This window comes from Oryctolagus cuniculus, chromosome 2, assembly GCF_051225735.1.
Source record: "Oryctolagus cuniculus isolate XC-2025 breed Fujian yellow rabbit chromosome 2, ASM5122573v1, whole genome shotgun sequence".
NCBI lineage: Eukaryota > Metazoa > Chordata > Mammalia > Lagomorpha > Leporidae > Oryctolagus > Oryctolagus cuniculus.
The window spans coordinates 202890183-203173321 of NC_142868.1; the positions used below are offsets into that span (position 1 = coordinate 202890183).

The 283139-nt window shown below is 53.9% G+C and overlaps 3 protein-coding genes and 1 pseudogene across 19 annotated transcripts; 2 read left to right on the forward strand and 2 right to left on the reverse strand.

Moving 5' to 3' along the window:
* The first annotated feature begins 13007 nt into the window (after positions 1–13007).
* On the forward strand, positions 13008–21221 carry ADI1 (acireductone dioxygenase 1). The gene is given in 4 exon segments (NM_001285837.2): positions 13008–13127; positions 16299–16418; positions 20735–20914; positions 21102–21221. Coding segments are annotated over 4 exon segments (540 nt in total).
* Positions 21222–32168: 10947 nt separating this feature from the next.
* Positions 32169–116639, reverse strand: TRAPPC12 (trafficking protein particle complex subunit 12). Of its 4 annotated transcripts, none has more exons than XM_008274555.5 (12): positions 116467–116639; positions 113771–115005; positions 100619–100735; positions 85005–85118; positions 81557–81695; positions 63926–64038; positions 54343–54415; positions 51583–51656; positions 47481–47579; positions 35761–35861; positions 34499–34586; positions 32169–34314 (listed from the first exon to the last, which is right to left on the reverse strand). In XM_008274555.5, exons 2-12 carry the CDS (start codon positions 114998–115000, stop codon positions 34072–34074), a joined length of 2391 nt encoding a protein of 796 aa, XP_008272777.4. In that variant the 5' UTR covers positions 115001–115005; positions 116467–116639; the 3' UTR covers positions 32169–34071. The 4 variants fall into 4 exon arrangements, with proteins under 4 accessions (XP_008272777.4, XP_008272775.4, XP_089183992.1 ...); XM_008274553.5 differs by having other exon boundaries at positions 115943–116490; XM_089327866.1 differs by lacking the exons at positions 32169–34314; positions 34499–34586; positions 35761–35861; ... (2 more) ...; positions 54343–54415; positions 63926–64038 and adding an exon at positions 73709–74682.
* Positions 116640–120154: 3515 nt separating this feature from the next.
* On the forward strand, positions 120155–243399 carry EIPR1 (EARP complex and GARP complex interacting protein 1). 14 transcript variants are annotated; one of them, XM_051833299.3, is made up of 9 exons: positions 120155–120482; positions 135966–136049; positions 150192–150324; positions 204924–205080; positions 225719–225818; positions 237214–237350; positions 239689–239856; positions 240820–240987; positions 242871–243399. In XM_051833299.3, exons 1-9 carry the CDS (start codon positions 120441–120443, stop codon positions 243043–243045), a joined length of 1164 nt encoding a protein of 387 aa, XP_051689259.3. In that variant the 5' UTR covers positions 120155–120440; the 3' UTR covers positions 243046–243399. The 14 variants fall into 14 exon arrangements, with proteins under 14 accessions (XP_051689259.3, XP_089183994.1, XP_089183999.1 ...); XM_089327869.1 differs by having other exon boundaries at positions 120372–120482; positions 135865–136049; XM_089327867.1 differs by having other exon boundaries at positions 120380–120482; positions 150192–150585.
* LOC100347532 (peptidyl-prolyl cis-trans isomerase D pseudogene) lies at positions 126327–127554 on the reverse strand (annotated as a pseudogene).
* Positions 243400–283139: the final 39740 nt, after the last annotated feature.

The window sequence follows — 283139 nt, forward strand, 5'->3', positions numbered from 1 at the left end:
AGGGAGTGGCAGCTGAGGAGTCCCACGACAGGTGCCCCGTAAGCTGGAGAGACCAGGCCAGGTAGCGTGGCTCAGCCTGAGTCCGAGGGCCCAGCACCAGAGAAGCTAAGGATGTGAATGTCAGTCCAAGGCTGAAAGTCAGTGCCTGCAGGGGCCTCAGCTGTGGTCCTGGGATCCAAAGGCCAGCAGCTGACATCTGGAGACAACGTGTCCAGCATCCAGCGCCCCCACCCCCAGCCTGCCAGGTCCCAGAACCGCCTTCCCATTTAGCTTCTCGGACCCCCAGCCCCTCAGAGGCTGGGTCTGCCCACCCACCCACTCAGCCTCACATGCCAGCCTCATTTGGAAGCACATGCACAGACACACCCATCGTAATGCTCTCCCCACCGGGCTGACGCCTCAAAATGAACTATCGCAAGCCCACACCCCTGGGGAATGGTGTGAACGGTGTGGCCCGCAGAGGCAGAGTGTGCGGAGAATGCCTTTAACAAGTGCTGGGGCCGCGCCAGGCACCTGATGCCGTGGACGGCTGAGATTCTTACCATGGTGGCAAGAGCCTCACTTTCATCAGGGGGAGATTGGCTTTCTGAAACACTACCCTTACAGTTCACGTTTCAGTACCTATTATTTACACATTCTCCTGGTTTTCATCACTAAGGAGATGACTACAGAGCAGTATACACCCTCCTAATCCTTATTTGAGTCTCAGGTTTCTCCCTCCAGCCTTGGCCCTGCCTGCCTCCCCTGCCCTGGGGAACATTTGGGGATTAGGAGGTGTTGTCTCAGAACAGTGGAAGTTCATGACCAGCAAGGTTTCTTTGTTATCTTCGTTGCTGCAGTGTGAATGTCTTGCCCAGAGCTTCATGGGTTGGACACTAAAGCCCAAAGCTCAGAAGTGAAGGTGGGGCCTCTGGGGAGTAGACAGGATTGGACAAGGATGAGGTGGAGCCCCTTGGTGTCACCAGGGCTTCACAGGAAGAGGAAGGGGGTCCTTTCTGGTGACTGCCTCTGGCCTGCCACGCGGCGCCTCCGCCACCTCCACCACATCCGAAGCAGCGCGAGGCCCTCACCAGATGCCACTGCTGTGCTGTGTGCTCCCCAGGACCATGAGCTGAACAAGTGCCCATTTCTCACCAGTGACCCGGTCCCAGGGCTTTGGTCACAGCAGCAGGAAGCAGACAGAGACACCGGCCCCACCACTTTCCAGAGTCTCCTCACATTTTCTGGCCTCAAAACTTGTTGCTAATTGTCTAGAAACAGTGCCCCACATGCCCGAGCAGGGCCTGCTCTCCCACAGCTCTCCCTCCCCCTCCATCAGCCCGGAGTTTCTGTCTGAATGGCCGCAGATCACCCTTATGAAGTGGAGTGCCCGACAAGTCACGAGACGGCTAAGCCGCTGCCTGGGACACCCACGTCCCGTGTCTGATCATTGGCTGGGGTCCTGGCTGCTTCACTTCCACTCAGCTTCCTGCTATTGCACTTGGCAAACAATGGGTGGTGGTCCAAGTACTTGGGTCCCTATCTCCCATGTGGGAGACCCAGATGGAGTTACTAGATCCTGGCTTTGGCCTGGCCTGTTCTGGCCACTTGGGGAGTGGACCAGTAGATGGCGATCTCTGTTTCTGTCTCTCCTGCAGTCTCTGTCACTGTTTTTCAAATAAATAGTGAAATAGATAAATTATTAAAAAAAAAAAAAACAACTCCCAAATCACATGACATTGCTGACCAATCAGAGGAGGTCTAGGAGCACTGTGGCCCAATCCACACAGGAGCTGAGAAGGCACCTCTCAGCCCCAGCTTGTCTGCACGGTCCTAACCCCAAGCTCCTCAAGGAAGCCTGCAGTTAGCTGCTAGCCACACTGCCCATTCCCTCACTGTGGAAATAAACTCCTACTTTCTTCTGCCACCCCAAAGTCAGTGACTGGCCAAGTAGACCCAAGTTTGGGGGTTCTCCACCCCTCTGTTAATTTATTTCACGTGGAACATGTGTTTGGGGGACATTATGACCCTGAATGTATGACAAATGGAGATTGACACCAGCGATCTCACACCGGAGTAACACTTTGGCTTGATTTTCATCCAGGGAGCACGCAGGTTTGGGATAACTCACGGAAACACTGTAAATAAACATGCATTTTTCTCCTAGGAGAAAGAGCCTGGAGCCCTATACATGCCATCCATCTTTACTTCCAAGATATATTATGACCAAGAGAAATGTTTTCCTTTTAATTAGTTTGAATAAAATTGTGCTGACTGTGGCCTCCAGGCAGCTGTTTCTGCATGTTGCTTCTCAGTTGAGAAATCCAGACCCATGCTCCCTGTTTCATTACAGAAAATACGTGTACAGATGGCTTCTGAATTCACAGATAACATAACTTAAATTTTTATTGAAAATTTTCAAAACCACACAGAAAATAACTAATTTTTTTAACTTTTATTTAATGAATATAAATTTCCAAAGTACGATTTATGGATTACAATGGCTTCCCCCCCATAACGTCCCTCCCACCCACAACCCTCCCCTTTCCCATTCCCTCTCCCCTTCCATTCACATCAAGATTCATTTTCGATTATCTTAATATACAGAAGATCAGCTTAGTATACATTAAGTAAGGATTTCAACAGTTTGCTCCCACACAGAAACATAAAGTGAAAAATAATAGATGATTTTTTTTAAATGATGATGAAATCACATCAGACCTATTGTCATGTTTAATCCCAGTGAGAGTCAAGTTGGGAATTGATAATTTCTTTTTTTTTTTTTTTTACAGAAGATCAGTTTAGTATGCATTAAGTAAAGATTTCAACAGTTTGCACCCCCATAGAAACACAAAGTGAAATATATTGTTTGAGTACTCGTTATAGCATTAAATCTCAATGCACAGCACATTAAGGACAGAGATCCTACATGAGGAGTAAGTGCACAGTGACTCCTGTTGTTGACTTTACAAACTGACACTCCTGTTTATGGCATCAGTAATTTCCCTATGCTCCAGTCATGAGTTTCCAAGGCTATGGAAGCCCTCTGAGTTCTCCGACTCTTATCTTGTTTAGACAAGGTCATAGTCAAAGTGGAGGTTCTCTCCTCCGAAAATAAATAATTTGATGGTTGCCTACCTCCCTGTCACTCAGCTTCAGTAATTGTTCACCTTTTCAAAATATATATATTTTTTTATTTCAAAGAGTTACAGAAAGAGCGAGATCTTCATCCACTGATTCACTCCCCAAATGGCCATGATGGCCAGAGCTGGGCTAGGCTGAAGCCAGGAGCCAGGAGCTTCTTCCAGGTCTCTTATGTGGGTGCAGGGACCCAAAGCACTTGGGCCAGCTTCCGCTGCTTTCCTAGGTGCATTAATAGGGAGCTGGATCAGAAGTGGAGCAGCTAGGACTTAACCAGCACCCATATGGGATGAGAGTGTTGCAGGCGGTGGCTTTACCTGTGATGCCAAAATACCAGCCCCATTTAATACCTAATTTTTAAAATTATTTATTTATTTATTTAATTTTAGATGCAGAAGGCTACATCCATACAGAGAGACAGAGCAAGCTCCCATCCATTGTTTCACTCCTTAAGTGCCTGCAACCTACCAGGGCTGGGCTAGCCTGAAGCTTGGAGCCAGAAACTCAGTCTAGCTCTAGGTGGCAGGGAACTTACTAATTGAACCATGACCTGCTGCCTCCCAGGGTTCGCTATGTTAGCAGGAAGCCAGAATCAGGAGCTGGGAGCTGGGCTTAAACCCAGGCACTCTGATTTGGGGTGCAGCTGTCCCATCTGGAGTCTTCTCTGCCAGGCCAAACACCTGTCCCCTAACTGTGAATAATATTTGGGAAGTGTTTCTCTTTTCATGTTCAACAGCAGGCATACATTTTTTTTTACAGGCAGAGTGGACAGTGAGAGAGAGAGAGAGAGAGAGAGAGACAGAGAGAAAGGTCTTCTTTTTGCCGTTGGTTCACCCTCCAATAGCCACTACGGCCGGTGCGCTGCGCTGATCCGAAGGCAGGAGCCAGGTGCTTTTTCTGGTCTCCCATGGCGTGCAGAGCCCAAGCACTTGGGCCATCCTCCACTGCACTCCCGTGCCACAGCAGAGAGCCGGACTGGAAGAGGGGCAACCGGGACAGAATCCAGCGCCCCGACCGGGACTAGAACCCAGTGTGCCGGCGCCGCTAGGTGGAGGATTAGCCTACTGAGCCACAGCGCCGGCCTGGGCGTGCATTTTTTTTTTTAAATTATTATTTATTTATTTGGAAGGCAGAGTTAGAGAGGGAGAGAAGGAGAGAGGATCTTCCATCTGCTAGTTCACTCCCCAAATGACTGCCACTGCTTTCCCAAGTGTGTTAGCAGGGAGCTGGATCAGAAGTGGAACATGTATGCCAACAAATTGGGAAACCTAGAAGAAATGGATAGATTCCTGGACACATACAACCCACCTAACTTGAGCCACGAGGACACAGAAGGCCTAAGCAGACCAATGACCCCTGATATGGGAACATACTCAAGTCTTTCATTTTTACACATCTTCTAGTGAACTTGCCACGTTTCCTTGACTTGTAGGCTCTGGGACAGTCCACGCTGTTCGTGGTCTGGGTCGTGTCGTTAACCTCACGCTTGTCTGTGGTTGGGCCCTGGGGTTCCCAGCAGCCTCTTGGTTTTAGCACTGTGCTGTCCAGTTCTCCTGAGATGATGCTTTCCACCAGGGCCTCCCTCGTGGCTCCCAGCACTGCCTGACCATGCTTCCCGTCTTCTCCACGTCCCAGAGGGCCCCTGGTTGTGCCTTTGAGAAGACACTGACTCAGCTTTGGCTGTAACCGGCAAGGCCGCTGGGACACGGGTTCCTCCACATGGCTGGCTTTTAGCAGGAGCAGCCCCCAGGGAAGAAGTCCTGGAGACACCGGGAAGAGCAGTCTGCTGGTTTCCTTTGTTGTCTCTGTTGGAAACACTCACAGGCAGGAGGCCCTGGCAGCTGGACATTTGTCAAGAACGTCTGCGGGGGTCTGCCCCTGCCCTTCCCCTCTCCCTGCGCGGTGCGGCTGCTGGAGCACGGCCTGGCCCCGGCTCTCGGTGCCTGCACTTCGAGGTTCCTCCACGAGGCACAGGGGGTAGCTGGGCCACGTGCCCAAATGTTACACAAAAGAGCTCCTTTTCCTCGAATTACACGCAAGCGGAGTTTCAGAGGTTCTGGTGGCTGTATCCTGACATATACAGAAAGCTCCTTATGGTAGATGGGAATTCAGCTGTGATGGGGGTGGGGTGGGGTGGGAAGCAGTGCTTGAGATGGGACAGCAGTGGGGGTAGGGGTGAGGGAGAGGGGGAGGGAGAGACACAGACACACACACAGAGACATACAAACATGGACAGAGAGACTTGCACACAGAGACAGACACACACGGACAGAGACATGCACACAGACACGGCAGACACACATGGAGACACACACACACACGCAGAGTTTTGAGCTCAGTAAACTCACGCTTGCGGTGAGATCCACTCCAACCATTTCCTTCAGTAGCCAGTACAGCAAATTAGGTTTCTGTTACTCTCAGTCTAAAATGCCCTGAATAGTGAATATGAGAACTGTGGCTCTGCAGGTGGGGGCTGCTTGAAGTGAGCACTACTGTAGCAAGGACACGAGGATGCCACTGCTGCTCCACCGTCCTGCGTGTGGCAGTCACGGGGCCAGGCAGAGTCCACCCGGCTCAGTGCCCAGAGATGACAGCACAGCCTGTCCCAGCGCCCAGCTCTGTGTTCGTCACACGTGCCATGAAACAGCAGAAAGAGACCCCGGAGTCTCCTAAGAATGCCTTAGTGGCATGGTCAGAATGGTTGATTTTGTTAAGTCTCGGTCCCACGTGGACACTTTTTACTACTCTGACAGAACGGGAAGGAGACTGGAAGTGCCGCTGCCGAGCCTGTTGTCCCAAGGGTGCTTTGGTTCCTAGGCTCTGGGCTCTTCTCCTGTGATGCGGCCACTGAGGACGCAGGAGCCATTCCCCGCATGCCCCCAGTGGGGACTGGTGCTCAGGGACCTGCGTGAAAACATGGGCGCTTGCTGTGTCCTGCTGTGGAGCAGCGCGCTGCGCTTCGTCTCTGACCCCAGCAGCCAGGAATCTGGGACAGGCTAACAGTTAGTGTGCAAGTGGGGTCAAGTCCCAGACTCTTCAGTTCTTCCCCCAGAGGACGACCAGTAAAGTACAGAGGATCAGCTACAATGTAGCTTGTATTAATAGCACACAGCAGGGGCCCAGCTGGTAAAGCCACCGCCTGCAGATCTGGGATCCCATATTGGTGCTGGTTCGAGTCCCGGCTGCTCCTCTTCCGATCCAGCTCTCTGCTATGGCCTGGGAAAGCAGTGGAAGATGGCTCAAATCCTTGGGCCCCTGCAACCACATAGGAGACCCAGAAGAACCTCCTGGCTTCTGCTTCAGATTGGTGCAGCTCCCACCATTGTGGCCAACTGGGGAGTGAACCAGCAGATGGAAGACTTCTTTCTCTGCCTCTCCTCTCTCTGTGTAACTCTGACTTTCAAATAAATGAATAAATCTTTAAATAAAAATAGTACAGCAGGAGTGAAACTCAGCCTGCTGCCTGCGTCTGCGCGTCCCACAGCTCCAGAATAACCTCAGCATTTTTAAAAAAAGGATTGATTGATTTGAAAGGCAGAGTTAGTGAGAGAGAGGAGAGACAGAGAGAGAGAGAGAGGTCTTCCACCCAAGGGTTCACTCCCCAATGGCCACAACAGCCAGGGCTGGATCAGGTTGAAGCCAGGAGCTTCTTCCAGGTCTCCCACGTGGGTGCAGAGTCCTCCTCTACTTTTCCAGGTGCATTAGCAGGGGGCTAGATCGGAAGTGGAACAGCTGGGACTCAAAGTGACACCCCTATAGGATGCCGACGCTGCAGACCCTATCTTTAACCTGCTGTGTTACAGCGCTGGCCCCGTAACCTCTGCATTTTAAAACACTTGTTGGGGCCGGTGCTGTGGCTCACTTGGCTAATCCTCCGCCTGTGGCGCCGGAATCCCATATGGGCCCCGGGTTCTAGTCCTGGTTGCTCCTCTTCCAGTCCAGCTCTCTGCTGTGGCCCGGGAAGGCAGTGGAGGATGGCCCAAGTGCTTGGCCCCTGCACCTGCATGGGAGACCAGAAGGAAGCACCTGGCTCCTAGCTTCGGATCGGTGCAGTGCACCAGCTGTGGCGGCCATTTCGGGGGTGAACCAATGGAAGGAAGACCTTTCTCTCTGTCTCTCCTCACTGTCTGTAAACTCTACCTGTCAAATAAATAAATAAAAAATCTTAAAAAAAAAAAACAAAACCAAACGCTTGTTACAGAAGCACCTGTGGTCCTGCCCTCAGCTTTGCTCCTTGGCCTGCTGAGCCTGAACACTGCCCATGGGGACGGAGACTCGTCCTGCTCTTCACGCTTCCACAGCCCGAGTGCCCTGGTCTTGCTCAGCTCTGCTCTGTCCCCTCGTGGGCTGCACAGGAACTGGCCAGGAGCCCTTCCCCCGCTGGCATGGGAAGCAGCCTGTGCAGCCACAGCGACAGAGCCCATATGTCACCAAGACATCCTGACAGATTCCTCCACGTGCCCTACATTGGGGTGATAAATTCCGGTCATGAAATGTATTCCTGGGCTGCTGCCGGCTGTTCCGGAAGGAGCAGTTCAAGTTCAAAAGCTTCCCCTTCAAAGGAGGGCTCCTGTGGGCCAGCGATGTCCATAGGAAAATAACGAGTGCTGCTCTCATCTCAGCCGGCTGCTCCGACAGCGCTGGCTTCCTAGACAATTCCTCAGGGCATCCCGGTCATCCTGCTCTTCCAAAGCGCAGCACTCCCCCCCCCCCCCCCCAGCCGGGGAAACAAAGGCATGCACTTCAGAGAGAGGCCAGCACTCTGCCTATAAAAAAAAATACAAGGTTCATTTCAGGAACAAAAAACGTTTGAAAAAATAAGGAAAAGAAAATCTGTAAAATCTCACCCAGCACAATGCTAGTTTTCTTGGGAATGACAGAAGCGGCACTCAGGGAGGGGAGGGCGGCTTCGGGACGCTGGAAGACTGTCGTGGTGCCCCTCACCCCAGCCGTCCCTCTCCACCCAGCAGACCAGGCACTGACAGCCCCTTCAGATACATTCTCTGACCTCACTGCACAGGAAGTACTAGTCAGTACAATGTGACCGCTTGTCAGTATCTCATGACCCCATAGTACAGGAAGTACTTGTCAATAAAACAGTGTGACCTCACTGAACAAGAAGTACTTGTCAATACAAGGTGACCTCACTGTACAGGAAGTACTTGTCAGTACAATGTGACCTCATAGTACAGGAAGTACTTTTCAATAAAACAGTGTGACCTCACTGAACAAGAAGTACTTGTCAATAATACAGTGTGACCTCACTGAACAAGAAGTACTTGTCAATACAAGGTGACCCCATAGTACAGGAAGTACTTGTCAGTACAATGTGACCTCACTGTACAAGAAGTACTTGTCAGTACAATGTGACCTCATTGAACAAGAAGTACTTGTCAGTACAATGTGACCTCACTGTACAGGAAGTACTTGTCAGTACAATGTGACCTCATTGAACAAGAAGTACTTGTCAATACAAGGTGACCTCATAGTACAGGAAGTACTTGTCAGTATCTCATGACCCCATAGTACAGGAAGTACTTGTCAATAAAACAGTGTGACCTCACTGAACAAGAAGTACTTGTCAATACAAGGTGACCTCACTGTACAGGAAGTACTTGTCAGTACAATGTGACTGCACTATACAGGAAGTACTTGTCAGTACAATGTGACCTCATTGAACAAGAAGTACTTGTCAGTACAATGTGACCTCACTGTACAGGAAGTACTTGTCAGTACAATGTGACCTCATTGAACAAGAAGTACTTGTCAGTACAATGTGACCTCATAGTACAGGAAGTACTTGTCAGTACAATGTGACCTCACTGAACAAGAAGTACTTGTCAGTACAATGTGACCTCATTGAACAAGAAGTACTTGTCAATACAAGGTGACCTCATAGTACAGGAAGTACTTGTCAGTATCTCATGACCCCATAGTACAGGAAGTACTTGTCAATAAAACAGTGTGACCTCACTGAACAAGAAGTACTTGTCAATACAAGGTGACCTCACTGTACAGGAAGTACTTGTCAGTACAATGTGACCTCACTGTACAAGAAGTACTTGTCAGTACAATGTGACCTCATTGAACAAGAAGTACTTGTCAGTACAATGTGACCTCATAGTACAGGAAGTACTTGTCAGTACAATGTGACCTCACTGAACAAGAAGTACTTGTCAGTACAATGTGACCTCATTGAACAAGAAGTACTTGTCAATACAAGGTGACCTCATAGTACAGGAAGTACTTGTCAGTATCTCATGACCCCATAGTACAGGAAGTACTTGTCAATAAAACAGTGTGACCTCACTGAACAAGAAGTACTTGTCAATACAAGGTGACCTCACTGTACAGGAAGTACTTGTCAGTACAATGTGACTGCACTATACAGGAAGTACTTGTCAGTACAATGTGACCTCATTGAACAAGAAGTACTTGTCAATACAAGGTGACCTCATAGTACAGGAAGTACTTGTCAGTATCTCATGACCCCATAGTACAGGAAGTACTTGTCAATAAAACAGTGTGACCTCACTGAACAAGAAGTACTTGTCAATACAAGGTGACCTCACTGTACAGGAAGTACTTGTCAGTACAATGTGACTGCACTATACAGGAAGTACTTGTCAGTACAATGTGACCTCATAGTACAGGAAGTACTTGTCAGTACAATGTGACCTCACTGTACAGGAAGTACTTGTCAGTACAATGTGACCTCATTGAACAAGAAGTACTTGTCAGTACAATGTGACCTCATAGTACAGGAAGTACTTGTCAATAATACAGTGTGACCTCACTGAACAAGAAGTACTTGTCAATACAAGGTGACCTCACTGTACAGGAGGTACTTGTCAGTACAACGTGACTGCACTATACAGGAAGTACTTGTAAAAGCAACGTGACCTCGTGGTATAGGAAGTCCTTGTCAACAAATTCATTCCTTTGTCAAGAACCTTAGACATGGGGTTGGCAGTCCTGTTGTGGAGACAGCCATCAGTGCAATCCGTCGTCACCAACTCCAACAAGTCCCCTGAGTGTCCACCAAGGTCTCAGTGACCGGAGAAGGCTTCTTGAAGGAAGGGACATTACGCTGAAACTGGAAGCCCTGTGTGTGCAGGAGAGGTGCTTGGAGGAAGGAAGAGGTGGGGCGTCTGCACGTGGAAAGGTCCTGAGTCTGGGAGGAGCGTGAGACCCACAGACACAGGAAGGCCACAGTGTGGACAGCGGAGAACAGGCTGGGAGAGTGATGGGCTCTGGAGCAGCTGGGGCCAGATTACAGAAAGGACGGTTAAGCCTGGGCCTTTGGCATAGCAGCTAAGATGGCCGCTTGGGGGCTGGCACCGTGGAGCAGCAGGTTACACTGCTGCCTGAGATGCCAGCTTCCCATACAGATGCTGGCTCCAGTCCCAACCGCTTTGCTTCTGATTCAGCTCACTGCTAATGTGCCTGGAAAAGCAGCAGAGGATGGCCCAAGTGCTTGGGCCCAGCACCCACAGGGAAGACTCAGATGAAGTTCACTCCTGGCTTTGGTCTGGCCCCGCCCCAGCCATTGTGGCCATTTGGGGAGTGAAACAGCAGCTGCAAGACACCTCTCTCCCCGCCCCCTCTTCCTTTCTTTCCTTCTGTGTGTGTGTGTGTGTGTGTGTCCCTCACTTTGTAACTTTGTCTTTCAAATTAAAAAATCTTTAAAAAAGAGAAAAGAAAGATAGTGGCTGGGTTGCCCACATCCTAAGCTGGACTGCCTGGGTTCGAATTCCAGTTCTACCTCTGATTTGAGCGTCCTGCAAATGCACACCCTGGGAGGCAGGGTCCCTACCACCCATGTAGGAGACCCGGATTGAGTTCAGGGCTCCCGGCTTTGACTTCGCCCAGTCTCAACTGTTGTGGGCACTGGGGAGTAAAGCAGTGGATAGATCTCGGTCTCTGTCTTTGAAAGAAACAGGAAGGAGGGCTGAAGCTGGGGAGTGGTTTATATCTAAAGGTCACACTGGCTGTTCTGCATGAAAACAGATCTCATCCGAGCAACATACACATCTCACGGGGCAACATAGAAGCAGGGACAGTTTTCAGTTCTACCAGCAACAAAAGGTGGTAGCAAGACAAGTGGGATGGACTTGCAGTGGGCTCTGAGGGTCGAAGCCTCGTGGACAGATTGGACTGGCTGTGCAGGGGGACACAAGAAGACACCCCGATTTCGGGGTTGAGCCATGGTTGACAGAGGGCGGGAAAGGCAAGGTGTTTGGCAGCCCGTGGGATCTGGTTTGAGGTATCTATCAGCCACGTACGTGGCAGCACCACAGTGATCACTCAAGCCTGTGGCTCTGGGGTGGAGGCTTAGATGTGGGCTGGCAGCACGTTGTGGACAGTGTGGTCCCCTCCCCTGTGGGGTGGGATCAGAACAGGACAAGGGGAGGCCTGGGACACCACCACATGGAGAGAAGCCAGAACAGAGACCAGGAGGGTCCCCAGAGCCCCCAAGGAAGGGGAGACAATGTTTCAGGCCCACCGCCATGAGTGTCGCTAGCAAGAAGAGCAGTGGTTGGAGCTGGCAGTCGCCTCCCAAGGGCAGGTGAAGGAGAAGCCCGGCAGAGTGGCAGCCCTCAGAGGCAGCTCCCACGTGCAGCCTGCTCACCAGGGGCAGCAGCAAGACCGGCCGCAGCCCCCGGTGTCTGAGGCAGGGTCTGGAAGGGCCGGCAGCAGGTGGTCAGAGGTTGCAGTGAGCTGTCTGACCAGGGCGAGGTGAGAACCCATGCCCTCGGTGCAGCATCCCTGCGAGTGGAGGGTATGCTTTGGAGATGCGCCCCCTTGAGAGCGAGCAGTGCAGGTTAAAGCCTATGGGGTTTCCAGTTACTGAGGGAACGGCTTAGATAGCCGCCCCCTCCTCCCCTTGTTTTAGCTGACACCTCTGAAAAGATTCAGGGATGACTTTCTTCCTCCAAGAGCCACCTGGATATTTATAGCATCATTCAAGAGCCATACACATTTTTTTTTTTTAAAGATTTATGAAGTTTTTGAGAGGCAGAGTTAGAGAGAGAGAGAGAGAGAGACAGGTGTTTTCATCCACTGGTTCACTCCCCAAACGACAGCAGCAGCCAGAGCTGCGCCGATCCGAAGCCAGGAGCCAGGAGCTTCTTCTGGGTCTTCCACGTGGGTGCAGGGGCCCAAGCCCTTGGGACATTTTCTACTGCTTCCCCAGGCCACTGGCAGGCAGCTGGATGGGAAGTGAGCAGCCGGAAAGAGAACAGGGGAAAGATGGCGATTTAAGTGATTTCTGGACCGCGGAGGGGCGGCACTGGGGGGGGGGGGGTGGGTGGCCCAGGTGCTCCGCTGAGCCCGCCTCCTACAAGCGCGCCCCGGGACAGGCAGGTGAGGGCTCAGGTACCCTGACCGGCTCCCAGAGGCCAGGGCCGGCCAGGCGGGGTCCCAGGTGCTCCGCTCTGAGCCCGCCTCCCTGCAGGTGATGGTTCAAGTGCTCGGCCCCGCCCCCCTGGTGGGAGACCCGGGCCGAGAAGCACGGGTCCCGGCCCCGTGCACCAGCAGCCCTGGGCTCTGTCCTCGCTTCCCACATAAAATGAAATTAAGCACAGTGCATCTGCCGTGCGGTACTTGAGGCCTCCGGTTTCGCTAACACCGAGGCCCGGGGCGGCGGGCACCGCAGCTTTCGGGGCGCGCTTGCCCTACCGCACTGCGCGAACTCTGTACCCTCGCTGCCCCGCACCCGGCTGCGCGGCGCCCGCCCCCGTCCGAACTCCGAGCCCGCGGACCCCGGCCTGCCCCGCCCCTCGCCCTGGGCTCCAAGGCAGGCCCCGCCCGAGGGCCGGGTGCGCCCCTCCCCTGTCCTGCCCGCTCGGAGCCCGTCCGCCGCCGGCAGCCCGCAGCCCGCAGCCATGGTGCAGGCCTGGTACATGGACGAGACCGCCGACGACCCGCGGCTGCCCCACCGCCTCCAGCCCAGCCGCACGGTGGGCCTGGAGCAGCTGCGCCAGCTCGGGGTGCTCTACTGGAAGGTACGCGGGGCGCCCGCACGCGCCGCCCGCACGCACCGCGCGGCCCTCGGCCCGGCTGCCGGGGCGCGCCGCGCATGCTCAGCAGGGGCTTCTGCGGGCCGCACCTGCTGCGCATGCTCCGTAGTGGGGCTCGGGGGTCGCCGCCCGGGGCCCCGGCGCGCTGCGCAGGCTCTCGCCCGAACGGCGAGGGGCGTGGGCTCGTGGTCGGCGGGGTTTTCGGTTGGGTCGCACGTGCCCTGGGTCCGGCGCCCCCTCCTCAGGACCCCGCGGTGTTGCCGAGCGCGACCCGGGAGCCCGCGCCCGCGGCCCACGCAGGACTTGGGGTCTGCGCAGCGCTGCCCCGGGCTCTCCTGGTTGACCGTGTCCGAGCGAGAAAGCGAGCGCCTGTTGGCGGGGGCGCAGTGCTGGGCTTCCGAGCCGGCCCGGCGGGCCCGTTAGGGGTTGGCGCGCGGCTCGGACGGGGCAGGGGCTGGGGCAGGGCGAGGGGCGGCTGCGGCGGACCCCTGTGTGGCCGTTTGCTTCTAGCCAGGCTGGGTGAGTGTGGCCGAAGTAAATGCGCAGGCCAACCCGGCACCCGCCTGCTGTGCGCCGGCCAGGGCGGTCCAGGCAATCGAGTGGGGTCTAGACGACGAGAGGAAGTGTTTTTTTTTATTTGAAAGGCAGAGATAGGGAGGGAGGGAGCCTTCCGTCCGCTGGTTCCCTCCCCAAGTGGCCACACTGGCTTGGGCTGGGCCAGGCCAAAGCCAAGAGCTCCATCCTGGTCTTGCACGTGGGGCAGGTGTGGGGTGCTGGTGCCACAGTGCCAGCTAGCCCTGAGGGGAAGGTTTTGGTTTACGGTAGGATCTAATTTCCCCACAGTCTAAACCACCAGGTCAGATTACTGCAGTCCATTGCTTTCATCGTGTGTGGGGCAGTCTGAGACTGAGAATAAAATTGCGAGCCAAAGAATGAAACGCTTTTACTGCAAAGTTCATCACTCCGTGGGGCCAAACCAGCCTCCTGCCTGCTAGTTCTATCCTGAATGACACATCAAGTGCTGCCAAAATTGAATCGTATTTGCTCTTGGGTTGTAGTGTCCTGGGTGTTTTTATGCTTTTAAAAATAGTATTGGGGGTGGGGGAGGAGCTGGCGCTGCAGCCTAGTGGGTTAAGCCTCTACTGATGGGGGCTGGAGTCCCGGCTGCTCCACTTCCCATCCAGCTCCCTGCTAGTGCACCTGGAAGGCAGTGGAAGATGGCCCAGGTGCTTGGCCCCTGCCACCCACATGAGAGACCTGGAGGGAGCCCCTATTCCTGGCTTTGGCCTGGCCTGGCCCAGCCCTGGCCGGTGGGGCCATTTGGAGAGTGAACCAGGAGATGGAAGACCTCTGTCTCTGCTTCTTTCTCTGTAACTCTGCCTTCCAGATAAGTAAGTCTTTAAAAAAATAATAACAGTAGCATTCTGGATCCTGGGAATAGATGGGGAGTGGTTTTGCCCCTTAGTGCCGCAGCAGAGGGGCGGAAGGCTCTCACACCCCCGGCACACACCTGGAAATTGCACTGTTGAGCCAGGACGCACTGCGCGTGCCAAGCAGTGCATTTCCTGAAGTTTGGAGTCACCGTGTAGAAAAGAATGGCTTGATGACTAGCACTTGAGACGTTTTGCACTTGGCTGTTCAGTACTGGTGATAGGGTGTCCATTCATTGTTCATTTGAAAGGCAGAAGACCTCCCATCCTCTGGTCACTCTTCTGCCGCACCAGCCAGAACCTCGATCTGTGCCTCCCGTGGGAGGCAGGACCCCACCTGCTTGAGCCAGCACTGCTGCCCCAGGGTCTGCATTGTAGGAAGCTGGACAGGAGAACAGGTGTTCTCATGGGGGATGTGGGCATCCCTATCTGCATTTAAAGGCAAAATGCACCACATTTATTGCTAGTAGTCGTAAGTAGGAGCTCAGATTAGATCTGCCTGGGGCCCCAGGGGAGTAGTTCATGAAGAAGGGATGTTAGAATTAGACCTTAAAGAATAGATTCTGGGGTGGTGGTGTGGTGCAGTGGTCAAGCCAGCAGCTGGGATGTGTACAGCTCTGCAGCTCTGGCGCCTGGGGTTGAGTCCCACCTCCGCTCCCCACCAGCTTCCTGCTACTAACGCTAGCAGCCGTCCAGGACTCATCCCTGCCACCCTTGTGGAGACCTGGACGGAGCCCCTGGCTGCTGGCTTCAGCCTCTTCCAGTCTCACCTGCTGCAGGCATTTGGGGAGTGAGCTAGTGGATGGAAGACCTCTGTCTTTCTCAGCCTTTCAAATAAATTGTTTAAATAACATAAAAAAGGGTTTTGAGAAATGAAGAGGTTAAGTGGGCATTTTAGGCATAGGAAGCTTCATGAGTGAGGGTATGGGGATGTGAAGTACCAATTTTTTTCTTTTTTTGATTTGAAAGTCAGAATTAGAGAGAGAGAGAGAGAGAGGTCTTCCATCCGTTGGTTCACTCCCCAATTGGGCGCAATGACTGGAGCTGTGACTATCCAAAGCCAGGAGCCAGGAGCCAGGAGCTTCTTCCAGGTCTCCCACGTGGGTGCAGGGGCCCAAGCACTTGGATCATCTTCTACTGCTTTCCCAGGCCACAGTAGAGAGCTGGGTCGGAAATGGAGCAGCCAGGTCTCAAACCAGTGCCCATATGGGATGCCGGCACTGCAGGTGGCAGCTTAACCCACTACACCACAGTGCCGGTCCCCCTACTTGTTTTGTAATGTGGATTTCTTTAAAAATAGGGGAACAGAGACCAATAGAAGTAGAAATGCCAGCTGGGGCCGATGCTAGTGTCCTCCTACCCCATCTCATGAATTTGAGTTTCCTCTGTTGGTGTGACCGTCAGACCTCTTGGCCTCGGGAAACATACTGACCAGAGAGTCCACAGAGGATCCATGAGACTTGCCAAGTAGGGAGGTGGCAGCGAGGCGGGATGCGGAGAGAACTTGGCCTAGAAATGTGAAGAAGGGCCCTCCAGGAAGGACGGTTGGAGGGAAGAGAGGCAGAGCCACACGGGACTCCACCTGTCACGAGAAGCAAGGACAGGCAGTGAAGGGGTTAGTCTCAGTCTGACAGAGCAGCAGCACGTGCACGTGGGGTGTGACCATAATGCAGAGCAGGAAGGGTGTCTCCACGGCTTGTGTTCACGGGACCTCCTGCTTTGGTAGCTGGATGCCGACAAATATGAGAACGATCCCCACCTGGAAGAGATCCGGAGAGAGAGAAACTACTCCTGGATGGACATCATCACCATTTCCAAAGATAAGCTGCCCAACTACGAGGAGAAGGTAAGGCCCTCCGTTCACACACCATTTCCAAAGATAAGCTGCCCCACTACTAGGAGAAGGTAAGGCCCTCTGTTCACACACCATTTCCAAAGATAAGCTGCCCCACTACGAGAAGGTAAGGCCCTCCGTTCACACACCATTTCCAAAGATAAGCTGCCCCACTACGAGAAGGTAAGGCTCTCTGTTCACATGGATGGCACAAGACTCACTCCCTCCTCTCGTGTCTTCACTAGGACTTTGTGTCAGAGGAGTTCTGTCCTCCCTTTCCAGTGTTTTCTTTTTTAATTTTTAAAAATATTTATTTACTTATTTGAAAAGCAGAGTTACAGAGAGGAGGAGGCAGAGAGAGAGGTCTTCTTATTCTTTTTTTTTTTTTTTTAATATTTTATTTATTTGAAAGACAGAGTTACAGAGAGAGGGAGAGGCAGAGAGAGAGGTCTTCCATCCGCTGGTTCACTCCCCAGATGGCTACAACAGCTGGAGCTTCTTCTGGGTCTCCCACACAGGTGCAGGAGCCCAAGGACTTGGGCCATCTTCCACTGCTTTCCCAGGCCATAGCAGGGAGCTGGATCGGAAGAGGAGCAGCCAGGACTAGAAACAGTGCCCATATAGGATGCCAGTGCTTCAGGCCAGGGCTTTAACCCGCTGCACCAAAGCACCGCCCCCCCCCACCCCTTTTTTTAAAGATTTATTTTATTTATTTGAAAGACAGAGTTACAGAGAGAGGTAGAGACAGAGAGAAAGGAGAGAGGTCTTCTATCCATTGATTCATTCCCCAGATGGCCACAGGGGCCAGAGCTGGGCTGATCAGAAGCCAGGAGTCTGCAGCTTCTTCCAGGTCTTCTTCCGTGGGTGCAGGGGCCCAAGCACTTGGGCATCTTCTGCTGTTCTCCCGGGCCTTGGCAGAGAGCTGGATTGGAAGTGGAGTAGTCGGGACTTGAACTGGTGCCCATATCAGATTCTGGCACTGTAAGCGGAGGCTTTACCTGCTGTACCACAGCACCAGCCCTTTTCAGTATTTTCTATGTGTAGAATGGTGAGATTTTTTCCCCTTCTGTTTGCTAGATTCACCAGTGAAGCTATCAGTAAAAACTGAAGGTTTTTACTTTATTTTTATTTATTTATTTTTAGATTTTTTTTTTTGACAGGCAGAGTGGACAGAGAGAGAGAGAGAGAGAGAGAGAGGTCTTCCTTTTTCTGTTGGTTCACCCCCCAATGGCCGCTGTGGCTGGCGCACCACGCTGATCCAAAGCCAGGAGCCAGGTGCTTCTCCTGGTCTCCCATGCAGGTGCAGGGCCCAAAGGCTTGGGCCATTCTCCACTGCACTCCCCGGGCCATAGCAGAGAGCTGGCCTAGAAGAGGAGCAACTGGGACAGAATCCCCAGGCACCACAGGCGGAGGATTAGCCTAGTGAGCCATGGCGCCGGCCTTTTACTTTATTTTTAATATTTATTTATTTACTTGAAAGGGAGAGAAAGTTTCCATCCGCTGGTTCACTCCCCAGAAGATCAAAGTGGCCAGGGCTGGGCCAGGCCAAAGCCAGGAGCTGGGAACTCCATTTAGGAGCCAGGAACTGCCCACATGGGTAGCATGGGCCCAACTACTTGGGCCATTTCCCACTTGTTCCCGGGCAGATTAGAAAGAGAGTAGCCAGAAGTGGAACCAGCTCTCCAATATAGGATGCCTTGGATATAGGGATTGCAAATGGTGGCTTAACCTGCTACTCTATGGTGCCCCTCATTTGTTGGAAGGTTTTGGCCTAATAGACATGGCCTGCCCCGTGATCTGCTTGTTCTTGAATGAGTTTTGTAGTTCCTGTTTTCAAGGCATTGGTCTCCTTCATCTGCGTTGGCATATTCATTGGTATAAAATAATTCAGAGTATTCCTTTATTCTTTTAATATCTATAGGGTATGTGATGCTGTTCTTTCTCCATGATATTTCTGAATTATGTCTTTTTTTCCCTGAGTCTGGCTACAGCCTTATCAGTTTTATTAATCCTCTCAAAGAACTTTGGGTTTCATTGATTTTTCTCTATTTTTTTAGTTCACTGATTTCTGCTCTGAACTTTATTATTTGCTTTCTTTTATGTACATTCGGTTCAGTTTTCTAGTTTCTTGAGTTGGAATGAGTTCTCTGATTTCAGCCGTTCTTTGTTTTGAACAGAGGTGTTCAGAGCTGTTCCTATCCTGGAGCACACATTCTGATGCGTTACGTTTTTATTGCCATTTATTGGAAGTGTCTTGTAATTGATTTCCTTTTTGATTTCATCTTTAACTCAAGAAGTTTTTTTTTTTTTTTGAACATGTTAGTTTCCAGTTATTTTGGGGATTTTCTTGGGGATTTCTGTGTCATCGGTTTATAGTTTAGTTCTGTTGTATTCAGAGAATACACTCTGAGTGAGTTGACTTCCGGTAAATATATCACGACTGTGGCTCAGGATGAGCTCTGTCTTGATGGCATTACACGAGGGCAGGAAAAGAGTGTGTGTTCGGCTGTTGTTGGTAAACTGTTCTGTGCAAGCTGGCTAGGCCAGGGCCGCGTGGTGCTGTCCAGGTCGTCTCCAGCCTCCCCAGTGTCTGCCTGCTGGGTCTGCCAGCTGCTGACACTGCGGTGTCGAAGGCTCCGGCTGTATTGATGGGTCCCGCTGCTCCTCCTTGTTGCTCTCCCAGTGTTGACCGAGGTATTTTGATGCTCTGTTGTTGGAGGCGTGTATGTTCAAGACTGCTGTGTCAGTTGGAGAATTCACCCACCTGTCATGACGTGACTGCCTCTGAAGTGTTCCTGCCAGTTCAGAGCCCCAGAGCCAGCCCATCCCAGCTGCGATTCTCCCCAGTTCAGTGTGGCAGCTCGTCCTGCCGCAGGTCCCTCATGGATGCAACTACGTGATTGATTCCCAGTTTGATTTTCTGCTTCTTCTTTTTTTTTTTTTTTAAAGATTTATTTATTTATTTGAAAGGCAGAGAGAGAAGGAGAGAGAAGGAGAGAGGGCTTCCACTCACTGGTTCACTCCCCAGATGGCTGCAATGGCTGGAGCTGGGCTGATCCAAAGCCAGGAGCCAGGAGCTTCTTCCAGATCTCTGACGTGGGTGCAGGGCCCAAGCACCTGGGCCATCTTCCACTGCTTTCCCAGGCCGTTATCAGGGAGCCGGATCAGAAGCAGAGCAGCAGGGGCTTGAACCAGCACCCAGATGGGATGCTGGCACTGCAGCGGAGCTTAACCTACTAGGCCCCAGTGCGGGCCCCCAGGCTCATTGTTTTGACCAGGTGTTTGGGTTTTAAGAGATTTTTGTGTATTTTGATCATAGCCCTTTACCAGGTGTGTCTTGCTGGGACAGTCGTCCATTTCTGGTTTGTCTCTTCAGCGCCTACAGAGCAGAGCGATTTCATTTCAGTGACGTCCGGCCTCTCGGCTCTTCCTCCCACGGCTTGGGTTTCGGTGTCACGATAAAGTCGTCGCCAGACTCAGGGTTGTCGAGGTCTTAGAGTTCTGCATGTGACATTTACACCCGGGATCCATTTTTGAGTTAATTTTTGTGAAGGGTGTGAGGTCTTTGTCTCGATTCAATTTTTGTCTTAATGTTGGGGTGATCTTCGAGGTCAGGCCCCCTTGCCGGGTCGATGAGTTCAGGCAGTCGTCCTGCTGTCCCTGGTCCGTCCTTGGCCCCGGGGACGGTGTAGCCCCTCAGCTGCACCAGGGATTTGCTGCAGAATTCGCAGGCGCGAGACTGCTGGGTGAGAACGGGTGTGCGGTGAGGCGCTCAGGGCTGTGCTGGAAGCGCAGGTTCCTCGAGTGTTTCCCTGAGACTTTCTGTGAGGAAAGCTTTGAAAGTCTGAGGTGCTTGCTGTTGACTCTTCCCACGTTTTTGCATGTTTGAGCGTTTGATTAGAACACGCTAGGGAGAAGAGCCCTCGGGAAAGACGCGAAAGTGATTTGAACAAACGGGAAGTGTTTCCCCAGGTCATGGCTGTGTCCTTGCAACTGTCCTGGCTCCTCGCTGGCCCTTGTGTGCAGTGGCACATTGTGACTGCCACACGTGGGGCCCAGCGTGGAGCCAGGACATCCATGTGGCAGTCCCCCCATGTGACCCGGCCTGTCTGCGACGTGGGGCTGACCAGGAGGCCCCCTGAGTCGTGTGTGGAGCCCCGAGTGCTGCCTGGCATGTGGTGCGGTGGGGTGTTTGGCTCCGGCCCGGCACTCATGGTGACAGCCTTTCTGAGCGAGGGCCGTGCTCGTCTGCCTGGAGAGAGTTCTGTGGCCGGGGGTCAGGGCCGCGAGGGCTCTCCAGGACGCTCACGCGGTTCCTCCTGCCCCAGCTTAAGATGTTCTACGAGGAGCACCTGCACCTGGACGAGGAGATCCGCTACATCCTGGAGGGCAGCGGGTACTTTGACGTCAGAGACAGGGAGGACAAGTGGATCCGGATCGCCATGGAGAAGGGGGACCTGATCACGCTCCCTGCGGGCATTTACCACCGCTTCACGCTGGACGAGAAGGTGGGTCCGGCCTTCCGGGACGGGCGCTCAGCCACGCCACCTGACGCAGGCCTCCTCCAGGACAGGGTGCCCCCGAGACGCGTCGAGACAGGAGCACAGCAGGGAGATCTCTTGCATTAGCGTGCTTGCGTGCTCACGTCGAAGGCTGCGGCTCTGAGGGGCTGCTGGGTGTGCTTGTGTTTTCTAGAACTATGTGAAGGCCATGCGGCTGTTCGTGGGAGAGCCTGTGTGGACGGCGTACAACCGGCCGGCTGACCATTTTGACGCCCGGGAGCAGTACGTGAAGTTTCTGGCGCAGTCGGCCTAGCCGTGCCCCGGCAGCAGCAGCGCCTTGTGGAGGCCTTGAATCAGGAAATCCTGCGTTTTCTCTTCGCTGTCGTGATGCCGCCTGAGGCTGCTTTGTCTTTCCCTCGCGAGGACGTTTAGTGATGAAAGGAGCTGATTTCTGCCCGGTGGTGGTGGTGCGCGGTCTGAGTGTCACCTCCCAAAGTGAATGCACAGGGGCTCTGTCTGCAGGCCAGGCCTTGGCTGGGCGGCCTCTCCCGTCGGCAGGCAGCCTCGGGGTTGCTCGTGCCGCTTCCCTTCCAGAGGAAAGCAGCCGGGGCGGGTGTTGGCAGCGCTGAGACACCGCGTAGGATGCCCGCCTCCTTGGGTCCAAGAGCTGCTGCCCTCCCGATTCCAGCTTCCTGCTGATGTGCACCTGGGGGGCAGTGGTGATGGCTCAGGTGGGGGTCCCTGCCAGCCACGGGGACACCTGGCTTGGGTCCCTGGCCCCTGGCTGTTCCGGGCACTTTGGGAGTAAATCAACAGGTGGGGCTTGTTTCTTTGTCTCTCTCTGCCTCTCAAATAAATAAATAACTACAATAAAACAAAAATAAAGTAATAAATAATAAAGTAACTGCCTTAATTTTATGCTCAGCCTTGGAATTACTTCCATTCAGGTGTACATGGTATTTGGGCTGGTTTGTTAACATCATCCTTGGAGATTCTTTGTGTATGTATGGAATTAATTTTCTATGTTTATATATGTAGGTAACATATATGTTAATGTATTTTTAGTGTGAGATTTCTTGGTCCTTTCACTACCAAGCTTTTGAATTTTAATGAGAATTAGTACATGATTTTTCTGCTCAACAATTCTGAGACCTGGGCTGTTAGAATCGCACAAAAAATCCCCACACCAACCTCATGTTTTAGAAGGGCAGGTTGTTTTCTAAGTTATCTTTTATACACTGGATGAAAAATCTTGATGGTGAAATGCGTGCTTTGTCATTTCCACCGTGGTCTCGGACGTCCACTGGGCGGTGGAGCTGAGCCTGGGCTGTGTAAGGAGGCCCTGACCCGGGCGTGGGATTAAAACTGCAGATGGCCCCGGGCTGTCCCTGCCAGGCATAGCCCAGTGGTTAAAACAAGTGCTGGTCTGATTCTCCGGACCCGTTTCTAAACGGTGATGATACGTAGACTTGTTACTTTTTTCTGAATTAAGCGCTAGACTGTCACTTTAAGTTGCCATTTTTCTTAGAGTAGCTTTTCTAATTGTGACCCCTGGGGCTCCCACCATGGTGGCCAGCACACGCCCGCCTCCCAGGTCTCCCGTGTCTTCCCCACTTGTCCTGGAGGGCAGCTCTTCCGGCCTCCCCATACCCAGGCACTCGAGGCGTGGCCAGAGGCGCAGCCGCCAAGAGGACTAAGGTGAGGTCACGTAGAGTGGCATGCGGGTCTCCTGTATAAAGTCAGTTCTGCTGAGGTCTAATTCACACGTAATGAAATGTACCCAGTGTGCGTGCTCGGATGTGGCTAACGCGTATACAGTCAGCGATGCAGATGCCCAGCGTCACCCACCCCACCCTGGGCAGCCCCGTGGATCGGGGTCACCTCCTCTGGAATCTGTGCTCTGGGGACCCGTGCGTCCAGCATGTGTCCCTGCTGTCTCCCAGCCCCTCATCTGGCCCCTTTCTTGACAGAGTGTGGCCTCTTCATGGTCTGTAGAGCACTCGGCACAGCACTCCTGGCACAGCGGAATATACGTGGCTCCCGCATCCCAGTGCGCGGGGCCGAGTCCTGCCTTCGCTTCCCGGCCAGCTTCCCACTAATGTGTCCTGGAACCCAGCAGAGGATGGCTCAAGTGCTTGGGTTCCTGCTACCCACACTGGAGACCTGGATGGAGCCCCCGGCTCCTGGCCCAGCCCTGGCTAATGTGACCAGTTGGGGAATGAACTAGTGCACGGAGGATCTCTCTCATTCTGCCTCTTTGTTGCTCTGCCTTTCAAATAAGTAAATCTTTTTTGTTAAAAGCAGCTCCATTGGAGCAAGAGGAGAGCAGCTGTGGCAGCAGCACAGGCGTCTGGAGAGGGAGACGTGGGGATGAAGGGCCGCTCCTTCTGCGGTCTCAGTTCCGGTTGAGTGTCACAGAAAAGGCTCCGTCAGGAACCGTGTTCTCAGGGTTCCAAGTCAGCTGGATTCCTCGGGAGCCGACGCCGGGCTCCATAGCAGGGCAGCTGGTGGCTTTCACGCTTGTGTGTCGGTCAGTTTGGAGCTGGCCCACTTGCTTCCCGAGTCAGAGCTGAGTGCGTGTTTTCTCCGATGCTTCCTCTCGTGGCAGCTGTGTGGAGTTTGGTATCTGTGGCTGGAGTGCCGGTGAGAACACATGGGACCCTGTACTCGTCTGCGGCCTCGCTGGCGTCCATGTTGGCATTTCAGACACTTCTGTGTGTTCAGCCTCGCTTACTCCCGCCAAGGGTGACGCCGCGCCACAGGGACCCAGCTGAGCCCTGAAGGGACCAGCCCCCCTCTTCCACGGTGCACGTTTCCAGCCCTGACTGTCCAGGTGACTGCTTGGTCAGAAGCGCTGAGTGTTCAGCCTCCCCCGGGCCATCGCCTCTCCTCTCTCGTCCCCACTGGCTGTCTGTGTCTTCATCCTTGTCTTTCAGCACTGAAGTAGAAGCTGCTGCGTGCATGCGACGTCTGGGGGCAGAAATTAACCCAAAGAGTCCTCGCATCAACTTAGAGATCTGAACTCTCAACTCGCCCCTTAGGGGAGGCAGGAAGGCGGCCTGGACCAGGCGGAGCTGGAAGCCTGGTCGCAGCCGCGCGCGCACCTGCCCTTGATTTCTGCAGCTGTCTGTCCTCTGCCGTCTCTGCGCTGGGAAAAGTGTTGATCGTAGAATGAGTCAGCTGCTCTGTTTACACGTAAAACTCACCTTTAGCCTCCTGTTTCATCATGAGGCTTCTGTTGTGATCCGGCAGATTCATCCCGGGGCCTCCATGCTGGCTGCCTGTCGCCAGAACCGCCGACCGTGTCTCCCACTCCGGCCCCTGCACGCTGGCTCAGAGACACCCACTCTCAGCTTGCTTCCGGCCAGGGAGCCCAGCCAGATCACACCAGCAGCGCGTGGCTCGCTGCGGAACTTGGAGGAAGTACTCTTAATTTAAATGCCCACAAGCCACACAGGTTTTCAGCCTCCTTGGGGAAAGTTGTCCTGAGGAGTGTGGATGCCATCTTTGAGGGGTACAAAGTGGACGGTAGAAATGCAAGCCAAAGCGTAATGGGCAGCTCACGGCCGATTTGGCCGTTTATTTGCTGGTTTGCAGGACCAGCCCAAGCCCTGGTGGGAGCTCCTGTCTGCTCACAGCATGCACTCAGGATGCGTGTGCACATGTGTGCACACGCGTCCTCCACGAGCTCTCAGAGCACAGTTGAGGCTGCCGACGACAGAGTGGCGGATGGGACGGCGCTGCTTCGGCTGCCTCCAGCTGTGCCTGCTGGCGGGGCTGGGGAGTCGACGCTGCAGCCACTCCCAGCGTTCTGCCTGCTGGGCTGCCATTCCTGCCTACACGGCGACCGTGCCTTCCCCACGGCAGTGAAGCTCTTCTGTTACGCCTGCCGTGGTTTGCAAAGAGCTGGGCCCCTGTCCGAGAATGGGGAGCCCTGATTGCATTGTGGGGTGGCTGTGGGTTTCGCCGTTGGCCACCGTGGAGGGACCTCGCTGTGGGGACCTGGGGAGCCTGGCATAGCAAGAGTTCAGTGTGCCTTGGCTGGGTGGGCGTGGGGGAGGGAAGACGCCCAGCCCGGGTCTGGCCCTGCAGACAGAATGGGAAATTCAGCTGTGATCTGAAGAGCAGCCACTTGGCTGAAGGCTGCTGTGTGGAAAGGACATCATGTTGTTTTTAAATGTTTATTTATTTATTTGAAAGGCAGAGATACAGAGGGCGAAGGAGAGAGAGAGAGATCTTCCATTCACTGGTTCACTCTCTAAATGGCTGCAACAGCCCTAGCTGGGCAGACTAAAGCCAGGAGCTAGGATTCTCTTCTGGGTCTCCCGCATGGGTGCAAGGGACCCAAGTACTTGGACCATCTTTTGCTGCTTTCCCAGGCGCATTAGCAGGGAGCTGGATCAGAGGTGGAGAATCTGGGACTCGAAGCTGCACCCACATGGGATGTCGGCACTGCAGGCGGAGGCTTATCCTCTACACTACAGCGCTGGCCTCAGGCGTGCGTTTTTATAAACCTCAGATGATCTTATGATTCCCAGAATGAAAGCAATTACTAAAACAATCCTGCATTCCAAAGATTTCAAGGTTAGGATGGAAGGAAATACAGCGTTTGAACTGGTGCTGCTCTGGGATCTGAAAGCCAGTGTGGAAGCAGAGTGGAGTCCGCCTCGTTTTAGAACGGGGCGAGGGAGAAACCACAGCCCAAGTGCAGAGACAAGTGACGCCTCTTCCAGGAGGCCTTGTGGGACCATGGGGCTGTTGACACCGCCAGCTCTTTCAGGTCACTGCACGTCCATCTCTGTGGGGGCAGAAAGCAGAGGAGGAGCCAGCGTGCTGCAGAGGAGGGCCACGGACACCCACGTGTGCCCTCAGCACGGCCAGGACCTTGGCCAAGTGGCCTCCAGGCACGGGAGTGCTTCTGGAGGGCGTGGCTGAGGGGGCCCTGGGCCTGCCTTGCCTGCTGGGACGCTGTCTCCCCCTCGCCCAGGGCCTGGCTCTGCCCGGTTACCCCAGGGCTGTCCGGCCGAGGGGCCTTAGCTGGAGGCCTGTGGGTGTCCATCAAGCTGCAGTTCCAGCCTCCGCCAAGCCCCCGTGGGCGGCATCTGGATGCTGACTCCTGCTGAGGCCGGGCAGCCAGAGTGTGTGAGGGCTTCCCCAGCAAGGGGCTGCTGACCATTTGAAGTGCTTGGGCCACTCACCGCAGGGCACTGGGTCCTCCCACCCCTCTTGGTGACCTGTTAGGGGATTGGCTAAAGAGGCAGAAGGCGCCCTTCTCCCTTTGCCCCAAATCCAGGAGAAGGCAAAGGGTTTTTTAAAATTAACTGCAGTTTTTTTTTTTTTTTTTTTTTTGGACAGGCAGAGTGGATAGTGAGAGAGAGAGAGACAGAGAGAAAGGTCTTCCTTTTGCCGTTGGTTCACCCTCCAATGGCCACTACGGCTGGCGTGCCGCGGCCGGCGCACCACGCTGATCCGAAGGCAGGAGCCAGGTGCTTCTCCTGGTCTCCCATGGGGTGCAGGGCCCAAGCACTTGGGCCATCCTCCACTGCACTCCCTGGCCACAGCAGAGAGCTGGCCTGGAAGAGGGGCAACCGGGACAGAATCCGGCGCCCCGACCGGGACTAGAACCCGGTGTGCCGGTGCCGCTAGGTGGAGGATTAGCCTATTGAGCCGCGGCGCCGGCCATTGCAGTTGTTTTAAAAATACATGCACAAGTCCTTGGACCACGTTCCCCTCAAGGGCTGGAGACTGGTTCCCTGCCCCCTGGGTGTGGGCTGGGGTAGCAGTGGCCAGCAGGCTGGGAGGGCACTGGGGTCCTGCAGGGGCTTGGAAGGCAGCTCTGGTCCAGCCAACATCTGGACCCATCCTCGGGAGAGCCTGGAAGCTACAGGTGAGGACGTGTTTCTTGCTTGAAGTCCCCGAGTTCTGGACTCTTGTCACACAACACTGACTCCTGGCACCTTGTGTGAAGGTGCCCCGCTCCCCAGAATGGTGCCATCGGGGTCCCAGATGTTGGGGAGCGGAAACAAGTGACACCGGGCCCCCCAGGGGCCCTGGGTCTCCCCGGCCTCCCTGCCCTTTGCCGGGATTCTCTTGCTGCCCTGAGGGCGGGTACATCCCGGCCTGCAAGGGTCTGGTCCCCGGGCTCCCGAGGCCACTGCGCGCTTGCCTGGTCTCAGGGGTTTCTTTTCCAGGAACTCCAGGCCTGCAAAACATAGCCACCACCCACAGGTCGCCTGGAGCAGTTGCAGGGGCCCAGGGCACGGCGGCCTCTGGCCATGCACTGCCCGCACCTCTCAGCCTGCTTCAGTCTGAAGGCGCCGCTGGCAGCCTCCGGGGAATTCCCTGGCAGCCGCGGGGCCCCTTGCTCTGCACCGGCCACAAACTGTGGCCTTCCTGCACCCCTTGACATCGTGGTTGGCCCGCTGTGCACCGGGCGAGCGGACCGAGTCCTGAGGGTCCTCTAGCATCTCCTCCGGCCAGTTCTGGAGGTTCCGTATCAGAGTGGACCCACAGGCAGACAAGAGAACCACGCTGAGCAGCTGGTCCTTGCCATGCAGCCCCAGTCTGCATCCCGGGGCACTGCCTCCCCCGGCCCCCACCCCGACTCGACTGGGGTCACCTCAGGCCAGGCTGGCTGTTCTCCAGTCCCTCGTGCTCAGGGCTGTGCTTGTGTTTGAGTGGGTGGGGACCAGAGGAGGGCCTCTTCTGTTGCCCGTGTGTGCAGGGGCAGGGGCAGCTCTGGGAGGGGCAGTGACGGTGTGGGGGAGATGCAGGGAGTCAGGAAGGGACAGGAGCTGAGGGCTGCCCCCACCCAGGCCGGCAGCACCACCCACATCCTATCACCTTCCACGCTGGTCCGGCACGGCTGGAGGCCGGCACACCCACTGCTTATCGTGCAGGTAAACCTCCCTCTCCACCATGCCCCAGACACCAGGACGCCGCCCCAGCCCAGCACTCCCCGGGAGGCTCTGCCGTCAGGCCCTGCCCTGAGCACTGCCCTCGGCCAGCCTCTGTCTCCAGACTGTCTGCTAGTGTAACAGGCTCCCGATCCCGCCGCAACAGGGTGCGGCAAGGCTTGGATTCCGCTCCTGAGCAGAGCCCACCACCCACCACCGTGATGGGGCTTAAATCGCGCAGGTATGGCCTCAGCCTCGGCCTCTTCCTGTGAGCCGGTTTTAGTCTCTGATGGAGCGGGGAGCCCCGTGTAGCAGTTTCAGAACCCACATCCCACCCGGTGCTGGGCTGGCTGACTTCACCGCCACACTCTGGTCCCCAGCTCCCCTGCAGTTGTGTGTGACCAGCCCGGGGCTCCCAGCTCCGTCAGGACCCCTGGGTCACTGCCTCCACCTCCCCGTCTGTGTGTGAGAGCCCTGCTTGCCCAAACTGGAGCTGTGCAGGCCGCCGCTGCGTGAACCTGCGAACTCACGGGACGGGAGTCTGAGACTTCGTTCCCGGCCGAGGCCCCTGGCTTCCTGGGCGTCTAACGTGTCCCTGCCCGAGCCCCGGCCATGGGGCTTGGACATCCTTGCGGGGGGGGGGGGTCACCTTCTGGTTGGCACAGCGTCTGCCCTGGCCACCTTCAGTGTGATCTGTGCTGTCATTACCCCAGACCTGGCCACGACGGCCACTGCCCCTGCAGTCACTCCTCTGTCCCCTCCCAGGCCTCTGTTCTGCCGGACAGTCACACTGGGTTCCCAAGGGCTTCTCTGGCCGTAATCCTGGCCAGCGGCTGAGGTCTGGGTGAGTGGGTGGGGGGCGGTGCCAGCCAGGAAGGGGAGGGCTCAGGCTCTTACTTAGGGGCCAGGTGACCCTGTTTACTGGTACTGCAGGGCCCAGGCAGCCATCCTGCTGACGGAGGTGGGGAAACATGCTCACATGGAAAACATGATCGTTGTTGCGTGGGGCCGGGCTCCCGCCCTGGGCAGGGGTCCTACAGGCCTCTCAGCCGCCTGTCCTGGCCCCCATGGCTGGGAGGACCTTGCCACCCTTCTCCCTAACAGCGCCACAGCCCGACAGAGCGGTCTGTGGGCCGGGTAGGGGCGGGAGGCTCATGATGTGTGTGAACCCCCAATTGCCAGGTTGTTGGGAATGAGCAGTGCACAGTGCACTCCCAGAGGAGGGAGACCTGTTTTACGCATTGGAGAGAGAACAGATTCCCTAATGAGCAGCGCTGAAAGGAACTGGCACACCCGGGCGGGGGGGACCCGGGCGCCCCGGGCTCTGAAAGCCTGGCAGCCGTGCGCCCGAGCTCTGGGCTTCTCCACCCACAGGCTGCCATACACTCCCAGCGGGGCCAGGAACACCTACACCCCCTGTCCCCACTGCCCCCACTGCCCCATCACTTGCCCAAACTGTCCCCTCCCCGTGCCGGGGGCCAGCTGCCATGGTCCGCTCTTCAGCGTGGCCTGTGTGTGGTCACATGTTGGGGCAGAGCCCGAGGGAGGGGAGGGGCCGCCCCCAGGATGGCCGGGACCAGCACCACAGCTGGGCAGCTCAGAAGACGGCCAAGACCTGACGCAGGTGTGGGCAGAGCTGCTTCCGAAGCCCCTCTGCTCACTCGTCTGAGGTGGCGCCTGCTCGCCCGGTGTCGGCTTCATGAGGCCGCGGTCAGGTAGCAATACGGCCTCCTTTAACCTTAGTGACCGCTTTGAAGCCCCTACCTCTAAACAGCCACTTTGGGTCTGGGGCCTCAACAGATTTTGGGGGATACCATTTCATCTGCAACGCCGAGGAGCAGAGCCCCTGGGGCTGGGATGCACACATCACAGGGCTCACTGGCCGCCGCAGGTGGGAACCCAGAGGTTTAGGAGCAGAGGCGGATGTGCGGTGACCTCTGTGGGCTCAGACCTGAGCTGGGTGAGGAGCCAGTCAGGGGCTGTCACCACCTGCTGTCCTTTAACTGGAGCATGGCTCAGAGAGGCCTGGTCACTGCCTGCAGGCGTCAGATTCCCGCACGCAGCCCACGGGGTCCTGAAGAATTGACAGCCACTCCAACTGGCTCGGGGGTCTTTCCTGTGTGCCGGCAGAGGTCAGTGTACGGCCCACAGGCCAGACACAGGAAGTGTGGTCGGCCTTTGCTTTCTTAGGGAGTTCTAGAAACCAGCCGAGAAAGCCCAGCAAAGGAGGCTGTGCAGCGGGCCTGCGTGGGGTCCACAGAGCACTGACCCTGCACGCACGGCCTCTGCCCAGCCGCTCCAGAACCTGGGAGCACCGCAGGAAGGTGGGAGGCGACCTCACAGGCCTCGTGGAGGCGGAGTGGTTCAGCGTGCCCAGCCAGGTGTTCAGGGACCCAGCGCTGTGGCTGAGGTCGCGGCTGGGCGACATTGGCTCCATGCGGCATCATGGCTGGAGGCTGCACTTGGTGGCCGGGTTCCCAGGTGACATCCCTCGTGGCCCCATGACCCTCTCCTCTGGACAGTGCAGGTGCTCCTCCTGAGATGCAGGCGCGTGCCCAAGTGAAACTGAGGCAACAGATGCCAAGGGCTCACCCGTTCGTTGCTTGTCCTTAACCCCGGAGAGAAGACAAAGCTTGCTCGGGAAGGGAGAGTGACGGCTCTGAGTGACAAGAAAACTGGTATCACGACTTCTTGGCAGGCAAACCTTTCCGACAGGCCTGGCACCCCGGTCCTGGTGGCAGAGAGCAGGAGCTGGGCCTTTTCAGGTGCCTGGGGGTCCCTCGGTGAGGCCTGTGGGTCTGCTCTTGTCCCTCACCCAGCCCCAGGGTCTGTTCTGGTTCCTGTTGTCAGGAGACATAAACTGAGCTAATGCACTCCAGGCATGGAGAGCAGAGCAGGTGGACTTGGGGACGAGGCCCAAGGCACACGCCATTCCTGAGCTTTTGTAAAAGCCCCATCACATCCACCTGCAATGGGCATGGGGTTCAGTTCTGGTTGTTCCTGTGAGGGGGGGAGCCTGGATGGGCGGCTTGGGCGCTGCTGGAGAGGGGTAGTGTCTCTGCTGCAGGCCACTCTGCCTGGCACGCCGACCGCTGGGCCACAGTAGCAGGGCAGCAGCCGAGGGCCTCCAGGGCAGGGGCAAGGGAGCCTTGGTGGTGGGGCTTACCCCTCCCCGGCCCGACACCAGGCAGGCCATTCTGGTCCTGTCTCAATCCTGGGCCCAGGGCCCGGTTCCTGGTCACATCAGGACCTGCAGAGGACTCTGGGCCCAGCTGTCGCTCCTGTCCCTGATGGCAGAGGTGCCCAAGGCAGAGGAGGGCAGAGGGCTGTGCGCCTGGGCCGTGGAGCGAAATACCCAGTTGGCGTCTTGAGCAGCGTCCTGCGCATCCTGAGCCACTGCACATTTGCCTGCTGGGCACTTTGCTCACACATGTGAGACACGGGGGGAACTGCGAGGGAGGTGCAGTGGCCCAGAGGCGGCTGGGATCTTCCAGAGGAGCTCAGGGGCTGGGCATGGAAGAGGAGGAGGCCTCACCAGCCAGGGCTGCTCCAGCCAACATCAGGGCCTCTGTGGGTCTGTCCCACTCCAGGCAGCTGTAGAGGTGCACAGCACAGAGGGCCTGGGATGGTGGGTACAGGAGCAGGGCCATCTCCAAGTCTAGGGCTTGGCCTCTGTGGTGCTCACGAGCCCGCTCAACAGTGGGAGACACACTCGGACACAGGCAGGTCTGGGCCTCTGCAGCCACAGGGGCCCTGGTGTGGGCACCAGGAAGCTATGGCTGCCTCCTTGCTCGGGGGCCATGTGCTGCCTTGGTGATGGTCCGAGCACTGCACGCAGAACACACTGGTCATTCAGTAGCGATGGCCAGAGGGGAGGTGGTGTTCACGTGCACTGCTCTTTCAAGAGCAGGCAGTGTGTGGCCCAGGATTAACTTAACGAGGCTCCCAGGGTTCCAGATGGAACGCATGCCCTTTGATGGCTAACCACTGTCCACCTGGCTCTGGGAAGGGTTTCAGAGATTATGTATTTATTTCTAAATTTTGTATTTATTTGAAAAATTGAGAGACCAAGACATAGAAAGATCTCTTACCTGCTGGTTCACACCCCAAATGCCTGGAACAACTTGATCCAGGTCTCCCAAAAGGGTGGCAGAGACCTGGTACTTGAGTCATCACCGCCGCCTCCAGGCGCTGGACTGGAAGTGGAGCTGAGACTCAGCTCAAGCGCTCCCATAGGGGTGAACTGTCCCAGGCAGCGTCTCAACTGCTGTGCCAAAGGCCTGCCATTACGGCTTCTTATATTTAAATAATTTTTTAAGATAACAAGATAGGTTACAGCAATTATCCAGACATTAACATTCATAGCAGTTCTCCTCTTCAGCCTTTATTTATTTTTCATAAGCTTTTTAAAAATTTATTTATTTTGCAAGAGTTATGGAGAGGGAGACAGAGAGAGAGAGAGAGAAACATCTTCCACCTGCTGGTTCACTCCCCACATGGCCACAACAGCCAGTGCTGGGCCAGGCCAGAGCCAGGAGCCAGGAGCCGGGAGCCGGGAGCCGGGAGCCGGGAGCCAGGAGCCAGGAGCCAGGAGCCAGGAGCTTCTTCTGGGTCTCCCCTGTGAGTGGCATGGGCCATCTTCTGCTACTTTCTCCAGGCCAGTAGCAGGGAGCTGGATCGGAAGTGGAACAGCCAGGACACAAACCAGTACCCATATGGGATGCCAATGTGCAGGCCACAATGATGGCCCCTTTCTGTAGGAACAGGCTAAAACACCCAGGCAGGAGCTAGCGATGGCGCTGCCACCTCCGTGAGCTGGGCCTAACCTCACCTGCCCCCGGGGGACAAATCACCTGTGTGGCCTGGCCTCCCATTGTCCCTTGCTGGTTCCAGTGTCCGGCAATGGCAGCTGGGGAGGAAGACTGGCTGCAGGTTCAGTCTGAAGGGAGCCTGGCTCCTTTCTCACCTGCCACTCCTGGGCGTCCACTGCCTCCCTGCACTCCCATAGTCAAATACGACGCTGATTTTCCCTCTTTGTGGAGAGGAGGATGTGAAGGTCCCTGGGAGTGTCCAGCCCTCCAGGCGGGGTCACCTGCTCTCCTGCTCTGAGGCGTCACTCACGTGCGCCTCAGCAAAGGCGTGGGGCCATCTGCCTGCAGCTCTGATTCGTACACGCACTTCTCAGCCCCGCATGTCGATCACAGCTCATGGGGTTAGAGAAGCCGGCATTACAGGGTCCTGGCCAGAGCTGCCTGGTAAATGCAGACATTTTCAGGGACTTACGGTTTCAAAAGCAGGAATAACTATGAAAAGATGAATGCAAATGTGCGGACTGGCCTGGGCTCAGACCCTGCTGACCCTCGAGGGCCCTGTGTTCCCGATGCTGCTGACCCCCGGGTGCTCGGGCTCAGACCCTGCTGACCCCCGGCAGCCTGTGTTCAGACGCTTCCTGGTTTTCTCACGCACCTGAGCTCTGTGTTCTGCTCACTCCCGGGTGTGGCTCTCCTGCTCTGCCCTCTCTGTGGGGCGCACAAAACACAAGAGAAACCAGGACCCACTGTTCCACCTTGGTCAGTGAACGAGACGGGTGTGAGGAGAGAGGGCGGGAGGAGGACGCTGAGCAGCCGTGGACAGCGGGAGATGCGCAGCCTGGCTGTTGCAGGCACCTGGGGCGTGAACCAGTGGACGCAAGGTCTGTGTTTGGCTCTTTGCCTTTCAAATACAATGAAGACAGCTAAATAAATAAGAAAGGAACAGGCTGGCTTCCAGGAGTAGGTGAGGGAGGTCTGGTGTACACTGCAGGCCTCCTGCCTGGCACACCATCTCCCCTCGTGTGCATACCCAGGGACGTGCCCACCTTGGGCAGGCCTGGGCTGTGGCTCCAGAAGGAGGCTCCCATGGGGCGGGAGACGGGCCTTCATGGCTATGCCACAGCCACACGCATGTGCCACTCCATGGTCCACTCTCACACTCTGGCTCTAGGAGACGGGCCTTTATGGCTGTGCACGGCCGCACGCATGTGCCGCTCTGGTCTACTCTCACACTCTGGCTCTAGGAGAGGGGCCTTTATGGCTGTGCACAGCCGCACGGTGTGCCGCTCTGGTCTACTCTCACACTCTGGCTCTAGGAGACGGGCCTTTATGGCTGTGCACAGCCGCACGGTGTGCCGCTCTGGTCTACTCTCACACTCTGGCTCTAGGAGACGGGCCTTTATGGCTGTGCACAGCCGCACGGTGTGCCGCTCTGGTCCACACTCACACTCTGGCTCTAGGCCAGCTTGAGGCACTGGGTGTTGAAACTGTCCCCTTCTTTGCCGGCCACGGCCTCGAGCAGGCTCTGCTTCTTCTGCATGCTCCGCGAGGACTCCAGCTCGTACATGGTGGTCAGGTTGAACAGCACACTCTCGTGCAGGTAGTGCCTGGGGTCCCGCTGCACCATGGCCTCCAGCTGCCGCAGCGAGTCCTTGAGCTTGCCCAGGTAGAGCAGACACACGGCGGCGTTGTTGTTGGCCTGGAGGCGGGGCCACATGCAGGTCACAGGTCACGCCCAGTGCACCTGGGCCTGACACTGGGGTAGCCCGTGACCGCCACAGTCGCCGGATGCCCGTGCCTGTGAGCAGGGCCAAGGCTGGCCCCGAGCACTGCGACGGGCAGAGGGGTCCGAGACACAGGACAAATGCCTGCGGGGGTCTTACCACGGCGTTTGTTGGGTCCATCCTCAAGATCTCAGTGAAGAATCTGTGGGCTTCGGCGAAGTTGTTCTGACCCAGGTGCAGGAACGCTCTGCAGCAGAGGCCACGGGCAGAGCCCTTCGTTAGCCAGGGAATGTCAGGGTGCTAGGGAGGGGAGGGGTCCCCCACCTGGAGGGGGCTTCAGAGGCTGCAGGATGGCGACCCCGGCCCTCTCGACAGAGGCAGTACCGCATCTGCCTGCCTGACCCGGCCCAGTTCAGGCCACTCCCACCCGTGGACTGTGGGTACTCGTGCCTCACGCTCCTGTCCTGAGCTGTGTGCACACTCTACTGGGCACAGCCTCTGCTCACACGTGTGTCCCTGTGCACAGCTCCCTCACCGACACTGGAAGCGCACCCCAGGACCGATGGGTGCAAGGTGGCGGTGCACTGCGGACAGCGCCCACACCTGCTGAGCTAGACAGAAGGGGGGCCACACGAGCAGTTCCCTGAGGAACGCCGGGGAAAACCTCCTCCAAGCCAGCTCGTGTGAGGAAAGCACACCACTGCAGCTCAAGAGGACGCTGGGCACCCTTGTCTGAGCCGGGCACCCTCGTCTGAGCCGGGACGGGGCGTAAGAGGACGCCGGGCACCCTCGTCTGAGCCGGGACGGGGCGTGAGAGGACGCCGGGCACCCTCGTCTGAGCCGGGACGGGGCGTGAGAGGACGCCGGGCACCCTCGTCTGAGCCGGGACGGGGCGTAAGAGGACGCCGGGCACCCTCGTCTGAGCCGGGACGGGGCGTAAGAGGACGCCGGGCACCCTCGTCTGAGCCGGGACGGGGCGTAAGAGGACGCCGGGCACCCTCGTCTGAGCCGGGACGGGGCGTAAGAGGACGCCGGGCACCCTCGTCTGAGCCAGGACTGGGCACGAGAGGATGCCGGGCGCCCTCGTCTGAGCTGGGGATGGGGCGCGAGAGGACGCCAGGCACCCTCGTCTGAGCAGGGACCGGGCACGAGAGGATGCCGGGCGCCCTCGTCTGAGCCGGGACGGGGCGCGAGAGGACACTGGGCACCCTCGTCTGAGCCGGGACGGGGCATGAGAGGACGCCGGGCGCCCTCGTCTGAGCCAGGACTGGGCACGAGAGGATGCTGGGCGCCCTCGTCTGAGCCGGGACGGGGCGCGAGAGGCAGTGTTCTCTCTGGAAGATTGCACTGCTCGGGAAGTTGTGTTTAGACTTTGTTTTAGGAAGTTTGAGAAAATAAGTATGCAGTTTAAAAATACTCACCTGTTCATTAAAACCATTATTTTACCCTGTAGTCCATCCAATTTCTGCGTCACTTTCTCAACGTCTTGAAAATACTTCTCAGCCGTTTTAATGTCTCCAATCTGCGTGGACAAAATCAGAGTCCATTTAGCTGAACGCTGAGAGAAAGAGCCCAGCCGCCCCGCGGGGCCGTTCCTCGCTGTCCTGTCACGATGCCAAGGCTTCCGGGCTGCAGCCGTGGTCCCTGCGGCGACCGATCGTAGCCGGTGTCTGAAAGGCGGCACCGGACACCCAGGACACGGCGGTGAACCTGCGCTCTGTCTGTCAGCAGTCACATTGTCTCACGGCTTAGTAACTTCCAGACTTAAAATGAATGCTGGCACAGCACTAAGCAAAACAGAACTAAGATGAGATGACTGACTGCTCAGTAGTAACAATAACGCACTTAACACGCTGGCATTTGGGACAGGGGCCATGGCCGTTTTTTGTGGCTACCAAATGGCAGGTGCCACCGACTTTGCAAAGTTCAAAGAAACACTTTGACCAAATACTACAGAATTTTACTGAGAAAAACCAAACCAAAGCACACAATGCAAGCCCAGCCTTAACAGCAGGCAAGGAAGCCGCAGTCAGCAGGGCCAGCCCGAGGGAGAGGAGACCCATGCCCAGAGCTGCGGCCCCTGATGCCCAGCATCCGCCCCTGCCGAGTGTGGGAGCCCAGCAGTGTCCCAAGGCAGAGTCGGCTGTCTTCTGCCTTCAGAAGCGCGAGGGAGGAAATCAATGCTCCAACGCTTACAGTGCGAAGAATATGCAAAGGAAAGCTGTCCCCAAGGGTAAGGCGTGAACGCACCTGCTGGGTGCCGTGCCCTGCCCCACCGCCGCAGCAGGCAGCCTGCAGGACGTGCCGGGCCACCCTGTGTGCTGTCCACATCCTCAGAAGTGGGGAGCGTGGATGGACCCGTGGCTGAGAACCCCTTGGTAACGTGTCTTTCCACTTTGCAGCGGAAGCACCTGCCCCTCCCTGGGTCCTGCGTGCATTCTTCGAGGACCTGGCGGGAGACTCTTCCTTGGCTCTCGTGTTCCGCTCCTCTTGCAGGCACAGGCACCGCTGCTCCTTGTTCCAGAACTATCCTTTCACGGATGTCTGTAAGCTTCCTTTCAAGGAAGCTGCACAGCATCCTGGGGGGTGGCAGTGCTCCGTGTGTGGTGAAGACCCCCACCTCGGGTCACTCTGCCAAAACTCTGCCTTCACCCCCAACCCAGGAATCTCCCGCATCCCAAGAAAATGGCAGAATGAAATCCCAGACCATCAAAGCTGATGCCACACAGAAAATGCTACACGAGGGAAAGAAAAACAAAGCAAAATGGAACACGTGACCAAGGACACACCAGCACCGAGCCCTTGCCCTTCTCACAGCGTGAAGCAACTGCAGTCCCACAGACTCCACCCCCCACTCCAGGCCAAATGTGTGAGCATCCTGCAGTGTGCTGCTGTCGGCCACCGTCCCAGGAACCCATGTTTAAAGACTGAGTCATGCGGCTGGCCTTGTGCGTAATGGGTTGAGCCACGGCCTGCGACTCTGGCATCCCATCGGGTGCTGGTGCGAGTCCCAGCTGCTCCACTTCTGATCCAGCTCCCTGCTAATGCACCTGGGAAAGCAGTGGAGGATGGCCTAAGCGCCTGGGCCTTTGCCACCCATGTGGGAGACCCAGAAGCAGCTCCTGGGTCCTGGCTTCAGCCTGGCCCAGTCCTGGCTGTTGCAGCCATTCGGAGAGTGAACCAGCAGGTGGAAGACTTCTCTCTTTCTCTCTTTTCCTCTGTTTCTCTGTAACTCTATCTTTCAAATAAATAAAATCTAAAAAAAAAGACATTCATTTCCTCGAAAGGCAGAGGGAAAGAGAGACCGATCACCCACCAGCGGGTTCACTCTCCATCAGCTGCACTGTCTAGGGCTGAGCCAGGCTGAAGCCAGAAACTCCACCCAGGTCTCCGGCACGGTGTGGGAACCCAAGCACTCGGGCCATCCTCCACTGCTTTCCCAGGCCATTAGCAGGGAGCTGGAAGTGGAGCAGCCGGGACTCGAGAGTGGGTTCTGATGGGGGCACTGGTGTCACAAGTGGCGGCTTAACCTGCTGCGCCACAGTGCGGTGCTGACTGAAGACTATCAGGGCCGAGAATTGGGATCTGCCGTCTTCCACACAGGCCTGGTGACGCGCCCCCAACCCCTAGCAATCCGGCCGCAGACCAGTAACTGGCTCGGTCTCTAGATGCACAGGTGAGGCCCAGGAAGCAGAGGGACGTTCTTGGGTCACACAGCTGACCCCTCACAGCCCCCGGGCCCTGCACTCACGCACACACCGCAGCCCCTGCAGGGCGCCGGGGACTTCACCAAAACGGCCTTCAGTGGAAGGTCACAGAGAAACGCCAGTATGTTCTCTGCCACTCACTGATTTCCTGGTGATTACAAAGTTTACTTCTTCATAATTATTCAAATGCAATTAGGACTTAAAAATCCCACTGATTTCTAAGAGTTAGAGGCAGCTGTAAACAATACAGAAAGGTAATTTGAAAGTACTGCAGAAAATGCAGAGAACAAAAACACCAGTCGCCAGGAAGTGCTAAGTGGATAAACTAATCAAGAAGAAAAGCGGCATGAGCCAGCGGAACTAGACGTGGGAAAGGAGACGCGACCACAGGCATCAAGGAGACCCCAACATCTAGGAGGAAGGGCTGGCTTCACAGCGCTATGAACATACACGTGGAACAGAACCAACAGGCGGCTCCCGGGGAAACCGCGAATCACCAAGACTGAGCCCAGAAACAGAGGAGCCCGGCACTGCCCTGGCAGATTGGTACCAGTGACGACCTACGACAGTGCTCTGGGTCACCAGTAACGAACTACAGCAGTGCTCTGGGTCACCCGTGACAACCTACGACTGTGCTCTGGGTCACCAGTCACAACCTACGACCGTGCTCTGGGTACCAGTGACAACCTACGACTGTGCTCTGGGTCACCAGTAATGAACTACAGCAGTGCTCTGGGTCACCCGTGACAACCTACGACCGTGCTCTGGGTACCAGTGACAACCTACGACTGTGCTCTGGGTCACCCGTGACAACCTACAACCGTGCTCTGGGTCACCCGTGACAACCTACGACTGTGCTCTGGGTCATCCGTGACAACCTACGACAGTGCTCTGGGTTACCAGTAACGAACTACAGCAGTGCTCTGGGTCACCCATGACAACCTACGACTGTGCTCTGGGTCACCAGTCACAACCTACGACTGTGCTCTGGGTCACCAGTAATGAACTACAGCAGTGCTCTGGGTCACCCGTGACAACCTACGACTGTGCTCTGGGTCACCAGTCACAACCTACGACTGTGCTCTGGGTCACCAGTAATGAACTACAGCAGTGCTCTGGCTCACCCGTTCTCGGCACAGGGACTGCTCAGGTCAATCAACAACAGAGCTTCACGTGAAGGAAGCAGCTGACTTGCTTTACGGAGACAGACATGGAACACACACCACAGGCTTTGGAGACCACGGTCACGCACACACCAAAGTCCTGGGAACACGCGTCCTGGAGCTGCGCCCTGCTCTTCTGTCCCGAGTGTCTCTGTGGCAGACGCTACAAACATGGCCTGCACGGCGCACGGCAGGTGTGAGCGGAGTGAATGTTCTTTGTTCTGCACAGCCCAGAGGGTGGATTCCAGATGGTGCACCCACAGCGGGAGTGGGCCAGAGCCCCGAGTTGCTACGTGGAGGAGCTGCCCACGGAGCTCTGTGCAGGGGAGGGGGGTAGCGGTCTGTTCACATAGTTGACCCTGTCCCACCTGCCACTTGCTGCCACCTGAGCAGAGTTCAGGCCCTCAGCTCTCTCACCTGCGTCTCCTCTGCTGTAGCTCTAGGATCATGCAAAGGACTTTGGTCACTCTGAAGTCATTATAGAAAGTCAATGACCAGGGGGTGGCGCTGTGGTGTAGCAGATAAAGCCCCCGCCTGCAGTGCTGGCATCCCATATGGGCACCAGTTCAAGTCCTGGCTGCCCCACTTCTGATCCAGCTGTCTGCTGTGTCCTGGGAAAGCAGTAGAAGATGGCCCAAGCCCTTGGGGCCCAGCACCCACGGGCGAGATCTGGAAGAAGCTCCTGGCTCCTGGCTTCAGATCAGTGCAACTCCTGCCATTGCGGCCAACTGAGGAGTGAATCAGCAGACGGAAGACCTCTCTCTCTCTCTGTGTAACTCTTTCAAGTTAATAAATAAATCTTAAAAAAAAAAAAGTCAATGACCACTCAAAAATGTCCCCAATACCCAATGTTCTATCCTCTGCACCTGCGAGCTGTTCACAGGAGAGGGTGGCCAACAACAACTCCTGTCATCCAGGCATCTGATGATTTTATTCTTTGAAAAAAGAATTGCTATCCTTAAAGATTTTTATTTATTTGGAAAGTCAGAGTTATAGGGGTTAGGGGGAGAGAAAGAGAGATCTTCCATCCACTGGTTTACTGGCCACAATGACAGGGCCAGACCAAAGCTAGGAGCCAGGAGCTTCAAACAGGGTTCCCATGTGGGTATCAGGGACCCAAACATTTGGGCCATCTTCTGCTTCTGTCCCATGCCATTAGCGGGGAGCTGGGTCAGGAGTGGAGCAGCCAGGACAAAAACCAGTGCCCAAATGGGATGCCAGCATTGCACATGGTGGCTTTGTGGTGCTATGCCACAATGTTGGCCTCAAAAAACATTTATTTATTGGAAAGGCAGAGAGTGTATAGGGGGTATAGAGAGAGAGGGAGAGAGGGGGTTCACTCCCTAAATACCCACAACAGCCAGGGCTGAACAAGGCTAAAGCCAGGAGCCAGGAGCTGCATCTGCCACATGGGTGGCAGCAGCCCAAGTACTTGGGCCATCATCTGCTGCCTCCAAGGCACAGCAGTGGGGAGCTGGATCGGAGGCGGAGGCAGGACTCGATACCAGGCACTCCAATATGGGATGTGGGCATCCCAAGTGGCAGCTTAACACACTGTACCACAACGCCTGCCCCACAGATGACTTTAGACACATCCAAGGACAGCGAAGCCATTTCCACAGCCACATTAGGCTGCTAGGTCATATTAAATCTTGGTGTTAAATAAAACTACAGCACCCCACAATTTTAGCCCCAACAGACCAGGCTAAAAACCAAAATGGAGTCACTTACACTAAAGTTCCATGTCACCAAGTGGAATCAAGTTGCTTCTCTGACCTTCTGAGAAGTCGGGATTAGACACTGTGTTTTCTTTTTTAAATTTTGTTTTAAAGATTTATTTTATTTATTTGAAAGGCAAAGTTACAGAGAGACAGAGACAGAGACCAAGGTCTTCTATCTGCTGGTTCACTCCCCAGATGGTGGCAACAGCCAGGGCTAGGCCAGACCGAAGCCAGTAGCCAGGAGCTTCTTCTGGGTCTCCCACGTTGGGCCACCTTCTGTTGCTTTCCCAAGGCACATTAGCAGGGAGCTGGACTGGGAGTGGAGCAGCAGGGACTCGAACCAGCACCCATATGGGATGCTGACATCACAGACGGTGGCTTTACCCACCACACCACGTTGGTCCCGAAATGACATCCAGTGTTTTCAACAGGCATGACAGGAGTTCCCTCTGCCGTAGTCCTGCCAGGAAGTCACCTGAGGTTGGCCAATCAGTCGTTTTCTGCTGGTGTTCCCTCTTGTCTCTGCCTTACGTGGAAAGCAATTCTGAGGTGATCATCAATCCACTCTTTGTGCTTTACTTCTGCTTGCCTCTGACCTTTTCTTCCTGTTAACCAGCCTCCATGGCTCGGCTCACTGGATCACTTACTGTTTCACGGAATAAACTGTTGCCTTGTTCTAGAATTCAAAGTAAAAGTAAAGCTAGCAGGATCTTTACTGCAGGGTGGTTACTGGATGTAGAATTTAAGACACCACTTGGGACGCCCGCACTCCACACTGGCTGTGCTCCCAACGCCAGCTTCCTGCTCCTGTGCCCTGGGAGGCAGTGGCAACGGCTCAAGCACCTGGGAGGTCAGAATGCGTTCCTGGCCCCTGGGCCGCTTAGGTGTGAAGCAGCGCGTGGAAAACCTCTCTGCCTTTCAAATCAACAATACTTTTTTAAAAAAGTCTTTAATAAAATGAATTGTTGTGATTGTCTGTTGACAGTAGTCACCCCCAAATCCCAGCCCTTCTCCTATTTACTCACAGAAACATGGGTCTGAAGTTGAGACAGAAAACCCAGCCCAGATTCCCAGCTGTTTGTGTATCCTCGTATTTTCACATCTCCCAGAACTGCCAGGCTGTGAGCGGGCAGAGCCCCCGGTGGTGCAGTCAGGTAAGTAAAGTCCCGCCCACTCCACACTGCTCGCCCCTCTTGTATCTCCCTCCTCAGGCTTCTCCGGCAGCAGCACGCCGAGCCCTGCAGTCCCCAGCAGGTGCGAGTCTCTGTGTTCTCCACCTGAGTCCTCAGCGCCAGGGTTGGCGCACACCTTCTCCTGCTCGCTCTTGGTGGAGTCCACGGAGCCATGCGGTGCTCACTTTGGTGACGTCCAAGCTTTTGCTTTAGCTTGTGCTTTCGGTGCCAACCCCGGCTGTGAGGACAATCGGCGCTGCTCCTCTGCCCAGGAGTTGTGCACTGGGGGAGGGGCCGTGAGGGGCAAGCAGTCACCCCAGGTCAGCTCTGGCAGGGTGAGGCTGTGCCCGCGGCTGGGTGGCTGGGGGCCCCTCCCTGGCTGCACTCCCCGAGGCCCCGCCCAGCAGCAGGGGCTTGCTCTCCCCCGTGGCCCTGGCTGGGTGGGAGGGGCCAGCTGGGCAAGCACTGCCCGTGTGCCTCTCCTGCAAGCACTCTGGAACCGCTGGCCCCCATCTGGCTGATGGCGACAGCCGAGTGATGGAGAGTGCCCACTGCCGAGTTCAGAAGTGCTTCACTGTGCACAAGGCCACATCTCACCCCAGAACTGGCCCCTGCCTCCTTGGGGTTCGCTGTACTCCAACCCTGCCCTTCTCACTGCTGCGCCAACACCACCCAGACCCACATCTACCCTCGCCCCCCCCCCCCCTCCCAGGCGGCCCTTGTCAGAACACGGTCAGGTTCTCCCAGCCTCCCATGCTCCATGCACTCTCGTCCCTCCCTGGGGGCAGCCCCTGCTGGCTGCCCCCTCCCCTCCAACCAGGGGCAGGTTCAGTGGGGAGCTCTGTTCTGGAGGGAGGGGTCGACACATCTCATGCTCCTCTGGGCGGCTGGCTTCACCCAGGACTTCTGCCACTCTCGTGGTGACCGAGCCTGTGCGGTGCTGGGTCGTCTCATCGCCTGGCGTGTACTTCCATGCAGCACACCGAGGGGCTGGGCTGCAGCAGGGTGGAGACCGGCCATGGACACAGCAGAGCTCCGCCTTCAGATCAAAGTCATTTGCCTGCCCATGGCCTTGGGCCTTGGCTCTCCTGGTGCCAGCTCTCCCAGACCAAGTAAAACGACCCAGAGCCGGGGTAAAGAAACTTGACTAGGGTGGATGAAGTGCTTCCTGCACGTGAAGGTCGGCTCACTTTCGAACACAAAGACCCCAGTCTCATTCCCTCGAGAGGGGAATTCCGGCTCTGCCCACCGCCTTCCCCTCCTGTATTCGAAGGAAAAGCAGTTTGCAACATCAGCAGTGAAGGTCTGCCCGAGCGGGCCTGACCCGGGCTGAGCCGGACGTGGCTTCTTCACGGGGCAGCAGGGCTGAGAAACAAGTGCACCTCCTCTGTGCACACACACGGTGTCTCAGAAATACTTTACAAATGAACCCAGGGCAAGTCTGGACACACAGAGGTGCAGCGGTGGTGCTCCGCCCCAGTGGTGCCCGTTCCCCCTACCTCCTCTCCACCCGGCTCAGGCCCTCTCTAGCATCACTGTGGTTCCTTTACACTTGGCTTTTATTTGAAAGTCAGAGGTATGCATAGAGAGGAGAGGCAGAGAGAGAGAGAGAGAGAGGTCCTCCATCCAATGGTTCACTCCCCAATAGGCTGCAATGGCCAGAGCTGCGCCAGGAGCCTCTTCTGGGTCTCCCACGTGGGTGCAGGGGCCCAAGGACTTGGGCCATCTTCTACTGCTTTCCCAGGCCACAGCAGGGAGCTGGATTGGAAGTGGAGCAGCTGGGTCTCGAACTGGCGCCCACATGGGATGCCGGCGCCTCAGGCCAGGGCATTAACCCGCTGCGCCACAGCGCCAGCCGCCTACACTCGGCTTCTTACAGGCTTCTGCTGTTGTTTCAGCACAATCCTTTCTTCTGTCCCCACTCTTCAGAATTCACACGGAAATGTCACTCGCTCTTGATCAGCGTCTGCTGCTCAGTGCTCCGAGGTGGATGCAGGCACCGCTGTCTTATTTCTTATAAATTCACCCCACCAGCCTTGAAACACAGCACACACGGCACTTGCGCTGCACCTAACACCTGCTTTGGTGCAGTGAGCAAGGCTCACACCCGGACTGCGCGCAGACGGCCTAAGCCCACGTGGCGACGAGGCGGGAGGACGCGGAGGTGCCGAAGTGGCTTCTCTGAGGACTCCTTCAGGTCTGTGCACCACTGCCGCCACCGCTGAGCTTCAGGGACTCAGGCAGCGCCCGAGCCGTCAAGAATGACGCGAGGAGCTGCTTCCTGTTCCAGCTCTTGTTCCTTACAACCAAGCGGGGTCGGTCCTGCTTGGTTTATCCAGGAGCCGGCTGCAGTCCGTCCCCACGCCCCTCACACCATCGGTGCCTGTCTGCACTGACACGGGGGCTGCAGTGTGCATGTCCAGACAGGTGCACACGGCTGTTCTTCACGCCTTCCTGGGGTGCTCAGCCTCCGTGTGCTCAGGTGTCCCTCTGGGTGCGCAACACCCCAGCTACGTGTGGCCAGGGTCTCAGGGCAACCTGACCACATGCATTTCTGTTCCTCCAGTTGACTCTGGGCTGCACTTGGATCTGTGTGGCAGCAGGAAGGAAACAGTCCTTGGTCACCAAGCCCCGCGGGAGGGGAGGACACAGCTCCTGGCATGGCCAAGCAGGTGCCATGGGGTTTTACACTGACTGTTAGTTCATCTGCTGTCCACAAGACTCCTCTAGAGATCCACCTGTGACCACGTGCAGAGAGGACACGGTGCAATGACCTTCTCAGGACTGCTCCGAGAGCTTGGCCCTGCCTCGCTCCAAACCCAGCTCAGGTGCACTGTGCATGTGCGCCTGCGTCGCCGGGGCGTGAGGTGAGGGATGGAGCTGACTCACAGGGCTCCTGTCCAGCCTGAGTACGGAGGGAGCAGGTGTGCACCAGGTGAGAATCAGGGTGCTTCTCTGGGCGGTGGGAGGTTACACTCTGGAGGGTCGTGAATGGGGTCTTCGGATGTGGGCTTACCTGACGGGTGAGCTGAAGAGGAGCTCTGAGCAGAGAAGGCAGCAGCCACGCTGCCCTCAGGGGAGCTATGGCAGCCACCTGAGGGACAGGAGCAGAGGCCTCTGGGAGGCCACAGGGTGATGGGTGCTGTGTGCACACCTGGCTCCCCTGCTGCCTTGGCTGAGGAAACGCAGTGTGACGTGAGGCACGGCAGAGAAGGCGGGCCCAGCGCTGCGGTGTGGTCAGCCACGTGCTGCCCTCACTGCCTTCCTTTGGAGGGCTCTTCAGCAGTGTGGGCGCAGCGGCAGGAGGGCCCAGGGCTGACACGGGGCCTCTGTGGGTGCTGCAGGGCCCCTGAGGGCTGGGGCAGGTAGCACCGGGCTGACTCGGGTCTGCAGGGCTGGCTCCCTCGGCGGGACGAGGTGTGCACCAGGTTCTCATCACACAAGCCATGGTCCAGAAGCGGCACTGCCTGTGAGTGAGCTCTCCGGCCGCCTCTCCCGGGTCGGCTTGCACGGTGAACCCAGGGTGGCACAGCCGAGAGACTCACTGTGAAGCTGCCAGGCAGCAGGCTGCGGTGCTGTTACAAATCCTCTCCTGGGCCCCAGCCCAGTCCTCCGCGAAGCACCCCCCCCCCCCCCAACCGCAGGTCATGGCAGCTAGGGCACTGCCTGGGCGGCACAGGCTGCACCGTAACGCTCCCAGCCTCACTCCCAGCTGGGCTCAGCGAATGGTGGCTTCTCCCAGGGCACAGCATGCCTGCTGCGTTCTCCTCCAGCACCCCGGGCTCACCCACAAGAACCTCCTGGCAAGCGGGTTCCCAGGTGGGACCGAGGTGGCCGTGGCATCTGGGAAGGGAGGGTGGGGCTCCGGGACTCTGTTCTACAGCCACAGCGCCAGCGCAGCGCCAGCTCTCCAGACCAGCACTGTGGGATGAAACCTCCTGGTCACGTGTTGCAGAGACAGGGGTCCGAGTTGGTCTGTGCTTCTCCTCCTGCCCAGGCTGCTCCCCGACAGTCCTCCCCGCTTACCTGGGGCCTGTTTACCACTTTCCCCAGGCCGGGCCAGGGTTGGGCAGCCTGCCAGAGGGTGGGCCTCTCCCAGGGCCATCAGCATGGCAGCTCCCACCAAACAAGAACCACTGCCAGATGCAAGGAATGGCGCAGCGCAGACTGCTTATCCCGACTTTCAGCATCAGTTCCCCCATTCTGCAACTACGGCTACGAGGGAAGTTTCAGAGGTTGTAGGACTGGAGCAGGCACACTGCTCCCCTTGGGCACCTGCAGGTCCCAGCCACTCACTGTCCCCAACCCACAGGCGGCGTCCAGGAGCACCACGGCTCATGGTTGGCAGCTGAGGCTGGGGGCAATCCCAGGCTGGCCAGGCTCTGGAGGGTGCATTCTTCATACCCATGCTGTGTGGGCAGAGGCCTCCCTGCTCCAGCACAGGGGCCCCGGGAGTCCTGAGAAGCAGCAAGAGGCCCCACGGGCCAGGTCGTACTCTGTCCCACTGTGTGTTCCTTGTTGGTACCCACGGGCAGGTAGTGGCGAGGAGGCGGTGGGTGTAAAGTGGGTGTGTGTGCACACGTGTGTTGGGGGTGGAAGAGGAGTGGGCTAATTGGTAACTTAGAAAACGGGCTGAGAAACCTCTCATTCCTGCTCCACCGCCATCCACGTGGCCTCTGGACCTGCATCTCAGGGACCCCGCTCCGAGCGGGACCTGTGGCTGTCAGGTCCTGGTGCTTCCACTGCCAGCTGCCATGGCCCAGCTCTAGCACGCCGCCAGCAATCTTAGGAGACTGTGGGTGAGGAAAGAGCTGCTTCAGGCTCACCCTGCAGGGAGGGCACTGCCACCCTGGGACTCACAGAACGAGCAGGGGGACGCATCACCCCCGGGAACTTCCGTCACTGAATGTGCCTCCGTGGCACTCCCTGCAGAGGGCACAGGCAGCAGGCCCTGCTCTCGGCGTTACCAAGACCCTGCCTGGCTGGACGCCCTCTGCCCAGCGCACACGCAGTGTTCTTCCCCGCGAGTCACCAGGGAGTGTGGTCACCAGGGAGTGGCCACACTCTTCCGACTGCAGTAGGACAGCGGCAGCCCTTACAGTGCGTCTTCAGTGAGAATCTACACAAACTCACACCGAGCGTTGCAGTGAGAATCTACACAAACTCACACCGAGCGTTGCAGTGAGAATCTACACAAACTCACACCGAGCGTTGCAGTGAGACTCTGCAGGAGTGCGCACCTCGAAATGGGCTGCCTAATCATGTCAGAGCCACAGGGCCGACAGTCACACCCGAACCCAGGGTCGCGCCCGACTGCCTTGGAATATCTTCCCCACCACTTCCTACATTTGCAGAACTAAAACTAAGTTCACAGGCACCTGGAGGAAGATCCGGCCGATGCCACTCAGCAGCTGCGGCTCCTGCTCGGGGTGACACTTGGCGACCGAGCGATAGGCGTCCACGGCGAGCACGTAATCCTGCAGGAAGAAAAGCCCAACAGTGCCACTCAGAGCTGCAGCTGGGGACAGCGCAAGCGGCCCTAGGGGCTCATGTGGGGATGCAGATTCGGAGCCAGCGTTCTAACGTCCTCCTGTCACTGAAGGGCCACCAGGGGCTCCTGGTCTTTCGGTCAGGCCCGAGGGCTGGCGTCCCGCTCCGAGCCTCTAGAATGCATCCCATGTTTCCCTTGCCATCTCCCCTCCTCCTCTCAACGCGGTGGAGTGGACTGCAAATGCAATCGTCTCCACCCTCCAAACACACACGCCAGGTGTGCTAAGTGTCTCTCAGTTGAACATTTTCCCTACTAGAGACTGGAGTAAAATCCTTATAGGTGACAATCCAGCCACAGACAAAACACCGTGGCCGAGAGACCGAGCATACACCTGGAGGTCGCCTTCCTCAGGAAGTCACCTGCTCACTGCTCCGCAGCAGCCACACGGTAGAGGCGTGGCCCGGCTGCTAGGCTCGGTGCCTGCACGCCGCACGGCGCCCCTGCCTACGCCCCCACTCAGGCGTCTGTGGTGCCGGCCAGGGCCCTCCTCTGGCCCCCACCATCTGTCCCCAGGTCTGGCTGCCCACTCGAGGGGGAGAGAGCTGGAGGAGCTCCTGTCAGTCACACGGGAGCCCCAGCAACGCTGAGTTAAGCAGCAGGCTCCTCGCGGGGTCTTCCCTAACTCTTCCTCACAGGATCCTAGAAGGGGCTCTTATTCCCGATTCTTTTACATTTTCAGTTTCTCCAAACGGGGACTGGAGTCACTCGCTTGCTAACTGGGGTGATATAGACAGACAGCAAGTAAAACTCCAGCTTGGCAAGAAAAAAAGCAGGACGTCTCTCTGGTCCAATCCCTGTCAGCTCATTAAAAACAATTTCATCCCAGCCTGATGCTCCCTGGGGCCAGACAGCTCCAGGCTTGGTCTCTTGCCCCACAGCTCCCTGCTGCCTGGCACAGCGGCCTGGCCGTGCACACACCGTGAGGCACTTCTGCCCCAGGGCCGGCCATCCCTGAGCAAAGTCAGGGCCAGCACTGGGGCTGGGTCCTGCTGGGAGAGGTTCAGGGAGCAGCCCACTCAGGACAGGGCTCATCCCAGTGGCTGCGCATGCTCCACAGGCCAGCAGCAGCCTACCCAGACCTCTCTGGAGGTGCAGGGCGGTGCCCCTGGAGCATCGGTCGGGCCAGGAATTGTGGGTTCTGATCTGGGCCCAAGCCAACAAGGGCGTCCTTTGACCTCTGGCTGCTGTCCCAGAAGTGTCAGTGGGCCATGCATGGTGCAGGAGCCTCAGAGGGCCCAGTCCTGAGGCCCATGGAGAGCCCAGGTGGGAGCGTGGCAGGCTGGCCACTTTCTGTGTTCGGGAGCCAGGGACCCGTGTTTCCCAGGGTGACCTCCTGACAAGACCAAACAATGACCCGTGACTGGCAAAAGCCCTTGGCGCTGACCTAGTCCCATGCTGCTCTTCTAGGAGCAAGCCGCTGGGTGGACAGCAGGCTTCAGAGTCATGTACAGCGGCTGGATTCCAGGCCAGACGGCCACATGGTGAGGAGCTGTGCCTGCAGTGTTAGCAACCTAACAGGTCTGGTCCCTCAGCGTGGACGGCATGCCTGCCTGGAGGCTGACGTGGCTCCTGGAGCCGCCATCACACACACCAGATGGGAATGAAGGACTGCTGGACAGCTGCTTGGTGTTATTATTCAGTTAAATTGTTTATTTAGGAGGGTGCCAGAAACACAGCCCTTTAGAGATGCTGGCCACGGGGAGCTCTTCTGAGTGCTCTCTCCAGACCACAGGCGTCTGGCTGCAGGCCGCTCACAGGGACGCGCCTCTGGCAGCTCAGTCTCCACTTCCTCCCCACAGCAGCGACACCTGCTTGGAGGCGGTGACACCAGCCACGGCCCTTCCTGTGTGGCGCAACTTCAGCGAGAAAGGACAGCCACACAGCCACGCTCCCTTCAATGAGAGAGGAAGACAGGGCCAGCAGAGGGCTGGGTCACCCGGAGGGGCAGCATGGCTGGGCCCACCTCGAGTCATGCTCGTGTGGCTGGCCAGCAACACAGAGCGGCTTTGCCACACAGGCAACGGTGCTTTATAGAGCATTACACGACTATTTGGAGCTAAAAAACAGGAACAGACTTCTCATCACTAAACTGTATTACCACTCACCTTCACTGCAATGGAAATGCAGTTCAGAATACTTAAGGGGCCGATTAAATGACCCACGGCTCGTCCACATCCATAATTTAATTATAGGATACCACCCCCACCCCCCACCACGTACCAATTCCAGACACCTCTGCAATACCGTGCATGCTCACTAGATGGCAACAGAATGCATGTGATTGGATCAGCCTTAATTGCAAAAATTTTTCACTTTTTTTTAACTCGTGAAAATGGAAGATTAAACTAAACTTCCAAATTAAATTACATCCATTGTGAAAGTATTTTTGAAATACAAGGATATGTTCCGTACTGAGTCTCAACAAGATAAGGAGAAGCCTTATAGTGCTGCCTGGTGTTATTAACACAACCCAACAAAGAAAAGCATTTTTATTCCCCAATTTCCTATTAATGCATCTTAAAATTGCAAATAAAACCCACCAGTGAAACAGATCTAGCCTCTGATTAATGAAAGGCCAGTCCCGTGAATTTACACCGTACCCTTCATTGCTGGCTAACAATGTTCTGGCAAGTGGTGCATTTCAGGTGAAGCTGACAGTGGCCTGGTAGCAACAGCCTCGCCGTGGGTGGCTGGGCTGCCAGGTGGGGCCCGCTCTGGAAGGCACAGCGGACAGAACCCAGTGCTTTGGGGCCCCCTGTTTATTGCCAGCGTGAGGGTAAGGAGGGAGCAACCTGTGCCCACTGCAGATCCAGGAGCAGGAGTGAGGCCTGCTCTGGACGGAAGGCCCTGCTGGCCAGGTGGAAGGGCACAGCAGGAAAAGGAAGAGGGCAGGGACCCGCGTGACCGCAGAGGCCACCAGCCTCATCACAAGGCTCTCAGAGGCGAAGCACCCACACATAGCACCCTCTTAATCTGTGCCCTTGTCTATGTGCCGAGAGGCAGAGCTGCCATGGACTAGGGCGTGGCTGGGGCTCACAGGCCAGAGGCTGCATCAGGTCACCTGCTACAGGGGACGAAGGCGATGGTCTGCTGTGTCCAGCACCACCTCCGCAGAGGCGCAGAGGAAGGGCAGGCCCAGCAGCTGCTGGTCTCCCTGCTGGCTCCATGTGGTTATGGATCTACAGCCGCACTCAGCCGGCACCCTCCCTGGGTTGCTAAGGGACAAGGTTTAAACTGGGGCTGCCGCATCAGGGTTAAACGGTGGCCCCCACATGCTCCCCTCCCCCCAGTAAACTTCTGCTTCCTGAGCTGAAAATCCAGCTCCTGCATGACCTTGGGCAGTTGGGGAGGAGTTATAGCCCGGAAGGTGTTAACAGCACGGCTCCTGGGCGCCTGCTGCTAATTGATTTCTGCCGCAGCTCCGGACCCCTGTGCCCAGGGAGGGGAGGAGCAGGCGTGCAGTGCATTTCAGACAAAGGCGGGAGACACCGCTGCTCTGGATGGGGAGGGCCTGGCAGGAGCCAGAGAAAAGCCTGGGAACAACTAACGACCCCGAGCTCGCCGCAGCTCCTCCTGGCTGTTTCCTCGGTGCGGGGAAGCCCTGGGGTGAGCCCCGCGGGAGGCGGTCTCGCGGGAGCCCGTCTTCAGATGTCAGGAAGGACACCCTCCTCTGGGCAGGGAGAACAAAGGACATCTTTCTGGGATGGACTCAGACAAGACGGGGTGGGGGGGCGGGGGCGAAGAACGGGTTTAATCAACTCAGTCAGACCGTGTCTGCACAATCACGCTGGCGCCGTGCATTCCACATTCTGCTGAATTCCTTTCAACAGACGTGAAGTGCATTTCGCCCAGCAGTGTGCCGCCGCGCTCTGCTCTGGTAAACCGCCTGCCACCCTCTTCCAGAATATACGGCAGCACCGCCCACGCACCTTCATGAGCAGCAGACAGTTCGCCACGGAGTACATCACCCGGCCCAGACGCGTCCTCCAGAGCTGAACAGAGGCTGTAAGACAAGGGCGCACAATGAGGGCTCTTGCTGGCCATCCATTACCGGGTCCTGCGAATGCCAGTGGAAAAGCTCCCTCGTTAGTGTCAGCCAGTTTCAGCCTGGAATGTTTAATGCGCCGTGAGCCCATGGGAGACAGCGAACAGCACTCCCACCGGGACAGCCGCAGTGGGCTCTGGGAAGGGACCGTGTGCACAAACGACGCCACAAGGAGACCCGGCAGGGCCCCGCTCAGCCTCAGTTTAGACAAATGGTCCAGGGATGCAGCCAGGAGCCGTGTCTCCAAAGCCAGGGCCTGAGAAAATGGGCAGATGTGAGGTAGCAGACACACCTGCCTGCAGCCGACTCGCTGGAAGGGCCCCGCCCAGGCAGCTGGGCAGCCCTTGGCAGCGGGAGCACACCCAGACCAGTGGCACCCCCAGGGCAGGTGTAGAAGCACCTGGGTCAGGACACGGGGCTCTGCTTTAGTTCCCATGAGCCTCAGCAGCCACTTCCTCACGGCCGCTGTTCTTGAGTCTGGGAGGGAGGTGCGGTTCCCATGCTACCTCCTTCCTGGGGCCCGCCTGTCCTCCTGCACAGCCACCCCCTCCAAGGTCCATCTCTCTGTGGTTTGCAAACTGCTTCTGTGGACTTGGGAGGGTCCAGCATGTCCCCAGAGGCTGCCTGTGTGGAGGGCAGGCGGACACAGGACTCCTGTCTGTCCCTACAGGGGGTCATCACGGAAGGCCCGGCTGAGTACTGAATCACCTACTTGCATTTCCTTGACAATGAGGGTGAGTCCCCCTGACCTCCAGCTGCCATGCTGGCCCCCGAGATCTGGCCACGCCCTCTGGAGGAGTCCACACTCGGATGCAGGCGGACATGCCCAGGAATAGCACGGACTGTCGGCCAGGAAGTCACCGTGAGCTCAGCTCAGGGCCACGCACCTGGGCACAGCCTGGGCAGAATCCTCCTGGGGCAGCCCCAGTGGTCGTGCTGAGGTGCCAGGCTCCTGAGAGGATGCTGCTGCTCTGACAAGCTTGGCAGCCACAATGCAGAAGCCAACTCCTTTGCCACCCAGCAATGAAGAGACAGCAGCCGCCTGCGTTCCCACTGCAGCCGGGCTGCCATGAAGAGGACACCTCTAGAGGGATCTTTTCTTAATGGATGAAACTAGGGACGGCGTCAATATGCTGGATTTATTTCCTTATCTTCAGACTTCTCTCCAGCTCCAAGCTCCCCCATTGTCCTTGCACATCTGTGTACTCTGACTTTTTGCTGGAGCCCCAGGAACTGATTCCTGACAGCTGTGTGCCCCTCCCACTAACACAGGGGCGCCACTGAACCAAACGGCAGGTGCCCAGTGCTGGCCACAGGCACATCCACACCTTAAAGGAGACCTCTCTCTTCCAGGCCTTGTTAACAAACCTGCGTTCAATTACTGAGGAGAGTGTAGGCAGACCACACCTACTCACCACCCACATCTACTCACAACACACAGACACCACATACACCCATTCACCACACACATCCACTCACAAAACACGCTTGCCACACACATACTACACACACTCACATACCACACCCATTCACCACACAGACCTATTCACAACATACACACCACACAAACTACACACATTTACCACACCTACTCACAACACATATAGCACACACATACCACATACACCCATTCACCACACATCCACTCTCACACACATACACCACATACACTCACCATACACACTCATTCACCACACCCACAAAACACTCATCACACACACACTACTCAGTACACACATCAACTCATAAAATACCACACACCTACTCACCACACACATCCACTTACACACTCACCAAAAATACTCACACTCAACCACTCACACCTACCAACCCACTCACATACACAACCTCTCATCATACACATATATTCATAAACACAAAACCCACTCACCCCCATACCCTCTTACCACACCCCCCCAAATACACCCATTTACTACATATATGCCCACCACATACACACACAACCCATTCACTCAACCCCATACTTTCTCACTACACACACCTAACCATCCACTCACATACACACTCACCACACCACCCGCCACACAGATACACACACCCACACACACACAAGCCCCACAGCTGGCAGTCAGAGTTTCTCAAAGGACACACATTTAAAGAACGTGGTCCCTGGTGGTGGGCTTGGTAGGTCAGCCCCTTCCCCACTCTCCCAAATATGTAGGGGCCTCACTGACCTGGGCTCAGCAGCTGAGCCCTCACGGCCTCCCACTCCAGCTCTCTGCTGTCCCAGCAGGCCGTGGAGACGACACAGCAGGGCAGGTGCTGGGGTAGGACGGACGGCGGACCAGGCAGCCAGGATGAGGGGAGGAAAATCCGAGTCGGGTTAAGGTGTGACTAGAGGTCGACCGCACTGGGCAGGGTCAGCCAGAATGATCTGCTCGAGTGTCTCAGCCGGGCTCCCAGCCCTGAGTTCCCCGCCACTCCCTCACTTTCCCTCCTCACAGCCTGTGACGGCAGGGTTGGCTGGGCCAGGTCCTCGCTCCCCACAGACGCAGCTCCTCAGCGTGGCAGGTCCCTGTGTCTGCGTCTCTTGCTAAGCAGCTCAAGGGTGCTCGCCTTCCCTGCAGAAGAGCGCTGAGTGGAGGCCCTGCAGAACCCTCCACAGCGCCTGCGTCACACGCACCTTGCCTGTTCTCCTGGGTCATGTTGCTCACGCCCCCATCCTCCGCCAGGCCCTGCTCCAGGTTGCTCAGGATCTGCAACATTTCACATAAGAACAGCACGTCACAAAGACGACTCTGCCTCCGCACCCACAGAGGCTTTTCCGCAAGGGCCAACACCTCCCTCCAGGAGCACCCACGCTGCATGTGGGAGCAGACAGGGACTGGACTGCTCTCTGGCTGAGGTGGGATGCAGGCTCACAACTCAGAAAGCATCCCAGACCATGCCGAGGGAACGTGGGTGTTGTTTTCAGATTCTTTACTGTGGGGGAGGTGGCTCATTCCTGGTTGTCTGTAAGGGATGGGTCCTGGCAGGGCTGAAGCCGGGAACGCAATGTGTGTCTCCCACATGAGTGACAGCAATTCAGTCACCTGAGCCATCACCTGCTGCCTCCAGGGCTGGAGCTGGACTCAACGCAGGTGCTCCAGCATGGGACGTGGCTGTCGTAGCTGCTGGCTGAATGCCCACCCTGATTTTTCCAACAAAAGTACATTACCCCTCAGAGTGATCAACTCTGAACATCTGTGAAAATATCTGTCCTCCTCCTCCAGGGCAGGGCGGGGGGCTTGTAATGCGTCAGGTAAACCTGCACGCCCCCTAGTGCTTGGGGAATAACTTGTTTTTTGTTTTAAGTTGCGACTTTGTCTTGGTTTCGCTACTGAAACTGGGATACTGTATTTCTTTGCTTGCTTGCTTAAGATGGGGAACAGCTGGCTGGGAACACAAAGCACTCTTCCTCTTCACGGGTCCCAGGTGTCGCCCCCACAACTGCACCCATAACAGAACCCAGCTGGGGTCAACCTGGAGGACCTGTCCTCTAAACACTTGTAAAGGCAGGAATTGACAGCAGAGTCCTTGTGCGGCAAAGTTAAGCCTCGGGTACAACAGAGGGCATCCAGGTGGCAGGAGGGGCACAAGGGACTCTGCAGAGTGGCAGTGGCTGGGTAGGGGTTTGGATTCGGTCCAAAGCCGTGAACACTTGGACAAAGAGAGGGAAGGCCCCTGCTTCTAAGAACAAAACCTCCAGAACAGAACAAAAGCTGGAGGCTGGGTCGCTGCTGCTCTCTGGGCCCCAGCACCACAGGCTGCCCCCACGCTGACATGCAGCAAAGTCTGCAGGGGACACACAGATCCCCACGCACCCCACTCATGGAGCAGACCCAGGTCCACGTGGTGTGGAACCAAGAGGGGATGGAGTGGCCGCCACCATGACTGGCAGAGGAGGAGGACTGGGCACTTCAGGGCAGGAGAGAAGCACCTGGGAACGAAGGAGTTTCCCACCACAGTGCTGCCAACGTGCAGACAGACAGGGAGGCACCGTCTCCAGCTGCGGCAGCACACGCAGAGGAAAGGAACCGGGACATCCATCTGCTCCCCATCTCTCTGTAGGCCCAGAGCCATGCCTTCATCTTCATCATTTGCTCTCTGGGCAGGAGCACAGGGAAGAGGCCAGGATGCCATCAGACCACAGCCCTCCCTCTGCATGACATGGAGCCCAGGGATGAGGCTCAGCCCCAGTGGGAGGGAAGCCACCCAAGGCACCTGTCACAGATGTGAGTACATGCATGATGGATGCCGTTTTCTCAGCCTCTGTGGCGGCTTTTACTTTCAGTGTGCATTACTGGATGATGCCACTGGACAGGTCCCAGTGGATTCAGAAGTGCTCCCCAAGTGAGCTGAATGGATACGGTGCTCTTTACTGCTCTCCACATAGCTGTCTGGTTTCAGAAGGGACTAGGGCATTGGTTTGCAAAATGTTGTTTTGCAAACAACAACTCTCGACCCAAGGCTTGAATTATTTAGGAGATTCAGATAGTAAAGCAAAGTCTGAAGTTGTTCAGTCTGCAGAGGTGCTGGGGTTGCAATTTTCTCTCTGGCCCCTCCACCCTGGACGACGGGACCAGAGTCCAGATCTGAATCAGACGCGGCCAGCAGCTCTGGGTTTGCTTCCCAGGGAGTCAGTCCACAGGGCACAGGCCCGCTCCACACTGAAGATGCCCTGAAAAGGTCAGGCACATTCACCTGGGTGGTGAGCAAATCACACAGCAGGGACCCAGGAAACATGCTGCCTTCTCTACTTTATTTGGTCAAAAACCCATAGGTGAAGGTGCCTCCTTCAGCTCCATAGAACTAAAATGAAAGGATACTATGATCCAAGTGACACTCAAAGTGACCCAGCCGACTGGCTGAGGCTGACTTGCACATGTACAGTCTGTGTCCCCTGCCAGGATGTCAGTCCTATGGGGCCACAGCTGTCCTGCTCACCTCTGTCTTCCTGCACCTAGTGTCACAGACGCCCGAGGCTGAACAGCGAGGGTCCTGGGGCACGAGGCCCTGAGTGCTAAACCCAACTTCCTCACCCAGCGTCCCCTTCCTTCTCAGAGTGATGACAAGTTTTAAACAATGGATGCGGTAAGATTCTGCATTTTTGGGTCTTCACACTAAGTTCTTTCTTATTCACCTATTTAGTTTGAAAGGCAGAGTGGAGAGAGTGAGAGTGAGAGCGAGTGCTCCTGCTACTGGCTCACCCGAATGCCCACAGCAGCCAGGCCTGGACCAGACAGAAGCCAGGAGACGGGAACACCACTGGGGTCTCCCACACTCTAGGTCCGAGTCGCTGCCTTCTGCCTGCTGGGTGTGCATCAACAGGCATGTGGCATCAGAGGCAGAGGCGGGACTGTGACTCAGGTCCTGTCAGGGGATGTGCGCACTCCAGGTCTCGACTGCTGTCCCGGAAGCCCGCCACAGAAATCCGCTTTGGAGACAGCGCCGGCAGGGAGGTTCTCAGGGCTCAAGTCCCACAGATCCACGAGGTACCAGGTTCTGCTAAGCCTGCACAAACACTCCTGCAGCAGCTGCCATGTGCTGGGCACGGGCCTGAGTGCTCTCCAGTGTCGGCTCCTGAATCCTGCACTGACCCCAGGACTAGGTCCTCTCCTCACCCTTTACACAGATGGGGAGACTGAGGCATGGGGTTCTGGCATTCACGCTGAGTGTATCTGTGCATCAAGTCCCTACACTGGTGCCCTCCCTGCTGGTGGCAGCTGAGGAGGACAAGGACAAAGCCTGGGGGCCGCTGGCTGGTGCCAGACGGGACCAGAGCTCTGTGGTGGCTCAGCACTGCTGCCAGCTAGAGGACCTGGGGTTTACAGATGCGGGGAGTATGCAGGCTGTGGAGCGCAGGCAGCATTTGGCTTTATCTTCACAGCAACAGGCTGTGCAGGAGGCACTGTAGGGCAGCGGCTAAGACACAAGAACAGCAAAGACCCGGGTCAAGGTCAGGCTGCCTCCGGGCTCCCCTCCCCCTCAACCCCTGCTCCCTAGCTGTGTGCCTGAGCACACTCTTCTGTGCCCGCACTGCGGATTCTGCGCTGTGGTGAGAACGTGCTTGAAGACGCCGGTAAGCTTCACATCTATGACAGTGCATCACACAAGGAGAAACGATGAGAAATTAAAAGAAATTTCCACTGCCTCCAGCGTACTGTGTGGTTTCTCTTCCACCCGCGCCTGGGTATGTGCAACTTGGAGCAATGGCTTCGGTGCTGCGCCAGCTGTCCAACACCACATGGACTGTGGGAACCCTGGGATCGTGTGGTGGCCATGCAGCAAGGCAAGCGCTGGGACCCGAGCTGAGAGGGGGTGGGCAGTACCTGCAGGCACTGCCCTGAGCTCTGGGACCAGAGAGTCTCACACCAAGGAGCTGAAACCAGCCTCAGGGCGGGCTGTGACAGGGCCCCCGCTCGTGCTCAAGGACAGCAGACCACGCTGACGAGCCATGTGCGGGGGTATAGAATTTGCCCGCATGGTCTGTGACCCTCTTCACGGTGGGGCCTCACGCCCACCCCCTGCACACGGACTAGACACAGCGACTCTTCTGTTGAGAAGGAGCAGGTGGGGGTGACCCTGTCTCCCCACCCCGCTCCCTGCAGGAGGATAGGCCCACTCCCACGGGGCAGACAACTCTGAGCAGCCATCCACAGCACAGGAGGGAAGAGGACTTATTCAAAATTAAAAACCTGGTTGTGTTTTGTCCAAGGAGAAAATTAGATGCCTTGAATGAATGTCCCAGCTGACCCCATATATAACCAGGAGTGTTTGCAGAAAATCTGTAACCTATTCAGGTCTAGAGAGACCAGCCCACGTTCTGGACTGTGTGCAGTTCCCGGGGCTGGGGGTTGTGTGGGAGGGGGCGGCAGGTGGTGGGATTGCACTCAACACCTCTGGTCTGGAGGAACCTGTGTCCATGTCCCTCTGGTGGCTGTCCCAGTGGCGGGGGTGGGGAGAGTAGGATAGGTCTGGGGGGAAGGGTGCACTCAGGCACACCAGCACACAGACCACTAGGAGGCTGGCACTCTTCAGTCCAGACTGGAGGTTACTGCCGGTCTGCCCAGCATGCCTTCTGGAAAGAGGCTTCCGAAGGGGACAGGCTTTCTGGAGCTGTTCCAGGCCACTCACAGAATTACTCAACACTTCTGCATCCCAGACACTGTGCTGAGTCACTGCCTGTGGCTCTGATCCACGCTCTCGGCAGCCCAGGGGGCGCGGGCGGTATCACCCATCACAGAAAGGAGGCTGGACGGCGCTCACAGTGCTCAGGGCAGGGCCTGGATGCTGCCGCCCGACTCCAGAGCCGACAACCACGGCCGCTGGGACAGCGTCTTCTAGGGCCTTCACACTCTGCAAAAATTCTCTCTTCCTCCCATCTCAATCGGAGATGGAGACAATACATAACACACAGCGCTAAGCAAGCGGCACTCAGGGACCTTCTCTTACATTGAGGACCCACGTTCCTGTGTGCCACCACGCGTGCTTCAGGGCCAGACTTCTTGCTAAGACGCTGGCCTGCAGCTCACCGGGCACAGCAGGTTCCAGACTGGGCTGGAGCTGCTCAGAGGGACTGCAGATCGGATTTCCGCGGATGTCCACCGCGAGCCGAGCGAAGACCCAGATCTTGCAGCCCCAGACGACGAGGGATGTCAACAGCTTCTGTTTCCAGGCGCCAGTGGGGGAGAGGGTGTGCCAGGCATCAGTCAGGCCCTGGGGGTGGGAGACCCCGTGGCAAAGGACAGATCTGCGGCCTCAGGGGTGGAGGCAGGCACCTTCCAAGCAGTCTTCCCACTTCTCACTTGTCAATCATTCCCTTGCTCTCTGAGGAAGCCACAGGCAACCTGTTCTCTGCTAGGGCAGCAGCAAAGTGGGGTGGGGGCGGCTGAGCGGCCTGGGCCAGGCGAGGCGCAGCAGCAGTGGCGTGGCCCCTGCAGTGGCCCCCTGAGCAGCGGCCGTGAGAGGGCCACAGTGGCCGGGCTGCGGTTGCGTTGCTCATTTTGTTGACAAATGAAAACAGCAGAACTACACATGTCCATGCGTCAGAAATCCTCTGCAAAAAAGGCATTAACGCTTCCTAGAGACAGAGCTCTCACTACTACCTCGTTAGCAATCCTCAACAGAGAAGCGAACCACACTGATGGTGGCAGATGGAGTTCTCTTCCAGAAGCTACAACGGTGTCTCTTCTCCCATGTCCTGCAGCTGAGGGTGAGCCCCTGAAGTACTCTGGGTCACTGGATGCCCACAGCCATGCCAGCCTGAGGCCGGTGGAGGATGAGGGGCAGTGGAGGCTCAGGCTGCTGGGCTAGTCTAGTGATGACCGGAACCTCACGCTGACTGGGTGTCATTGTTTATGGACCACATCTATTCATGCAACACTTCCAGCTCCGTGTCTGCTCGGCTCCTTCCCAGCTGGTGTGCACCACCGTCTTGGGGCCCGAGCTGGAGACCGCCCTGCGGGCCAGTGAGGAGGGCACAGGAAGCAGGCAGACAGGCCTCTGCTCCCCAACAGTGAGGGTCCTTAACTTCTCCAAGCCGCGGCAGCACAGGACACTGGCTTCAAATTGGGCGTATTTTATTCTTCAGCGATACAATTCTATTTGAACCAAACCTTCACTAACTCACCACATGGTTCAAACAAAGCAGGTAAAACACACCCTGGACTACCCAGTGAAGATCTCAGGTGGTGTCCTGCTGAAGTTGGACCCCATCAAAGTTGATGCCACTGCCCTAACTGAAGAGCCACACTAACTTCTCTTTGCCGTTTGCTTCTCCTCACCCACCCGAGGAGTCCACAGCTCCCTGCGCCGGCCAGATCAATTTCTGGCAGACAGCAAGTACAGCAGAGTCATTGGATTTCTGGCACTGTCACAACGACATCAGCCACTGCTTACGAAGGCATCAGAGAGGATGTTGTACAGCAGGGAGGATGAAGGTCCAGGGCCTAATTCCACAGAGAGTTGCCAAGTTTGGACTGGCCCCACCTCCACCTTGCGGTAGGGGTCTGGGTGGTCTTGTACCTCTCTGAGGCTGGGCTTCTTTGTCTGGGAATTGGGGTAACAGCAGCACATCCCCAGCTGCTAAGCGCTAACCAAGGGAGGCAGTTAATGGGAAATCTTAGGCACAGACCCAGCACCATCATGGCTGCACAGTTGGTGCTGGACCACACAGAAGCCAGGTCAAGAGAGCTGGACTGCCCACAGTTCGGGGCGGGCGTGGTGAGTGCTCCAAACAGCACAGGAAGGGACACAGCAGGCAGGGGTTGCTCTTACGAAGATATCCTTGGTTTTAAAACCTTTCAGAGCTGTCTCTTTTGCAGTTAATGACAGAAAATCAGGTGTCCAATATTGGCTGGACCGGACTGAAGCCAGGAGCCAGGAACTCTGGTGGGGTCTCCCTCACAGATGGTAACCCGGCTATTTGGGCCATCTTCCACTGCTTTCCCAGGCACGTGAGCAGGGAGCTGGATAGGAAGTAGAGCAGCCGGGACTCGAACCGGCATTCATATTGGATGTCAGCACTGCAGGCGGCGGTTTCACCTGCTGTGCCACAGCGCCGGCCCCCTAATACAATGGTTTCTTGACTTTTACTCAGCAGTGGATTTATGGCAACTCTACCTGTAGTTTGCTAAGGAGTCTCCATACGGCTCAGTGCACTGGCTGCACTATAATTTACATTCCCACCAGCAGAGTGAGAGTTTCCCTCTCTCCACATCCTCTCTGACAGTTTTTCCTTTCTGTGCTGTTGATAACAGCCATCTCACTGGGGCGGTGTGACATCTCACTGTGGTTTTGATTTGCATTTCCCTGATGCCTAGTGATACTTAACATTTTTTTCATATATTTGTTGGCCACCTGGATTTCTTCTTTTTGTGTGGTTTTATTATTTTCAGATTTTGTACTCCTTGAGAGAACCGACTCCAGCATGAGCACAAACTTCCCATCTGTAATCCTGGATGACTACTCAGTGAGTGGCTGCAAACCAACCAGGACCCAGAGAAATACGCACTCACCTTCAGTGTCAAACACACCCAAGGCCAGCAGAGAGTGCACAGCAGGGCTCAGGGAATGTGGTTGCACCAACAACTCAATGGGCTCAGGCAGAGCTGCTCTGGCTGAGTTGGGGGCCTTAGACAAAGCTCTCCATACCCCTCCATGCAGTATTGGTGTCCAGGCCAAACCAGCTTCAGTTAAACATCCACGAGCTCATGAGGGAAAGGATGCCCCACCTGTGTGCAGGTGCCAGGAGTGCCCTGACACACACGGGAGGCAGAGGGAGGTTAACAGGTATGTTTCTTCTCTTGCAGGGCTGAAGGTGAGGGGGTTCAAGGCTGACCGCATATCCTGCCCTGGGTCTCTCCCTTTCTTGTCTTTGGCCATCAGTTCCTCCATGATGTGGCCAGGTCTTCTTTGGGGGAGGGGCCAAATTTTAAGTCCACTCCTCTCATAAAAGAGTACATAAAATTACTGAAGGTGACCATGAAAATCCTGTATGGTGGAGACCAACGCACCACCTCTCCTAGGTACAATGGCTCATTTTTTCTTACAGATTAGAACAAAGGACGTTTCTGCAATGACGCACTACAAGAAACACTGGCTACGATTCGGGTCACGCCACAGAACAGTATGAGAGCTACCTGAGCCCGGCGACTTGTTCCCATTTGGAAAGCCAGCTGTTGCCCTCACTCACCGACAGGGGCCCCCGCACTGTTCAAGTTCTCATCCCCCAGAGTGAGGCAGCCTGGGCCCCTGTGTGACCCTTCTGGTTCTCCCACTCCTCTCCTGCTTGGCTGTCGGCTGCCTGCATCCGGTTCTGAGTCTCCGGGGGCCCAGTCCCACTGGCCAGTGAACCTGTCCCCAGGCATCAGGGGGACACACCCTTCCATAAGGTCTTCCGAGTGGACGTCACTGCCCACCTGGCGGACGTCCCAGGGGTACTGCAGCGGGGAGGAGCAGGACTCCTCAGGGCTTCCTCTCTCCCCATAGGGCACAGAGCAGGACCGAGGCACAGGAGAGGTCAGAAGCAAGGGCCCTGACCATGCTACCCAGGGGGCCTGGTGCAGGACACAGGAAGTGCTTTAGGACCAGGAAGCTGGCCTCCAACTACTCCAACTGATGGACTTGTCCACCTCAAATCTCCCGACATAGCTTTCTCTCTCAAACACCAGGAGACATCTCCCGCAACATGAAAAAGAAGAGAATGAGAAAATCATCTCTGCCCAGTTCACATTCACCGAATGGAATTTCTCCACGTTACGTGCTTCCTACTTCTGAAATAAATTTTAACTGTGCTTTCAAGCATCACACTGTGAAAGAGTGGGTGACACAACTTTTGCACTGACTGGCCTAAGTGTAAGAAAGCAATCAGGGTGTTCTTTATGTCTTCTACGTCATGACACCAACGGTGAAGTGGTCGCAAAGTTAAGGGAACCGGGGCACCCGAGATGCCTGTCCACACTCAGGGCAGCTGCTCCTCGCTCCCCACTGGAAACACTGGCACCCCCGTCTGGATTCCATGAAACTCCCCTAAGAATAGCTGGGAAATCCAAGGAGACGTGTGACACTCGCAGTCGCCATCTTCCTGTGTGTGCGGCTGCCGCTCCTAACAGCTGCCTGCCACATTTCCTCCTCACTCTTCCATTCAGCCCACGCAAGACCACTGTGGAGAGGCGGGAAAGGCTGTGTCACCCCGGCCCACGGCGAGGATCTCGGGGTGCAGCTGCCCACAGCAGAGTGAGTCACACGCTTTTCCCCCAAGCCACCCAGTGTGGGGAGGCACAGCTCAGGCTCCCACTGACTCGTTCCTTCACAACCAAGAGGACTCCGAGCACCTGAGCCACCGCGCCTGGGAGCAGCCTCAGGTCAGATGACCACCGTGCGACACAGGACAGCCTGCTTGGATGCTGGGAGACTGCATAATCACCTCTCTCCTGCTGCTGCGGTGATCAGCCCGGCACAGAGCAGTGCTCTGAGTACTTACGGGATGCAGGAGCAGTCTAGCTCATGGCAGCACCTGGGCTGGCAGCCTGGGCGCCTGCTCATGTGTAGTTTCCAGGAAAGGAACTGTGCTTGCCATCCGCCAGTGGCACTCGAAGACTTGCCAGAGCAGTGAGCAGTGGCTCAAGCCCAGGGGTGCACCATGCCTCCTGGGGGCAGAGGCAATGCCGCGTCTTCGCCTGGGCCGGGAAGGGACCCAATGTGTGGTCCCCTGGGCGCCGTACCTTGCTGCAGACGGTCTTGACCCTGTGCAGCCTGTCCAGTGACTCCTGCGGGTTTCCCAGATACTGCTGAAGCTCCGCGTGTAAGATGCGCATCGAAAAGGGGACCATGGAGCCTAGAATCAAAACAAAGCTGGGTTAGCTTGTTTGGGGGAGGCATTGCAGACAGCCTGGTGGAAGCCAGGGCAGAATTCTTTTATTTCTTGGAGAAGTATTCAATGGCATCAGCTACAAAGCACCCCTTGGTTGTCTCTATAAAGGTGTGTCTAAGTACGGCAAGAGAATTTTCAGAGGAGACAGGTGCACATCACTGCCATTTGCAGTCACATCACATCAGGTAGAAGCCATCACAGGATGAACGCAACAGCAGATGACCCCTTCCAAGAGAAGCTGTAACAGAATTCTTGGTGTTCTGTTGAATTTCTTTGGTACGGCAAGCTCAAGCAGAAGGCTGCTCAGCTACGTCGGCTCCCCAGAACAGGACCTGAAGAAGGACTAGTTCTGGAAGAGATCCTGGGAAGCCAATGAGGGAGCTAGGGACCGAGACAGGGTGTGCCTCCCGTGAGGGCTGGGGGTTTCCATCAGGCCTGTCTCAGAGCCGTCCCAACCAGAGGCAAGGGGACCGGACCTGAACACTCCACTGGCCAGGGCTGCTCTGCTTCAGAGCGTGCCGAGTAGAAGGAACAAGCAGCAGGTGAGGGACAAACTCTGAGGAAGATTCGAATGTGGCTGCCTCATCTCTCAGAACAAGAGGATCCTGGGTCGGCACTATGGCACAGTGGGTTAAGTTTCAGACTGCGGCGCTGGCATCCTATACGGGCACCAGGTTCTAGTCTCGGCTGCACCTCTTCCAATCCAGCTCTCTGCTATGCCCTGGGAAAGCAGTAGAAATGGCCCAGGTGCTTGGGCCCCTGTGCCCACGTGGGAGACCCAGAAGAAGCTCCTGGCTCCTGGCTTCATATCGGCACAGCTCTGGCCGTTGTGGCCATTTGGGGAGTGAATCAGCAGATGGGAGACCTCTATCTCTCTCTGTCTCTACCTCTCTAACTCTTCCAAATAAAATAAAATAAAATCTTAAAAAAAAAAAAAAAAAAGAATGTAGAAATACCAACAGTGGGCAATCATACAGTCTCAGTAAACAATTTTTCCAAAGGGCTTTGGCTGTTACTGTGCAGCTTTGGGGCGCTGGATCCTGTCCCGGTTGCTCCTCTTTCAGTCCAGCTCTCTGCTGTGGCCCAGGAAGGCAGTGGAAGATGGTCCAGGTGCTTGGGCCCTGCACTCTGCCTTTCGAATACATACATACATTTTAACAAAAAAAAGGAAACTTTTATGATTCCCCTTTGTCTCTGTTTCTCTCTGTTCTCTACCTTTCAAATAAAATGAACATAAATAGGGGCCAGCGCTGTGGCGTGTGGTGCAGGAAAAGCACTTGATAAAATACAATACTGGATCATGAGAAAAACTCCCAGGAAACTAGGAATAGGGAGAACATTTCCACTTCATAAAGACATCTATAGAAGAACTGTAGCAAACAACACATTGATGAGAAACTGGACACTTTCCTCCTAGGAGCGTGAAGAAAGCAAGAAGTTCCTTCCACCACTTTTAGGAAGCATCATATTAGAAGTCCCAGCAAATGCATTAAGTAAAGGAAACAAAAGGTATACAGATTAGGATTTTGTTTACAAATGATATGATTATGTATGTAGAAAATCCCAAAGAACAGATCAAAAAGCTAAACTATTACATGATTAAAGGATGCAGTATACAAAGTTAATAAGCAAAAGCCAACTGGTTTCCTACATAACTCAATCAACTGGAGTTTGAAATTAAAAATATAATATCACTTACGTCAACACCAAAACAAATAAAATACATGGGCATAAATCTGACAAAATATGCCTAAGATCTACATGAACAAAGTTCTAAAATTCTGATAAACAAAATCAGCATAAATGGAAAGATATACCATGTTCATGGATAAAAAAAGACTCAATACAGCTAAAAGCCCAGTTCTGTGCAGCTCTTTACAACTTGTTCTACAGATTTAATCAATGCTTATCAGAATCTCAGAAAGTTATTATGTGGACATCAACAAACTGATTCTAAAGTTTACATGAGCCAAAGGACTGAAATATACAACAAAATACTGAAGAGAACAAAGTTAGACTGACTTTGTCTGACTTTCAAGACACACTGAAGGGGCTGGCACTGTGGCAAAGCGGGTAAAGCCACAGCCTGCAATGCCTGCATCCCATATGGTCACTGGTTTAAGTCCTGGTTGCTCCACTTCCGATCCAGCTCTCTGTTATGGCCTGGGAAAGCAGTAGAAAATGGTCCAAGTCCTTGGGCCCCTTCACCCATGTGGGAGACCTGGAAGAAGCTCCTGGCTCTTGGCTTTGGAATGGAGCAACTCTGGCCATCATGGCCATCTAGGGAGTGAACCAGTGGATGGAAGACCTCTCTCTCTGCCTCTTCTTCTCTCTCTCTGTATAATTCTTCCTAATAAATTAATAAATCTTTTTTTTTTTAAAAGACACACCAAAAAGCTACTATAACCAAGGCTCCTATACTATAATAAAGACTGTATAATAAAGGGGCTGGGCTACAGATGAAAGAAAAATTAGATTAATGGAAGACAACAGAGAGCCCAGAAATAGGCCCTCACAAATACAGCAAATCACCTTGACAAATAACAAAGGTAATTCAATGGAGAAAGTATACTTTTTCCAACTGGTTCTAGGACAACTGGACAATTACATGGAAAACAAATGGATCTGGACACAGGTCATACATCTTTTACAAAAATTAATTCAAAATGGCTAACAGACCTAAATGTATAATGTAAAACTATGTTCTATGTTCTAAAGTAGAACACAGAAAATCTAGGTGGTTTCAGTTTGGTGATAACTTTTTATTTGTTTTAATTTTTATTTATTTGAAAGGCAAAGAGACAGCGAATGATAGTAAGTAAGTGAGAGAGGGGCCAGTGCTGTGGCACAGTGGGTAAAACTGCCGCCTGCAGTGTCAGCATCCCAAATGGGCACCAGTTTGAGTCCTGGCTGCTCCACTTCCAATACAGCTCTCTGCTGTGGCCTGGGAAAGCAGCAGAAGATGGCCCAAGTCCTTGGGCCCCTGCACCCACGTGGGAGACCCAGAAGAATATCTTGGATCCTGGCTTTGGATTGATGCAGCTCTGGCCATTGCAGCCATCTGGGGAGTGAACCCATGGATGGAAGACCTCCCCCAACCCACCTATCTGTAACTCTGCCTTTCAAATAAATAAATAAATCTTTAAAAAAAATAAGTGAGAAAGAGGTACAGAGTGAGATAGTATGTGGGTGTGAGAGAGAGGGAGGAAGGGAAGCACAGAGGGAGGAAGAGAGAGAGAGAAAGAGAGAGAGAGAGAGAGAGAGAGAGAGAAGAGAGACTGACTTTCCATTTCCATTTGCTGGTTCACTCCTCAAATGCTTACAACATCTGGGGCTGGGCCAGGTTGAAGCAAGGAACCCAGAACCCAATGTGGGTCTCCCATATGGGTGGTAGGCAACCAAATACTTGAGCCATTATCTGCTACCTCCCAGGGCACACATCAGCAGGAAGCTGTAACTGGAAGTGGAGCCAGGACACAAACCCAGGCTCTTGGATAGAACTGGGGCTTCCTAAGCAGCTTTTTTTTTGTTTTTGTTTTTTTTTGACAGGCAGAGTTTAGACAGAGAGAGAGAGAGCGAGACAGAGTGAGAGACAGAGAGAAAGGTCTTCCTTCCATTGATTCATCCTCTAAATGGCCGCTATGGCTGGCACGCTGCGCCTATCTGAAGCCAGGAGCCAGGTGCTTCCTCCTGGTCTCCCATGCAGGTGCAGGGCCCAAGCACCTGGGCCATCCTCCACTGCCTTCCCGGGCCACAGCAGAGAGCTGGACTGGAAGAGCAGCAACCGGGACAGGATCCGGCGCCCCAACCAGGACTAGAACCCGGAGTGCCGGCGCCGCAGGCGGAGGATTAGCCAAGTGAGCTGTGGCGCCGGCCCCTGAGCAGCATCTTAATTGCTGTGTCAAAGACCTGCCCTGGTGATAACTTTTCAGAGACAACACCAAGACTACTTCCATCAAACAAAACAATTTCTAAGTTTGGACTTCATTAAAGTTAAAAACTTATCATCTGTGGAAGATATTATTAAGAGAATAAAGAGATAAGTCATAGGAAGAAAATGTTTATAAAACAGCTATCTCCTAAAGGACTTCTGTCCAACAGATAAAAACTCCTAAAAACCAACAATAAGAAAACAAACAAAAAAATTAATAAGTAATCTGAAGAATTCCCACCCCATGAAGACATATACATGACAAACAGGCATATGAAAAGATGCTCAACATAGTATGTCATTAGGGAACTGTATATGAAACGACAAGATACCAATAGATGCCAATACTATCACACACTTATTAAAGAAAATGGAGTACACCAAATTCTAGTGAAGACTGGACCAACAGGAACTCTCATTCATTGCTGATCAGACTGCAAAATGCTTGAATGCTTTGGAAGACGCTAGGCAACACTAATGAAACTAAGTGCACTTTTACCATAAGATCAAGAAATCAAGTGCCTAGGTATTTACCCGAAAGAGCTGAAAAACTACGTTCACACAAAAACTTTAACAAGAATGTTTACAGCAGCTTTATCCATAATTGCCTCAAACTGGGCACAACCAAGATGTTCCTCAACTGAAGAATAGAGCAATAAGCTGTGGTCTAGCCACACAACAGAATGTTTTGCTATGACAAGAGATGTACTCAACCGAAGACATGGAAGAAACACAGTGCATAATCCTAAGTGAAAGGTGCCAGTTTGGAGAGACTACATATGGTATGAACCCAACTGGATTGCCTAGTGGAAAAGGCAAAATTATGGGGACACTGAAAAGATCAGGAGTTATCAGGGTCAAGGTTAGTGAGTAGAGCAAGGAGAATTTTTAGGGTAGTTAAACTATTCTGTGTGATGCTACAGTGGTGGATAGTCATCATGCATTTGTCAACACCAACAACGAGCCCTAAGGGAAACTGTGGGCTTTAGCAACAACGCACCACTATTGTTTCATCATTTGTGAGATGTGTGCTACACCAGAGCAAGATGTTAACAGATATTAATTAGATAATGGAGCTCTGTGGAGTATCTGCTCGATTTTTCTGTAAGTTAAAAAACAGAGAGAAAAGATAAACCCAACTGCATGCATACTGTAAAGACAGCATGTCCAAGGACTGGAAGGAAAATGAGATACATAGATGGGACCACATGGCACAATATAAAACTGGACCTATCTCTTTAAGGGAATGGGAGTGGAGAAGGGCTGTGTTTTGGCAATCTGAAATTGGAACTTAAATATACTTTTCCTTATTAGAAATACTATTAAATATATTGGCCAGCTATAACTGAAGAAGAAATATTAGTGCTCTATTCACGGTGCATTTAAGGGTTTTTTGGGCTGCAGTAAGGGTTTAACTAGACATAACCTAACTTCTATGAAAAGAACTTCCAAAGAATCAACTTCTTTGTACATAAACTTTTGGAATTCAACTGGCCAAAGTATGAGGTTTGTACAGTTAAACCACAGAAAGCAGATCTGAAGTTTGATGAAAATTACAAAAATATCATTTTACATGCAGTATGTATAACCTCAAAGTTCACAGCTTTGAATGAAATAAACCCGTATTTTTAGCTGAGAGATGAAAAACAGATTAAAAGAAAGTTACTTTAATTAACTGCATATGCAAGTTGGAAGAGGGAGACATCAAGCAATTTTTGAAAACAGTTTTAGATACAACCTGAGCTTAGAGCTAGTAGGAGAGTAGGTTCAACCTAAGCCCTTGCTCGTGCAACCAGCCTCGAGCAGCTGTGACCTTGTTACAGGTGCAGCATTGCAGACGCCACTCAGAGGCTTGGCACCAGAAGCTATGAAGAGCCTGAGTGCAGTGAGTGCCCACTGAAGACTGGGGAGCACCATTCCAGACCACGATGTGCCACTGAAGACTGGGGAGCCCCACTGCAGACCACGATGTCCCACTGAATACTGGGGAGCACCATTCCAGACCATGATGTCCCACCAAAGACTGGGAGCCCCACTGCAGATCACCATGTCCCACTGAAGACTGGGAGCCCCACTGCAGACTACGATGTGCCCGCTGAAGACTGGGAGCCCCACTGCAGACCATGATGTCCCACTGAAGACTGGGAGCGCCACTGCAGACCACGACCTTAATGCTGTGGGGCTAACATTCCATAGCCCGAAGGAGATTAGGTAATGCCATATAAGTCTTCATGAGGTCTCAAAATGCACATCTAAGTTTATCAGGACCCAGTTAAAGCATGCAGTCAGTGCTACACAGAGCCATCACTGTATGGATTCCCTGGACGTCGTGCAGAACGGCCCTCCTTCGCTGTGTTGTGTCCCTCGAGAGCTCCTACTCAGAGTCTGAGCACGAGGCAGGCACTTAAGGACAACACGGAGCACGGGAAAGGTGAGGAAGAAGTTCAGCCGAGAGCGCTGAGGACAGGCTGGGTCTCAGGGACCTGGCGGTGGGGCCGGCACAGGGGCTGACGCCCTGCGGCTGACGCTCCTTTCCAGTGCTCTCACGATCCCAGACGCGCCTCCAGGAGCTCCTGCATCTTGGCTTTCCACAGGGAGAAATGACTTGTGAGCAAACGTGCCCATTTCTGCCTTGGATTTGCAGGACATGTTGTGTAAACCACACACAGGTGAAAATGAATGATGCTGCAACATTCTTCCAGAGTTACATCTTAACATGCTGGGAAAAAAGAACAAAACTCAGTGGGCTCCTTCCCCCCACAGGTGACGGCTGAGGACTTCACAGTCACTCGCGCCTCCAACCCCAGGGTGATCAGCTCCTCCTCTCACCTGGTCAGCCCTCCAGTGCCGGCATAAAACCACAGCCGGCAGGGCCTGCGGGAGTTCCCCACAGGACCCAGGCCGGCGCTGCTCCCTCACCCTGTCCTCCGGGCCCTTACGCAAGTGGACATGCCCGTCACAGTTCACCCAAACCTGCCAACACAACCGCATCCGGCCCTTGGCAGCAGCTCCACGCCAACTCGGGGGGAGCTTCCCACAGCGCCCACAGTGTCCCTGAGACAGCAGGCAGCACATGCCTGCGGCCTCCCTGTGCCTCGAATCTGGAGCCTGCGTCCCCCAGGGCAGACACAAGCACGCAGACGGTGGTGACGAGGAGCCACGTCACCACCACCCGCGCTGTTCTCGGCAGGAGAGATCTTACACAGATTACAAATCTTCCATGAAAAGACTTACACAGCTTCATATGAAAGAGACAAATAGAGGGAATTAAATGAGTAGAAAAATATGTGGTTCACACACGTTCACACCGGAAATGGACACAGTGGGGGACGCTGTCCACTGCCTCCAGTCAAACTCACAGCGGTAACTCATGGACACTCGTTCTGTTTGCAGTGCCAGGCATGCAGCTCGGCACTGGGTACACCACAGGAGCGCTGCAGCCGCCGTCCTGGGGGGACCACGCCACCTCTGCAAGCACGCACGGCCAGAAACGGCTTTGATGTGGTTCAGACATTTGCCTATTTTAAAGCAGTGTGCATAAAAGTAATGCTGTAAGAATTCTCTCAGTCGGGCCCTGAAGAGCCAACACTGGGAATCTCAGCAAAATCCTTCATGCTAAGCGGAGCTGCCAAGTGAGATAAAATATGCAAGGCTTCCGCCCCAGCCCCGAGGCCTGTCTCTCTCCTGCAGGGAGAAAGCGCCGGTTAAAAAAAAGAAAAAGAGGCCAGTCACAATCTGTAAGGAAAAATTATTCCTCACGGATCTGTTTTTCTGGAAGATTCCCATGTATAGTCATGACCTGCCAAAATCTAGGTTGGTATAAATACTGTAGGAGCGTTCTCATCAATCATTTAGAAAACATTAAATGAAAATATTCCTACAAAATTTATTTTAGACAGTCCCCCGCAGTGCTGAAAATCCACACTGCCACCGCACAAGTCCAAAAGGCACGTGCCGGGAAGCAGCCCGTCCTGGAGCTGGGCCCTGAGAAATGAAAAGGAGCAGACAGGAGCTGCGCTCGCTTCTGGGGGCGCCGACGTGTCCGCAGCGAGGGGCCGGGGAACAGTCTTTCCGCTCCTCACCAGGCACTGCGACCTGGACCCTCCCTAGGGTGCTGCGTCATCTGCACACCAGGACAGGGAAACAGACATGGCCAGGCTGCTGGGAGGCCCGGGAGGGACACATGGCCGCTGGTGCCGCCCGGCGTGGTGAGCGCTGGCAGGATCCCACTGTGCCCTTGCCCAGGCACCGACTCTGACATCAGCCAGCTCCGAGGACACTCCTGAGTTATGAGGCCGCCGCTGATATTTCTGCTCTGAATTCCTCTCCCCTGACTTCAGCGGCGCCCACGGGTCCATCCTGTTGCCGCTCAGTGTTGGGGACACTGCTTGGTGCACAAATGTGCCTGACCAAGACCACGGAGCCACGCTCACGGCCCTCAGCAACGTCACCTGCCAATGGGGGTGTATTCTGAGAAGAGCGCTGGTAGGATGTCGTGTGCACTGACACCATTCGCTATGACAACAACATGAGGTAAAGTAATCTCGCGGGACAAATGTCACACGTGGACCATCACTGGCCAAAACACTGTTGTTTGGCACATGACTGCTGCGTGTCTGGGACAAGATGGGAATGCCGCATGTCACAGAAAAGGAACTGCGAGGCGAGGAGCAGGGAAAGGACGGACAGCCTCCTCCGAAGACGGAAGTGCCAGACGCATCCTGCACAGCGCAAAGTGAGCTGCACACAGAACCAGGCGGCGGGCGTTCTCGTTAAGAGCTGGACTGACTTTGTCAGGGGAACGAAGCTGACGGTTGACGTCAGATGAACACTCACTTTGGAGCTATGGTGTCGGCTCATCTGTCGACACAAAAAGCTTCAGAACTTAGTCTGAGAACTAGAGATGAGAATCTATGAGGATTCAAGACACAATGATAATTCACCTTGACCGACGTGGTGGAAGGGACCGTGGATGGGAGGGAAGAGAGATTTAGCATTGAATTAAAGAGTCTCATCACTTCTAGCCTGACATGATGCTAGTTTACTCAAGGGGTAGTTTTGAAACAAGATTTCACATGCAATCATTACAGCACTGCCTTTCCTAAACATTGAAGGCCATCAAACACGGTTTACTTCTGGTGGAAAGACTGGGCCCTCGTTTCCCCCGCTGTGTGGACAGTTGAGCGGTACTCTGAAAACTCCAGGCACTGGCACCGCCTAGGCCTACATGCTCCCTCTCATCGAGGTAGAGATCTGGAACCATCTAACTGGCCTACAAGAGGCTGAAATTAAGTATTCAGGACTGGAGTGGACTGATGAAAGCACTGGGATGGACATTCCATTTTCTCTGGAGGTAAGAATACAGCAAACACGTAGCACAGGCTTGCCTGCCGCCTGGGGCAGGGGAAAGTCTGACTCCGCCCTTTGCCAGGTGCTGTGAACTGGGCCCAAGTGTAGACTACGAACACTTGTTGATAATAATGTGTGAATACCAGTTCATCAATTGCAACAAATGCACTACCAGTACAAGAGGTTAACTAAGAAATCCAATGAATGACAATGAATGAAGTAATAATGTCACCCATCCATGGATACAATCCCTGTCAACACTTCTCATGAAACAATGCCTTCTAGTATAATAATCACAAGGTCAAAAAAATTTAATAAAGTTATTGCAGACAAATAAAGACTGGCTCTCAAAAGGATTTTTAACACATATTTTAAAAAAAGATTTATTTATTTGAAAGGCGGAGTTACAGAGAGGGAGAGGCACAGGCACAGGCACAGGCAGAGAGAGAGAGATCTTTCATCCACTGGTTCACTCCCCAGATGGCTGCAATAGCTGGGGCTGGGCCAGGCTGAAGCCAAGAGCCAGAAGTTTCACCCAGGTCCCCCACGGGGGTGCAGGGGCCCAAGTACTTGGGCCATCCTCTGCTGCTTTCCTAATGAATTAGCAGGGAGTTGGATTGGGAGAGAGCAGCCGGGACTCCAACTGGCACCCACATGGGATGCTGGCACTGCAGGTGGTGGCTTTACCTACTGTGCCATTGCGTCAGTCTCTACAAGGTATCTTAAAGTGCTATAATGAACAGTAATTCCTAAGTTGTCAACATTAAAGACAAACAGATGAAACCAAAACCACTTGCTGTTAGGAAAAGGCTGGGGCCCATGAAGACCTGACACTTGCCTCCCTCCTCTCAGGGGGGTGGGACAGCGGGAGGCTGACAAGTGAGGCTGCACGCTCCCTGAGGACGCATGAGGCAGCAGTGCGCATGGACAGTGGAGATTTGTGGGGGGATCAGGTGCTGTCTACAGGGCCACAGACGCTCCTGAGAAATAGAGCCAACCAGCAGGTGGCCCCTGGCGGAGAGCACCTTCCACAGGCTACAGGTGCACATGAGGGAATCCGGATGTAGGCTGCCTCGGAAGCTCCAGGGAAGAGACGCATATCAGACACAACACAGGCTCCAATAAGGCACCTTCCAGAACTACTGCCATGCCCGGGGGGCAGTCTGGGCACCCATGCGTGCTCATCCAGCTAGAAGAATGTTCCAGAAAGCTGCCTGGCAGATGTCTCTCGTGTCTCCATGACACAGGCATGATTCATTTGCATTTATTATTCCTGCTATGCCTGCAGTACTGCGTGGAATCAACAAAATATTCCCAAAACGTTAAGGCTGCAAACAAAAAAGGTTATGTTGGTATTTTTAAATCAAAATACTTTTTCTTCAAGGTTGCAAGTACTTCCCAGAATGGGAAAAAATATTTCAAACTATCTAACAGAAAAGGATTAAATACGTAGAGTATAGAAAGAGCCTCACAAATCAGTAACAGAAACACAAACTGACAGAAACATGGACAAAGCTTATGAAAGAGCAGGTCCCTGAAGAGGAAAGGCCAACGTCGGTGGACACGAAACTCAGCAGGAATCCAAAGACGAAAAGTGCCGAGAGGTGGGATTTCAGAGCCCCCAGGTGACCACCTGACAACACTACTGACACACGGGGAGCCGGGACTTGTCATGCACTGTTGTTCGAGTGGAAATTAGCACAGATGCTTCGGAGAGCAATTCAGCGGTTTCTTGTAAAACTAAAATGCAAATGCCACACAACCCAGCAATGCCATTTTAAATTCAGACTTCAGAGAAACTCTTGAACACATGCACCAAGAGAAATGGACAGAGATTCTTACAATATCATTGCTCCTAACAGCCCAAGGTCAGAAAGATCTGCATTGTTCAATTCATCCTTAAGGACACGGCGGGGTGAGTAACGCTAAGTGGAGAAAGGCGAGGGAAAGACAGACGTGCTGGAGGTACCCGTTCTGAAAGCACGTGAGACAGCTCTCTCTCCTTCTGTGTGCGTGTGCGGGGAGGCTTCTTCGTGCACACGTTGAGCGAAAATGGATTCCAGAGGGCCACACAGCAGACCTACGGCTGTGAACTGTGTGACGGGAGGCCGGGGACCAGCTTCACTGCATTTGCTGGTGACAGGCACTTCCAATGATTACAAAAAGGACTGAAGAAAAGATGGAAAAATGCAAATATTTGCTAATTGAATACTTAATGTTTCTAGTTTTAAAAATTTCAATTTTTGTTGAGCGAAGAGTAGCTTTAACCATGGGTATCCCAAGAACAGGTTTCTCAAAAGAGACTGAAGAGGTAGATTAGAATTAAAGTAAATAGCTTTTACCAAAAAAGCTATTAAAATAATGAAACGTACACAGATGTGAGTGACAGGAAAACCACACATTTGGATCTGCACAACTTACTCCCTGCCGAGCGGTTGGCTGGTGGAGAGTCAGCTTGAGCACTAATTAGAAGTCACAGAGACAGACCTGTCTCCCCACGCCGCACATGGACAGACCTGTCTCCCACACCACACAGATGGACCTGTCTCCCCACCCGCACAGACGGACCTGTCTCTGCATGCCCCACATGGACAAACCTGTCTCCCCACACCACACATGGACAAACCTGTCTCCCACACCACACAGAGACGGACCTGTCTCCCCACACCGCACACAGACGGACCTGTCTCTGCATGCCCCACATGGACAGACCTGTCTCCCCACGCCACACATGGACAAACCTGTCTCCCACACCACACATGGACAAACCTGTCTCCCACACCACACAGAGACGGACCTGTCTCCCCACACCGCACACAGACGGACCTGTCTCTGCATGCCCCACATGGACAGACCTGTCTCCCCACGCCACACATGGACAAACCTGTCTCCCACACCACACAGACGGACCTGTCTCCCCACCCGCACAGACGGACCTGTCTCTGCATGCCCCACATGGACAAACCTGTCTCCCCACACCACACATGGACAAACCTGTCTCCCACACCACACAGAGGGACCTGTCTCCCCACCCGCACAGAGGGACCTGTCTCCCCACCCGCACAGAGGGACCTGTCTCCCCACGCCGCACACAGACGGACCTGTCTCCCCACCCGCACAGAGGGACCTGTCTCCCCACCCGCACACAGAGGGACCTGTCTCCCCACCCGCACACAGAGGGACCTGTCTCCCCACCTGCACACTGAGGGACCTGTTTCCCCACCTGCACACTGAGGGACCTGTCTCCCCACCCGCACAGACGGATCTGTCTCCCCACACCCCACATAGACGGACCTGTCTCCCCATGCTGCAGAACCGCAGGGGGGAGGCGGGCGTCAGACACACCTACCTTCTCTTACACCCTCCAGGCTGGGGACCTGCATCCCCGTACGGCAGAGAGGAGAAGTGCTAACAGTAAGCTTTCTGTCGGCTGCTTTTCTTGTTGTGACATATTCTGCGAGCAGGGCCAGCTCTGCTGCTCTGAACTTCCTGGAGCTGCGTGACGACTACAGACAGGGAGCCCGGGCAGCAGTTCAACTCTAATGTGCCGAGTCTGACCAAAATGACTCTGCATGGTCTCTGTGTGTGTCCTGGGGGGACACAGGGGACTTGCCGCCAACAGAAGACCAGACAGCCTGCTTACCGCCCCCAGCCACTGCTTTCTGCACACCCAGCTGGAACTTCCCAACCCGCGTGAAGTCTGGTAAGACGCAGGTGGCTTCTAACTCAACCTCTGCTCCTAGGCCTGGGGGTACAGCAAAAGCAGGGAAGAAATGACTGGTGGAGTGGAAAACGAGAACAGAGGAAAAACGAGGAAGGGAAAGAACAGAGGAGCACCCAGGTCAGAGAGTGCATTGGGCCCCGTGGCTCAGACTGGGAGCCAGAGAGCGCTGACGGCCGAGGAGAAGACAGTGCCGGGTCACGACGCACACACAGCTGTCCTCCGACTGGCCAACGCCACTAAAACTGCCAGCAACACGAGCAACACTATTCCACAGCATTGTTCTTTTCCTGGGTTCGAAAAACAAACAACTTTATGCCTTCTACACGATTCATTACGTGTCTTGTTATGGATGTTTTGAATGGGTAAAAATTATGCCAATATTTCAATGAAATATATTAAAGCTCATTCATAAGAGTTATTTGTTTGTATCATTATAACCTCCCTTTTAAAGCACATTTTAATGACTTGTTTTGCTTATATATGGCAAGCTAAAATGAAATGAATGAATCAAAATCTTCCATTTCTGCTGTTACACCACAAAATAAGAAGAAAAATGAGTGAACGCACAGTCTGCCCCATGGATGGATGTTAATACACTTTAGCTAAAATGCACGTAGGATTTATGTCTATTTCATAATTTAAATTAGCTGCTTAATGACGCACAGCTACTGTCTTCTCTTTATCCCTATCCCAGTGTAATGTAATTTCAGGCAGAATGAGAAACACGCTCTCCAGTCTGCACATCCTTGGGAAAGCGTCTCAGGCGCAGGGACAGGACGGCAGGTAGCTCTCTGGGCCAGGAGCTGTGTTCCTCGGCCGTCTCCACCTGTGGAGATGTCTGAGGCGTGTGCAGCACACCAGTGGGGAGCCAGGGGTTTTCACTGGGCCACGACAGGAAACACCTGCCTGTCAGTCTTACTCTCCGATGCCACCATAAACTCAGAAGCAGCTGGCGTACGAAACGTCATTCTGAATCTAGGGTCCACGGACCTCAGCAGGAAAGGAAACCAGGACATGTCACACTGCTACACACTTTAGTGTGCAGGTGGGGCCCCAACACAAGACGGGACTGGACTCCGTCAGAAATTTTGTTAGCAGCAGACAAAACACGTGAGAAAATCAGCTGCCAGCTCCCAGGTCCAGATGGTCCCACAGGGGTGGACGGGGCCTGTGCCTGTCGGGAGGAGAGAGGTGGGATGCAGAGGGGCTGGTGCAGCCAGGCACACTGGGAAGAAACTTGCTTTTACTCTTTTTAATGCTGCTTCTTCTAAGCAAACTGAAAACAGTCATGTTTTGACTCCCAGTGCTCCCAGGCATAACTGGTTACACGGGAACATTCTGGAACTTCCGCATTACAGAGGCACTGACCCTTCCACCGACTGCCTTTAGGTCAGACTCTCAGGAAGTCAGAGACCCCTGCTCTCTCAGCTGCCAGGTTGCTCACTGCCTTCTACCCAAAGGACAGACTCAAAGAAGGCGCAGACAAGTAAGGAACACGATGGACCAGGGACACTGGCTAATCTGCTAGCTAGAAAACCACCCCCAGGACAGACAGACACGGCTGCATGTCTCCAAACACGGGCGTGGCAGGGTCACGGAGGGCATCCCCAGGTGTGGACTGGATGACACAAGGCTCCGACCAGTGATGGCACTCACCACCTGCCGGGCAGCTTCCTGCCTGGAGTGCGGCAGAAGCAAAGTCCCACTCCCAACACAGGCCCAGGCCCAGCCACTCCTGGGATGAGGAATTCCCGGTTCCAGTGACGCTGCCAGGGTCCCTCTGAAGGGCTGCTGAGCCCCGTGAGCCTGGCCCTCCCAGCTGTAGGCAAGGCGGAGGGGGGGGAGCTCAGAGCACCGGCCTGCCCCTGGGCCTGGCTGCACTGCTTCTCCCCATGGTCCCGTGGAGCCTGGCGGGGTTGACAGGCCATGGTGTGTGCGTGCGTGTGCCTGCGTGTGTGCACAGGGAGGACAGCAGTCCGCGCTGTAGTGCTGCCAGCCTGCCTGCCTGAGCCTGCTGCTCACTCTGCCGCATCAGGACAAGCGCCTGCATCACGACTTCAGGTATTAAGGCTCATCTTTCCTGCAAGGGGTAAGTGCCCTCCGTCAGAAGGAAGAGACGGTTTTAACACACGCAAGGATGGTGGCTGAATGGGCCTCTCATCACACGAGGCAAAGTCTCCGATCTGGGTAACCAGGGTAGTGTAGACCAATTCGCACGGGCTGTGTCTTGTGAAAGTCACAGACGATGAACGCCAGTGAGGGAGAGCCAGGTACGCTGGTGCCTCTGTCCTTGCCTAACCCCTCCAATATAGGCAAATGTTCTAAGAAAAAACACAAAAGGAAGTTGAAGAAATGTTTTCGCTTCTAGCATTTTGAATTCACCTATATACCTGCTGCTATCAACAGGGATAAAAAAAATATTGCTTTAATTTTTTGAATCATCTACAATAGTTTACTTCAATACTAACCAGGTCTCTCTCTACACCTCCTGAGCTGTCCCACCTGCACCCCTATTCCAGGTCTACACCTCCTGTGCTGTCCCCACCTGCACCCCCTACTCCAGGTCTACACCTGTGCTGTCCCCACCTGCACGCCCTACTCCAGGTCTACACCTCCTGAGCTGTCCCCACCTGCACCCCCTACTCCAGGTCTACACCTGTGCTGTCCCCACCTCCACCCCCTACTCCAGGTCTACACCTCCTGAGCTGTCCCATCTGCACCCCCTACTCCAGGTCTACACCTGTGCTGTCCCCACCTGCACCCCCTACTCCAGGTCTACACCTGTGCTGTCCCCACCTGCACCCCCTACTCCAGGTCTACACCTCCTGAGCTGTCCCACCTGCACCCCCTACTCCAGGTCTACACCTGTGCTGTCCCCACCTGCACCCCCTACTCCAGGTCTACACCTCCTGAGCTGTCCCACCTGCACGCCCTACTCCAGGTCTACACCTGTGCTGTCCCCACCTGCACCCCCTACGCCAGGTCTACACCTCCTGTGCTGTCCCCACCTGCACCCCCTACTCCAGGTCTACACCTGTGCTGTCCCCACCTGCACCCCCTACGCCAGGTCTACACCTCCTGAGCTGTCCCACCTGCACCCCCTACGCCAGGTCTACACCTCCTGTGCTGTCCCCACCTGCACCCCCTACTCCAGGTCTACACCTCCTGTGCTGTCCCCACCTGCACCCCCTACTCCAGGTCTACACCTGTGCTGTCCCCACCTGCACCCCCTACGCCAGGTCTACACCTGTGCTGTCCCCACCTCCACCCCCTACGCCAGGTCTACACCTCCTGTGCTGTCCCCACCTGCACGCCCTACGCCAGGTCTACACCTCCTGTGCTGTCCCCACCTGCACCCCCTACGTCAGGTCTACACCTCCTGAGCTGTCCCACCTGCACCCCCTACTCCAGGTCTACACCTGTGCTGTCCCCACCTGCACCCCCTACGCCAGGTCTACACCTCCTGTGCTGTCCCCACCTGCACCCCCTACGCCAGGTCTACACCTCCTGAGCTGTCCCACCTGCACGCCCTACTCCAGGTCTACACCTGTGCTGTCCCCACCTGCACCCCCTACGCCAGGTCTACACCTGTGCTGTCCCCATCTGCACCTCTACCCCAGCCTGGCTCTACATTTTCTAACCACTGCCTCCGAGAAGAAATGCTGAGCCGCTGATTTCACAAAGACGAAGGTGCTGGAATCTAACAGGTACTGCTGACCAATTTGTAAAAGTAAGAAAAACCAAAATGCGGGAACAGCCCTGTGCCAGTGTGGTCCTGAGCAATTCTAAGCGACCTCCATGGAGGACACTTCATCCTCAGGCACCCCAGGAAGTGAGTGATCATCCTGTTCTCTGGGATGTGACACTGGGGCACAGGTTACGACCAACCTGTCCCAGTCTGCGAGGCTGGGTGAGGAGCCAGGCTGGACCCTGCTCCCAGGAACGGTGCCCACACTGCCTTACAGGGACATGACCCCAGGAGCCCTGTCCTTGTTGTAAACCAGGAGCCGTCTCTCGCGCACCCCTCCAGGGAGCGAGCTTGTCCACAGCCTGCGCTTCTCCTTCCTCAGCTCAGTCCTGAGCCTCCCTTTGCCAGGATCCGGACTTCCCCAAGCAGCAGTTGTGACTGCAATCCCTTATGGGTCATAACCAGACTTACAACAGGAACACACGTGGCGTGGTCCGTGTGGTGGGGACGGTGCTATGCTTGTACTTGTGCCGGGGCGTCTGGTCCTGACGTGAGGGTGCTTCGTCACCTGTGCCCAGCCCCACCCCAACCATCCTGCTCTGACAGGACGTCCCCCCCCACCCCCCGTCACTGCATTCACAGCCCTGCGTGGGGAGGCTTCGTGCCAGGCAACTTGTTCAAGTTTTCAGAATTAATTAAATAAGGAAAACTGCCGATACCCAATTACGTAAAAGTAAAGCAGAGCAGAACAAACGCATGCAAACGACAGCTAGTGAGCACCGCTGCTTACCCCTCCGTCCGGGATACACGTGGGGGTAGTACTCATAGTAAAGGTCTGGCTGATCCAGACTTCCAAAGGGCTCGAACTCCATCTCAGCGTTCTGGAAGAGGCCCAGCTTCACCAGCAGCGCCAGCCGCACAAACCAGAGCTGGGAACACAGAGGCGATGAAACAAGAAGTTATCTATACAAGTCAAGTCCAGAAGTCCCTATGCCTTAGTAATCTGGCATCACAGTTTGAATTTTAACATTTAAAACAAGGGCTAAACTAACTTGTTATCTTTGCACATTTGCAAAATTATATGTCTATAAGAATACACTTCAGTTTAATAATAACGAGGCAAATGACTCTGATTCAGTTTAACTCGACAACCCCCCGATGGGGCAGGTTCACAAATCACCATAGGTGCTGTTATGAAGATTCAAACACAGCCCTGCCCCGAGGAGAACGTCCCATTGAGGATGCACCTGAGACCTGCAGCAGGTCACAGGCGGATGGCGTGTGGAGGGTGGCCTTGAGGGATGAAGAATGCCTAGAGTCAAAGGCCAGGGACGGGTCTAGCACTAGGGAGTAGAAGGAATAAGTGCTCAGTGTGGGCCGTCTGCGAGGCTTGTGCGCACAGGGCACTCCTGAGTGCACCCAACAAAGTGACAGAAGTGCAAACTAGAGAGCTGGAGGATTCTAGAAGTAAAATGTACCTTAGCAAAGAGCTCATGATCTCATTTCACCATCAAACATCATGTTGTGGGGCCAGTGTTGTGGCACAGTGGTTTAAACTGCCACCTGCGACACCAGCATCCCATACGGGCACTGGTTTGAGTCCTGGCTGCTCTACTTCTGACCCAGCTCCGTGTTAATGTGCCTGGGTAGACAGCAGAGGATGTTTCAAGTGTTTGGGCCCCTGCACCCATATGGGAGACCTGGATGCTGGGCCAGTCCTGGCTTCAGACAGCTGTTGCAGCCATCTGGGGAGCGAACCAACAGGTGCACTCCTCTCTCTCTCTCTCTCTCTATTTGCCTTTCAGATAAGTCAGTCTTTAAAAAAATCATGTTGTACACTATAAATACACACATTTTCAATTTGCCAATTAAAAAGTTACATGGAAAAAAGGAATTACTAGTTTAAAATAAAACTGAGGTTAGACAGCAGCATCGGGAGCCCAAGATCACACAGCCGGCAACAGAACGAAGGGATGGGTTTCAGGCCGAGCCCAGCGTCCAGTGTCCTCTCACAGCCTCCACATTCACGGCCGCAGGCTGGAGGGTTTGCACACCGCACAAAGGCTGCACTTGACTTGGTGGGCAGGCAGGTGCTCTGCATGGTTCTGAGCAGGAAGGTGAGACGACCCACACTGTGCTCAGGAGTGCTTGAGGGCTACTGACTGACTGTGAATCCAGACCTGGAGCAGCTTCAGCAAAGGGAGCACAACACTCCCAGGGGGCCTGGACAGAGGTGGCGATGAGCTGAGAGGCGTGAAGGAAAGTGAGCTGTGATCTAGCACACCAAAGGGTGGAGAGACGAGGAGGCAGGGGCGCTCCTCTCCTCCGTCCTCCAGAGTGAGCTGGTGCATGCTCTCCCTTCCACACTGGTGCACTGGTTAAGATGTCCACGGCGATGCCCACACCCACATCAGAATGCCTGGCTACAGTCCAGGCGCCTCTCCCAGTTCCACCTGCCTGCAAACCTGCACCCTGCGAGGACACAGATGACAGCTCAGACAGTTAGATCTCTGCATCCCACATGGGAGGCCTGGATGGAAATCCCAGCTCCTGGCTTCAGCCTGGCCCAGCCCCAGCTGTTCTGGGCCTCTGGGGAGTGAATCAGCTAATGAGAGATCTATCCACATCTGTGTGTCTGTCTCTCACGCTGTTTCAAATAAAACAAATTAATAAAAACTTCAGCATCAAGGGGCTGGCAGTGAGGTGCAGTGGGTTAAGTCACTGCCTAAGATGCTGGTATCTCACATTAGAATGCTGGTTTGAGTCCCAGCAGCTTTACTTCCAATCCAACTCCCTGCTCAGGCACCTGGGAAAGCAGTGGAAGACAGCCCAAGTGCTTGGGCCCCTGCCATCCACACGGGAGACTAGAAGTTTCTGGCTCCTGGCTTCAGCTGATCCCAACCCTGGCTGTTGCAGCCATTTGGGGAATGAACCAGTGGATGGAAGATCTCTCCTCTTCCTTATCCCTCCACTCAGTTGCTCTGCCTTTCAAATAAATCAATCTCTGGAAAAACAACAACAAAACAAACAAAAATATTCATGGGAAATTACAGAAACAATACCCAAGTTTCAAACTGCACTCCACCCTCAGTAGTGGGATAAAGCCCCACACCTTCCCCTCGCCTAGCCCAGCTTGGTTTTGTGCAGCCACCAGCGGCCCTGTGGCGTCGGATCCAGGTGCGGCAGCACAGTGCTTTGTTCAAGGCCCCTTACTTCACTGAGTCACGGTCATGGCCCCGCCGCACTGGAGGGGTGATGCTGGCCACGGGGATGTGCCAAGGAGATGCCACAGTGCTTTCTCTAAGCACAAAGGTACAGCTCCCAACTTGATAAGGGAAGGAAACCATTCTGTCTGAGGCTGCTAACATCTATGGAAAGGATAAATATTATATTCATGAAATTGTAAGGACGGAAAAAGAGGCCGCTGCGAGTTTTACCGTTGCACCTTGAATTACACTCAGCCACAGTGCACGGCAAGTACTTGCGATGGAAAGGCGTGAAATCTGTGCAAGCAGAGGGAAGAACAGAGCACGCCCAGGGTTCAGCACCAGCAGCAGTTTCAGGGGGACCAAAGGACACAGTCCACTCTCGATGAGAGGGAGCGGAGGAGGCCCTCCCTGAAATAAGTGCACCCGCAGTCCCCGGTGACTCCCAGGGGTTCTTGGTGGCTGCGGAGCATCTGTGAGTGCTCAGTGCTGGATGAGTCCCACACGACTTGGGGTAGCAGTTAGCAAGCCCCCCAGGAAAGGTGAGAATTCAAGGATGCTTGCAGCTGTCCCCTTTTTGTGTGTGTGTGAACAAAAAGTTGCCTTTTGTTCACAACTCTGCTCTATTTTAAATTTCAGAACAAGTGACACTCTAGCAAGGAGAGCACACAGCGCATGGGGCCTCGCTCTGTGCAGACAGAACACCCTGATGCCACCATTTCTGCCAGGCCCAGAGGCCCCGGAGTCTGTAGAGTGGCTGTCGTTGCCATCACGAGAGGGGGCTCCCTGCCCACCTCAGCCCATGGCTGGGGTCTGCTGGGTGGCTGTGTGCCAAACACCCTGTGCTTGAACTGCTGAGATTCAGCGGGGTGGGGAGTCCAGTTCACGCTGGTGTCACACACACAATCATTAGGAAAGGAAGAGCTAGAGTTTGTTCTCAAATCGTTTTCACTGGCATGAAAAACCATGGTCCCCATATCTTCAAATTATGATAAGCCAAATAAAAATAAAGCAACTGCAAGGTGTTCCTACCTGCAGCGAATCTGTGGTATGACTGGTAGGCAGCCCGCTCTTGCCGTAGCCTTGGCCGTGGGCGGTGAGAAGGCGTCCGCACAGGTCAACTGCTGCCCTCCAGTTTTTGCAGCTCTGTAAGACACAACAGAAAATACACGAGCATAAAACATGGCCACTGCACAGTCGGCATTTCCAGAAGCTGTTCCACGGAGCCGTCTGTATCCGTGCTGAGCCGGCTTGGCCGGTGGAGCAGAGGGGTGCGCTACGCATCAGGCTACACGTGTGACCAGGCACCCAGGGAGCCAAGTGTGGGCTACAGCTGGAAATGAGCAAATCATGAAAACACTTGAGTTCACACAAATGATACACAATCAACGAGACTGGTCTCCTTTTCAGCAAGACAAGGTTTCTGTCGATGCAAAACTGAAACTTCACTTTCATGCTCCGTGCTGCATATATTTATTTGTCTCTGTAAGATCTGCTTGCGACTGTAAAGTGAGTGGTTCTGCACGCTCAACACATGGCATCAACATGAACAAAAGGCACTGAACACAGGCTGGCCTGCGATGGCCCTGCAGGCTGTGACAGAGCCACAGAGAGGCTGGCTGGCCCTGACAGACTGGCTCACAAACTTGGACTCCTGCTTCTTTCTCCTCAACAGCAGAGAGGATGGCTATGAAGCAAATGCATGGGGAGGCAGCAGAGGGAGTACTTGAATCTTTTAGGGCCATTAGCAGGGAGCTGGATGGGGAGTGGAGCAGCCGAGACACAAACCAGCACCCACCCGGGATAATGGTGTCACAGGCAGTGGCCACGGTGCCAGCCTCTCGATAATTTCCTGTAAGTCTATCAGCAAGGACAACCCACCTCCTGATGGGAAAGCTGTTCCTTCCCGCTCTCTTGTGTGCGTCTGTGCCGTGAGTGAACGCTCAGTGACAAGACAGTGAGCGAAGACATCGGCCTGGAGCTGGGAGCTGTCAGTCCCAGCTGTGGAGCTGACACGGGCCACCCCATCTTGCCAGCTGCAGGCAGCTCAGGCGCCTCCGCTCTTCCCAGCGGTGCCAAACAACCTTCCGCTGAGCGGGTGCGCACTCACCTACTGAGGGCACCTTGGCTGCCCCGTGTTTTTGACAACTATGAACGGAGCTGCTATAAACACCCACGGGCAAGCTTTTGTGTGGATGAGAGCACGCCCTACTCGGGAGAAATACACCGTGGAGCAATGCAATAGTGGCACTGCGGCATCGACTCGCATGTCAGTCCTGTAAGAAACCGTCCAGCGTTTTCCCTTTATCTGAAGTGGCCACGCTACTTTGCATTCCCGCCAGCAACGTGTGAAAGCGCCTGTCGCTCTGCATCCTCGCCCGCATCTGGTGCTGTCAGTGCTCGGATCTTGGCTGCTCTACTAGGGGTGCAGTGGCACCTCGCTGTCAGGACTTCTCAGCGTTTCCTCTCGCCCGTTTTCTGGAGACCTGCACTTGCCACAGCCTGACAGTGAGAACCAGCCTCCAGCCCGGCCTCAAGACGGCATAATACAACGTGATTTCTTCAGTATACCTTGTAGCTTCTTTCCCCTGCTGGTGACATGGAGCTGGCCACGTACATTATGCAGCCAGTCTGCCAACGGCTACGGCCGCCCCTGGGTTATGCACCATTTCCACACGGCAAGGGTCTGTGGCATGCTCACCAGCTGGGTCACAGCCTCTCCAGCATTCTGAGAACCACTGGCCAACCGGGAAAATGAAACCAGTGCCAGCCAATTTCCCCAACTGTCCCAGCCATGGCAGAAGGGCTTCAAGAAATACAGGATTTCCATGTTCTGGTTGACAGCTCAGAAGTATTTTTAGACCAGATAAGATAATTTACTAAAACTGTCTCCAAATGCCTTCTCTAGTCTAAATTCAGTGCAATAACCATTTTATGTAATGTAAGTGGCTATGCATACTCCCCTTGAATTGCAAATGGGACGAAGTGAGAGGGAAAGACAGCCTGCCAAGTGTGAGGCAGCCCCATGTGTGCCTCCAGGCAGCCCCCGTGACCAGGGCTGGTTAGCTGCAGCTCCCCTCTCTGGGCTCCTGGTCAAGCACACTGGCTTTTCCTGCTACACAGAGGTGAGGAAAGTCCTCCCCCGGGGAACGGCCTGCACAGGGACAGGAAAGCTAGCCCAGGGTGGGGAGAAGCTGAGGCCCTAGAGGAAGGAACAGCACTCCGAGAGCCTGAAGTGAGTGGTGGGAGCAGGAGGTGACATAGCGGGCATGAGAGGACATGCGGGTGACAGGTGCTCCGAGGCAGGGCTGGGAGGTGAGGACAAAGGGTGATGAGGGTCTGGGGGTGAGGCTGGGCCTCACTGGCCGGCACTGGTTTGCCAGCACACCTGCCAGCAGCACATTTGAAAGCACCAGGCCCCTTGCAGAGATGGGTGGGATGTAAGGGGCCCACGCAGATGTGAGTAAAGCAGTCAGGCCAGGCTGGCACTGGTAGTCTGTGTGCAGGGGGACAGGGGCTGGAGACAGTACAGGGCAGTGGAGGTAGCAGACTGCTGAGAACTGTGGGTCCTGGCAGGAGCGGGCTCCATGGAGGTGGCATGAGGGAGAGCTACGTGGCCAGCAGGTTCTGAGACAGAGTGGACTGTGGCCCCGCTTACAGCTGGCCGGCTGGCGAGATGAAGCTGCATGGGAATGAAGCTTGCTGAAATGAGAAGTAGGAATCAGAGAGATGAGACTTTCTAGGGGACTCCAGGGAGTCTGAGGGTTACCATGATGTCACGGGAGGGAGAGAGAGGATGCGGCCGCCAGGAGTGAGACTCTGTTTAGCCAAATGCCTAAGACTTGAGTGTGTAAGAAAGCAGTCGTGGACCTAGGTGGAGAAAGAAAGGGTCATCAATGGTGAGAACAAAGTCGGGGGAGGGGGCGGCGCAGCTTGGCCTGGGACAGTGAGGTCTCTCACCAGGGGCAGGAGGGTTGGGTGGGCAGCTGGAAGGAGGCAGAGACAGTGTAGAGGGAAGAAGGGAGAAGGCGGGGCGACCCGACAGCAGGGCCCCAGTGGGGCCGACAGGTGTCCCTGTGCAGGGGTCAGGATGTGGTCAGAGGACACTGCAGGCTGCATCCACCAATGGCACAGCTTCTCAGATGCGAGTGAAAAACTGGCAAAGCAAGCACGCGCAGCATTTGGATAAGAGCATTTCCGAGACGAGGACCATGGCCGCCGAGCTGGGAGAAGCAGGAGTGCGGAGAGGAGCTGATGCAAGGACGGAAAGCAGAGCCCCTGCCAGAAAGACCCCCAGCGGGCGGCAGAACAAACTGGCTGCTGGGACAGCTGTACAGAGCTTCACACGGGAACTGCTGATCCTGCTGGTGGAGCCTGTGGTGACCAAGGCAGGTGTGGCCAAACACAGGCAGGCGAGAGGGAGGCGAGCAGCTCCAGAAGCTGAAGGCTTGGTCACACCAGAGGTGAGTCACCGCCTGGGTTACCACCGCCATGAGATGCAGAACTCAGTGGTCCTTCGTCGTTAACAAACACAAAACGAGCACACACAACGCCGACCTCTGCTCCGGGCCTCTTCACTCTGAAGCCGGCACTGGACCTGCTGCACCGCAGGCTTCTCAAAGGCGTGGCTGGTATTCTGCTGCTCTTACTGTTTTGGGCTATGACATTACAAAATGAGTGTTGCTGTGGCCATCTCTGGAAATGAATAATCTAAAGTTTTATTTTTCCAATGTTCTCATATACTTGGAGAGCAGAATGCCCGCATGTCAGGAATCACAAATCAACCCACTGGAGGACAGCACGGACAGATAGGGCACACGTGCCAGCAGACAGCAGATCCCCCACAGAATACTCCGCTGGCAGGAACGCCGTGGCTGCCTCCACGTGTACACGGAAGATCCCAGGCACCCACACACCCACATCTACTCAGCACCGAGGAGGAAGCTCCCGCCTTGCCAGGCAGCAGGAGCATCAAGAAGGGCCTGCCGGGAGGACGCCCACAGAGAGAGGGTCTACAAGTGAGTGCTCTGAGACACATACATGCAGCACTACATACACACAGCTGAGGGCGCGTCACGCTTATGGACAAGAATTAAAAGGCTGGTTTAGTTTGGTGTAAACGAGTTTTCAAATCCACACATACAAGGGTCTCTCACACAGGTCATGAAACGTTGAGTATTTTCAAAAAACTATGAATGGATTTCAAATTATTTTTTAAAAAAGAAAAATCAAGTGAGCTTTTGATTCCACTTTTCCAAGTTTTGGAAGTTTCCTCACCCAAGTACAGGGGGCTGGGTACAGGGACGAGAGCCTCGCTAGATGACCGGGAGGAAGGCAGGTGGACGGGAGAAGGGCAGCCCACACACAGGGCGCCACGAGGCTGAGCGTGGAGGAGGACAGCCTGTGACGAACGGTGGCTTCTGATGTGGGCAGTGCACAGAGAACGACGCTGCAGAGCTGGGCAGAATGGACACAGGGGTGGGGTAAGGAGGGGCTGGAGACAGATGTGCTGGGGCACGAGACGGGGCAGGATCCCGATGGCTGTCGGAGGACGGGGCGCCAAGGACTAACTCGGGGTGGAGTGGCTGCTGCCAGCTTCACACCTCTACGTGCATTTGGGTTACGAGACGAAGTGAGGTTTCTTCTGCAACTGGGGGCCTAAGTGACTGGTGTGCGGTGACACTGCCAAGTGGGTGGCAATCTCAACACACTGACTGAACCTGCAGTCCCATGTGTAGATGCAAATGGAATTAAGTCACACGCAGAAAACTGTGTGCTGGAAACTAATCATATCCTTTGCAGCCATTCAAATTTATAATAAAGCATTTTGTATAACTTAAAAATATGTGAGGGAGTCCCCCTAGCTTTCTACCCAAATTCCTAAAGCCATTTCCCGCTGCCTCCAAGACTGTGCATTTAGTGGGAAGGTGGAACTGGGAGCAGAGCCAGGATCAAACCTGAGTCCCAGGTAATCTTTCAGCTGCTTTGCCAAAAGCCTGCCCACCAGCAGCTCTTAAACACTTACTTTCACGCAGGTGAGCTGCCTAAGCTAACACCCCCTGGGTGGCACCCAGGCCCTGTCCACAGCACAGGAATCCCGAGGAAACAGTGAAGTGTGATGTAGAAAAGAAAGTTGGCCGGTGCCATGGCTCACTAGGCTAATCCTTCGCCTGCGGCACCGGCACCCCGGGTTCTAGTCCCAGTTGGGGCGCCAGATTCTGTCCCAGTTGCTCCTCTTCCAGTCCAGCTCTCTGCTGTGGCCCAGGAAGGCAGTGGAAGATGGCCCAGGTGCTTGGGCCCTGCACCCGCATGGGAGACCAGGAGGAAGCACCTGGTTCCTGGCTTCAGATTGGCGCAGCACGCCAGCCATAGCAGCCATTTAGGGGGGTGAACCAACGGAAGGAAGACCTCTGTCTCTCTCTCTCTCTCTCACTGTCTAAACTGCCTGTCAAAAAAAAAAAAAAAAAAAAAAAAAAAAAAAAAAAAAAGTCAATTGTGCACCCGCACATAGTCTTGTATGTGTCTGTGTCGTCTGTTTTTAAACACGGGCCACTTTGTAGCTTCTTCTTCACGCAAAGCTTTCTCCGGTGCTCAGCTATTTCTCTAGACCACGACTTAATGGCCACGTGAGGTCAGCAACACTAACGCAGACATCTCTGTGAATTCAACGGCCTGCCTTGGATGCCTGAGTGTGTCAGCTCCTTGGAAACCATGAACTCGCCACTCCTCAGGGGGGCGGTGCTGCTGACCTGACCGGGAGGCTCCTGAGCAAGGTGTCCAGGGCGGCGCTGGGAAATGGGTGGGGGCAGCATCCCGCAGCCACCAGTCTGCTGCCCCAGATGAAAGGAGCCAGCTCCAGCTCCCGCTGAGCTCACAGACTCAGCTTCTGCCTACCAGAAAGGGAAGGCTCATGAAGAGCGGCGGAACCCTGGCAAGTTCCAGGCAGAGAGCCGGGGCACACACTGGTTGTCTTTGTGCCCGCAGTTCGACCAGCAGCCTGAGCTGCCCTTCAGCAGTGCGAGTGCTCACCTGTTTCCTTCTGGATGGGGTCTCGGGAGCAGAGACAAATACGATTCTCTGCACACTAAGGGCTTGGAAAGCGAGTTCAGTACGTGGCCCTTGCTTCTGTTACACGTGTGTAACTTCTGTTTGTGCTCAATGCTCACAGCCCAGCCAGGCCCGTCTGGGCGGTACTTACCAACTTCTCTGCCCTCGGCTGTGCAGGAGGCACCCTTAATTTCCACCAGCACTGTGAGGGGCTGCACAGCACAGCCGTGGGAAGCACAATTATACCAATTATTCAAAACGGCTTCATCTCGGGACTCCCTCACTGGTCACCCCAGAGCTGGAAATGCCAGTAGTCAGTTCTGAGAGAAGACAGAATCGATCTGCACCTGTCACCAGCCCCCAGCTTCCAGTCTGAGGTCACCTGTCATAGCTGCTCCCCCTCCAGCCCCTCCAGCAAGAAACAAAGATTACTGCCCTTCAAGTCCAGCTGAAGTCCTGCTTAGGAGGGCCCTCCAGCCCACGGAGAGACCTTGCTATTGGAACGCCCTGTGCTCACCTCCTTGGTTCAGCCACAGCGCCCTCAAGCGGTGGTATTTACTTCTTCGAGCATAAACGAATCTCTGAGGACAAGGGTCAGCAGCCCTTGGAAGATGAGCCCTGCCCAACAAGCCTTATTCCTCGGTATTTAATTTCACCGGAGAGCTGAGCACGGTGGTGAGAAATGCGGAGAAAACACCTCAGCGTGCTCTTTGGGGGCCGATAATGGAGAAAGGGTGAGGAAGCACTGCTGTGATACACAGCCTGTCACACGTCCCGCACTTACGAGGTCTGGCCGGCACTCGAAATTAACTTAATTATGACCCTGTCTGTTTTCCCTCCAGGGTGGACTCTGTGGGCAGTGGCCTCATCTATGGCCATTGCTCCTTAATTTCCAAAGCAGTTTGTTAATGTGGCACCTACCATTAAAAAACTGTGAAACAGGGGCCAGCGCTGTGGCTTTGTGGGTAAAGCTACTGCCTGCAGTGCCAACATCCTGTATGGGCACTGGTTCAAGTCCTGGCTGCTCCACTTCCATCCCAGCTCTCTGTTAGGGCCTGGGAAAGCAGTGGAAGATGGCCCAAGTCCTCGGGCTCCTGCACCCGTGTGGGAGACCCGGAAGAAACTCCCGGCTCCTGGTTTCAGATCGGCTCAGCTCTGGCTGTTGTGGCCATCTGGGGAGTGAACCAGCAGATGGAAGACCTCTCTCTTTAAGTCTCTCCCTCTCTCTGTCTGTAATTCTGCTTCTCAAATAAACAAACATTATAAAAACTGTCTTAAAAAAAAAAAAAACAACTGTGAAACAGTGAATTCACAGCACATTAAAAAGTGAAAAAATAATGTTTAACTGCACCAGTAACCTAAGAAACGCAGTTTATAATACACTAGTGAGCTGACCTTCAATAGCCAAAAAACAAACAGAAACAAATGCCACTGTCAGCCTAAGACATACGGCCGGACTCAGGCAGAGGATGAGACGCGGTGCGCTCCGCTGTGCTGGCAAATGTAAACAGTGGTGATCTTTCTGGGATACAACTGCATACTCGTCTCAGAGCCCCAGAACTGGCCACACCCAGCGACTGCTCACTTCCCCCCAGGACAAATGCGAATGTGGAAAAGATTTCCGCTCCGAAGCTACTTGTAATAGTTTCAGACTGGGCTGCTGCAGAGGCACAGCAGACTGTCCCATTCTGGAGCACTGGTTCCAATCCCAGCTGCTGTTAATCTGATCCAGCTTCCTGCCAGTGCACCTGGGAACTCAGCAGCGGATGTTCCAAGTACTCGGGTCTCTGCCACCCACACGGGAGAACCAGATGGAGGACCTGGCTCCCTGTTTCAGTCTGGCTCTGCCCCAGCCATTGCGACCAATTCGGGGAGGGAACCAGCGGATGGAAGATCTTTCTCTCTGTCTCAGTCACTCTTTCAAATAAATAAAATAAATCTTAAAAAGATTCATATTGTGCAGCTATTTAAATATTTTTAGAGACATTATATAGAAAATTAAAGAAATAATACCTAACAAAAAGGATACAAAACTACATTCAGTATAACATGACATTTGTGTCTAGTATATATAAAAACATTTGTACCCATTCGTCTTTGTGCATAAACACAAAATGTTAAAGGACAGTGTTAATAGAAGCAATTTTCGCCTTTTCTGAAGTGAAATAAGAACATGCTGACTATGAATTGGGAAAACGGGTTTGTGAGCGCAAGGACAGAACCCCCAGGGGGACAGTGTCACCTCCCAGCCCTTTAGAAAGGGGCCCCTCCCCATCTTCCATGCCCGGGACAGTCCTGCTGCTGGCAGAGCTCAGCCTGTTTCCACGAGCGCAGAAGGCCCAAGGGGCCGCGCAAAAGGCAGCTGCAGTACCGAAGTTTCTTCCCCAGTGCTCAGCTCCCTGATGCCAGCACAACTCTCAAAGCAGTTACAACTTTTGTGGGTGTAAAAATATATAAATGAGAAATCTGCTTATGGATAGTTATATATTTTTGAAACAAATAAGAAATATTACACAGTAACGACTCTGATCTCATTTTATATCCACTATGTATAGTTGTTCCCCACTAATAAAACATTTAAATGTGTAATAAAATTATTTGTAAGGACTCCACAAAAATGAAGTGCTCCATAAATGATTAAGAATAGTAAAATCTATCACATAAAAGCCCACAGCTCTTGCTATGATTTCATATACTAAGATGTGTTTCCCGTATCTCAAACTATATCACTACTATTAAAAATGAAGCAAAAACTTCCCATCTTAATTATTCATTTTTAAAAAAATAAATGTAAATCTTTTTAAAAGTAGCTTATTTAGGCCGGCGCCATAGCTCACTAGGCTAATCCTCCGCCTGTGGTGCCGGCACCCTGGGTTCTAGTCCCAGTTGGGGCGCCGGATTCTGTCCCAGTTACTCCTCGTCTAGTCCAGCTCTCTGCTGTGGCCCGGGAGTGCAGTGGAGGATGGCCCAAGTGCTTGGGCCCTGTACCCGCATGGGAGACCAAAAGGAAGCACCTGGCTCCTGGCTTCGGATCAGCGCAGTGGCCATTTGCGGGGTGAACCAACGGAAGGAAGACCTTTCTCTCTCTCTCTCTCTGTACTCTGCCTGTCAAAAAAAAAAGTAGCTTCTTTGCTGACTGAAAGTAGAGAGCCGAAATGCTTACGCCATTACAATTTCTCCCAAGATACTTTTCCCACTGGGGACTGAGTACGAAAGCCGTGTTTAGAATACTGCCCCTTAGACCAAGCAATATTCTGACGAGTATGGACTGGTGTGAACGACACGCGCACACACATCTGAACAAGCACGCGTCAGACAGCGAACAGCAGGCAGCCCTTGCACCTGCACTTCCGCAAGGCGGAAGGACCTGCTTGAGGATGCCGGGCTTGGGAAAAGGGTGGGGACCAGCCTCAGGCACGGCAATATGGATTAGGGCACAGGGACCACGTGCAGGGTGGGGACCAGCCTCAGGCACGGCAATATGGATTAGGGCACAGGGACCACGTGCAGGGCCTCTGAGCTCTGACCTGGATTCAGGGTCTCACCTGGTCTCAGGGTCAGATGTGCCTTCAGAAGAAACCACAAGCAGAAGATGCTCTGCCTGGCCTCAAAGTTAAATACTTTTCATTTAAAGGCTGACAGACACAAAGAAATCTCCCATCTGATGGTTCTTTCTACAAATGCCTGCAATGGGCAGGGCTGGGCCAGGCCAGCCGGAAGCTGGGAACGCCATCGGTGTCTCCCACGCGGCTGGCAGGGGCCCAAGCACTGAGCCGTCACTGCTAGTTCTCTGGGTGACACTACCAGAAGGTGGAATGGACAGCAGAGACAGAACGCAACCCCAGGCCCTCTGATGTGTGATGCCAGTATCTCCAGTGTGGCTTCACTGCTGGGCCAGCATAAAGCAAAAAGGAAAAAAATTAAAGTGAAGGAAAAGGAGAGGAATGAACGAAGCAAAGTCATGTTCTCAATTATACTTGGGTGAAGCCAAGACCCAGCCAGGGACATGATGCCCCCAGGGCCTGTGTCTAGGGGCTGTCCAAGGCAGAAAAGTGACAGTGGGAATGGATTCATGCGCAGAAAATCCACAGCAGGTGTCCAGTGAGCTCTTTAAGGCTGGATTTTGCTGCTAAAAACAACTTGGTTTTTCAAGGCTTTCCTGCAAGAGTCACTTTCTCTCACAGGGAGAGAGACAGATATATACACACAGATATTTTCTATCCGCTGGATCACTCCTCAGATGGCTGCAATGTCCAAGGCTAGACCAAGCTAAAGCTATGAGCCAGGAGCTTCATCCAGGTCTCCCAAGTGGATGGCAGGGGCCCAACCACTTGGGCCACCTTCTGCTGCTTTTCCTAGGGCATTCGTGGGGAGCTGGATTGGAAGTGGAACAGCCACTCCATGAGCCGGCACCCACATGGGATGCCAGCATCACAGCTGGAGGCTTTACCTGTGACGCCACGATGCCAGCCTCAATAAGTCTTTAATGGCCTCAAGTATTTTCAGCATATGGAAAAAGAAAAACCTAACCATTGTATACACTTATTCAAACTAGGAGTAACCAAGGAAGGTAAAAAGGTATCCTGCAGGACAGGTCAATGACCACCAACGTGGATGGTTTCTGTGTGAGTTTTAAACTCACCATTACAGAATAAAGTCATAGGTCAAACAGAGCCATTCCTCATGAAAACCCATCACAGGTGTTTCCTCAGGACCACAGGAAGGGAGTGACAGTTTGCTCATTAGTTTCACACAGGCCACGGAGACGATCACCTTTGAAATCTATAACTTCACTAGCAAATTACAAAACATACTGATTCTAAAAATTAGTAGTCGCCCCACCCTTTGAAAACAGAATAGCTCCACACCTTTCTGTCCCAGAGCTTCCCAGTCAGAGGAGTAACTGCAGAATCACTTCAAGAGAAACCCAACGAAGCATTTCAGGGATGATTACTGACACGCTCACCTCTGTGTGTGGAAGTCAGTGAACCACGAGGTGAGAGGCTCCTCTGCCCCTCCACGAGGACACGTAGTGCTGTGTGAGCACCCAGGCGCTTCCTGATCACACGCTCCCAGGAGCACGCGGCCCCCTGGCTAAGACCCCCTGCGTGTGGTGGGCGCTCCTTCCTTGGGTGAGGAAATAGACTTTTGGTCACAGGAGAGGGGCAGAGGAGGAAGGACATTATGAGGGACGCTGGTGGCACAGTTTGGTTTCTCAGACTCCCCTCCAAAGGCCCCTCCATCTCTTCAAGGGCCAACAGCTGGCAACTTGGCTCTGAGGGGTTCATGCTGGGACCTCAGACTTGTACCAGTGGGAGACGCAAGACCCAGAGGCTGGCGGTGAGGCTGGGGTACCGGCAGCTACCCTGGGACAGGGAGAGGAGAGAGAGGGAGACTGAGTCTCACTGCCATGGACAATGCAGGTGACCATGCTCTGCTGAGCCTGAGACGCTGAGGAAGAATCTCCCTGAGAACAATGGAGTCGCGAGTCCGACTTCCAGACCTGGGCACACTCCGCGGACAGCAGCCTCTGGCAGCCGCCTCTACCGCCAGGGCTGGGAAACACAGGTGTTTGCTTACTCTGTGTTAATTTCACGGATCCACAGATTGGATGAAACCCACTTGGAGTTTTAACATCCATCCCAGCAGCTATGCAAACCACTGTCATGGCAGACCCTATACCTGAAGATAGCCCAGTCCCAGAAACTGCACGGCAAAGTGCCAAGTCCCACAGTACAGAGATGCCATGCTCAGAAACACCAGTCCCTGCTGTGTGGACCGCCGGAGGCTGCTCACGGGGTGGGGACATGTCCCTCCAGTGCGGAAGGCTGTAATCTGCAGAGTGGAATTTTGGACAGAATTAGTTTTCCAAGTATTTTTCTTCATGGTGGCTTCTTCTATATGTAAAGATAATTAAGTATAATGCTTGGTTGACACATAGGAACCGTCCATTTCTTTAATACAAAATGTCTGCAGAAATCTGGAGTGAGACTTCCGTACACAAAACAGACGCAGCTGAAATGCTGTGCACGACACCAGCCCGGTCACCTGCCGTCCCTCCCTGGGACCTGGCGTGTGTGGGAACGGTCTGGAACGTGCACTCAGACTTCCGCTTCTGCAGAACCTGCCTTCCCTGGCACGGCAGAGGGAGGGCCCGGCTTTCTCTAGACGGGTCTGTTACTCGCGGCCCCTGCGTGCTCCCTGCTGCCAAGGACTTCTCTGCTAACCACCCCCACTCAATTCCTTTCTCTGCGCTCCTTCATTTCTCTACCATCTAACTACTTCTTTCTCAGCTGAGTGGTTTCCTGCCTTATCTGCTCTCTTGTTCATTTCTCTCAAGAAGGCTGTGGAGCTACTGTGTGTCTGTTTCAGACCCTGGACATTCGCCGGTGGTCTACATGACGCTTCCCGCCAGCTTATTACCGATTTCTAATTTCCCTAACCGAGCTCTGACTGCACCCCGAGTTACCCTAGTTAGCCACTGACAGTGACACAATGCATCTTGTAGTTCCCAGGATAATATCCAACAACCTTCAGCGCTTTCTCAAAACAGGCTCTTGGGAAGACCCCAAAAAAGGTTTTCCAGGCAAAAGATCAGCGATCAAAGGAAGATAATAAGCACGACTGAAGAGTAAGAATACAAGAGACTCAGCTTTGAGTGGAACGGGGAGGGTTTCGATTTCCTTTCCTTCTTACTCCAGAGACCTGCTGACAACAGAGCTGGGGACAGCTACAGGGGCAGGACACATGGACTCCAGCAGGGGGTGGTGGAGTCCCCGCCAGAGTAGCACAGTGGGGTCAGCCTCTGGCCTGTCAGGCAGGGAGATCCCACCGCTCACACACCACAGGCAGCCCACGCTCTCCCGCCACAGGCAGCCCACGCTCTCCCGCCACAGACAGCCCACACACCACAAGCAGCCCACGCTCCCCCGCCACAGGCAGCCCACACACCACAGGCAGCCCACGCTCCCCCGCCACAGGCAGCCCACACACCACAGGCAGCCCACGCTCTCCCGCCACAGGCAGCCCACGCTCTCCCTGCCACAGGCAGCCCACGCTCCCCCGCCACAGACAGCCCACACACCACAGGCAGCCCACGCTCCCCCTGCCACAGGCAGCCCACACACCACAGGCAGCCCACGCTCCCCCGCCACAGGCAGCCCACGCTCCCCCTGCCACAGACAGCCCACGCTCCCCCTGCCACAGACAGCCCACACACCACTACAGACAGCCATGCTCTCCCCGCCACAGACAGCCCACGCTTCGCCTCCACAAGCAGCCCACTCCTGGCCCAGACCCATCCTGACCGGAAGGCTTCTCAGGGAGGACAGAAGTCACCAAACCAAACAGAATGCTACAGACAACCCAGCTCACACGCACGGGCGGCGAGGAAACCTGTTCTTGCTGTGCAAACTGCTGCTGTCACAGATAAAGAAAGGATCCCCTTCTGGAGTTTGGCTCAGGACTTTGCTGCCACAGGAGGGGGGGCTCCATCCCGCTTTCCGAGGCTGACTTAAAAGTGGAGGTGGGTAAGACAGGCAGAACCAGGATTATTTCAGTCTGAGTTTTACTAGAAAGTCTGCAACGAGGTGACTGACCATGTATCACAGTCAGAACACAGAACACGGCCACCTCTAACTCAGGACTGAACCACACGTGTCCCAAAATAAACTTTAAAAATTTTCATCCTCATCAGTTTTCAGTTCACAGGCTAATCTTCATTTATGATTTAAATGGGGTACAAAGTTAAAGCCGCAATAAAGTTCTAAACCTTTAATTATTATATCCTTACGATGGGTGAGATATGAAGCTTAGTATAGAAGATTAGTCACAACAGAGAAACGAGATGTGAAAGAGGTAAGAAATTCCTCTCTTTCTCTCTCTCTCTAAGGATGCTGGCACTGCAGGCGGCGGCTTAACCCATTGTGCCACAACAGCAGCCTCTCTTCTTCTTCTTTTTCTTCTTCTTCTTCTTTTTTTTTTTTTTTATTTGACAGGTAGAATTACAGACAGTAAGAGAGAGAGAGACAGAGAGAAAGGTCTTCCTTCCGTTGGTTCACTCCCCAAATGGCCGCTATGGCCAGTGCTGTACCAATCTGAAGCCAGGAGCCAGGTGCTTCTTCCTGGTTTCCTATGTGGGTGCAGGGGCCCAAGCACTTGGGCCATCCTCCACTGCCTTCACGGGCCACAGCAGAGAGCTGGACTGGAAGAGGAGCAGCTGGGACTGGAACCCGGTGCCCACATGGGATGCCAGCGCCACAGGCAGAGGATTAACCAAGTGAGCCACGGCACCAACCCCTCTCTTCTTTTTTTTGAGAGGCACACAGACACATTCCACACACATACAGAGATCTCAAACCTACTAGTTCATTTCTCAAATCCCTGCAAAAACCAGGGCTAGACCAGGATGAAGCTGGGAACCAGGACCTCAATCTGGGTCTCCCACATGGGCAGGAACCCAACTACCTGAGCTATCACCTGCTGCCACCCAGGGTGTGTGCTAGCAGGAAGCTGGAATCTAGGCAGAACCTTGAACCAAGGCATCGGATATGGGACGCAGGTGTCCCGAACAGCATTTTAACGGCTCAGCCAATTACCCAGCCCTTTATTATCTCTTCAGAAGATGAGAACACTAGTGTGATCCTTCAGGTGGCTCCTCCGAGCCCAGTGTGAGTGCAGGTACACTGGATCTGCAGGGAGAGTGTCAGGCAGCTGGGGGACTCTGCTTCCACAGTCAAGCACCACATTTTCCAACACCTTCAGTGATATGTTCCCACCGACCGTGCACAGCCCAGGAGCGGTTCTGCTAAAGCCTCCATGTCTCCACCTGGACAACTTAAAGGAGTGATGCTAGGACGTATGAGTGAGGCTGAACTGGCAAAATGAAGCAGACGTTGGGATGTGCCTATCGTTTGAGAGTACCTACCAGACGGCCAGCTTACGGATTCCTAAGTGAAAAGTAGACGGTGGACTTCTGCTATGTTTTCCTTAAAAATCTAGAAAAGCAGCCCTTACAGATTATGAATTCATTGGAAATAAATCTATATGCACAGCACTAGTGATCCAGCATCATCGAATTTAAAATATTCATTTGTAGAATCCATGGCAAAGTTTTAAAATGTTAAGAAATCCACCCATTCAGTAATAGTCCTTTTACATCAAATGGAGGAAATGTAATATATTAAAAAATGAACACAAAGTCCTTTACTTGTATTTATTATGTCTGATCCAAATATGAGAGTATTTTTAAAAGTCTTTAGCAAATGGGATAGAAACATTGTTTATTGTGGTACAAAGATTTTTTCTGAAATTCATGCATTTTTTTTGGGTAATACATATTTTCCATGAACTTCTGAAGACTACCTGTATTTGCTGCTTCAAGTAACCTGATCCTAGTCTTTCACTCACTGGACTTAAAACTGTCAGCGTATTAGTACAATGCTTCTTGCGGCACAGAACTAGCGTCTAATTCAATAAAATTTTATTTATGTGTAAGAACTAAGAACAATATATTCAAAATAATTACCTTCTTGAAAAAATTTACCAAGGAGGGTAGACTTATCAAACAAGAACTCTGAAAATCACACACTGCTACTTACAATTAGCTGCTTCAGTCCCACAAAAGACTGCTCCACAGAGCTGGCGTTTAGGACTTGTCTCTTTGCGGCAGCTTTTTCACCCAGGAAGCGAAGCATCAAGTCTTTAACTGCATCTCCCTGGAAGGAATATAAAAAACTGTCAAGACAGTAGAATGCTAATTAAACTCAGCTAACTGGAACCCACACTAACCAAAGTGTCTTTCACTCCACTGGCCTGTAGAGGTAAAAGCAGTGGTTGTGTATAGTAAAACTTCAATTAACCAAAAGCTCAATTACCAGCATTTTAGTGACATGAGTATTTTTAGAATTGTTCCTTGTTACGAACAGGAAATGGAAGGTCATTACCATTTATTCTGGGCTTACAACAGGTGGCAAAACCAAGTCAGAAGAGGGTCTGAAGGGATGGGCTTGGGGAGGCCCCAGGAGAGGTGATACCGCTAGGGACCAGGGACTTACGGTCACTGGAGAGCACGCTAGTGGCTGGGCTCCATTTGGGCGGGCAGCCTGACCACATTCCCAAACCGGCCCAGGCCACCAGGAGAGCCCTCTGTGCCTCCTTCTTCCCAGCTAAGCCCCCAGTCACACAAGACTCCTTTGTAGCCTTGTCCAGCCAGGCCCCAGGCTTGCAGGGGTTGGGGGCACCTGATGCTGCAGGCCAGAGGAGGGGTCACATCGGCCCCTGGGCTGCAGCACCTCTTGCCTGACCTGACGCCTCTGATTGCACCCACCTTAGGTGGGACTAAACAACACTAGGGTGGCAGCTGAGGCTTGCTACTGACTTCACAGCCAGGCACAGAAGGGCAGAGGATGAGATGCTTTTGCGTGGCCAGGATAGAAGAGATGGCCTCAAGTGACCCGAGAGACGCCTCTCGGCTGTGAGACACAGGATGTGCCTGAGACACAGGGGAGGCATGCCTTTCCTTTTTTTTTTTTTTTGTAATTAATTAATTTGAAAGGCACAGTGACAGAGAGGAGGAGAGATAGAGATTTTCCATCCACTGGTTCACCACCCAAATAACTGCTAGGAGCCACACTGGTCTCCCACATGGGCAGCAGGAGCCCAAGTACCTGGGCCAACATTCACTGCTTCCCAGGCACCTAGGCAGGAAGATGGATCAGAAGCGGAGCAGCCAGGACTTGAACTGGCACTCTGATGTGGGATGTTGGCACTGCAAGGAGCAGCTTAACCCGCTGCCAGCGCCAGCCCCCAGGAAAGCACTTCTGAGCTGGACATTCTCGAGTCAACGACACACGGAGACATGTGAAGGCTGCCTTGGTGACTATCCGACGGACAAGGGGGAGCCCAGGGTTGGGGCCTGCTGGCTGAAAACAGTGGCTACGAGAGGTCAGCGTGAAGGGCACGCACTGGGCTCTGAGCTGCCGCTGCAGCTGGCCCAGAGAGCAGCTGTGGCAAGGACGCTGCTCTGGACTGCTCTCCTCGCAGAGCGGAGGTGCTGCCACCTTGGGGAGCGCTGCGGGCAGAGGCAGCAGCTCAGATCCCAGCAATGCCTGAGACGGGTGAGCCCAGAGTGGCCCAACCTCCCCTGACCCAGCGCATCCTCAGCACTGCTGACAGGGACGCAGCAGAGTCCAGAGGTCTCCCAAGCGAGCTGAAGAGAGAAACCAGAAGTAGGTCACCTCAGCAGGGGCAGGGAAAGCCACGTCCTCAGCATCTCGCAGGCAGCCTGCCCTGCAGTCACAGGGGACTGCAGAGGGGCAGGAGAGAACTGCAAATGCTCCTGCACAACCTCAGACCTGGAGGCTCCCTTCCCACTGCCCGCCCACTTGCTGGGAAACAAAGGGCACCGAGCAGTTCTGCTCAGCATTTGAATTTTCTGCTGTCTTTCAAATGGTGACACTTAAAACAAAGCTGCCCCCAGACCATGTGAGCAAGAGACATGGAGAGGCTGCCGAAGTGTCTGCTTCTTCCGCTCCGCTGCCTTCTACTGAGAGGCCTGCCAGCCCGCAGCGGGAGGGAGGCTGTGGCTGGGATCAGTGTGTTTCTGCCCCTGGCTGCTAAGCCTGGTGCTCACAGAGGCCAAGCCACACATCTCCCTCTACTGCAGCAAAGATCTAGAAGCAGCAATTTTATAATTTCTGCTTTCCGAGAGAGGGTGTAATACTTCAAATACCAGAGTCACAAAGCAGCTAAAACTGATCTAGCAGTGATAATTAAAGAGCAAATAAAAACAGTTCTGACATATGGCTCCTTAAAGCTTTGCAAAAACGCAACTCCTATTAGACAAAGCATATTATCTGAGCCAGAGGAGCCGCAAGCCAGGCAAGGCGCAAAAATCCAATCTTAATGCTGGGGAGGGAGGACCAGTGCAACTCCTCCAACCTTGCAACATTCCCAATTAATCACACCGCATTGCAAAAATGTCTTTTGTTCTTAAAATTCTCCGAGTTAACAACTTAGTTACTACAGGAGGCTCCTGAGATATAAGTTTATGCACGACTAACAAATATCTCACCTAGGAAAGTCCAATGATGGGACCAAGTTTCTTAAGACAAACCCAGGGGCCAGCACTGTGGCACAGTGGGCTAAGCCTCCACCTGCAGTACTGGCATCCCATACGGCACCCGTTCTAGTCCAGGTTGCTCCTTTTTTGATCCAGCTCTCTGCTATGGCATGGAAAAGCAGCAGAAGATGGCCCAAGTGGTTGGGCCTATGTACCGCGTGGGAGACTGGGAAGAAGCTCTAGGCTCCTGGCTTCCAATGGGCTGCCATCGCAGCCATTTGGGGAGTTAACCAGCAGATGGAAGACCTTTGTCTCTGTCTCTCCCTCTCTCTGTAACTCTACCTCTCAAATAAATATAATCTTACTTTTTTTTTTTTTAAAGACAAACCCAACTAGTTGTGCCGTGAAACTGCAGGAAGTTATACACAGTGAGTTGAAGGGATTGTGTACTGCATGCACCCCTGGGTTACTGGAGTGAGGGAGAGCTACAGCTCCACCTGGGATGGCATCCCATGAGAGCCCAATGGACACCTTACTGTCAACAAAACATGGCACGAGGGCCCACTGTAGCCATGACATGGGTAAGGGACATGGAGGAGACACTATGTGGAGCCAGGGACTCACTTCCCACCTGGCAGTGGCAACATCAGCCGTCCTGCTGGTCAGCATGCTTACAGAAAAGCAGGTGGCCAATTCTCACAGCTCGCAGGTGACCATAGGCCTGCTACCCCAGGGAGAAGTCTTAGAACTCTCTTCTGGATTTCAATGGCCAAAGACAAAACAGAACCAGAGCAGGTGACTCACAGGATCACATGGTCACAGGGCAGTGTCACAGAGCCGTCTGCCAGGCTCCAATGGAGTCACACGGCTGTTCATTCTGGGAATGTCCTAGTCTCTGGCTCTTGTGTTTGCTTTCTCCCTAGTGATGTGACACCACCTTAACAAAGAGCAAAAAGCCAAACTCGAGGATTTGAAGAAACTGAGACCATTATGCACCACAGATAGGCATGTGAAATGTAACAGTCACTTTGGAAAACTATCTGGCGATTCCTGGAAATGTTAAACGCCAGCCATTCCACACCTAGCTACACATCCAAGAGAACTGAAAACATTTGTCCATGCAAAAACGTGTACGTGAGTGTTTACAGTAGCACTGCTCATAATAATCAAAAGGTATAAACAACCTAATGTTCATCAACTGAGGAATGGACAGAATGTGGACCACCCATGCAATGGAATGTTATTTGGCCATAAAAAGCAATGAATACTGGCAGACGCTACAACACTGATGTTTTCCTGAAAATGTAAGGCTAACTGCAAAGCAGCCAGCCATGAAACAACATGGCCTGCATGACAGGAAGTAGATTAGTGGCTGTCTGGGGCTGGGGTACAGGTGTGGAGTGACTGCTTATGAGTTGAGGACTTCTTTTTGGGGTGAAGAAATGTTCTAGAAATTGATTGTGCTAATAGCTGCATAACCGTCTAATAAAAAATTACCAAATTATACGCTTTAAATGTGTGAACTGTAATGCATATAAATTATATCTCAATAAAACTGAAAAAGCAGAACCTAAATCCCTTCTCTTTGAGGCCCAAAACAAATTTCAATTTAATGGAATGGTTCACATGTAAGTCAGCTTGAGGACTGTTACAATGCAACTTAAGCTAAGTCTTCAGATCCCTCATTCACCTGCATGCTTCAGATGAACCAAGTGCTCTTTATGTGGGGCGTTTGGGGAGGGAAGTGAGGTCCTTCCTGAGAGAGGTGAACAAAGGCAGCAGCATTAACTTTTGCTGTCGCCCTCTGCAAGGGAGCTGGGAGTGGATTTACTGTCCTAATGTGAACAACTGGAACAACAGGCAAAATAAGTCAACTGTGATCTGAGAGAAGGGAAAAACAAGTGGAGATTTGGAAGCCAATTGTACAGCGAGAATTCCAGGCACAGGGAAATGAACTTGGTGAGGGAAGGAGAGGAAGCAGGATTTTGAAAAGGTTGAGCCGGCTGGAATTTTCAGGCCACAGAACCAGAAAGAAGGGAGCTACACAGAGAAAGGGCCCCCTACGTCTGCGTGAGAGCCCCTTGATCCCACTGCTGAGCACAGCCACACACGTACAGGACAGAGCTGTGGAGGACGGTACATGACTAACAGCTTACACAGGGCTGAAGGACATCAGGTTTGGGCCAGCTTTGGGGAGGGCTCTTACTGAATACCTGGGGCATTTGTACAGACCTCACAAAGATCACCCCAAGAATAAAAGCTACTCTGACTTCACTCTAAAAAGCTTTAAAACAATCTAAAAAAATCAAGTAGAATCTGCAAACAACATACCTGCCAGCCAGAAGAAAGTAGAAGTCTTTTTTAAGAAAGAAGACAGGATCCAGACACTCAACAACATGAAATCCACAATGTGTACCATCTAGTAGAAATTTTCTAGACATGTGAAAAACAAAGCCCATGTGACCCACAGCTAAGAGAAAAATTAGACATTCTGAAGATGATGGAATTTCAGAGAACTTTAAGACAGTTCTTACAGATATTCCCAAAAATCTAAAGTCACACTAGAACTTGAGGGACTGGCACTGTGGTGGGTTACACTGCTATCTGAGACACCGGCATCCCACAGGAGCATCAGTTCAAGTCCTGGCTGCTCCACTTCCGATCCAGCTCCCTGCTAACGTGCCTGGGAAAGCAGCAGAAGATGGCCCAGGTGCTTGGGCCCCTGCCATCCACCTGGGAGCCTTGGATGGAATTCCAGGCTCCTGGATTCAGCCCACCAAAAGCCATGTTGCAGTCATGTAGGGGTGAACCAGTGGGTGGAAGATCTCTCACTCAGTCCCCCTCTCTGTCACTCTTTCAAATAAATAGATAAATCTTATTAAAAAAAAAAAAGCCTCAAATATGAGGAAGAAAGAACCAAATGATAATTCTGGAGAGAAAAAATATGGAAAAGCCACTGAAAAGGATAAACAGCAAAATAAAAAGTACAGAAAAAAAGGGATAAGTGAACTTAAGGACACTGTAATAGGAATTTCAAACTTAATTACAAGGAGAAAAAGACTGAAAAATAAAAACACAACAAATACTCCTCCAGTCACTTTGGCAACATCAAGCAGTATGTTTAACTGGAACTTCCAGAAGTAGAAGGAAAGAAAAAACAAAGAAAATTTAAAGAAATAATGATCATGAATTTTCTAAAGTTGATGAAAACAATGAACGCCCACATCCAGGAGGGTCAGTGACTCTCCAGCGAGATAAATGCAGTAGAAAACTACGTGAAGACACATGAGAACCAAGCTGCTGGAACTGCGATAAAGTCTGTAACGCACAAGGGGAAAATAAGCATCGCGTACAGGAGAGCACAGGGAAGAAATCGACTTCTCATCAGAAACTGTGAGCTGGAAGACAACAGGATGTCATTTTCAAAGCTGAAAAGGGGGCTGGTGCTGTGGTGCAGAGGGTTAATGCCTGGCCTGAAGCGCTGGCATCCCATATGGGCGCCGGTTCGAGTCCTGGCTGCTCCACTTCCTATCCAGCTCTCTGCCATGGCCTAGGAAAGCAGTGGAGGATGGCCCAAGTCCTTGGGCCCCTGCACCCACATGGGAGTCCAGGAGGAAGCACCTGACTACCAGCTTCACACTGGCGCAGTTCCGGCCATTATGGCCAACGGGGGACTGAACCATCGGACGGAAGACCTCTTTCTCTGCCTCTCCCCTCTCTGTGTAACTCTGACTTTCAAATAAATAAGTAAATCTTAAAAAAATAAAAAGCACTAAAAAGGAAAAATAAACCTTCAATCTAGAAGTCAATGTATTGTAAACATATTGCTTATGTGGCAAAAATAACCTTTTAAAATGAGGATAAAACAAACAACTTTTTCAAAACAGAGCTAAGTGAATCCATAGCCTGTAAAGCTACACCAACAAATTAAGGTGTCTGCCTTCAAAAGACACGACGTGAGAATGCCAAAGCAGGGCGCGGAATGAGAAAGATACCTGTAACACATACACATGATAACTTGGGTCTATCAAGAATATCTAAAGAACTCTTAAATTCAGTAACAGTAAGACAAATGCTGAAAGCTTGAAAGATTACAGAATGACTTGAACAGATACATCAAAAAGAGGAGATATAAATAGTGTGCATAGCAAAAGATGTTCAAAACCATCAGTCATCAGGGAAAGACAAATTTAAACCCCAATGAAATACTACTATATAACCACAAAAATTGCTAAAATAATAATAAATGACTTGACTATACCAAGGACATGGAACATCTTAAATCTCATACGTTGTTGTGGAAATGAAGAATGGTGTACCTATTTTGGAAGCAAGGTCAGCTGTTTTCATCAGAGTTAGAAAACCCAGCGATTGCACTACTAGCTTTTACCCAACAGCAGTGAAAACATGACCACACAAAAGATTGTACACAAATGTGCATTACTAATGTTCTTATCTCTCTAAATTACTAACCACAACAAGAGTGTGTGTGTGTGTGTGTGTGTGAGAGAGAGAGAGAGAGAGAGAGTGAGCGAGTGAGCAGAGGGATCAGGAAAGATAATATACAACATTAGCTCTATACAGTGAGCTTTACATAAACAGTCCTTTGGGGCTTAGTCTAAAAACTACCACAATTTGTAACATATCTACTAGAAAATGGGTTGGGAGCCTACCTACTGCTGGTTAACGCCTGCATATGCAGCAATAGTTTAATTACCAACCATGGTTCAAAGACAGCAGTACTGTGGATTATGGAGTCAGATATTCAGAGCCAGAGGAACCTGCTGCAGACAGTTACCCACCAATCAGTCTCTGATCTCCCCTCCTTTTAATGACTGAATGTCTCAGTTTTGCCTGCACTCTTGGCCATCCAGTAGCTGAGACTATTTCCAGTCTTCTCTGCAGCTTGGTGTGGCCAAATGAGTAAGTTCTAGGTGAGAGGGTGGGGTACACAAAATCTGCCCTCCAGGGGATACCCTGCAGAAGAAATTCTGCTGTCTTCCCAGTCCACCCTCTTCTAGATGGAGGAATTTAATTGTAAACCTTGAATTTAATTATATTCAAGGTTTACAATGTGATGATTTGATAGATGTATGAGGGGTTTTCAAAAAGTTCATGGATGGGGCCAGTGCTGTGGTGTAGCCAGTGGGGCCACCACCTGCGGTGCTGGCATCCCATATGGACGCCGGTTCGAGTCCTGGCTGCTCCACTTCTGATCCAGCTCTCTGCTGTGGCCTGGGAAAGCAGTGGCGATGGCTCAGGTCCCTGGGCCCCTTCGCCCACGTGGGAGACCCAGAGGAAACTCCTGGCTCCTGCTCCTGGCTTCAGATCAGCATAGCCCTTGCCATTGTGGTCAGCTGGGGAGTGAACCAGCGGATGGAAGACCTCTCTCTCTGCCTCTCCTTCTCTCTCTGTGTAACTCTTTCAAATAAATAAATAAATCTTCAAAAAAAAAAAAAACTGACACATTTAAAAAAACGTTCATGGAAAATATAAGGTATGAAAAAACTATACACGATTTCAAAGATTTTTTTGTACCAAAATGAACATCTTTTTAGTTCCACTTTCCACAAACTTTTTGAAGTACATCACTGTGTACTGGATACAAAAGCAAATTTACCAACAACCATCATCATCCACAGTCACCATTCGTATGCAGGGGGACACTTAGACTTTGCTCTCATCAAAATTCAAGTAAACAATATGGTATTATATTACTACATTCTATATCTTATACGTCCAGAGCTTACTCATAATTCAAACAGTGTACTCACTTTGCAATATCTCCTCATTCCCCTTTCGTCCCCAGCCCTTGGAAACCATCACTGTTCTCTTTGCTATGAGATCGACATTTGTGGTTCCCACATGTAAGTGAGATCATGTGGTATTTTTCTTTCTGTGTCTGGCTTATTTCACTTAATACAATGTCTTCCAGGTTTATTCACGTTATTGTAAATGATTGGATTTGCTTTTTTTTTAATGACTCAATAGTATTCCATTGTGTATATATACATACACATACACACACACACACACTCTTTCTCTACCCATTCATCCATCAATAGGCATATCAATGGATTCCATATCTTGGCTTGTGCTGCAATAAACACGGGAGTGTAGGTATCTCTGAGATACTGATTTCAATTCCTTTGCATACATACCCAGAAGTGGAGACTGCTGGATTATACGGCAATTTCATTTTTAACTTTTGGAGGAACCTACAGACTCGCTGTAGTAATTTACACTCCCTCCAAGAGCATCCAGGTTCTCCAACACTTCTTATCTTGTCTTTTTGAGAATAAGCATCCTACAAGGTGTGAGCTGAGAGCTCACTCACTTTCATTTGCATTTCCTTGATCATTAGTAGTGATTTCTAGTTCTGAGGCTTAAACACCAATCTTTCCGAGAGAAATGCAACCAGTCATTTATGTAGTAGACAAAATATAACCCAAGATAAAGAGCTCAGAACCAAGGCAAACAGGCCTCGAGTTCTGGTAGTGGCTCTGCTACATGCTGGCTGCATAATGTTGGGTAAACATGGCCATGAGAACCTGCCCTGAACTGGCTGAGCCACAGGCACACTATCACAGCCATTTACAAGTCTGCTTTCCCTAACTAGGCCACACATGCTGGTCAGAGCCCTTCCTTTGTGTCAAATGAGAGGCTGGGTCTCTGGGACACAGGAGGCTCACTGCTCAATGAACAAATCACGATGACTCCCATTTCCCCATCATAAAAGGAGAAACTGGACTGGATCAAAGACCTTTTAACTCCTTTGAGGAACGGGTGCTTTCCATTCCATGGAAGCTCTGAGCTCAGGGATGGGATTGTAGAAGACATGGTGACACTGGCATTTTTGGTTTTCTGGAAGTTTCTGGAGTTTCCGACACAAGGACTGGAGCTGACCCAGGAAAGGTCTTGACACTGACTGTGTGGGCATTCCTGTCACGTCTAAACTGCATGAAGGGTGAAGGGGAAGGAGAAATTTGGAGAACAGTTTGAGAAAGGGGTAGAGGAAATACTCAGCCTCGTAGTCTGTCCACTGAGTTTCCAGATGTGCCAGCAGGTCTGAGTAGTCACTTTGTATGTTTGTGATACAGCTCCAGGAGAGAAAACCCTGTTACTCTTAACCCTGAAATTGTGCCGTCCTCTGTCTCTCTCAATAAACAAATAAGCTTCATACAAACAATTCTCCAAATTCCCTTCATTATTGGTTCTTAAAATTTCTCATTTGCTTCTTCTTCTTTTTTTTTTTTTTTTAATTTTTGACAGGCAGAGTGGAGAGAGAGAGAGAGAGAGAGAGAGAGAGAGAGAGGGGTCTTCCTTTACCGTTGGTTCACCTTCCAATGGCCGCTGATCTGAAGTCAGGAGCCAGGTGCTTCCCCTGGTCTCCCATGCAGGTGCAGGGTCCAAGGACTTGGGCCATCCTCCATTGCACTCCCGGGCCATAGCAGAGAGCTGGACTGGAAGAGGGGCAACCGGGACAGAATCCGGCACCCCGACCGGGACTAGAACCTGGGGTGTCGGCGCCACAGGTGGAGGATTAGCCTATTGAGCCGCAGCACCAGCCTCATTTGCTTCTTTAAGGGAAACAACTACCATCAACAACTATGGTTAGTAGCTAATGCTACTATGGTTGGATGAAGTTTCACAAAGTTAACTTTAATTCCTCTAATTTAACTTAGACTGCCACCAAAGTCACTTAATGAACAAGCAATTATCTTAAAAAATAGAATTTTATTCCATAGGAAGGGAATTAGGTGCCAACAGATGAGCAACTTCGGGAAAAAATTTGAAAGTAAGTATTTTTAGAAAAAGCTGATTTAGAACAATGGTGTAGACCTTGTCGAAAGGTAAATCCAGCAAGTTGTTAATTAAATCTTAAAAACTTGGTGTGCACCGTAAGTCAACAGAGAAACTATTTTTTTTATACCAATCTGAAGTCCTCAGCGAATAAAAACAGTATTTTCAACTGAGGTAAACCTTGTAGCTTTTCTTTTCTATCCTGGGAATAGAAAGCTACTCAAAAGGATAACACACAAGTGAAGAGACACTGGGTGAGCAAACATCTAGCACATTTGCTACATGTGAAAGTCACAGGTACCTGGGGGAACAGTCCTAGTTCAAATTTACACTTATCAAGAGACTTCCACAGCAACCAGTATGTTTCAAGAGCTATGGTAGCCAGCGCTGTGGCTCACTAGGCTAATCCTCTGCCTGCGGCGCACGCAGGCACCCCGGGTTCTAGTCCCGGTAGGGGGGCCTGATTCTGGCCCGGTTGCTCCTCTTCCAGTCCAGCTCTCTGCTGTGGCCCGGGAAGGCAGTGGAGGATGGTCCGGTCCTTGGGCCCTGTACCTGCATGGGAGACAAGGAGGAAGCACTTGGCTCCTGGCTTCAGATCGGCACAGCGCGCCGGCCGCAAACACCGGCTGTGGCGGCCACTTGGGGGGTGAACCAACAGAAAATGGAAGACCTTTCTCTCTGTCTCTCTCTCTGTCTAACTCTGCCTATTTAAAAGAAAAAAAAAAAAGAGCTATGGAAGACATTACTTTAGGACTTAACAGAAAAGACAGTGTGTTCTGGTTGGGCTCTGGGTGCATGTTCTGATATGTAATGTGTGGGCCTTAAATCCACACTGACCGACACACTGTACTGCTGCATGGATGCTGCCCGGACTAACACAGCCTTAGGCAGCAGAGGACCTGTGGTGGAGCCCAGCACCCCGACTTCAAAGAAGTGAAATGAGCACAAGAATTGTAAACGCGGTGTTTCTCACCAGAAGAATGACCTACATTTTGGACAGATGAATGTTTGTTGCACAATGCCAGCAGCCACTTTGGGGCACTTAGCATTCTTTTCCTACCCACTAAATGTCAACTGCTCACTGCAGCCCTCTGCTCAGCCAGAGTGAAACATGGCTGCAAGTTCCCAGTGCACCTCACAGCCCTGGGGCCCAGCAGACGGCAAGGAACAACTGGCTTAAGTCCTTCCCACAGCCCTCGGTACCACCTTTAATGGCTACACAAACTGCACAGATGAGGCGAGCCAATGTATTCAATCAGCTCCTAATAAAGGGCTTTTAGATTATTTTTGGATCTTTGCGATTATAAATCTCACTCTAATGGGCACCAATAATAGCTGGGTATTTGTATATCAGTGTGATTATTTCTTTACAATACATTCCTAAGAGTGGAATTGCTGGGTCAAAAGAGACACAGGAGCCGGCACTGTGGCACAGTGGGTTAACGCCCTGGCCTGAAGCGCCGGCACCCCATATGGGCGCTGGTTGGAGACTGGCTGCTCCACTTCCGATCCAGCTCTCTGCTATGGCCTGGGAAGGCAGTAGAAGATGGCCCAAGTCCTTGGGCCCCTGCACCCACTTCGGATTGGTGCAGCTCCAGATGTTGCGGCCAATTGGGGAGTGAACCATTGGATGGAAGACCTCTCTCTCTCTCTCTCTCTGCCTCTCCTCTCTCTGTGTAAATCTGACTTTCAAATAAAAATAAACTCTGAAATCTGAAACACTTTGCATCCCCAGCATTTAGGATGAGAAATACTCAACTTGTAGCAATTTCTGGTCCTGTATGGGTTGTCCAAGGCTAGTTTCTGATACTTCAACAAACACTGAATAATTATAAATATAGTACTTACCTAGGTAGATGGACAATAGAAACAATTTAATTAGTACTGACACTGAACATTTGCATATTGCCATTTGCTACACACATTTTTGTGATTATTTATTTAGCCATATAGATATTATTATTAAACCCATAAAAACTCTATGTATATCATGCATGTTGTATGTAACACATTTTTCCATATTTAAAAAAATGGACTTGTCATTTTTTTAAAATTTTTTTTTATTTTTTGACAGGCAGAGTGGACAGTGAGAGAGAGAGAGAGACAGAGAGAAAGGTCTTCCTTTGCTGTTGGTTCAACCTCCAATGGCTGCCGAAGCCGGCACACTGCGCTGATCCAAAGGCAGGAGCCAGGTGCTTATCCTGGTCTCCCCATGGGGTGCAGGGCCCAAGGACTTGGGCCATCCTCCACTGCACTCCCAGGCCACAGCAGAGAGCTGGACTGAAAGAGGGGCAACCGGGACAGAATCCAGCGCCCCGACTAAGACTAGAACCCAGTATGTCAGCGCTGCAAGGCGGAGGACTAGCCTAGTGAGCCACGGCACCGGCCTGGACTTGTCATTTTCTAGAGTTGAAATGTGAATAAGAAGTTCACACAAAGTATAACATTTTGACAGGCAGAGTGGACAGCGAGAGAGAGAGAGAGGGACAGAGAGAAAGGTCTTCCTTTTTCTGTTGATTCACCCCCCAATGGCCACTGCGACTGGCGCGCTGCACCGATCCGAAGCCAGGAGCCAGGTGCTTCTCCTGGTCTCCCATGTGGGTGCAGGGCCCAAGGACTTGGGTCATCCTCCACTGCACTCCCGGGCCACAGCAGAGAGCTGGCCTGGAAGAGGAGCGACCGGGACAGAATCTGGCTCCCCGACCGGGGGTACCTGCGCCGCAGGTGGAGGATTAGCCTATTGAGCTGTGGTGCCGGCCCCTCATAAATATATTAACATAAGACTCTCACAATGAGAATTTTAGGAACTGAGAAAAAAAAAATTCTTTCTGTCCTTTGAAAGGCACGATAAGTACTCTACAGCAAGGGACTGCAGTGCACATCCTACCTGAATGTTGTCGAACCTGAGCCCGGGCATGGTGAGGCTCTCCTTGTCTATGAACACAGTGCCGCACTGCTGCGTGGCTACTGCGGTCAGGACATCCCTGGTGCTCTGGCTGGGAAGCCACGCGTCATTCCTTCGGTCCATCTCACTCATGCTAAGCGCGGTGGCGAAAGGGTCATCGCTGCCTGCAAACACAGTCTGTATCTGTGAAAACGGTCTCGGGGAGTCAGGGATTTCCGGGGCAGCAGTGGAAGTGCCTGATTCCGATCTGGGCACCCCTGCAGGGTAAGAACAGTCAGGAGAGTCCAGGGCCTTTTCTCCCATCGAGGCAGTGAGTGGTGACGACTTTTCCGGAACGGAGGAGCCTGCGTTAGGGTTACTGACGGAAGTGAAAGTGGATGTAGTGAAGGAGTCAAAGAAGCCAGAGGCCAAGGAATTCGTGCTCACTGGATCCCCAAAAAATCTGCTCAGACTGGGGCTGGGCCGGACCACCTGGGGAGGGGTCTTGGCGGACATCTCGCTTGCACTGCTGAAGCTGGGCGATTTCACCATCTGAGACTCGAAGCCATCGTGCAGAAACAGGTGCGGCTGGGCAGGTGCAGCACTTGCCTGGCTAAAAATGGTGCACACAGGCACAGGCTCGTCTTTGGAAGACTGACTGGAAGATGCCTCTGGGACCTGCTCTTCTCCAGGGGCCTTTTCACCCCTAGGCGTCAAGTCCTCTGTACCTGCATCCTCAAAGACTGGCATGGCCGTTGCTTCTTCCTGTGTGGAGTCTTCCTTCAGAGAGGCTTTGCTGTCAGAGGTCATGTCAGAGACGTCTCTCGGCGTGGCATCTGTGTCCGTCTCACTGCCGTTACTCGGGGTGTGCATCCCTTCTCCAGCTGTGATACTGGCCAGGCTGGGATCCGCATTGCCTTCCACAGGTTCCACGACATCCTGCAAACAGCCAAGGTCACCTGCGTCATCTTCACTGTTATTAGGGGAGTCAGAAATGAGGACACTCTCCATCATGTGCTCATTGAGCTTATCTATGAAGTTGTGGGAATCTTCTGATATGGTCTCATTCTCTTCAGACCCAAATTCATCTCCACCAAGATCAATGGTTTCCTCATGATAAAGAAGCTGCCCCTGGTCTTCCTGGGGCACCTGCTGAGTGACCCTCTCAGCCCCAACGCTGGCAGGAGGAAACCCCTCGGTCACACTCTGGTCACCACCTTTAGCATCCTCCATGCTACCTGAAACAAGGACAAACAGAAATCGACCTTAGCAGCTGTCTATTTGAGCTATTATTAACCTCCTTTTGTCTTTTCTTTTAAACTGAAACAATGTTTATCGGTTATATAATCAAGTGGCACAAAATTCAAAGTCTTTCCTTCCTCCAGCTGTTGTTTCTAATTGTGTAAAACATAAGACTTCCACAGTGGAGTACATCTACAACCATCACATTATAACCATCTAACTCCAAAATGCTTCATCTTGCCAAATGATGATTCCATACCCACTGAACAACTCCCCATATGTCCACTCTCCCACCCCCCAGCACCAGGCAACAGCCACTACAGTTTTTAATCTCTCTGAATTTGACTGAGTAGCTCAAACAAGGGGAGCTACGCAATGTTTGTCTTCACGTGATTGGGCTATTTTACTTAAGATAAGATCTTCAGTATTCACCCATGTTGCAGCATGTGTCCGAACTGCTTTCCTCTTTAAGGGATGAGTAGTACCCCCCTGTAGCACAGACCACGTTCTCTTTATCCATTTACTTGCAGATGCAGATCTGGGTTGGTTCTACCTTTTAGCTAATGTAAATACTAGCTGCTATGAAGTTAAAAGTACAAATACCTCACGAGACCTTGCTTTTCATTCGCTAGGTATATACCCAGAAGTGGGACTTCTGAATCATGTTGTAATTTTATTTTTACTTTTCAAAACTGCTCTCACGGTGACTGAACCATTTTACATTCCTACTAACAGTGCACAAGTGTTCCAATTTCTCTACATGCTTGTCAACTGCTGCTATCTTCATTTATTTCAGTTTTTAAAATACTATTTATATACTCTGTGTGCGGGCTCCAGCTTCTTAAACACTGTTCTTTAGCTAAAGGCCCCTCTTTTCCTTGACATTTTTCCAAGACACTCCAACACATAACCATCTCTTTACCTCCCTCTCACCGAGTTTAGGACAGTGTGTGCTCAACTGTGGGAAGCTGAGACAGCCCGGCATGCCAAAAGTTCAACGGCAGGAAACAAGGCCATGTTCGTGGTGACAGCAGCAGCCCACTCCCTGACCGGAACCACGAATGCACCTGATCCCCAACCCTGCGACGCGGCTGGGGAGGCTGCGTGGCTGCCAAGTGGGGACGCCGGGGCCGGCTGCGGCACACGCTGGGGTGACACCGGCCGTCGGAGGCCGCGGGAGGAAGCAATGACCAGCCCTTCCGAGGACGTGGAGAGCGAGCACAGGAGCGCGGACGCAGCAGGGACGGCCGGGGGTGCCCCAAGGCGGACGCGCGACTTCCTCCACCCATGGAGCCGACCCCTTCTGGGGAGACCAGGCGCTGGGGCAGCGGGCTGCAGCCCCGACGGGGCACGGGTGACCCCGCACGCAGACGCCCCGCTCCCTCTGGAAAGCGGCCTGAGACCCGAGCAGATCCCCTCCCCTGCCACCCGCCCGCTGGGCTCTGCGGAGCGATCACCTGCGGGGCGGTCAGAGTCCGGGCAGAAAGGGACGGAAGCCCGGAAGCAGGGAAGGCACTCCGGGCATCGCCGCGCGGCTTGTGCGCCTGCGCGTGCCCGTGCTCCGCCAACCCACTTCCTCTCCTGCCCAGTGAGGTAGCGGGCGCCCCTTGACCTCAGCCGGAAGCGCCGTGTTTCCGGTTCCTCTGTGGTGGGCGGGGCCTGTAGTACAAGGTGCTTGTGGGAGGGGCGGCCAGGAGCGGGTGGGTGGAGAAATCACCTGCCCTGCCCTGAGGGGCACGCAGAGGCGGAAGCAGCAGGTGGAAGAGAGGCGCCGAAGCCGTTTCTACTGGCCAGCAAACGCTGCAAATACTGATTTCTAGGAATTTGTGGTTGTGATTAACCTGTTTTCTACCTTTCCCACCCTTCAAATGTAGTATTGTAAAACACTGACGGTAAACATGGTAGTATACCATACATGCATAATTCATTGTGCTTTGACACTGCATTTTTTAAAACAAATTAAAGGTTTGTGGCAACCTTAAATAAACTCTATTGGTTCTATTTTTCCATAGCATTTGCTCATTTCTGAGTTACATTTGGGTAATTCCTTACAATCTCTAAAATTCTTCCACTACTATTGTATGCTATGGTGATCTGTTACCAGTGATAGGTGATGTGACTATTGCAATTGTTTTGCGGCATCATAAACAGTACCCATATAACACTGCAAATTTAACCAGCAAATGTGTGTGTTCTGACTGGTCAACTTATTGGCTGTTTGTTTATCTTTTTCTCTGTCCTTATGTCTCCCTATTTTCTGACACAACAATGTTGAAAATAGGTCAATTAATATCCCTACATTGCCTGTATGTGTTCATGTGAAAGGAAGAGTGGCCTATCTCATTTTAAATCAAAAGCTAGAAATGCTTCTAATGAGTAAAGCATTTTGAAAGTTAAGCTGGTCCAAAATTAGGCCTTTTGGGCCAGTTTACCAAGCTGTGAATACAAAAACAAGTTCTTGAAGGAAGTCAGAAGAGCTACATTGTATACTGATGTACACATGAGCGATAAGAAATCCAAAACAGTCCTTGTTTCTGATATGGACAAAGTTTTAGTGTACAAATAGAAGATCAAACCTGCTGCAACATTCCCTTACATCAGTCTAAGCTAGAGTGAGGCCCTTACTCTCTCCACTTCTACAAAGGCCAAGAGACAAGAAGCTGCAGTAGAAAATCCTGAAGGAAGCAGAGGGTGGTTCATGACAGTGGCAGAGGCCACCTCCAAGTAGCAAGTGACTCAAGGGTTGATGTAGAAGCTGAAACAAGGTATCCAAAAGATCTGGCTAAGATAATTGATGAGGGTGGGGACACTGAAAAACTGATATTCAGTGCAGACGGAAGAGTCTTCTTTTAGATGATGCCATATAGGACTTCTAGCTACACAGGAGATCTCCACTGTCTGGCTTGGAAGAGGAGCTCATACACCTGTTTATTTAAGCTGAAGCCAACGCTCACTTACCCTTCTGAAAACCACAGGACTCCTAGGAATTGTACATCTACCCCCTTGTGGCCTATAAAATAACAAAGTTGGATGACAGCACACCTGTTTACAATATGGTTTACTGAATATTTCCATCCCACTGTTGCTCAGAATGAAAGATGTTTCTCAAAATATTCCTGCTTGTTGACAATGCCCATGGTCATCCAAGATCTCTGATGGGGATATACAAACCTGAGACTGATACTTTTTCATGTCTGTTAATATAACATTCATTCTGCAGCATATGGAACAAAAAGCAGTTTTGACTTTCAAGTCTTTGTACTTTAGAAATACATTTCCAAGGCTATAGCTTTCACAGATAGTAATTCCTCTGAGGTATCTGGGCAAAGTGAATTAAATCCTCTAGAAAGGAGTCACCACTCTAAACACCACTAACATTTGTGACTCATGGGGAGTCAAAATGTCAACATTAAGTTTGTAGGAAGTTGATTTCAGCCTTCATAGATAACTTTGGAAGATTCAAGATGTCATTGGAGGAAATTATTGTGGATACAGTGGAAATAGCAAACAGAATTAAGACATGGAATATGGAGATGTGTTTAAGTTGTGTAATGTCATAATAAAACTAATGAGTGATTCCCTCTTATGATGAGCAAGAAAATGGTTTCTTGAGAAGGAACCTGCTCCTAGTTTGGATGCTGTGAATACCGTTGAAATGACAACACAAAATTTAGAATGCCACCTAAACTTCGTTGATAAAGCAGTAACAGTGTTTGAGAAGACTGTAATTTGGGAATAAGTTCCACGGGTAAAACGCTATGAAACAGCAACATGTGACAGAAAAATATTTTGCAACAGAAATTATCCAGTGATGTGGCAGACTTCATTGTTTTGAGGATTTGCCACAATCCTGGTGAACTTAAGCATCCATCAATAATGAAGACTCTCTGCCAGCAAACACATAATGGCTTGCTGAAAGCTCATTTTATAATAAAGCATGTATTTTTTTAAAAAGATTTATTTATTTATTTGAAAGTCAGAGTTACACAGAGAAAGGAGAAGCAGAGAGAGAGAGAGAGGTCTTCCATCCGATGGTTCACTCCCCAATTGGTCACAACAGCCGGAACTGCGCTGTTCCGAAGCCAGGAGCCAGGAACCAGGAGCTTCTTCCAGGTCTCCCATGTGCATGCAGGGGCCCAGGGACTTGGGCCATCTTCTACCTCTTTCCCAGGCCACAGCAGAGAGATGGATCGGAAGTGGAGCAGCCAGGTCTCGAACCGGTGTCTATAGGGGATGCCTGTGCTTCAGGCCAGGGCGTTAACCCGCTGAGCCACAGCGCCGGCCCCTAAGCATGTATTTTTAAAATATACAATGCTATTGCACACTGACACAGTGCAAACCTAATTTTTATATACATTAGGAAGCACAAAATATTTGTGATTCACTTCATTGTCATGACGAACCGAACCTGCAATATCACTGATAGGCCCGTCATAACTGGTGCGTGACTTGCACACAGAGGTAGGAAGCTCTTGCATTCTCTAGCGCCGCATGTTAATCTCCACATGTGAGAGCAGGTAGGAATCCCACGTCAGGGCCTCTGCTTCCTGGACTTCCAATGTAAACTCCAAGGTCTCAACATAATGCTCACGGCGTCTTAACTCTGCCGGCACGCTGCAGGATGCTGGGACACGTGAGCAACAAGTCACACAGATCAACTGAGGGGAGGGAGAAGCCGACTCGTCTCCAGCACCTGAAGAAAGTGGGGTGGTCCTGGAGACCCGGGTAGAATCGGGTCAGTGAAGGGGTCAGCAATGATAGTCATTCTGGACCCGTGCACGCCACTGCAGGCCCCGGGGAGCGCACATCTCCCCCGGAGCCGTCCTCAGGCCTGAGGGCCTCTGGGCACCGAGTCTCCGAGGCAGTGAGGCCGTGGTTCTGCGGTGGTGCGGCGGCCGCTCCCCGGCTGACTGCCCCAGCACCAGCTCGGCCCGGGCCACTCCACTGGGCAGCGCCTCAGGGCAAGCCGGAAGCGCCCCAGGGGCGCCTAAGGCGTGGCCCAGCTCGAGATGCTGCGCACAGCAGCAGCCGTGACGACAGACGGCAAGTCCCAGCTTCCGCGAGCGAGCTTCCTCAGGGCGATCCTGCACCGGACACTCGAAGCGCTTTCTCGGGAAGCAGCCCGTCCAAGCCGCGCCCCCCGGTCTCCCTTCTCAGAGTAGAGGCCCGGATGGGAGCCCAAGTGAGCATGCGCAAGAGCCTGGCCCCCGCTGTCATTGGCTGGCTGAAGAGGAGCGCGTCGAATACGCACTGAGAAAACAGGAAGTAAGCCCTACGGGTGCCGGTGTGGGCCAGAAAGTGTGCCCGGTCTCAGCCCTTTGCTGCGGGGAGGAATGAATGGGAGCCCCGAGCTCCGCCGCAAGGTGGGGGCGCGCCGGCTCTAGAGGGGACTGAGCGAGGGAGCGGCCGGGTCGGGCCGCCTTCCTGCAGCATGGAGGACGACGCGCCGGTCATCTACGGACTGGAGTTCCAGGTGGGCCACTCGGAGGGCGGCTGGCACCGGCCGGCCTGGTGCTGACCGCGCGAGGTCTCTGGGCGGCGTGGGCTTGCCGCTCTCTGGCGTTTTCGTCCTGTCCACCCTGCGAGGATCGCCGCATCTCCTAGCCCTTCCCCGTTTGCCGGGCCGGTCGTGCCGGTGTGCCGGCGCCTTCAGCCGTGCTTCCGCCCTCGCGTCCCCGCCGGAGGCAGAGCTGAGCCCGGCGTCCGTGGAGGCGTTCGCCGTGGAGAGGACCTTGCGCGCGGGAGGGCGGCCGCGGCCTGTGGCGCCTCGCGGACCCAGCGGCGGGCGGGCCTCCGGTTTGCTGCTTCCCCGTTAGGGTCCTGTTTCACAGCTCCCGTGACCAGGGCCTCCGCTTCCCGGCCAGGGGAGTGGGAAGTCGGTCCACCCCCGAGCCGGGGTCAGGACGGCCGGCAAGGTGTCCCGCGAGGTGGGAGGGTCGGTGGCCGCCGGGGTTTGCCGGGGACTGCGCCCGGGCGCGCCCTCCGTGTGCCCAGCGCTCGGTGGGGCAGGAAACCCACGCTGAAGCCCGCCAGTTTGTGGAGCGCCCTGGTACCGGGCGAATGGCAGCTCGGGGCTCACCGGAAGACTCGGGCTCCTTCGGTTCTTTTCATCCTTGTAAATCTAGAAACTTTACAGCCTCCAAGTAACTCTCACTGGTTGTTTAAAAAGTCAAATGCTGAAGTTCCGATTAAAATCAGTAGACCATACACGTAGCCCTCCCTTGTCTGTTTCCCTGAGACAACCACTGCTTTTTGTTAAACCTAGAAACCTTTTATTTCATAAATACAGATTTAGGAACAGTGATTCTTCCACCCTACCTTCCCTCCCGCCCGTCCGCCCGCCCTCCCACTCTTCTTCCTCTTTCCTCGCCTATCCGCACTCTTGTTTTTCACAAAGATCTATTTTTTTTTTTTTTTTTGACAGATAGAGTTAGACAGTGAGAGAGAGAGAGAGAGAGAGAGGTCTTCCTTCTGTTGGTTCACCCCCCAAATGGCCGCTACAGCTGGCGCTTCGCCGATCCGAAGCCAGGAGCCAGGTGCTTCTTCCCGGTCTCCCATGCGGGTGCAGGGGCCAAGCACTTGGGCCATCCTCCATGGCCCGCCCGGGCCACAGCAGAGAGCTGGACTGGAAGAGGAGCAACCAGGACTAGAACCCCGCGCCCATATGGGATGCCGGTGCCGTGGGTGGAGGATTAACTTAGTGAGCCATGGCGCCGGCCCTTACAAAAATCTATTTTCAATTAACTTTATACTCATCAGATTAACCCTACACTAAGTACAGAGTTCAACAAATAGTGTGAAAGAAAAAACTGTACTTCAACAGACGGACAAGGGCTTTTCAAAATCATTGCACCTGAAAGTGTCAATTTTCACTTCTATAGGTGACCCTTTAGGTACTCTATTCGTTACCACAGATCAGGGAGAACCTGTGCCATTTGTGTCTTTGAGTGAGGCATTCATGCTTTTATTTCTTTATATCATGACTGGATGTCTTAGCACATGAGGCGTCGAGGGTTCTCTTCACTCCCTTTTTAATACTTTACTTTACCTTCATTTACACTGTCTAGAGTTATATCATGCATCTTTTGCCAAATCCATATTGAGTTTTTTTTTTTTTTTTTAAGATTTATTTATTTGAAAGACTGTGTGACAGGAAGGAGAGAGGCGAGAGATATTCCATCCGCTGATTCACTCCCCAAATGGTGACAAAAAACAGGGCTAAGCCAGGCTGAAGCTGGGAGCCTGAAACCCCGTCTGGGTCTCCCATGTGGGTGGCAGGGGCCCAAGTACTTGGGCCATCTTCTACTGCCTTCCCAGGTACGTTAGCAGGGAGCTGGGTCAGTGGAGCAGCCAGGACTTGAACCAGTACTCTGATGTGACGTGCTAGTGTGCAACGGGCAGCTTAATCCACTGCACCACAGTGCTGACCCCTGTTTTGCAGGGGTTCTGCAGTTTTGCAGTTATATGAATATTGTTGACTACTTACTCATGTAGGGCGCTATCCTGTTTTCCCATGTAAAACTTTTCACTTTTCCTGTGGTTATTAGATGCTTACTGCTCTCATTTGTTTTTCTCCCCTTTCTCATTGGCAACTCTTAACATACCTAGGAACTGCCCCGGAAACGCTGTGCAATATGATCTGCCACGTGATTGGTCAGATTACTTGTGAATTCCATCATTTTTTTTTTAAAGATTTATTTATTTATTTGTAAGAGTTACAGAGAGAGAGAAGGAGTGGCAGAGAGGGAGAGGTCTTCCATCCGCATCTCCCCAGTTAGTTGCAACAGCCAGAGCTGCGCCGATCTGAAGCCAGGAGCCAGGAGCTTCCTCCAGGTCTCCCACATGGGTGCAGGGGCCTAAGGACCTGGGCCATCTTCCACTGCTTTCCCAGTACATCGCAGAGAGCTGGATTGGAAATGGAGCAGCTGGGACTCGAACCGGCGCCCATATGGGATGCCAGCACTGCAGGTAGTGGCCTTACCTGCTTTGCCACAATGACAGCCCCCAACATTTTGTTTTCTTGAAACTTCTCTTCTGACACCCTGCCCCCGCTGCAGAATCAAATGAGTTTTGTCTTATGTGGGTTATTTATTTTGTAGCTTTTTAAAAATTAAGTAATTGTAAAGTTCAGTCATATAAAAGGCATGTGAGATTGTCAGCAGTCTGGAAGAAGGACTCTGAGGTTTGGAGCTTTTAAAGATCTGGTGATATGGCCCAAATACTGGGGTCCCTGCCATGCATGTGGGAGACCTGGATGGAGTGGGTAGCTACTGGTTTCAACCTGGCACAGACTTGGCGGCCTACATCTCTTTCTTTCCCCACCTTCTTCCCCCTCTCCCTTTCCTGAAGCTCTGCCTTTCAAATGAATTAATAAGGAAATAAATCTTTAAAAATAAATCTGGTGATAATTAGAAGAGCTGGGTTTAAGGTCTGGGTTCCCCCCACATCCAAGACTGTCTTTTTAATTCCTTTTGTTCAAGACACGATGTCCTTGGTGCCTGCGTGTGTAGATCCTCATGAATGAAGCTTGACACTGTCACGAGCAGGCGTGTTTTTCCTCTGAGTGACGTAGGACTGAGACAGACATTTTATTTCTCTTCCATGCCCTTTTAGATGCCTACTAGTTGTTTGCAGAGTCAGCAAATCAGTCAAACTGGCTAACACGTGTTTGAGGCTGCCTGAACAATACTGGGGAGCTTCTTGCAACCAAGACCATGGCTTGATTTTCCAGGACACTTCATGTAACACAGTGCTTGGATTGATTAATATTTGGCTGGTACCTGACACAGGATCGATCTGGAATTGAGTATCAGACTTGTTCTTAGATGAAGGGAACATAGCAGAGTGTTTTCCTGGGAAATAGCAATGCTTAGGAGAAGACCAGAGTGAGCTGAGTGAAATGAAAGTTTAGTTTCAGGGTCAGCATTATGGCATGATGGGTAAGCCAGGAGACCTAGATGAAGCTTCTGGCTCCTGGCTTTGGCCTGGTGCAGCCCTGGCCATTGTGGCCACTTGGAGAGTGAACTAGTTGGTGGAAGATCACTCTGTCTGTCTGTCTCTCCCTCTCTCTCAGTAACTGACTCTTAAATAAAAAAAAAATTTTTTTTAAACTTTCGTTTCAACTTTGAAAATATGTTGATACTTTTGAACATTACTATTTAAATTTTTTTTTTTTAATGTTGTGCCATTAGAAAACTCAGACTTGTTTTTGGCACCACCTTAGACGCTTTCCTCTTTTGTCTTTTTTTTTTCCTCCCTCTAAAAATGTGTGGCTGAGGACTATGTGTGCATATGGATATGTTTATATGTGTATATCATCTGTGTGTGTATACACACATGAGGAAACTTCAGAAAGTTAAGGAAAATAGAATTAAAAGAGAAAAACTAAACAAATTTTATTTCTCAACATAAGCTCCATCAGGGTCAAGATGCTTTTGTAAAGGGTGACAGCAGACATTTAATTCACCTCTACAAAGCTAACGGTTCTGGGAACTTAACCAGATCAATACAGTCTTTTTCCTAATATTCAGTGAAGAAAATGAGTGCTCTTTAAAGATTTTTTTAAGGACTACTATAAATAAAGCAGTCAGGAGGAGCCAAATATGGACTGTGAGGTGAATACCTAATGATTTCCCATTAAAACTCTTGGAAAACTGTTCTTGTTTGAGGAGAGGAATGACCAGGAGCACGCTCCTGGGGAGAAGCATTCTTGGGTGTTTTCCTGGTAAAGCTTGAGTTGACTTTCTCAAAACGCTCTCCTAAAAAGCAGAGGCGATCACATGTTGGCTCTCCAGAAAGTCACTCAACAAAATGCCTTGATTGTCTCCCAAAACTGTGTGACCTTTGCTCTCCACTGGTCTGCTTCTGCTGTTGCTGGACCATTCCACCTCCTGGTAGCCATTGCTTTGTGCTTTCTCTTCAGGATGGTGCTGGTAAAATGAGGTTCTGTCTTCTGTTATTGTTCTTCTATGAAATGCTTCAAGATCTTTATCCCACTTATTTAATGTCCCAGTGAAAACTCTGATCTTGTTTGCAGTTGATTTGGGCCCAACAGTTCTGGCATCAATTGAGCAGAAAGTTTGATATACTTTAATTTTGAAGTCACAGTTGTGGAAACTGAACTGAGATGTCTGTGGTGTTGACCATTGTTTCTGCCGTAATCATCTGTGTTTTTCATTTAGGGCACAAACAAGATGGATTTTTTTCTCTTGCAGATGAATGGGGATTACCTGGTGTTGTGGGTTTCATCTTGTCCCTTATTCCTTTTTTCTTTTTTTTAAGATTTAGTTTTATTTATTTGAAAGACTTATATATAGAGAGGGAGAGACAGAAAGAGAGAGATCTTCCTTCTCTCTCTAGCTGGCTGTCAATGGCCAGCACTGGTCCAGGCTGAAGCCAGGAGCCTGGAGCTTCTTCCAGGTCTCTCACATGGGTGGCAAGGGCCCAAGCACTTGGGCCATCTGCTGCTGCTTTCCCAGGCCATTAGTATAGAGCAGGAATGGAATTGGAGTGGCCAGGACATGAACCTGTGCCCATGTGAGATGCTGGAACTGCAGGCAGCAGCTTTACCTCCTGTACCACAACACTAGCCCCATCTTGTCCCATCTTAAAATGAGTTGTTCACTGGTAATTGCTGAAGTCTCTGGAGCATTGTCCCCATAAACTTTTTATAAAGCAACCGTGATTTCACCATTCTTCCACCCAAGCTTACCATCAATTTGACATTTGCCCTTTCTTCACATTAGCAGAATTCATATTATTCTGATAGGGGCTATTTTCTTTTCCTTTTTTTTTTATTTTTTAAAGATTTATTTATTTATCTGAAAGTCAGAGGTACAGAGAGAGAGACTACTTCTGTCCACTTCATTCCCCAGGTGGCCACAATGGCTGGGCCTGGGCAAGGCTAAAGCCAAGAGCCAGGAGTTTGTTTCATCTGGGTCTCCCACCTGTGTGCAGGGGTCCAAGTACTTGGTTCACCCTCTGCTGCTTTTCCCAGGCATTAGCAGGAAGTTGGATTGGAAGTGGAGCAGCTGGGACACAAACCAGTGTCCATATGGGATGCTAGCATAGCAGGTAATGGCTTTAGGACCTATTTTCAGACTGGTGCCCTATCTTTCTTGGTGCCTTAAACGAGACCTTTTTCAGTCATGCTATATCAAGTCATTACTGGTTTATTTTATTTTATTATGTTATTATTATTATTTTATTCAACAAAGTATATCTTTAGGAATTTAAAAAATGGTTGCACAGCATTCCTTGTGAAAATGAAGACAGTAATTTGAAAAGGAACTTTATGGTATTTTGATACTTTATTTATTAAGAGTAAATCTATATCGAAATTCCTAAACTGTAAACAATAGGAAACTGAAATGTCAAAGGAAACACATTGGAGATCATACATATATAATAACCCTTACATTTTCTTATTGTATTCATATCATCAATGCATACTGTTTCAGCCAAATCGAATCCTCATTGAGGAGACAGTTTGGCATATATGGCCTTCTCTTTGTCTTTCTGTGCCTTTATCTTTTGTTTGACTTTCAGCAGTTCTTCCTGGAGAGCTTCGTCTTCTGGTGCTATCTCGGGGGCTTTCTTAAGATCAGCCAAATTATGATCTTATTCTTTTAGTCCTTGGTATCCTTGAACTCTGCAGAACAGTGCCTTGGTATTTGACGGGTCTGTTACCAGAGTCTCAAAACCACTGTAAATAGCTCCCTGCCAGTTTGACATCTTCAGTTTATAACCACCAATATTCAGTACACAGCTTCAAGCTATAGGTCGCAGCCTGGATCTACCTGCTTTCTCAGTACCAGCCTTTGAACCATCCATATAGCTTAAAGCTTTCGTATATTTTTTAATGGCCATCTTCCAGGTCTGAGATTTGAAAAAGTATTTGCAATGTTTTCTAAGTCTTTGTTACTATAGAATTTTATTGACATCCTTCAAATCTGTATCTGCATCCTCAGGGAAATCGGGGTGACTGTCACAGAGCCAGGTTTGGGGAAGATTCCCCAATCATCGCCTTCCTTCATTTCTCCGTATTCTGCAATAACACAGTATGTTATGGTATGTTTTTGTATGTTTTGGTATGTTTTTCACCTTTCACTTCCACATTTTCCAGCATCCTTGCCACACCTATTCCTTTAATTACTTGGCCAAATGCCATATTTCCGAGCCAAATCAGGAGTGGAACTGTTGGGATGAAGAACTGAGAGCCATTTGTGTTTCGGCCTGCATTTGCCATTCTCAATAAACCCTCCTGATCATGCTTATGATAGAAATTCTCATCTTCAGATTCTCACCATAACTGCTCTCTACTGTGTCCCATTCTGGCTTGAGGAGTCTACCCTGAATCATAAATTTCTTAATAATTCAGGGGAAAGGGCGTCCTTGGACATGGAGAGGTTTCCCGTTGTAGGTCCAATGCCTTTTTCTCCTCCACACAATGCATGAAAATTTTCTGCAGTTTTGGATACAATATCTGCAAACAGTTCTAAGATAATTCCACCAGCTAGCTCCTCTTCAATGTCCAGATCAAAAAGACGCGGGGGTTACTGGGGCTGGAGGGTTGGGGGACTGTGGGACATCTCCACTTGCAGAAGCACTTGGATGTACAGCCTGACACCTGGGCGCTGACATTCCCAGGCCTGCTCCAGTACCGGCTGATGGCAGCGCTTGGACGTACAGCCTGACACCTGGGCGCTGACATTCCCAGGCCTGCTCCAATACCGGCTGATGGCAGCGCCTGGTTTCTTCATGGCACTCATTTTCCAGGAACTTCTGAGACCTGTCATACTCCCGACAGCGCAGGTGGTCACTGGGGACTGAGGAGTGGTCTTTTAGGTTGGCACTTTCTCTCTCTCTTTTTTTTTTTTAACTTCATCAGTTAGATGCTTACTTTGCTTTAATTCTTTTGTATCATTAATGCAAACATCTTGGGGCCAGTGCTGTGGCAAAGTGGGTAAAGCTGCCATCTGCAGTGCTGGCATCCTGAATGGGCACTGGCTGCTACACTTTTTTTTCTTTTTTGCCAGGCAGAGTTAAACAGTGAGAGAGAGACACACAGAGAGAGTTATAGACAGTGAGAGAGAGACAGAACGATCTTCCTTCCGATGGTTCACTCCACTAATGGCCACCACAGCCGGCGCTGCGCCGATCTGAAGCCAGGAGCTGGTACTTCCTCCCGGTCTCCCATGAAGGTGCAGAGACTCAAGCACTCGGGCCATCCTCCACTGCCCTCCCGGGCCACAGCAGAGAGCTGGACTGGAAGAGGAGCAACTGGGACTAGTACCTGGTGCCCCAACCGGGACTAGAACTTGGGGTACGGGTGCCACAGGTGGAGGATTAGCCAAGTGAGCCACGGCGCCGGCCAAGGCTGCTCCACTTTCAATCCAGTTCCTTGCTAATGCTCTTGGAAAAGCAGCTGAAGATGGTTAGTGTACTTGGGCCCCTGCCCTGCAGAAGCTCCTGCCTCCTGGCTCCTAGCTTCAGATCAGCCCCGCTCCGGTTGTTGCGGCCATTTGGGGAGTAATCCAGCGGATGGAAGACTGCTCTCTCTCTCTCTCTCTCTCTCCTCCTCTGCCTCTCTCTGTAACTCTTTCAAATAAATAAACAAAATAAATCTTTTTTTAAAAATGCAAGCATCTTAGACACATGATTTTCTTTGCTCCTCAACACTGACTTCTTGGTTTGTTTCTTGGAGATCTTGCAGCTCTGAGACCTGAACTCTGTCTCAGAGGTCTCCTCTTCTCCGTCCCCTGCCCCTGCCATGCTGCAAGTTCTCTGCAGTCCACACTTCCTTCCTGTCTGGCTCAGTTTTTCACTTCCACGAGCTCAGGTTTGGCTGTCTTGCCGTATCCTCTCTGAGCTTTGCTTTGAATTTCCCCTTTTTCTTCTCTCTTTTTAAAAGAATTATTTATTTATTTGAAAGGCAGAGTTGCAGAGAAAGGGAGAGGTTGAAAGAGATCTTCCATCTTCTGGCTCACTCCCCTGGGTCTCCCAGGTGGGTGCAGGGCCCAAGCACTCGGGCCATCTTCCACTGCCTTCCCAGGACATCAGCAGGGAGCTGGGTAGGAAGTGGAGCAGCTGGGATTCCGTATGGGATGCCACGTCATACTTAGCACTGGCCCCTGAATTTCTCTCTTTTCTTATCTATGCTTCTCATTCCCTTTTTCTGAGAGAGGTGATTGCTCCTTTAGCTTTTCTAAATCAATGTTGATATGTTTGCTCACCCTGTTAACTTTTGCTGTCCTATTCTTGTCGCCTGCACTTTTGCAGAGCCCCTCAGCACATCCCTCTCTCTGTCGTCACTTTGCCTGGTGCCTTTGGATCATTGATCTTTTCATGAGTGAGTGCCTTCTGTAGGATCTGTGAGGGGCGTTGGCCAGGCCTCTGTCCCTGCTGGCAGGAGAGTGCGTTCAGCACAGGGCTTTGTGCGCGTGTCCTTCCGTTGTTGTTAGTCCCTGGCCAAGAAGCCACAGCACGGCCTCTTGCCTCCTCCGTGGAGCCAAAGTGCTTCCTGAGTTGATGCCAGTGGGCCCTGCCTTTATTCTTACAAGTGATGTGTGGGGAGTGCCTGCCACCACCCTGTGCACCTGCTGCTGTGTCCCAGGGGTGACGGCATTGTCCCTCGAGGCCTGTGCTTGTCTTGGAGACCTGAGCTTCTGTGGCCTGTCATGGCTGCTTGCATCTTTTCCTCTTGCCGAGACCTTCTCAGCCCCTGCAGTCTTTCTTCGTATACTGTGCTTTTGGATTTAAGATGTCTCTGAGTTCCTTTGAAGACCAAGTTTATGTTTTGGTTTTCATTCTCCTCCTTGCTTTGTGTGATTTCCTAGGAAGGAGAAGAGAGACATGGAGTCTCTCACTCACTGTGTGAAAGCCTGGCTTCTGGCCTTGATCTGTCGAAGGTGTCTGCCGCGTGTAGCAGGGTTGCAGAGCGCAGGCAGGGCTGCGTCTGGCCTGGTGGACATCTGGGCCCTGGCGGCAGGGGGCTGGAGAGGGCTGTCCTGGTCTCCTCTCTCCAGCACTGCGTTTGGCCGTGAATGGAAGATGTGGAGGGAGCGTCATGGGGAAACTGATTTCTTTTCAAAGGGAAAAGGGAGAGGTGAGTCTTTCCTGCTGAGGAGCAGGAGCCAGGAGGAGGAGACTTGGAAGAGCGGGGCTCAAGGGCTGGATGACTGGCTCAGGGGTGGCACAGGGGGGAGCCCCTCCTGGAAGGCGGGGCAGGTGCAGCTCTGCCTTCTCCAACAGCTTTAGCCTGGTGAGAGCAGGGCTGCTGATGGGGGAGCGTTTGGTAAAGAGCCATTGCCCGGGCACAGTTTGCTCCCTGGGGTGACTGGATACAGTCTGGAACGTCCCCAGGAGTTTTGTGTGGGAGTGCTGATGTTTGTACCTCCTCTAACTTGACATAAGAGCTCTGGCAAGTCTTTCTTGCCGTTTTCTTGAACTCTCAGCATTTCCAGTTGCTCTCACTGGTGTGGTCACACTGGGGATAGAGGTAGAACTATGGCTCTGTAAAAAAACACGCTGTGGACTTTCTTTGTGAGATTGTGAGCACGTGACCTGTGCTCTAACCTCTGCCACCACAACCTCTGGCTGCCTGCAGCTGGACTTGAGGTTGGGGTCTAGGTTCCTCTCGCCCATCAGCAGCTCTGCGACTGAGGCTGAGTCCCTGCAGCTCCCAGGTTCTCAGTCTCTTCGTCTGCTAAGCAGGGCTGACCACATCCCTCCTGCCTCCCTGCCAGCTCCAGGGAATTAGGGTGGTACCAGCGCAGACCGTATTAGGAGTGTTAGTCTATAAAACTCGATCTTCTTGAGGTAAGTGCTGTTGAAACACCTGGAAAACCATCTTTATGCATAGACTTAGGTCGTTCTAACATTAATTCAGTCAGAAAAGCAGAATTATAGATAGACGTTGAGATGAGATCTGCGCCAGAATGGCCAGAATTAAGCTCTTTCTGTCATTGTGTCCTGGAAAGATCTACATTTATGAGATTTCACTCATATCATTTGAAATATGTATTTTGGCTTTGTTTATAAGAATGATTTCCCTCTTCGGCTTGGTCAAAAGAAGTGTCTTCTTGTTTGGGGGACGGCAAGGGAGCGCCGTAGGCCAGCTCTTCTGAGGCTGCAGCACCCGGGGGAAGGCCGTGGTGCTCAGGCTTGTGTTCCCGCGCGCCCACCTACTCCCTCTCCAGGTGTGCTCTCCTGGCTCCAGCAGTTGCCCCCGCTCCATGTCTGTGTGTTCACTCCAGTCATGCCTGCATTCCTGAAGTGCCCTTCTTTATCAGCATAATAGCTACTAATGAATTTTACTTAGTGTGTGTGTGTGTGTTTTCTATTTTAAAGGGATGCCTTCTGACTGAAGTTGAGCCCACCGGTCCATTTTGATAAGGGTGCATTTGTTGTGATTTTGGTCTGGGCTGGTGTTTTAACACTTAGGCACCGTCTGGTCTTTTAATCTTTTCGAGTCTTTCCTCCACTCCCATAATAAGAGCCTAAGTGTCCGAGGTTGAGCTTTATGTCTCATGCCTCTTGGATACCTCTGTAGCACCTACTATGTGCAGCAGGTGCACAGTCAGCTGTTCACCACTGACCTGAGCACAGAGAAGTCCATTAATGTCAAAGAAGCATTCCTTTTCAGACAGGCCCTCTCGGGGGCCCCGTTTCTGGGGACCTCTGGGCTTTTCTCTTCTGGGCTGACTGCGGGTTCCTGCACTGAAGGTTTCGCTGCCCTGTCTGTTGGGGAGCCTCTCCAGGTTCTCTCTGCTGATGTGGGGCTCAGCCTTTGCGGCAGCTGAACCCTGGTCCTTCAGGGTAGCATGTGCTCCTCTTCATTAGAGTCACTTTTTGTGAGCCAGGGGGCTTTAAATCATAGAGTTCAGAGGTTCTCTGTCTTACTGATTTATACGGCAAATTTTATGCATGTGTGCGCACATGTTTGGCAGAGACTCTCTAGATTGATGAAGAATTCACTTGTTTTGCAAAAAAAAAAAAAAAAAATAGTCTAAGGCCCCCAAAATTGTCCCAGCAAGTTGGCAGAAGCAGGCATAAAAGTTCTTTGATGGGGCCGGCACTGTGGTGTAGTGGGTAAAAGCTGCCACCTACAGTACTGACATCCCTTAAGGGTGCTGGTTCAAATCCCAGCTGCTCCACTTCCAGCCCAGCTCCTTGCTAATGCACCTGGGAAAGCAGTGGAAGATGGACCAAGTGCTTTGGCCCCTGCACCCGCATGGGAGACCCAGAAGAAGCTCCTGGCTTCGGATGGACCCAGCTCCAGCCTTTGTCTCCATTTGGGAATGAATCAGCGGTTGGAAGATCTCTCTCTCTGAACTCTGCCTTTTAAATAAATACATAAATAAATAAACAAACAATTCTTTTTAAAGTACTGGGGCCAGTGCTGTGGTGTAGTAGGCTAAGTCTCTGCCTCCGGCACTGGCATCTCACATAGGTGCTAGTTTGTGTCCCAGCTGCTCTTCTTCTGATCCAGCTCCCTGCTAATGTGCCTGGGAAAGCAGTAGAAGATGGCCCAAATGCTTGGGCCCCTGTACCAAGTGTGGGAGACCCAGAAGAAGCTCTTGGATCCAGGCTTCGGATCAGCCCAGCTCTGACTGTTGCAGCCATTTGGGGAGTGAACCAGCAGATGGAAGACTTTTCTCTCTGTCTCTCCTTCTGTCTGTAACTCTACCTCTCAAATAAAGAAATAAATAAATCTAAAAAAAAGTACTTTGACTAATTGAATTGGCCAACTAGGTTTTTCCTCTCCAGATATCTAATAATATGAATACTGCTCTGGTCATATTTTTCTTAGTTTGTTTTATTGAAATGTGTTTTAGTAGTTGATGTCTTTGTGCTGCTGACTCTTATATCTTTTTTTTTTTTTTTTTTTTTTTTTTTTTGACAGGCAGAGTGGACAGTGAGAGAGAGAGACAGAGAGAAAGGTCTTCCTTTGCCGTTGGTTCACCCTCCGGCGCACCGCGCTGATCCGATGGCAGGAGCCAGGAACCAGGTGCTTTTCCTGGTCTCCCATGGGGTGCAGGGCCCAAGCACCTGGGCCATACTCCACTGCACTCCCTGGCCACAGCAGAGGGCTGGCCTGGAAGAGGGGCAACCGGGACAGAATCCGGCGCCCCGACCGGGACTAGAACCCGGTGTGCCGGCGCCGCTAGGTGGAAGATTAGCCTAGTGAGCCGCGGCGCCGGCCGACTCTTATATCTTATGGTTGTGTCTTCTAGGAGTAGTTCATGAAATTGTCACTGCTTTTTTTTTTTTGGTGGTGGACACCTAGAAGATCTCATTGTTTTGCTTTAGATGTGAATATCAAGTTAAAACTGGGCAGATTGAATGGTGAGGGACAGCTGTTAAGCTGTTTCTCTTACTCTGTTTTGAAAGGAATGGATCAAGAAATCAGGACAAAAGAATAGGAATCAGAGGTGTGAGATGAAGTTGGCAATACACGTTTCTAGCTCCACGAGGGACGGGAAACTGTGGACGGAGCAGCCCCGTTCAGTGAACTAAGGGAGGCCGTGCTGGTTTCTCGCTGCTGCCATGATGAATCACATCAACCTAGAGGCAGAAAGTTGCATTACCTAATAGTCCCTTGCAGAAGCCCAGTGTGGGTCTCAAGGGCTTAAAATCAGAGTCAGGTCGCTTTCTTTTTGGAAGTCCAGGGCAAAGGCTGTGTCCCTGGCTTTTCCAGTTCAGAAGCCCACATTTCTGTGTCCTGGACCCCTCATGCTTCTTCAGCCAGCACGGGCTGCCCGCCACGGCTGCCTGTGTCCTTCCCTCGCTGACCTACTCTGGTTCTCTTCCTCTTCTCTCTCATTAATCTCTCTCTCTCTATCCGTGTTCAGCAAAGTTTTTCTGATTCCCTCCCTCCCTCTTTCCTTCCTTCCCTCCCTCTGTCCCTCCCTCCTTTCTTCCTTCTCTCCTTACCTCCCTCCCTCCCTCCTTCTCTCCCTCTCTCTTTCTTTCTTCTTTTTCTTCTCCATTTTCTCCTCCTTCTTTATTTCTTTGAAAGGCAAAGTGACACAGAGAGGGAGAGAGATTACTTGAATTTCTATCTATTGGTTCACTCCCAGATGACCACCATGGCCAGGGCTGGGCCAGGCTGAAGCCAGGAGCCAGGGACTCCATGCAGGCCTCCCACATGAGTGTCAAGGGGTCCAAGCACTTGGACCACCTTCCTCTGCTCTTCCAGGTGCTAGCAGGGAGCTGGATCGAGTGTGGAGCATCCGGGACTCAAAGTGGCATTCTAATATGGGATTCTGATAGCACAAGCTGCGGCTTAACCTGCTGTGCCACAATGCCAGCCCCAGGTTTTCTGATTCCATGGATACAGGAGATTAAATAAATAATCCAGGCCAATCTCCCATCTCAGGGTGTTAACACTGTCACACCCAGGAAGGCTCTGCTACAGCAGGCAGCATGGGCCCAGGTTCTGGGGACTAGGAGTGGGCATTTTCAGTGGCCCATCCTGTGCCTGCCTCAGGCAGCACACTGTGAGCGACGGGACTTGTGCAGGTGCAATTCATGGCCGTACTAAAAGGGAGCTGGGTTTGCGTTTCTGAGCCTGAAGTTCTGTGCACAGCTCTGACACCAGTTGTGCAGCGTGTTCCCAGGATCAGGTTCATCACCTGAAATTCTCAATTTTGTCTCTGAATCACTGAACACATTTGGTCTATGCTGTCCAGATTTCCCTCTCAGAAATCCAGCAGTATCTGAGACTGTCGGTGGCTGTTAGCATTCAGCTGGGTCCTGCTCCAGGAATGGCCCCACCTAAACAGAGCCCTGGGCCCACAGTCACAGCCTGCATCCTGCCGCTGACCAGTGCGGGTGGATTGGGCTGGCGTAAGGGCCCAGCCGTCCTGGCCTAAGCTCTGAGTGACCGGCTCCAGAGCTCCCCATCAGATCAGCCCAGGCCTCCGTGGCAGGTACAGTGCCTTCAACCTCTCCTGCTGCCAGTCCTCCTTCCTTTGGCCTCTCTGCACAGGTCCCAAGAGCAGTGGCTGGAAAGGCCCCTGCACACGCGTCAGAGCCCTGGTACTTGTGTCTCAGAGTGTGAGCGTTCGAATCCTGTGCAGGCCCTCTCTGTGTGCAGTGATTTCTTCTGGTTTCTGAATGTACGGTTTTGACTGGCTTAGAACTGCCTGGGTTCTTTGTGGTTGTTGAATGTCAGATATTCTATGTGAGAGTTTTAGAACTTTGGGTATTGTCTTGCTCCTGAGGATGTACTGCTTCTGGCAGGAGGCTCGCTGGCCTGGGAGCACTGGCCTGCTCGGTCACCTTCAGAGAGGACGAGGACTGAGAAGACTTGCAGCTCCTGCCGGCCTGGTCCATGTGGTCCTGGTTCCCCTCTACTCCTGGGCTGCAGCCCTGTGGGTGGATGCTTTCCCGGCCCCTTCTCCTCGGGGAGCCCTGTGCCTGGGCTTTCTGCACCTGGCCCTCGGGCCTGTCTGCGCTGTCCACGCTCTCCCGATTGATGAGGTGCAGGGAGGTGGAGTGAGAGATCCTCTCAGTACTTCCTTCCTCTGGGCCCTTGGCAGTGTTTCTGTCTCCACTGGCGGTTCTCAGGCTGTGAGACAGCCCAGGTACGACTGAGTTCTGCTGGCTGTTCTCTGCACAGAAGTCGGTGTACACCACCTGTTCTGCCACTGTTGGAGGCCCATTTCTGCCGCACTGTTGAAGTTCAGTTGAACCCATCTCTCACTGCTGAAGCAATGCTGCATAAATAATTTGTATCCTTATTGTTTAATTTTTGTGCCCATTTGTATTTATTTCCATGTACAGACTTGAAGTGGAATTGTGTTAAAAGTATGCGAAAGTTGAAGTCTTTTATTTAAATTGTGTTGCAGACAGGCTGCACAGCTTGCCAGCCGTAGATGAGACAAAGCGCCTTTCCGATCTCTGTGGGTCCCACGTGCTCAGCGTGTCTGCCTTTCCTTCCCTCCTGCAGGCCCGGGCATTAACACCTCAAACTGCAGAGACAGACGCCATTCGGTTTTTGGTCGGGACGCAGTCTCTTAAATATGATAATCAGGTAACTATTTTTGACAAATGTATACATGTTAATTACTAAGCCTATTCCTAGTCATATAACCATTTTTTTGCTCTTGATTTTTAAAGTAACATTTAAGAAAAAAATTAATGCTACACAAAATAAAACTTTAATCATTGGATTAAATACATCTTTTCAAATCTAAGACCATTACCCGATTGTATGGGATGACTGAGTCCTCTAATTTAGACTCACTCTCCTCAGCATTCCTTTCATGGTTTGTTGGGTTTGTGGCCACATAGGTCTCCTGTGTGAGCCGTTGAGATGCAGTGTAGGCACGCAGTGCACCACCATCTCTCCTGGCTCCCAGCACTCTTCCTGGCCTAGCCTGGGTCCCAGTCCCAGTCTGCATGGAACTCCAGGATGTCCCTGCCAGCTGACCCAGGTGGGCTGACAGGATGTGGCCCATCTGCTGCACTGGCCATTGCAGGGGACACTCAGGAGGTCTGGATGCAGTTCACGCTGGCCACTACCCTGTGACCTTGAGCAAATGGATTGACCTTGCAGGACTTGTCACTGAAGTGGAGATGAAGATGCCTGCTTCCTCTCCCTCACAGAGAACACGATGATGGTGAAGGTGTGCACTGTCGTTGGGACTGAGCAGGATGCTCAAGGCCATGGAGCAGTGGCCCAGGCCCTCCCCAGTGAACCTGGCCACACCCGGGAATTGACAGGGAAAGAGCTGTGAGAGAATGTTCAGTGCTATGTAGGATTTGGTGTGATTGTCAGTGTCACATACTACCAAGGGGTTTAAAGCTGACATAGTTATTTTGGCAGTGAATTTGGTGATATGCTTGCATATCTACAGCTTTACAAGTAAATGTTTATGTTATTTAATCTGTAATTTCTGTATCCAAAACCTAGAGAAAACATTACACAGAAAGTATAATAATTATAATGGCACTTGTGATCATAAAAAACTAGAAGTAACCAGAACATCCAAATGTGCAAATTTTAGTTGAACAGTACAGAATTGGCACTTATCATGGCAGATTTCTCTCTTTTAGTCTGGTTGAATATGGTACGTCTTGTTGGATTTACTCACTGCTCTCATTAAAAGTTACAGATCCCTTCAGCGCGGTGTGCCGGCTCTCTCACTGTCCACTCTGCCTGTCAAAAAAAAAAAAAAGTTACAGATCCCTGTTAGACATCGCAGCTTAACCGTTAGGTGATTCAGTGGAATGTTAAAATTATACACATAATATGACCACTGTGACATGAAGAAAGCAAAGTACAAAATTGAGTCTCATCTTAGAATAAAGGCTTTTTGGGAAGGACATAGGAAACAGAAAATAGGGAAGAAACACTGGAAGGAAACAGAGCCAGCCAATCAGCCGGTGGTTCTGTCAGGTGGTAGGAATACCTGTGATGTTAACCGTTTTCCTTCCAGTTTTCTATTTCTGGAATGTGTGTGTAAGTATGTATGTGTGTTGCTTTTCTCCTGGGAAAAATGTGAGATAGGGATCGTTTATTTATACCATTAGTTCCCATGGCCACCCCAGGGGAGAGAGGACCGCCATGAAGCCAGTGAGCGCTTTGCGAGGCACTGCTTGAAGGAAATGAGTGAAGGAACGCCTGGGTGATGACAGCAGAGATGGGTGAGGCTGCATACCCTCTCTTCCATATGCAGTCCCCTGCCCCAGGGCCCCCGCCCCTCGTGTGGCCCCCAGGCTGGACGGAAGCCAGGAACCTAACTACTTGAACTAGCACTGCTGCCCCCCAGCATGTGCACTAGCCAGAAGCTAGAATTGGGAGCACAGCCAGACTTGACCCCAGGCCCCAATGTGGGATGCAGGCTTCCCGAATGGTGTCTTAACAACAGTGCCAAATACCCTCTCTAGCACTGTTTTTTAAACTTTCTGAGAACAAGGAAGAAATTATTAATGGAAGATGCTTACACATTTTTTCGTAGGGAAAACATTGATAAAAAGCAAAATTAGGGGCCACTGTTTGGGTAACATGTTGGGATGCCACCTGCAATGCCAGCATCCCATATGGGTGCCGTTCAAGTCCCAGCTGTTCCAGTTCTGATCTAGCTCATTGCTAATGTGCCTGGGAAAACAGTGGAGGATGGCCCAAGCCCTTGGACCCTGTCACCCATCTGGGAAACCTGGATGAAGCCCCTGGCTCCAGGCTTTGGCCTGGCCCAGCCCTGGCCACTGACCATTTGGGGAGTGAACCAGTAGATGGAAGATCTCTCTCTCTTTCCCTCTCTCTTTCTGTACCTCTGCCTCTCAAATAAATAATAAAAATCATAAAAAGGGGGCAGTGTGTAAAGCATGATTGTTATAACTAAAATTATGTGCAATGTAGTGCCAGTATTAAAGAATCAGTGCAAAGGGACATAATGTGTCCTAAGTCCATTTTGGAAGAAGAGAGAGTCCAGTGAATTGTTTTAAAGGCATGTCATAGTTCTCCTCCCCTCTCCCTGCCTTGGGAATTCCTGAAGTCACTCAGGTTGGCTTCATAGGATCCTTTTTTTAGAGTACAGAATATGTTTTATTATGCACCTTAACTTTACACATCTCTTATGCTTGCAAAGATTTAATTAGCAGTTTAATACAAAATAAAAGCACATACATAACTGTGATTCTCAGGCGCAAGCATGTGGGGGTGGAGAGGGGAGCCACATTCCTCCAGCACGTATTTGATGAACATGCAGTCCCCTGGTGCCGCTTCCTTTTTGGTCACATCTTTCTGTGGTGGGCAGCTTTAGGAGGGATGCTAGGGCTGATCGCAGCAGTTGTTTAAGACAGAAAGGGCTGCCATTCACCCTCCTAACAGCACAGTGCGTGGGGGTCCCAGGGTCCACAGCTCTAAGCGCACTTCTCAGTGAGGTGTATGGGTCTTAACAATCCTGATTCCCAGAATACACATCATCTGTTCTTGGATCTAGGGCAAAAGACATCTCATATTGAATGAGAGATATTTATCCTTTTTTTAAAGATTTATTTTAAAGTCAGAGTTACACACAGAGAGAAAGAGAGGCAGAAAGAGAGAGAGAGAGAGAGAGAGAGAGAGAGAAGGGTCTTCCATCTGATGGTTCACTCCCTAATTGGCTGCAATGGCTGGAGCTGTGCTGATCCGAAGCCAAGATCCAGGAGCTTCTTCTGGGTCTCCCACGCGGGTGTAGGGGCCCAAGGACCTGGGCCATCTTCTACTGCTTTCCCAGGCCATAGCAGGGAGCTGGATTGGAACTGGAGCAGCCGGGTCTTGAACCAGCGCCCGTATAGAATGCTGGTGCTTCAGACCAGGGCGTTAACCCACTGTGCCACAGCGCCGGCCCCAAGATGTTTATCCTTAACAGTTACTCTTGTCCAGAAACCACTTCTCTGATGCTGAGGAAGGCTGTGTCTCACTTAAGTTCTAACAAGCGTGTGAAGTCATTCTAGATTGAACAATACATATGGTGTGGTGAGAAGGGCCAGGCATGTGGGGCACAGAGGCTGCAGGCAGCACTGTCAGCCCCTTGCACTGAAGGTGTGGGTCCTCTCACACAGCTGCTCTCATGTGGACACATACAGTTTCCATGCACATTATGTGCATGTTTCCTTGTCCTCACACATGAAGTACCTGTCTCACCTCACATGTGAACACATTTCATCACACATGATGTGTGCGTATCTCTACATGTAATATGACTCTTCTCACCAACAACATGTTTCCATGTCCCAGTCCTCTCTATGTTCCTGTTCTGCAGTTCTGACTTTCTGTGTCACAGTCCTCTCAGTGCTACCATCTCATAGTAGTACTCATACTGCCATATCACAGTAATCACACTACCATCTTAGCAGTGTTCACACTATCATCTTATAGAAGTGTTCACACTATCTTACAGCAGTGCTCACACCACCATCTCTCAGCAGTATTCACACTATCATCTCACAGCAGTTTCACACTATCATCTTGTAGCAGTGTTCACACTGTCTTACAGCAGTGCTCACACCATCATCTCACAGGAGTATTCACACTGCCATCTCACAGCAATGTTCCCACCACCATCTCACAGCAGTGCTCACACCACCATTTCAGCAGTATTCACACCACCATCTCACAGCGGTGTTCACACCACCATTTCAGCAGTATTCACACTGCCATCTCACAGCAGTATTCACACTGCCATCTCACTGCAGTGTTCACACCACCATCTCACAGCAGTTTCGTGCAGGTTGTTTGCAGGCCTTTTTTGAGAACCTGTTGGGACCCACAGTTGGAAACTCTGCAGTGTACCGATGTGGTACCCATTGAAACCAGACTTGTCCCATCTGCCTTCCCCGGGCGCTCACATCTGACTGAGAGGCGCTCCTGCTATAGGCTGATGGTGACATGATCAGGGCTCATTCTGCATTTGTTGCTCAGGTGATGGAGCAGGTGTAGTTTCCCTACCTTTAAACAGTTGAGGACATTGGGCTTGAGTGGTTTAATTTTTCTCGGAGGTCGTGCAGTTTGTGTGTGGTGTTATTGGGACTGAGGCCTGTGAGCACACTCTGTCCCCCCCACTGTCTTATCTGAGTCTGCAGTTGAGCTGTCACGCGTGCTGTGCCGCTGCTTGTGGTCCTGAGACGGCACGTGCACTTTGTGCAGGCTTACCTGTAAACCGTGCCCATGCACTGCTGCTGGAAGTGCCCCTGTGGGATGAGGTATTGCAAGAACCCGTCGCTGCGTGCAGCCTGCACTGTGCCCCGTGTGAGCGGTTGAGCTGTGTGCGTGGAGCAGACGGGGCAGGGGGAGGGTGCTGTGAGAGGTCAGACTGGCTGTGTCTGGCAGCGCCTGGTGCCACGCCTGTGACACCCCAGCTGTGAGGCCCCTGCCTCTGCCCCTCCCGTCCTGGGGCTGCTGCTGGTAAGGGTGCATGGCCCGTGGTTCTGCCTCAGCCTGGCAGCTCCTCCCAGGCAGTCATGAATTCCCTAGCAAAGGCCTTGGCCTCAGTCATTCCCCTCGCTCCGGCAGCGCTGGCTCTGAGGATATCCCGAGCTGTCACAGTCCTGAGGGGGAGGAGCCTCTTCCTGTTGCATCTCCGAGTCCTGGGCAGGTGTCTCTGTCCCTGCTGGAGGACAGTGGAGTTAGTCTTGGAGGTGTGCACTCTGGCACGTGGCTGACACAGGAACTGGGGTTTCTATCGGAGGAGTTTTGTTTACTGCTTCTGCAGGGTGCATCCCAGATTTTCCTCGTGTCCTGGCGACCCCCATTTTTGTGTAGCTAGTGGTGAGTGTTAACCTTCCTTCTGGAAACATGTGGCTGAGCCCAGGTGACCTGGAGCACAGGGTTTGTCCTCTTCTAGCACTGCCCAGCTAGTTTAGGGTCCTGGTCAGTGAAAAGGCAGAAGTCTCCCAAGGGACGACAAAGCAACTGCCTGCTTTCCCTGGGCACCTGTCTCTGCTTACATTTCCAGCCCTGGCTCTGTGGTTCTGCTTGTGCTTTGACTGACACTAGCTGTGTCCATGCACCTCCCCTGCCTGTGAGTCCTCACCTTGGCTGTCCTCCAAGTTTCCTGGGTGCTTTGTACAAACTCAAGTTCCCAGCTGCACAGCCAGACTGAATCTTAGGGTCTTCCCCCTCTCTCTTTCTGCCTTTTCCTCCTCTTCCCAACTCCTGCTCTTCCTCTTCTTGGTCCCTTCCCCTCCCTTAAGGATAAAAGGACTGTTGCCCTGGGCAACTGGAGCATCCCAAGGTGGCCTGTCCTGCAGGGAAACCCTATCCAGGTGTGGGGACCCAGTTTTCTGCCATACAAAATCATCACTTAAAAATTAGCCTGCTATAGATTTATAGCCCACCTGTTGTTGCCTTAGCAATGCCAGATTTTGTGGGATTTATAGCCCACGGGCCGGTGTTGCCATCCTTCCAGAGGCTTGAATTCTGTTACCAAGAGCCTTGCCGCTCTTCTTTTTGCCAGTGTGGGTTCTTACCACAGGGCCCTGTGCTGTCCGTGTGCTTGCGTGCTCTGCCGCACTGCGGGGCCCTGCGCTGTCCGTGTGCTCGCGTACTCTGCCACACTGCGGGGCCCTGTGCTGTCCGTGTGCTCACGTGCTCTGCCGCACTGTGGGGCCCTGTGCTGTCCGTGTGCTCGCGTACTCTGCCACACTGCGGGGCCCTGTGCTGTCCATGTGCTCGTGTGCTCTGCCGCACTGCGGGCCCTGTGCTGTCCGTGTGCTCGCGTGCTCTGCCGCACTGTGGGGCCCTGTGCTGTCCGTGTGCTCACGTGCTCTGCCGCACCGTGGAGCCCTGTGCTGTCCGTGTGCTCGCGTGCTCTGCCACACCGTGGAGCCCTGTGCTGTCCGTGTGCTCGCGTGCTCTGCCGCACCGCGGGGCCCTGTGCTGTCCGTGTGCTCGCGTGCTCTGCCGCACCGCGGGGCCCTGTGCTGTCCGTGTGCTCGCGTGCTCTGCCGCACCGCGGGGCCCTGTGCTGTCCGTGTGCTCGCGTGCTCTGCCGCACCGCGGGGCCCTGTGCTGTCCGTGTGCTCGCGTGCTCTGCCACACTGCGGGGCCCTGTGCTGTCCTTGTGCTCATGTGCTCTGCCACACTGCGGGGCCCTGTGTTGTCCATGTGCTCACGTGCTCTGCCACACTGCGGGGCCCTGTGTTGTCCGTGTGCTCGCGTGCTCTGCCACACTGCAGGGCCCTGTGTTGTCTGTGTGCTCGCGTGCTCTGCCACACTGCGGGGCCCTGTGCTGTCCGTGTGCTCACATGCTCTGCCGCACTGTGGGGCCCTGTGCTGTCCGTGTGCTCACGTGCTCTGCCGCACTGTGGGGCCCTGTGCTGTCCGTGTGCTCGCGTGCTCTGCCGCTCTGCAGGCTTCTTCAGGAGGTTCTTTCAAGCTTGCAGACAGGTCTAAGAGTTAAAGACCTGGTCTTCCGCTGCTTCCTCGCAGCCTCTTTGAAGACGGTTTGCCTCCCAGGCCTGTCGGCATTCCTGGCTAACCTCCGGCGCGTTCTGCGGTTGAGGGGCAAAGTTCATGATTCTCTGTGCAGGGTTTTTGAATCCTCCCCTTGCCTCCAGGTGGCCCTGCTGTCATCTTCCTGTGAAGTCCCTCCCATGCCACCCCCACGTTCTCAGCTGGGCGGTGAGTGCCTTCCCTTCTTGGCTGCGGTCTTTGTGTGCCCGGCCCCTCAGCAGAGGCCCCCTGTTGTAGGTCCAGCTATTTCTCCTCTGCGCTTGTTTTTCTCCATGGTACTTCCACACCCGTCCACCCCTCACGTGTGTGGTGCGTGTTTGGAGGACCGACAGCTGTTTATGGTTGTGACCTGCTGATGCTGTCCTTTGAGGGGTGGATTTTAAGGAAGGCCATAACCCCATATAATCATTAGTTCTAATGCTACAAGAGTACTCATTTTTCACAGGGAAATCTGAGGTTATCCCATGACATTTTCAGACAATAAATGACATTTCTTTCAGTCTGAAAGAGAAACATAACTAGGAACCCCAGGCCTGGCATCCAGTTCCATGTTTTTTGCTACAATGAAATCCTGCAGATCTTTGCTTTAGATTTCAGGAAGAACTGGGTCAGAACCCAGTGTTGCTCTGTCCCCTGGAGTCCTGAGGAGTAAATGCAGTAGGCCCTTCATGGACCCTCCGGAGTTGCAGCCCTCAGCCCGGGTGTGGTGTAGCTGGGGCCCAGCAGGGTCTCTTCCTGGTAAGAAAACCTGCTGGGAAAAACACATGGGGACTTTGCTTCTCTGGTTTTTTCCAGCAGGCCTTTCCGTGAGGGTTCCCGAAGCATTTCTCCAGGACGTTGGGAGTGGTGGGCTGTGTTTCCTTGGAATCCTGTGCCTAGAACAGTTCAGGTAGCCCTGGTAAAGATGGAGGCAGCCTAGAGTCCCTTCCACCACAGTTCCTGTCTTTCTCGACTCTGTTGTACTCTTTGCTATCTGAGAATCCTGGTCTCCCGCGTCTGTTATGCCCCATGACTATTTGTTTTTAAGCTGCAGAGTTTAGTCATGTCTTTCTAATTTCGTACTTGTATCCAGAAGTGTGATTGTCCAGGGACTGTTGGTGGTGTGCAGTGGTGTGGTTCAGTTCTGGTGTTGCCTCGTCCTTGACCCCTGCTGTAGATGAGCTGTCATCTTGCCCACTATTCCGTGGAGCACCTCTCTGTGCACAGGGAGATCCTTGAATGTGGGATTCTCCATGTCCCAGGCTGTTAATCCTGGACCTGTGTGCTCAAGTACGGAGTATTAATGGGGACAGGCAGACAGCATCCAGACCATGGGCCTAGGAAGCCTTGGGAAATGTGTCACACACGTCATAATCCCATTGCTTTTCATTTAAATTCCTAACTAAAGGACCCCACGTGTTTCCCTTAGACAAAGGGCTCCCCAAATTCACACAGTGCTGAAGTGGAAGCCCAGGAGGCGCTGGTGGTTTGCCCAGGGCGGCACAGCCCGTTGGTGGCAGATCCAAACTGGAGCCCGGGCCTGCTGGCTCAGGGGTCACTGTTGTGTCAGCCTCTCATGCTGCAGGGAGACGAGATGCAGCAGGGTCCCTCCCTGCTGTCAGCGTCACAGACGTCCCTGGGAGTAAAGAAATGGGGTCCATGAGACGAGCAGAACGCCTGCTCTCCCCCAGCTCTCACCCCGGCCACATTGTGTGTGGTTGTCAGGATGGTCCACATTCCAGGACCTCCCTGTGCCCAGTGAGAGTGCTCCTGGGAGCAGTGGACAAGTGGAGGCTCCTTGGCAACAGTGGACAAGGACACAGTGGGGGCTGCGGGCAGGGGGAGTTAATGGTGGGTAGTGGGGCCAAGTGTTCCTGGAGTCAGGGCAGGAACCAACGGCTGCAGCCCATGGCTGGAGGACCTCTTGCCTGGGGGGAGGCCATTCGATCCTTAACTGTCCCATGTAGGTGGCTTTTGGTTTTTCATCCGTGGTCCTTTCCTTGTCATCTCCCCGCCTCTTCCCAGTTGTGCCTGGCCCTGCCCTCTGCAGCCAGTTCTTGCTGTGCACGTGCAGCTCTTGTCCAAGCCGGGGTTCTTCAGGAAGTGAGGGGGCGCTAGACCATCTTTACGGGCCCCTAATCAACTTCATATCTTAAGTGTTTATTTGCTTGTCTATGGCCTTAGCCCAGCACTGGTAAATTTAGCTTGGAATGTTTTAATAATGTGCCTCAAGTTATATGAGCTTGACCTTCATTATGCACCGCTAAGACCTGTAAAAACCAGAATTCAGCGTGGTCTTTAAGCACTGGCTACGTTGTTCCCACCTTGTTGTTCCCGACCTGCTCAGCCGTTACAAATCAGCGATTCACTTGTTTATGTAACTGGCTGTAACTGCGTCTGTTTTTCAGCCAGGCATTGCTGTGTCCTCCCCATGAGCTGGGCGGCAGGGTAGTGCCCGGAGAAGAGAGCTGAGGTCAAGGCTGTTGCTCGCTGCTGCCCGCGGAGGCACCCTGGCAGGTGGAGGGGACGTCCCCCGGCGTGGTGTGGGCCGCAGCCTGTGCCCCTCCTCAGGGCTCCTGTAAGCCCTGGCTTGTACTGAGTGAGCCTCAGCAGCAGCTCCTGGAGGGCATGGTTATGGCTGCCTCGTCATCAGGGCTGCAGCACTCAGCTCGGCACCTGTCCCTACCCAGTGTGTTCCTCTTAATGTCTCGCCGAGGGGTGGGCTGTGGGCTTTGGGTTTGTCTATGGATTTATGAAACAAGGGGAGGTGGAGGAACCTGAGTGGCTCCTCTAGCTGAGCAGGCAAGTGGAGGCGGCCCTGTTGGAGGGTGTCGCGTTAGCAGAGCCCACGTCTCTGCAGCCAGTGTGTGGCTGACCCCGCGTGTGGTGGAGAAGAGAGTGGATTTGAAGGGCAGCATATTCAGGTCACGCAGCAGGGCCGGCGTGGGAAGCATTTGTTTCGTGTCTTCTTACGCAAGAGGGCATGGGGAGGCGGTGAGAAGAGAGGCCAGCACTGTGGAGGCGGGAGACAGGAGAATCTGTCAGACACAGGGGGCTGGAGAGGCCAGGGGCCCAGGAAGGGGGCCCAGCCAGACAGAGGCAGCTGCTGTGTGGGGTTCCTGCCAGTCCGGCTGCTGATGCAGTAGTGTGTTTCAGAGATGTGGCAAAACAGTACATTAACTGCAAGCTGGTTTTCAGTGTTAATGGATTTCCTGGTAAGTAGGAAGTGTGTTGAATACAGAGGAAAAGAACTCCCAAGCACCAGCAGAATCATTTCTGACTTTGTATGTTGCCTTTTAGTCCTTTTCCACGTGGGGTGGTTTATGTAATAGCAGCCATTTTATAGTCTGCTTTTTAAAATGGAGTATTCTCTTCACACTTCTGGTGCTTATTATTGCCCTTAATCACAATTTTTAGAACTACATAATATTCCATAATTCTAATTTTTTTGTTTACTTTGGGGGCAGATTTCAAGAAATCAAATTGTTTCTGTTTCAACATTTATATAGTTCTTATATATTGTAATAAACCGCCTGAAAGAATTATACAGATTACAGTATGTACCAGTTTAACTGTAGCCTTCCCAGCACTGGATGTAAATGATTAAGTAAACTTGGCTTATATAATGAATATTAATTGCCGTGACAAAATTCTTAAATTTAAAATTTTTAGTTCATCGGTTACAACAAAGGGTGAATCTCCCTCACCTGTTTGTTACTTATATTCACTCTGATGAATTTCTGTTTGTGACATGTAACTTACATTAAGGTGCACACATCAAAGGATCCAGCTTAATACGCTTTTATGCTGTGTCTCACATTCCTACACACAAAGGTACCCATGTGCACACATGCACCCAGCCCCTCACAGTTCTGTCCCAGCACCCCAGGAGCCCCCGTCTCACAGGCCCTGCTCTGAGTGGTCACTGCTTTTGCCCCAATTAGTTTGGCCATTTTTGAACTTCCCATGAAGGGAATCACTGTGTGCTGTGCTTGTGTCTGGCTTTTGTCATGCCTCATAGTCTGTAAGTCTGTAGTATATTTTTCATCATTGTAAATATTCCATTTTGTGAATATGCCACAGTTTATTTACCCGTTCTATTTTTGTTTAAGATTTATTTTATTTACTTGAAAGGCAGAATGACAGAGAGGGAGACAGATAGACAGAGATTTTCCATCTGCTGGTTCACTCCCCAAATGACTGCAACAGCAGAGGGGTGGACCAGGCTGAAGGCAGGAGTCTGCAACTTCATTTGAGTCTCCCATGTGGGTGTAGGGGCCCAAGCACTTGGGTCATCTTCTGCTACCTTCCCAGGTGCATTAGCAGGGAGCTGGATCAGAAGTGGAGCAGTCAGGACTCGCTGTGCCACAATGCTGACCCTGATCCGGTCTGATGCAGATGGACATCGAGGGTGTTTTCTATTTTGGGCCAGCATGGATAAATCTGCTGCGAATTTTATTGTGCCTGTCTTGGTTTGGTTGTTGAGTCTGTTCCCACCATACACTTGCTGGGCCGTGGGACATGTGCTTGTTTAACTGCATAAGCACTGCCCAATGTTTTTCTCAATGACCAATAGCTACTTAACAATCTGCTGGTTACTAGTCAGTAGATTTTTGAAGGTGTGACGTGTTCCCGGGTGTGGAGAGGAGAAAGAGTATAGTCAGCCTCCACTTCACACAGAAGAGCTGCGTGCCTTCCTGGTTCTCAGGTGATTGTGGTGGAGAAGCCACTGCCAGGCATGTGTCAGCCTGCTGGGAACACACTGGGCAGGCTGCAGACAGTTCTAGAGCTGAGAGAGGTGGGTGTTGGACTCTCCCTGAGAGGTGGACAGGTGTGCATGTGTTGGGCTGGCTTCTCGGTACCCCAGGAGACGCTGTCAGTCTCTTCCTGCCACACGTATTTGAACTCTGCTCTGAGCCATACTCAGCCCGGAGTGACTGGTTAAGGGGGCAGGAGGGTGTTTTTCCATCAGACCCCAGGGTAAGAGGAAGGTGTGCACCTGAAGCAGGTGCATCCTGGAGGTGCTGTTGAGTACCATGAAGACATTTTCTAAAGGGACACCTAGTGTTAACAATAGAAATCAACCACAGAAAACACCTGCAGTCCCACTGCCCAGAGATACCCACTCACCTCTTGGTTCTGTCAGCAGGACAGGCACACGTTTTATAAATAACAAAATGGTTGTTGCATTTGTTCAGTTCTTTTTCTACATTGTCTCTTAATTAAACATATATTTGGGCATTTTTCCATGGCATTAAATAATCTACTGTCCATTGAAAGACTTCATAGTGTTATATGAGGGTACACTAAAAGCTCTTGGCTGTGGCCGGAGCTGTGGTATTAGTGGGTAAGCTTCTGCCTGTGGCACTGTCATTCCACGTGGGCGCCAGTTCATGTACCAGCTGCACCCCTTCTGAGCCAGCTCTCCCTGCACCACCATGGGAAACCCAGAAGAAGCTCCTGGCTCCTGGCTTCAGATCTGCTCAGCTCCTGCCGTTGCTGCCATCTGGGGAGTGAACCAGTACATAGAAGACCTTTCTTTCTGTCTCTCCCTCTCTCTCTGCCTCTGAAATAAATAAATAAAATCTTTTTAAAAAAGTGCATCAAAAATGAAATTAAAAGATGAGTTTATTTTGGTGCGAGAATTTTTGGGATCCATGTGTTTTTTCATAATTGGATTTTCTGTGAATTTTTGAAGACTACAGTTTAGCACTGCAGGTTATTTGAACAACTCCCTCGTCCTAGACATTTCTGTCTAACTGTTCATTGCAGTAATCAATGCCATCGTGAACATTCTAGAACTCTATGTGCAGGTCCATAATTTTTTTCTTAGCACATATTTATTTTATTTTTTTAAGATTTTATTTATTTTATTTGAGAGGTAGAGTTACAGACAGTGAGAGGGAGAGAGAGAGAGAGAGAAAGGTCTTCCTTTCATTGGTTCACTCTCCAAATGGCCTCAACGGCTGGAGCTGTGCCAACCGAAGCCAGGAGCCAGGCACTTCTTCCTGATCTCCCACGTGGGTGCAGGGGCCCAAGAACTTGGGCCATCTTCTACTGCTCTCCCAGGCCATAGCAGAGAGCTGGATTGGAAGTGGAGCAACTGGGACTAAAACCAGCGCCCCTTTGGGATGCTGGCACCGCAAACGGAGGATTAACCTCCTAAGCCACAACGCCTGTGCAGCGTATATTTATTTTTAAAAGAAGAATTATGTTTTCCCATGGACTTGAGTGTCAATAAGATATGGAATGTTAAAATAGTTTTTTTCTTTTTTAAAGATTTATTTATTTATTTGAAAGGCAGAGCTACCAAGAGGCAGAGAAAGAGAGAGAGAGAGGTCTTCTATCTGCTGGCCCACTCCCCAAATGGCCACATGGCCAGAGCTGGGCCAATCTGAAGCCAGGAGCAGCTTCTTGTAGGTCTCCCATGTGACTGCAGGAGTCCAAGGACTTGGGCTGGGCCATCTTCCACTGCTTTCCCAGGCCATAACAGAGAGCTGGGTCAGAAGTGGAGCCGCTGGGACTAGAACTGGTGCCCATATGGATGCCGGCACTGCAAGTGGCGGCTTTATCTGTTACACCACAGTGCTGGCCCCCCAAAATCATATTAATTCCTCTAAAATTACCCAGAAAAGTGTAGAGATAGTGTGCTTAACCTTTTCATTTAGTGACCTAAATGTAGCAGTGTTATAATTAATGTTTTCTGTTCATATGTGCTGACAGCCATTAGACTCTTTTTTAAAAAGCTAAAAATGTGTGAATTCATGATCCTCTGTCCCTCTTTCTCACCTTAATCACTTCGGAGCTGAGTTCTGCCCACTGCAGAGTGGCCAGGCATGGTCACTCCCAGACCTCCATGGCCGGCTCCCTTCTCTCTCCCATGGCCCCACAGAGGTTCCTGCTGATTTGGAGAACCCTGACCAGCTGATACCAGCAGTGGCCTAACCCCAGAGCCGCTCAGGGACGGAGCTTTGGGAGAATCATTTCTTTAGCATGGCCGTGACCCAAGGGCAGCACTGTGCAGTTTGCGGCCTTAACGGTGCTCCACCGGGGTTTCACACCTTGTCTTTGGAATGGAGAGCAGTAAGAAGTACAGTCAGACGTGTACGCCATTGGCATAGTAAGGATAACAGTTCATTAAAGCTGTATCTGTCATGAAACATGTGTTTGATTATTCTGTGTAATCATGACGTTTAATTAAGGTGCTGAGGACAGTGTCGGAGATCCTGACGTGCCCTTCTCTCGCATTTGTAGATCCACATCATAGATTTTGACGATGAAAATAATATTATAAATAAAAACGTCCTCCTCCACCAAGTGGGCGAAATCTGGCACATCAGTGCCAGCCCTGCGGACAAAGGAGTGCTGGCGACCTGCTACAGCAAAAGTAAGTTTCTCAGACCTGCGCACGCCCCAGCCAGAGGCGCCGCCGAGGCGTCCGCGTGTTGTTAAGTGATCACAGTGAAGGCTCTGTGCTGTTGTGAGTAGATATTTGCCGAAGGCATTGTAACCCTAAGAGTGCAAGGGTTGAAGTTGGAGCGTAGCTGGCCCAGGAACTTTGACTTCTGGGGTCAGGGGAGTGCCATGCTGAGGTTCTCCAAAGGAAGTCACAGGCAACCTGATGCCAGCCACCTCACTCAGGAGAACGGTGAGGATTTGCCTTTCTCATTGCGTCCGCGTGTGTGTGTGTGTGTGTGTGTGTGTAAGGGGAGCACGTGACTGGCTCCCAGTCTGCTAACACCTGTGTCACATGTACGTGCAGGTGGGTGTCACGTAGCTGCTTCTCACCTGTGGTTTAGCTGTTCCTTGTCTGGCACCTTTGGATTAGTCCAAATGCCTGAGTCACTTGACCAAGCCACCTCTGCCTTATCTCCTGCAGTGTCGCTGTGAGAGCCTCCTTTCCAAATTCTGGCTCTGGGAAAACATCTCACGTTCTTAACGCTGCCTTCCTTTGTTCAGCTTGCAAGAACGTTCCTTGCAAGAACGGTGGAGTGGAACACATTCTACCTCGTTTTCCCTTTCCAACCCTAGCCTTGAAAGTGCTCCTGTGTGAGGTCACGTTGGTTGCGTCACTGGTTGCTGGATCCCCGAGTTGCAGAATCACTGCTTAGGCGCCTGCTTCTGTGAGTGCGGCTGTTTTCTCCCTGCTGTCACTCGCATCGCAGTGACAGCACAAAGTGTTCTTTCTTTCTGTTTTAAAGGCAGAGATCAGAGAGAGAGGGAGAAAGAGAGAGAGAGAGAGAGAGAGATCTTTTGTCTGCTGGTTCCCTCTCCATATGGCCTAAACGGCCAGGGCTGGGCCAGGCCAAAGCCAGGAGCCAGGAGCTTCTTTTGGGTCTCCCATATGGTGCAGAGACCCAGGCACTTGGGCCACTCTGCTGCTTTTCCAGGTGCATTAGCAGGGAGCTGGATTGGAAGTGGAGCAGGCGGGACTCAGTGCCCATGTGGGAAGCCGGAGCTACAGATGGAGCTTAGCCTTCCCTGCCACAGCACTGGCCCCAGCACAAAGCAGTCTTCCTCTGTCCACTGAGAAGAGCCTCCCAGTGCGCTCCCAGCCTTGTCCCTCCTCTTTCGGCTTCTCTGGACCCGGCTGCTCCTTTCTTTTTCACTCCTTACTGCTGAGGACGTCAGTTACTGTCCTCAGGCTGTGACCATGGGGTGGCTCTACCACATCATCCTCTGCGTTTATGCGTCCGTGCAGCCACTTGGCTGAGCCACTAAGGATAAACCTTACTTGATAGCACCTAAGTGTGCACCCCCATCGCGCTCCTGGCGCGTGGTTTTGAGGGTGTTCCCTGTGTTCCAGGCCAGTTCACGTGAGGCTGCCTGTGCCTGTTGCTGCTGTCCCATCGCAGCCTCACCCACCTGGAGCTCTCACTTCTGCCTTCTCTTGTCCCAGTCAGGGCCCTCACCCCATCTTTTAGGGGAGGGTACAGCCTTGGAAAGAACCAGAAGTTTCTACCTACGAAAAATAGCAACCTTTGGTTCTCCCTTCTGATAAACTCAGAGTCAGCTGATCTTAATTTCTCCTCCAAAATGCTCTCTTCTTTGTCATGCCATGCAGCACTTCACCTGACTGCATTCCATGGGGCAGAAGCAGGTCGCTGGGGCTGCTGGCACCAAAAGAAAGCAGCCACAGAGCTCCGAGTCTGGCCCTCCAAGAGCCTCAGCCAGGAGCCTCAGCTCCACGCTGCACTCACCACAGAGGCCCCTGTGCAGTGTGGGCTCTGGCTGCAGCCAGGTGCTGCCTGTTGACCTCGGGCACTGGGCACGTTATCTGCCCCCAGGTGACCAACATCCAGAGCCGGCTAGGATAGCAGCTGTGGTGATTCTGTTCAGAAAGGTGAACAGTAGGAATCTAGGAGCTGTGGCCTTTCGTGGTTCCGAGTGCCAGCTGGGTGCATCCTATTGGAGATCCTGGGTGGCACTCAGGGCTGGGGCCCCCAGGGCTTGTCCTTCCCCCAGAGTCATCCTGTTCTTGTGCAGGGGAGCTGTGTGCATGTGGACTTTACCTGTAGCTTATGTCCTGCCAGTGGGAGCCCAGTCTCTGTCTCTGTGGATCCCAGCTGACCGTGGCTCTGCTGACAGGTTTCTCATGCATCTTGTAGGTCTTTGTGAGCCAATCCCTTCTGTATCTTGGCCTCCTGCTGGCTGTAGGGGGAGCGGCCCTCTACTCCCCACCCCCTTCCTTCATCCACACCCCTGCACCCTGTGCTGTGTGGTTTCCCTGAGGGCCTGCGAGGCTCCTGTGCCTTCCTGTGACTTTGTTCTCTGATCTTTGATCTTCCGGGGGCATCAGCATGATGGTGTGGCCAGCACTTGACCTCTTCCCTGGCACATTCTCCTGCCTTCTGCCTCTTAACTTTCACACCTCTAGCCCTGGAGAAACACACCTCAGAAACACACCTGGGGGGATGGGGAGTGGTCAGTAGGTGCAGGGAGGACCACAGAGGTAGAGGGGGGCAGAGTGCAGGGGCCGTCTCCAGGGCCCTTCCCCAGCGTGCCTCCTGCTAGCGAGGAGTGGGCCTCTCTGTGCTGTCTGCTGCGCCTCCTTCTGTGTGCCTTTGAAAGAAGGAGGAGGGGCCACAGAAGGAGGCAGGGGCCACAGCAGGAGAGTCTCTGAGTGTCCAGTGAGAGAGGCCTGTGCTTCTTCAGGACTCTGGGAATTGATATTTGTCATAGATAGTAACTTTTCAGTTTTATGCACTTATTGCTATACATGGAACTGCTCCAGATCAGTAGAGGTGTGCCGTATGATGGAACTCTTATACACACACACACACACACACACACAAATAAATGGGGAGTACTTGATGAACTTACACCTTGGCTTTTTAAATGCAAGTGAGGAAAACCTCCCTCTTCCCCGTTTTATTTGTCGTAGGACAGACTAAATAAAGACAACAGACGGCCCCCACCTACAGTGGTTCACCCTAAGGGTTTTTGACTCAGTGATGGTGCAAAAGCCACATGCAGGGGCTGGCACTGTGGTGCAGTGGGTTAAAGCTCTGGCCTGAAGCACCGGCATCCCATATGGGTGCCAGTTCTAGTCCCGGCTGCTCCTCTTTCTGATCCAGTTCTCTGCTATAGCCTGAGATAGCAGTAGAAGATGGCCCAAGTCCTTGGGCCTCTGCACCCATGTGGGAGACCAGGAAGAAGCTCTTGGCCCCTGGCTTCGGATTGGTGCAGCTCTGGCGGTTGCAGCCATCTGGGGAGTGAACCAGTGGATGGAAGACCTCTCTCTCTCTGTCTCTACCTCTCTCTGTAACTCTGTCTTTCAAATAAATAAAATAAATCTTTTTTTTTTTTTTTTTTAAAGCCATATGCATTCTGCAGACACTCTGCCTTGGGATTGAAGTTCTGATCTGGGCTGGCGATGGGCAGTGTGCTGGCAGCAGAGCTGTGCAGCTGTGAGGGGAAGAGCTGCCGGCTGTGGTGTTCGGAGGCCACCTGTGCTGAGTGCATCTCTGGCCCACAGTGCTGTCACCCTCACGGCTTTTTCAGGACTAACCCTGCCGCAAGTCGAGGGGCGTCTGTACCAGCTTCCCCTCATAGCTGCTTAAGCGTCTGCTGCTCGCAGGCGAAGGTCTCGCAGAGCACAGCGATGTTCTTGTCACACTGCCTTACAAATGACAGGGAATTCGCAGTGGGTCAAACAGCTGGACGTTCAGACTCTGAGCTCAGACTCCGCACCCTTCCTTCTGGTTAAATCTCTGGATGTGAGGGCAGGTGATGGGCACGGACTGTCCCAGATTATTGACAGGATTTGTAGCTGTGATTGGTCTTCCCTTGGCCATTACCTGTGGTGATTGACAGGTGGGTTCTGCAGTCAGGTGGGTGTTGTATGTGCAGTCACCCCTTCTCCATGGGGATGAAGGTCAAAAATAAATCCCAACAACTTTAGGCTTTCTTTCTGATCATTTTATAAGAAATGGGAGCAGAGCGAGGGATGTGCCCTTGGAGAAGCTGCTTCCACAGTGTTGTAGCAGCAGGCAAGACTCTGGGCTGGTCTTGATAGCCACCAACACGGGGAGCAAATTGCTGGTCAGGCCTGGGAGGGTGGGCGATGGCAGCAGGTGACAGGTGGGCTTTGAGGTGCCGGAGCTTCTGTGCACTGGAAATGAAGGTAAGACACTGTGCACTCTGGGTTCCTTGTGTGACCCTGGAGACCATGTTGTTGCCACCTAGAGGAAGCCCAGTCACTGAGGAGTTAACCCACATGCTGTCCACACCTGCCCCTGGTTTCTGTCTTGGCTGCCGGATGCCTCTGCAACCTGTTTCCACCTCAAGATGTCCTTCTGGTAGACTTTTTTTTTTTATTTTTAAAGAAATTTATTTATTTTATTTGAAAGGCAGAGTAACGGGGGGGGGGGGCGAAGAGAGAGGGAAAGAGAGAGATCATCCATCCATTGGTTTATTCCACAAATGCTGCAATGTCCAGGGCTGGGCAGGCAAAATCCAGGGGCCTGGAGTTGCATCCATGTCTCTGTGTGTGGCAGGGACCCAAATACTTGGATCATCTTCCGCTGCTTTCCCAGGTACATTAGGAGGGATCTGGATGCTGGATGGGAAGCGGAACAGCCAGGACCCATCCTCTATATAGGATGCTGGCATCTCAGATGGTGGCTTAACCAACAATACCACAATGCCAGCCCCGACTTCCAACAGACCTTAAACCTCTGTGTAGCTCCTGTGTTCAGATTTCTTGTTCTTATACAAGCTTTGCTTAGACGTCATTGAGAAAAAGCGTATGTTGAAGTTGAACTTTAACAAACTTTAAAAACTTTGCCACCTAAGTTTCTTTTTTATTTTTCTGAATTATACTGTGCTATTTGCATATATGATCCTGATGTGTGTGTGTGTGTGTGTGTGTGTGTGTATGCATACATCATCACAAGTGTTTCTACCTTGGCTCACATGGGGTGGATGTGTGTGTGTGTGTGTGTGCGCATGCAGATCTGTCTCTGCTCCCACCAGCCTGTGTGTGGCCCTGCTGTGCCCAGTGTCATGTTTATACTTGCGTGTGTGATGTCTCTGCTCCCACCAGCCTGTGTGTGGCCCTGCTGTGCCCAGTGTCATGTTTATACTTGTGTGTGTGATGTGTCTGCTCACACCAGCCTGTGTGTGTGTGGCCCTGCTGTGCCCAGTGTCATGTTTATACTTGTGTGTGTTATGTGTCTGCTCACACCAGCCTGTGTGTGTGTGGCCCTGCTGTGCCCAGTGTCATGTTTATACTTGTGTGTGTGATGTGTCTGCTCACACCAGCCTGTGTGTGTGTGGCCCTGCTGTGCCCAGTGTCATGTTTATACTTGTGTGTGTGATGTGTCTGCTCACACCAGCCTGTGTGTGTGTGGCCCTGCTGTGCCCAGTGTCATGTTTATACTTGTGTGTGTGATGTGTCTGCTCACACCAGCCTGTGTGTGGCCCTGCTGTGCCCAGTGTCATGTTTATACTTGTGTGTGTGATGTGTCTGCTCACACCAGCCTGTGTGTGGCCCTGCTGTGCCCAGTGTCATGTTTATACTTGTGTGTGTTATGTGTCTGCTCACACCAGCCTGTGTGTGGCCCTGCTGTGCCCAGTGTCATGTTTATACTTGTGTGTGTGATGTGTCTGCTCACACCAGCCTGTGTGTGGCCCTGCTGTGCCCAGTGTCATGTTTATACTTGTGTGTGTTATGTGTCTGCTCACACCAGCCTGTGTGTGTGTGGCCCTGCTGTGCCCAGTGTCATGTTTATACTTTTGTGTGTGATGTGTCTGCTCACACCAGCCTGTGTGTGGCTCTGCTGTGACCACAGTGTCATCTGTGTGTACACAGAAGGCTTTACTCACCCTGTCTTGGATCTGCATGTGTATATTCATACTGTTGTGCATGGGGTGAGTGCATGGGGTGAGTGCTGCTGCTCTGTGTGGCTGTGGTTGCTATCAGTGTCAGAGTCAGTGACGGCCCCAGTGGTCTGACTGTGTCCGTGACTGGTCCTTCAGAGGTCCTCTCTGCTGTGGGCACTGAGGGTCAGCAGTGCTTACTGCAGCTAAGCATGCACATGTCCTGTGGCCCAAAAGTTGTGGCACTGGAATAGGCGCAACAACCAAACTCAGGAAGTTCACAGGAAGTTCACAGCAGATTTGTCTGTGCCGGCCTCAACTGGTAAACACCCTCGATGTCCATCAGCAATAGAATTGGTTGGGGCTGGCACTGTGGCACAGGAAGTCCTGGCTGCTGTGCTTCTGATCCAGCTCCCTGCTAATGCACCTGGGAAAGCATCGGAAGATGGCCCACGTCCTTGCGCTCCTGCATGCATGTGGGAGTCCTGGGTGGAGTTCCAGGCTTCTGACTGGGCTGGCCCAGCCCTGGCTGTTGCTGTCATTTGGGGAGTGAACTAGTGGATGGAAAATCGATTTCTCTCTCTGTTTCTATGTGACTCTGCCTTTCAAATAAATAATAGATGGATCTTTTTTTTTTTTTTTTTTTTTTTGATAGGCAGAGTGGACAATGAGAGAGAGAGACAGAGAGATAGGTCTTCCTTTGCCGTTGGTTCACCCTCCAATGGCCGCCACGGCCGGCGCGCTGCGGCCGGCGCACCGCGCTGATCCGATGGCAGGAGCCAGGAGCCAGGTGCTTATCCTGGTCTCCCATGGGGTGCAGGGCCCAAGCACCTGGGCCATCCTCCACTGCACTCCCTGGCCACAGCAGAGGGCTGGCCTGGAAGAGGGGCAACCGGGACAGAATCCGGCGCCCCGACCGGGACTAGAACCCGGTGTGCCGGCGCCGCTAGGCGGAGGATTAGCCTAGTGAGCCGCGGCGCCGGCTAATAGATGGATCTTAAAAAAAAAAAACACAAAACATATTTTGTGGTCTTGACTGATGGGCGCTGAATGACCTGTGTCTTCTGGAGGGGCTGTGAGCTGACTGAGTTGTCCACTGGAGACGATTTCACTTTGGAGGTTGAAACGGTCCATCGTGTGAGCATCATCAGGTGCACTGCTTTTGGTCCTTTTTGGTTTTGGATTCATATGGAAGTATTCACTGGGGTCACTTTGTGTGGTGAGTGTTAGGAAACCACGTACAATACCAGTCCACCCAGGTTTCTCTTGTGGAACAACTTACGAATGCAGCTCAATGACTGTTGCTTTAGGGCATGGGTTTGCTAAATCCTATGTGCTATAAACCGTGAGTTTCATTGCTGCCTGTTCTAATTAATTGTTTTGTTAGTGATAAACATGATGTAGCTAAGCAGAGAAGTAAAGGCACTCCCACCTCCACACATCAAGTGCACAGAGGAAGCAGGGGGCCCCGTCGGCAATGCATGCCGTCATCTGGAGGAGGAAGAATACACAGGGCACAGCCTGTGTGTGGTGGCTGAATTGTCTTCATGGCTTAGATAGTGCTGAGCAGACATCAGAGTCATCTCCTCCTCCTTCTCCTTTTTTTAAAACAGACTTGTTTATTTGAAAGGAAGAGCAATAGAGAGAGACATGCTCCATCCACTGGTTCACCTCCCAGTGGCACAATAGCCAGGTCTGGGCCAGGCCAAAGCCAGGAAATCCATCTGGGTCTCCCATGTGGGTCCTGCTGCTGCTGCCGTATCAGGTACATTAGCAGGAAGCTGGATTGTAAGCAGCAGAGCAACTGGGACTCAGACTGGCACTCTGATATGGAATACGAGCATTGCAAGTGGTGGCTTAACCCGCTGCACCACAGGGCCAGCCCCCAGCTCCTCTGCTGGTAGTGGGCACCTGGGCAGATCACCTCCTGCTTCTCATCACCTTGTCTTACACTTGAGGAAACGTGATGACAGTGAGGAAGAGCCAGGGACAGTTCCCACTTGCTGTCCTGATGGGCATTTTCCCCGTGACAGCCTGGTGGTCTGACTGTATCCTTAGAACTGTGCAGCTGGCTCCAGAGCGTCCGTCCCACAGGCTCGGCACTCCAGGAGTGTCACTTCTGGGCAAGAATTGTGCAGATGTGCCTTGTCAGAAAGATGCTGCCTTCCTACTGTTACTTCTTGTCTGATAGGATGGAGGTGAATCACTTCTGAGTGGCATCTGAGACAGCGTTCAGAGACCATGAGCTCAGTGATCCTAAACATGTTTCTTTCATCTCTTTAGACATGTAGCTAACTGTAGACTCAAATGTTCTGTGCTTGAACCAGTCCAAGTGTCCTAATTCCTTCATGTCTTGGGCACATGTCAGGGTTCCCTGGCCCCCTCAAGGCCCAGAGCCTCATGGCTGTCTGTCAGCAACTGGCACCATGCTTCCTGTCTTTGCAGGCTGGCCTGAGCAAGTGGCAGGTGGACTCAGCGGCATTTGTGCACACAGGTGCCCTTGTTGAGTCAGGGTTGCAGGCTGGGGACCAGGTGTTCTGGCTTCTGGGTTTTGAAGAGCAGGCAGGGCGTTCTCACTGCCAGGGACTCCTGTGAGCATTGCTGCGTCTGTCAGTGGTGATCAGGGGGCTTTGCAGGGAGGGAGTTACACAAAGAGAAGCATCTGCAGTGTTCTCATACGGCCATCGTGTCGGAGGGAGCTGCTGGTCCAGACTGCGGGGCTGGCGTTTCGATTCGCTCTTTTCCCGAGCTTGCATCCTGCATTGTTGCTTCACTCCCAGTGGCGTCGTTTCTCCGTCCTCGTTGACTTTCAGCAGCACCTCCACGCTTAGTATCATCTGGACGTTTAATTAATGCGCTGTTTACTGCTCCTTGCAGATCACTAATGAAGATGTTGAGTAAGGCCCGCTCCCCAGAGCACCCTGCACCTCCTCGCGCTCCTCTCCTGTCATTCGTCAGGGCACCACGTTTATGGGCCCTCCTCCAGGTTGCCGTGCACAAGAGGGTGCTTAGATGAAGCCTAATTTGAGTTTAATTTTTCCAGTAAGCCTGTAAACAACACGCTGCCACTTCCCACCCTCTCCTGCAGACGTGTGCCGGCCTTGCTCCTCAGGCCTGATAACGTGCTGGCTGCCCAGTGCTGCCTGCCGCGGCCTTGGGAGGTGGCCTCCGGCACTGCAGCAGTTTCCTTGTCCGCGGCTGGAGCAGGTGCCTGCTGCCCCTGGTCATGTCGCTGAGTCCTCAGAGGGTCATCCCTCTGCATGTGTCTTTGTCCTGACGTCTTCTGAGGATGCCACACCATGGCTCATTTCACCTCAGCACTTCTCCAGGCACTGTCACCTTCTGAGCTACTCCGGTGGGTGCAGCCGTGGGTTCTTAGCGTCCTTTATGGACGTGAAGCTGTGGGGAGGGTCCTCTGCCTCCAATTGGCCCTCACTCCAGGCGGGGCATCTCTGCCTGTCATCGCCTCCAGCGTCCCTGGGGCTGTGTGGCCCAGCCCATGTGGGAGGCCACATAGGCCCTCGGCTTGCACACACGTGTCCTGTGGTTCTGGCTAGAGGGACATCAGGAGGCCAGGAGCCCTTCGCTGAGGCATGTTGAGTTATCACTGTCGGGACTTGTGTTTGGAGCCGGCAAGAGGCAGGTGGTGTGGCTCAGGCAGGGGACTGGCGGGGCGGGGGAGGAGCCTGGCTCACTGGTGTCTGGTTTTCCCTAAGGATCTATTTATTTATTTATTTATTTGAAAGGCAGAGTGACAGACGGGGGTGGCTGGGAGAGAAAGAGAGATCTTCCATCCACTCCTTCAACCCCCCAAACGCTTGCCACAGCTGCTGCTGCGCCAGACCAAAACCAGGAAGCAGGACTCTATCCCCGTCTCCCAGGTGAGTGGCAGAGCTGAAGCACTTGGGCCGTCATCTGCCACCTTCCTGGTGCGTTAGCAGGGAGCCGGATCGGAAGAGGAATAGCCAGGACTCTCCAGTGCTCCGAATCGGGATGTGGGCGGCCCGAGCAGTGACTTAACCACTCCTCACAGCAGCTGCCCGGCTTCTGTTTTGCAGCCTGCTTTGTGTTACCTCCACAGCACCCTTCTCGGGGGATGAAAAGAGAACTTTGGAAGCTTCCTCGTAAACACCCATGAAGGTGGAAGCGGTTGGTAAATTTGAAAGCAGCTGACAGGTGGAACTGGACTCTGCTCTTGAATCCGTGCATTTGGACTCGAGGGGGAGGCTCGGAGGCGGTGACTTTGCCAGAGGTGACCGGCCACACATGTAGCTGGTCTGGAGGGTAAGCTAGTGGTCACCATGTGAGGCCACAGGGGGCACATCCGGCCTAGGTCAGAGGCTGTCTGTAGCTAGCACAGTGAGAGGGCTGACAGCATAGGAGGGAGTGGGATTTGAAGGCTGTCAGAGCCACACAGCAGAGCCCAGGGGGTCACAGAAGGACAGCCACCCAGGGTCATCAGCGAGGCCCCTGGCAGCAGCGAGTTCCCTGGGCTGGCCCTGCTCCTCTGCCTGTGCCCCAGCCTGTGACACGCCGGACATCTGACTGTGTAGAAGTGGTCTTTGAACAAAGAATCAAGGACTGTGAAAATGACTGAGAACTGGAAAGTCCTTCCCAATACACGGTGCGATCTCAGGGAGGCCTTGGAAAGGATTAATGTGCGCCGTGCTGGAGAGGAGTGCGCAAGGACATGGCGAGGGCTGACGGATGAGGCTGCGCGGGGCTCCTGTGGGAAGCAGCCTCGCACCCGGGCTGGGGCCGGCACAGTTCTCAGCAGAGGACAGTGAAGTGTCAGCGAGCCGTAGATCACGGCCGTGCTGCAGCCTCGGGTAACGGCAGCCACGAGGAGCTGACAGGCTGCCGTCGGAGTGAAATACAGCTGGGGCTGCTGGCTTCCGAGTCCTGCTCTGTGGGGTGTCCCTGGGCCTCCCTGCTCACAGAGACCTCAGCTGAGGGCTGGGCGCAAACAGTGAGCCCCTCTTGGCCCCCATCCCACCCCGCCAGGAGCCCATTTTCTCCTTTCTCATCTGCCCAGGCCCCAGCTTGGGCCTTTGTCCCTCAACTGCTTTTCCCAAACACCAATCCCAACCTTCCCGCTCACTAGCAAGCCCGGGCTCTGTGCTACAGGGAGCCTCTGCTTGGCCAGATGGGGACTTTTGTCCTCTGTGGCCTTGAGCAACTGGCAGGCCTTCAGGTTATAGCTGTGGGAGGGATTTGCCTGCCGGGTGAAGTGCTGCTGCTGCCCCTCCCGCCCACGGCATCCCCCTGCAGCCTGAACACCCCCGTGGGCTTTTGTCATTCTCACCCCAGCATCCAGACCTCAGACGCTCTTCCTCCAGGCCTCTGCCTTTGACTCAGTTCTACCCTCCAGGATCCAGGTCCTGTCTGTCCCATCCTCACCATGTCTAATGCTCTCAGTTCCCCTTCCCTTTGCCTGAGACTGCGTGTGAGCAAAGACCACCTTGGGGGCTGCCCCGTGGGATGAGGGGAGCCTCACACCAGTTGTGTCTCCAGTGGAGCCTTGGATCCGCAGGTGCTCGCCAGCCCCCTGGTGGCTGGGTCTCCCCTGGGCTGATCCTCATCTCTGCTGAACCTCTCCCAAGCTGTGGGAAGTGTCCATCGGAGGGGTAGGGTTGTCAGATAAGACATGGGATCCCCCATCCCTAACATGCACACAGGCAAAGTTCCTTCCCGTCAGTAAGGTGGATTTTCAGTGTAGTGTGTCCTGTGCAGACTTCCCATTTCTTTGTCACAGTGCCCTGACTTTGGCACCTGAAGCTTAGGTGCCAAACATTCCTTGGTTTGGCCGAGCCCCGGTTAGGTGCAAGGTGCCCATGTCCCACAACAACCTAGGCAACCAAGAGTGTTACCATTGAGCGCTCTCGCAGCCCACGGTGCCAAAGGGTTAGCTGAAATCCCCACGGAGCGCAGTGACAGGGTTCCTGGGGCCTTCTCCTGGGAGCCTGGCTGGGTCCAGACTGCTGTGGGCGCTGCTGTGTGCCCAGTGCCTAGCTCAAGTCCTGCAGTATGATAAGCGCCTGTTGAGTGCATGAGAAGGTCATAAATTGTGCTCGAGAGTATGGTCCTATTCACTCTGATTTATTTAACTTAATAGGAAGTCAGAAACAGGGATCTTCCATCCAATGGTTCGCTCCTCAGATACCCACATGGGTCTGGCCAAAGCCGGGAGCCTGGAACTATGTCCCATGTTAGTGGCAGGGACCCATGCATTTGAGCCATCACGTGCTACCTGCTAAGATGTGCGTTAGCAGGAGTCTGGAATTGGAAGCGGAGCCAGGACGGGAGCCCAGGCACTCTGATACGAGATGTAGGCATCCCAGTAGCAATGTGGCTGCCGTGCCACTGCCCACCGCTGTTTGTCCTGCAGATCAACCTCCAGATGCACGTGGAGGGAACTCTTCTTGCACGCGGGTTGAGGGCTGTGATATCTAGGTTTTATTTTGTATTTTGTATATATATATATGAAGGGGATCATCTACCTGCTTAAAGATTCAAAGTGTACCAGGGACCATGCAGGAAACACAGAAGGTCCTGCCACCTTGCTCCCTTCTGCACGGGCGGCCGCCGTCACCGCTAGGGATGCTGTGAGTCGGGCTTGCAGATTATAGTTAATCCAAAGTAGTGGTGTCAGGTTCGCATGCAGTGTTCTGGAGAGGACAAGGAACCGTGCTTTGTTGTTCTTTGTGGGTTGTTTTAAAAGAAAACATTGTGTTATTACACCTGAAAATGCATTTGCGAGGAATGAGTCACTCTTGGCTTAGAGTGATGGCTGCAATTTTAAAATGGATGTGAGCCATTTGGGTCTGAGTATGAAGCCCAGAAAACGACATAAAGCTCAGCATCTTTGTGATGAGTCTGTGGCTCTGGTGAGACAGGAAAATCGGCCAGTGGTGAATTCATGGTCGGTGGAGCCCTTGCTGCTTCTCAGTGCTTATCCTGTCTGTTCTAGGAACTTGACACGTCTGCAGGGGCTGGTGGACAATGGCGATGCTGCCTGGGGACCCTGTGTCTGGTGACTGAACGCTAGGCCTTACACTCCAGCCCACGCCTCTGCCCGCTCCGCGGCCTGCCTGTCCCTGTGAGGAGGCAGGGTTAGGGGTCTCAATGTTTGTGGAACTGTATGAGGGGAAGAACAAGAAACTCCTGTAAGAGAACAGCAGGTTATGCCTGCACGAAAACTCTGGCTGCCTCCCGTGTGCTCTGTGAACACAGCTCTTTGACCCGCGGATGGATTTGTGGTTGCGCTCACCCCTACCGCGAAGAATCATTTGTAATTCATCTCTCATTATGTTTCCTGAAAGTGGAAGGGGTTCACTTCCGGGTCTCAGAGCACTGACCACGTGCAAGCTCGCCACCTTCTCTACCCTGGGACTTTGGGGTGTTGCCCTTGGTCACATTCGCCCTGTGGCGGCCGCATGAGATGGAGACGCGGTGAAGAATGTAGGTGTGTGGGTCTCAGCATGACTTTTCTATCTGATTCTAAAAAGAAGAATCTATAAACAGTCTTGCTTTACGATCTGATCTGTCAGACACCTTGACGGTGTGGGGGGTCTGGTCCTGGACGGGGCAGTCCAGTTGACAGATGCGGGAGGCGGGAGAGAGAAATCCTGTGTTTGCTTCTGCTCTGTGATGCTGGGGACATCTCTCCTGAAGACACTTCTGCCCATGCACACACACAGGGCAAAGCAGTAACTGTGTTTGCAAGTTGCCTTTCAGTTCTCAAAACAGTTTTCAAGCTATGTTAATTTGATATTTCTTCTAAGTATTGAGGACGGCCATCTTCATATGTCCCATTTTATAGACAAGAATATAGAGGTGTAGGGAAATGGATTCACGCAGGGACTTGCAGATAACATTTCAGAATCAAGTTCCCAAGAAAAATCTATTCCCATCGCACAATTATTTCTCATAATGTATGGAAAACCAGACTGATTTGTGTATTTGGAAAAAAGAAATAGGATGCTTTGGGAGGAAAGAAGCATAAAAAATTCACCAGTTTAACTGATATAAATAATTTAAAGTTATCTGTATGCCAACAAGAGATGTCATATACAACTATAATTGTACTCTAAAGATTTTTGTTTTCTGGGTAAATATAATGCAATCTTATAGTGAAGTTCAGGTAAGTTTTTCTTTTTAAATTGTCAAGACTTTTAAAGGTCTTTGGGGAAAGGTGTTTGGAGCAGCGGTTAAATTGCCTGCAGCCCATGTTGGGGGACTGGGAATTCAGTCCTGGCTCCTTCGCTTCCAATCCAGCTTCCTGCTGATACACATCCTGGGAAGCAGAGGGGGTGGCTCAACTACTTGAGTCCCTGCCACCCTTGTGGGAGACCTGGATTGAGTTCCTGGCTCCTGGCTTTGCCATGACCCAGCCCTGCATGTCGTAAGCATTTGGGGAGTGACCAGCAGTTGGAAGGTCTCTCTCCATTTCTCTGTTGCTGTCTCTCCACCTGTCAAATAAAATGAAAATGGGTAAATAAAAATTTTTAAAGAGCCTGCAAGCATTCCCTGGTGTTTCTGCCCTTGCTACCAAGGTTTTTAAAGAAGGAAGAGTTTCATAAGATCTCCAGTGTCTGTTTCCTAGTCTGGAGACCACTTGTGTTCTTCACCCTCTAGAGGGGCAAACACAAACTCCTGTTTACTGTGTGTACTCTTGAGTGACACCTGAAACACTGTTTTCTGCCCTTGGCTCATGACCATCAATAGCCTTTCATTCCTCTGTTCTCTAAACTGCAGAGGTTTGAGTTGACATGTCCTACAGAGCAGACACTGTTCCTGGGGAGGGCAGAGCCATGTCATCCCGGGGTGCCCAGGGCACTGCCCTGAACACAGAGCACTGCACTTTGAGGAATCCCAGGAAACCTTCCCAATGCCATGTGCAAGCTGGAGCTGTACCCACAAAGTGTCTGCTCCTGTTCCTCTCCGGCTTTGCTTTTGTCACCTGTTCACCAGTGGTGAGTGTGTTGATAGAAGACAAAGAGGAGTGTCTGTGCTTTGGGGATCATGGTCAGTGACCCTGGTCCTGGATGGATACTGGCCTTCTTTTTATATATTTTATTTATTTATTTGAGAGGTAGAGTTACAGACAGTGAGAAGGAGAGACAGAGAGAAAGGTCTTACATCCACTGGTTCACTCTCCAAATGGCCATAATGGCTGGAGCTAAGGCGATCCAGAGCCAGGAGCCCAGAGCCAGAAGCTTCTTCTGGGTCTCCCATGTGGGTGCAGGGGCCCAAATGCTTGGGCCATTTTCTGCTGCTTTCCCAGGCCACAGCAGAGAGCTGGATCAGAAATGGAGCAGCTGGGACTAGAACCGGTGTCCGTATGGGATGCCAGCACCACAGCTGGAAGATTAATCGACTGTGCCACAGCGCTGGCCCCCTGTACTGGCCTTCTGAAGGCAGCCCCATGGATATTTAGAGGTGTATTTTTTGTAGCTAGTACATAATTGTGTGTGTTTTCACCCTGCCAACCCTTGTCTTTTAACTGGTATAGATTGTTCATGTTCAGGCATTGATTTGTTAGGGTTTCCATGTTTCCTTTTGTTCTCTTTGCTCCTCTTCTTGCCTTCCTGTGGGTTACTTGAGCTTGGTGAAATTGTTGGTTTATTTGGTTGGTGTGTCTGAAGGGCTGGTCTCAGCATTTGCTCTGGATATCTAGGAGTGCTGACGTCTGCACAAGGCCCCCGTTGCCCACTCTGAGATTTGAACACAGCCATCTCTGGTTCCTTCTGTGTACTTGACCCCTGGATGTGGTGGTGTGATTTTTCAGCGATCATCAAATGCTGTCTGAGACACTCATGAAGACAAAGAGTTCGTTATGTGGACTCCAGCATCAGCCCATTTGTTGGTCTTTCCTTTCTGAAGTCCCAAGCTGTCTTCTGTTGCCACTTCTTCCTGCTTGGGAACTTTTAGCTATTCTTCCAGGATAGGACTGCTGATGGAAATGTTTTTAATTTTCCTTCCTTTGGGATGGCTTTATCCCCCTTCATTCCCAAGAATATTTTCACTGAAAATAGAATTCACTTTGGACTGTTCTTTTCTCTGAGCATTGGGAAAATGCAATGCCACTTCCTCCTGGTCCACATAGTTTTGGATGAGAAGTCTGCTGCCATTCAGTTTGTGGTCCTCTTTGTCTTTGGTTTTCAGAAGTCTAATTATGATGTGCCTTGAAATGGGAGTCTTTGGGCTTATCCTATTTGGGATTTTTTCAGGTTCTGCAGTCTGGAGGCTCTTTCACCAAACTTTAGGACATTTGCAATCATTATTTTATCTTTTTTTAAAGATTTATTTGTTTTGCTTGAAAGTCAGAGTTACCCAGAGAGAGAAGGAGAGGCAGAGAGAGAGAGGTCTTCCATCCGCTAGTTCACTCCCCAATTGGCCGCAATGACCCGAGCTGCGCCAAACTGAAGCCAGGAGCCAGGAGCTTCTTCCAGTCTCCCACATTAGTGCAGGGGCCCAAGGACTCGGGCCATCTTCCACTGCTTTCACAGGCCATAGCTGGATAGGAAGTGTAGCAACCGGGACTAGAACTGGTGCCCATATGGGATGCCGGCACTGCAGGCAGTGGCTTTACCTGCTACACCACAGCGCCGGCCCCTCATTATTTCTTTAAATAACTTGTCTCCCCACCCCTCCTCTCCAGAGATTGAGATATGAGTGCCGGTTGTGTGCTATGCCCCGTGGGTTCCCAAGACTGAGGTGTTGGTGTCGGTTGTGTGCCATGCCCCATGGGATCCTGAGACAGGTGTGGGTGCCGGTCGTGTGCCACGCCCCATGGGATCCTGAGACAGGTGTGGGTGCCGGTCGTGTGCCATGCCCCATGGGCTCCCAAGACAGGTGTGGGTGCCGGTCGTGTGCCATGCCCCATGGGCTCCCAAGACAGGTGTGGGTGCCGGTCGTGTGCCATGCCCCATGGGCTCCCAAGACAGGTGTGGGTGCTGGTCGTGTGCCATGCCCATGGGATCCTGAGACTGGGATGTAGATGTTGGTCATGTGCTGTGTTCTGCAGGCTCCTGAGGCTGTGATGTGGGTGCCGTAGCAGACTTGTGCTGTGTCTTTGGCACGAGGGCAGGAGCTGCTGGGTGGGGAAATGCCATCTGCAGTTTTTGTTACCTGGTGTTTGGTTCATAGTCTCCAGTCGCTGAGAAATGAGGAAGCTGAGACCAAAACCGTGTACAATCCTAAGTGCAAGTGTGAGGCAAGTGAAGGTTCCTGTGAAGGAATGTCCTGAGGAAAACAAACCACAGTGCCCACAGGGACTGGATGAGACCCCCAGAAACCTGTGGCTGTGGACCAAGTCGGTATCCTACATAAAGCACCAGCAAGGGAAGGAGACTGAGAGGGAATTGGGTCCAACCACATACCTGCAGATGTCCAGTGCGGGCCAGCTGGGCACAGCTCCAGCCAGAGGAACCAGAGCAGAGCAGGACCGTGGCATTGCAGTATGAGGCCCCTGAAGCCATGGGCCCGTGTCCATCAGCAGGTGCCATCTGCACCAGGCATTAGCACAGCCGTCTCCACTTTGAGATTTGTGCCCATCAGGAAGGTCGGCCTAGCGACATTCACAGAAGGGCCAGGCTGGCAGCACTGTCACTTGGCTGCATGAGGACCTGGAATAAAGGCTGGAATGGATGCACAGCGTCAGATTCCTGATCTCAGGTTGCCCTGGTGGAGGTCAAGTGTGGGGAGTCATCTTGCAGGCGAAAGTGCAGAACACATAAAAGAGGAAGGAGAACTGAACGTAAATACCTCGGTGGGAAATGACTGACACTGATACAGAAGGCCAGGAGTGGAGGTGGGAAGAGCACTTCAGCTGCACCTTGGTTCACCTGCATTCCATATTGTAGTGCTTTCTGCTCCAGCTTCCTGCTAAGGCACCTGGGAGCCATCAGATGATGGCCCAAGTACCTGGGTTCCTGCCTTCCTCCTGGGAGACCCAGATGGAGTTCCTGGCTCTTGGCTTACTATGGCTTAGCCTTGGCTATTGAGAGCATTTGGAGAATGCACCAGCAAATGAAGATCCCCCCCCCCCCCCCCCGTCACTCTGCCTTTCAAACAAACAAACAAAAAAAGTGATGGGACAGCAGGAACCGAGCCTGCCTGGTCCCCTCCCGCCTGGCTGTTTGGCTGTTGGAAGGACTGTGGCAACATGACCACTGGTGGGGTCTGTCAGAGGGCAAGGAGAAGACATGGTTCTGGTTAACAGGAGTCTGTCTCTTCTGCCACACACCCAGGCCCTCCCTGGAGGTCACTGAATTGAATGACTTACAGGGTGCCATGGCAGCTGACCTGCTAGTGTTAGATCATGTCATGCAGGTGGTGGGTTTGGGCAGAAACCTGTCTTCCATCCAGCTCCCCAGGTGGTTCTGAGAAACCCTGGGCCACCATGGATGCCACTGCCATCCAGGCTTTACCTGGTGGGTACCTGGACACCTTCTACCCTGGGGCATCTCCAGGTCCCCCGAAGGTGACTTACACTTTCAGAACCACCTCCAGCCCTGCAGGTCACTGCTTTTCCACCTGGACTTAGTGACAGCATCTGTTACATTGCATCAGTTATCAAGTTACAAAATGAGAATTTTGTAGCTCAGTTTTTAAAGAATTTACTTTGTTTTACTTACTTGAAAGGCAGAGAAGCACATAGAAGGACAGAGATCTTTGATCCACTGTTCACTCTCCTGATGCCTGCAACAGCCAGGGTGGGCCACACTGAAGCTGCGAACCAGCCACTCCATCCGGATCTCCCACGTGGGTGGCAGGAACCAAAGCACTTGGGCTGTCATCTGCTGCTTCCAGGGTGCTCATTAGCAGGAAGCTGGAATGGAGAGTGAAGCTGGGACCTAAACCCGGACACCCTGATGTGGGAAGTGGCATCCCAGGCAGCAGCTTGAGCTCTGCACCAAACATCAGCCCCAGAAAGTCTCCATTTTAAACATGGAACTATTACTATAAATTAGATTTGACTGATGGGGTTTTATGATAATCACCTCTTCATTATTCAACCCAAATATGTAATTATTTAAGGCTTTATAAAAGATCTTCCTTTCAAAAGCAGTGTTTTTTTTATCTGGGTTGCACACTTGCCTGTGACCTGTTTGGCTTCTGGCAGACTGCTCTGCGGTAGTGTGGAGCCGCCTGGGAGAGTGTGCTGTGGCCAGCAGAGGGCGGAGCTTGCCGGGCTCAGAGGCCCTGCTCGGGGTCACGTGTCTCCTATTGTGTTCCTGGTGCCGGGACTCTCAGGATACTTCCTTTGAGCAGACCTCCTATCTTTGGGGAAAATTCCTGGGTTTTCTGTCTCATTTCCCATTCTGGAGATAAGATCAGATCAGTGTTCCTGCTGTCCAGTGGCAAGGACCCAGCGTACAGCCTTGAGAGGTGGCAGCGTGAGGGACAGTGGTGCTTCCGCCATGCGGTGTGTGTGTGCTGCTGTGGCAGTGACGCAGGGGACTCCTGGTGCTAACCTGCTCCTGCACATAGTGGCTCAGGGCTGCAGCAGCTTTCTTAACGCCGGTGAGGAGGCTGAGGGCCTGGCGTGGTTTCTCATGTGGCCCACAGCTCTCTCACTTGGCTCTCTGGCTGTACCTCTGTACTGTGTGCTGCCCAGGGTCCCCTCGCCTTCCCCCAGACCCTTGCATCTGTCTGCTCGCTGCTAGCCAGCTTTGTGGATTGCAGCTGAGAGTGACAGATACACAGCGTCCTGGGCTGTAAGGGTCCCCACCTGAGGTCTTTGCAGAAGGCTGCAGCCGTGGAGACAGCAGTCAGCTTGATGTGCGGCTGTGAGCTGGGCCGTGGCACGGCCAGGGAACTACCACGTTCCATCTCCATGCTTTCCATGGTGACAGACTTTCTACATGTGAGACCAGGTCGCAGAGGATCCGCTCCTCTCCCAGAGCCGCGGTGCCAGCAGCTCTGCCCTGCCTGCTCCTTTCTTCATCCCCTGAGTCTTTGCTGCTGCAGTGTCCAGAGGTCAGCCTCACACCTTGCAGCCCCTGACCTGCAAACAGATCTTCACCCCAAGTGACAGTGACAGTGCCTCCGTTCCCTGAGGTAGCAGGAAGAGCAGGCACCAGGAGTGCAGAGGAGGCTGGGGGCAGGCAGGCAGCGGGAGTCACGGGCCTCAGCGAGGACATCTCCTGACTGCCCTGTTTTATGCTGCACCTGTGTCATTCCCAGCCCTCACTCAGGGAAGCTTCCTGACGAAGGTCAGCAGGAGAAGTCGCTGGGAAAACGAGTGCAGATGAAGTGAGATGCAGGGAGGGAGGTCGTGGTGGCTGGGTCAGGAGGATCAGAAGGAGGGAGGGAGGACGTGGTGGCTGGGTCAGGAGGATCAGAAGGAGGGAGGGAGGACGTGGTGGCTGGGTCAGGAGGATCAGAAGGAGGGAGGACGTGGTGGCTGGGTCAGGAGGATCAGAAGGAGGGAGGTCATGGTGGCTGGGTCAGGAGGATCAGAAGGGGGGAGGTCGTGGTAGCTGGGTCAGGAGGATCAGAAGGGGGGAGGTCGTGGTAGCTGGGTCAGGAGGATCAGAAGGAGGGAGGTCATGGTGGCTGGGTCAGGAGGATCAGAAGGAGGGAGGTCGTGGTAGCTGGGTCAGGAGGATCAGAAGGAGGGAGGACATGGTGGCTGGGTCAGGAGGAGGGGAGGGAGGGGGGTCGTGGTGGCTGGGTCAGGAGGATCAGAAGGAGGGAGGGAGGACGTGGTGGCTGGGTCAGGAGGACGGGCGCCTCTGGTGGCTCCAGCGTGGTGGCTGGGTCAGGAGGCGGGGAGGGAGGGACTGTGGACTCCTTTAGTGGCTCCCATTCTCCAGGTAGTGCTCATTTTTGTGAGTGACTTGGAAAGAGGTCCTTTAAGGAATAGCCAAGGGAAAAGTTCCCCAGCTTTCATTTCATTTTTCCTGCTATGGCCGGGACCCCCCAGGGTGGTGCCGTGGCACCCCTGGGACTGCAGGCCATGGGTCTTCCATCAGATGGTGGCCCGGTGGCACCTCCTCAAACCCGGAGCCGATCTGAGTCCGAGGGAATTCGTTTCTTTTGTCTAGAAGTTCTGAGGTGACAGGAGCTGAGGGTCTCAGGTCACCCAGGGATGTTCTTTACCTTGTGCGAGGAGCTCACTCCACTCTGGAGGGTTTGCTGCAGCCGCGGGGACCCAGGAGCCCCAGCAGGTTCTGCTTTCTCGCCTCTCGCTGTCTTTCCTCGCCTGAGCCTGCCTGGCGTCCGACAAGTCCTAATTGGTGTGCGCTCCGTCTCCTGGCCCCTTGACCCTTGTTTCAGACAGAGAAGCTCAGCTGTGAGTTTCTAAATTTGTTTTTATTCCCTCTCGTTCCTTACGGAAACACCTGTCACAACCAGCACCCAAGGTATTTTAAGTGGTGGATTTGAGTACCCAGGGATGTCAAAGATTATTAACCATCCCTTGCTGCTTGTAACTTTATTTTTATCCTGCCATCTTATCACCTTGAGCTTACATTTTGACCATCTTTGAATTGAAAGTAAAAAGTCTGAGTTGTTTGTTTTGTTTTTAAGCCAACACACTGCTGGTGTAGTCAGAGGATCAGCTTTGGTGGCACCTAAAAAAGTCCTTATTGACTGCATCAGATGGTTGAGCCATCTGATAATGTTGTCTCACTTAATTCATCAGGCTGGACTCTGACATTTTTGGAAACTCAAATGTACCTTAAAGAAGATTTGTTGTAACGAAAGACACATACAAGATTGTGCTGTAGGGATTGCGGCTACATCCTGGGTTTAAAGGCCACACCCTCCTCTGCATCCAGGGTTTGCAGGCTCGTGGCCTCGCTGTGTGTCACCTGTGGTGTTTGCGTGTTTTACAGAAGGTGTGCTGCGTGACCCCTGGCTTACCCTTGGGTGCTTCTGTGAGGGGACTTTCTACTCGATCCTAGAGACATGGCTGGGTGCAGCTCCTTGTTTTGTTCATCTCTGATTCTGCTTTTCACGGAAATTGATACCACCAAGAAGTTTGGTGTTTGTTCAGGTGTTTAGTGCTGACACCCATTCACCCTGATCTGAGCAGCTGAGAATCCAGCACATGGGAGAGTCTGGGAGGGAAAGTCCTGGCCCAGGAGCGTGGTGGCTCCCACATGCGATGCTGGAGCCCAGGGCAGGCATTTTCGTTGTGCAAAGCTCTGAGGGAGCAGAGTGAGAGACACATGAAGGGGAGTGGACAGAGCTGGGGAGCTTAGCTGAGTTAGGTGTTCACACTTACCTGCCGTCTAGGAGCAGACAGGACGTGCGTGTGCACGAGGAAACCGCCTGCCGCCGTGGAACTGTCTGTTTCAAACCTGCCTTGCCGCAGGCCAGGGCATTCATTTTGCTGGTGTGAAAGCAGAGGTGAAGGTCCCGAGCTTCCACAGAGTTGAAGTGAATGGAATTGCTGTTTCGTTGGAGATCCAGCCGCCTCTCCCAGAGCACTGGCGCTTGCACTTGGCTGCGTTGCACGTTCCACTCCAGGACTGGTGAAGTGTGGCGTTTTTGTGGAAAGGCACCCTGGAGGCCACGTAGTCAGACCTTATCGTTGTGCGTTTGTTGCCGTGGGCTTTGAGCAGATGAGTGACAGCCCAGGACCACCTGGCAGAACGTGGTGGGGGAGGTTGGGACCGAGATTTTTTTTTTAAATTCAGGGTGCCCAGTTGGAGTTTCAATCAGCAACAAAACTTTTTTTTTTTTTTAATATTTATTTATTTGAAAGGGAAAGACATAGCCAGCCAGCCAGCCAGAAATGGATCTTCCATATACTGGTTCACTCTCCAAATGCCTGCAATAGCTAGGGCAAGGCCAGGGACCTGGAGCTCAGTCTGTTCTCCCACACTGGTGGCAGGGACACGCGTACTTGAACCATCACTGCCCTCTCCCTGGAATTGGGAGAAGAGCCAGGACTTGAACGCAGGCACTCAGGTTTGGGATGTGGGAGTCTTGGGGGCATTGTAACTGTTGTGATGAATGCCCATCTCCCAGGATCCTTTGCCCAGACACCTCCCCAGACCACACTGTCTGCAGTCACTGTAGGTGACACTGCCTGGTGATGACATCTCAGGGCATGTAAGATTGCATCTAAGCTGCCAGGGTGTGTGTCTGTCATGATTTGGCAAAACCTAAGAAGAGCTGTGCTGTACATATGGTCGTGCGCATGTGTATGTGTGTGTGTGTGTGTGTAAGAGAGATTTTCATTTCTGAAATGTAAAACATGCACACAAATTGGGGATTTTAATGGGCTATCAGGTAAAATCAGCAGCGTGATTTTCCCATAAGAAACGCTAAAATTCTCTGGGAACTCTATTCTAAGAAGAGGAAATGCCCGTAACAAGGACAGTTCTCGGCCAGATCCTGTCTGTACGACGCATTCGTGGGACGCTGTCCAACAACTTGAAAGACACACTTCTGGAATGCCTGGCACGTGGCAGGCACTGGGAGAAGAGCTGTGGGATGCAGAGGAGAGCAAGTGAATGAGGGTTTGCTCTGGTCTACTGAGCACAAAGCAAAACTTCTCATGGCCCAGGACAGCCACAGGCAAGCTCTGACCCACCACCTGGTTTGGTGATGGAAGCTTTATTGACACACAGATGCACTCATTTGCATACTCTCTGTGACCCACAGACTGTCTGGACCTGGAGTCAAATACCAAAGAGAGTCTGGCTGTCCCTTGTGTGCATGGAGCTGAACTGGGAGGTCAGTCCCAGACGGGTCAAGTTTGAAAACGTCAACACATCACAGAATCATAGAGCCTCCAATGTGGAAGGAACTTCCCCAGTCAGCTCGTCTGCATCCCTCATGTCATTGCTGGGGATGTGGCACTACGGCTTATTAAACGCCTGCTGTTTACTGAGCTCTCCCAGGAGTGTGCTATGAACAGTGGGACATGTGGCCGGAGGACTCTGTCTATACCGCTGTTGCTCGGGGGTCTAGGGTCTAAGTCTTGCTTTCCCATGTCCCCTCTCCTAGCCTCCCACTCTGTTTGCTCAGATGTCACATGCCACAGGCTCTTCCCTCGCAGTGTCACATGCAGCTCTTTCCTTTTTGATCCCCGATATAAACTGAGTATTTGCCAAATTGTCCCAGATGCTGGAGCCATGGAAGGTGATTAGAGCCCACGTAATTCCCGCCATGTCTCCTGCAAGGCTGGGCTTGACTTGGACAAAGAGAGGAGTCTGTGATTTGAAGAGAAAAACATCTTTCACTGTCACCACCTGCCAGACTCTGCCAGGAGAAGCAGACGGCTTCTGGGTTAGGTGGAGCAGGGTTAGTCCCAAATTGGAAGAGAAATCAGACACTTGGAGAGACGTGGTCCCAGACAGTTGTGGTAGGGGACAGATGGGAGCCTGGGGTCACATGCAAGCAAAAAGAAGTAACAGGCCACGTGCACAAATGTGTGCTTATGAGAGAGGATAAGCCAGGAGCATGACAGTGTGCAGGGTGTGTGTACAGAGAGGCACAGGCCAGGAGCATGGCCAGGTGCAGGGTGTGTGTACAGAGAGGGGACAGGCCAGGAGCATGGCCAGGTGTAGGGTGTGTGCTTACAGAGAGGCACAGGCCAGGAGCATGGCCAGGTGCAGGGTGTGTGTACAGAGAGGGGACAGGCCAGGAGCATGGCCAGGTGCAGGGTGTGCATACAGAGAGGGGACAGGCCAGGAGCATGGCCAGGTGCAGGGTGTGTGTAGAGAGAGGGGACAGGCCAGGAGCATGGCCAGGTGCAGGGTGTGCGTACAGAGAGGACACAGGCCAGGAGCATGGCCAGGTGCAGGGTGTGTGTAGAGAGAGGGGACAGGCCAGGAGCATGGCCAGGTGCAAGGTGTGTGTACAGAGAGGGGACAGGCCAGGAGCATGGCCAGGTGCAGGGTGTGTGTACAGAGAGGGGCCAGGCCAGGAGCATGGCCAGGCACAGGGTGTGTGCGTACAGAGAGGGGACAGGCTAGGAGCATGGCCAGGTGCAAGGTGTGTGTACAGAGAGGGGACAGGCCAGGAGCATGGCCAGGCACAGGGTGTGTGCGTATAGAGAGGGTACAGGCCAGGAGCATGGCCAGGCACAGGGTGTGTGCGTACAGAGAGGGGACAGGCTAGGAGCATGGCCAGGTGCAAGGTGTGTGTACAGAGAGGGGACAGGCCAGGAGCATGGCCAGGCACAGGGTGTGTGCGTATAGAGAGGGGACAGGCCAGGAGCATGGCCAGGTGCAGGGTGTGTGTACAGAGAGGCCAGGCCAGGAGCATGGCCAGGCACAGGGTGTGCGTACAGAGAGGGGACAGGCCAGGAGCATGGCCAGGTGCAGGGTGTGTGTACAGAGGGGCCAGGCCAGGAGCATGGCCAGGTGCAGGGTGTGTGTAGAGAGAGGGGACAGGCCAGGAGCATGACAGTGTGCAGGGTGTGTGTACAGAGAGGGGACAGGCCAGGAGCGTGGCCAGGTGCAAGGTGTGTGTACAGAGGGGACAGGCCAGGAGCATGGCCAGGCACAGGGTGTGTGTACAGAGAGGGGCCAGGCCAGGAGCATGGCCAGGTGCAGGGTGTGTGTACAGAGAGGGGCCAGGCCAGGAGCATGGCCAGGTGCAGGGTGTGTGTACAGAGAGGGGACAGGCCAGGAGCATGACAGTGTGCAGGGTGTGTGTACAGAGATGGGCCAGGCCAGGAGCATGGCCAGGTGCAGGGTGTGTGTACAGAGAGGGGCCAGGCCAGGAGCATGGCCAGGTGCAGGGTGTGTGTACAGAGAGGGGACAGGCCAGGAGCATGGCCAGGTGCAAGATGTGTGCTTACAGAGAGGGGACAGGCCAGGAGCATGACAGTGTGCAGGGTGTGTGTACAGAGATGGGCCAGGCCAGGAGCATGGCCAGGTGCAGGGTGTGTGTACAGAGAGGGGACAGGCCAGGAGCATGACAGTGTGCAGGGTGTGTGTACAGAGAGGGGACAGGCCAGGAGCATGGCCAGGTGTAGGGTGTGTGCTTACAGAGAGGGGACAGGCCAGGAGCATGGCCAGGTGCAGGGTGTGTGTACAGAGGGGACAGGCCAGGAGCATGGCCAGGTGTAGGGTGTGTGCTTACAGAGAGGGGACAGGCCAGGAGCATGGCCAGGTGCAAGGTGTGTGTACAGAGGGGCCAGGCCAGGAGCATGGCCAGGTGTAGGGTGTGTGCTTACAGAGAGGGGACAGGCCAGGAGCATGACCTATGCTTGAGCACAGTTTCGTGATTATGATCCCTGGGGTATGGTCTTCTGATGAAATCTGTCATTATGTAGGCCTTCAAAATACTTGCTGATAGTGATATGTCATTTTTGTTCATTGATTTAAGTGTTTGTACTTGGATATTGAGCAAGTATTCTTAGATTTGATATTCATTGAAGTATCGAGTCTGTGGTATTGAAATTGCCAGTGCTTGCTTTAGCTCGGTTCAGGGAGAAGCATGTCTGTAGCTGCGGGGTCTACATGGCTCTGTGGCTCTCACCCCACATTACAGGAGATCTGCAGACATCAGAGTTATCTACACTCAGGGTGATGCCGACCTGATGTTTCCGATTCATGTGGATGGCTCTTACCTGGGGCATATTAGGAGTTTTGCTTCCTCTAACACCTGTTACCATGAGGCCTCGCAGTGACCATTGTATTCAGGGCCTGGGAGGCGCAGAGCAGAGCTGGTGGAGCTGAGAGTTCCTGGTGAGTGGCCCTGGCGGGGCTGCGTGGTAAGGGTTGAGGTGGGCTTGCCAGGCGTCATTCTTACACCCAGACAGGTGTGTGGCTATCAGGACCCTCTGGAAGTGGTGCTGGCCCACTCTGGGGCAGGCGGCTTCAGCAAGAGGTCCAGAGCCAGGTGGCATTTCTGATGTTAGTGCCCCTCCATCCAGCAAGTCCCAGGCTGCTGGACAAGCCATTCCACACCTGCTGAGTGGGAGCCAGGCCTGGGTGTGACATCCTCGACCATCCTGCTGGGTCTTCCTGACACGCTCCTGTGCTGGAGGGAGGCGGAGCTCTTGTCTTCGGTGTGTAGATTTCTGGTGTGGCGGCACAGAAGGAGACAAAAGAAGCCCTGAAGAGGATGGCAGAGGGCTAAGGGCCCACTCACGGTGAGGAAGCGTGCGGTGTTATGGCCCACACACACAGCCTGTGTGGGAACCACAGGGCTCTGTGACATCGTTTGGAATGGCTCATCTTAGGAAATGTGGAACAGCCACTTTGGTTTGGCTTTGTTTCGGCTTTTCTGCGTATGACATTTCCCCCCTAGGTCCTACTAGTAAGGTTTATGTACTGTTTTTATTCTTTTGGCAAAGTACTTCTCCTTTCTGCCTTAGGCCCTCTGTTCAGTACCAGTGACTCCATCAGGAGGCAGGGGCCTGACCTTGACCTCCCACACTCCGCGGTGTTGCCTGGTGAGTGCTGCAGCGACGGAGCCGCGGCCTGCTCTGCGTGGGAGGCCACATGCACCGAGGGAGGCAGGGACGTGAGAACCAGACCCACCTGGACCCGAGTCCAGCTCTGACCCAGCGCCTCGGTGTCCCTGGGAAGGCTGCTCAGGTTCTCTGACACTTGCAATCATCATCATCATCATCTTTTATATTTTTACTTATTTGAAAGGCAGATAGGGACCTCCTACTTACTGGTTCACCCCCCAGATGTCCACAACAGCCTAGGCCGGGCCAGGCCAGGATTAGGCCAGAGCAAGGAACTGGGACTTCAATCCAGGCTCCCATGTAGGTGGCATGCAGGATGCTGGAACTGGGAGCAGGGCCAGGACGCAGACTCAGGCCCTCTGACCTGGGACTGGGACACTGTGAGCAGTATCTTAACTGCTGCACCGAGTGCCTGCCCCACGGAAGCATTGCTCTCAATCAGGCTGGCAGTGCCCATTTGGGAATATTGTGATGGGGATTTAAGAGACGTGAGTCTTCAGCTGCCAATGAAAGCTGTGGCTGTCCTTGTCTCCAGGGTGGATAATGTGCAAAGAGGATCTGGAGCCCAGAAGGGCAGGCTGTCTTTACTGGTGGGTGGTCTGTTGAAGCACACGGGTGACATGCCCTTAAGGTAACATCCACGATTGGACTGGCTCTCGACCACCGCACATTCATCCCCCAAGGACTCTGTGACAGCCCCCCTGTTTCTCAGGGGGCCCAAGATGTTCAGTTTTAAGCCCTTTCCTGAGAGCTATGGCCACTGAAGACTTTCTCCAGCAAGCAGAGTACAGTGCAGGCAGGCACAGTGGACATGCCCGCGATGGCCGTGGGTAAGTGACCCAGCCAGTGCCCCGACGGCTGGAGTGCAAGGCGCAGGCGCCAGCATTCACCATGGACATGTGACTGTGCCTAGCCCACCCTTTATCTTTTATTTTTTTTAAAGATTTATTTATTTGAAAGTCAGAGTTACACAGAGAGAGGAGAGGCAGGGAGAGAGAGGTCTTCCGTCTGATGGTTCACTCCCCAGATGGCTGCAGTGGCCAGAACTACGCCGATCCAAAGCCAGGAGCTTCTTCCGGGTCTCCCACGCAGGCGCAGGGGCCCGAGGACTTGGGCTATCTTCTACTGATTTCCCAGGCCACAGCAGAGAGCTGGATCAGAAGAGGAGCAGCCAGGACAAGAACCGGCGTCCATATGGGATGCTGGCACTTCAGGCCAGGGCGTTAACCCATTGTGCCATAGCACCGGCTCACCCTTTATCTAATAGCCACCTATACATTTGCCAACAACATCAGGAAGACGGCAGTGTAGTTGTTTGGGAATCTTGGGTTGGCTCTTCATAAAGCAAGTATAGTACTGTGGTGTAAAAGGACTGTAGTGTGCCAGGGTGTGCACACACCGGGTGTGAGAGCGTGAGGCCAAGACCCAGGGCAGCTCTGCTTCTCGAGTTCCTCATCCTGTCACCCTGCATATGTCTTAGAAATGTTCCCTTCTGAGGATGAAGCGTGGAGGACAGAAATTTGGCTATTTCTAAAAGCCATTGTTTTAGGAGAGAGGCATTGTGTTTACATAAAATGTAAGGAAAAGACAGCTTGTTTTATGATGCGGTTTTGGTCTACATCATAGTGTACTTAGCAGCCAGTGGTCTCTCTGGGGTGCCTTTGGGAAGCAGATCTTCTGTGAGGTATAAATACTCAGCACCCAGCACACCCGATGCGCAGAAGTCATTCAGGTGTGTAATGAGCTGTGCAATGCGCACACAGAGCCTGCACTGACGGGAATCCCAATTACCACAAAATTGAATTCTTGACCTCCCGGTGCAGGAGTCGTGATGCTGGGCGTGACCGTGTCTCCCCTTGGAGCCCTCACCCAGTGCCTGCCCGCCCCTGCTGCTGTGGCTGCTGCAGCCTGCGTTCCATCTGAGCCCGTGACCCTCTCGGGAATGCTGGCCTGCTGTGTCCCCCTCGTGTGCTCGGCACTGCAATGGGAGGGATTTCCCAGGAAGCAGACAGAGCCTCATTTTCAGCCTGTCTTCCTAGCAGACAGAAAGCCAAGGGTGGCTCCAGGGCTGTGTGATTCTCTGGATTCTGGCCTCTTTCCTCACTGTTGGCCAGTGGTAGCATGGGCAGGTCATGCCAGTCCTCTGTGTCCTTGCTTTGTTCTTTGCTTGGGTGGTGTGTCTGTCCATACCTGCTGACAGATGCGGTCTGATGGCAGTCCTGTTACAGCAAACCTGCCCAGATCCACCGGCATGGTCAGACCTGGCTCCTGTAGTCAGGACAGTATGTCTATGTCCTCTTTCCTTCTGCCTTGCGTCCCCACCCTCTTCCCCGTTGCTCACGCTGGGAGAGCTTCTGGGTATCTTACCTGCAAGACAGTGGTCAGAAGCAGATGGCAGGCAGGGGTCTTGATAACTCCTGTCTTCAACATCAAGGGACTTGGCCCAGCACACAGCATTCTCCATGGTGTTTGCTGAATGAATGGTTGAGCAAATGCACACTCTGGTGCCCATCCAGCAAGGGTTCACCTGCTCAGTCCCTGAACGGCTGCCCCAGCAGGCTCTGCATTGTGCAGCTGCTAGGCTGCCATTTGTGATGCATCCCATGTCATCCCCAGTGCAATTCCAGTTGCTCCACTCACAGTCCAGCTCCCTGCTGATGCACCTGGGAAAGCAGAAGATGGTCAAAGTACTTGGGCCCTTGCCACCCTAGTGGAGGACCTGGATGGAGTTCCTGCTTCCTGGCTGTTGCAGCCGTCTGGGTACCAAACCACCAGATAGACGATCTCTCTCTCTCTTTCTCTCTGTCACTCTACCGGTCAAATAAATAAATAAATCTTTAAAACAAAACAAAACAGAGGCCCCTCCCCAAGGACTCATGCTGGAGGCGGGCGGGGAGCGGGGAGCTTTTCCCGCCTCCTTCCTGCTTGGCTGGGTTATCTACATTCCGTGGCCTCTCCCCAGATTCACTTGCAAAACTTCAGAATGGTCTTTGTGCCGCACTCCTCACAGTGGCTCTCTAAGGAGTCGATTCCTCTTCTCCCATCCCAGCTGCATGTTTGATGTGGATGAGACGGCAGCAGAGGTACCCAACAGCGAGGAGAGGGCGCACACGTGAGAGCTGCAGGGAGGAGGTGCCCACGACCTTGAGACGCTGTCTGCCTTTCTGCCTCGTGAGTCCCTCCCTCCCAGGAAAACCATGCTGTTTTCTACCCCTGCATGTGCTAGGAGGCCCAGGATCCTCCAAATAAAACACAGGTCACGGGGAAGTGATCCAGACGCCAATGCTGAAGTGTGTTTCGGGTTGCTTTAACAGTTTATGAAATGACCCAGGTCCTTTGCAAGCCACCATGAGGTGGGCAAAGAGGTGACTACTGTGCACCACCAAGTGTGTCACCGGTCTGCTAGGGAGTCTGGAACACTCTCTGTTTCTCTGGTGGGCACTGCCAAGCAAGTAACAGTTGTTAATGGCACAGGAAGGAGAACAATGAGGGAGTACTCCCAACCACAAAGCAGGCCAGCACTGGGGTCCTTGCAAGAACAGATGCACCTGGAATCTGTTGCTAGGCAACAGCCCGCTCCTCTCCTGGGCTCCTTGGGTGTCCGCCGTGTGACCTGTCAGCCTGTGCCAGAGGGCAGCAGCCATTTGACTTGAGTCCAGATGTTCCCGGAGACAAGGCTGGCCTTTCACTGTCCCCAGAGAGACAACCCCTCCCCCATCCTGCGGAAGTCTGGCCAGAGGTCGCCCTTGTGTGAAGGCGCAGACTCACTGAGAGGTGACCTCTGACAGCAGCCCCGGCTCAGGTTGGGAGAGGGCTTACTTGAGAGACTCCAGGCACAGGACCACCCTCACGCGGGGTGGGGCCAGGGCGGCCACAGTGGGCGCCCTGGGAGCAGGGTCTGCACGTGTGCACACGCTGGCTGTGCGCCCCACTCAGCGCCGAGGGCCTCCTCCAGGGCGCTCCCATCCATTATCTCGTCTGATTAAAATGCAGTCTTTCAAATGCGCTGCTTCCACGCACTGCTCAGCTCTCTGGAGCTTTAATTGCCCATTTTGCTTCCTTCCCGGGCGACAGAGCTGCTCTATTAATAGCTCCCCTGGCTTCAGGGAGCGGGACAGGGAGCTTGCGGGTGTTAATTGGCAACTTTCTCTCCGCCCCTCCCTGACCTCTCGGGTTCTCTCTTCAGTCTTTCTTCCCCAATCACTCTGCTGTCCTTCCTTCCTGCCAGCCAGGCTGTCTTCCAAATTGTGGGTTTGAAACAAAGAACGCCAGGCTCAGAGCATTCTTTCTCCCTGTTTAGGGGAGAACAGGGCAGCGTGACTGGATACCTGAGCGCTCCTGTGTCCCCGCAGCTGGGGCAGGGCTGTGAGACCAGTCATCAACCCCCGCCTCATACGGCTTTGGCCCACTTGACCCCAGGAGCCCAGGCCCTCCTCCCCTGCATCAGCTTCCCTTCCCACTGGTAGACATTGGCACACCCAGGGCCCGACGTGCCACCCCTCCTCTCCACGCACCCTGAGCCCGTGGGTGTGCCCACAGCACCCCAACTTAGATCTCCAGAGCCACCACTCTGGTGCCTGACATCTGGAGCCTCCAGCCTAATCAGACACACCATGTGCGACTCACGCTGCCTGGGTCTGCAGGGTCCCCCACCCCGGGACACAGCCCCGCCTTTCCTGGGGCTCACATCCAGCCTGCGGTCTGTCTGCAGACCCCCGCAGCTGTGCAGCCCAGCGTGTGGGGTCCTAGTGTAGCTCCGGAGTCAGGGCTGGGCTGTGTCCCTGGACAGGCTGCCTCAGGCCTCTGAGCTTTGGTTTCCTCCAGTGCTTGTGAGACTGATGCCCACGTAGACGAGCAGGGGCAGCAGCAGCCCTGTGAGCAGCCAGGCTGTGTGCCCTCAGATGGTGACTCCAAGCACGTGAGCTTCCTGCTCTTGTCTGAGCCACTGCAAGGAGCCCATCGGCTCCAGAGTGCTCTGAATGGCGTAGCAGCTGGGCTGTGCCGGCTGCATCCCATGGAACCCTGGCACGTGTGGAAGCTGCCAGTGGCTTTTCCTGGGAGTAAGGGACAGGACTTCCCCCCAGGCAGAAAGGACTTGATGGCTAATTTTTTTAAAAGATTTATTTATTTATTTGAAAGTCAGAGTTGTATAGAGGCATAGGCAGAGACACAGAGAGAGAGATCATCCATCCACTGGATTATCTGGCCATCCGCAATGGCCAGAGCTGGGCCCATCCGAAGCCAGGAGCCAGGAGCTTCTTCCAGGTCTCCCATGCGGATGCAGGGGCTCAAAGAGTTGGGCCATCTTCTACTGCCTTCCTAGGCTATAGCAGACAGAAGTGGAGGAGCTGGGACTTCAGCCAGCGCCCATATGGGATGCCGGCACTGCAGGTGGCGGCTTTACCTGCTACACCACAGCGCCGGCCCTCCTGGCTAATGTTAACCCAGGAGCAGCCACCTGCCCCTTGACTTAGAGCTCTCGTCCGCCCCACAGCCATCGGCACTTCCCTAAGTCTGCAGGCACAGCCTACAGCAGCTCAGATTTGAGTAGAGGGAGATAGAATTCATGAGTGACAGTGAAGTTTCTACTCAAATGGAAATGTGACAACACACGGGGAGGGTGGCGGCTGGCCTCATCCCCACATGGGGTCACAGGGACTCTGCAGAGCTCCAGTTGGCTGACACTTTAATCCTATGAGATGCCACCCAGGGCAGGAGCGGGAGGGCTGCTGCCAGGCACAGGCTAGGAGCCTGGGTTCGAGTTCCTCTGTGTGCGCCAGGATAAATGTGGAACTTGTTTGTATTTGTCGACGATGATCACACCAATGCAGGAAGGGCTGGGCCCGTGACAGTGTCTTGCAGAGGTGAGGTCCTGAACAGATGTGGGAAGAAAAGTGTTTGGGAAAAGTGGTGGAGTCTACCCTCCCCTCCCCAGCATGTGAGAAAAACAAAGAAAGGTGTTGACCACAGCGTGCCCCTTTCCTGTGTTAAGGCAGTTGTTCAGAGTGGTGAACCAGGATGGCCCATGTAGAAATTGGCAGAGATTTGTTTTTCTTCCCTCCTTAGAAGAGCTACTTGGGAAAGTTCAGCATTGGTTTCCAGAATGCACAATGATGACTAATAAGCAAAATGAGTTCCTGCTACCTTTTTTAGCCAGAGAAGTTGCCATAAGTGAGAAACATTTCACTCCACTAAATCATGTTGTGTGGGATGTGTTGTGTACATAAAATGGCGTATCTGAACACTCTGCAGCGTGTGTCAAATCAGAAAAGCTGTCCCTATGGTCACGGGGCTACGGCTTACAGGTCTCATAGGGTTAGTCAGTCACTGTCCGTGGCGTCCCTCCACCAACGCTCCATGGACTGGCCAGCCACTGTTCCACTCTTCTGAACCAGCTTCCTGAGCTCTGGTCAGCTGCTTTCTAGGTCTCCTATGGACTGGCTTTTGTGAGCGCCTGCACGGATGGTAGCCTGTATAATAAATGCATGCATTCTTTTCCCAAGTCGTTTGATCTTTCCAGAATCCTCAGGAGGCAGACGTTGGGGTTTGTCTCCGTTTTTCCGTAGGGGAGACTGAGGTTAGGAACTCTAACTTGCCCAGCAAGACCGGATTTCCCGCTTCCTCTGCTTCCTCTTCTTCCTCTTCACTGCCGAGCCACCCTCCCGCCAGGGCTGCATGGAGCATGCAGTGCCACCTGTCCACAAATGGCTGATGGGATATTTTTATATGAGGACGTTTCTGATTTCAGCCTAGAGGAAAATCCTAGAGACCAGTAAGTAGATCGTTAGATTTGCATTAGAAGGGAAGAATGACAATTTTTAAAATTTCAGCAGTGAGTGCTTATTTTGATGTGATCAGATGCCTCTGTGGCTTAGCAATGGTCGTTCAACATCTGCTCTCTTAGGGCGGCACCGGCCATTCTTGTGTAGGCACTGCTGGCAGGTCAGCCTCTCTCTGTTTCAGTGAGTGCATGGGTGGGTCACAGCCCAGAGAGCAGACAGCATGGTGCCAGGCAGATGCCACTTTTTCCTTTTCATAGGTGCCAAAACGTGAGTTGCCGTGTGGGTGACTGCTTGTATCAACCAAGGTTTCTGCTTTAGGTGTCCGATGGCTTTCCTTGGTGAGATGGGCTGGTGGGAGGGCGGGCAGCCCCAGTGTCTGTTGTCCTGGGTGCCGTGCAGTCTTGAACATAGTCGTGGCTTTGTGTTCCCTCAACACACAGGCAGCTGAGTCCTGTGCTGGGTTTCAGGGACAGGCAGACCTCCCTGATAGTCTAGGGCTCCCTGAGGCAGACTGAGCTGGAGGGAGAGAGTCCAGAACCTCTCCTTGGAGAAGTGATCGCAGGGGAAGCCTTCGGTAAAGCAGACTGTAAAGGCCAGCTCGGTGTTCTCCGGAGTTGTTAGGGAGGGCCCTGAGACAAGCGCACTCAGGCAGGGGTGTGGATAGAATGCAGGGTGCACCTGGGCCCTTCCGCTGCTGTCCTATGTGTTTGGCTGTGAGCTGTGATTGAAGCCATCTCAGAAGCAGAGGGCCATGGCCAGGGCCGGGCAGGACCACTTGCACTGTGCCTCCTAGGTGGTAGAGCCATTCTTGAAATACACGTCTCATTCAGCTTCCTCCCTCCTTACTGCCATTGCCAAAACTCTGAGGTTAGCAGGCTCACCCACCTTGCACGCGGAAACCAGTGTAGGGCAGAGCTAGTCCCTGTGACCCCGTGCTCCGCCTGCCTGCCCTGAGCTCCTGGTGGCCCTCCCTCCCCTCAGTTCAGGCTATTGCTTAATTAAAGGGAAGGGAGTCGAACAAAATCCCTGGGTGGTGTCTCCCCACCGCCGTCCTCTGGTGAGTGAGTGAGTACTGTGGCTGGCACACAGTGCGTGTAACAGCCCCACCTCCTGGCAGTGTTAAGCTAGCGTATGTGGCTGAGCTCCTGCATCCCTGTCCGCCTCCCCCCACCCCATTGCAAATTATTCCCGTCGACTCCATGTACACTTTCCAGTTATAGTACATTGAAAAAAGAACAGGAGGTACTCCTGAGGCTGAATGTAAAATCCTGTATTTCTGTGGTCTCCCTTCTAGCCCAACGCTTTCCTTTTGTCCTGCCTACACCTGAACTGGCAGGAAGTCTTGATCACTGGCTGGAACTGAAGCTTTCTGGAGCATTCCTAGAAACTCCTCTTCCTTTTGTGTTTTATTCTAAGTATTTAATCACAACATCACACCCACAGAGCATAGAGCACGTAGGGAGGGGGCCAGTCAGGAGGGGCACCACAGGGGCTGGGAGGCTCCTGGGGCAGGCGCCACTTGGCACTTGTCTGATGCCGGGAGACTGATAAAGCCTCTACTTTTTGGTCACAGCTAACCTCTACTGCATAACCACAGCACTCACTCTGCTTCAGAACTTGTCTTCTTGCTGCCTACGTGACTCAATTCAGGGTCCGAGGTATTACTCAGAATATAACTCAATTCAGGGTCAGAGGTATTGCTCAGAATATAAAATTAAACTTAGAAGACATTTCAGTACATTGGTGTATCAATGCAGATGTTAGCACTTTTAACCTACTATTATGGATGCCATTGTTTCAAATGTTACTTACGCTTAATTATGTTCCTAGTAAAAAACACTGGGATTTACACAAAATTTACACAAAACTATATTAGCTCACTGCACATCAGCTGAACACATCATCTTTTGATAAATTAAGGGTGTTGACATTTGTGAGTCTTTCCAAAGTATCCTAGTACGGTTCCAAGAATGGAGCAGTGCAGCCGTCTCTGCACAGGGTCTGCTGGTAGCCAGGGCATTGGTGCAGGACCCCGGAAGACACATTAAAAAGAAATCTTCCATGAAGTGGTGTAGTAGAGGATGGGCGTTTGACCTGGCGGTTCAGATGCTTACACCGTGTCAGAGTGCCTGGGTCTGATTCCCAACCTGGCTCTGGACTCCAACTTCTTGCTAATGCATAACCAGGGAGGCAGCAGGTGCTGGTTCTGTAGTTGGATCCCTGCCACCGAAACAGGAGACCTAAATTGGGTTCCTGGCTTCCAGCTTTGGAACCCTGACCATACTTCAAGTAAAAAAAAAATTTTTTTTAAGTATAAATTGTGCGGTATTTGCATATAACCTGTGCACAGCCTCCTATATATTTTAAGTTATCTCTAGGTTATTTATAATGCCTAAAACAGTGTAAATGGTTGCTGTAATGTGTCATTTATGGACTATTGACAAGAAAAGCATCTATACATTTCCAATGTAGACACATTTTCTTCCCCCAAACAGTTTGACCCATGATTACTGAATCTGTAGGTGTGGAATGTGTGGACAGAGGGCCAGCTCTACTTTTGCAAAGCCATTACTGTAGACTTAGTGGGACGTGGGCTGCCCACAGTCTAAGACCAAGTTGCCCCTGGACCACTGTGTTCCCAGATCTGAGGGAGAGACACTTGTGTTTTGTGCTGAGCAGTTCAGAGCTGCTAACTGCACCGAGGGAAATGGTGGCCTGTGCCCACAGCCCCTCTGGAAAAGCAGTCATGCTTCCAGGTTTTCAGGAAGACAGTGGTCATTCTGACCTTAGTCTGTCATTTGCATGATGTAAGAACAGTTATTGTGAAGCGATATTTTTTGTGGAAGGAAATGTCAGGGCTGTGGACAGTATCTGCATCTGTTACCGATGGATTCCATGTCACCCACTCTCTGTGTAGGTGAATAGTCAGTGTGTCAGAATAGCTAATTGTGTTGCCAAAAAATCATCAAAGAAGGGTTTCTTAAAACCCCAAATACAGCATGGGCAACAATGAGGACAAAAACACTCTGCTTTAGGTTGATTTTCACTATAACTGGCAATTTAGAAAAATGGGGCATTTATCTTGGAAATGTGTTTGTGTATAATGGCAGTGACAACCAAATTAAATGGTTTTTTCACTTTAGCTGGGTCCTTTCATTGGCTACCCTAGTGTTCTGGAAATTTCTTAAATATTTACTTGCTTAAGGTCATTATTAGACCTGGGTGTTGTGGAATAGAAAGCCGCAGCCCGAGTCAGAAGCCTTGAGTTCTCCGTGCCCTTTGCCTCTGCTGTGGTACCGTGGGCAGGTGATTCTGCTGCTGTAGACAGCAGTGTTCTCACGTGGCCTCCTCGCACGTGGGATCCACAGCCCAGCAGCTGGAGAATCTAAACCACTACCGAGTTTGCACCCAGGGCTTCTGCAGGGCTTCCGCATGGCTTCCAGCCTGGCTCCTCGCATGCAGCTGTGCCTTTATCAGGAGAGTCTGCTTTCCCTCAATCTGTGGCTCGCTCTTGGTGGTCTTCAGGAGTTCCCATGTTGATGCGGACTCTCTCCTGTGCTGGAGACAACAGAGAAGAGTGAGGGTGTTCTCTACCCAGTTCTCTTGCTGAGGTGGTTTTGCAGTCTGTTGTGTGGTTAATTTTTGTATTTCCGTTTACACTGTAGAAAAATTAACTGTTAATTGTACTCAACCTTTATAAAGACTTGATGTCTTATTTTTTTCTTACTCTATCAGTTATTGAGAGAGCTGTGTCAAAGTTTTCCATTCTGACTCTGGATTTCTCTGATTTGTTCTGCCAATTTTTGCTTTATGTATTTTGGTGTAATTTTATTGAGTGCATATAAGTTAAGTTAAGAATTGCTGGTGAGTTTAAATTCTCTCATTGTTAAGTTGTGGCTTTTCTCCATCTGCCCTGAAATCTGTTCTGGCTGATGTTAACATGGTGAGAGCCTCTCACTCTCATGGCTTCAGGTGTTCTCCACCCCTTGTCTTTCTATTCCCTTACGTTGCAGCATTTTAGGGGATCTCTTAGACATTGTGTTTCGGTGATTGTTGTTTTTAACTGCATGTTTGCTTTTTAACTGTTTATTTGTTTCTCTACTGGTCAACTCCCAGATGTCTGCAACAGCCAGGGCTGCTGCCTCCTGAAGGCAGGAGCCCGAAACTCCTGGGTCTCCCGTGTGAGTGGCAGGGGCCCAGGTCATCAGGTGCCTCCCAGGATGCAGTAGCAGGGGGCTGGGTCGGAGGCAGGTGCTGAGACTCGCAGCAGGCCCTCCGGTACGGGATGTGGCTCTGCAAGCAGCAGGTTCATCAGCTGCCACAGTGCTCACCCCGGGTTTGTTCCACTCATCTGCAGCTGCTAAATCAGCGCGCGCTGGTCGCTGTGATCACTGATGCTGGGAATGATTTCCTTCACCTTGTTTTAGGTTCCGTGTCCTTTTTTTTTTTTTTTTTGTCTTTTTTGGTCCTCTGCTGTTCTTTGGGATGATTTTGCCTCTTGTTTTATGTCCTATCCCCCCTTGCTGTTTCTGAAGCCGTGAACTCTTCTGCCTTTAAATGTCTACTCTTAAAGTTTTCTTTTTCATACTTAACATTACATCTAAGTATTCAGTATCTCTCTTTTCTACCAGTATATAAACCTTAAAATATTTTATATCTATTTCTTCTCCTTTTTATTAACCTCACAGCTCCTCTCTTCTTCTGTCTCTGCTGCATTCTGGGTACTTCTTCCCGTCTTTGCTACAAACAACTGTTTTCACCACTTTTCTCTCATCTGCTGCTCAGTTGCCAACTGAGCTTTTTTAAATGTTGTTTTTAGAAAAATTCATTTCTATTTGAGAGGCACAGAGACAGAGAATGAGTTCCCATCTGCTGTTTAATTTCTAAATGCATGCAGTTTTCAGGACTGAGCCATGCTGGAGCCAGGAGCTGGGAACTCAATCCAGGTCTCCCATGTGGGTGGTGGTGGCAGGGACCTAAGGACTGGAGCCATTACCTGCTGTCTCTCAGGATCTGTGTTAGCCAGATGCTGGGATCAGGAGCAGAGCTGGGACTGGAACCCAGGTGCTTTGATGTGGAGAGCAGGTGTCCCAGCTGCTAGGCCCAAGGCCTGCCCCCAGCTGAGGGTTTTATTTCAACAGTCACAATTTTTACTTGTAGATACTTAGTTTGGCTCTTTTTAAAAAACAGTCCTGGTAAGTTTTCATGGTCTTTTTAGAATTACTCATATTTTTTAATTGCAGTTTTTATTCTGTTAGACATTCTGAAGTTTCCTGTGTCTGAAGTCCCTGGAACCCCATGCCGTGAGTTGCCAACCCTCATTTAGTTGCTTTCTCCTTCATGAACATGACGCTTTATTGTAAGTGCCTCTTGGGCCACTCTGGGCGTGCTCGCTTCTGGAGGTGGTTGTATTTGACTTTGGAAAATGCCCAGAGCTGCCAACAACCCTTAAGACAGCTTTTTAAAATTGGATTCCTGGCTTGGGATTTTCTGGGCCATACTAGTAGTGTCCATCAAACCCAGACTGTCAGAAAGACCAGTGCAGGTCACGGATTCTTATGGGAGACTGTTCTCTGCCCAGAGCCATAGGCTGAGATAGGCACGTTTTCTTGGCATTTCCCTATGCCCGCTGAGGGGTGGGTTTTTCTACCTTGTTCTTTTAAGGAGGATGTGGCTTTTTAGGAGCCTGGATTTCTGTAGTGGGCTCAGTTCTATCTACCTTTTGTGTGCCTAAAGTTCAGTTTTCTGCTCTGTTGTATGTGTGATCATTTGATTCTTAGTAGAGGCCAATATTAAAGGGGCAACCAAATTTGCCATTTTGGTGTCAACAGTAGCTTTATTTTTCTCTCTGGATTGTTTTATCTACCTCCCTGAAGGCACAGTTATACATTAAAGCTATATCTGAGTACAGTCATCCGCCCCGTAACAGCATTTAGGTCAACTATGTCCCATTTATTTGATGGTAGTCTTGTAAGATTCTATCCTAGTGCTGTTGCATTCACTCACATTCATGTGAGTACACTCTGTGATGTTTGCACAATGACAGCATCACCTAACAAGGTGTTTCTCAGAAAAAACAAAAATGTTTTGAGTGACATGTGACTGTATTTTATAGAAGATATGATTTCTTTCAGAACATGTGATGAGCTGTGTTGTTAGAATGAAAAGCCCTAGAACATATTAGGTCAGTAAGTAAAAGGAAACGTCAGTGAACATATTGAAAGATAGAAGTGATCTCAAACTGTCCTTGGGCATCTGATACAAATATCAAAGTGCCTGAGTGACCCTTGACATCTCAAAAGCGGCCCTGTGTAAACCACGCTGTCCTCTGAGTTACACACATGAGTGTATCGGACTCCAGGAACCCTGTCTGCAAGAGGAGATTTCAATACAGGGACTCAGGAATACAGACAAGAATGAGGCCACTGAAGTGACACAGACCTTACTCACCACGGGTGCACCTGCCACCTGTGCATGGAGGAGGAGAAGGAAAAGTGGTGTTGGAACCTGGAGCTGGAGGGATAGGGCCTCACAGAGCACACAGTCTGCACGCTGAGGCCACTGTGGGGACCTGGCATTCAGGGAGAAGGCCTCTGGGAGCCCCTGTTGTAGTGAGACCCCTGGTGAGGGCTCAGTGTCAGAGAGGAGCTTACACTCAGGGCTCGTGCTTGGCGTCGGTCCAGGCCCTTCTCTGGTTTGCTCCTGCACTGTGCTTTATAAGTTCTGGTCACATGGCCAGAAATGGTAGATCTCATCTCTGACCGTCTCCTGCACTGGGCAATGTGGCCGGCCAAACTTATGCTCAGAATCTGGCCTCTGGCGATGATTTCCCTTTACCACGTCCTTCCTGATGCCTTCTGCTCAGAGGAGAGCTTCTGTTGGCACCAGGTCTGAGGCAGAGCCATCTGCACGCCAGCGCAGGTGTTGCTCCTTAATCGTGGCTCAAGGCGGTTCCACAGGAGACGAGCTCCACTCCCTAGAGCAGCTGGGCCATCTGGGTGAGCCCTGGGTGTGGACCTGCCTGAGCCTCAGAGGCTGGCTGGAATGGGTTTTCTTTGGAAAGAAACCAAGATTTCCGTTTGATGACTCAAAATTGCCGCAGGTGCCTGTCCTTGGGGCTTGGTGGGTCAGAGCATCCCTTTTGTGATTCATGATCCTCTGGACTTGGGTTCTGCCCCAGCAGGGTTCCGGGTGAGCCAAGAGCTGTTTCTGGACAGGATAGAAGTTATGCAGAGGGGCTTTGGGTGACTCTAAGACCCTAAAGGTCTGGCCTGTGATTCTCCTGCAGCGTTTCTGTTGGCGCCTCCTACCGTGGGTCCTGAGAACGGTCAGCTTTCGGGAGACTGGATGGAGCCTCCCAGGCGGCGGTCACCTGTGCCTTCCAGATCCAGAGAGGACAGCAGACTGCTGCTCCTGGTGGAGATGCCCCGCACTCTGCAGCTCACTAGACCTTTGAATGCCTTTTTTTTCCCCTAAACATTTATTGGAAAGTCAGAGTCACAGAGGGAAGGGAAGGGAAGGGAAGGGAGGGGAAGGGAAGGGAGGGGAGGGGAGGGGAGGGGAGGGGAGGGGAGGGGAGGGGAGAGACCATCCATCTTCCACTTTCACTCCCTAAGTGGTTGCAGCAGCTAGGGCTGGGCCAGGAGTTTCATCTGGGTCTCCTACGTGGGTGGCAGGGACCCAAGCACTTGGACCATCTTCTGCTGCTTTCCCCAGGCCGTTTCCAGGGAGCTTAATCAAAAGTGGAGCAACCGGGACACGAGCCAGTGCCCATATGAGATACCGATGTCGTAGGTGATGGCTTAACCTGCTGCGCCGCAGCACCGGACCCCTCGGTGTCCTTGTGGCAGAGGCCCTGGAAGCCCATGGGCCCTCCTCCCCACTGTCTGCATAGATGCCCACCTTGGCCGTCTGTGGGGTCACACTGTGCTCAGGGTGACATTTTGTCCACACGGCAGAGGTTGGGCTGCACAGGTTCGTCAGGAGATAGTCCAGAGATGAGGCTCAACAGGAAGTTTACTGTAAAGAATTACAAGCTGATAGAAGATTAAGTGATCTCAGGTGTGAAGAAGCTTGCTCTGGTACCCTGGACTGAGCAAGGACACCCAAGGAAGGAAGAACTTGGGTGGGATGCAACCTTGTTGGACAAGGTGTACTTTAGCCCACTGGATAGCAGAGAGTTCACTGCGTTAGTCAAGTGGCAGCTAGGCTGCTGTCACTGGGCAAGCAGGAGGCCATTCTCTGGGCGCCAGGGAGAGCAGGTGGTCATTGCCGTGTTGCATGCTGTGGGCTTCAGTGGGTACAGATGGGCCATGCAGGGGCCTTTGGTGGGAATCAGGGTGGTATGGGCACAAGGTCTTTGGCAGCTGATGTGGGCAAGAAACCTCAGGAGCCAGCTCTGCTGAGGCCGTGGAAAGGCTATGGCCAGATGGAGGCCTCTGTCACAGGGACACTGAGGGTCAGTCTCCCCCACAATTTCACGACCACCCATGGCCCATGTTACAGAAGCCCCTCCACCCCGGGTGCGGGGCCCAGCATCAGGGAGAGATGCTGCATGGGGCCTGTGGCTCACAGCTGCTGACCACAGTGGGTGTCAGGGCAGAGCGAGGTGCGGAGGTGATTGACATGCCAGGAGGGGCAGCCGCTTCTGGAAAGGGCCAGAGAGCAACTGCTTTAGGCTTCCTGGCCCATTTGTTCTCTTTTATATTCTTTTGTGTGTCTTTTTATATCTCTTTCAAAAGGCAAAGTCGTTCTTAGCTTATGGGCTACACAGAACAGGCAGCAGACCTGACTTGGGCCGTGGCTGCAGTATGCCTGCCCTGGGCCAGATTCTGAAGCAGGTTTGCAGAAGGACAGTGGACACATCCCGTGGGCCCTGTCATGGCAGAGGGCTTCTGCTGAGCCTTTCACACTGGCGTTGTAAAGCCAGACTGGGCCATCCATCAGTCACGCAGCGCCAGAAGCCAGGCTGCGTTTGCTGTGCCCCAGTAGCACAGTGGAGCTGAATCGGCAGCCACAGGGGGCGTCTGCTTCCCCTCCCCCCGCAGCTGCTGACAATGTGCTTCCGTTCCCAGAGCCTTCCTCCCACTGCCACACACCGGCGGCGTCTCAGGACCTTGTGGTGGTCCTGGTCCTCCTCACAGGGCAGGGGGCTTCCCTCTGGTCCTTCCTGTCATTTCAGCTCTTCAGATCTTGGAGTGAGTGCTTTGTGGGGATCCTGCCTACACCTGTTATCTAATCCAAAGTACACTCAGGAATTGGAAGTGATTGCAGGTGGGGTTGTGACCCCTGGGCCCTCTGTGCGGTGGGCGTGGCTCCGGCTTCCTAAGTCCCTGCTTGACCCTAGACCATGGCCATGTGTTGAGTCTTCAGGCACTGGCCTGATTTGCACTCTGTGTGGCAGTTCTAGGTCGGGACACTTCACTTCTCATGGCCAGCCATGGGCCGTTCTCAAGGTGACCAGGATTCCCTGAAGATTGAGGGGTTTCAGTCTTATGTGGGGACAGGTGAGAGTGGAGCACTGTGCTTTGCAGTCACTTGGCCGAGCCCTGTGTCCCAGTCCTGCGTTTCCCTGTGCTGAGACAGCCTGGCTGCTTCTCTTTTGCTCCTTTAGCCTCTGCCACAGACGCGTCCAGGCTTGGCTATGCTGATTGCTCCTCTTGCTTGCACCTGTCTATCTTTGACACCTCCCTCCCCACTGGGAGCAGGGTCCCTGTTATCAGGAAGCCACCTCCTGCTGCCTCAGACATCAGAGCTTTTCAGAAGTGTTGCTGCTCCTGGCACTACTGCCAGGGGAAAGGATAGACCATAGGGAAACCAGCCAGGGAGAGACCTGGTGTCATCTCCCTCAGCCAGTCAGTGGATCTCTGCTAGAGAAACCAGCCAGGGAGAGACCTGGTGTCATCTCCCCAGCCAGTCAGTGGATCTCTGCTAGGGAAACCAGCCAGGGAGAGACCTGGTGTCCCCCACCCCCCGCCCCGCCCCAGCCAGTCAGTGGATCTCTGCTAGGGAAACAAGCCAGGGAGAGCCCTGGTATCCCCCCCCCCCCCCCCAGCCAGTCAGTGGATCTCTGCTAGGGAAACCAGCCAGGGAGAGACCTGGTGTCCCCCACCCCCCGCCCCGCCCCAGCCAGTCAGTGGATCTCTGCTAGGGAAACCAGCCTGGGAGAGACCTGGTGTCCCCCCGCCCCTCAGTGGATCTCTGCTAGGGAAACAAGCCAGGGAGAGCCCTGGTATCCCCCCCCCCCCCCGCCCAGCCAGTCAGTGGATCTCTGTCTCTGCTAGGGAAACCAGCCAGGGAGAGACCTGGTGTCCCCCACCCCCCGCCCCGCCCCAGCCAGTCAGTGGATCTCTGTCTCTGCTAGGGAAACCAGCCAGGGAGAGCCCTGGTGTCCCCCCGCCCCTCAGTGGATCTCTGCTTTCTGTGCACGTGGCCTGTTACAATCTGCACAGTCTGTACGTGGCACTCTCCCTAAAGCACTTACGAGGCCAGTGTGGAGAGGTGTTTCAGACCTCCTGCTGTGCACACTGAGCTGCACTGCATTCAGAGATTGCCCAGGGGAGCCGTGTGGCGCCTCATTCACCCGCACAGCCTGTGCCAGGCGGAGGGATGGCTGCCATCTCTAAAAATAGCCCTCAGATTCTAGCCGCGCTCATTATGCTGGGGAGCCTCCTGCTCCTCCAGCTGGGGATCAGATTACGTCCCCAGCCAGGGCATTGTTGGCCCTTTAGCAAGCTGGCTGGAGCCGCTATTCAGGCTCACAAAGGCTCTAATCTCCTTTGAGTTCCTCTAAGCCTTTGACTGGTAATCCCCTGCAGCCAGCCCTGCCTCCGTGGGTGCAGCTGGCGCCTCGAGTGCGCTCCTTCCATTCATTTTGCCCTGATTATCTTTTTATCTCATTAAGTGCCTCAAGCTCTTGTGTTACATGTGAAAAATAGATAGTGGTGTCAAATTGGGCTTAAAGACACAACTTGGCGTTTTCGCTTTCAAAGCAATGGACTGTTACACGCAAGTCAAGAGGCCTCATCTCGTTCCCGACTCTGGGGCTGATGAGCCGTGTGCACTGGGAAAAGCCGGTTCGCTGTCCTGGGCCTGTTTCCTCACTGGCAAGATGAAGGAGCTGGGCTGGCTCTGCGTGGCGTCAGTCCGCTCCAGCTCAGGGGCCAGGGCTGCCGGAGCACTGAGCTGTGCTTTGTGCTCCTGCCTGGCTGTGTCTCACGCCCTGGGTTTGGTTTTGCTCGGAGCCTGTGTCTTATGGAGCCTGTGTCTTATGGAAACTGTGTCTTATGGAGGCTGTGTCTTATGGAGGCTGTGTCTTATGGAGCCTGTGTCTCATGGAGCCTGTGTCTCATGGAGCCTGTGTCTCATGGGGCCTGTGTCTCATGGAGGCTGTGTCTTATGGAGCCTGTGTCTCATGGAGCCTGTGTATTATGGAGGCTGTGTCTTATGGAGCCTGTGTCTCATGGGGCCTGTGTCTTATGGAGCCTGTGTCTTATGGAGGCTGTGTCTTATGGAGGCTGTGTCTTATGGAGCCTGTGTCTCATGGGGCCTGTGTCTCATGGAGCCTGTGTCTTATGGAGGCTGTGTCTTATGGAGGCTGTGTCTCATGGGGCCTGTGTCTTATGGGGCCTGTGTCTCATGGAGCCTGTGTCTCATGGAGCCTGTGTCTCATGGAGCCTGTGTCTCATGGAGGCTGTGTCTCATGGAGCCTGTGTCTCATGGAGCCTGTGTCTCATGGAGCCTGTGTCTCATGGAGGCTGTGTCTTATGGAGCCTGTGTCTCATGGAGCCTGTGTCTCATGGAGGCTGTGTCTCATGGAGCCTGTGTCTCATGGAGCCTGTGTCTCATGGAGGCTGTGTCTTACGGAGGCTGTGTCTCATGGAGCCTGTGTCTCATGGAGCCTGTGTCTCATGGAGCCTGTGTCTTATGGAGGCTGTGTCTCATGGAGCCTGTGTCTCATGGAGCCTGTGTCTTATGGAGGCTGTGTCTTATGGAGGCTGGGTTTTGCATGGAGGGTGTCCTGGGGGCCGTAGTCCCGGTTTTGTTCAGAGCCTGTGTCGTCTGCCGTGGGCTTGGTTTTCTGTGGAGTCTGTGTGATGCCACAGGCCTGGCTTTATAATGAGGCCATGGGCCCTTCCTAGTCCTTGTAATATTACCGCAACACAGGCAGTTAGTTCCTTTACAGGGCTTAACATCAGAATAGTGTTAAAAACGGAGATAAAAGGTGAATGCCGCCCTTGTTATTACAGCATTTTCCTTCTAAAGATCAGGTTTTCCTCTTAAAAGCACCTTAGTTTCTTTGATAGCTGCGGGATGTGCGTTGAATGCTCTGTTGAGATTCATGAGGGTATGGAAATCCTCAGAGTTTCAGAGCCAATTTGTGTGTCTCGATGGGTGTACCTCCAGTGTTTCTTGCTTAGCGCTGTTTACCTTCAATTTCATCTGCTTCTGAGGACTTGAAGAGCTTCAGATGATGCCTGCCGTATTCCTTGTAGCTTAGGTGCACTCTGTATTCGTCAAGTGTCACTGCTGGGTTCATTTCCAGGGTGTGTGATGTGGGCGGAAGCCTCCAACACCCAGGCCACTCTGGAACCAGGTCCTCCTTGGGATGACTTCTGGCATCTGCATTTTTCAGGAAGGGACTTTGGATTCATCTCATACACACCCGATTTTCAGAGTAAATTCTGGAAAGAAAATTTTATAATCTGTTAGAAAAAAAAATAAATTTTTCATACAGTGGAAAGTCTTTAACCTTTTGTTCCCTTTTATTTATAGGTTTTTATTAGAATATATTGGTTCAGTGACTTTTTTTTTTTTTGACAGGCAGAGTGGACAGTGAAAGAGTGAAAGAGAGACAGAGAGAAAGGTCTTCCTTTGTCCATTGATTCACCCCCCAATGGCTGCTGCACTGCGCTGATCCAAAGCCAGGAGCCAGGCGCCTCTCCTGGTCTCCCATGTGGGTGCAGGGCGCAAGGACTTGGGCCACCCCCCACTGCACTCCCGGGCCACAGCAGAGAGCTGGACAGGAAGAGGAGCAACCGGGATAGACTCCGGTGCCCTGACCGGGACTAGAACCTGGTGTGCTGGCACTGCAGGCGGAGTATTAGCCTATTGAGCTGTGGCGCCAGCTGGTTCAGTGACATCTTGCAAAGGTGTCTGTGAGGTTCGTTTCTGTCCCCTGTAGTTACTTGTTCTGGTCTTCCTGCCCAGGAGCAGCTTCCTTTGGCCCTGGGTCCCTTCACGTGTCTGGCAGTGTTGGATTGCTTCCTGCTCAGCTGTGCACTAGAGTTCTCATTCATCATGTGTACAGTGTATCCCAGGCGTGGCGGCTCGAAGATGACGAGTTCACTGTCATGTGGAATCAATCTGCCTATGGTGGACAAAAATGCACCGTATGTACTCGGTGGGACTCTGTGCAGTCTGGGCTCTGGGCTTGCAGCAGGACCCTCATGGCTCTGAGCTGGCAGCCTTTTGTGCCCCTCACTTCCAGGCGAAGGCTGAGTCACCTGCAGATTGACTGCTGGCTGGGCACTGCCCCTCCTCCTTTGTGCTGGAACACTCAGCACCTCTGCCTTTACCCTGGGACATATCCTGGCTTTGTCTTGAACCTTGACAGGGGTGGTTCCCATCTCGTGGTCTCTGCCTCCTGCTCCCCTGCCGGGTCACTATCCTGGCCTGTGTCTCCTGCCCCCTCTGCTGGGTCCCAGCTCATCTCCTGCCCCCTTGCAGAGTGCATTGTCTAGTTAGCATGATGTAATCTTTGCAGTTGGTCAACGGGGTGGCTCTTTGAGTGCCCCTTGGATACGCAGCCATCTCTGGGCTGTGTCGTAACAGCACAGGAGAGCCAGCACCTCTGCGAGCAGACCGTGTCCCACCCTCCTGGAAGGGGGGCAGAGTGCACTCAGAGGCCAGGTGCACAGCCGCGCACCTGAGGCCTGGAGAGCTCTAACAGTCTCCATGTATGGCAGCGCAGTGCACTTGGTGCTCCCACTTGTCGAGCTCGGAGAAGTTTCTGGCCATTCTCCAAGGCCCATGGGTGTTCTGCCTTGGCTGTGCCGGCCACATAGCCAATGTAGGTGCTTCACCTTGTGGCCAGGGTGTCCTCCCCATTCTCACGGGGTGGATCCACAGACCCAGACCCCCTGTAAGGCAGACTTTGCACAGGCTGTCACCTGGCCCTGAGGGCTCCCCCAGGGCTACCCCTCCGCCAGGAGAACATGTGACCCTGTGGGTGACAGGGTGTCAGTCTGGTCATTCTCTTCATCCAGTGAAGGCCATTCAGGCCAATGGCGTAGGTCCCCTGGTCCCAGCTGGGGTAATTAGTGGAGTATACACTTGTCTGGGGGTGTAGGCTCCTAACTCCTGGAATCTGTTGGTCTTTATAGTCAGTGAGTCCTAGGTCTGAAGCTGGCGCACGTCTGGGGCTGGGCATTAGTGGGGTGACTTGCCTCAGCCTCCCCTCATTCGTTTTCTATCCCTTTGTGCGGGTGTGTCTGGGAGCACCCAAGCATGCATGTGTGTATGCACCGGGTAGGCAGTACACTCACTGGATGTCCACCTGTTTGCCCCAGGACTACACTGCCTCTGTTAGCCACCCCACAACTCTGCAGCAGAGCCTGCTGGCCTCGTTGGTCCTGTGGCTGTTGCTGCCCCCAATTTGCGGCAATGACATGCTGTCCCCTGGCCCTGCTGCATTGGGGCAGTTAGAGAGCTGCCACCAGCTTGTCGTCCATGATCCGGGCTTTGTGACAGTCCCTCAGCTGGAACTGTGGGGTCATCTGGGAAGAGTCTGCTGCAAACACACTTGGTGAATTGTTGCTCCCCCTCTTCACGGAGGAACGACACAGGACCCTGCGCTGTTCTTTTGTCTGCTTGGCCCTTCCTGGGTTTGCTGCTGGTCCCTCCTGGGTTGGCTGCCAACCCTTCCACCTCCGTGGAAGGGCGGTGCCCCCTGCCACTTTCCCCACTTCCACGGGGGAGTGGCACACCGCTAGCCGGCTCTCTCGGGGGCTGCTCAGATGTTATTCGGATGTTCCCTTTAGATGTTCCCGGTGCATGTTGTCTCTCTCCTCCTTTATAGTCCTCTTCCACCAATCCCAACTCTGCTACCCACACGCCGAGTACGCTGCTCTCCTCCAATCAGGAGCAGGATCAGCTCCTACAGGCTGGAGGCAGCTGTGTAAAAGTTGTTTACTCCTCTCCCAGCGCCATATTGTGGGAGAGCAGATGCATAGAATAAGTCTTAATTCCAGTAGCTTAGTCTAGTCCGAGTTGCTCCCCACAGTGAATGTACTGTTCTACTCATTTTAGTGACCTGTGAGATATCTTTGCCAATACTTGATATTGTTGGTCTTTCTAAAATTAAATGTTAGCCTTTCTGGTAAGGTGTGTAGTGTGTCTCATTTTGATTTGTTTTGCATTTCTCCAGTTATTAATGATGGCCAGCATTTTCTCTGGTGCCTGTTATGCATCTGTATGTTTTCTTTTTTAAAAAATATCTATCTATCTACCTATCTATCTATCTTAAAGAATTACAGAGAGAAAGGAAGAAGACAGATCTTTCATCTGCTGGTTCACTCCTCATGGCTGCAATGGCCAGGAGCTTCTTCTAGTTCTCCCACATGGGTGACAGGGGCCCAAGCACTTGGGCCATCTTCCACTGCTTTCCCAGGCCATTAGCAGGGAGGTGGATTAGAAGTGGAGCAGCCAGGATTTGAACTGGTGCCTATATGGGATGCTGGCATCCCAGGTGGCGGCTCTATCAGCTTTACCTGCTACTCCACAATGCCGGCCCCTGAGGTCATTTTTGAAAATCGGATTTGTGGGGAGCAACTCGGACTAGACTAAGTTACTGGAATTAAGACTTATTCTATGCATCTGCTCTCCCACAATATGGCGCTGAGAAGGGAGTAACAACTTCTACGCAGCTGCCTCTCGCCAATTTGATTGACTGAGCTGCAGGAGCTGATCTTGCTCCTCATTGGAGGAGAGCAGCGTACTCGGCGTGTGGGTAGCAGAGTTGGGATTGGTGGAAGAGGACTATAAAGGAGGAGAGAGACAACATGCACCAGGAACATCTAAAGGGAACATCTATCTGAAGGAACACCTGTGCAGCCCCCGAGAGAGCCGGCCGGCGGTGTGCCGCTCCCCTGCAGAAGTGGGGAAAGTGGCTAGGGGGAACCGCCCTTCCACGGAGGTGGAAGGGACGGTAGCCAACCCGGGAAGAACCAGCAGCAAACCCGGGGAGGGCCGAGCAGACAAAAGAACAGCGCAGGGTCCTGTGTCGTTCCTCCACGAAGACAGGGAGCGACAGGATTGTTTATTATTCAGTTGTAAGAGTTCTTTGTATATTTCAGATGTAAGCAGATTTTCAGTACAAGTATTATGAACATTTCCTCTCAGTTTTGCTTTATTTTTTCAGCAGTGTCTTTCCAAGAGCAGAACTTTCTAATTTTGAAGAATTCATATACTGTCTTTCGGTGAATTGATGTTCTTCATTTTACGACTATGTTGTTATTCTTTAATGATCAGCATTTTTTTCCTGCCATTTAAGAAATTTTTGCATGTCCCAAGATTGTGAGAATATTCCACTGTGCATTCTAGAAAATACTTGCATTATTTTGTCTTTTACATTTTATGTTAAGTTTATCTGGAATCGGTTTTTCAATGTTGTAAGATAGGATTTAAGTTACTTTTTTTTCATGTACATAGTTGATCAGACATAATTTATTAATATCTTCCTCTGTCCATCCCAATGCGATGATGTTTCTGTTGTAAGTAAGCTGTTCCACTCCTAGACTCCATTCTTTTCCTCTGTACTGTTAACCTATTGTTATCCTAATAGTAAACTGATACCTGCTTTGCAAATCATTCAATTTTGTTGTTCTCATGATTATCTGGGCTTTCTGGGTCATTCACATTTTCATACACATTTTAAGAGTTAAGAAGTTGGTTGTTGAATTCTAAAGTAAGACTTAAGGAATTTTGAGACTCACAGCTGTTTACAGTAGTGACACTTCCAATCCATGAACATGGTATGTCCTCCATTTACTTAGGTCTTTATTTTCTCTCAGCAGTTTACTTTGTTTTACTGTGTACAGATTCATGCACATCTTAATTTGAGATACTATTGGGTATTTGATTTTTAGCTATATCATTAATATCATTTTCCTTTCAAATTTCATTTTCTAAGTTTTGGTTGCTAATCTATAGAATTCCAGATGATTTCTTTGCATTGTCCTTTTGTTCAGCCATGTTGCTGATAGTGTTAACTAGGAGAGTAGCACAGGACGTGCTTGTCTTTTTCCCGTTCTTAAGGGAGAGCTTGTACTATTTCACTCACAGCCACTTTGTTTACAGTGAGACTTGGTGGGTGTAGATTTCTTATGGCAGTAAATATTCCTCTTTTTCTCCTCTTTCTCCTTTTATTAAGAATATTATCAGAAATAGGCATTGAGCTATATCAAAGTTAGATATCTTCTGTGGTGGTCATTTTTTTTTTTTTTTAGTTTGCTAATGTGATGAGTTATATTGCCTGCTTTTCAAATCATAAATAACATATTCTTTGAATAAACCTCATTTGTATGTGAAATTAGTGCTCTTTATATGATACTGAATTTGATTTACTAATATTTTGTTGAAGAATCTTACATCTTCTCAAGAGAATTAACAGCCTGTAATTTTCCTTTGTTTAAAAATCTTGATATATTGTTGTCAGGGAATGTTCCCCGTGTTCTTCTTCTTGTATTGCTGTGTATTTTGGTTTGTTTGTTTTTACTTTAAATGCTTGGAAGTCATCATAGGGGTCCTGATCCTCATGGTTTCTCTGTAGGAAATTTCATATTAGAATCAGTTTGTTAAAGAGATACTGATCTCTTCAGAGTTTTTATTTCTTCTAGTGTCAGTTCTGTTAAGTTTCAGTTTTTCTAGAAATATACAATTGTGTTTGGATTTTAAGATCTAAAAAAATAATAGATTTGAGAGGCAGAAGGACAGAGAGAGAGCGCACGCGAGCGAGCGCTCCCTTTCACTGGTTGACTTCCTAAGTGCCTGCCACAGTCAGGACTGGGCTGCAGCCATACTCAGTCCAGGTCCCACGTGGGACCTTTCCAGGGGATGGCCTGGTGCCACCTGACCCCGGGCCTGCACATGGACAAGGTTGCTTCTGAGCTCTCTCCACGGCTGTCTTGGGCATGCTCTATTATTTCTCTCTCAGCCAGTGGCTTTCCAACTGTCAAAATCCCATTGCTCTTCTCCTCCTTGTGGGTTTATGTCTTGAAAAGAAAACAGAATCCAAAAACCCCTCCTTATTATAACCTCAGGAGGGTAAGGGGATGGAATGGAAGTAGAAGCAAGGGTTCATTCTGTCAGCTGTGTTTTCCTGGAAGTTCCTCCCTTGGTTTCTCTGCTGTATCTGGTTGATGGACCCTGGAATGCCAGAACAGTGTGTGAGAAAGCGGACACCCAGCCTTCTCATTGGAGCTCCACATCTGGTGTAGGCTTTGAAGGGAAACAGCTTACCTGAGGGTAAAAATACAATTTCCTAAGAGCCATTGTGGCCGTCCTAAGGGTACCATGGAAGTCGTCTTAACCAGGAATTAGGTGAGCACTGTCACAGGAAAGCAGTCCTACACAGAATTCTCCAGAGAAGGGATTTGTTAGTGGGGGATCTGCCACTGCTCACCTCTCCTACAAAACAGCGATTTTACTGTTCTCGACCTTAATCGTTTTGTGCACTTGATTTGTTTTGCAACATAGCCACAGTTTGGTTCCATCACTTCTCAGAATGGACATTTCTTTTTCGGACATTTAGACAGGTTAGTACAATCTGTGCCTCTGTTGGGTTAGCATTGCCGGCCTTCATCTCTCCTCTCCAACTCCATGTTGCCAACTCTTCCTTCAGTTACTCTCATATTTCCAGGAGAGTCTGCCAGTCTCAGGGGCTCTACAAGAGGACTTTGTGACTGAAAACTTCAGCAAAAAATTATTTCTCAAGTAGGGTATAAACCATTGTATACTGTGTTTTCATTATTAAAGGTATAAATGTTTCTTTCAGCCACAATTCCATATTCCTGTAGGCCCAACAAAGTGTGAAACAGGCACTGAATTTGCCAACAGGAACTCTTGGTTGAGTTCCTGGTCCTTTTTGCATATTGTTACCTGATCATGGGTGATAGCGCTAATAATAAAAATACCCATGAAGCTCGATGTCTTGTTACTGTGTTGTGTTCACTGTTGTATTTCTTGGTTCATCAGCTGATATTTAGATTGAAGGACCATGATAGCTGGTAAGAAGTATCCCTGCTTTTAGTGTGATATAAGGTCCTGTTGTTACAATGCTGTATCTGTTGTTTTTTCTTAGTTCATCTGTAGGAAATGTCACTCATGGAGCAAGTTTCCATGTTCTAACATTGTATATAAGGGTACTTAAAATTTTTGGTGGGAAATGAGATTAAAAGATAAGCTCTGTGTGGTGCCAGTAGGCTTGAAATCTACCTTAATTTTTTCATGATTCATTTTTCATGAAGTTTTTGAAGACTCCCTGTTATGTGTTTTTCTTAATAGTAGATTTCAAATCCTTTTTGCCCAAAATAAAATTGTCTTTTAATTTTATTTCTGAAAACTTTTGAAGTACCCTCATATAATACTGTTACATTCTCCATGTTATAAATTAATGATTTCCTATTGAAACCTGTTCGTTGTTTTATCATCATTTATTTAAGACCACCTTTTAAAATTTTTTATTTACTTATTTACTTCTTTGAGAAGGGGTGGGGGAGAGGGTGAGGGGGAGAGAGAGAAAGAGAGAGAGAGAGAAAGGCTTTCCTCCTCAAATGCCTGCAACAGGCAGTGCTGGGCCAGGCCAAAACTGAGAGCCAACAGCTCAATGCAGGAACTGATTATGGCAGCAACCAGCTGACTTGCTGCCTCTCAGGGTCTGCATCATCGACAGTGGGGTCAGAGCCGGAGCTGGGAGTCACCTGCAGGCGCTCTGATGTCAGGTGCCGCCTTAGCTGGGCTGGACTCCCACCCCACAGTCCCACCTCTGTGGGTAAACTGAGCTGGAGTGACTCTGGTGGCAGTGCTTCTGAGTGGAGTGCTTTGTGCTTACTGACAGCCCCATGAAGCCGTGATGGGAAAAACCCACCTAACGCCAGTCTCAGTTGCGTGCATGGGGATCAGATCTGTAGTACCCCACTTTGCCTCCTTTTTTGAAAACCATTGAAGAAAATCAGTGAGGGATGGAAATCAATTTTGAGGAAATTTAATTTTCTTCTGGAACAGAATGGTGGTTTTAAAACAAGGATAAAGCGGGTTAACGTGGTGCTAATTACAGTACACCTCATGCTGCCTGCTGCCTGCAGTCTCTGCTCTCTGCCTCTCTGCTGCCTGTGATTTTCAGTGTTGGAAAGGGCAGGCGCAGGTCATGTGATGTTGGAGCATCGTCCAGGAGCGGGCTCTGCTGACGGTCTCCTCTGTGCTCAGCTTCCGACAGCAAAGTCCAGACATGTGCAGCTGTGTGGAGGATGCCAAAGGAACTGGAATCAGGCGGCCACGAGTCCCCAGACGACTCTGCAAGCCCCGCACAGACACTGGAGCTGCTGTGTCACCTGGACGACGCGGCCCATGGCAACGTGGCCTGGTAGGACTCACGGAGCAGGCCTGCGGGCTTCCGAAACATTCCCGTGCACACAGGCTGCACTGCATGTTGGGTGTTCTCTAGACTGGTGGCCGTGACAGACCCTGCCACAGTGCAGGAACGGGGCCTGGCCTGCCTTCTGCCCAGTGTCCTGGAGTGCGACAACACAGTGGGCACTCACTGCACATGAGCTTACAACATCTGTGACTCTTGGTTGAATGCCCTGTCCCCCTTCCTATAGGCCCCTGTGCAAGCCTGATGTGTGTGGCTACTGTCCCCAAGCCCTGCATGCCTTTGTCCGCATTTTTGCCCCCTCAGTCCTGGGGCTTCCCTGGCCAATCACTGCCCGTGTGGGTGGGAGTTTGCTGTGTCCACCTACTCGGCCAGCTCCGAAGGCCTTCCAGGAAGGTCGTGACTATCCTGTGGCGTTGCTGATGCCTCAGTGAGATTGGGAAGCTTGGTTTCTTGTCGGGACTGCAGGGCATGCCGTGACAGGCCTTCGCCACAATTGTGATGATCGCTGTTACTCAATAGAACTCTGCCTCCCGTGCGTGTGGCCTCGAGGAAGACTCAGATATGCTGTACAGTTGGTTCTTTCTTTCAGTTCTGTGGTAGTCAGCCCTCCCAATTAAATCAGTTTAATGCAACAAATTCTTATTAAGCACCTGCTGCATGCACCCTACCAGGTCAGGGACACCTGGCCTCAGGGTGTTCAGATCTCCTGGGGAGCCCCGAGTGTAAACAGCTAATGAGCAGGACAGGTGTGGGTACACGGGACCACTGAGACCCTGTGCTGTGGCCCCCAAGGATGCAGGGAATGACTTACCTGAAGGATGCACTTACGAGGTGGCCTTTGGGACTGACGCTGGTCTGTGACAGGTGTGGGGAGAGCAGGCTTTGATCTTCTGTGTCCCTTTGAGGTGGATTTGCCCTTGTCAGTGCTGTGCCGCTTCCAGGTCAATGGTTGTGTCTTCTCACAGAGGTGCGGCCAGTAGTGAAGCCATTCTCAGTCTTGCAGAGTGAGGGGTGGCTGACAAAGAGTCCCAGAATCCCCAAAGCAATCGGCTCAGCACCGTCACTGGACTGAGTGCTGTAGTCTCAGCGCTGGCCACATGGCACATCACAGACAATGACTGTGTTCCCTGGAAAGCCAGCATTCATGTGTGTGCATGCATGTGTTCAGGTATACATGGGTGGACACGTGCTGGCATATGTACATGTGTGTTCATGTGCACACACATGGACACCCCGGGTATGTGGGATGTGTGTGTGCATGCATGTGTGTTCACATGTGTGCCACTCAGCTGGTGGATGTACACACATGCATGTGCAGGTATACGGACTGGTGTACTCAGGTATACTCAGACGGGTGAGCCCAGAGAAGGGACTGTGGCCCTGCTGGGAATGAGGAGCCACCAGTCCTCTTCCGCAGCTTCCACCTGTGCAGCTCCTCTACTGCACATACTGTGCAGGAAGGCAGGCCACTGCACACGGCGGGGATGTGCCCATGAGACTGACACGCCAGATCTCAGCCTATGTACACGGAGGCTCGCAAGGGGAGCTTGTGGGTACTCACACACACACACATCCAGCTGCCCTCCTGCATCACCTTGGAAAGCTGCTGTTTGAGTTTGTCTCCATTGTTCAAAGTATTCCTGATTTGTTCTTGTTGTACATTATTGCACCTTTTCCCTTTTCCTTTCTTTTGGAGCATTTTGCTTTGATTCCCATGCATTTGTAGACATTACACAGAGAGACCATAGCATACCACAGGGCAGCACTGCAGCCAGGGAGCTGGCCCTGGTGCAGACCACTGATGGAGTGCGGAATTCATCAGGTTTATGTGCACCTGTGTGTGAACATTTACTTCTGTGCCAGTTTACCACATAAGGTTCATGGAGCTGCCATGATGGTTGGGATGCACATGGATCCTGCCTGCTTCCTTCTTGTAGCCATGGGTGCGTCCCTGGCCACCTTAGCTGCCGACAAGCACTAATCTGTGCTCTGTCTGGGTAATTTTGCCATTTCAAGAATGTTACGTAAATGTTATATATACCAAGCAACCTTTGCCACTGAGTCTTTTCCCTTAGCCAAGTCTCTGATGGTTGCCTTGTCTTAATTCTCAAGTTGCCGCATTATCAGCCAACAGCGTTTTGTCTGTGGCCGAGGAGTGTTCCACAACGTGGCTGAAACACTGTTTGCTTAACCCTTCACCTGTCGAAGGACATCTGGGCTTTCCCTGGTATTTGAGTCTCATGAACCAAGCTGTGGTGAGCATGAACTTACGGGTTTTTGCATGAGCATAAATGCACCAGAGTGCACATATGTCCAGTGTGGTCATGCCATCAGTGTGTGTGTAGTTTTGTAAAAGTGGCACACTTTCCCAAAGTGACTGCCCGTTTCATGTCCTGCCAGCAGCGTATGTGGACCCAGTCTCTCTGTGTCCAGTTGGCCAGCAACTGATTCTGTCATGTACACTCTTCCAGGGGTCTTCGGTGGTGTTGAAGGTTCATGATTAGACTTGGGATCTGATTTTTAGAAATTAAGTTGGTAAATGCAGTGTTGCTTGGGGTCAACCAAAGGCATTCTGGTGTTTTTCTTTGTTGGCTTATAAATTGGTGCTGAGAGCAGTTCCAGGAGAGGAAGTGTCTGGGAATGCTGCAGAGTGGTCTCCATGATCACAAGTCATGCCCCTGAGTGGCTAGAGCCTGCCCCAGCCCAAGAAAGCATCTGGGGACTCCTGCCCGCAAAGCATTTGATCTGCTTGTTCTGGAGCAGCTGAAGTCCTAGTGCAGCTCACCCATCGCATGTCTTTCCCAGCCCTCCAATGAGCAAGGGTTGAGCTGAGCACACAGTGGGGCTCCAGCTCTGCAATGATCAGGAATTGAGATGGGCACACAGTGGGTCCAGCCCTCCATTGAGCAAGGGTTGAGCTGGGCACACAATGGAGCTACAGCTTTCCAGTGAGCAAGGGTTGAGCTGAGCCACAGTGAGGCTCCAGCCCTCCAATGAGCAGGGGTTGGGCTGAGCACACAGTAGGGCTCCAGCCTTGCAATTAGCAGGGGTTGAGCTGCGTGCACAGCGGGTCCAGCCCTCTGCTCATCTCCAGCAAAGGCCATGCCAAGATGATAAAAGGCCTTGCAAGTGGGGCTCAGTTTGAGCACCAGTCAGATGTGTCCCCGAGCTAGGCTGCCCAGGAGCTGGCAGAGGGTGCCTGCATGTTCAGAGCCTGATTTCTGATCCCCACTGCTCATAGGTTGGGGTGGGGTCGCTGAAAGTTGCTCATTGGTCTGTATGAAACCTCTGTGTCTGAATCAGAGATGAAGGTTGTGTAGCAGGATCTCTGTGGGAAGGAGGCACTACCACATTTGTTAGGAAAACTAAGCAGTGCAGGGCTTGGTATAAGGTATGCAGGGGCTCTGCAGTTGAGCTGAGAGGCTGCCATGTGACCAGCAGTGTTCAGAAGAGCCCTGTGGCATCTCAGCTCATGGGCACCCCTCCCAGGAGGTCTTTCAGTTTACCCAGATTTGTCGTTTTCCATCGCCGTGGTCACCACTCCATACTCCCTGCTTGCATGTGGTTTCCTGGGAAGATTGTGAGCTTCCTGAGAACCTCCCCAACGCAGTTGGGCCTTGGCTGTGTCCTCAGCACCAAGGACAGCACTGGTTACAGAGGGGTGCTTGGGCCTTTGAGAAGTAGAGGGAATCCATTTCCCAGCTCTCTGCCTGCCTTCCCTCGTGTGACTCTCCAGTGGGCCCATGCACAGGGGTCGTACTCATCCTGCAGCACAGAGAGGCAGGAGGATGTCCTGGGGTCACTCTCTGCTGCTCTCTGACCCAGGACCCCCGAGCTGCCATGGTCGCCTCCCTGCTGGTTGGACAGCGTCACACTATAGCCTGGGAGTGTTGCGAGAATGTCTGAATGTTGCCCAGCTCATCATTTGTGGGTGATAATGTAGATGAACTATGCTTTATGGGGGGAATTACTCATTTTGAAGTTAATAGAGCTACTTCTTTTCCAGCATGCTTCTCCTTACCCTTGATTAGCTTGTGTGGTCAGCGTGGACCGTATGGAGGCAGCAATGGGCTTTGCAGGAATAGTTCTGGGCTCTGACTTTAGGTTTGCAGGTTCTAGCCTGGGCAGGGTTGGCTGCACGAGTCCCTTCCCACCTGTGAAAGCAACGATGATCACAGGGGCTTCTGACCCCCTTCCCAGCTCCAAATTTATCTGATGCAGTGGACACTCTCTGGCACTTACTCTGCCATGTAACTGTTTTTAATGAATCGAAGCTGAAGGCCAGCACCTCCTTCGCTCTCCCTTTGGCATCAAAGCAGATGATGTCCTGGCTATTCTGGCCCGGGCACCTGCCCCTGATGGGACACGGTCATGGGCGAGTCGTGTTCTGGCCAAGGAGGACCCTGGACATCATTCCTTTGCATTGTCTGCATGGGTGAAGTCAGTTCAGCGGACAGTCAGCTACCCGGTGGGACTGGAATGTTCCCTTAGGAATGGTTGTGTCCATCTGGTGTAATGCTTGAGCCGTTTTCATCCTCTCTCACACCGTCATATTTTAGGGCATGTGTGTTAGCCACCTGAAATTCCTCTGGAACAAGATGAGACATGCAAGGATAAATAAGTAGGATTAATGGAAATCGACCTTATTACCATTAAAGAAACTGACACTAAAAGAGGTTAATCCCAGGGTTACACTTGTAATTGATACCACTTTTCTGGAGTGGATAAGGAAGCTCTCTTTAAAACCCTCCCTTTTTCTATTGTCTGTGATTATTCTTCCGTAAAGAATCAGGTTTCTCCTTGAGTCAAGATTAAGCTGATAGCTAAGAACGTTGTTTTCAATATAGTGTACAGATTGGTGGTGAATTCTGGGCGGTTGAGTGCAGACCTGCCACCTTCTCTGCTGCTTCCTGGCACTTCACGCCCACCCAGCTCCTGTTGACACCAGCCGCCTCTGGGGCCCGTGGAGGGGAGGCTTCCTGGAACCGCGTGGGTGAGAGCAAAAGGAGGCAATCATCTCCTGAGTGTTCCGTTTCGACGCGCCGTCCTCGCCGTCGGCTCGATGGCTGATTAGCCACCACAGGGTAATTTTATGGTTCTCCATCTGCTTTTGATGACAAAGAGGCCCTCCAGCTGCTCAGCAGTGCGGCACCTGCGCTGTAGATTAGCGCTCCCTGCCGACGTTGGGAAGCCACGTCCAAGTAACAGCAGCTCTGCCACTTGCTTGTTGTGCTGGGTGTCCTGCGTGGCAGACCTGCCACCCAGGTGAAGGAACGCTCCTCCAGAGGGGACGTTGCACAAATCAGTAATCAGAGCTTTCCAGTGGAATTAATGGCAGGCGGCTGCAGCCCCTCCCACTCACTGCCCAGATGGGGATGGAGGCGTCCGTGGCAGTCGGTATGAAGCAGTGCCGTGGTCAGCATGCTCACCTTTCTGTGCCGGCCTCCCCAGCAGCTGTGGCACTGCACTGCGGCCAGCTGACCTCTGCTTCCTTGGGCAACCTTTTGGGGACAATGCCCCTTCCATGCCAGGGTAGTCAACGTGGCGCTGAGATGCCACTGGGCTGAGTGTGTAGGATCCCTGGGAAGGCAAGTGCACGTGTGACTGTGATTGTTAGAAGAGAGAAAGGATGTGAACCGTGGTGCTGGGATGGGAGGGGAAGGGACAGAAAAGCCGTGTGTGTGAGCCCGCCACACCCTCAAGGTGTTTGCTCTGTGAGAAAGGGCCAGTACCTCATCTCCTCCATTTTTCTCCATTTTAGCTTCGTGCCACAGAATAGTGGAAATCGGCTTAGGTTAAGCGTTGCAAAGACTAAATTGATAGCTGCGTGTGAGGGTTAGAAACTGAGCTGAATCCTCCCGTTATGATGATGGAGGGTTGTCTAATTATGCTGGCAGCAGCACTGAAGAGCCCCCGGGTTTCCAGGAGATTCACGTCAGCACTGCTTGGTTTCACCTGACCCAGGCGTGTGAGCTGTAAGGTTTTCCCACCGGTACCCAGAAAGGGCCTCCCTGGCTACCGGCTCCTGACGGATGTTGTCTGTAGGTGCAGAGTGATGCCTGACACCACGTGCCACGCAGGAGACGAGCAGTCTTACAGCAGTGCAAGACCCTGTGGAGCTGTCATCCTCCTCCAGGTCTGCTCAGGCATCCACCGTGAAACAGAGGGTGGTTGTCAGAGTCTCCCTTGCCCGCATAAATGTTGGGAATGAGGAAGGGGCCGTCACTGCGCCAGCAGAACGATGTGACGCACACCCAGCTCAGTGCAGGAAACTTGGAATGCTAAATCCAAAGGCACAGATAATTATATGTAAGACAAGAGCAGCCTGTCTCCTCCCTGGGATCTTGATGAAGGTTTCCATTAAGTGATAGGACTAAAAGCTGCTTCAGCAGAGTTCTGAGAAGCAAGAGTATCCCGGAGCCTAGGAAGCAGAGCGTGGGTGCCAGTGCATCCCCCATGGGAGAGTGTAGGACATGTCCAGTGTCCCATGGGATAGCATAGGAGATGTCCAGTGTCCTGGGCTATGGTGCCAGTGCATCGCCCATGGGAGAGTGTAGGACATGTCCAGTGTTCCGTGGGATAGCATAGGAGATGTCCAGTGTCCTGGGCTATGGGTACCAGTGCGTCCCCCATGGGAGAGTATAGGACATGTCCAGTGTCCCGTGGGATAGCATAGGAGATGTCCAGAGTCCTGGGCTATGGGTGCCAGTGCATCCCCCATGGGCGAGTGTAGGACATGTCCAGTGTCCCGTGGGATAACATAGATGTCCAGTGTCCTGGGCTATGGGTGCCAGTGCATCCCCCATGGGAGAGTGTAGGACATGTCCAGTGTCCCATGGGATAGCATAGGACATGTCCAGCGTCCTGGGCTATGGGTACCAGTTTGTCCCCCATGGGAGAGTGTAGGACATGTCCAGTGTCCCGTGGGATAGCATAGGAGATGTCCAGTGTCCTGGGCTATGGTGCCAGTGTGTCCCCCGTGGGCGAGTGTAGGACATGTCCAGTGTCCTGTGGGATAGCATAGGAGATGTCCAGTGTCCTGGGCTATGGGTGCCAGTGTGTCCCCCATGGGCGAGTGTAGGACATGTCCAGTGTCCCGTGGGATAGCATAGGAGATGTCCAGCGTCCTGGGCTATGGGTGCCAGTGCGTCCCCCGTGGGAGAGTGTAGGACATGTCCAGTGTTCCGTGGGATAGCATAGGAGATGTCCAGTGTCCTGGGCTATGGGTGCCAGTGCGTCCCCTTTAGGACGCTGCTATGACAAAACACCATAGACTGGGAGACCTGCAAAGGACAGCCATATTCTCTGTTGGTTCTGGAGTGTGGGGGTTTGTGGCCAAGGCCTTGGCAGATGTGTTTGGGGAGGCCCTTCTCTCTGGGTCATAGATGGCGCCGTCTCCTCATCCTTGTGTGGTACAGGGAGAAGGAACCCCTCGGGCCCCTGCCTACAGGCACCGATCCCCTGCGTGAGAGCCCCACGCGTGGGCCCTTACTGCTACACCAAACCCCGTCCTGATGCCCTCACACTGGGGATTAGGACTTCTTCATGAATTCTGTGACATGAGCATTCAGATCACAGAGGAAGATCATACAGCTGAGGGTTCTGTTTGTGATGATTTAAACCTGAGGTTTAAATGAATAGCTTTTTAAAGTCGGCCCCATTTTCTATGAACTTTTCAAAGCTAATCATATTTCTTCCCGTTTTCAGTAAAATCATAGACTGGAGGTGTTTTGAATGTGAGAACACATTTACACCCTTGTTCCTGGGTCACCCTAACCCTCAGGTGCTGCAGTTTGTGTAGCTGTCTCGTGTGTGCGGTGGGGTGGTGGCTGCCGGCCTCTTAGGAGCTGTACCACCTAGAACCAGGTTCCCTGGCACCCTCACAGCGCATCTTGAAAGGCTGGGGGACGTACATGGACATGATGTGACTTGTTAATTCCACGTTGCTGTTGCCTCAAGCGCTTGTGGTGCGTCTCAAGCTGCCCTCACCCCGGTGTGAACTCGCTTATTTTAATAATGCACCACTTACTTTAAATGGAGCCACTTCTCTGAGTGGTGTGAAACCACCAAATCAGCCAGATTCCTGTTGTCGTGGCCCCTGGAGGCCACCGTGAGGAGGCTGAGGCTCTTGCCTGGTTTGTTTCTCGGGCTCTGCTTACAGAAGCGTCCCTGTCATGCGTCTCTCTCAGTGGTCACGATGGAGCTGTACGTCCGTGTATGAGGCACGTGCTGCCTTGCTCTCTGCTTGTTACCATCGTTTTACGCCCTCTCAGATGCACTGGTTGAGAGCGACAGAGCGCGTGACTTTTATGGACAAGGAAATAAACTTCCGAGTTTGGAGCAGCGAGTGTGCAGAGGGTCTCGGGTTTGCAGCACTGGTTTCATGGTGGTGATCCATGCTCAGATAGAATGAGTCTTTGTGTTGCACTTTGCATATTCAGCTATTATAAGGTATGCTGCAAACAGGACCACAGAGCGTGCTGCCTATAAAATAGCAGCAGTTATTTTCGGATGTGTCACCCCGGGTAAGAAATGGAACAAGCCGTAAAGGAGCCCTCCCCGCAGGGCAGCGTTCGCCATCTCATTTACATCACAGCTCTGGGCGCACCCTACAGATGCTCTTCTCCTGCAGGGATCTGTCGGCCTGGCCCAGTGTCGGAGCTGACTCTGCCCTGGAGAAGAACGAGGAGGAGCTGCCTGCATGGCGGCTTAGGTGGATATGCTGTAGGATGAAGACCAGAATGTGAAGTAGCAAGGTGGGAAGAAGCGAGAGTTAGCGGCAGCCGGAGCAGGGCTCGTGTACGGGCAGGAAGGACTGGCCACCAGGGCAGAGTGGAGGGGACGCCTGACAGGCAGAGCACAAAGACAGCCACCCCACTCAGTGGCAAATCAGAAGGAAAATTTGCAGGCACAGTGTCTGATCCTGGTACACCTGAGCATTTGCATATAGAGAAAGAAATCACAGCTTTCCGAGAAAGTGAACCTGGTCCTTGCTCTTTGACTCTGTCAGCCTGGTGGACGGTTCTTGTGTGAATGCAGCCTGTTGTGTGTGTGTGTGTGTCTGTGTGTCTGTGTCCCCTAGAGGTTTCCATTCATCAGCTGGCCCAGGCTCCCCTTTATCTGGGGGTGGGAAGACACAGCAGATGGGAGGCTGTCCCAGGGGTTCCCAGGTGAGCAGCACCCTAGCCTCCTGTCTCTGTACATCACCTCTCCTGCCCTTCACAGCACTGCGGGCGCACAGGCAGCAGCAAGGACCGGAAGGTGACCCTGACATGCAGATGGTGTATGCTGTGTTGTCTCTGGTGGCTTCCGTGTCTTTTCCTTTAAGGGCGTCTACAAACTCTCTCTACCATGCCCTGCTACCAGCTCACACCCAGCTTAGAGTGACCCCAGAAGGAAAGGCTGTGAGCTTTCTCACCCAGCCCAACAGCCGGCTGCTCCCCTCACCTGGTGGTGTACAGATGGGTTGGCAAGCGCTGGCCACAGGCTCATCTGGAGGACCCGGATTTCCCCTCCGTCCTGCTGTCAGAATCTCTGGGTCGTCAGAGATTGGCTACTGCAGCACACACACGGCAGGCGGGCTCCTCTCGTCTTTAGATTTGTATGATGTGGATGTGACAGCCGTGACTCCTCAGGAGTGAGTGGCAGACATGCAGCTGTGTGGGTGGCCCATGGCCTTCCACATGTGCCCGCACCCCACCCCCATGAGGAAGGCCCATCTTCAGTGACCCTTAGCAGACTGGGTATCCCGACCTAGACTGGGTGCCAGCTCCAATGTCTTGTGGGCTGCGAGTGTGGGGACAGCAGACAGGAGGCTCCACCATCTTGTGTATTCACCTTAAAACAGGGCCAGCAGGTACTGCCAGCAGCGTGGCCTTCCGGGCTCTCGGAATGGAATTGCCCATGTGTGTGATGGGAGCTTAGCTGACCTGGGCAGGTGGAGCTCCAGTGGTGCGTGGCTGACCCTGCACGGAGTCCACCTGGGGAACCCTGATGCTACTGAAAGTGTGGTGTGATTCGGAGTCCCGTGCGGCAGGCTGAGACGTGGGGAGCGTGGGAAACACGACTGAGTCTGTGCCTTTCGGAACCGACAGAGGATGAGTTTCTGGCCACTCCAGAGGCGCTTGTGCTCAGCATGACGTCCTCAGCAGAGATGTCCCCAAGGCATTTTTTTGATGCCCATAAAGATGCTAATTTTTTGTTTCAGAGAAATTTTAAAGAAGTTTTTATTGCTTTTCAAAGGGAGGCTTTTTTTTTTTTTTTGACAGAGTTAGACAGTGAGAGAGAGAGTCAGAGAGAAAGATCTTCCTTTTCCATTGGTTCATCCCCCAAATGACTGCTACGGCCGGCGTGCTGCGCCGATCTGAAGCCAGGAACCAGGTGCTTCCTCCTGGTCTCCCATGTGGGTGCAGGGCCCAAGCACTTGGGCCATCCTCCGCTGCCCTTCCGGGCCACAGCAGAGAGCTGGACTGGAAGAGGAGCAACTGGGACAGAATGCAGTGCCCAGCCGGGACTAGAACCCGAGGTGCCAGTGCCACGGGCGGAGGATTAGCCAAATGAGCCGCAGCGCCAGTCCAAAGGGAGGCTTTTGACAAAATGTGGGACCTGGTCACATTTGTGGTTGACAGATGTTTGTGTACTCGGGGACAGCCAGCAGCCCCAGTCCTGACTTGCCAGCCGCACTGCCCTCCCAGGCATTGTGAAAACCAAAAGCGTTCCCTCCCTAGATTTGCCAAATACTCACAGAGTCTGGCACCACGCACAGCTTGGGAAGCACAGATGTAATTGTATTCACTGGTAGCTAAGCTCATTGGACACCTACTGTGTGCTGCCTTTTCCAAATCCTGCCTCCTTTGGTTGTCACAGACTTACGGTGTTGGTGAGTGACTGTCATCCCCACTGGACAGTGAGGAGACCAGAGCACAGAGAGAGGAAGACGGCAGGAGCCAGAGTTCACACTCCACAGGCTGGCGGCAGACGCGTGCCGTGCCTCTCCAAACCATGGGTTTGTTCTGCTTTTCATGGTGTGTGTGTTTGGTTAGCACTGAAAGTCAGATACCTTTTCTTGGGTTAATGTTCCACTATTTTGGAATCCCCCACACACCCCTTTCTCGGTGCACCTGCTGGGTCACCTTCCCGAGTCACTTCCTGGGTGCTTTTGTTCATGTCCAGTCTCAGTGGCCACATGCAGAAACATGACCTCCGCAGCACTGCTTTCCTTGGGGGTGTTGCCCAGTGGCCACCAGCCTGGGCACGGCTGCTGAACCTTTGGGCATCAGACGACGTGTCTGTGCCGTTTTGCCCAGTGGCGTTACTGAGGCATTTATTGATGAGTAGCAAGAAATCACTGCTCAAAGCAAAGGGTTCTGATTTGCTTTTGGTGAATCTGTTCATTTGTAAGTATGTTACAAACTTCCCAACCTTGCATTTTGGGAAAGGTGTGCTAAGTCTTTGCTTGAGTAAGTTTTGCCGTGACCTGGAGTTGAACCAACAAGACCGTGCTGAGCCTTACTCTAAGAGCTCTGCTTCCAGGAACATTGAGACTCATCCACTGTCATGGACTCATCCGTGTCATGGACTGCAGACCCCACCTCTCTCCAGCCCCTCGCCACTTCCCAGAGAAGTCACAAGGAGCTTTTGTTTGGTGCTCTGGGGAGTTTGCTTCGGTGCGTACACTCCTGAGTGTGCTCCTAAAGGCAGCTGCTGACAGACTGACGACAGCAGCTCTGGGCCTTCAGGCCAAGCCTGGCCGAAGTAATGAGGAATGAGTAGCAGAAGTAATGCCGCCTGTAATTCTGTGCTCGAGCCGTCTCTTAACTCATTAGTGATGCTCAGTGACTCACGTCTCTAAGAGAGGGGCGTTAGTAACAGGTAAGTGGTCATCGACGATCTTAATTTTCCTTTTCCTTTTTTGATTGACGTTTTCCAGGAGAAGTTTGGTTTGCAAACTCTCAAGTCAGTGCTAAGATGTTCTAAGTTGCCACAGAAAGCCATGTAGGTGCTTCAGTTGCGTGAGAATTACTCAGCTGAGGTTCTTAGCTTGTGTTTTACAGCAGAGAAACGACTTTCACCAGGATTTGCGATCCCAGCCCAGGAAGGAAAACCCCGAGAAAAGATGCAGGAGCTGGTGAGAGCCTCGGTATCACTGCTCCCCCCTGAGAGGTGGGCCCTGCTGGAGGGCAAAGGGGACCCCTCTCTAGCATGGGACTTCCACCCACCAGGCAGCAGGTCGCTCGGCCCCTGCAGAGTTTGGGATGAGGCTTCCAGGGAGCAGCTGTGGCAGTGTGGATGCTGCCACTGTGACCCAGCCCAGGGTCTCTAGGGGCCCAAAGGTGAGCACGTAGTGGGATTTTCTCTCCTTTCTATTGGTGTCCTGTTCTGGACAGTAGCAGCCTGGGTCCCTGAGGGTTTCTCTCATCTGATCTGGACATGACTCTGGTGGCCCATGCAGCTGTCCTCAGCTGACACGGACACTCTGCCTACCTTGGGATCCAGGCCAGTTTCCAACACTGGAAAGAGGGGAGAAAGTCTGGGTGAAGAGCAGAGTGCTTCTCATTCCTGTTCGTTGTTTCCTATTCTGCCCACGAAATAGGCAGACACCATCTCCCTACTGCGTGGCTCTGGGGCCCCAGCCACCTGTTTCATTGGCTCACAGCTGCTGCCCATGGCTTAGGTGTCACCTGTGGGTGCTTCTGAGCTACAGAGGCTGGACTGAGCAGCCCCAGAGGCCCAGAGAGTCCCACAAAGGCTGAGACACTGACCCTCTGCCTAGTGAAAGCCTGGCTGCTCAAAGTCATCCAGCGTGGATCCTTGACTTCAGTGGAGATTTCACTTTTTGTTGGACAATTGATATATTTTGTTTCATGTTGTTGTCGGTAACTATGAATCTCTTTCCTCATTGGGTAGATGTGGTTCAGCTCTAAAAGAAGTGTTATTATTTTCTCTGTGGCTGTAATTCTCTACCAATCTGGGCCCAGCTCACTGGCCATTTTCTCCAGTGGAAAACTGGGGATTGCCAGCAAACAGGGTTTTGGCGCTCCTTAGCCCAATTCCCAACGTGGACCAGCAGTTTTCCGAGGAATTAGAAGTGGCCAGCACCTATCTGACAAGACACGCAAAGCCCTGGTTGTCAAGAAAGTGAAAATTAAGGCAAAGAAGTTTTGAGTTTTGAGGCAGGGCTGCGGAGTTCTTGTCAGAAAGGCCAAAACCACAATTGTGGCTAAAAGCTGGTAGCCATGAGGATGGGGGGGGCAGCGTGCACCTTTAGAACATGCGTTGGTAAGTGTGTCTGTCTTTTGACCTGGCAGTTACAATTCCAAACTCATTCTACAGTGTGCCAGGACGTATGTCTCCAGGGGCTTCTGCTTCCTCGTGGGAATCAATTGTGTGAAAAGCTGGAAGAAATGTCATACAGGAGGGAATTGGATTTAAAAATTACATTAATCCAAACAGTAGAGTTCTGTGTAATCTCTGGAAAGAACTCTATTTGACATGGAAAGTTACCCATGATATATTTTAAGTAAAAACAGCAAGTTGCAGAAAATGTTAATCGGCTGATCACATTTCCCTAAGTAATAATTATGCCTGTGCTACACGCAGTGATGTATGTGTAGGAAAGACCTGGAAAGCCATGCCTCGCTTACCAGCAGTAGTTGTTGCCGGTGGGTGGGAATGCGAGGGGCCCTGGCTTTCTAGTTTTAATGGGTCTGGGAGACTTTACCTGTGCAGCATTGAAAGGCACAAGCTGAACTGGGGCTTCCTGAGAGCAGGAAGTGTATTGTATTTCACTCAGGGGAGCACTCCCTCAGTGCCCACTTGGCTGTGCTTTATTGTGTTGACAGAACTTGGTAGACACAAGTGTGTAACAGGCTTTTCAAGCTCATTGAAAGGAACACTTTTCAGTAACAGAAAGGATGGACGACTCCCTCAGCCATGTTGTAGACCAACTATCATAAACAGCAAACCTCGATAGGCCAAGAGGTTTCCGGGCGCTTACCAGGGAAGAAGCAGTTCTCTCCCCTGAGAGAACCGTGACTGTGCCGTTGTCCTAGAACAGCGTGCAGAAGTGGGTCATGCAAACCAGTCTGTGGGTGGTGAAAGGGTGTGACACACTTCAAAGAAAATTCTAGCCAAAGCCCACCCACATTATAAATGGAAATAAAAAAATTTCTTGAAAAGATGACAGTAGATCCACAACATACAAAACTTGTGGGATATAGCAAAAGCAGTTCTAAGAGGGAAATTCATAGCATTAAATGCCTACATTCATTACAGAGAGAGATCTCAAACAACTTAACTTTATGCTTTATGAAACTAGAAAAAAAAAAGGAGCAAACTAAGCCCAAAGTTAGCAGAAGAAAGGAAGTAACAAATATCAGAACAGAAATGAGTGAAATAGAGACTCGAAAAACAACAAAAAAGGTCAACGAAGCAAATACTTGGTTTTTTGGAAAGATAAACAAAATCAACAGGCCTTATCTAGACAAAGAAAAGGGGAAGAGTCAACTGAGTTAGAAATAGGAGAGCCGATGCCACAGAAATAAAAGGAGCATGAGGGAGTACTGCGAACAGTTTGCACAAGTACATCGGATAATCTAGAAGAAATGAACAAATCTGTAGAAATCTACAGCCACCAAGATTTCATCATGAAGAAAATAGAAATGCTGAAGGGCTCAATTCCATGTAAGGAGGCCGAGTCTGTGGTAAGAAGTCTTCCGTCCCTGGTTGACCCGTCAGCGAGCCGAGAGTAAATGCCAGCACTGCTTGGACTCACCGGCAGCTGCAGAGACGTGAACACTCCCAAACTCATTTTACCTGGCTCTGATGCCAAAGTGAGGCAAACGCAACAAAGAAAGGAAATGACAGGCCAGCATTCTGTTGGAGGTAGATGTGAATCCAGCAGCACATCAAAGGGTTGCACCCTACGGTGAAGGGGCCTCCTCCCTGGGGTACAAGGATGGCTCAACGTCTGCGGATCCAGCGAGCGGGGTACGTCACACCGCAGAGCTAAGGGACCTGGAGAAGTCAGACTCCTAGAGATGCAGGGGACAGATGAGGCAGTGGGAGCGTGACAGACGACAGGCACATGTGGGTACACGCTTTCAGCCACGAGGTGGCGTGATGACTGCAGTTACTAATAAGGGATTGTGTACTTGAAATTTGCTGAGTGCAGATCTCAAGTGTTCTCACTGAAAACACCAAGAGTCTAGCTCTGGGAGGCGGTGATCTTTTCCAAGGGCGCGGTAGGCTGCGGTGCTGGCAGGGGCTTAGTTGAGTCTGTGGTCAGGTCGTGTGTCCCGGCAAGGCCAGCGTGGTTGCTGTAGGGAGCCTACAGTGTAACCGGGGTGACCCCATGCTCCAGCAGTCTGAGTACCGTGTGTGGCGGGGAGAGGTCACTGTGGAACTGTAGTGACGGGCTCAGTGTGGCCTGGGGGCGTGGCTGGTAGGTTTCACATCCAGTTGCCTCTTTCTCGACCCATATGTGGCAGGCATTGCTCAATAGTACCCCACCTCGAACCCAATCCTTCCCCACATGGTGGTGTAGTGAGCTGGAGGGGGAGCCACATGGCCAGGAATGCAGGCCATCGGTTCCACATCTTCCCAGGCGAGCGACCACGTCTGAAGGCTAGTGGTCGTGATGATGTTGTTTGTGACGCTGGCACGTGGCAGGGACCCCTAAGTCACAGTGGAGCATACTCCTGCTGAGGGCAGCACGTGAGCTAAAGCTCTGGATGGTATTCACATAAGACAAGAGTGGGAGGTGTCTTCTGTTTTGATGACAAGAGACAGCACGCGAAGGTGCAGAGATGGGCCCTCCCACAGTCGGCAGGACTGCAATTGGGCCACGAGGGGACAACTGCCGTGTCTGCGGTGTGCAAAGTTAGCAGGAGACGGTGGGCATCAGAAAACTAGAACCAACCAAGCAGGTCCTTGGTAGGTTGTAAGGTTTGATTGAAGTGAAACCAACAAAGCAGAAACATTAGAAATAGGATGAAGCTGTTTTGTTTTGCATATAGTTTGAGAATGATAAAGAGATGTAAAAAATGACTCCGCAGTCTTTGTTCCCAGGAGCACTGGTGCTGCCACTGACAGAGGCTCAGCAGTTGGGACTGAGGTGGCCCTGGCTGCCAGTTAGAGGTGCACCTGGGCAGCTGCAGGGGCTGTGGAATCCACGCCAGGTGTTGCCAGCATTGGCGTCACCTACAGGATCGCCGCCGTGCAGCTCACAGCCGGGGATGGGAGGGGCAGCTTTTGGAGGATGGGAGCAGAGAGGACCGAGGGTGGGCTGTTGCTCACCCGTCTTGCAGCCTGGGGGGCTCCTGACAGGACTTGATGAGCAAACCTTTTTCCCATTGTGTTTCTATGCATCACAGCCGTGCAGGATGCACACTGAGAGGGAGCATAATTAATATTCACTTGCTTTTCCTCAGCCTGTGAAGCAGTGGCTCACGCGTGCCCGCCCCTCAGGGCTGTGCTGGCTGCTTGCATATACCAGTGATGGAGACGTTCAGTCAGTACTCAGAGTGGGTCGCCTGCCCGGGGCCAGCCCCTTCACGAGGGCCATTGTGAGGGGCAGTGCAGCGGCCTGCTGAGCAGGACAGGAGTGCTCCTGGAGGAAGTGGTGTTTCTGTGATGTGAAGCCCTGTGAACCAAGCGCAAGCCCGAGCTGCGTGGTCAGTGCTCGCCCTCCCCGGCCTCCGCCCACCTCCGGCTGCAGCTGCGCTCGCTGCCTGGCGTCCGCACACTCGAGCCTCGTGCACTTTCCCCTTGGCCTGCCCCTCTCGGCCTTGATGGTTACGTCTAGCGAGGGGCCACGGTTGTTAGGGGCTTGCGTGTTGCTGCCCCACAGACAGACCAGGGCTGTTTTCGAGAAGCCTCTTGCAAGGCTCTTTCACGGCCTCTTGCAAGATCTAGCGCTACCCCGTCCCTCACGCACCTCCAACACCCCACTCCCATGGAGCTTCCCAGCCTGGTGAATGGCATCGCTCCCCAGGGGCCGTGAGCACGGCTGGACCCACAGACGGGGGAGTTAGGCTGTGTGGTCTCCTGCTGCACTCACGTGTGGCACTCCCTGGCCGTGTGTTCGCTGTGCCCTTCCCCACACCAGGAGCAGTCGGCTGTGCGTCCCGGAATGAGCATTTCTCAACACCTTCTCTTGTACGGATTCGAAGCCAAGCTATCTTCCAAAGCAATCGGTATTATCTCCTGCGCTCTCTAAGCTCCTTTTGCTTCGTTTTGAATTATATTTTCCCATTTCAGATATAAAAAGTTACTTCTACAGCCACTTGAAATTCATTTTGTTTCCTCTGATGATATTACTGAGAAGTGTAGGCTGTTTTCCCAGGGAAATCTATCCCGTGGCTCACACAAAAGCAGACAGAAGACCTGCTGGACGAGGAGTGGGCGGGCGAGGAGCGCCGCAGCTTCCTGGAGGAAGCGCTGGCCGCCTTGGCTGCTCCCGGCACGAAACGAGACCATGGTGACCCATAAAGCGTCATTGTCCCGATTCTATCTTTGTTTTTTCTAAGATTTATTTATTTATTTGAAAGGCAGAGTGCCAGAGAGATCTTCCATCTGCTGGTTCACTCCCCAAATGGCCATGAAAGTCAGGGCTGGGTCTGGCCAAAGCCAGGAGCCGGGAACTTCATCCGGCCTCCTCTGTGGCTGCCAGGGGTCCACACCCAGGATATATCTTCTGCTGCCTTCCAAGGCACCTAAGCAGGGAGTCGGATCATAGCTGTGCAGCTGGGACTTGAACGGGGTACTCACATGGAATGCTGGCCTCTCAGGCAGCTGTAATTGGCTGCACGACGGCGCAGGCCCTGTCCCAGTTCTGTGTGCAGGAGGATAGTCCTTCGGGCGCCATGTGCTGTTTGATCTGGATGCAGAGGCGAGTGTGTGCTTCAGTTTTGCTTCCCTGCAGCTTTAACTTTGGTGCTCATGCATATGCACCCTCGTGAGTCATGCTAGGCAAAACTCCGTGTGTGGGTCTGTAGGGGGTGCTGGTTGGAACACGAGTTTTCAGGGGCACGTGGCCTTGGCCATGAACTCCCTAGGATAATGAAATGGATGTTTTGGAAAGTCCCGGAGCTGTCTGGGGCCATGGTGTCTGTGCACCTGACTCACCTGTCTTGAGTGTGAATATGGAAGGAGTTGGGGACCAAAATCCTCCACTGCCTAGGGGTGGCAGTAGGGGATCTCTCAGCTAAGTGATACCCACAATTCATGAGGTGAGCCCCTATTTAGTCTGGAAGGCCTCTGAGGGTTTGTGGGGGAGGAGGCTTGAGGGCCCATGCTGTGACTGGTACCTTTCTGTGATGCTAACTTTCTGAATATTTGTTAGGAATTCCTTTACCTTTGCTGTGGGCATCTGTCTCACCAGGAGCCTTGCTGGGTCTCTAATCAGCAGTAGGATTGCATGCAGGGCTATGTGCACACTGTTGTCACTTCAGGTCAACTCACTGTTTATTGAAATATTGTCTTTAAAACTTAGCTATCTGAAATCCTAAAGGTTACTTTTAAAATTTTTGTTTTCTGGCCGGGCCGCAGCTCACTTGGCTAATCCTCTGCCTGCGGCCCTGGCACCCGGGTTCTAGTCCCGGTTGGGGCACCGGATACTAGTCCCGGTTGCTCCTCTTCCAGTCCAGCTCTCTGCTGTGGCCCGGGAAGGCAGTGGAGGATGGCCCAAGTGCTTGGGCCCTGCACCCACATGGGAGACCAGGAGGAAATTTGGGGGGGTGAACCAATGGAAAGGAAGATCTTTCTCTCTGTCTCTCTGTCTAAATCTGCCTGTCAAAAAATAAATAAATAAAATTTTTGTTTTCTAATTATAAACTGACAAATTAAAGTTGTAAAGAGTTATTCATTCTGAAGGTTTTTTTTTTTTTAATTACTAATAAGCTAAAAAATAGATGGAAACTTTCCTAAAACCTGTTTTGATATTTTACTACTTTTCACTAGAGCTTATTAAACGTATAAAACACAGTGATTCTTGGCTGGGGCTGGGAGCAGTTGCTCACAAGAGCTGTAGTGCAGCGTTGCCCCCAGCTGTTTCCAGCTCGCTTCAGCATGCGCTGTCCCAGATTATTGGATCTTTTTAATCCCCGTGTTTCTGCTTCTTTCCCGCTAATCCACTGCTCTCAAGTCATCAGCTTTTATAGCCTCCTGAATTATTCATATTTTTGTTTAAACCACCACTCTCCAGTCATAATCCAGTTTTGTTCTGTGGAATCAGGAACAGGTGACTTAGTGTGTTAGGACTGGGGCATATGTGCGGGTCGGGGAGACTTTGAGCAAGGGCTCGGGAACGCTGCCACTTGAAACACGGTCACGTGGGGCAGCTGCAGCACACAGGCCCCAGTTGTCCAGAGGCCGTTACATCTGTCTCTCAAGAGGCCTGCGCTGTGCTGTAGTAGGCTAAGCTCTGCCTGTGGTGCCAGCATCCCATATGGGTGCCAGTTTATGTCCCAGCTGCTGCTCTTCTGATCCAACTCTGCTATGGCCTGGGAAAGCAGTGAAAGATGGACCAAGTGCTTAGGCCCAGCTCCTGCCATTGTGGCCATTTGGGGAATGAACCAATGGATGGAAAGCCTTTCTCTCTGTTTCTCCCTCTCTCTGTGGCTCTACCTCTCAAATGAATAAATAAAAAATCTTTAAATACAAAAAAAAAAACCACAAAATTTTCTCTTATTCTAGTGTTGTCTGCTGTTCTCCAAATCCTAAGGTACTAGTGGGAAACTAAATTTATTTCTGAATACTCTTTTTTATTTCTTAAAAGGCATCTTCTGCCTACCTGGATTTTGTCCTCTTTATTAGCACCTTAAGAGTTTCCTTAAGGAACACAAAAGTCTGTGTTCGCAACCAGGTTGAAAACTCTTGATCTTCAGAGGCTTTCCCAGAGAGGCTATGAGTTAGGGCCTTGTGTTAATTACTCCAATCTGCAACGTATCAGGATGGCTTGTGGCAGACACTGGGGAAGTGGCTCATGCTGGCTCTGACCTGGGGAAGTGATCCCTGCTACAGGCAGGGTGGACCCTGGGCCTAGTGCTGTCTTCCCATCTCTGCAACTTGGCCTTCATCCCTGAGCTCCTAGGGAGGAAGCTACAAAAGGTGTGGACATCCTGTCCCAGTTACCGTCTCTGCTTCCCAGAGACCATCCACCCACAAGCCCTCCACGGGCCCGACACACCCACCCCTTGGTCACTGGTGGCTCACTTGGGTCTGACTGCACACTCAGCTCGACCATCAGGAAAAAATTATGAGAATGGGAAGGCTGCACACAGAGACTCCCCTCGCCATTCCAGAGGCAGGAAGGCCAACGTTAGGGTGTCAGCCAGTTCTGTGTGCTCACAGGGCAGAGACCAGAACCATTCTCGTGACCTTGCCTGACCCCAATCAACTCCCCAAGGCCCCAGTTTCAAATGCCATCATCAGTCTGGGGCCTGGGCGTCAGCAGTCTTGTCCACAGTGGTGAGGGTCGGGTGAGACAGCCACAGTGTCAGATACTGATGTTGGTAAGCGCTCCTCATGGCCGTGGGCCACGGCTGTGACAGTCAGTGCCTCATGCTCTGAGTGCTGTATCTCGGCGGGTGTGTCTGTGTTGACCTTTGACCTCCTGTTCCCTTAGTGTGACCTGGGAGCCCATGGGGGATGGGAAGAAGGTCATCTCCTTGGCTGACAACCACATCCTGCTGTGGGACCTGCAGGAGAGCTCCAGCCAGGCTGTGGTGAGTATCGCACACGCACCTGCCTTTTGAGTCAGAACTTCAGGTGAAGTTCAGGACATCCTGCACTCTCACACATTTAGCACGTCGAGAGTGGGTCTCAAGTAACTGGTGGGTGAATCGATCGGCTTTTCTGGAGAAAGCCGAGAGCTGAGTGAGAGATCACACTGAGCCCTGTGTCCTGATTTGTCCACAGGAGGAAGTGGAGTATTTAAAATACGTTCCTCTGTTTCAAGCGTGTTGTCCTTTTTAATGAATGGATTTTTAAAGTATATTTGGTTAAAATCACACTTTTGAGGGAGTGGTTATAAAATACTAATTTCACAGTGTTGGCTAACTCTTCTAGCATATTTGCATATGATGAAAATAATTTTTAGCACCTACTTTTTTGGAACCAGTTTTGCTTTCAAATATTCATCATTTTGAATACTTTATCTTTCATAGAGTAAATATTGGCATGTATTTTTCCATTTTTGATTCCTTAAATTTCTCTCTTAAAATGTGGCTTCACATGCATTTGTAATTTCCCTACATTTGCTTCTGTGGAAGTAACAACTTTAGAAAAGAGGAAAACCAGGGAATCTGAAGTGACTGAGCTGCTGCTGCCAGCTTGCCACCCCCGCCCCCCCCGCCGCCGCCGCCGCGGTGAAAGGTCCCGCCCGCGAGGGACCCGCCGGACAGCCTCAGCCCCTTCGTTTCTTCCTAGGGCGCTGTGACGTCCTGGGGCCCCGCATGGGCCTCACTCTCCAGGAGTTGCAGGGAGGCGGCAGTGATGATCTGTCACTATTGATACATGGCGCTGAACTCGGACTTTAAAATCGAAGTGCCTTGTTAAAGCCTTAGAATGGTCAGAAGGGGGTCTCCTGGGTTTCAGAGTGAAGTTTAAGGGTGGGCTATTTTCCCTGCACATTTAAGGAGGAATCAGTATTTTTACTACAACATTTTAAACTGAGACAGTTGTCCACAGCATGGAGTAAGGCAAGGTTCACACAACTTGAGATGGAATATGAAGCCCAAGATTGGCCCCAGAGCCCCATGGGTCGGGGGACAGGGCACAGTTCTCCGCTCTCTGGGCCAGGCACTGGGAGTCTGGGTCTTAGTCCAAGGTGCTCCTCCCCAGTGCCCCCCTCAGCCTGCGTCACAGCGGGTGGCCGCACAGAACTGAGACTATATAGAGGGTTACTCGCTCCGGCTATGGTGGCCGGATGGAGCCGGCTGCTCTGAGAGGCGCCCTGGGTGCTGGGACCCGCGGGGAACCCTCTCCCTGCCCTGGCCACCCTATTCTGTAGTCAGACGGTGAACTCAGCTCAGACCCCAAGTCATAGCAAAAGGATTTCTTGGAAGGGTGATTAATCTGTAACCTATTTTCTGCAGAGATCAATTCAGTTTCTCTCTGTGTTTTTTATCCGCCGTCAGCAGCTCTGCCGGTGTGGCTTTGTGACCCTGGCCACGGCATTCCGTGCAGACGCCTTCCCATTGGGCACCCCCAGCCTCTGGGCTTTGTCGTTTATTGTCTGAGGATATTGCCTTCTGTGGTGAATCTAATCTTATGCTCAATGCATCATTAGCTTTTGCAATTACATTGGAGCTTCTTTGCCATTTATAATCATTAGCCAAGCCCAGGGGAGGCCTGGGGTGGGAGCTTCCATGGGGTCCTGCAGCCCCTCTTGCGGAGTGGACTGTGGCAGAGCAGGGACCAGGGGTGTAGCTGAGGATTCGCGTGGCGCAGGCATCAGGCGGGCCTCTGAGGTGGGCTGTGGTGTCCTGCGGGTGTGCTCAGGCCTGATGCCTGCACACCGCAGCTCTGCAGGAAGGGGGTGTGTGCTGCAGGCCACTATCTGCCCCGAGAGTATCCACTCAGACCCATGAGAGCTGGCTGGGAGGGCCAGCCCTGCGAACACAAGCCATGAGCCTCCTTCAGAAGCAAAGGGGACCACAGCACTCGGTTACCAGGGGGCCCGAGCTTTCTGGTGGGAGGAGCAGACTCCCGATGCTGCGTTGTCCTTGTTGGAACCGGGCGCGGTGCCTCCACCGCCTGAGGCACGTGGTGGCGTGAAAGCTTTTCCTGGTCCCACGAGAGAGAAAACCTTAGCATCCCAGTGAGCGTGAGCCGCCGCTGCGCCTGTGTCCACCCTCAGCCCGGGGGGCCTTCGGGAAGGGGGGGGCAGCAGGGCCAGCTGTGGTTGGTCATGGAGGCTGCGCCGAGTCACACCGTCCGAGGCCCATCTTGCTGCGAGTGGCAGGCGGCTTGGGAGGCTGCGTGTGCTTTCCTCTCCAAGTTGTCTCAGCAGCCGGCGCAAAGGGTGCCACAGGCTGTGGCCCTGGGCTGTGGCTCTGCACCTGGCAGATGTCACACAGTGGAGGACTGTGGTGTGGCCTGACTCCTGCCCCCTCGCTGGCCCCCTGCAGAACCGTGAAGGTCCCTTGAGCATGAATTTGGTCTTTGGGGAAGGTCATGTGGCCCAGGGTCTCATGACTAAGAGAGCAACAGAGTGCAAAGCTGGTTAATGGGAAGCATGTGAGCACCACGTGGAGCCTGATTTCTCGGGGCCTCACATAAAGGCGTCCCCAAATATTTGGAGCTGTGGTTGCATCATTAGGACAGACATCACCGTGGCAGCCTTGGATTTCAAACCACAGTCACGGGTTTATGTTTTAGGATGTCTGCTTTTTTAAAAAGCAGCCATGATCTTTAAGAAAATGTGGAATTCAGCATGTTACACAGTTGCCATGTCCTCACATCAAATCTTTTGATTTTGTAAATATTGCAGACTTTTTTTTTGTCTTCCAACTAGCTCTTTTATTTAAAATAAAAATTTATTTATTTGAAAGAGTTACACAGAGAAGGAGAGGCAGTGAGAGAGAGAGAGAGAAAGAGGTCTTTCATCCGCTGGTTCACTCTCCAGCTGGCTGCAATGGTCAGAGCTGCACCATTCTCAAAGCTAGGATACAGGAACTTCTTCCAGGTCTCCTACATGGGTGCAGGGCCCAAGGTGTTGGGCCATCTTCCACTGCTTTCCCAGGCCATAGCAGAGAGCTGGATCAGAAGTGGAGCAGCCGGCACTTGAACCGGCATCCATATGGGATGCCGGCACTGCAGGCAGTGGCTTTACTTGCTACACCACAGTGCAGGCCCCCCAATTAGCTCTTTTTTTTTTTTTTTTTTTTTGACAGGCAGAGTGGACAGTGAGAGAGAGAGAGACAGAGAGAAAGGTCTTCCTTTTGCCGTTGGTTCACCCTCCAATGGCCGCCGCGGCCGGCGCGCTGCGGCCGGCGCACCGCGCTGATCCGATGGCAGGAGCCAGGTACTTACCCTGGTCTCCCATGGGGTGCAGGGCCCAAGGACTTGGGCCATCCTCCACTGCACTCCCAGGCCACAGCAGAGAGCTGGCCTGGAAGACCGGGACTAGAACCCAGTATGCCGGCGCCGCAAGGCGGAGGATTAGCCGCGGCGCCGGCCCCCAATTAGCTCTTGAAAGAGCAAATACTAAAAGTCACTGACTAGATGCCTGTGCTAGCACCTGAGTGCTTCCCACCTTCTTGGAAGGCTTCTTTCTGGGGGAGAAGAGTAAACCTCACAGCTGTAGGGCCGAGTGTTTCAGGGGAAGGAGCTGCGGACCTCGCTCAGGCACAGCTCATCCACACTGCTGGGCCGGGCCCTGCACACTGTCTGCAGACACACGGCTTCACCTGCCATCAGTCACGGGGGCTGTCAGAGCCTTTGATTCAGAATGTCAAGTTCTGCTGCAGAGGCAGGCCCGGTGGCTGAGTGGACGCCAGGCGCTAGGGGCCTGAGGGGCGCCCCAACGACAGGACAGCGTGGCAGACTTCACAGCCTCGTCGGCAGCTTGAGCCTGCGCCGGCCTGAGCCTCAGCACCCGCAGCTGTGCAGGAGGGACCAGCGCGCAGCTGACTCAGCACCACCTAGCACAGCACCCTTGCAGGACCTGGCCTGTTGGGCTCTTGCAGCGTGGATGGACGGACAAAGTGACCGAAACGTCTTCTCCAGAACTGGACTGTGGCTGGGGCTCACCCCGCAGGAGGGTCACCACTAAGGTCCAGTGCGGAGACGGGAGTCGCAGAGGAAGTGCCCGAGGTCCCAGGAAGCCAGCTGTCAGGTCCTGAGTCCACAGGCGGTCGCGTGCTATGACGTGAGGGTGGCATGCACTTCCCATCCCACCCTGCGCCCCTTCTCGCCCTTAGTGTTTCCTTGCAGGCCCTCTTCCCCCTCTCAGAGAGCTGGCTGTGGTTAGATCCATCTCTGCAGTAAATCACTGGTGCCTAATTGGTGTTATAGAAACCCTTTTAGTCCATCTTGGAAAAGAAAATCAGATCTGCACCCAGGGACTTGCCAGCTTCCAGTGTGCAGAGCTGAGGTCCAGTCTGCATTCATGAGTCTTACGCACAGTTTCTTCAAAAATGGAGCAAGGGTTTTGTTGTGGCGGAGGGACAGACAAAGCCCTTTTGATTCTATTCTTCCTACAAATGGAGTCTTTTGTGAAAGGAACTAAAAATGAAACAGCTTCACGTTCCCTCACAACACTGGTGCTGGGCATTTTCTGAAGGCGGGAGGAGGCCACTCTGCAAACCCTCACCCTGGCCACTCCTGTACTTCTCCGAACATCTTCCCAGGCCACGACTCTTGCTGCTGTCAAGGTGCACAGTGACATACCTGGGCCCAAGGGTCCACTGCCCACATGACCCTAGTCCATGTGACCCTGGAGGGACCTCAGCTCCACCCTTTCTCCAGGCCCTTTGCTGCCGATTCCTGGATTCCTGTCATCCGCAGACAAGGACTGTGGCCTGGGGCCCTGCCCTGTGCTCTCCTGAGGCTCCTCCTCTTCTCCCATGGGGTCCCGAGGCAGGCGGCAGGTCTCGGGGACTCAAGAGAGCTCCGTCCCCGCACCTTATCGGCCTGCAGTGATGGTGCACACTCTGAGCCCCAGATTACAGCGTGCTCACCCATAGGACAGCTCAGAGCTCTGCTGAACGTTCCAGACTCTTGTGTCTCCAGTCATAGTCAAGACAAAGACAAATACTGCAGCCACCCTCCAGGGGCTCGGCATCGTGTGGGCCCCAGGTGGGTTTTATCTTGTATAATCCTCATCCCTGCATGGTGGTGCCTCATCGCCCAGTCACAGGAGGGACCCATGTAACTCACCTGGGAGCAGAGCTAGGATTCAAACCCAGGGTGCTCGTGTTCAAGGCTGGGGCTGTGGGGAAAGTGGGGTTTGGTGCAGCGGTTCAGATGCCATGCAGGGTACCCCCATTCCATGTCTGCTTCTGACCCATCTTCCTTCTAATGCACACCCTCGGGGGAAGCAGGGGACTTGGGTCCCTGCCACCCACGTCCTGAGGTGGGCAGTTCAGATGGAGTTCCAGGCTCCTGGCTTCGGCTGGGCCCATTTACAGCTGTTGGGGGCATCTGGGGACTGAACCAGCAGAGATCTCTCTCTATATCTTCCCCTCTCTCTGTCACCCTGCCTTTCAAATAAATAAATCTTTAAAAAAGAAAGATGAAAAGGAAAGAAAGCAAGCTGGGGCTGGGGCTGGGGTTCACAGCCTGAGCTGGGAGGAGGAGCTGCCCTCGGAGAGGCCTCAAGTGGGCGGTGAGGACGTGTTTCCTGCCAGATTCAAGAAAGGGCTCAGACCACGAGGAAGTTCTGTTTTGCAACGGAACAAGCAACTTGGAAGTACACAGTTCCAGAGTGGACTGGTCCTGTTTCTCACCGGCACTGCCCGTCACCGGCCCTGTGTGTCTTTCTGCTCTGCTGTGCCCGCCCACCCCCGATCCCTGCTGTCGTGACCACAGGGTGACTGCAGCAGCTCTGGCCGTCACATCCAAAGTCCCACAGCCTCAGTGGGGAGAAAGCGGTTTCTCTGTGCATCTCTCTTTGTAAGGAAATCCTTCCCTGGAAGTGCCTCTGTCTAGGCCCAGGCGTGACCACAAGAGGGGCAGGGGCTCAGAGTGGCCGTCATGACTGGCGTAAGCTGCCTGTGCACAGCTCAGGGCCCACAGGCTGGGACACCCCAGTCCTGCCATTTCCTCAGGGGGCCACTCTCCTTCCAAGCCGGCAACAGGGCAGTGCTGGCGCTCCCACTGGTCCCCATCACCGCCTCCACACAGGCCAGCGTGAGCCTGAGTGCCTGTCGTGAGCACTGGGCCGTGCTCCCTCACGGTTTCCTCCCAGTCTGGCTTCGCTTATGGCTCGGTGGCTCCTGACGGCAGGAAGTGCAGGCTTTGTCTGTGCTGAGACGCCTCTGAAACGTGCCCGCGTGAGTGGCTGTTTGTTCATTAGGAGGTGCCGTCTTTGTTCTTGTCCTGCCCTGGTAACATCTCGTCTGCAAAGGCTTGTGGGATGCCTTTAATCATCCCGTTTGGACCAGGATGCGCTGAATATTTCTCTTTAATGCCAGGAAACAGATTACCATGTGCTGCACACCCCGCGGAGTTCTTGCTGAGTTCTGTCTCTGTGCCACCAGGAAACCAAAAAATGTGATTGATTAACCTTACAGCTTGCGCCATGCTGTCTGCCCTGAGCAGCCCCTCAAAAACTGATGTGAAATCTCTTTCAGGTTTTTATTAAAATTCACCTTCCAGGCTCCTCTGTACCTGGGGCGTGAAGTTTCCCCTGCTTTGGAAGTACACATGTTAGCGTGATCAATGCAGTCGATCAGGAGACAGATGCCAGCCCTGCCCCTCGCCAGCTGTGTGACCCAGAGTGAGCCACTCACCCTCTCTGGGTTCTGCCTTTCTCATCTGCTTAATAAAGGAGGAGCAGGCCTGTGCCCACACTGCCGAGGTCATTCACGGTCCACCACTTACCTCCAGGGTCTCCCCTGACACCTGCTCACTGTCCCGTGTTTGTTTTCCATTGCTGTTGTTTTTCACAGGTGACCACGAGGTGACTGGCTTCATGATCCATATTCGCCTCATGGTTTTTATGTCAATAATCTAGAGTTTGGAGTCAGCGAGTTCCCCCGGCTGAACTCTGCCTAGGGCTGTGGTGTGGGTGCCTGGGGCTGGAGTTCCCGCCTGAATGATGTGTCGGGGGCTGCACCTGAGGCCTGGGGCTGGGGTTGGCTTCCCTACTCACCACGTGGCCTTTGGCAGATGCAGCTCCTCATGGGTCACTGGACCAGGGCCAAAATCTGCAGTCGTCCAGGAGCTGCCGTTTAGATGGTGCCACACTGGGGTTTTGGTGGCAGGTGGCGCCTGCCGCAGTGCCGCAGAGTATGTAGAAGTGTGGAGGGCCTGAGTGGCCGAGCAGTTCTGTGGAGGATCCTCTCTTGCAGTGACGTGATGGTGATTCCCTCACAAACCCAAGAATGAGCTTTTCTTGGGGTGAGCATCTGAGGTGTGGTTTGACACCCCCGTCCTGCATCAGAGTCGGGTTCAACTGCCGGCTCCAGCTCCTGACTCCAGCTTCCCCCCAGTGCAGACCCTGGGAGGCACCAAGTTGGGGGTCCCTGGGAGACCTGGATTGCAATTTTGGCCAGGCTTTGGCCTGACCCAGCGCTGGCTGTTGTGGCGTCTGGGGAGTGAACCAGTGGATGGGAGCTCTCTGTCTCTCAAGTGAAAGAAATAAAAGCATTATGTTTTCTGGTTCATGCCTTTGAACGTACAATGCCTTGTAAAGATTAGAGCTTATTTTCACCTTTTTGGAAGTTCTGATAATGAATCAGCGTATTCCATAGGAAATTAATTAGACCACAACGGTGATCAGAGAGTGTATTTAGCCCTTTCCTCTTTCCTGCTTATTGATCTTATTTTTTTTAAGTGTATTTCTTGTCATCAATGGATAATCATTAATGGAATCACTTAGGTCTTCAGAGAGCTACAGTGGCATCTATCAATTTTTTTTTTTTTTTTTTTTTTTTTTTTTTTTTTTTTTGCCAGGTAGAGTTAGGCAGTGAGAGAGAGAGTTATAGACAGAGAGAGAGACAAAGAAAGGTCTTCCTTCCGTTGCTTCACTCCCCTAATGGCCACCACGGCCGGCGCTGCGCTGATCCGAAGCCAGGAGCCAGGTACTTCTCCTGGTCTCCCATGCAGATGCAGGGCCCAAGCACTTGGGCCATCCTCCGCTGCCCTCCTGGGCCACAGCAGAGAGCTGGACTGGAAGAGGAGCAACCAGGACTAGAATCTGGGGTGCCGGCACCACAGGCGGAGGATTAGCCAAGTGAGCCACGGCGCTGGCCTCTATAAATGTTTTAAATGTTTTGTTTGACTTTTTTTTTTTTTAATGTAAAGGAGGTTAAAACATTGAACCTAAATACAGGTTGTAAAAATTAAGGAAAATATTAACTCACACTCTAGCTTTAAAACTCTTTTAATGATGTATTTTAGACCTTTTTTTAAAAAAATTTATTTTCTATTTAGAGGGGAACACACACACACACACACACACACACAGGTTTTCCAGCTACTGGGTCACTCTACAAATAGCCACAATGTCCAGGGCCTACAACTCCATCCGGGTTTCCCACATGGGTGGTAGGGGCCCAAGCACTTGTTACAGCTCTGCTTTGCTAGCAGGGAGCTGGATAGGAAATGGAACAACTGGAACTCAAAGCAGCGCCAGCCCCTTTTCTGTTCTTGGCCTGCTGTTCTTGCTGGTTCTCGTTCTTGGATAGCTGTTGACCTCCTCCCCAGCTGACTCGGAGCCTCAGTGCCACATCCTGTTTCCCGCCACCGTTTTCTGCCCCCCACCATGGCTTGAGGTGGCGCCCTCCTCAGGCCCCCTTGAGCTGACTGCACGCTGCACCCCGTGTGCTCCCAGTCTCATCCAAGCCCCAGGCTGTGTCTCCCACCCGCCACATGCCAGCCAGAGGTCTTTGCAGCCTGTGCCAACCTGACTCCTGTGCTGCAGAGGCCATGGCTGTCAAGTCTGACGCAGTGAAGAGAGGGGGTGGCAGATGCCTGGCCTGCAGGTGGCAGGACACGCCTTCTTCTTTTGGCAACAGAGTCAAGCCCCAGCCATCCTTGGTTGCCCTGACCCATGCAATGGGATCACGTCCTTCTCTGGGAAGTCCAGAGGGTGCCCTGGGCACCTTGGACCTGCTCTTGGATATGAGTAAGCCAGGCCAGGGTGAGAAGCAGGGCAGCAGAGCAGGTGTGTGTATGGTGGAGTGGTGGGAGGAGTCCTGGAACATCAGCCACCACTGACCCTGCCGGTCCCAAGACTCCCAGGCTTCTCCGGTTTGCTTTCTCTTTGGCTCAAGTCTGGGCTCTGAGCTGCTGTGGGAGCTGCTGGCAGCTGGGGAGAGCCTGCAGGCCCTGGCCCGCCAAGGCTGCCTGCCACGTATGCTTCTGTTCTAGGCCCTCTCTCCTGACTCCTGGCTGCCTGCAGAGCTTGGCCCCGTGCCTGCTGCTCTGCTCCTCCGAGGCGTGCCGGACTCCCTCTGCAGACACGATAGCTGATGCACCTGGCTTTCTAGCCCACCTCTGTCCGCACACGAGCCTGCGTGCCTGGGCTCGGCCCTGGCCACACTCCCCCAAGTTCTCATTCACTATTCCATCCCCTAGGCTGGTCCCAGCGATGGCTGCCCTGGGCTGCTTTGTTCTCCAACACGAGCGGGTCCCCATCAGAACCCCCGAGTGCTCGGCCCTTCCCTTCCTTTGTGTTCTGGGGGCATCTTCCTGGGCTGCCTCTCCCTCTCTGGGCACTGCTCTGTCTGCCTCAGTTCCCGCACGCGGTAGGGAGCAGTGGGCATTTGGGGCATTGATCAGAAATGGTGCCGTTGCTGTTTGTGGTGACAGGAGTGATGTGTCACGCTTGGGTATGATGTGAGGGTGCTGGCTGCTCAGGCGCGGGACCCCTCGTCCAGGGAATCTGCTTAGTGGGCGGGGGGAGGCTTTCTGGGACCCAGAGCTCTGAGAGAATGGGCAAACCCTTGGGGCTGCTGGCTGGGCCGAGAACTCAGGATTCACAGAACCGGGCCACTATTGACCACGTCGCTGCTGCCAGGTCTTAACCAGGCCAGTGTCCCAAGGAAGCAGTGGGATGTTTTGCCCAGAAGTTTCCGGAGTTGGGCTGGGCTGTCCCTGGAGGAGGAGCCTGGTCCTCACAGCCCAGAGATGCCTGTCTGTCCAGCAGAGTTATTTTCTTGAATTCTGGGGTTTGTGGGCACATCTGACCCCCAGGCCTTCGGCAAGCGTGTGCTCCTTCCCGCACTGGGGTCTCTGTCCTGCTTGGGGGTCTCTGGGGACTCCCTGGTCCCAGCCTCTTCTCACCACAAACCCTGCTGGGTGGGTGGCTCCCGGTGCCTCAGAGGGTCCGAGCATCTTGGCAGGCTTTGAGATGAGGACATGGTCCTTCTGGGCCCAGCCGAGCCGAGCGTGCAGCCCCAGTGAGGGGCTGCTGCTCTCCGCCCCCTGCCTGGGCTGCCCAGGGTGTGCTCTTTCAGTTGCTGCCGTGTGCTTCAGGACACTGGGGGGTGCTGGGGCTGTGACTGAAGCTCGGGTGACAGCCTTGAGGTGTGGAGGCCTCCTGCGGGCGGAGGGCAGCCTGAGGGCTCCAGACCAGGGAGGCTGTGGACGCCGGCTGCTGGTGCTGTGGGGCGTCCAGTCCAGGCCGTGTTCCCAGGTCGGACTCATGCACTGCCCCTGCTGCACAGGAGCCCCCGGCGCCCCTCCTAAGACACGTGGGACCACCCACACCGGACACGGGCTCAGCAGCATCCGCTCAGCCCTGCCCTCTGCCTCCAACCCGCTGGGCAGCTGGCCACATGGCCACTTGGAGGGCTCCTAAAGTGATTAAGAAACCATGGGCTTGTGTACAGCAGGGGCGTGGGAGGGAGGGCAGTGGGGGGGCACTGAGCAGACCTGGACCCCCTGCGTTTAGAAGTCCCTGTGTGAGCGATTGCTCAAACCAAAGATGGAGAGAACCTAGCAGCCTGTGTGAGAGGCCTTTGTGCATAAAGCCCCAGGCAGGCGAGAAATGAGGTTGAAGGGGAGCTCTCTGGCCCGGAGGCTTCAGCCCCCCATGCGCTTCCCAGGGGGTGTCTGTCACCAGCTCCTGGGCTGCATCCCCCGGGGTGACGCAGGAGGGTGCACCTGGACAACAGTGCATCCCAGCCCTGCATTCCTGCAGAGCTGGCCCGTCGCTGTGCCGGGCGCAGCCCCGCTTCCCTCTCATCACACGGCCGCTCACAGGCCCTCTGCAGGGAAGTCTATTAATACGCTTTCAGCTTCACCATGCTCGGTTTTGCGATTTTTCCCAAATACTCTTCAAATGTTCTTGCCTTTTAAGGGAACAAAACAAAGGCAGAACCCCCTCACCTTAATAATCATTCTCCGTGAGCTCCTGGGAGTCTAGGACCCGAGCTTGGACCCTCTGAACCGTGTTCACCTGGCTCTCTTTCCCTCCCCCTCTGCACAACATCACGGCCTTGCCAGCTGGCGAGCTCGGCGTCCCTGGAAGGGAAGGGACAACTGAGGTTCACCTCGGGGCGGTGGAGCCCACACCACAACTGCACCCAGGTGGCCACGGCCAGCGACACCACCGTGCGCGGCTGGGACACACGGAGCATGAGGTCAGTGACGCCCCCACGCTTCCCTCTCCTGCTCCACTCCCTTCCCTTCCTCTCCCCCATCGCCTCACACAACCACAACACTGGTGGTTTCCCGCAGATGCGCGTGGGCCACGTGGCTTGCCCTCACTTGGTTTCTGCAGAGATCCTGCGTCTCATCCTCTTCCTGTGCTGAGCTGGCACACAGCTGCTGTGGAGCGTCCAGCTCCCATGGCGCCGTCCCTGCCTAAGTGGCCGTTGACAATGAAAACTCGGATTGCCAGCAACACGGATGCCCCGCCTCTACCATGAACCCTGCAGGGCGACAGGTGCAGCCCCCGGGGCAGGGCTCTCGTGCAGTTGTCTTTGACCACGTCTGTGCCCTCGAGAGGCGCACCTGTTGGGTAATGGTATTTTGTCATCTAAGTAATTATATGCAGTAACCACCAGTTCTAATGGAACAAATAAGAGTGATTTTTCTGTTCCACCAGTGGTTTTGATAGGCAGAGGAGTGATGGCGGGCACGTCTGTTACCATGGCGACGGAAGCCTGCACGGCTTTTTTAAGATACAGTTTATCCCCTCAGCACACCCTAATTTATCACCGAGCGGAAAAGACGGATGTCTCGTAATAACTCGTGTCGCTCCCAGGGTGGGGGCACGGCTTTAAATTCAGCTCCGAGGCCCCTCTGAAAATCCGGGGCTGATCTGTGCCCGCCCTTCCTCAGCGTGAGTATGTCTGCACACAGCGGGAGCTGCAGCCTCAGACGTAGACCAGATGAACCCCTGGGTCCTACCGTCCGCTTTTCCTGTTCTCATTGTTTCTTGAATGATGTGAGGCATTTCAGCATCTGTGGACAGGAAGTTAAAAGGCAACATTGCAGACCAAAATAAACAGAAATGAGACCTGGCCTTGGTTGTCGGTGTCTTGTACCCACGTTGTATTGCTGGTGTTGTGACGATGACAGGCTCACACCGGCGGTGGGTCTGCCACAGAGCAGAGGTGTGGCTCCTGCCTGGGGACCCTCACTTCCCTGTCCTCAAAAAGCTGTGGTCCTGGTTCAGCCAGGATGGCGTGAGTGCTTCCTCTAGGATGTCGTAGCTTTCATGTTAAAGCCACTCCCGCTGGAGCCTGCCGTGAGCCTGTCGTTGGTAGGAGTGTGTGTGTGACTGTCCACCAGTTCTCTGGGAATTGGCCACATTTTCTGCATTGTACTGCCTGTTTCACTTGAACAGTGAAAGTTGGGGCATCTTATTTCAGAAAAAGGCTATTAGGATACTGAAAAATTGCAGGATATGGAAACCTATTCCAGATTTAAAGGTGGTTTAGGCTGAAAAACTCACCATGAAGGAAAAAGAAAGGGACTGCCTTGGTCTTGGAGAGCAGGGGTAGGTGGGAGGCAGTTACAGGGCACAGGTGTCCCCGGTTGTCCACTGTTCCCACTGAAGCTGTGACAGGCAAGGGCGTTCAGTGACCCCAGGAGAGGTTGCAGTCCCACTGTGAGAGGAGGGGGGTAGGACAGCAGGGCGGCAGCAGGCCATGGGCCCCAGTGCCGACCACATGCAGGCCTTGTGTTTCTAACCCCACTGTGCGCCCTGACTGGCTCTGCCCTCTGTTGGGAGCTCATGGCATCAGAGGGACCATTGTGAGCAGAACCTGACTGCAGGTCCTATAAGGAGCAGTCAGGAGCTCTGGGGATCTTGGCTTAAGTTATATATGCACACATGTCCTTTTACGTGTGTATGTGTGAGCATGTGTGCCACATATGCATAAGTATGTACCTGTGTGAACATGCGTGCATGTATGCACAACTGTGTGCCTGGGTGTGAGCATGTGTGCATGAATCTGTGAGTATGTGTGTGACAGCACGTGTGCACATAGGCATGAGTGTGCATGAGCACATTCTCCATCGACAGATCATGACTCGCTTCACACACTCGTCTTGCATCTCCCGTCTTCAGCATGAGTGGGCTGCACAGGGCCGTCAGTGGTGTCCCTGGGGGTGCGAGCAACTAGAAGACAGGCCCAGCCACAGCAGACAGCGCATCCTTCATCTGTTTTCATAGCTCTTCCAAATTGTCTTCTCTCTCTCTCTGTCTCTCTGTCTCTCCACACCGGCAACACAAGTTGTGCCACCCTCATCTTCTGTCTTGTCTTTTTCTTTCTCGCTGTGTCTGTCCAGAATGTGCCAGCTGTCGGTCCCAAAGGCCATCTGAGCTTCTCCAAGGTGGTTGCTGTCCCTTTGGCTTGCTGCCTCAGGACACCCAGGCCTGGGTTCTGGGAAGCTGATGCTGCCTGCAGAGCCCACAGCTTCCTCTGGTCCCCTGAGCCCTCTGTGTGCTGCTCTGCTTCCCTCCCACAGCCAGATATACTGCATAGAGAATGCCCACGGACAGCTGGTGCGTGACCTGGACTTCAACCCCAACAAGCAGTACTACTTGGCGAGCTGTGGAGACGACTGCAAGGTGAAGTTCTGGGATACCCGGAACGTCACGGAGCCCGTGAAGACACTGGAGGAGCACTCCCACTGGTAGGGTGGCGCCTGGGGGAGGGGCCCTGCCCTTATCTGGGTGACTCTTCACTGGGAAAGGCACCACCTGCTTGATTTGTGCTTCTCAGTCAGTCAGCCCAGTTCTGTTTTTCCTAAAGAAATGGTAACTCCAAAGCTGAATGGTTGTGATTTATAAACACAGGAAGAGAAGAAAAACATTAGACTCCATTTTCTACGGAGACGGTGCTGGTTCAGCTATGCAAACATGGGCCGATGCCCACACAGCACTGATGCGGTGCGTGGGAACTGGGGCCCACCCAGATGTCCACCAGCAGGTGACTGGTGAAGTCACTCAGGAGACATCCACGCAGTAGGGGTCTGTCACTGTCAGGAGGAGCGGGGAGCCCAGGATCCCTCGTTTCCCCGAGATCTCGTTTGACTGCTTCTTAGCCACTGGGGACTTTTTGCCAAGAAATGTACCACATGCAAAGTGTGAATCCAGACAAAGTGTGTGGGGGTTGTGCTCCCAGAGGTGTGCAGAGGTCAGAGCTGAAGGAGGCCTCTCCTAGGTGAGGGAGCACCTCACAGGGGTTCTACTTCCCCTAGCCCTGCAACCAGAAAATTTAAAAATCCAGGCGGCTGCACTGCGTTCTGGCAGGTTCCGTGAGTTGCTGCAGTTTGCTGTGCCCTTCCTGGCCCTGGCCTGGACACCCCCGCCACCCCATGGCAGCATTTGGTGCAGACGAGTCGGGCTCTGTCTGGTGTCCCAGGTTATCACTGACCCCCACGCTGCTTCAGACTGCTGTGGCCTCGGAAGTGTCCACAGCTCGGGCAGCTGCCCCTTCCCTCTGCAGGGTCAGGCTGATGGTAGTGGTCCTCATCACCACCTGCTGAGAGCAAGTAGGGCCAGTCCCCTGCTGCAGACCCTCCGGGGCCCCACTCGCAGTCCAGCGAGGGCCTCGGGGACTCCTGCTCAGGCCCCGCCGCCCTCTCCCTCCACAGGGTGTGGAGCGTGCGCTACAACCACTCCCACGACCAGCTGGTGCTCAGTGGCAGCAGCGACAGCAGAGTCATCCTGTCCAACATGGTGTCCATCTCCTCCGAGCCCTTCGGCCACCTGGTGGATGACGACGACACCAGCGACCAGGAGGACCGCCACCTGGACGAGAAGTAAGGACGCTGGGGCCGCGCACGCCCCCTGCAGATCCGGGTAGATGATGCAGGTAGCTGTGCACCCAGCTGTGTGGTTCAGGTCAGCACCCACCGTGGTGGGTCTGGTGAGGTCTTTGGTGTGGCTTAGAAGCCAGGCCTCTGTAGATGTCTTTGTATACTCTTACTGCAGGCCCTGTGCGGCATCCTAGAGATGGCCAGCTTGGCAAGGCTGAGACTGACCTTTGCCCACCTGATAGAACCCCTCCCCCCAAGGCAGGACACACAGCCATGCACACCCTCGCTGTCCTGGATTTGGGGGTGTGTGCACAAAGCTGTTGACCTTTGCTTGTGGCCCTCAGTTGCTGGACAGGTGTAGGCCAGCCCCTCGGTCCCAACTCAGCCCTGCTTCGTCCTGGGACACGTGGCACATCCTGCACGCTCTGCTGCTGAGCCTTGACACGTCTGTGAGGGGAGATAGCTCGGGGCAGGGCTCACCTTGCGACACGTGGGGTCAGAGCCAGCAGGACTCTTGTCAGGACTCTGCGTTAGGAGGCAGCACGGTGAGAAGAGGCAGGGCCCACGGGGAGACGTTTGCAGGGGATGCCCCGCGTTTCTCTGGTGTTTGCCGGTGGCAGCTGCTGGCTCTTGGTGGCTGAGAGGGAGGAGACTCTGCAGTGAACGGGTTGAACCCTAAACTATAGGCAGGCCTGTGGTTCTGCTGTGAGCTCCTTCCCGGGTTCCCGTGGCTGAATTCCACGCGGGAGGGCCTTCCCCACGGCCTCGTGTGCAAAGGCTCAGAAACGAGGCCAGCCAGGGCGCACACTGAGCGCATGTGCCGTGGGGTTCCCTGCCACTACATCAGGGGAGTTGGTCATCCTGGCTGGGCCTGCGTGATGACCGAGGGCTCCCTCTGCCTGGCCTGCGTTGGAGAAGGGAGCCATGGCCGCATCTGGGGCCAGCGGATGCTCTCCGTGGGCCTCCTGCAGTCCTGATGTCCTGTTAAGTCCAGGGAGACACAGAGCATCAGCAGGTCATTGACCACTGGCAGGTCCCTGCCCTGGGGAGCCGGCCGAGGCAGGGACAAAGTGGGCTCCTGAGGAGTGCAGCTCTGGCAGAGGAGGCTGCAGGGGCACCGGGCAGTGTGGGGGTGCGTGGGTGCTCTGAGAACTGGGAAGACAAAGAAGCCTGCGTGCCGAGGGCTGGGCAGCTTTGGGTACCAGCCCTCAGTACGCAGGCCCAAGGCTTCCTCGCTAGCACAGGACCGAGGCCCACGTCCTTGACATGTGCGCTGCCTGCTGGGAAAATGCTCCCTTCTCGTGTGTGGGTTGTGTGTTCCCGGCTCCTAGAGGAGGCTGTGGCTCAGCTCAGGGAGGACAGGCAGGAAGCCTGGCACCAGGACCACACAGGCTGGGTCCTGCTCCCTGCTGGGCAGAGGGGCCTCTGTCTCTCAGTGCCAGGGTCCCTGACGGCCCACGCCCACTTCCCAGCCAGGCCCCTCGGATTCTGCATGGGCAAGGGAGTGGCAGGGGCGGGAGCAGCTGCTGCTGCGGTCCTTCTGCCTTGGTGATGGCGTCTCCCACCGTGCTTCCCTCAGTCACAGGACTGTTCCTGAGCCCGGGATGCCCCCAGTACTGCAACACATCAGCCAGGCTCCTGCAGGTCCAAGGGTCCAGGCAGCCAGGACACTCCCAGCCAGTGGCACCAACTTCTGTGAACCACAGGGTTTGGGGTTCCACTCCTCACCTCGGTAGTTAGGGCCCGTGTGACTGCAGGGCCCGTGCCACCTGCCCAGTGCAGGCTGCGGGCGCTTCCCCTCACGCAGGGGGAGCACCCAGGCCCAGCACGCGGCCGTGTGTCCCTGCGGCTCTCACCCGCTCACGTCCATGTGTGTTGGATTGCAGGAGCAAGGAGCCCCTGCAGGACAACGTGATCGCCGCCTACGAGGAGCACGAAGACAGCGTGTACGCCGTGGACTGGTCCTCGGCCGACCCATGGCTGTTTGCCTCCCTGAGCTATGATGGCAGGCTGGTCATCAGCAGGGTCCCCAGGGCTCTGAAGTACCACATACTGCTCTAGCCGCTGGCAGCAGCCCTCGTCCGGCCTCCCGGTGCCCTTGCTGGTGTGCTGCGCCCTGGAGGCCGTCTGTTTTCCAGACAAACCCCGATCTGGGCAGCCAGCGCCTCCTCCCTCTCGTCTGGGCCGTAAAAGGCGCTGTGGAGCCTCTGCCGCGGCCCAGCTGACGCCCGCACGGCCCCTTGTCGCCGCCCGGCCGCCGCTCGACTCCAGTGTTCTGTTCAAAGGGTGTAGGGAGTTTGTTTTTACAAAGAAAATCCTGTCCCCGTAACATGAATGCATCCTTGTCTTGAGATTAGAAAGGGAATAAAGTCAGTGAGGCCACGCTGCAGGCCCGGCACCTCAGATGCCACACCACCAGGAGCTTTGAGTGTCTGTCCTGAAAGGATGCAGGTGGACAAGGTGCCTGGCACGGAGCTCCCAGGCTCTGCCGCCTAACAGCTAAGGGTGTGGCGCCCCAGGCACCGGGTCCCCCCACGCCCTCTGGGATTCAGTGATTCTGCCTCCCTGTGCCTGGGAGCTCTCTGCCTGTACTTTTCTTATAACCTGCGGTCTGCTCTGTGAGCAAAGCCCTCTCCCTAGCTTCCGGCCCTCCTCGTCCTCTGAGTGGCTTCTGCGGCAGAGCCAGAGATTGGAACTGGGATGTAGTGCGGCCACGCGGTTTCCCCATCCGGCTTCAGGCTCTCTGTGTCCTATGTAAACTCTGCTCTGCGTCGTCTTGTGAACACCTTGTAGTCTCACACTTGGACTTGTTACGATGCCGTGAGGCCGAGAAGTGTGCTGCCCGTCAGCCTTACTGGGCCTCCTGGCTGCTCTGTCTGCACCACCAGAGCGGTGCTGAGCAGGGTGAGGGTCGCCCATGGCAGGCGGCGTCTCAGCCCCGTCTGACTGCACGGGGCAGGGGGATCACCGGACCCCACTTTCTCCACCGGGCCTGGGCCTAGGCCTGGGCAGTGCACACTGGGAAGTGAAGATGAAACGTCTCTGGCTCACCCGCCCCTCCTGGCCAGGCTGCAGCCTCCACGGACCCCTCCTCTGACGACAGCCCCTCCATGTGGGCACTCCTCCCTCGGGCTCCAGGAACCTGGAGAAGCGGGGTGTACCCGGAGGGGAGCCCCGTCCCCTCATCTATGCAGTGCCTTTGGAAGAACTACCGCCACAGCGCTGGGGAAGCTGAAAAGCTTGGGGTGTCAGGAGCCTGGGCACCAGCTGGGCGACCCTGAGTGGCAGGAGACGGCCCTCAGAGGGACCCGCTCTCTCAGGGCAGGTCTGCGTTCAAGAGCAGGCCCTCCCGAGCAAGGGTCTGGGGGGGTGGTGTGTGGGGCCCCGCAGACTCCTCCCAACCACCCCCCCCCCATCTCCTGCAGCCGGAGAGGCAGAGCAGGAAGACACCAGGATAAAAGGGAGAGAGAAAAGAGAGGAAAATATAGAAGAATCAAAAGACTATGGGTGGAGAGCAGATCTGAGGAGGGCAGATGGAGCCAGCACACGAGGGGCTGTAGGGCAAGGGCTCGGGATGGCAGGAAGCCAGCTGGGGTGGGCCCGAGGGGACCCCACCACCCTGCAAGGCCTCGGCGCAGCAGGAGGGGCTGAGGACGCCCCTGCCACCATTGCTGGATTTTTCCTGTTCTGGGGCGGCTGGGAGATCCCACAGCCCCCGTTCTGTGTCAGCCCTGCCCTGCCTCCTTGAACCTCGTCTACAACACTGACCGCCCCGGCCCTAGACCCCAACTCCCGTTGCTGGGCTTGTCCCAGTCGCTGGGAAGCCCCTTGGTTGTGGGATGGGGACCTGTGCATCTAGAATGTTCCTCAGGGCAGGAAGTCAGGATGATGCAGCCAGCTGCTAGGCTGTCGTGTCATCCCCGAGAGGGTAGCATCCCTGTTCCCAGATGCTGTGGCCCCTGCCATGACAGCATCTGGTCCACGTGCTGTCTGGGGACAGCTGCCGGCCCAGGACAACAGCCACCAGGTCAGTTATCCTCAGGCTGAGCATCCCTGCTGCACAGAACCTCCTGGGCTCAGCTCAGACTCTGGGGATCTCTGGGGCACAGGCCCAACCTCTCCTTCCAACCCCTCCTGCCCCCACCCCCTGTGGCCTCCATCATCCTCCTTGGGTTGTTCAGGCTCCCCGAGGCAGGCACTCCTCACTGTTCCCCTCAGACTCCAGCCACCTGAAGGCCACTGCCTCAGAGCCCTCCCCCACCAACACCCCAGCCTCGTCACTGTCACAGCAGCTGCCCGTCGCCGTCTACGCCTGTCCACGCTCTGTCCATGGCTCCATCTTTCTGTGGACCACAGGAGGCCTTGGTCCTTCTAGTTCACCCAGAACCCATACCAAGAGCAGTGTGGGGCCTGAGCCGGCGCCCTGAGAGCACGCGGGCCAGGTGACTTCATCCTGGACGCCTGTCCAGGCTGGATCTGTGCGGGGCATGGCGGAGAGGACTGCAGAGGTCAGGGAAACTGACAGTGGTTGCAGACCACAGCCCCCTGCCTGCAGTCCCCCGACCCCGTGTTCAGGCAACCCTGGCCCAAGAGTGGCTGTACCCTGCAGCATGGCTGTCCTGTACCCCGTGTGGTGTGACTCCTCCTGTAGCCTGTGTGGGTGACTCCTCCTGTACCCCACCTGGTGTGACTGTCCTGTACCCGACATGGTATAACTGTTCTATACCCCGCCTGGTGTGACTGTCCCGTACCCCACATGGTACAACTGTTCTATACCCCACCTGGTGTGGCTGTCCTCCTGTACCCCGTGTGGTGTGGCTCCTCCTGTACCCCACCAGGTGTGACTGTCCTGTACCCCGCCAGGTGTGACTGTCCTGTACTTGTGGCATGGCTGTCCTCACGTTTCCTGCAGGACTCTGTGAGGCCAGAGCCCACTGTAGAGGGCAGTGTCACGTTCCTTCAGAAAACCACAGTCCTGAGTTCCAGAACGCAGCTGGCCACAGGGCTTTGGACCCACAGCCACCCATCCTGGCTCCCCCGCCTCGCAGGACCACCCTCTGCACCAGGAAAAGGAGCCGCTCTCCTCTCGGAGGTTCTTCCCACTTCCGCCTCCCTAACCTTCCTCATGTGCCTCTTCCCCACCTGAAATACCAGGCAGCTTCCCCCATGGCCTCTGGCCTCTGCAGCCTCTGTCCCGCAGTCCACACCAGTCCCTCTTCCAGTCCACCTGCGAGGGAGAGCCAGCCTTGGGCCTTGCGTGCTGGATTCTCTCCCAGGGTCCCCGTGTGGCCTCTCGCCCCAGGCACTGCCAGCCAATTCCAGCTCTTCTGTGGGTCTCTCAAGGAAGTGCCAGGACAGGAAGATGAATGCGCACCTGCCAGGGTGGGGTGCTGGGGCCAGGCGTCCAGGGTCATGTCCTGCTGCATGGGCTGCTGTTCTATTGGAAGATCCAACCCCTCCTTCAGGGTGTTACTTTGGGGATTTGTTTACCCTGACACATGTAGGACATGGCCTGCCCGTTTGTGTGTTCAAGACTTAACCCCAATGTGATGGTATTGTGGGGGCCTTTGGAAGGTAATTAGGGTTACATGAGGCCAGCAGGGTGGGGACCACACAATTGGGTTCATACGCTTATAGGAGACAACAAAGGCCTCCACCCCCACCTCCATGTGCCCCCCGTGCACTGGCATGAGGTCACAGCAGGAAGGGGGTGCCCACCCAAGCGGCTGAGGCAGTGCCCAGTTAAGTAGGGACACACACATGTATGTGCATCCTAAAACACTGGCCAGAAGCCATGTCAGCCAAGTGGGAGAACATTTTATGTTAGGATGTAGGGTTTCCCCTACAGCTGGGTTCCTGGCAGCAGGAGCTGGGTGGAAAGCAGACGAGAGGCAGGGAGCAGTCCATGAGCTTTCCGTCTCAGCAACAGCTGCCCCAGGGCAGAAGTGAGCGCAGTGGGAGCTGGTGAGGTGTGCCGCAGGGGAGGGCACGGGCAGAGCCCACAGGCGTGGTGCCCCGGCCATGGTGCTGGAGCAACGCTGTGGACAGTGGTCCCATCTCCGCTTTCCGGATGAGCTCTCACGCTGGGTGCCTTGCTCTGGGTGGAGGCACATGGAGTGTCCGCTCACTCAGGCCCTTGCACACTGCTTCCGCTGGCCTGGGTGACGGCTCTCATCATGCTTCAGTTTAAACCACTCGACGTAGTCATTCTCCCTGTTACTCTGTCCGGTGCCACTCCCTTTCCCATCACAGCGCTCACCCACTGGGAGATGAATGTTACAGCGCTCACCCCTACGAGACCACACATGTCATGAGGGCAGGAAGTCCACCTCTTCATTGCCATGTCCTCAGCACCCAGCACAGGGCCTGGCACAAGTGGGTGGATGGACAAAGCAGATAGTTACGTGGGTGGATATTTGAGTGGGTAGATATATGGGTGAGTGGAAGAGTGGGTAGACGGATGGATGCGTTAATGAGTAGATAGTTCAGTGGGTGAATGGACGGGTGATTTAATGAGTGAATCGTTGAATGGATGGTCGCATGCATGAGTTAATGAGTGGGTAGGTGAGTGGGTGGATGGATGGGTTAATGAGTTGATAGTTGAGTCGGTGGATGGATGGATAAGTTAATGAATGGATAGTTGAGTGGGCGGATGAGTGAGTGGATGCAGGGATGAATATGAATGACTTGAAAATTCTTGAGCCAAGGCAAAAACGAAACCCAAAAACCATGTGATGAAGTAAAGAACAGGTTGGTTGGCAAAACCCAGAGCCCTGTTCGTGCCACCCTGAGTGCTCTGTGAGTCCTGTGAAGTCAGTGCAGCCCAAGGGTCTCTCCTGCAAACGAACTCCTTGCTGGGACTTAGTGCGGTGGGTGTCGGGCGCTGGCATAGTCCTGTGGGTCTTGTTCTAAACACAGCGGGGAGCCCTCTCCACGTTGAATGGAGCCACCAAGTCTCAGATGTTTCTCGCCTTCCTCAGCTCATACAAAGGTTCTTCTATGGAAGTATCAGTAAAGGACTGAAACCTCATACTCCCTGGAGGGATGAATGGAGATCCCACCGCAGATGCAAGCTGATGTTTGGTGGAAAATGCACTGAGAGCCCTCGCTTGGTCCTAGACAGGAGAGGATAAAACTGGATTCCCCAGGATGCTGTCCACTGCATGTGGGTCCAGAGTGGCGGTCTGTAAACACATAAAGCATTGTGCAGTGTGCAAGCCCATTTCCTAAGAATCAGCAGAGGTGGCTCTGGGATCACCCGCCCCTCGGTGGGCATATTCTATGTCTGTCTCTTCTCTCGGGTAATAGATCCTTAAAAACGCGTGCCGTGCACCAGGTGCCTGGCGAGCTGCCTGCCTGTGCAGGGGCCCAGAGCGCTTCCCAGCCACTGTGCAGCTAAGCATCCCACACTGCGGAATCACAAGAACAGCCACATGGGACCCAGCTTGCACATGGGACGTGACACAGCCTGTGTGGACCAGCACCTGGGGAGCACTTGTTGAATCAGGACACTGGTCACTGGCCACACCTACCTTGCATGGCCTCCCCACCCCCATTGGCCACCAACATCAGCACCCCCTGTGCTCGCCTGACCCCCTGCTCAGATTTGTCCTCTCGACCTTGCAAATGCTTTCCTCCACTCTGAAGGCCACCTCGGGGGTCAGCGCCCGGGGTCTACCCTGTGTCTGCCTTCCCTGACTAGTGCAGCACCAAGCGGAGTCAGCCTGGGAGCCCCTGGGAGCCTTCTCAGGGCTGGCTCCCCACGGAGGAGGCGGCAGGGGGAGGCCCTGTGCTGTCCCGTGATGCACACAAGAATTGGAAGATCCCTGCCTCCGCCACCCGGCACGTGGCCCCTGGAACCGTTTTCTTTGAAAGCAGCAGTCGCACCAGCTCCGCTTGCCTCTGGCTCAGGAACTTGAGTACAGGTGAAACCCCACCTTTCTCAGCCCAGCATTCGAGGTGCCCATCTCCCGTCTCCCCGGCTCTGTGCCCTGAACACACAGCTTCCCAGGGACGCACCCCGTGAGCTGCCCAGTCTCACGTCTTCCAAGCCAGTGTTGCATTCTGATCAGTGGCTAACACTGGGCAGGGAAGGGGAACATAGGACTGGAGAGGTCAAGGCAGCACAGGTTTATGGAGCCACCACCTTGTGCCAACACGGACTGGGCAGGAGGTGAGGCCCGGCCCCCAGCCAGGGCTGGGTCTGGAGTGGCCTCCTTGTGGGTCTCAACCTCTGTCCCCAAACCCAGAGGCCTGTGAGGCTGGTTCCTGAGGGTGGGGACGTGTGGCTTAGTCCAGGGAAGAGGCTGGGGCAGTTCAGTCCCCCTGCAAAGGTTTAGAGAGCAAATGAGAAACAGCCAGTGCTGGCCGGGCTGAGAGGCTGAGAGGCAGACCGCAATGTGGACGGCGGGGGGGGGGGGGGACCGGTCCAGCTGGGCATTGCTTGTCAGCCACAGATCCCACGTGGACCTGACACCGGCCTTCAGGTTTGATGGAAGCTGGTCACGTGCATGCATTTTGGAAGGTTTGTTAAAGAGAAAGCACGGGGGCCGTGCTGTGGCTCGGCAGGTTAGGCTGCAGCTGGTGAAGCCCACATCCCATACTGGAGTGCCTGTTGGCATCCTGGCTGCTCCACTTCCGATCCAGCTCCCTGCCAATGCAACTGGAGAGGCAGCAGTAGATGACCCAAGAGCTTGGGCCCCTGCCGCCCACACGGGAGACCCGGAGGGACTTCCGGACTCCTGGCTTCAGCCTGATCGAGCCCTGGTTGTTGTAGCCATTTAGAACTAGAGGATGGTAGATTAATCTCTCTCTCTCTGCACTCCCACCCTCTGTCACTCTGCCTGTAAAATAAATAAATTCAAAAAGAAAGCACAAAGCACCTTCCTGAATGAGTGACACCCAGCGGATTTTAGAGCCGCACGGGTGCTCTTGCTCTCTGGGAGGGGACCGGAAGTGGAGCTCGGCTGGCGCCACGCCTCGCAGCTGCGGTGCACTTGTCTTCCTGCCCTAGATCCAGGCTCTCACACGGCACGGAGGTTCCCGGAGTGAGCTTGCTGGCCACCAGGCCTGCTGCTCAGACACCTGACAGTCGGCTGTGGGTGCAGAGGCTGAGAGAAGCCGCAGGCAGCCCAGAGTCCGCCCATCCCGGGGCCCACAGCTGACTGCGCACCTCCCCCCCTCACTGCGGCCACCCCCCCCCCCAAGCTGTCTCCACCCTCCCCAAACACAGCCCCTTCCTGCAGCTTCAGCTCGGTGCCAGTCCCCAGCTGGGGGGCCTGGGCAGGGGCGACAGGAGAGCCCACAGGAGACACCTGTGATGTGCAAGGCGAGGCCCTCCTGGCCCAGGTAGGGCTGGGTGGTCAGGGCTGCCCCAGGAGGGCTGGAGGGGCAGGACAGTGTTTCTAGGAAAGAGGACAGCTCTGCTGAGCCTGGGGAGGAGAGAAGAGGTGTGGGGAGACAGCTGGGAGGGGCAGCGGCTGCAGAGCCTGGCCTCCTAGGGTACTGTGGTGGGCCACAGACACCAGGCAGAGCTGGCACCACCCCCCTGCTGATCCTGCCCCCTTTGTTAGCCCAGCTCTGCCCCAGGGGAGACCAGGGGTGGGCAGGGTGGCCACTCCCAGCCGGGGAAGAGCCTGCCTAGGGCCCTGCTCGGCCTCAGGGACTGGCAGCTTCGAGGCCACTTCAGCGTCTGTGCCTCCGGCTGACCGCTGCCCTGCCGTCACCAGGCGACACAACCAAGGGGACCATGCTCCTCCCTCAGCCCTGTCCTCCCTGCCAGGGGTCCCCTGTGACGGTGACAGTGCTGCCTCCCGAGTCCCAGGACCGTCCTGTCTGCGTGGGCGCCCAGAGAGGGGCCCTTGGGTGGCAGGAGCCATTGCCCATCCAGATGCTCAGGCCCGCGGGGCTCAGCTGACCCGTCTCCACTGCTGTCTCCACAGTGCAGGGGAGGCGGAGCCGCAGGTGCCTAGCAGGACTGGATGGGGGTGGGGGGCGGAGCCCCATCCGTGAGTGGGGTACAGACAGATGCAAGCCACGCCTTGGAGACAAGAGAAGTGAGGTTGAGTTGGAGCCAGGAGACTGCAGGCAGGGGCACTTCGCTGCTCCTTGCTGATTTCCAGGGGGCACTGAGGGGTCTTTAACCCAGGCGGGGGCGGAGCCAAAGCAAGTCTTGACTGTGGGGTTTCTGTGCTGGGGGCTGGGTCGTCCCTGGGTCGGAGAGGCCTGTGAGGCACAGGGGTCGGGGTTGGGCCCAGGGAGGCAGAGACTGTGGATGCGGGCCCGTGTTCAGGGCACAGGCACACAGCGGGCCCTCCCGGGGGAGGGTGGACAAGGGGGAGAGACAGCTGAGGAGGGGTGGGTAAGGAACACAGGTTCCCTGGCCCACAGTGTCCCTGGGATTGCCCGTGGAGCTGATGGGCGGGACTCCTGCCCTTTAAACAAGCCCAGGGACCGCCCTGGCCACTCAGGAGCACGCCCCAGGCGCTCAGCAAGGCAGGGTCCCCAGGGTCAGTCAACTCCTGGTTCTCAGACGAGGCCCTTGGGCAGGCATGAGGGGCCTTGGGACTCAGGCACACCTGCCCTGGCGCCACCTGTGACCTCCCTTAAGTGTCATGTGGACCAGCTGCGGTTGATCTGTAGGACCCCAAGGAGCCAGGAGCGAGGAGCAGCAGGGGGACACCCCACAGGGTGGCCGGGGCCTGAGTCTGCAGCCCCTCCAAATGGGAGTCCGAGCCCCGAGCCCCGAGGCAGAAGCGGCACAAGGGGTCGGGAGGACTGAGCCCTGCGCCCTTCCAGGCTGCCGGCTGCCGCATGGTTAACCACCGGCCCTGCCCAGCCACTCGCCTCTGTGCTGGAATGCTGCGACTGAAGATCAGCCATAGCCGGTGATTCCTAGTTCCTGCTGCACCACCACGCAGAGCCTGCTGGGCCGAGGAGCGGCCTTGGGTGTGGGGGGTGCCCTTCATCACAATCCCAGACCCAGGTGCTCTCCAAGGCTCCGCTGGAACAAGGGGGTCCCAGCCCTCCCAGCCCTGGCTGCCTGGCGCCTGGCACACAGCTCTGTGAAGGCTGCAATTCTCCGCCCCCACCTCCGGCTGCTGGGCTGGCCGCAGGGACTGCTTTGATGCTCGGTTCAGAAAATAACCAAGACGCTTTTGAGACTTGCACTCATCAGCGGTTGTTAAAAGCGTCCCAGGCCAATTACTGGGGAGCAGAAGCCGGAGGCAGAGAGAAGCTGCGTGCCAGGGGCCTCCAGCTCCTCTTGCAGCTGGGGGAGGGGCTAGCAGCTGGAGGCGCCCCAGTTCCTGGGGAAGGGGAGGGGGAGGGAGTGCAGAGGTGCAGTGGGGGGGGGCGCGGGGGGGAGCTGGGGGCCAGTGAGCGCACAGAGGGCCAGGCCTTGTGCTGCTCCTCCGCTAGCCAGTCAGGTCTGAGTGGTGCCCAGGCATTGTATGGGCCGTGACCTCTGCACAAGGCACCTCCTTGCTCCCTGGTCGGTGCCACCAGCATGGAGGGGTGGCTGTGATCACAATGAGACAATGAAGGCGTTCCCGTACTGACTGCCTGTAGCAAAGCTTGTGCTGTGCTGTGGGCCACCATGGACTCTGCTCTTGGGCAGAGCCCAGCAGGGAATGGCCTGCTCTGCTCAGGCCCTGCCCAGCACAGCAGGGGAGGCGAGGGAGAGCTGGGCCTGTGGATCTCAGCCCCAGCCTCCCTTGGCGGAGCCACCCCTGAAAAGTGACCCAAGTCCCCAGGGAGGAGCGATGAGCACCCAGGACCAGTGAGGTGGCACCTGTGGGGTGGTCCTGCTTCCTTCTGTTGTTGTGGGGTTCTGTGTGCCTACTGATCATTTAGCAGATTTTAATCTTTGGAACATTATGGAAACTTGAGCAGAAAGGAGACGTTCCCCACACTGCCCGTGTTGTGGTGTCTCCCCCGGGTGTGCCCTGCGTGGCCGGCACTGGTGCTCGGTTACTGCCGCAGTCCACACTTTACACTTGGCGCTGGGCATCGTGGGGCCCTGGGCACCGGTGCTCATGTGTGCGGAACATGGATCACGTGTTCCGGGGCACACAGAACAGAGCCACTGCCTCGGGCTCCTCTGTCGTCTCCCTGCCCTCTCACCCCGGCCACGACCGTCTCCGTGGCTTTGCCTTTCCTGAGGCTGGAGCCATTGAGCAGCCTCTGCCTGGGGCTTCTCTCGCTGAGTGGCTGGCACGGAGCTTCCTCCATGTCTTCGGAGGCTCCGTGGCTCATTCGCACGGAGCGCTGCAGAACGTGGCGTCAGGTGGTGGATGAGTTTCTCCATCCACCCATCTACTGAAAGACATCTTGGCTGCTTCTTCTAAGCTTTGGCAAAGCAGAATAAAGCTGCCTCAACTTCCGTGCGTGGACACCCAGCTTCCTTCTGACCCCTGTTGGCTGGAGGGAGCTGGACGCCCATGGGACGACTCGCTGAAGCTGTGTGGCTGTTAGGACAGGCAACGTGGTTCCCATCAAAACAGGTGCAGAGCGGACTTTGTGCGGTGCCTGCCCCAGGTGCGTGACTGAGCTCAGAGCGAAACGTGCATTTCAAAGCTGCTGGGCATTGCTGTTGTCAGTCCCACAGGAGCCTGCTCTGAGCGCGCTAACGGCAGAATCTTCACTCCAAACGCAATCCTCCCTCTGGCCACCACCCCCTCACCTGCTGGAGGGAGGAACTTGGAGTTATGGCTGCCTCTTCCCCTCCTTGGATACAACCAAGGCAGCCACAGTGCCGCCCGTCTACCTCCCGATGGCCTCGGGCCCCTGCAGCCCCTGCTCATCCCCTCTGTTGTCCATCTTCTTCCTGCCCTGAGTATCTTGTCCAAATGCAGTCCTGACCTTATGACCCCACTCCAGACTCCGCAGGTCGCAGGTCTCTGCTGCCTGGCTCTAGCCACGCTCCAACATCCAGTGAGCTTGTCTGGTTTCAGAACTCTGCGAGTCTCGTTCTCTGGCTGGAACGTGCTGGAACAGCCCCAGAATGCCCTGTGCCCCAGCCTCCAACTGAGCTTTCCTTCCTCTGGGCTGTTTCCCCGACCACCAGGCCTGGGCAGTGGCTGCACCTGAACCGCAGTGCCTGGTTCTTACCATGACCCTGAGCCTGGTCTCGTCTGTGCTTGTCTGCTGTGCTCCAGCAGGTCCGGGCCCCCTGGGCGGCAGTGCCCAGCCTCCCATCGTCTGCTTTGTGTGTGCACATGTTTACAGAGTGGGTGCCTGGACCGCATAGCACAGAGGCCCACAATGGCTGGGAGGGGGTGGATCAGGGACGCCTGGGGAGGGCCTGAATTCAGGGCTTGGCAGCAGAGGAGCAGGTGGCTGCCCAGGCTGCACAAAGCTGCCCCAGCCCAGGGAGCTTGTGATCAGGGGTCCTACAGAGCCTGGTAGTGCAGGAGACACTGGGAGGTGCTGGGGTGATAGGTCCATGCTGGGGAGGTACTGGGGGTATTAGGGTCCATGCTGGGGAGGTACTGGGGGTATTAGGGTACACACTGGGGAGGTGCTGGGGTGTTAGGGTACACACTGGGGAGGTACTGGGGTGTTAGGGTACATGCTGAGGAGGTACTGAGGGTGTTAGGGTACACACTGGGGAGGTACTGGGGTGTAGGGGTACACACTGGGGAGGTACTGGGGTGTTAGGGTACACACTGGGGAGGTACTGGGGTGTTAGGGTACATGCTGGGGAGGTACTGGGGGTGTTGGGGTACACACTGGGGAGGTACTGGGGGTGTTAGGGTACATGCTGGGGAGGTACTGAGGGTGTTAGGGTACATGCTGGGGAGGTACTGGGGGTGTTGGGGTACACACTGGGGAGGTACTGGGGTGTTAGGGTACACACTGGGGAGGTACTGGGGTGTTGGGGTACACACTGGGGAGGTACTGGGGTGTTAGGGTACATGCTGGGGAGGTACTGGGGTGTTAGGGTACACACTGGGGAGGTACTGGGGTGTTTGGGGTACACACTGGGGAGGTACTGGGGGTGTTAGGGTACATGCTGGGGAGGTACTGAGGGTGTTAGGGTACATGCTGGGGAGGTACTGGGGGTGTTGGGGTACACACTGGGGAGGTACTGGGGGTGTAGGGGTACACACTGGGGAGGTACTGGGGTGTTAGGGTACACACTGGGGAGGTACTGGGGGTGTAGGGGTACACGCTGGGGAGGTACTGAGGGTGTTAGGGTACACACTGGGGAGGTACTGGGGGTGTAGGGGTACACACTGGGGAGGTACTGGGGTGTTAGGGTACACACTGGGGAGGTACTGGGGTGTTAGGGTACACACTGGGGAGGTACTGGGGTGTAGGGGTACACACTGGGGAGGTACTGGGGTGTTAGGGTACATGCTGGGGAGGTACTGGGGGTGTTGGGGTACACACTGGGGAGGTACTGGGGTGTTAGGGTACATGCTGGGGAGGTACTGGGGTGTTAGGGTACATGCTGGGGAGGTACTGGGGGTGTTGGGGTACACACTGGGGAGGTACTGGGGGTGTTGGGGTACACACTGGGGAGCTACTGGGGTGTTGGGGTACACACTGGGGAGGTACTGGGGTGTTAGGGTACACACTGGGGAGGTACTGGGGTGTTAGGGTACATGCTGGGGAGGTACTGGGGGTGTTGGGGTACACACTGGGGAGGTACTGGGGTGTTAGGGTACATGCTGGGGAGGTACTGGGGGTGTAGGGGTACACACTGGGGAGGTACTGAGGGTGTTAGGGTACACACTGGGGAGGTACTGGGGTGTTGGGGTACACACTGGGGAGGTACTGGGGTGTAGGGGTACACACTGAGGAGGTACTGAGGGTGTAGGGGTACACACTGGGGAGGTACTGGGGTGTTGGGGTACACACTGGGGAGGTACTGGGGGTGTAGGGGTACACACTGGGGAGGTACTGAGGGTGTAGGGGTACACACTGGGGAGGTACTGGGGTGTTTGGGGTACATGCTGGGGAGGTACTGGGGGTGTTAGGGTACACGCTGGGGAGGTACTGGGGGTGTTAGGGTACATGCTGGGGAGGTACTGAGGGTGTTAGGGTACACACTGGGGAGGTACTGGGGTGTTGGGGTACACACTGGGGAGGTACTGGGGTGTAGGGGTACACACTGAGGAGGTACTGAGGGTGTAGGGGTACACACTGGGGAGGTACTGGGGTGTTGGGGTACACACTGGGGAGGTACTGAGGGTGTAGGGGTACACACTGGGGAGGTACTGAGGGTGTAGGGGTACACACTGGGGAGGTACTGGGGTGTTTGGGGTACATGCTGGGGAGGTACTGGGGTGTAGGGGTACACACTGGGGAGGTACTGGGGTGTTGGAGTACACACTGGGGAGGTACTGGGGGTGTTAGGGTACACACTGGGGAGGTACTGGGGATGTAGGGGTACACACTGGGGAGGTACTGGGGTGTAGGGGTACACACTGAGGAGGTACTGAGGGTGTAGGGGTACACACTGGGGAGGTACTGGGGTGTTAGGGTACACACTGGGGAGGTACTGGGGGTGTAGGGGTACACACTGGGGAGGTACTGGGGTGTTTGGGGTACATGCTGGGGAGGTACTGGGGTGTTAGGGTACATGCTGAGGAGGTACTGAGGGTGTTGGGGTACACGCTGGGGAGGTACTGAGGGTGTTGGGGTACACACTGGGGAGGTACTAGGGTGTTTGTGGTACATGCTGGGGAGGTACTGGGGGTGTTAGGGTACAGGCTGGGGAGGTACTGAGGGTGTTAGGGTACACACTGGGGAGGTACTGGGGGTGTTGGGGTACACGCTGGGGAGGTACTGAGGGTGTTAGGGTACACACTGGGGAGGTACTGGGGTGTAGGAGTACACACTGGGGAGGTACTAGGGTTTTAGGGTACACACTGGGGAGGTACTGGGGTGTTGGGGTACACACTGGGGAGGTACTGGGAGTGTTAGGGTACATGCTGAGGAGGTACTGAGGGTGTTGGGGTACACACTGGGGAGGTACTGGGGTGTTAGGGTACACACTGGGGAGGTACTGGGGTGTAGGAGTACACACTGGGGAGGTACTGGGAGTGTTAGGGTACATGCTGAGGAGGTACTGAGGGTATTAGGGTACACACTGGGGAGGTACTGGGAGTGTAGGGGTACACACTGGGGAGGTACTGGGGTGTTAGGGTACATGCTGGGGAGGTACTGGGGTGTAGGGGTACACACTGGGGAGGTACTGGGAGTGTTAGGGTACATGCTGAGGAGGTACTGAGGGTATTAGGGTACACACTGGGGAGGTACTGGGAGTGTAGGGGTACACACTGGGGAGGTACTGGGGTGTTAGGGTACATGCTGGGGAGGTACTGGGGTGTTGGGGTACACACTGGGGAGGTACTGGGAGTGTTAGGGTACATGCTGAGGAGGTACTGAGGGTGTTGGGGTACACACTGGGGAGGTACTGGGGTGTAGGGGTACACACTGGGGAGGTACTGGGAGTGTTAGGGTACATGCTGAGGAGGTACTGAGGGTATTAGGGTACACACTGGGGAGGTACTGGGGTGTTGGGGTACACACTGGGGAGGTACTGGGGTGTTTGGGGTACATGCTGGGGAGGTACTGGGGGTGTTAGGGTACAGGCTGGGGAGGTACTGGGGTGTAGGGGTACACACTAGGGAGGTACTGGGGTGTTAGGGTACACACTGGGGAGGTACTGGGAGTGTTAGGGTACATGCTGGGGAGGTACTGGGGTGTTAGGGTATACACTGGGGAGGTACTGGGGTGTTAGGGTACACACTGGGGAGGTACTGGGGTGTTTGGGGTACATTCTGGGGAGGTGCTGGGGTGTTAGGGTACATGCTGGGGAGGTACTGGGGGTATTAGGGTACATGCTGGGGAGGTACTGGGGTGTTGGGTACACACTGGGGAGGTACTAGGGTGTTAGGGTACACACTGGGGAGGTACTGGGGTGTAGGGGTACACTCTGGGGAGGTACTGGGGTGTTAGGGTACACGCTGGGGAGGTACTGAGGGTGTAGGGGTACACACTGGGGAGGTACTGGGGTGTTAGGGTACACACTAGGGAGGTACTAGGGTTTTAGGGTACACACTGGGGAGGTACTGGGGTGTTGGGGTACACACTGGGGAGGTACTGGGGTGTAGGGGTACACTCTGGGGAGGTACTGGGGGTGTTAGGGTACACACTGGGGAGGTACTGAGGGTGTTAGGGTACACACTGGGGAGGTACTGGGGTGTTAGGGTACACACTAGGGAGGTACTGAGGGTATAGGGGTACACACTAAGGAGGTACTGGGGGTGTTAGGGTACACACTGGGGAGGTACTGGGGGTGTTAGGGTACACACTGGGGAGGTACTGGGGGTGTTAGGGTACACACTGGGGAGGTACTGGGGTGTTAGGGTACATGCTGGGGAGGTACTGGGCTTTTAGGGTGTTACCATTGTTTATTAATTAATTCAGAATATTAATAAGCCTGTGGGTTCTTGCCTAATGTTTAAAGAATTCTGAATAGTGGCGCAAATAAATGGGGCAGCATGATGAGTTTTAATCTTTTACTTAGTGAGAGAAATGCATAGGAGAGTGAGGGCCCTATCTATCAGAAAGGATCTCTGGGTCCACACCGAGCACCAGGAGGCAGCCACGTGGAGGAACAGGCAGGCCCGGAAGCATGGAGTGGCTGCCTGAAGGCCACACACTCCGAAGGCTTGGGGGAAGCGAGCGGGTCCAGGGCCAAAGGAAAGAGGGCCCGGCCCACTGTGTCTCAGGCCTTTAATCCACTTCCCAAGGGGAGTGGCTCAGTAGTCTGGCCGGTGGGCACACAGGTGTGGTCAGGTAGGGGCGTGAGGTCACACAGGGGCGTGGTGAAAGCGTGGCCTTCAGCTCACAAACCTGATCAATTTTATCCTGTATGCCTGCCTACAACAAGGGTAGACACTGGAGAGGTACTGGGGGTGTTAGAGTCCACACTGGAGAGGTACTGGGGGTGTTAGGGCACACGCCGCGGGGGTACTGGGGGTGTTAGGGTAGACACTGGAGAGGTGCTGGGATTTTAGGGCACACGCCAGGGGGTGTGAAGGTAGACCATGGGTTGGTATTGAGGTAGACGCTGGGGAGACTCTGGGAAGTGTTAGGGTAGACACCGGGTTGGCTTAGGGGTAGGCATCGGGGTGTGCATTAGGGGAACACTGTGCCTGCACTGACCTGGGGGCTGGGCTGGCTGCGTCTCTTTGTCAGGGGAGGGGCTCCTTTTCCCCACCTTGGGGCCGTCCCCAGCAGTCCGACTGGGCATGGAGAGGCAGGTGCCCGTCTCCGTGGTCTGCGTTTCTCAGGCTTGTCTGATTCTCAGCCCCAGCTAATGACCCCAGCTGGGCCCGAGCCAGGTCCTGCGGCAGGGGTGTGTGAGCCCCCAGGCTGCTGCTGGCACTGCCCTCCAGCTTGCCTGGGGCCATCGTTAGCTCCCAGAAGTACATGGCCATCGTGTTATGAGGTGCTATCCCTTGCCATCAGCGCTGACCGGGCCCCGGGGGCAGGACGCTGCATTGGGCCGCCCTGCCCCCCAGCCCAGCTCCTGCAGCCTGTGCTCCGGCTCTCACCAGGCCTCTCTGCACAGCGGAAACCCCTTACCTTGTGGGAAACGACAGAGGTGAGTGGCCTCGGCCTGGTCCACTTGGCAGCACACTTCCTGCCCAATCCTGGACGGTGGTGGCTGCTGTTTGGGGTGGGACGAGGCCTTGTGGAGCAGAGCAGTGGCTTCATGGAGGGGAGGACACATGACATGGCTTTGTATGGCTGTGTGTTTGCAGTGTTGTGTGGCTGCATGTTCCCATGGCGTTGCGTGACTGTGTCCCTGTGGCATGGTATGCCTGTGTGTTCACATGGAATGGTGTGGCTGTGTGTTCATGTGGCATTGTGTGCCTGTGTGTTCATGTGGCATTGTGTGCCTGTGTGTCCCTGTGGCATGGTATGCCTGTGTGTTCACATGGCATGGTGTGGTTGTGTGTTCATGTGGCATTGTGTGCCTGTGTATTCACATGGTATTGTGTGCCTGTATGTTCACGTGGCATTGTGTGACTGTGTCCCTGTGGCATGGTATGCCTGTGTGTTCACATGGCATGGTGTGGTTGTGTGTTCATGTGGCATTGTGTGCCTGTGTATTCACGTGGTATTGTGTGCCTGTGTGTTCACGTGGCATTGTGTGACTGTGTCCCTGTGGCATGGTATGCCTGTGTGTTCATGTGGCATTGTGTGGCTGTGTATTCACATGGCATTGTGTCGCTGTGTTCCTGTGGCATGGGGTGGATGTGTGTTCCTGTGGCATTGTATGCCTATGTGTTCACGTGACATTGTGTGGCTCTGTGTTCCTGTGGCATTGTGTGGCTGTGTGTTCACATGACATTGTGTGGCTGTGTGTTCACATGGCATTGTGTGGCTGCATGTTCACGTGGCATGTGTGGTTATATGTTCACATGGCATTGTGTGGCTTTGTGTTCACGTGACATTGTGTGGCTGTGTGTTCACATGGCATTGTGTGGCTTTGTGTTCACGTGGCATTGTGTGGCTCTGTGGTCCTGTGGCATTGTGTGCCTATGTGTTCACATGGCATTGTGTGGCTGTGTGTTCACGTGGCATTGTGTGGCTGCATGTTCACGTGGCATTGTGTGGCTGTGTGTTCACATGGCATTGTGTGACTGTGTGTTCACGTGGCATTGTGTGGCTCTGTGGTCCTGTGGCATTGTGTGCCTATGTGTTCACATGGCATTGTGTGGCTATGTGTTCACATGGCATTGTGTGGCTGTGTGTTCACATGGCATTGTGTGGCTTTGTGTTCACGTGACATTGTGTGGCTGTGTGTTCACGTGGCAGTGTGGCTGTGTGTTCACGTGGCATTGTGTGGCTGTGTATTCATGTGACATTGTGTGGCTGTGTGTTCACGTGGCATTGTGTGGCTGTGTGTTCACGTGACATGTGTGGCTGTGTGTTCACGTGACATTGTGTGGCTGTGTGTTCACGTGGCATTGCATAGCTGTGCGTTCAAGTGCCACTGTATGAACCCTACCGGGCTTGCACAACTGAGTGGGCTTCAGCGTTGTCATTGTGTACAGGATAGAGCAGGATGTGGTTGTGAATCCTGGTCCTAAGCCCACACCAGGGCAGCTGGCGAGTGGGGCAGTGGAGGCCAGAGCTGTGGCTGGCGTGGGAGGTGCCGAATGCAGCATGACGAGCCTGCTTTCCAGGGCCGTCTGGCCGCCTCGGCAGCTTCTTCGGCACCCTCGTCTTGACGTCGGCGTTGTGGGGTGCGGGGTGTGTGGCTGCCTCCGCTGACTGTTGAGCACTCAGGGCGCGGCAGATGCTGGCCCAGAGCCGGGGGCCGGGCCGAGCTGCAGAACCGCAGCGTGTGGGGCTCTGGAGCGGGGTGAGCCGCAGGCTGCTGCGCGCCCGTCCAGCGGCGTCCGCACGCTCAGGCACGTGGCACCCAAAGCACCAGGCCACTCTGAGTCGGCTGCGTCTCAGGCTCGAGGCCTTTGTCCCGGGCAGCTCCATGTCCCGCTGTTTTGGAGAGCAGGGTGTTCCTCTGCATCCCCCGGGGCCGAGCCCAAAGCTGAGGAGCTGGGGGAGTTCTGCTCGGTGCCGGGCGTCTTCAGCCGTCGGAGTCGATAGCCCAATCCGCGTTTGATGCAGCTGTGAGGGTTTTAGGAGATTCAGACGCGATTTTTTACAGTGTGGAAAAGAAGAGAGCTGAATATAGGATAATGATGACTCTTCCGACTGTGTCTGAACGGCTTCCAGGTAGGAGTTGTTGCGTGGTCTTCCCTCTGTTGTGTCTTAGTGCTTAACAGCCGCGTGGAGAGCGGTGAGGCCCGAATCGCCTTTCTGCTGCGGGTTTGACGCTGTTCCGGTCTGCTTGCTCGGTATGGGGGAGGAGCTGGGCCCCCGACGGTGGAGCTGCACCCAGCACAGGCCACGAGCAAAGCTCTATTGGCATAAAGTTCTCCCACCAAAGAAGAGTTGTGAGAAAAGGCACCCCCCCTTCAGCACCTCCCCCCCGGAAGCACCTTCCCCAGCAGAGTGATCTGCGCTGTGGCCTCACGTCCAGAGAAGAGAGAGCCCGCCCCTAGAAGGTGGCCAAGGTCATGTAGAGGGCAACCTTGGATGCGGACAGTCATGCTGCGTGCCTGGGTAGGTGGGTGGGGACACTCAGGGACCCTGCCAGCCACGTCATGCTGGGTGCCTGTGTGGGTGGGCGGGGACACTCGTGGATGCTACCGCCCCCATGTGGGTCCCGGTGTGTCTTCTGCATGGTACCACCCACACCTTGAGGCCCAGGGCCAGCGTGCCAGAGCCCAGAGCTGGTGCCACCTCCGGTGCATTTACACGTGGGCACTGCCAGGCCTCCCTGGGGCTGGGGCTGAGCTTGGGTTTGGGCTTCTTCATTTTTAACATCTTTGATTTAGAGCGATAGGCATATTTCCAGCCTGATATTCAGCTCAGAGCCACCACACGGAGAGGGCACAGCTTGGTGTGTGCTCGTCTTGGACTCCTCAGTGCCTCGCCCAGCGCGGGGACAGACCTCTGAGTGAGTCGCGGGCATGTTCACTCCCAGAGCAGTCTGGGTCTTATACAGAGAATGCTAGAGTTTGAGGCTGTCTGACCACAGAATGGCCACTCTGAGACTCCTCCTGAGGCCTGATTCCCCAGGGGCCTCTGTCCACGTGTGTGCGAGGCCATTCTCTCCTGCATGGCTCCGGGCGCTCTGCTGAGTGCTAGGGGCACAGGGCAAGCAGCACTTGTCCCCGCTCCATCACAGAACCGGCCAGGAGCTGTGTCACAGCCAGGGAGCAGAATCGGAGTCCAGGGCCCCGCGTGGGGCAGGGGGAGGTGGGGAGCGGAAGCTGCAGGTGCAGTCGGGGCCCTGCCCTACCTGCAGCACAGGGGTTCAAGGGGCTGATGCTAGTGTGGCCAGCGCCACATATTGAGGTTACGACCCTAGCTGCTGTGCAAAGCTGGCCTGGGTGGAGGGCTCAGGTGGCCAGCCTAGCCCCTGGCCAGGGGCAGGGGGAGCTGTGCAGGCTCAGAGACAACAGGGCGCTCAGTCAGCCCAGCCCAGCTCGCCATCCTGAGTCACCCTCGTGGGTTCGTTCGTGCACTGGAAACTGCTCACGTGTGCTCCTTTTTTTTTTTTTTTTTTGGACAGGCAGAGTGGACAGTGAGAGAGAGAGACAGAGAGAAAGGTCTCCCTTTTGCTGTTGGTTCACCTTCCAATGGCCGCCGCGGCTGGCGCACTGCGGCCGGTGCATCACGATGATCCGAAGGCAGGAGCAGGTGCTTCTCCTGGTCTCCCATGGGGTGCAGGGCCCAAGAACTTGGGCCATCCTCCACTGCACTCCTGGGCCACAGCAGAGAGCTGGCCTGGAAAAGGGGCAACCGGGACAGAACCCGGTGTGCCGGCGCCACAAGGCAGAGGATTAGCCTGTTGAGCCACGGCGCCGTCCTCACGTGTGCTCCTAAGACGTAGGGTGTGAATAACTGGAGGAGGACTACAGCGAGTCAGCCCTTTGAGCTGAGGCTCGTAGGGTCGGCTTACTAAGACAGAGGACCGCAAGTGCTTAAAAATCCAACATGACAAAGCACGCTGTGACTTAGGCCAGGGTGGGCTTGCGCTGGGATCCCAGGAAGCAGTTGCCCCCTCCTGACCCCACCCCTGCAGACACAGGCAGGCCTCCCGGCTGCTCCTGGAGGCTCACATGGGCACTTCTCAGCCCTGGAACCAGCTCCCTGGCGAGCTGTCTCCAAGCCATCCTCACAGCCCGAGGCCCCAGCCAGCGGCCAACATGGCCGACAGACCCACCTTGCAGACGGGCTGACCCAGGTGGGCCGCCCCGTGCTTCTCTCCAGGCGCTGGCTGCTTTGTAAAACCCTGTTTCTAACCTTCCTCCGGGCGTCTCGACATACTTCTCAGGCTGTCCAGAGAAGACAGAGCCCGCCCCCCAGAAGGTGGCCAAGGTCATGTAGAGGGCGACCTTGTATGTGGACAGTCACGCTGGGTGCCCGGGTGGGTGGGCGGGGTCACTCAGGGACCCTGCCAGCCACGTCATGCTGTGTGTGGGTGGGCGGGGACACTCGGGGATGCTACTGCCCCCATGTGGGTCCCGGTGTGTCTTCTGCATGGTACCACCCACACCTTGAGGCCCAGGGAAGGGTCTGGGCTGGCTCAGGGCCAGCCAGTGTCCTGGGTGACCCACTGGGAGGAGGACTGGAGGAGGAGACGGAGACTGGGGCGGGGCCATGTCAGAGTCCTCGTTCTTGGTTGAACGACTTCCCTGCGTGTTTCTCCATCAGTGTCGGGAGGACGCCCACCTAAGGGTCACTGTGGGTCCCACACTGCCGCGGACAGGGCCCGGAGCCGGGATTTGGAGTCGGACCCGGCTACTTGCTGTCAGCAGCGCCGCAGGCAGTGTTGTCTCTGTGCCCCGTGTCCAGGACTTACAGGAGAGGCGAAGGCGTCTCTCACAGGAGGGCTTCGTGCCTCCTGTTGTCTCAGCCAGGGCGTGGACGGCTCAGGGAGGCCTTTGGCTCCTCCACACTGCAGCTCCGCGGCGTCAGCCGGCAAACCAGCATCCAGGCTGCTGGCTCCACAGGAGCGGCGCTCCGGCCCGCGCAGGGGAGGCGCCCATGCTGTTAGGTGGGGCTCAGAAGTGCTGTGGGCCGGGGCTGGCCATGTGGCACAGTGGCTTAAGGCGCCGCCTGGGATGCTAGCATCCTGCGTGTGTGCCTGTTCAAGTCCTGGCTGCTCCACTTCTGATTCCAGCTCCCTGCCAGTATGCACCCTGGGAGGCAGCAGTGGCAGCCCAAGTACTTGGGTCCCTACCACCCTCATGGGAGACCCAGATTGAGCTCTGGGCTCCTGGCTTCAGCCTGGCCCAGCCCTGCCCATTGGTCACTTGGGGAGTGAACCAGCAGAAGGACAAACTCTCTCTCTCTGTACTCTGCTTTTCTTTTCTTTTCTTTTCTTTTTTTTTTTTTTTTTTTAAGATCTATTTATCTGCCAGCGCTGCGGCTCACTAGGCTAATCCTCCACCTTGTGGCGCCGGCACACCGGGTTCTAGTCCCGGTCGGGGCGCTGGATTCTGTCCCGGTTGCCCCTCTTCCAGGCCAGCTCTCTGCTATGGCCAGGGAGTGCAGTGGAGGATGGCCCAAGTGCTTGGGCCCTGCACCCCATGGGAGACCAGGAGAAGCACCTGGCTCCTGGCTTTGGATCAGCGGATGTGCCGGCTGTGGCGGCTATTGGAGGGTGAACCAACGGCAAAGGAAGACCTTTCTCTCTGTCTCTCTCTCTCACTGTCCACTCTGCCTGTCAAAAGAAAATCTATTTATTTATTTATTTGAAAGTTAATGTTACACAGAGAGAGGAGAGGCAGAGAGAGAGAGAGAGGAGAGAGAGAGAAAGAGAGAGAGGTCTTCCATCTACTGGTTCACTCCCCAGGTGGCCGCAATGGCCAGAGCTGTGCCGATCTGAAGCCGACAGCCAGGAGCTTCTTCCAGGTCTCCCATGTGGGTACAGGGTCCCAAGGACTTGGGCCATCTTCTACTGCTTTCCCAGGCCACAGCAGAGGGCTGGATCAGAAGAGGGGCAGCCGGGAGTAGAACCGGCGCCCCTATGGGATGCTGGCGCTTCAGGCCAGGGCGTTAACCTGCTGCACCACAGCGCTGGCCCCATGTAACTCTGCTTTTCAAATAAAATACATATCTTACAAAAAAAGAAGTGCTCTGGGGAGGGACTCCAGGTGGGGGTGCCTCCTTGGGGGGCAAGGCTGGACTCGGGGTGCAGAGAGGAGCTGACGCTGTGTGTGTAGGGAGCTCAGGTGCCCAGGCGCAGGAGACCCTCAGGTGGGCCGAAGCAGAAGTACAGAGAGCAGGAAGAGCTTTGGGAGGAGGGAGAGACGGACGTTGCTGGGAAAATAGGCCAAGGAGGACTCGAAAACGCTGCGGGAAAATACGAGCTGGACGTGACCCAGGCTCCCAGGGTCCTGGGCACCGCGCGGCTCTGCAGGGTCCCCGCAGATGCACAAGCTGCGGTGTTCCCGTGACAGGAGCGGCCGGGTTACTGTGCACGCCATGCCCACAGGCAGGAATGTCCCATGACGCCCCTAGCCGCAGGTCACCCGACACTCGGATTCCTCCTGGGTGGTGTGGTTTGGTCTCTGCGCTGACGCAGCTCCATCGTGGGGGCTGAGGGGAAGAGGCGGCGAGTGCACAGAGCCGCAGCGTGGCTGCTCCTGTGATCCGTGGTGGCCTCGCAGTCAGGGTCGCTTCTGGGAGCGGCCTGGGTCAAAGCAGTGAATCCCCTGGGGGCAGTCAGCAGCTGCTGTGAGTGAGGAGCACCTGTCTGGGAAGCCAGGGAGACCTTGGACTTGTCAAGGCTGATGATTCTGCTGTCCAAGATGAGGCAGCTACCCAGCGCCCGTGAGCCCAGCGCCCGTGAGCCCAGCACCCGTGAGCCCAGCGCCCGTGAGCCCAGTGCCCGTGAACCCAGCACCCGCAAGCCCAAGATGAGGCAGCTACCCAGCGCCCGCGAGCCCAGCACCCGTGAGCCCAGCGCCTGTGAGCCCAGCGCCCATGAGCCCAGCACCCGGCTGGCAGAGCTGCCCATCACCAAACCCCCCGTTAATTGGGCACCCAGCTGGCTGAGCACCCAGTCTACCCAGCACCCGTGAGCCCAGCACCCAGTCAGCCCTGAACATGATCAATTCAGATCTGGCCATCGCAGCCAGCCCAGTCACCAAAGAGCTGCCTAAATCCACATTTTAAATTACAACTGCAAAACCAATATCCTGCGTAACATAAATTATGTTCACACATAAATCAATATCTCTCCCCTCTCCCTCTGTAAGGGAGACGGAGAGTGTAATTTACCTCCCGCCCCTCTGTGTGTAAACTAATGTTCTCCAACAGAACCTGCGTAGTGGGGCCACCCTGGAGGCAGCGGGGCGGGGGGGGGTGTTCGGCTCACTCCCGCTGCAAATCAGGGAGCAGCCGCTTCAGGTGCCAACAGCGATGGGTCAGGGTTGTGCTGGGAGCACACCAGCAACGGCTCCGGGCGGGAGGGGGGGCTGTAGGGGACAAGCTCATTGCCCTGCCCTGCCCCAGGGGCCTTGTCGCCCGCTGGCCCTGCAAACCTGCCCCCAGTGAACTTCCCTGAGAGCCTGTGCTTGTCCTGTCTCTCCAGGGAGCAGGTAAGGGTGTCACAGAGAGAAGTGCCTTCTGGGAAACAGCATGAACGGTCTTTGCAGGGGGACCTGTGCACGGTGAGCTGTGGGCTGAGCTGCACGTTACAGGTGGGTGTTGTCTTCCTTTTAACCAGAGGTCCTTCTGTCTGGCACCTCCACACCTGTTAGCACTGGCCGACACACCATGCAGGCTGCTCCTAGCCTGGTAATCCTGCTGGGACCCAACCTCACACCAGCCGAGCTGGGGTTCTGTGGGCTGCTCCTTCTCTGTATTTCACATGACCTCTTTTTTTTTTTAATAAAAGATTTATTTATGGGGCCAGTGCTGTGGTGTAGCAGGTAGAGCCACTGCCTGCAGTGCCAGCATCCCATATGGGCGCTGGTTTGAGTCCCGGCTGCTCCACTTCTGATCCAGCTCTCTGCTGTGGCCTGGGAAAGCAGTAGAAGATGGCCCAAGTCCTTGGGGCCTGCACCCGCGTGGGAGACCTGGAAGAAGCTCCTGGCTCCTGGCTTCAGATTGGCCCAGCTCTGGCCATTGTGGCCATTTGGGGGGTGAACCAGTGGATGGAAGACCTCTTTCTGTCTCTCCTCTATAACTCTACATCTTAATTAAATGAATAAAATCTTAAAAAAAAAAGAGAGAGATAAGTTCATTCTGGTGCAAAAAACAGTCAAAATCCATGCAGAGTGTTCCCTAATGCATGCTTTCTGTGTTTTTTTTTGTGAAGTTTTTGAGGACCCCTCATAGGCTTTTTACCTTACAGACAAAAAAGGTCAGGATTTCATTAGACTAAGCAGGGCAAGCGAAAGCAGCAGAACCAAACAGGCTCACTTGCAAACAGGAACGGATTCCAGCTCTCAGCCCAGGTTGTCCTATGATGGCTGTTGGACATCTTAGCGGGCAGTGACAGACACGCATGGCTCTGACGGCTCCTGGCCTGGCTCCTGGTGGAGGAGCGGAGCAGGGGTTCCTGGAGGGGCAGGGATCCGAGCCAGGAGCCGGCCCTGGCTTCCGTTCCCGCGTGCGTCGTCCACAGCAAGGGTGGAGCACGCAGGCTTCTTCCACGGCAGGTGCTGGTGTGAGTGCGTGGGTGATGCGGGTCTTGGGCCAGGGCTCCTGGTCCTGGGCTGCAGTCAGAGCAGCTGTCCTGGGCGGGGAGCACAGGCACTGACCCGGAGGCCTGGGCTGGAGGCCTGGGCTGGCGCTGGGGCCCCAGTGTCCTCCCCTGCCACAGATCTGGTTTCCTCACCGTCTCCTGCTCCCGCCCCCACCCGCCCCCTGGGCTTTTTGTCTCCCTGTCCGTGGTGCCTTCTCCTCCCTCCCCTGGACGTCCTCCTCCTCAAGTCCCTGCCCACCAAGGGGCTCTTCCTTGACCACTGGAATGCACAAGGTCACCCCTCTTTGGCCTCTTTAGCCATTGGGTTGCTGCCTACAAAAAATAATAATTTTAAAAAATCCAATTTTTAGGTTTGCGTGCTCTTCTTAGTGTCCAGACTGTGAGCCTTTGACAAGTGCATGGCTGTGTAGCCAGGACCTCACTGGCTATGCAGACCCCTTCACCCCGCAAGCCCCTCTGCTGCCCTGGTAGACAGGTTGCCCCAGTCCTCCACCTCGGCACCCCCGGGCTCATCTCAGTCCCTGCTTTGGCCTCTTCCTCCAGGGCAGATAAAGGGAACCTGCAGTGGGGCTCTGGCAGCCGGCTCCCTGGAGACGGCAGAAGCTCACCCCTCCCCCTCGCCGGCTGCACCCGCTGACGGATCCGTCCACACGTGAGGGGCTTGGTGGGTTTCGATTTCCTGCAGGGAAGCACAAGCTTGCATCACTCTCCTCTCCAGTGGGAGGGGTGTGAGGCAGCAGTGAGCAGGTTCCCGGTGGCTGTGCCAGTCTGCATCCCACCAGCAAGGGCCGGGGTCCCAGACGCCCCGCCCCCGCCACGCTGCTGTGCTCCGCCTTTGTGGTCTTGGCCGCTCTGGTAGCAGCTGAGGTGCCCTGCTGTGGTTCAGTGTGCACTTCCTCAGTGAGCCACGACCTCGAGTGTCTTCAGGTGTGTATTTGCCACTCGTACGCCCCGTTGGTGAAGTTTCTCTTGACTACTTAAAAAAATTGGATTGTATATCTTCTTATTGTTTAGACTTAAGAAATCCTCATATATTCTAGATGAAAGCTCTTCAGCAAATGTGTGGTTTGCAAATATTTTATCTTCATCTATGTCTTATAACATTTTTCTTTTTTAAAAAAAGATTTATTTATTTTGAAAGGCAGAGAGAGAGATTGGAGAGAGAGACAATCTTTCATCCATTGTTCACTCCCCAAACGGCCACAATGGCTAAGGCTGGTCCAGGCCAAAGTCAGGAAACTGGAACTCCATCTGGGTCTCCCATGCGGATGTCAGGGGTCCAAGCACTTGGGCCATCTTCCTCTGGCTTCCCAGGAGAATTAGCAGAGAGCTGGATTGGAAGTGGAACAGCTGGGACTGGAACTGGCACTCTGATATGGGACGCCAGCGTTGCAGGTGCCAGCTTAATGCACTGCACCAAAACGCTGGCCCCTAAGTTTCATTTTGTTTAGTTTTCTTTTCTTTCCTTTTTTTCTTTTTAAAAGATTCATTTATTTGATACACACACACACACACACACACACATATATATATAAAGAGAGAGAGAGAGAAAGGGAGAGATCTTCCATCTGCGGATTCACTCCCCAGATAGGTGCAATGGCTGGGTTGGGCCAGGCTGAAGATAGGAGCCAGGAGCTTCTTCCAGGTTTCCCACCGGGACAGCAGGGCCAAGCACTTGGACCATCTTCCTCTGCTTTATCCAGGCCATCAGCAGGGAGCTGCATGGGAAGTGGATCAGCCAGGATATGAATGGTGCCTACCTGGGATGCTGGTTTGGTAGGAGGTGGCTTTACTCACTGTGCCCCTAAATTTTTTTTCTTAACTGCATCTTTCACAGAGGAAAAGTTTTTAGTTTTAATGCAGCCTGGTTCATAAATGTTTCTTTCTGGACTGTGCTTTTGGAGTCACATCTAAAACCTAACTCCCAACATGAAGTCTGAAAGGTTTCTCTCGTTTCTCGTTTATAGTCTCTACAGCTGGACATGGTACACACTGGTCTGTGAGCCGCGTGGGGGCCGCACGAGGCCTCCCGAGTGCCTCACTTGGCTGCACATGCATTCTAACTCTCCAGCATCTTTTGCTGGGCTCGCTTGCACAACTTTGTCACAAACCAATTGCCTGGGGCCGATGCCGCGGCATAGTGGGCTGGGCCTCTGCCTGTGGCGCCTGCATCCCATGTGGGCACCAGTGTGTGTCTCAGCTGCTCCTTTTCTGATCCAGCTCTCTGTCTGTGGCCTGGGACAGCGGTGGAGGATGGCCCAGGTGCTTGGGCCCTGCACCCGTGTGGGAGACCCAGAGGAGGCGGCTGGCTTCGGATTGACTCAGCTCTGGTCGGTGCGGCCATTTGGGGAGTGAACCAGTGGATGGAAGACCTTTCTCTCGTCTCTCTCTCTCCCTGTATGTAACTCTACCTCTCAGAAAAATAAATAAATCTTAAAAAAACTGCCCGTACTTGTGTGGGGTCGTCGTCCCATCCATCTGTGCATCTGTCCTTTCAGGAAAGCCTCACTTGCTAAACTCCTTTATGAGCTCCAAGAGTGTCTTTATTTCTCTCTGTAGAATACTTGGGGTTTTCCGGTGTCCACTGTCTATCCTGCTGTACATGAATCAGGGCAGTTTTCCTTCTTCCCATTCTGTGTGCTGGTCACTTCTGCGTCTGGCCAGACGGCACTGCTCTCGGTGCAGAGGAGGGGGTGTCCTTGCTTTTTCCTGACCACAGGGGCCGAGCCCTTCCGTCTCTGACCATTCAGTGCCGCTGCCCTGTGCCAGGTTGGAGGAGCGCCTCCCACTCCTGCTTATGGGAGGGCCTGCGTCGTGGACGGGTATTGAGCTCTGCGAAGGCATTTTCTGTGTTTACTGACGTGCTCACGCAATGATTTGGTTGTTGATGGTCCCCAGGACTCACGTTTGAGGGTTTGGACCCTGGCTGGCGCTGCTGAGAGTCGGCGGAACCTTTGGAGGGGGGAGACCAGTGGGATGTCCGTAGGTCCCTGGGCGCCTGCCCTGGAAGGCGGTCCTCTGAGCTGTTGAGCTCTCACGGAACGCTGTCCAGAGAAGCCTGAGCTGGGCCCACCCCCTCCCTGCTCCCGGCCCCCCACGTGGTCCCCCTCTGCACGTGCTCCACCATCTGTCTGCCAGGACCCTCACCGTGGCCGAAGCCACACCCTGCAGTTTGGACTGTGAACCTCCCAAAGTGTGAACCGAATAGACCCTCTATTTACTACCCGTGATTTTAAAACATGCCCTTATTTGGAAGTCAGAAGGAGAGAGGGGCAGATGTTCATCTGCTCCTTCACTCTCCAAATGCCCACGACAGCCAGGGCCAGGCTGACGTCAGGAACTTGGAACTCAATTGGGGTCTCCCACGTGGTGGCAGGGCCGTAAGCACCTGAGGTGCCTGCTGCCTCCCGCGGTGCGCGTTAGCAGGAAGCTGGATTAGAAGCAGAGGGGCCAGGACTCAAACCAGGCACTGAGATCCGGGAGGTGGGCGCCCACGTGGTACCTCCACTGCTGTGCAGTGCCTGTTGCCGCCCGTTCCCGTTGTAGGTTGGCTGCCTCAGGTGTTTTGTTACAGTAAAGAAAACCTGACTGGTACAGGTCATGGCACTTTTCTCCTTAGTGCAATCACACACAATCACTAATCCAAATCAGTCACATTGATTTGCAAACGCTGATGCGCCCTCCATGCCTGAGACAAAGCTCCTTGCCCCTGGTCTTCTGTGCCGTCAAATGCTGCAGGACGTCACTCACTAACATTCTGTATCGAGGGTGTTTGCATCTGTGTTCATCAGGAGTGAGGACTCCTCGTCCCCTTTGCTGGGCTGTCCTTTGTGTGCTGTCGGCTTCCGAGCGGCCCGGGCCCCGGGCATGAGCTGTGAGTGTGTCCTCCTTTGCAGGAAGCAGTCCTGTCGCCTTGACTTTCAGCCTCCCACAAATGTTGGGGGATTTCCAGGAAACCCTCCTGCACCGGGAGCTTTCTCACGCCCACTGGTGTCCGAGGCTGTGTGTTTCCTTTTCTGGTCTTCACTTTCTCTCTCTCCGCTCTTCAGGTGGGATAGCACATCCTTACCTGTCTTCAGGTTCTCTGACGTCCTCTGCTACCTGAATTCTACAAGGGAAGCCTCTCTCTGATTGTTTTCTTGCTTCTAACGTCTTACGTTTTTCAGTCCTGGGATTTCTGCCATTGTCCTTGTTTCAAGAGCATTGAACTTGTTTCACAGAGCACAGTCACATGGCTGTTTGAGGTTTTTGGTAATTCAGACACCTGGGTCGTTGCAAGGTTGAGGGGCTGGCTGTGTTCAGCCCTGAGGACTGGCCTTGTCCTGGGTCTCAGCACGGTCAGGGGCTGTCTTCAGACACAGACACACACACAGACACACACACACACACACGAGGGCCCGTGTCCTGAGCCGTCCTGGGTCTCAGCACGGTCAGGGGCTGTCTTCAGACACAGACACAGACACACACACACACACACACACAAGAGGGCCCGTGTCCTGAGCCGGGGCCACTTCCTCAGCTCCGTTAGCTGCCGGCAGGATTTCCGCTCGGCATGTTAGTTGTGACACCACAGATGCGGCGGTGGCTCCACGCCTGGGCTGGCCTTCAAGCAGCCCCTCTGGCTGCAAAGGGGGCCTCTCTGAGCAAATCCCGCGGGCTGGCTGACCTCAGAGCCCCCGTGCCCGGCCACTCACCTGACCCGCTTCTCTCCGTCTCTGTGCTCACTGTAGGCAGTCCTTGGACCTGTGCGGTCAGAGTGCCTGTGGCTGGCTTGAGACAGTCTGCCACGGGCCCACCGCCCTCCTGAGAGAGCGCGGGAGGAGGAGGAGCGGCTGGGCGGCTTGGGAGGAGGGGAGGAGAGCGCTGGGCGGCTTGGGCATTTGCCATTTTGTCCTCTCCTTGGAGCCTCCCTACAGAGGCGGTGCAGTGGGAATTCTCAGTGGCAGACAGGAGTGGGCGTGGTGTTCCATGCAGGCACTGCCCGTGGCCTATGTTTCAGGGGCTCCTCTGCCCGTGGTTGCAGCTGTGGGACTGAGCTCCAGCCCAGAGTGAGGGCGGTAGGGAGCTCTCTTACTTCTGGGCCTCGCCCCAAATCCCGTGGGCTCCTCCAGGCCGCTGGCCTGTGTCGCTCAGCTGCACGCAGAGGGCCGGCAAAGGGCTCCGTGGACGCTCTGCTAGGTCTCGGGGTGGGAGAGCCCGAGTCACTTCCTGGAGGAGGTGGGCCCGTGGCCCAGCCTGGCCCACGTCACTGGGGGACCTGTAATGGTCGGGTTGAGACGCTGCACTGGACCGCAGCCTGGGTTTGTTCTGACGCAGACAGATGCCAGGGCCAACTCGCCCCTAGAGGTCTCAGGCCTGACGGCCAAGTCAACACAGGACTTGAGCTGAGCTACTTTCTGCTTCTCTGGGTGAGCGCCCCCTGCTGGGATCTGCTCATCTGACCCACAGCAGTGCGGCCAGCCTGGGAGGGGAGTGAGTCTGCAAAGGTAGGGCCCTCTGACTTTGTCATAGCTGCAGATACTGCTTGGCCAAGCACACAGAGGACAATCATCCGTTCTCACAGCCGGCGGTTGCACGGCACAGCATTTGGGGAACAGCGCGTGGCCTGTCTGGACCCCATGTTGGATGTGGGTGAACTGGGGGAGGCTGCTGGCCGCGTGGGTTCTGACGTGGGGGGTGTCCACACATCTGGGGGCTCCGATGGGAAGCCAGGTGCCAAGGAAGGTAGCCAGCAGGGGACGACCTTCCCCTCGTCTGCGCATCGCGGTGTGGCCAGCACCCGTGAACAGGACCAGTGCTGCATTCCCAGGCCTGGGGAAGGACCTCTGCGTGGTGGGGGCTCATCGGTCTCCTCTCCCCACACTGACTGCCCGGGGACACTGAGGAGCCACCTGATGGAGGGTCCAGAGTCCTGGGCACCGAGGAGGAGACAGCACTCCACGACTTGCTCACCTCCCTTACAGGTGCACCAGCAGGACGCAGGCGATGGTGTTTATGCCGTGGTACGTTTCTGGGCTTATCAGGCTAAGTGGTTTTCAACTTGTGAGACTCTGGAAAAAGCACAGGAGAATTAATTGTGAGTAACAATGCAATGGAAGTGTTATCAAGCTTAATAAGATACAGGCCAGCCACCAACCTAAGGAGGGGGAGGCGGGGCATGGAGGAGCAGGGGAGGGAGGAGAGGAGCCCCGGCCTCGGCCCCCTGTGCTGTGGGGAGCTGAGGGCGCCGTCTCAGGCTAGGGGAAAGTGCTGGATGGTTGCTGCGCTGGACACCGCTGGGCACACTGATGCAGCTCGGGAGGAGGGGGCCCTGGCAAGGGAGCCGAATGCTCCCGTCCGAGCAGGGAACGCAGCTCTACCGGAAGCCCACCCAGCAGCAGAGGTCTGACCTCACAGAGCCGTGCACGGTGGCCTCAGAGGAGTCGCCACCTGACTGTGGGAGGTGCTCACCCCAGGGGCCTGTAGGGCGTGGGGGTGTAACCGCTCTCTGAGCGTCTCCTTTCCTTCTCACGTGCTCATGGACAGAAGCAAACTGCCCAACCTGTGACCTGCCAACGTGTCTGCTCAGATAAATGATGCCTGTGTGGTTCCGGAAGCTGGCCTTGAGAAAGCCAGCTCGGTCATCTGGCCCTCCCCGGCCAGCCCGACGGGAGGTTTGTTTGCTGTGACATTGCAAGGGGTGCGAATGACGAGGGGCAGGGTAAGCATGGGCTGCCGGCTGGGTGGGCTTCCTCCTGATCAATGAAACACCACAGGCCCTGAACTAACACTTGGCCTCTTTCAGACCTCGGCCGAGTAACCTTTCACAGCTGCTTGGTTGTGCAGAATGTCCCGCTGTTGCCTCCTCTCCGTGACCTCAAGCCATCACGCAGGTTTCCCAGGGAACTGCGTTGCGTCCGACCCGCTGTCAGGTCATCAGGCCCCCACCGGCTTCAGCACCTGGCTCAGCAGCCCCACCGCTTTGCAGCCACCTTAAAAACCCCAGACTGGGGCCAGCATTGTGGCGCAGCCCTTGCGATGCCGGCATCCCATATCAGAGCGCGACTTGGGTCCCAGCTGCTCAGCTTCTGATCCAGCTCCCTGCTCATGCTCCTGGGAGGCAGCAGAAGATGGCCAAGTGCGTGGGCCCTGCAGCCCCTGTGGGGGATCAGAACGGAGTTCCTGGCTCCTGGCTTTGGCTTTGTAGTTTCTGGCTGTTTCAGCCATTTGGGGAGTGGCCCAGTGCCCGGAACAGCTCTCTCTCTCGCTCGCTCTCGCTCTTGCTCTCGCTCTCTGCCTTTCAACAAAGAAACAAAAACAAAACCACAAAGAACCTGACTCCCCTTGCTGAGGGGTGGTAGTCCCTCTGTCTGCTGGCTTGCTGCCCAGATGGCCCCAGTGGCCAGCACCGTGCCAGGCCAAAGCCAGGAGCCAGGTGCAGCGGTTCTTAAAATGTTGATCGTCTGCGACCCCCTCGTCTGTCAGAGACTGACTCCCCTTTACCCTCCAGCCTGTCCTGGTGCCTCCCCTCAGTGCTGGGGGCAGGAACCAAGCTTTGAGGAACAGGCCCGTGGGCAGAGGCCTCCCCTGGGCCCTAGCCCTTTCTGTCGCACTCTCTCCCCAGCCCTCCTCCAGGCTGCTGTATGATAAATGTGGGTATTTGTTACTTCCACTACAATTTAAGCCATTGAAAGTTTTACCGGGTAAGTCGGTACGGGCAGTTCAGCAGCTGGAGAGAACCCAGGTCTCTCCGAGTGCAGAGGGGCCCTCTGCTATTAATGGCCATGCCACGCCTGTCCGTTACAGCAGGTCTGAGAGTCCGGCCTTGGGGGATCATCAGTGTCTGCCACCGCAGGTCATCGCCCGGCCTTGGAAATACAGGAAGTGCATTCCTGTGAGAAGAGGTCCGCACTCAGACTCTCACTGCCACACGAGCACCCCCGCATGCCCCAGCACTGGCCTGCGCTGGGGAGGCTTGGGGGGACCTGTCTTTGTAGCTTTAAGGGCACAGCAGGTGCAGGCCTTGGTGCAGCTGTCAAGACGCTGCCTGGGCGCCTGGAGCCCACACTGCAGCGCCTGTCTCGAGCCCCAGCTCTTCTCTGCCAACACTGCTAATGCACACTCCTGGAGGCAGCTCGAGGACTTGGTCCCCGGCAGCCATGTGGGCCACCTCGATGGAGTTCCAGCTCCTGCTGTGCAGGAGTGGATCAGCAGATGAAAATCTGTGTGTGTGTGTGTGTGTGTGTGTGTGTGTGTCTTTCTTCTAAATGAAGTGAAAATAAGTAAATAAAAATCAGGAAACAGAACCCGAGCCTTTGGTGGGGACAGAGTGGGTGTGGCAGGGGTGATGGGCGTCTCCTCTCTGCAGGAAGCCCAGGAAGGAGCAATCGCGGTCAGACAAGAGACCCAGAACAAAATACCTCACCGGGGCCTCAGGAACCAGAAACGCAGGTGCATCGTCCTGGGCCCACGTCTGCTGGGTGGAGGCGTCTCCCAGGGGGCAGCGTCGGGCAGCCAGCTGGCCTCTGAGCTGCAGGGCCACCCTGGGCACCTGGCCCTGCTGGCCTCCCTGACCTTGTCTCCCTAGCTGGGAGCCTGCACCCCAGGAATGAGGGCTGTCCCAGGGCACCCCAAAGCTGCTGGGCCTGGGCCAGGAGTCTCTGGGGAGGACAGGAGCTGGCTTGGGGAGGGGGAGAAGGACAGGGCCGGCCTGGGGAGGGGGAGAAGGACAGGGGCCGGCCTGGGGAGGGGGAGAAGGACAGGGGCCGGCCTGGGGAGGGGGAGAAGGACAGGAGCTGGCCTGGGGAGGGGGAGAAGGACAGGGCCGGCCTGGGGAGGGGGAGAAGGACAGGAGCTGGCCTGGGGAGGGGGAGAAGGACAGGGCCGGCCTGGGGAGGGGGAGAATGACAGGGGCCGGCCTGGGGAGGGAGAGAAGGACAGGGCTGGCTGTGGGGGTGGGGAGGGGGAGGACAGGAGCCGGCTCTGCAGGACTCTCTGAGGGTGGGACAGGCCCCGAGGGCCTTACTCAGTCCATACAGGGCACTACCTGTGTGGACCCCCAGAGAAGCCACAGCACACGCGCTGGGGAGAGGGTGGGTCTCCCTGCCTGTGCCCACTCGGGACAGGGCCTCTCGGTGCAGTGGTGTCTGCAGGCTCCATGCCCCTCTCCTGGGATTGGTCTGCATTGGCTCACAGAAACGTAAGCCTCCCTCTGGTGGGCGGGTCCGTGGGAAAGGCCTGGAAGGGTGGGTGGGTGGGTGCAGCGGCCTCCAGTCTGTCAATCCGTGGGTGCTGCGCCGGCCCCTGGGTTATAAAAGACCCCTCTCCCTGCAGCGACTGGGACACCGTTGACCCCTCTCATTTTTCTCGGCAGTTGTTACGGCACAGCCGTGTGGCGGAGCTGTCCTCTCAGTGAACCACGAGGGCCTGTGGGTGGGGCCTGTGCACACACACGGTGCCCACGTGGCACTGGGTTCTTGCCGTCCGTGCTCAAGTGCAGTAACCACCACCCTTCCTACACCCCCAGGCCCTCGGGACCCCGTCTCCGTTCTATGAGCCTCACCCTGCGGTACAGGTCCCTTGGGATGACACAATGCATACGGAAGTTGCCAGAAGTCCTTGTTAAGGGGCTCTTGGGTCGCACTGTTGCCATGCCTACCTCAGGATGCCGAGAAAACGGCTGGGAAGAGTCGGGTCCCAGGGGGTTGACTCTGGGGTGGGCGGGGAGGACAAGGAGATGGACAGCGCAGTCAGGCCTGCCGCCAAGACCCCCACAAAGCCAGCACTGCTTGGGACAGACCGTGGGGTGTGTCCACACGGCAGACTCGGGCACAGTGTGGACTGATGGGGTGGGTTTGGGGCTGGTAACCTCCTCATTCACTGGCAGTGGCTTCCCAGCCCAGTGATCATTCATTCAGAGGAACCCAGGAAGCAAGGGTTGGGTGGGTGGTGCTGGGTCGGTGACCCCCAGAGCGGGATGCCAAGGGTCAGCAGGAGGACCTGCAGCCCCGGGCCGCAAGACTGGGCCGTGGGGGCAGGGCCCCAGTAGGGAAGAGCACCTAGCAGGCGCAGGGCAGGCCCGAGCTGGGCAGAGCTGTCTTCGGGGACCAGGTGGCCCCAGGGACTTGGTGTCCACTTCCTGTCACTGCAGCTAAAATCCCAAAGGCAGGACAAGGTTTCTTGCAGCTCACAGTTCAGGATTGGGCCGTCTGCTGGGGGCTGTGCAGGGCGGAGAGGAGGAACCCCTGCCTGGCGAGCCAGGAGACTACGGAGCCCGAGGCAGAACTCCGACTCCAACAACCAGCGCTCTCTAGAGAAGCCCCTCCTAGGGCAGCCTGCAGTGACCCAGTGGCCTCCCACCAGGCCCACGTCTCCACCCCAAGCCAGGAAGACGCCAGGGCTGAAGCCTGTCCACGGGCTTGGGGAGGCAGCGCTGTGTAACCCGCGCCAGCTGGACCACCAGCGCCGTGGCTGGCGAGGCCTTTAAGGTTGGGGCCGGGGAGGGAGGTGCTTGGGTCACGGGGTCGCTGCCCATGGAGGGAGTGAACTAGCTCCGGGAGTGTGAGGTTCCCTCGCAAGAGATGTGGACGCCATGAGATGTAGCTGGCAGGGCCCTCTCAGGACTGCACGCGTGGGGCTGCGTGGCCCCAAAATGTGAGTAACAACCCTCCCTTCTGTGGAAGCGCCGGCTCCTGCCATCTTGCTGTAGCAACGGGAAACCGCGACGCGGCCCTGCTGGGGGACACTGTGAGGCCACCTCAGCGAGCGGTGGGGGTGCGGGGTGAGGCCCCGATGGGGGAGCAGGGCTCGGCCCCCGCGTGCCAGCTTCGGGGCGCACACGGGAGCTCGCGCCCAGCGGGCTGTGCCTCCAGTCGGGTTGGCCTTGGTCCTGGGAGTGTCTGCTCCCGCTGCCTGGCGCTGTCCTTGTGCACCTGTGCGCGGCTGAGGGTCGCGGGGTGACGGAGTGCCCAGGGCAGAGCCCACAGGCTGCCGCGCCAGGGACGGGAAGAACTGACTCTGGAACAGCCCTGTTCTCCGGGGACACAGGTGCGCAGAGCCTCACACGCTTCCCGCCCACGGCTCTGCCTCGCGTGGTTCCTCACTGTCACCGCCCCACACGGGGCCGCGCCGCGCCCACAGGCCTGGGAAGCCGCATCACCCCCGGCTGGCCCCTGGTCCTGTCCTGGGTGACTTCAAGAACCCCCAGTTCCTCCTGGGAGGTGCAGCACCAGTGACAGTCGCTGAAAAGGAAGGATAGGAGGAGGGGGTTTGCCAGGTGATTTTTGGTGGTTCATACTTAAAGACCTTGAAAGCGTGTGTCCACCCACTGCAGCACACCGCCATCCGTGTACACAGCTGTGTGTCCACTCGGAGGTGTGGGAGGGGCTTGGGGCCAGGTCTCCTGGTTATGGGAAGGTCTGTGGGGTGGGACATAGGAGACGAATCTTCCAGCCACACCCTGGAGGCAGGCGGGGTGCAGCTGCCCTCTGCGCCCAGTGACAGCTCCGGGGCCTCATGGAGTGGTAGAGTGGACTAGAGCTGGCTGTGATGAGGGCACGGTGCCAGTGTACCTGTGCTCCAGGGGAGCCGAGCGCCCCTTCCCTGGCCTGGGCCTCTCAGCAAGTCCAGGTTTCTCAGCAGTATACAGGGAGGGGCTCCGGCTGGCTGGGGTCCCCCGTCCTGCTGTGTGGCTCCGCGGACTCCTCGCCCCGCTGAGGTCCACCCTCCCTGAGTCCCGGGACCATCCTCTGAGGACCCCCTCGGCTTCCGCTTCCAGCCGTTGAGATCCGTGGGGAGGGTGGGCTGCGGCAGGGACCACCCGACACGAGGCAGTGAATCTGAGGACGGCAGCCCGTGGCGAGGGGCAGACCCGAGGGCGGTGCATCTGCTCAGCCAGGCGGGCAGGTGTGGGCCGACAGAGTGAGGCCTCCTGTGTGGGCGGAGCAGAGCCCGGCTGTGTGTGCTGGGCCAGCTGGCCTTTGTTCAGTGGTTTATGTCGGGCTTCCGTGGTTCCTAGAGAACAGGAGGCATACACTGCTGATCAGCTAATGGTGAGTCACTGATAAGTCAACTTTCTCTCGCGTGCTTGTCGGCAGGTGCGTCAGGGATCAGCCCCACGTTCCTGGGAAGGACCAGGACCCCGTGGTGGGCATGGAGGCCTCTGAAACCCGGACAGGGCACTCTTTTTCCGTTCATGTTCTTTCCCCCAAGTCATCTCCACTCAGTAGTTTATTATCATTATTTTTTCCTGCTAAGACCATGGGAGGGGGTGACCCCGAGCCCCTCTGGTGGGTCAGAGGCTGTGCTGGGCACGTTGCCTGTGCTGCCTGGCTCACTGAGTCACCTCAGCCGCTCTGTGAGGTCTTTGTGTCTCCATTTTTGTGGCTGAGGTTCCAGAAGCTTAGAGAAGGGACGTGGGACGGGGCGGGGTGGGGGCCGTCCAGGAGCCGATCTCTTGTGCCTGCAGAAATGGGGCAGCGCTCAGAACTCGGGTCTGCCTGGCTCTGAAGTTCTTGTTCTTTTCACGAAAAGCAGTTTTTAGTGGTGCCACATGTCACTCAGGTAACCTTGCATTCAGCTCTGAGTTGCTGGTGAACACAGCTCCCAGTTTTGTCTCAATGCCAGAAAAGGAGCGACACGGTTGCTCTCTGTCCTGCAGTCCAGCAACCCTGCTGGGCAGTTTGTGGCACAGCCTCACGTGGCTCCACGGGCTGTCGCAGCTGGAGAGGGGGTGATGAACTCGGGTCATTAGCTCCAGGCCACGAGGGGTCATGGCTTCATTTTTTCCTCTTTGATGGGGTGTGAGGAAGTCTTGTCCATGGCGTCCGGTCACTGAGTGCAGACCCAGGGTCAAATCCACTGTGGGTGTGTGTTTGCATGTGTGTGCTGCTGGTGTGTGTGTGTGTGTGTGTGTGTGGGCATGAGCACGTGTACACCGTGGCATGCACTGTGAGCTAGTGTATACATATGTGTGTTCATGTCTCTGTGTGTGCTGGCATGCACGCATATGCCTTTGCATGGCATATGTATAGTGATCTGCACGCATATATGCAGTACACATGTGTACATGTATGCATGCACGTGTGCTGGTATACACACGCGTGTGCATGCATGGGTACTGTGCGTGTGTGTTTATACACATGTGTCTGTGCCCTGTGTGTGTGTGTGTATGTGTGCTGGTGCACGTGTGTGGGCCTTGGGAACTGGGGGAGGAGAGCTCCAAGCTTGAGGGAACACTAGGAACTCCCGGCAAGGATGGCTGTCCCCAAAGCGCCCACCGTGTACGTGCGTGCCGGCTGCCTCCCCAGGGGCCAGTCTGCCGCCTGCTTTCCTTCCTTCCTTTCTTTTTCTTTTTTTAAGATTTTATTTTTTATTTGAGAGATAGAGTTACAGACAGTGAGAGAGAGACACACAGAGAAAAATTTTCCATCCACTGGTTCACTCCCCAAATGGCCACAACAGCCAGAGCTGGGCTGAAGCCAGGAGCTTCTTCCTTGTCTCCCACACGGGCGCAGGGGCCCAAGCACTTGGGCCATCTTCTATTGGTTTCCCAGGCCGTAGCAGAGGTGGATTGGAAGAGGAGCAGCCGGGATTAGAACCGGCGCCCATATGGGATGCTGGTGCTGCAGGTGGGGGATTAACCTACTGTGCCACAGTGCCACCCCCTTTCTTTCCTTTTAAAAAGATTTATTTATTTATTTGAAAGTCAGAGCTATAGAGAGATAAGGAGAGAAAGAGACCTTCCATGTGCTGGCTCACTCCTCAGGTGGCCACAATGGCCAGGAATGAGCTAGGCCGAAGCCAGGAGCCAGGAGCTTCTTCCGAGTCTCCCACATGGATGCGGGGGCCCCAGTACTTGGGCCATCCCCCACTGCTTTCCAAGGCCATAGCAGAGAGCTGGATCCGAGGTAGAGCAGCAGAGACTATGGGATGACAGCATCACAGGTGGTGGCTTTACCCACTATGCCACAACAGAGTCCCCGTTCCCACAGGCCTGGACGGCCTCTGAGCCCGACACCCGTGTGCCTGGGCCTGTCCATCACACCGGCTTCACTGGGTTCTCACTCTGTCATCTGTGGCGAGCTGGTCTCTCAAGACCAGGGCCTCTAAGCTGTGCTAGGTGGCATCTGCTTGCTTTGTGAGCTGTCCATTGGTAAAAGGTCTCCTGGGTGAGGCAGGGTGAGCGAGGAGCCACCCCCAGGCAAGGAGCCCGTGGTCTCTGGTGGTGGGGGAATGGAACATGAAATGGGTGGGAAAGACAGAGTTGTGTGTGTGTGTGCACACAGGTGTGCATGCAGATTCCAGGGTATTTCATGAAGTCATGGTCTGTGGCCGACCAGCCCTGGCACCTCCTGGTGTTCAGAGCTGCGCAGGTCACAGGCACAACGAAAACAGCGACAGTGACGACAAACCACAGCCGCCACTCACTGGGTGCCAGCCATGTGCCAGGAATGGGGTGCAGGGATGGCCAAGGCATGCCCTGCCACTCAGGGGACAGCACACTGGAACCACCTCCACTTGGCTGCCCATGCGGTCATCATGGCCTGGATGTGACCATGGTGACAGGAAGTGAGAGGAGGTGGGCGTTGCCCACACTTGGGGCTACAGCGGCCACTGGGGAGGTGAGGGGCATCTCTGAGGACTGCCCAGGTTAGGTGTGGGCAAAGAGGGCAGCGCTGGTGCCCATGGAGGTGCCAGCAGGGGACATGGGGGGACAGGGACCTCCGCGGGAGGAGCACATTGTGGGTATGGACCTCATTTGAACCCACGTTGACCCGAGGGCCTGTGGGAGTGGCGGCTGCAGGTGGGACTGGCGTCTGGGTGTCCAGGGAGTGGTCATGGGTGTGGGTAG

What these genes read in the sequence shown, in the direction of transcription:
- TRAPPC12 (XM_008274553.5), bottom strand. Translation starts at nt 115,994, where the DNA reads ATGCCGGGCTGTCTCAGCTTCCCACAGTTGAGCACACACTGTCCTAAA. An exon ending in CACACACTGTCCTAAACTCG is followed by an intron (nt 115,006 to 115,942) that starts GTGAGAGGGAGG and finishes TCCTTGTTTCAG; the next exon opens with GTAGCATGGAGGATGCTAAA. An exon ending in TCAAGACCGTCTGCAGCAAG is followed by an intron (nt 54,416 to 63,925) that starts GTACGGCGCCCA and finishes GAAATGTTGCAG; the next exon opens with ATCCTGAGCAACCTGGAGCA.
- EIPR1 (XM_051833299.3), top strand. Translation starts at nt 120,441, where the DNA reads ATGGAGGACGACGCGCCGGTCATCTACGGACTGGAGTTCCAG. An exon ending in TCTACGGACTGGAGTTCCAG is followed by an intron (nt 120,483 to 135,965) that starts GTGGGCCACTCG and finishes TCCCTCCTGCAG; the next exon opens with GCCCGGGCATTAACACCTCA. An exon ending in AGAGCTCCAGCCAGGCTGTG is followed by an intron (nt 225,819 to 237,213) that starts GTGAGTATCGCA and finishes CGGCCTTGCCAG; the next exon opens with CTGGCGAGCTCGGCGTCCCT.